Below are 288,358 nucleotides of genomic sequence, written 5' to 3' on the forward strand. Positions count from 1 at the left end.
TGAACAGGTGCTTACAGCTTAGGGCAAAGCACCTAGGCTAAAATCCCAGGATGACAGAGAAATATAGGGGCATTATTGTCCTTGGTGCTTACATTTCAGAGATGTCCCTTCAGAAATACATTTCTGAAGAAATACAGTCCCTTCTGAAATAAATTTCTGGATTATAAGGCTGGCAAGAGACTTATTTAATCCTTAAAAAAGATTTACATACATATCAAAGCAACACAGGATGAATGAACAAATACTAGATTTCTCAAGGAAACAACTCTAAGAAATGGGAGATACTAAAGGTCTCTTTCCCTTTTGGCAAGAGGGAAAATTCAATTTTATTTTTATTTACTCTTCCAGATTTTACCTTACAAAGATGAAAAGCAATCCTAAAAAGGATCAAGTTCTTTCCAAGTAACTTAACTATATCCTAGAAGAAGCTAAAAATCATTAAAAGAAATTCAGAAAATGTAGTATCCAACAAAATAAAATTCACAATGTTTGGCATCCTATAAGAAATTACTAGGTATGGAAAGAAGTAGGAAAATATGACTCATAATAGGAAAACTATAACAATAGAAACATACCAAGAAATGGCACAGATGACAGAGTTACTAGACAAGGCCATTAGAACAACTGCTGTAAATATATTCCATATATGTAGAGGAAAGGATGAGTATGTTAAGGAGAGAAATAGAATATATAAATAAAGATCCACACTGAATTTGTAGAGATGACAATATATATCTATGATATAAAATGCAATGGATGGGATTAAGAGCAGGTTAGACATGTCAATAAAAAAGGCTAGTAAACTTGGGGACATAGCACTTAAAATGATTCAAAAAGGAAACACAAAGAAGAAAAGTCTGAAACTTAAATGAACATAACATTAGTGATCTGTGGGATGACTGCAATCAGCCTAATATATGTATTAGGAGAGGCGAGGAAATGGAAAAGAAAAATTATTAGGAAAAATAATAGATAAAAACTTCCCAAATATGATAAACTCTATAAACCCCATAAATCTAAGAAACTCAATAGATTCTGAACACAAGAAACAAAGAAAACTACATTAAGGTATGCCAAAATCAAATTTCTCAAAAAAAAACAAACAAAAAACAAAACCACCCAGTGTTAAAGGAAAAAAAAAAAAAAAAAAAAAAAAACTCCTAAAAGAGACCAGAGAAAAGATATATTATATTCAGAGGAACAAATATCAAAATGATACATATTTTTCATCAGAGACCATGAAAGGCAGAAGACAGTGAAGCAACATCTATAAAGGACTTAAAAAATTGTCAATGTTAAATTCTATATTCAGCAAAAATATTTTTAAAAATGAAGGAAAGTGAAGACCTTTGCTTAAACATACAAGCTGATAGAATTAATCGCCAGCAGACCTGTACTACAAGAAATGTTAATGGAAGTGTTTTACGCAGAAAGAAAATACCAGGTGGAAACCTGGATCTATATAAAGAAATTGCTGCTGCTGCTAAGTCACTTCAGTCGTGTCCGACTCTCTGTGACCCCATAAATGGCAGCCCACCAGGCTCCCCCGTCCCTGGGACTCTCCAGGCAAGAACACTGGAGTGGGTTGCCATTTCCTTCTCCAATGCATGAAAGTGAAAAGTGAAAGTGAAGTCGCTTAGTCATGTCCAACTCTTCGCAACCCCATGGACTGCAGCCCACCAGGCTCCTCCGTCCATGGGATTTTCCAGGCAAGAGTACTGGAGTGGGGTGCCATTGCCTTCTCCGAAAGAAACTGAAGAGATTGTAAAAGGCAACTATGTGGGTAAAGACTATTTCTTTTCCACATTTTACACCTTTCTTGAATAGATCATTGGTAGCTTAAAGCAAAAAGGATACAATGTTTATAGCATATGTAGAAACAAAATGTATGAAAACAATTGCACAAAGGTAAGGAGAGGGAACAGAAGGATGCTGTTGTAAGGTTCTTATACTGTACATTAACTGTTATTATCTCAAGATTGATTGTGATAGGTTAAAGATGTATACTGTAAATCCTAATACAATCAGGAAAGTAACACAACAAAAAGTTACATCTAATAAGCCAGAAAGGAGATAATGTGGAATAAAAAAATACTCATTAATCCAAAAAGAAGACAATGAAAGAATAAAATGGGAACAAAGAACATATGGGATAGAGAAAAAATCAATAGCAAGATGGCAGATTTAAATATCATATCAACAATCACATTAAAGGCTCATGGTTTAAACACCCCAATTAAGAGACAGAGATTGCCTGATTGGATGAAAAAGCATGACCCAACTATATGCTGCCTACAAGATATCCATTTTAAATATAAAAACATAAATATATTAAAAATAATTCTATGCTAAGCAGAAGGAAGCTGAAGTGGCTATATTAGTATAAGACAAAATAGATTTCAGGGCAAATAATTTTACCAGTGAAAAAGTTGGCTTAAAACTCAACATTCAGAAAACTAAGATCATGGCATCTGGTCCCATCACTTCATGGCAAATAGATGGGGAAACAATGGAAACAGTGACAGACTTTATTATTTTGAACGGCTCCAAAATCACTGCAGATGGTGACTGCAGCCATGAAATTAAAGATGCTTGCTCCTTGGAAGAAAAGCTATGACCAACCTAGACGCATATTAAAAAACCAGAGACATTACTTGCCAACAAAGGTCTGTCTAGTCAAAGCTATGGTTTTTTCAGCAGTCATGTATGGATGTGACAGTTGGACCATAAAGAAAGCTGAGCACCAAAGAATTAATGCTTTTGAACTGTGATTTTGGAGAAGATGCTTGAGAGTCCCTTGGACTGCAAGGAGATCTAACCACTCCATCCTAAAGGAAATCAGTCTTGAATATTCATTGGAAGGACTGATGCTAAAGCTGAAGCTCCAATATTTTGGCTGCCTGATGTGAAGAACTGACTAATTGGAAAAGACCATTATGTTGGTAAAAATTGAAGGTGGGAGGAGAAGGGGACAATGGAGGATGACATGGTTGGATGACACCACTGACTTGATGGACATGAGTTTGAGTAAGCTCTGGGAGTTGGTGATGGACAGGGAAGCTTGGCATGCTGCAGTCCATGGGGTCACAAAGAGTCGGACACGACTGAGTGACTGAACTGAACTGAATTTTACCAGAGATAGAGAATCAGTCATACTGATAAAATGGTCAATTCATCAAATAACTGAACTTCAAAATGCATGAAATAAAAACTGAGATTTTCAAGGAGAAATAGAATTCAGAGGTATGAGACTTCAACACCCCTCTCTCAATAAATGATAGAAGAAGAAGACAGAAAATCAATAAGGGTATAGAAGACTTAAATAAAACTATCAACAAAAATGGCCTAATTAACATTTATAGAATGCTTACCCAAAACAGCAGAATATGCACTATCAAGGGTCATATAGAATATGACCAAGACACCAAATTATGAGCCATAAAAAGTATCAATAAATGTAAATAGATTTAAGTAAGACAAACTCTGACCATAAAATAATTAAATTACAAATCAATAACAAAAATATATTTGCAAAATCTCAAGATATTTGGAAACTAATTAATGCAACTATAAATAACCCACGGATCAGATAATAGAAAGAGCAGGAGGGATTAGAAAGCATTTTGAACTGAATGAAAATGAAAATATGGCAACAACAAAGGGCAACAACAAAGCAGTGCTTGGAGGGAAACTTACAGCACTAAACATTTACATTATTAAAAGATAAAGGTCTCAAATAAATAACCTAAGCTTCCATCTTAGGAAACTAGAAAAAGAGAAGCAAATCAAACACACATTAAACAGAAGAATAAAAATAGTTAAATATTAGATCAGAAATCACTGTAACATAAAACAAAAAAATCAATAAAGCCAAAAGCAGTTTCTTTGAAAAAAAAAATCGATATAATTAATAAACATCTGCTTAGACTGTATAGGGAAAAAAAGAGAAGATACAATTTACTTGTATCAGAAATAAAACAAGGGAACATCACTACAGATCTTAGACGTATTAAAAGGATAATGAGGGAATATTATGGACAATAGCTCACTCTAAAAGAAATAGATAACATACACAGACTTGGAACTAATAAAGAAATTAAATTTTTATTTACAAACCTTCCCACAAAGTAAACTCCTAGCAAGATGGCTTCACTGACAAATTCTACTAAACATTTAAGGCAAAAAACCAAAAAAAACCCCCCACAAATTCTATACAAAGTCTTCCAGAATATAGAAGATGCAGGGACACTTTCTAATGGTATGCAGCCAACATTACTCTGATACCCAAATGAGACAAATAAATTCAAAAGAAAACTACAGACCAATACCTCTAATGAACATAGATGCAAAAATTCTTAAAATTTTAGAAAATAATCTAAAATATCATGAACATGTAACTTATTCCAAGAGTACAAGGAGGATTTAAAATTTGAAAACCAAGCAATGTATTTCACAATATTAAAAGATGAAAAAGTAACAAACCATACCATTAATTCAGTAGATTCTGAAAAAGTACTTTACAAAATCCAACATCCCTTCATGATAAAAATTCTCAGCAAACTAGGAAAAGAAAGGAATCTCCTCAATCTATTAAAGAAAACCCACAAAAAACCTATGTGTTAAAATCATACTTATGGTGAAAGATGGAATACTTTGAGGCCAATCAGGAACAAGGGAAGATAATCTACTCTCTGCTTATATTTGTTATTCTGCTGGAGGTTTTAGCCAATACAATAAAGACCAAAAAAAAATAAAAGGTATACAGAGTAGAAAGGGAGAGGTGAAACTCCCAAACTATCAGATGACAAGAGAATGCTACGTAGAAAATGTTAAGGAATCCACAAAAGAGGCTACTAGGACTAATACATGAATTTTGCAATGCTGTAGGATACAAGAGCAAGACGCAAAAATCAATTGCATTTTTTTATACAAGCTGCATACTACTGGAAATTTAACTTTAAAAATCTACACCATAAAATACTTAGAGATAAAAATCTAATAAAATACGTGCAAGATCTATGCATTGAAAACTAGAGGGACTTTCTTGGCCGTCAAATGGTTAAGACTTCATCTTTCAATGCAGAGGGTGTGGGCTCAACCCCTGGTTAGGTAGCTAAGACCCCACGTGCCTCACAGCTAAAAAGCCAAAACATAAACAAAAACAGAAACAATATTGTAAAAAATTCAATAAAGACTTTAAAAATGGTCCACATTAAAAAAACTTGGAAAAAAAGAAAACTAGAAAACATTGCTGGAAGATATTACAAAAGATATAAATAAATCAAGAGGTACATCCTCATCATGGATCTGAAGACTCAATATTGTTAGGATATCAGTTGTCTTCAAATTGATCTAAAGATTCAATGCAGTCTCAGTAAAAATCCTAACAGAATTTTGTAGAAACTGACAAGCAAATTCTAAAATTCATAGGTTAGTGGAAGCACTTAGAATAGTCAAATACAATTTTTTAAGGGACATGCAACTGATTCCAAGGTCAGGTTGTATCTTTATTTAAAATATTAATATTATATTGTATTCAATATGTGTTTTTACATTAATTTTGATTTTTAAAAATACTGTAATAATCCACTATTTATTACTGAGATTTTGGTGCTTGCTTGAATTTTTCCAGCTTTTTTGAGATACAGTTGACAATAACATTGTGCAAGCTTAACATGTATAATCTGATGATTTGATACATTTATTCAAATACAATTTTGAAAAAGAATAAAGTTGGAATACTTGCAATAACTGACATCAAGACTTCTAATAAAGGTACAGTAATCAAGACAGTGTGGTATTGGCATGAATATTGGTAAATAGATCAATGGAACAGAATAGAGAGTCCAAAAATAGGCCCACAGAATTGATTTCTGACAAAGATACAAAGGCAATTCATTAGGAAAGAATAGCATTTTCAACAACAGTGCTCAAATGTTAGATATCCATATGTAAAAAAATAAACTTTGATGCATGCCTCTTTCCATTTATAAGAATTAACTCAAACTGGTTATAAATCTAGAGCCATAAAACTTCTGGAAAAGAACATAGTAGAAAATCTTTTGTTTTAACCTTGAGTTAGGCACATATTTCTCATACATAATGCCGAAAGGATGGCCCATAAAAGAATAAATTGGTAAATTGAACTTTATTAAATTGAAATTTGTCTTAGAAAAATGTTGTTAAGAGAATGAAAAGACAAACATCAGATCAGGATAAAATATTTGCAAATCCATACTTAACAAAGGACTTGTATCCAAAGTGTATAGAGAAGTTTCAAAAGCTGAATATACCTGTAACTATTGGGGTGGCCAAAAAGTTCGTTCGAATTTTCCTGTAACATGTTATGGAAAAACCTGAATGAAGATTTTGGCCAATCCAATATTAAATAAGTCAAAATGGTAGTAAAAAGTCCCCTTAAGAAAAGGCATGAGGCCAAAATGACTTTATGATAGCTTTCTTTTTTTTTTTAAAACCAACCTTCAAAAATTATATAACCTTAAATTTCCTGGTGAATAGGACATTCAATCTTTTGTAGCTAGAAAAACCTTCATGTCCAAACCTGACCAAGACAGGGCATGAAAAAAATTTTAGAGGACAATCTTGATTATAAACATAAATGAAAACTCCTAACTAAGATGCAAGCAGATTTATTCCCTCACATTAAAAAAAAATATGAACAAATAGGGTTTATACCATTATTTCAAGAGTGATTTAGAGAATCTGCTAATGTAATTCACCACACTAGTAGTTAAAAAAAAGAAAAACCACATGATCATCTTAACTGTAGAAAAAGTAACTATTAAAATTTAACACCCATTCATTCAGTTCAGTTCAGTCGCTCAGTCGTGTCCAACTCTTTGTGACCCCATGGACTGCAGCACACCAGGCTTCCCTGTCCATCACCAACAACTGGAGCTTGCTCAAACTCATGTCCATCAAGTTGGTGATGCCATCCAATCGTCTTGTCCTCTGTTGTCCCCTTCTCCTCCCACCTTCAATCTTTCCCAGCATCAGGGTGTCTTTCACTTTCACCAAGAGGTTCTTTGCTTCCTGCCATAAGGGTGGTGTCATCCGCATATCTGAGGTTATTGATATTTCTCCCAGCAATCTTGAGTCCTGCTTGTGCTTCATCCAGCCTGGCATTTTGCATGATGTACTCTGCATATAAGTTAAATAAGCAGAGTGACAATATACAGCCTTGACGTACTCCTTTCCCAATTTTGAAACAGTCTGTTGCTCCATGTCCAGTTCTAACTGTTGCTTCTTGACCTGCATGCAGGTTTCTCAAGAGGCAGGTAAGGTGTTCTGGTTTTTCCCATCTCTTTAAGAATTTTCCACAGTTTGTTGTGATCCACACAGTCAAAGGCTTTGGTGTAGTCAATACAGCAGAAATAGATGTTTTTTTCTGGAATTCTCTTGCTTTTTCTATAAGCCAATGTTGTTGTTTAGTCATTATGCCATGTCCAACTTTTTTGCTACTGCCAGCCTCCTCTGTCCATGGGATTTCCCAGACAAGGACACTGGAGTGGGTTGCTATTTCCTTTTCCAGGGACCCAGGGATATTCCTGACCCAGGGATCAAACCTGCATCTCCTGCATTGGCAGGCGGATGCTTTACCACTGAACCACCTGGGAATCCCATGAAGCCACCTGGAATACACTCTATGACCCAGTGGATGTTGGCAATTTGATTTTTGGTTCCTCTGCCCTTTCTAAATCCAGCTTGAATATCTGGAAATTCTCGGTTCACATACTGTTGAAGCCTAGCTTGGAGAATTTTGAGCATTACTTTGCTAGCATGTGAGATGAGTGCAATAGTGCGATAGTTAGAACATTCTTTTGCATTGTCTTTCTTTGGGATTGGAATGAAAATTGACCCATTTGTTATTTAAAAACAAATAAACAACAAAACATAAGAGATACAGAGTTGAAAAAGGGTATACACCCAAAACCTACATGAAACCCAGCATCATTACTAGCCAACATTAAATTAGAAGTTCTAACAATGTACTAAGATGATAAAAAGAAAAAAAAAAACAGGAACAAAGATCAAAAAAGAAGATATATATATACATACATATATATATGATATGGCTATTTATATAAAAAAGCTATAAGGACCTACAGAAGTATTAGAATAAGAGAATTCAACAAAGTTGGTAGATACAAGAATTTCTCATAAATGACAGTAGAGTTCCTATATGGTAACAATTAGCAGTTAAATATAATTTTCAAGGAGGATCTCATTGGGCGGGAGGTGGGAGGGAGGAGATTCAAGAGGGACGGGACATATGTACACCTATGGTTAATTCATGTTAATGTATGACAAAAATCAAACCAATATTGTAAAGCAATCATCAATCTTTAAAAAATAAATAAATATTTTAAAAAGAAGTAAGCAGAAAAAAAGCCTATGAGGTACCTAGGAATAAATCTAAAACAAGTATTTTACTTAAAGTAACATATATGCATATAATATCTTTTAAAATTTATTTCTAATTATTTATACTTTTGTCTCCATTCAATCAAAATTTTTACTACCTACTCTGTATAAAAGCATTCTTGTTAGGGCCATAGATGTAGTGATGAATGAAGTTCTAGCCTTCATGAAATTTACATTCTAGTGGGAGGAAGTGATAATAAATAAAATGGGTAAAATATATAGTCCTGTAAAAAGTGGTTGAAGAAAAATAAATCAAGGGAATTAATGACAAAGGAGGTGGCATTTTAGGAGTGGTAGAAGGGAAGGATAATATTATGTGATAGAGACCCAAATGAAGTGAGGAGCTTGCCAAGGGGATATGTGGTAGCAGGGAGGGGAAAAAAGGACACCCCTCTATTCCAGGCATAGAGAGCAGCAAGAGCAAAGGCCCTGAGGTTGAAGGACATGGCAGGTCTAAAACAGCAATACAAAATTATGTGTGTCCAGAGGAGAATCGTGCAGGGAGCACATCATAGGGTCTTTCTTGCAGACCATGATAAGGTGTATGGATTTTTGTTTGAATAAGATGAAGACGCTATTAGAGGCTTTTGAACACAGGAGTAGTATTATTTGATCTGTGTTATAAAAGGATCACTTTGACTTCTGTGTTATGAACAGAATATAGAGTGGCAAGGGTAGAATCAGGGGGACTAATCAGGGGAATATTACAGTATCCATAGGAGATATCATGATATTTAGGATCAGTGAGGTAGTGTTGGCGAAGGTTAGAAATGGTGTAATTTTGGGTGTATTTGAAGAAAAAACCAAAAGGAGTTGCTAATAGATTGAATGTAGGGTGTGAGAAAAAGAGACAAACCAAAGAGAACTGGGATACAATTAGGGTTAAAGCTATGATCAATGGATTTTGGCTTGAGGAAGGATAGTTTTCCATCAACTGAGATGAGGCATGGTGGGGGTGGATCACATTTTTAAGGAAAAATCAAGGCTTCAGTATTGAACATATTTAGTTTGAGACATCTATTAGACATCCAAGTTGAGATGTCAAGAAGGCAGTTCTATGATCTGAAATTTAAGGGAGATATTAGGTTTAGAGCGATAAGCTTGGAAGTCAAAAGCATATTTTTAAAAATTTATTTTATTGAGGTATCAGTCAGTTCAGTTCAGTCGCTCAGTCGTGTCCAACTCTTTGCGACCCCATGAACTGCAGCATGCCAGGCCTCCCTGTCCATCACCAACTCCCCAAATCCACCCAAACCCATGTCCATTGAGTTGGTGATGCCATCCAGCCATCTCATCCTCTGTCGTCCCCTTCTCCTGCCCTCAATCTTACTCAGCATCAGGGTCTCTCTATCTGTGAGTCTGTTTCTGTTTTGTAGATATGTTGATTTGTGCCATATTTTATTTTATTTTTTAATTTTAATATTTATTTCTTTTGGCTGTTCTGAGTTTTAGTTGTGGCACTCAGGATATTTAGTGGTGGCATGTGGACTCAGTTGTGGCATATGGATCTAGTTTCCTGACCAGAAATGATACCCAGGACCCCCCTGCATTGGGAGTGCGGAGTCTTGGCCACTGGACCACCAAGGAACTCTCTGTGCAGTATTTTAGATTCCACATACAAGTGATATCATATGGTATTTGTCTTTGTCTTTCTGACTTAGTTCACCCAGGATGTAATCTTTAATTGCCTCCAAGTTCTTGCAAATGGCATTATTTCATTCTTTTAATGACTGAGTAGTATTCCATTGTGTGTGTTAATATATATATATATATATATATATATATTTATGCTACATCTTCTTTATCCATTCTTCTTTCAGTGGACATTTAGGCTGCTTCCATGTCTTGGCTATTGTAAATAGCGGTACTATGAACATAGCGGTGCATGGATCTTTTTGAATTACAGTTTTGTCCACATATATGTGCAGGGGTGGGATTGCTAGATCATGTGGCAATTCTACTTTTGGTTTTTGAGGAATCTTCATACTGTTTTCCATAGTGGCTGTACCAACTTATATTTCAACCAACAGTGTAGGAGGGTTCCCTTTTCTCTACACCCTCTCCAGCATTTGTTATTTGTAGGGAAGTTATAAGCATATTAATGGTAATTAAAGCCATGAAATAAACTCACCTAGGGAATGAACATAGATAAGAAAAAAGTAATAAGAAATGTTGAGTAATTCAGCAGCATCTTAAACCATTTTGTTCTTGTGCAGTTAGGGTTTTTTTCCTGTTCAGCTTTGTATTTCTACTTGTGTCGGTGTTAGTGCGTTTCCCTATAGGTTCCATTGGAAATACCACTGAGTCCCTTGTCTTTCCCAATCCTCAGCTTTTCACAGGTTCAGTTCAGTTCAGTTCAGTCGCTCAGTCATGTCTGACTCTTTGCAACCCCATAAACAGCAGCATGCCAGGCCTCCCTGTCCATCACCAACTCCCAGAGTTTATGCAAACTCATGTCCATTGAGTTGGTGATGCCATCTAACCATCGCACTCTGTCGTCTCCTTCTTCTCCTGTCTTAAATCTTACCCAACATCAGGGTCTTCAAATGAGTCAGCTCTTCACATCAGGTGGCCAAAGTATTGGAGTTTCAGCTTCAACATCAGTCCTTCCAATGAACACCCAGGACTGACCTCCCTTAGGATGGACTGGTTGGATCTCCTTGCAGTCCAAGGGACTCTCAAGAGTCTTCCCCAACACCACAGTTCAAAAGCATCAATTCTTAAGCACTCAGCTTTCTTTATAGTCCAACTCTCACATCCATACATGACCACTGGAAAAACCATAGCCTTGACTAGACAGACCTTTGTTGACAAAGTAATGTCTCTGCTTTTGAATATGCTATCTAGGTTGGACATAACTTTCCTTCCAAGGAGTAAGCGTCTTTTAATTTCATGGCTGCAGTCACCATCTGCAGTGTGATTTTGGAGCCCCCAAAAATAAAGTCTGACACTGTTTCCACTGTTTCCCCATCTATTTGCCATGAAGTGATGGGACCGGATGCCCTGATTTTAGTTTTCTGAATGTTGAGCTTTAAGCCAACTTTTTGACTCTCCTCTTTCACTTTCATCAAGAGGCTCTTTAGTTCCTCTTCACTTTCTGCCATAAGGGTTGTGTCATCTGCATATCTGAGGTTATTGATATTCTCCTGGCAATCTTGATTCCAGCTTGTGCTTCCTCCAGCCCAGCGTTTCTCATGATGTACTCTGCATGTAAGTTAAATAATCAGGGTGACAGTATACAGCCTTGACGAACTCCTTTTCCTATTTGGAACCAGTCTGTTGTTCCATGTCCAGTTCTAACTGTTGCTTTCTGACCTGCATACAGGAAATCAGATTGATTATATTCTTTGCAGCCAAAGATGGAGAAGCTCAATACAGTCAGCAAAAACAAGACCAGGACCTGACTGTAGCTCAGATCATGAACTCCTCATTGCCAAATTCAGACTTAAATTGAAGAAAGTGGGGGAAACCACTAGACCATTCAGGTTTGACCTAAATCAAATCCCTTATGATTATACAGTGGAAGTGAGAAATAGATTTAAGGGACTAGATCTGATAAAGTGCCTGATGAACTATGGTCGGAGGTTCATGACATTGTACAGGAGACAGGGATCAAGACCATCCCCATGGAAAAGAAATGCACAAAAGCAAAATGGCTGTCTGAGGAGGCCTTACAAATAGCTGTGAAAAGAAGAGAAGTGAAAAGCAAAGGAGAAAGGGAAAGATATACCCATCTGAATGCAGAGTTCCAAAGAATAGCAAGAAGAGATAAGAAAGCCTTCCTCAGTGATCAATGCAAAGAAATAGAGGAAAACAATAGAATAGGAAAGACTAGAGATCTCTTCAAGAAAATTAGAGATACCAACGGAACATTTCAAGCAAAGATGGGCTCAATAAAGGACAGAAATTGTATGGAACTAACAGAAACAGAAGATATTAAGAAGAGGTGGCAAGAATACACAGAAGAACTGTACAAAAAAGATCTTCATGACCCAGATAATCACGATGGTGTGATAACTCACCTAGAGCCAGACATCCTGGAGTGCAAAGTCAAGTGGGCCTTAGGGAGTATCACTATGAACAAAGCTAGTGGAGGTGATGGAATTCCAGTTGATCTATTTCAAATCCTAAAAGATGATGCTGTGAAAGTGCTGCACTCAATATGTCAGCAAATTTGGAAAACTCAGCAGTGGCCATAGGACTGGAAAAGGTCAGTTTTCATTCCAATCCCAAAGAAAAGCAATGCGAAAGAATGCTCAAACTACCACACAATTACACTCATCTCACACGCTAGTAAAGTAATGCTCAAAATTCTCCAAGCCAGGCTTCAGCAATATGTGAACCGTGAACTTCCAGATGTTCAAGCTGGTTTTAGAGAAGGCAGAGGAACCAGAGATCAAATTGCCAACATTTGCTGGATAATCAAAAAAGCAGGAGAGTTCCAGAAAAACATCTATTTTCACAGGTAGGCTTATTAATTTCCTCACCTGTAGTTATTTCAGTTTCAGTTCCCCCAAATAGTTCAGACTGGAAGCACAAAGAGTTTCAGAAATATCAAAATCTTCCTCAGTGAGGCTTAGGATTCAGCTTTTGTCTGACTGGGAATAGAACTCCTCTGCATATCCATTGGCAGGAGTGAAGGGCAGGTCACAAACAGCCACCCATTTCTCCCTCTCAGCACTCAGACTTGCCACCATACTCTGCCTTAATATCACCAGGACTAAGCTCTTCATTACCTTCAACTTTATGTCAGTCATTACAAAATTCCTGGGACTCCTTGGTCACTACCTGCATATTTCATGTTCTGCTGCTGCTGCTAAGTCACTTCAGTCATGTCCGACTCTGCGCGGCCCCATAGACGGCAGCCCACTAAGCTCCCCCATCCCTGGGATTCTCCAGGCAAGAACACTGGAGTGGGTTGCCATTTCCTTCTCCAATTCGTGAAAGTGAAAAGTGAAAGTGAAGTCGCTTAGTCGTGTCTGACTCTTAGCGACCCCATGGACTGCAGCCCACCAGGCTCCTCTGTGCATGGGATTTTCCAGGCAAGAGTACTGGAGTGGGGTGCCATTGCCTTCTCCAATTCCATGTTCTAGTGTCACACAATTTTGTGTATTCACCTAACCTAGTCCCACCTCTTAGCCTTGAAATCCTTCCACGTTGTCCTGTGGAATCATAGTCCTGGTTTGCCCAGGACAATTCCAGTTTATACATGGTGTGCCGCTGTCTCGCCCAGTTTAACGTTTGTCATTTTCATAGGTATCCCAGCTTGGATGATAAATTATATAATCATCCTATATAGTACTCAAAGTCTTCAGTAAAACTCTCTATATTTTTTCCCTGTTTACTGAATGCTTCCCTCACCTTCTTAATCTGACTGAAATCTGAATCTGCCCAAGGACCTTACAATCCTCTTGAGCACTGGTTATTTTTATTCCCACAAACTGAAGTCCCTCACTGCTATTTTCAAATCATTCTCTTTCTCCTCCCTAGAAATCCCCATCTTTCTTTGAATTTCCTATCACTTAATATGTTAAATATATTAAATATACAATATAATATGTATGGGCTTTCCTGGTGGCTCAGATGGTAAAGAACTGCCTGTAATGTAGGAGATCCGGGTTTGATCCCTGGGTCGGGAAGATCCCCTGGAGAAGGGAATGGCAACCCACTCCAGTATTTTTGCCTGGAGAATTCCATGAACAGAGAAGCCTGGCCGGCTATAGTCCATGGGGTCACAAAGAGTTGGACACAATTGAGTGACTAACACACATATATAATATGTACAGTTTAGCTTCTGTCTCACTGTAACTGTCTGCAATTAAGATTGTCTTAATTCTTTGTGATTTCAATACCTGGTTCTTAATTCTTTGTGATTTCAACACCTGATTCTTCAAACCTCTAGCATCTTAGTCCCTTGAAATTCTCTCCTACAGTTTTGTCCTCCACCTAATTGCAGTCTCTTTCTCCATTTTGTCATTTCCAGTGACTCCTATCCGTCTCCTATATCCCTGGAGTGGAACATGGCTAGGGAAAAGCACAAAATTACACTTTCACTTTAAATTCAAGACCATGAACCTCAAGTGGGCACTTAATGTTGCCAGGAAATCACATAATATTATCCTAGTCCATTTACTCTCTGTTTCCTAGACAACTATTTCATACCTTCTCCTCTCCCTTCAAACCTCTAACACCTCTGCACCCGTGTCCTCACTCTCAGCTCATGACCTTGCTTCCAATTTCACTGAAAAAACAGAGGCAATCAGAAAACAAAGCCCATAAATTTCTACCACTGCATATATTACTTACCTATCTAAATCTGTGTATATATTCTACCCTTTCTCCTATGACTATGGATGAACTGTCCCTGCTCTTAGCTGAAGCCAACCCCTCCACTCCTCTTCTGGCAATTCTCTCCTCTCTTGCCCCTCAAGCTTTTTTCCCCTTCTACAGAGTTTTTCCCATCAGCTTCAATCATGCTATTATTCCTCTCATTTAAAAAATTTTAAAGTCTTCTTTTGAATCACCTTCTCTTGCTCTCTACCCACCTGATTTCTCTACCCTCCTTTAAAGCAAAATTCCTCATCAGAATCATCCATATTCAATGTCTACAAGTCCTCCATTCTTTAAAATTTTTTTAATTTGAAATTATTATAGATGTACAGGAAGTTATGAAAATAATATGGAGGTCCTTTGTAAGTTTCACCCAGATTTCCTCCACAGTTACATGTTACAAACTATTGACAATGGTATAGGAAATTGACATTGGTACAAAGTGTGTGAATACTTCTATGCCATTTTTATCACGTGTAGATTTGTGTAACCACCACTACAATCAAGATAAAGAACTGTTCTATCACCATAAAGATCTCCTTTGTGCTACTCCTTTTTAGTCACTCCCCTCCCTTTATTATTCCTCATCCATGGCAACCACTAATTTATTCTCCATCTCTACAAATTCCTCATTTTGAAAATCTTAAGTAAATGGAATCCTATAATATGTGACTTTTTGAGATTGCTTTTTTACACTCACCATCCTCAAGATCCATTTAAGTTATTGCATGTATCAATCGTTTCCCCCTCCCCACTTCCTTGTGTTTTATAAATAAAAGGAAAGCATTGCATGGGGATGATGACAGCTTCCCTGTGTCTAGAAGTGGATGGTGATACTGTAAGTCTCTATCAGGTCATCTAGGACAGTGCCGGGCATGGTGGTGATCTTGGCCAACTCACAACACTCCAGTTTCGAAGTGAAGACAGCAGTTGAGCATCTGGGGTGAGGATGGTCAGCACCACATTCTATAGAATGTGACAGTCTATGTACTACACCTAACCATCATGGGGCTTGAGCCAAGTGAGATGTGGCAGCACGGTGGTCAGCCTGTTCTTCAGCTTCGGCAGCCTCTGAAGCCCTATGTCACTGTCCTGTGTGACAAACCATGTGACATGCTTGTTCTCCCACACCACTGACTTTTTTGGTGGGCCTTTATGTGGCCTTCCATCCAGGATCCTCCAAATCATATTCATTTAGGTGCCCACATGGAAGTCTGCCCCCTGCAGCAGGCACATGTCTCTGGAACTCTCCTTGGCTTTCAGCAGGTACAGGTAGATGATGAGCTTGTGGTCTTGGACAGACATACTGAATCCCATTTGAGTATTGTCTACCATGAGGTCTACAACGTACACCTTGAGGGGCTTGTGATCCCAAAACCAGAGGCTCAGAGTCTTGCTCTCCTCCTGATAGCATAGCAGTTGGAATGCTCTTCATAACAGCCATGGCCAGGATGAAATGCTCCACACTGATTATCTGGTGGAAGTACAGTTGTGTGCTAATAAAGACCATGCCTCTCAGCTTGCTGGGTCACATGCTCCATAGAAAACCCTTCTGGTTGATGGCTGACATCAGGTGGCAGTTTCAGTGACACAGGGTGGTCATGGGCCCCTTCTGTTCTTCCTCATACAGCACCTTGAGTTTGTTCTTGGTTATATGCTAAGTATATGTTTAGTTTATTAAGAAAACACTAAGCTATTTCCAGAGTGACTACCATTTTACATTCCCACCAGAAATGTATAAAACATCCAGTTTCTCCACATCCTTGCCAGCATTTAGTATTATCAGGTTTGTTTGTTTATTTGTTTTAGCCTAGCAGTTCTAAGAGGTGTCTGGTGATATCTCACCATAGTGTTACTTTGAATTTCCTTAAATGCTAGTGACATTGAGCATCTTTTTAGGTGTTTATTTACCTTCTGTTTATCCACCTCAGTGAAATGTTTCTTCATGATTTTTGCTCATTTTCTAATTGGAGTATTTGCTTTATTTTACTGTTCAGTTTCAAGTGTTCTTTATGTATTCTATTCCCTTGGCACTTTAAAAGTGTTGTTCCACTTCCTTCTGGCTTCCATGGTTTCTTATGAGAACCATGTCTTAATTCAAATAGCTACCCTCCTCCTAAGTAAGGTGTCATGTCTCACTTGGTGCTTTCAAGATTTTTTTCTCTGCTTTTAGTTTTCAAAAGTTTGATTATGATGTACCTTGGTGTGGATTTCTTTGCATTTATTCTGTTTGTGGTTTCCAAGCCATTGGATATGTAGGTTCATATCTTTCCCCCAAATTGGGAAAATTGCATATTTTCCAGTTCTAAAATTTCCATTTGGCAATCCCTATCAAAATATCCATGACATTTTCCACAGAACTAGAAAAAATAATCCTAAAACTCATATGGAACCACAGTTCAGTTCAGTTCAGTCGCTCAGTCGTGTCCGACTCTTTGCGACCCCATGAATCGCAGCACGCCAGGCCTCCCTGTCCATCACCAACTCCCGGAGTTCACCCAGACTCATGTCCATCGAGTCAGTGATGCCATCCAGCCATCTCATCCTCTGTCATCCCCTTCTCCTTCTGCCCCCAATCCCTCCCAGCATCAGAGTCTTTTCCAATGAGTCAATTCTTCCCATGAGGTGGCCAAAGTGTTGGAGTTTCAGCTTTAGCATCATTCCTTCCAAAGAAATCCCAGGGCTGATCTCCTTCAGAATGGACTGGTTGGATCTCCTTGCAGTCCAAGGGACTCTCAAGCATCTTCTCCAACACCACAGTTCAAAAGCATCAATTCTTCAGCGCTCAGCCTTCTTCACAATCCAACTCTCACATCCATACATGACCACAGGAAAAACCATAGCCTTGACTAGACGGACCTTTGTTGGCAAAGTAATGTCTCTGCTTTTCAATATGCTATCTAGGTTGGTCAAAATACCCTGAATTGCCAAAGCAATCTTTTTTTTTTTTTTAATTTTACTTTATTTTTAGACTTTACATAACTGTATTAGTTTTGCCAAATATCAAAATGAATCCGCCACAGGTATACATGTGTTCCCCATCCTGAACCCTCCTCCCTCCTCCCTCCCCATTCCATCTCTCTGGGTCGTCCCAGTGCACCAGCCCCAAGCATCAAGTATCGTGCATCGAACCTGGACTGGCAACTCATTTCATACATGATATTTTACATGTTTCAATGCCATTCTCCCAAATCTTCCCACCCTCTCCCTCTCCCACAGAGTCCATAAGACTGTTCTATACATCAGTGTCTCTTTTGCTGTCTCGTACACAGGGTTATTGTTACCATCTTTCTAAATTCCATATATATGCGTTAGTATACTGTATTGGTGTTTTTCTTTCTGGCTTACTTCACTCTGTATAATAGAAAGCAATCTTGAAAAAAAGAACAAATCTAGAGGTATAACCCTCCCAGAGCTCAGACTATACTACAAAGCTGCAATAATCAAAACAGCGTGGTACTGACACAAAAATAGACACATAGGTCAATGGAACATAATAGAGAGACCAGAAATAAAACCATACACCTATGGTCAATTAATCCATGACAGTGGAAGCAAGTGTACAGAATGCAGAAAAGACAGTCTCTTCAACAAGTGGTGCTGAGAAAACAGGACAGCTACATGTAAAACAATAAGAGCATGCCCTTGCATTATATTTAAACAGTTCAAAATGGTTTAGAGACCTAAATGTAAGAATTGAAACTGTAATGCCTAGAAGAAAACATAGGCAGAACACTCTTTGACATAGATCATAGCAATATTTTTAGATCAGCAAAAGAAATAAAAGCAAAAATAAGTAAATGGGGCCTAATTAAACTTAAAAGCTTTTGCACAGCAAAAAATCCATCAAAACAAAGAGACAGACTACTGAATGAGAGAAAATATTTGCAAATGATGTGACTGACAATTGGTTAATATCCAAAATATACAAACAGATACAACTCAGTATCAAAACCCCAAACAATCCAATAAAAAAATGGGCAGTAGACCTGAATAGAAATTTTACAAAGAATACATACAGATGGCTAACAGGTACATGAAAATTTGCTAACTGTTAGAGAAATGTAAATCAAAACAACAATGAGATGTCAACTCACATCTGTCAGAATGGATATCATCAAAAAGTCTACAAGGACTTCCCTAGTGGTCCACTGGTAAAGAATCCACCTGCCAATGCAGGAGACATGGGTTCAATCACTGGTTTGGGAAGATTCCACGTGCCTCTGGGCAACTAAGCCCATGTGCCACAGCTACTGAGCCTGTGAGCTGCAACTATCAAGCCTATATGTTACAACAACTGAAGCCTGCATGTGTAGACCCGTGCTCTGCACTAAGAGAAGACATGGCAATGAGAAGCCTGTGTACCATAGTGAAGAGCAGCCCCCACTCACCAAAACTGGAGAAGGGCTGCGTGGAACAATGAAGAACCAGGGCAACCAAAATAAATAATGTTTTAAAAGTCTACATATAACAAAAGTTGGAAAAGATATGGTGAAAAGGAAACCCTTATATCCTGTTGGTGGGAATGTAAATTGGTGTAGCCACTACAGGAAACTGTATGGAGGTTACTCAAAGAACTAAGAATAGAACTACTATATGATCTAGCAATTCCACTCCTGGGAATATATCCAGGGAAAAATGAAAATACTAATTTGAAAGGACACATGCACCCCAATGTTCTTCAGTTCAGTTCAGTTGCTCAGTCGTGTCTGACTCTTTGCAATCCCATGGACTGCAGCAAGACTTCCCTGTCCATCACCAACTCCCGGAGCTTGCTCAAACTCATGTCTATCAAGTTGGTGATGCCATCCAACCATCTCATCCTTTGTTGTCCCCTTCTCCTCCTGCCTTCAATCTTTCTTAGCATCAGGGTCTTTTCCAATGAGTCAGTTCTTCACATCAGGTGGCCAAAGTATTTGAGCTTCAGCTTCAGCTTCAGCATCAGTCTTTCCAATAATATTCAGGACTGATTTCCTTTAGGATGGACTGGTTGGATCTCCTTGTAGTCCAAGGGACTCTCAAGAGTCTTCTCCAACACCACAGTTCAAAAGCATCAATTCTTATGTGCTCAGCTTTCTTTATGGTCCAACCCTCACATCCATACATGACTACTTGAAAAACCATAGCTTTGAGTAGATGAACCTTTGTTGTTAAAGTAATGTCTCTGCTTTTTAATATGCTGTCTAGGTTGGTCATAGCTTTTCTTTCAAGGAGCAAGCGTCTTTTAATTTCGTGGCTGCAATCACCATCTGCAGTGATTTTGGAGCCCCAAACGATAAAATCTGTCACTGTTTCCATTGTTTCCCCATTGATTTGCCATTAAGTGATGGGACCGGATGCCATGATCTTAGATTTTGAAGGTTGAGTTTTAAGCCAGCTTTTTCACTCTCTTCTTTCACTTTCATCAAGAGGTTCTTCAGTTTCTCTTCACTTTCTGCAATAAGGGTGGTGTCATCTGAATATTTGAGATTATTGATATTTCTCCTGGCAATCTTGATTCCAGCTTGTGCTTCATCCAGCCTGGCATTTTGCATGATGTACTCTGCATGTGGGTTAAATAAGCAATGTGACAATATACAGCCTTGATGTACTCCTTTCCCAATTTGGAACCAGTCTGTTGTTCCATATCCGGTTCTAGTTGTTGCTTCTTGACCTGCATACAGATTTCTTAAGAGGCAGGTAAGGTGGTTTGGTATTCCCACATCTTTAAGAATTTTCCACAGTTTGTTGTGATCCACATAGTCAAAGGCTTTGGTGTAGTCAATAAAGCAGAAGTAGATATTTTTCTGGAATTCTCTTGCTTTTTTAATGGTCAAATGGATGTTGGCAATTTGATTTCTGGTTCCTCTGCCTTTTCTACATCCAGCTTGAACATCTGGCAGTTCTTGGTTCACATACTGTTGAAGCTTGGCTTGGAGAATTTTGAGCATTACTTTGCTAGCGTGTGAGATGAGAGCAATTGTGTGGTGGTTTGAACATTCTTTGGCATTGCCTTTCTTTGAGATTGGAATGACAATTGACCTTTTCCAGTCCTGTGGCCACTGCTGAGTTTTCCAAATTTGCTGGCATATTGAGTGCAGCACTTTAACAGCATCATCTTTTAGGATTTGAAATAGCTCAACTGGAATTCCATCACCTCCACTAGCTTTGTTCATAGTGATGCTTCCTAAAGCCCACTTGATTTCTCACTTCAGAATGTCTGGCTCTAGATGGGTGATCACACCATCGTGGTTATCTGGGTCACTAAGATCTTTTTTGTATATTTCTTCTGTGTATTCTTGCCACCTTTTCTTACTATCTTCTGCTTCTGTTAGGTCCAAACTATTTCTGTCCTTTATTGAGCCCATCTTTGCATGAAATGTTCTCTTGGTATTTCTAATTTTCCTGAATAGATCTCTTGTCTTTCCCATCCTATTGTTTTCCTCTATTTCTTTGCACTGATCACTTAGAAAGGCTTTCTTATCTCTTCTTGCTATTCTTTGGAACTCTGCATTCAGATGGGTATATCTTTGCTTTTCTCTTTTGCCTTTAGCTTCTCTTCTTTCCTCAGCTATTTGTAAGGCCTCTTCAGACGATCATTTTGCCTTTTTGCACTTCTTTTTCTTGGGGGTGGTCTTGATCACTGCCTCGTGTACAGTGTCATGAACCTCTGTCCATAGTTAGTCCATAGTTATGTCCATACATAGGCAGGCACTCTGTCTATCAGATCTAATCCTTTGAATCTATTTGTCACTTCCACTGTATAATAATAAGGGATTTGATTTAGGTCATACCTGAATGATCAGAGGTTTTCCCTACTTTTTTCAATTTATGTCTGAATTTTGCAATAAAGATTTCATTATCTGAGCCACAGTCAGATCCTGGTCTTGTTTTTTCTGATTGTATAGACCTTCTCCATCTTTGGCTTCAAAGAATATAATCAGGCTGATTTTGGTATTGAGCATCTGGTGATGTCCATGTCTAGAGTCCTCTCTTGTGTTGTTGGAAGAGGGTGTTTGCTATGACCAGTGTGTTCTCTCGGCAAAATTCTGTTAACCTTTGCCCTGCTTCATTTTGTACTCCAAGGCCAAATTTGCTTGTTACTCCAGGTATCTCTTGACTTCCTACTTTTGTTCCAGTCCCCTATGATGAAAAGGACATCTTTTTTTGGTGTTAGTTCTAGGAGATCTCGTAAGTCATTATAGAACCATTCAACTTCAGCTTCTTTGGCATTAGTGGTTGGGGCATAGACTTGGATTACTGTGATATTGAATGGTTTGCCTTGGAAACAAATGGAGATCATTCTGTCATTTTTGAGATTGCACCCAAGTACTGCATTTTGGAATCTTTTGTTGACTATGAGGGCTACTCCATTTCTTCTAAGGTTCTGCAGTTCTTCAATGTTCTTAGCAATACTATTTACAATAGCAAAGACATGGAAGCAACCCACGTGCTCATCAACAGACGACTGGATTAAGAAGATGTGGTGTGTGTGTATGTGTGTGCTTATACTGTAATAGTGTTGTTGTTGTTTAGTCGCTGAGTCATATCTGACTCTGTGATCCCATGCACTGCAGCATGCTGGGCCTCCATGTCCCTCACCATCTCCCAGAATTTGCCCAAGTTCATGTCCATTGCACTGATGATGCCATTCAGCCATCTCATATTCTGATTCCCTCTTCTCCTTCTGCCCTCAGTCTTTCCCAGCAGCAGGGACTTTTCCAGTGAGTCATCTGTTAGAATCAGATGACCACAATACTGGTGTTTCAGCTTCAGCATCAATCCTTTCGGTGAATATTCAGGGTTGATCTCCCTTAAGATTGACTGGTTTGATCTCCTTGCTGCCCAAGGGATTTTAGGAGTCTTCTCCAGTACTACATTTCAAATATTACTGTAATATTACTCAGCTATAAAAAAAGAATGAAATTCTGCCCTTTGCAGCAATGTGAGTGGACCTAGAGAATTTTATGCTTAGTGAAATAAGTCAGACAGAGAAAGACAAATACTGTATGATATCACTTATATTTGGAATCTAAAAAAACTACAAATGCATATTTATGCAAAACAAGAACAGACTCACAGATACAGAAAACAAACTTGTGGCTAGCAAAGAGGAGAGGGACAAATTAGGGGTATGGGATTAACAAATATGAACTACTATTTATAAAATAGATAAGCAACAAGATACACTGTATAGCAGAGGGAATTATAGCCATTATCTTGTGATAGTCTATAATGAAGTATAATCTGAAAAAATACCAAATTACTATGTTGTATACCTGAAACTGATATAACATTGTAAATCAACTATATTTCAATTTAAAAAACTGTACTAAGGATAAAATTTCCATTCAGTTTTCCTTTATGTCATCTATTTCTTTGCTGAGCCTTTCTATTTTTCACTCATTTCAAACCTGTTCAGCACCCTAAGACACATATTAATCAAATTAACAAAGATCAAACACAAAGAACAAATATTAAAAGCAGCAAGGGAAAAACAACAAATAACACACAAGGGGATTCCCATAAGGATAACAGCTGATCTTTCAATAGAAACTCTTCAGGCCAGGAGGGAATGGCAGGACATACTTAAAGTGATGAAAGAAAATAACCTACAGCCCAGATTACTGTACCCAGCAAGGATCTCATTCAAATATGAAGGAGAAATCAAAAGCTTTACAGACAAGCAAAAGCTGAGAGAATTCAGCACCACAAAACCAGCTCTCCAACAAATGCTAAAGGATCTTCTCTAGACAGGAAACACAAGGGTGTATAAACTCGAACCCAAAACAATAAAGTAAATGGCAATGGGATCATACTTATCAATAATTACCTTAAACATAAATGGGTTGAATGCCCCAACCAAAAGACAAATACTGGCTGAATGGATACAAAAACAAGACCCCTATATATGTTGTCTACAAGAGACCCATCTCAAAACAAGGGACACATACAGACTGAAAGTGAAGGGCTGGAAAAAGATATTCCACGCAAATAGAGACCAAAAGAAAGCAGGAGTAGCAATACTTATATCAAATAAAATAGACTTTAAAACAAAGGCTGTGAAAAGAGACAAAGAAGGACCTACATAATGATCAAAGGATCAATCCAAGAAGAAGATAAAACAATTATAAATATATATGCACCCAACATAGGAGCACCGCGATATGTAAGACAAATGCTAACAAGTATGAAAGGGGAAATTAAAATACACCACTCACACCTATGGATAGATCAACTAAACAGAAAATTAACAAGGAAACACAAACTTTAAACGATACAATGGACCAGTTAGACCTAATTGATATCTAAAGGACATTTCACCCCAAAACAATGAATTTCACCTTTTTCTCAAGCACACACGGAACCTTCTCCAGGATAGATCACATCCTGGGCCATAAATCTAGCCCTGGTAAATTCAAAAAAATTGAAATCATTCCAAGCATCTTTTCTGACCACAATGCAGTAAGATTAGATCTCATTTACAGGAGAAAAACTATTAAAAATTCCAACATATGGAGGCTGAATAACATGCTGCTGAATAACCAACAAATCACAGAAGAAATAAAAAAATAAATCAAAATATGCATAGAAACGAATGAAAATGAAAACACAACAACCCAAAACCTGTGGGGCACTGTAAAAGCAGTGCTAAGGGGAAGGTTCATAGCAATACAGGCATACCTCAAGAAACAAGAAAAAGTCAAATAAACAACCTAACTCTACACCTAAAGCAACTAGAAAAGGAAGAAATGAAGAACCCCAGGGTTAGTAGAAGGAAAGAAATCTTAAAAATTAGGGCAGAAATAAATGCAAAAGAAACAAACAGACCATAGCAAAAATCAACAAAGCCAAAAGCTGATTCTTTGAGAGGATAAATAAAATTGACAAACCATTAGCCAGACTCATCAAGAAACAAAGGGAGAAAAAAAAAATACCTGTTCAGTACTGCTCTTTGAAGCATTTTTATCTTGAATGCTTTAAAATCCTTGTATAATGTATATAATTCCATTATAATTCCATATAATTCCAACATGTTCAACATGTGTGACATAGGTCTTGGTGTCTGTTGGTTGATTTTCTTGTTATTACAGGTTATTTTCATTTCTATTCTGGACGTTTTTTATGGTATGTGATGGGACTCTGGATTTTATTTAAATTGTCTGTTTAGTTGACCTCTTCTGATACTATGTCCAAAAGGGGATGTGGCCTTGTTACTACCAGTTGGAGGTGGAAGACCATGTTTCCTACCTTGTTTTCACTGTGGGGCAGGAGAAGCACCTGTTACAATTGGGAAGGAGTTAAAAGAGAAAGACAAGAAGGGCACAATTATTGATTCCAGTTGGACCATAAAGAAAGCTGAGTGCAGAAAAACTGATGCTTTTGAACTGTGGTGTTGGAGAAGACTCTTGCGAGTCCTTTGGAAAGCATGGAGATCAAACCAGTCAACCTTAAGGGAGATCAACCCTGAATATTCATTGGAAGGACTGATGCTGAAGCTGAAGCTACAATACTTTGGTCACCTGATGTGAAGAACTGACTGGAAAATATCCTGAAGCTGGGAAAGATTGAAGGCAGGAGAAGGGGACGACAGAGGACGACATGGTTGGATGGCATCACCGACTCGATGGACATGAGTTTGAGCAAGCTCCGGGAGTTGGTGATGGAAAGGGAAGCCTTGCGTGCTGCAGTCCATGGGGTCACAAAGAGTTGGACTGGACCGAGTGACTGAGCTGCAGCTGATTCATAACGGAGTGGTCTCTCATCCTAGAGTTATGTTCTTTATTCCACCAGTAGATGGCGCACGTTCCACGTGATTAGGTGACAGAGCATGTGTAACAAGTAGTTAAAAGTGTTGGTCACTCAGTGGTGTCTGACTCTTTGCGACCCCATGGACTGTAGCCCGCCAGGCTCCTCTGTGCATGGAATTTCCCAGGCAAGAATACTGGAGCGGGTTGCCATTTCCTTCTCCAAGGGATCTTCCCCACCCTGGGATTGAACCCGTGTCTCCTGCATTGCAGGCAGATTCTTTACCACTGAGTCAACAGGGAAGCCCCCAACATCCTTTAATGGGGCCCTTCTAAACCAAACCTGATTTTATTAATAACCAGTCTTTCTGAATTAGGTACCTGGCTATTTATATTCACCATTTAGTTAGCACAGCTTAGTGGAGAAGTTATCATTATCCCCATGTCAGAGATAAGGAAACAGGCTCAGAGGTAAAAATCTCTTGCTAAAGCCTGAATTCCAGACTAGCTCTTTAATTCCAGAACCTGTGTTCTTTCCATCACACCATCATGCCAGGAGGTCCTTTGCGAAGCTTAAGGCAAGTTTTTCTAATTGGTGGAATTCTTGGGAGGCTCTCTGATGGGAAGGTTTTCTTTGTGCCGCTACCACAAAGTGCAATAGGAGTCAGAGACTAATTTGGGCTGTTTTCAGTCCAGGCAAGTCACTTAATCTGCATGCCTCATCTTCTTTAGATGAGAATGATAAAATCTGGTCTACTTAATTCTGAGGGTGGTATGATGGTAGGAGGAGGAGAGAGATGTGAAAACTCTGCAAAATAGAAAACACTAGAAGAATGATATAGTCAATTCAGCACGTATTCATTGCCTACTATGAGCTGGGCACCGTGGTGGTGCTGGGAGACAATACTACTTGAAGTGTGGTCCACGGCCCAGTGCCAGTCCAAAAACTGTTTATCACTGGTCTGCAATAAGAAATTGGGTGTAAATGTTTCAAAACCTTAACAAAACATTGACAGAGTAATTTTATGTTTGTTGAATATAATCAGAGAAGAATTAGACTTGTATTTTCTGTCTTTTTGATTTCATTTTTCCAGTTATTCACTTTTATTGTATTTTATAAAAGTATCAGTACACAATGGATTTGACAAAAAATGGTCCTTCACCACAAATGGTTTGAAAAGCTCTGCTAAGATAAATATAAAGGAAGAATAGGTCATGGACTGTGCCCTCAAGGCGTTCTCCCAGTGGTGGGTGACCAGGCACCACGGTGATTCTGAGAAAGCACCAGCGCTGTTCCATGAGCTTGCACTCGTGCACGAAACAGAAGGCAGTACAGAGCTTGATGAGATACAGAGTAGAGGCCTGCACATTGTCAAAACCACTCCCTAAACAAGCTCTCATATTTGCTCCTTTAGACTCTAGCAACTCTAATCTAGATAGAATTGAACTTCTCTCAAATAGAGGGCAGTCTGACATGGAATTTTACAAAGTAAAATTTCTCTGAAAACCATCTGTCAAAAATTTTGCTGGGCCCAATTAGAGAACTATAAAGACTGAGTTTTTGCATAACATAGATTTTCTTGCATAACAAGATCTCCTGGAAAAGGGAATAGCAACCCACTCCAGTATTCCTGCCTAGAGAATTCTCTGCACATAAGGACCTGGCAGGCTATAGTCCATGGGGTCACAAAGAGTTGGACACAACTGAGTGACTAATATACCCAGCTTTTAATATACCCCAATTTTTCTGTATTACTTTTTAAGATATATAATTGAATAGGCTATACACTTCCATGGCATAAAATTGAGAAAGTACACAACTCCACACCTTCCTTTTTTTCACTGACTTTTATATATAAATACATAAAAAACATATATAAAATAGATAACCAACAAGGACTTACTGTATAATACAGGGAACTATACTTAATATTTTATAATAACCTATAAAGAAAGAGAATCTGAAAAAGAATATATATATACACACACATATATCTGTGAATCACTGTGCTGTACATCTGGAACTAACACAACATTGTAAGTCAGCTATACTTCAATAAAGAAATCACACAAAGAGCTTTCTCATTGGGTAGATGTATCAATACTTATTTGAACAATCTTCTTTTGATGGAGATCTGGTTGTTTCTTATTTTTATTATGACAAACAATTGCACACAATAGATTACACGTATGCAAACATAACTGAGAGATTTCTAGAAATGGATTTTTGGGATCAAAGTTTCATGTATTTGAAATTTTTATAGTTATTGCAAAGTTGCCCTCAATTGACTAATTGCACTACCACTAGCATTTTATAAGAGGACTCCCCCCACCTCCAGGTTGTTCACCACAGTGTATTACTAACATTTTATGCTTTACTAAGGGTGCCACACTGTGGTTTTCATTAGTGTTTCTCCAGTCATGAGGTTAGCTACCATTATGTCCTAGAAGACATTTGTTGATTAAAAACAGTTTTTTTTTTTTCCATTTTGGACACACCACAGGGCATACAGGATCTTAGTTCCCTGACCAGAGATCAAACCTGTGCCCCCTGCAGTGGAAACCCAGAGTCTTAACCAGTGGACCGCCAGAGAAGTCCTGCCATTTGTTAATTTTGATACTCAGCTCTTCAAGTACAAAGTGATTGTAAGTGATCCTAGATTACCCTATTTTTAGACTTCTTAACCTACTGTCTTGATAGATCCCCTGAACTAGAGAACTTTGTTCATTTCCTTTTATTCAGCCTCATTTTCCTAGAACTATTTCAGGCATTTCCTGGGCACCCAAGATATTTTATTTATGCATGGTATTTTACTTTAGTTTTTAATTGAAGTATGGTTGATTTACAATATTATGTTAGTTTCTGGTGTACAGCAAAGTGATTCAGTTGTATATGTATATATTTCATATTCTTCTCCATTATAGGTTATTATAAGATATTGAATATAGTTTTCTGAGTTATACAGGACTCTGTTATCTATTTCATATATAGTGGTTTATACCACATATTTTATTTTAAAACTAGTATCCTTAGGCTAACATAGTGAAGAGTGAAACCATTGGGGAAAACCTGGACTCTAACCACACATAGCCCGCCAGGTTCCTCTGTCCATGAAATTCCTCAGGCAAGAACACTGGAGTGGGTAGCCATTCCCTTCTCCAGGGGATCTTCCTGATCCAGGGACCCAGGGATCCAACCTGCATCTCCTGCATTGCCGGCGGATTCTTTACCATCTGAGCTACCAGGGAAGCCCAGGGGCTAACGCTGTGCCTGGCACAATAGTAAAGACTTGAACAAAATGTGGAACAAATAAAGAACAATACCAGAAACATTTACTTACTACTTGACAAGACTATGTACTCATATAAATATTTCAGTCTGGATTTGCAATGACAATTTCAAAATTAAAGATAAAGCTGCTTTGCTATTTATAATAGCCAAAAAACATGGAAGGAACCTAAATTTTCATCAATAGATGAATGGATAAAAATGAATATATATATATACACACATAACACACACAATGGAAAAATGCCATTTTCAGCAACATTGGATGGACCTGCTGCTGCTGCTGCTAAGTCACTTCAGTCGTGTCCGACTCTGTGCGACCCCAGAGATGGCAGCCCACCAGGCTTCCCTGTCCCTGGAATTCTCCAGGCAAGAACACTGGAGTGGGTCCTAGAAATTATCACATTAATGAAATAAGTCAGGCAGAGAAAGACAAACCATATATCACTTATATGTAGAATCTAAACAGATATATACAAATGAACTTATTTACAAAACAGAAAAACACTCACAGATATAGAAAACAAACTTATGGTTACCAAAGGGGAAATTGGGGGAGAGATAAATTAGGAGTTTGGGATAAGCATCCCTACATTGCTATGTATAAAATAAACAACAAGCACCTACTGTACAGCACAGGAAACTATATTCAATACCTTGTAATAACCTCTAATGGTGGAGAAGGAAATGTCAACCCACTCCAATATTCTTGCCTGGAGAATTTCAGGGACAGTAGAGCCTGGCAGGCTAAAGTCTATGGGGTCACAAAGAGTCAGACACGTCTAAGTGACTCTCACTCACTCACAACCTATGATGGAAAAGGATCTGAAAAAGAATATATATATATATATATATATAAAATATATATATATCTATCTCTCTGTGAGTCACTTTGCTGTTCACCTGAAACTAACATAACATTGTAAATTAACTGTACTTCAATTTTAAGAAATGTTTTTTTAAAAAATAAAGCTGCTTTAGACATGCCAGTTTAGGTGCCACTGTGAGCTATTGACCTAGAGGTTTTTCTTTTGTAACATTAACTCTAAAATGCTACCTTTTATTATACAGAGAAATTCACTGTTTCATTGTTTCTTTAAAATTAACTTTTAAGATCACATTGTGTTTACTTTCTACTTTGTAAGAACTGAAATGGCTTTTGACCAAAAGTCTGGTGAGCACTGTGGCAGGTAGGAACATTTTTTTCAAGTTTTTCCAAGGAAGGAAGAGAACAGAGGGTCTCAGTTATCTGCACTATTGATCTATCTATACTCTTTTGGCCAGATCCACTTATGACCATGTACACACACTTGTGGGGCACCTGGCTAAGGTTCTCATGGGGAAGAGAACAGTTAATAGAATCAGTAACTCCTGATTAAATTATTAACTTTGCCTCATTAGCACCACACTCTAATCATTTCACTTGGGTAAGTATTTTTGTATAGGCATTTTTTACTCACCACATAAATAACTTCTGCAAAATTTGTGGATCCAAAGGGGCCTAATTAATCATCATCACCATTGGTAGCAATACTAGCTCACATTTATTGGGCATTTAACCTTTTCCAACTATTTAAAATCTATTAATACATTTTATCATATTATTCATTTTACAGATAAGAAACCTGAGGGAGAGTGAAACTTGAACAAGGTGATACAGCTAGTAAGTCTCTGAATCTGGTTGGTTCTGAGTCTGGCTCCAGAGCCCACTCCCATAATTGGTTTTGTTTTGCAGTTTGCAAGAGATTGAACAATCTTTTACAAAGCGCATTCCTAAAGTCCCCAACAGGAGCCCTTCAAGCTGTCAGCGGTCAGTGGCGACACCACGTGGTCATATTGGTGCACTGCAGCCTTCGTACTCTCCATAAATCACTCCTGAACAAGCCCCTTCAAAGAAACCTATATTCCAAGTAAAGCCAGTATTTGCTCGCTTTACAGTGGTAGCTTCCAACCAAATTGCCATCCTTCAACTTACCTTTTTCTTTCTTACAGGAAAAGGCATCTTTTCCCAGCTTGGCTTGCATCTCATTTCTATCTCCCCATGTATTTTACTCCATTATTTATCCTCTCCTTTTCTTGCCTCTTCAATTTCTGTTCCACTAGTGGATCTTCCTGCTCAACCTAAAAATAGGCTCTGGTTTCTCCTATACTGCAATGACAAAAACAGATCAACTAACCTACCTCTCCATGAACATGGACCTTGTTAAAGAAGACTGAAATGGCAACCCACTCCAGTGTTCTTGCCTGGAGAATCCCAGGGACGGGGGAGCCTGGTGGGCTGCCGTCTATGGGGTCGCACAGAGTCGGACACGACAGAAGCGACTTAGCAGCAGCAGCAGCAGCAGCAGCAGCAGACTTATTGTGGAAATCATATTGCAATATATACAAATAGTGAGTCATCAGCACACCTGAAACTCATATAATGTTAAGCGTCAATTATACTTGAATTTTTAAAAAGTGCTCCAATAAAGGGATTACCTTTCTCAAAAACTTTAATTCTTTTTCAATCACTTTCTGAATTAAGTATAAATCTCAGTCCAACATTCAGGATCCTCCAAGAATGGGCCTCAATTTTTCTTCTGGTTACATCTCCTGCAACTTCTGTGCACTTCTTTACCCTAAGCTTCAACCATGGATGACTACTCACAGGTCCTCATATGTGATTCCCTGCCTGCACACCTTTGTACAAGTTAGCACCTCCCATTTACCATCATCAGAGGACTCAGCACAGTTCAGTTCAGTTGCTCAGTCATGTCTAACTCTTTGTGACTCCATGGACTGCAGCATGCCAGGCTTCCCTGTCCTTCACATGTCTCCTGGCACTTCCTCAAACTCATGTCCATCAAGTCGGTGATGCCATCCAATCAGCTCATCCTCTGTCCTCTTCTCCTCCAGCAATCTTTCCCAGCATCAGAGTCTTTTCCAATCAGTCAGTTCTTCGCATCAGGTGGCCAAAGTATCCGCGCTTCAGCTTCAGCATCAGTCCTTCCATTGAATATTCAGAACTGATCTTCTTTAGGATTGACTGGTTGGATTTCCTTGCAGTCCAAGGGACTCTCAAGAGTCTTCTCCAATACCACAGTTCAAAAGCATCAATTCTTTGGCACTCAGCTTTTTTTATAGTCCAACTCTCACATCCATACATGACTACTGGAAAAACCATAGCTTTGACTAGATGGGCCTTTGTTGGAAAAGTAATATCTCTACTTTTTAATATGCTGTCTAGGTTGGTGATAGCTTTGCTTCCAAGGAGCAAGTATCTTTTAATTTCATGGCTGCAGTCACCATCTGCAGTGATTTTGGAACTCCCCAAAATAAACTCTCCCACTGTTTCCATTGTTTCCCCATCTATTTGCCATGAAGTGATGGGACCGGACTTGCCTCAATTCTTTTTAGTTACTTGTGCCTATTCCCCTGGACTTCCCAGGTGGTGCCAGTGATAAAGAACCCACCTGCCAATGCAGGAGATGTAAGAGAGGCGGGTTTGATCCCTGGGTAGGGAAGATCCCCTGGAGGAGGGCGAGGCAACTCACTCCAGTATTCTTGCCTGGAGAATCCCATGGACAGAGGAGCTTGGAGGGCTATGGTCCATAGGGTCACAAAGTGTCAGAAATGACTGAAGCAACTTAGCACACAGTATTTCTCCCAAAGACATGCTGCAGCTATAAGAGGATAACAGCCCCCTTATTTGAGTGACCACCATGTTTTTTACTCACTGAGAAACTTTTGTTTTTTACAATCATAGGCTATCAGGAATTTTACTGCTTGAAATCATATCAGTGAGAATAAAACATTCCACATTTGTCTGGAGCACAGAAGTGTCTTGGACCCAGAGAAGCAGCCTCAATTTCCAATCCAGGTGTAGAGCTTCAGATAAGGGGTATTTGAACATTCCATATCTATCTTTACTTTGTGGTTCCCAAGGAAACAGGATTCTGGGTTCACTTCGAAGTCCAGACCTGATATTGACCCCTTCAGACAACCCCACTTCAAGCTTACTAAAACAATGCTTCATCTAAAATTCACTGAAACTCCACCCTTCCCCCAACACCATAATGACTCTTTTTGTTTGGTGAGATGCCCCAGGGTTTCTCTTGTGTGCAGACTCTCTTGTTGCAATGGGTCAAAAAACTGGACTTTTCTGATTATAGATTTGTCGTTGGTGGCCTAGAGCTGACTAGGCTAGGGTACATACAGGTTTTGTATTTCACACCACTTTGCTTGTTTAGAGTAGTAGTTCAAAATTATTCACTACAGTAGACTCTGAATTAGAGTACTGGGGTTCTAGTTAGACTACCTGGATTGATTATACAAATTCCAACCTCACTTCTGCCAAAAAATATTTAGCTGGATCATGTTAAGTAGGTCAACACATCCCAATGGCCTGTTTTCTCTTTTGTAAAATGAGGGGCTATTTCTTCCAAACCTAGGGCTTCAGAGTCAGGTAGGCCTAGGTTGGAATCTCAGTTCTACCCCTTTCTAGTTCTGTGATTTTTGCTTTCCTGAGCCTCTGTTTTGTAAGTATTAAAAATGGAGACAATACCCAAAACCGTACTGTGGATTTTTCAGTGTTACTATGAGGATCATGTTGGCTGTTAGAAGTATTACTGTGAACCCGGACAAACTTTCTGCGCCTCTGTTTTCTTATGAATAAAAGTGGAGAAATAACAGTACACACCCCAGTGGGGTTATTGTGCGCATTAAATGAGATGAAAAAAGTAAAGGGCTAGAACAGTGCCTGGCATATAATCAGAGGCTCAAAGTTAGTGCGTGCGTGCTAAGTCGCTTCAGTCGTGTCCGACTCTTTATGACCCTATGGGCTGTAGCCCTCCAGGCTCCTCTGTCCATGGGATTCTCCAGGCAAGAATACTGGAGTGGGTTGCCATGCCCTCCTCCAGGGGAACTTCCTGACCCAGGTTCTCTTAAAACTCCTGCATTGGCAGGCAGGTTCTTTACCACTAGCGCCACCTGGGAAGCCCAAAATACGTGAGCTAATGTGATATACCATTAGCTTCCCTGATGGCTCAAGCGGTAAAGAATCCGCCTGCACTTCAAGAGACACAGGAGACGGGGGTTCGCTTCCTGCGTCGGGGAGATTCCCTGGAGGAGGGCGTGGCAACTCGCTCCAGTATTCTTGCCTGGGATATCCCACGGACAGAGGAGCCTGGCAGGCTATAGCCCATGAGGTCGCAGAGTTGGACGCGACTGAGCACAGCACACACAATGTAATATACTTATTACATTAGCTAAGGTATTTTGTGAGCCAGAAGCTCAGGAGAAACAGTTTAGTTCTAAGGACAAAACCACAAAACCGTACCGCAGGCTCGAAACAGTGAAACATAAAGCAGCATTTATTTTTCAAAAGCAACTGACACGCCCAGCACTGGGCTAGGGTCCGCCCAGTCCTTATTAAATATGGCAGCGAGCAAGGCCGACCTACTGCGGCTGCGCGCACGGAAACTCCGCCCTGCACCGCCTTCGCCTCGGCTCTCCCCGCCCTGCTGACTCCCGGGCGGGGATCACCTCCTCCCCACCTCAGCCGAGGTGTGGGGAGAGTGCTGGCTGGGGCGCGCACGCGCAGACGGCGGCCGTGCTTGGCAGATCTTTGCGAGGCGCCTGTCACATGAGCCGCGGGCCCGCTCCGCTCCCCCTCCTCCTGGCTGGGCTGTGAATGAAGCTCTGCCGGCTACGTGGGGCGCTAGCTCAACTTAGTGTCCCGGACGCCAGAGCCGACTGAGCGCTCGGCCCGCCGGCGGCGGACACGGGCTCCGTCGCTCCGGATCTCGGCGACAGGTAAAGACAAATGGGCTGTCTCTACCGCAGCAGGTCTTAGGCGGGCCGCTGGTCCCCGGCCCACCCCCCGAGAACCCCCTGGGCGCTGAGACACAGGGGAGGCGCTCCCCCGCTGCCTCGGCCCCCGGAGATGGGGGTTCCCTGTGCCTGGCCGCCACCGCCTGGCACTCGGAGGAGTTAGAACGGCCAGTTCTAGCCAGTGCAGGGCGGCATCTTCCAGGGAGCCCAGCCCTATTCTCCGAGCCAGGGTCCCTGCGCTGTCCCAGCGAAGTTTCCTCGCGGAGCCGCGCCAAGCCCGCCCAGCTTTTGAATGGGGGAGGGAGGTTAGCTGCAGGCGTCCCCTTTCCACGATTGGGGCAGGGTGGCTTTGGCTGGTAAAACCCCGTCGAGGCCCCGTTCTTATCCATCCTGCTCTGGGCTGGCAGATTTGTGTGGGTCGTAACGAAGAGGAGTCCAAGCTCTCGGAAAAGTAGTTGCTTCGTTTTCCTCTTCCCACTTAACGCGGGGAGCTGGTTCTCTCCTGACTTTACAGGCTTGCGCTCGAGCGCCTTCTCCTCAAGGGGAAAACTTTTTACCTTCACGTTGATGTGCGTGTACCTTATTAATATTTCAGAGCAAATCACGTTCCGGGAGTGCCAAGTGAAGTTGTACGTGTGCCATATGATAACGTCAGTGTAAGCTACCCTGAATAAGTGAGGGAAATCCAGAAGTGTGAAGTATGAAAAGCCAGTAAGAATCTGCTTTATGTACACTTCATAGATTTATTAGCAGCTGCCCAGGTTTGACTTCGGAGATGTTAAATTCTCCTGGTCCCATGAGGCGCGTATCAGTACTGCATGCTAAATAAGAGGAGAAAAAAAAGGCAAACCAAAACAAACTGCTCTAGGTTCCAGATAAGTCATCGAAGCAATTTTCCTGGTGATTCCATCCTGGGACTTTGTGAGTTCCTAGTTTCTTGGACTTCGCAAGCCTTTCCTTAGCCAAAGCATTGTCTTTTCTCTATTGGCTTCTTGGGGTTAGTGTGCACATTCACACTTTCGTCCTTAAAAAAAGTCATTTCCATGAATAAGAGGGCTTCCCTGGTGGCTCAGACGGTGAGGAATCTGCCTGCAATGTAGGAGACCTGGGTTCAATCCCTGGGTCGGAGAGATCCCCTGGAGAAGGAAATGGCTACCCACTGCAGTAGTCTTGCCTGGAGAATCCCATGGACAGAGGAGCCTGGCGGACTACAGTCCATGGGGTCGCAAAGTGTCAGACACGGTTGAGCTACTAAGCATACAACCATGCATGAATAATAATAGACGAAATGAGATTGGTAACTTGATATTTTTTTTTATCTAGTTGATAGGTACCTGAGCGTTTATGTTACTCATTCCTCTTATGTATATATTTGAGCTTTTCTGTTAAAACCTTGGCTAACTATCTATTAAGTAAAACTCAAATCTAAAACAACGGCAAAAAACATCATTTAAAAAAGGCCAAAATGATGGCTGTCAAGTTCGTGTTAGTCTTTAGTGTGTCTGCTGTCAGCACTTTGACTTAGAGGGTGGAAGTGTTGCTTGTATGAAAGCTATGGAAATCGCAATCTACTTTGAAGTTCCCCGGGTCAAAAAGGTGAGGACTGTTTCTTAGAAAAAGCAGATCGGCTTGTATACTACATAAGGAAGACCACTCTAATACTTAAGAACCTGTTTAAATGAACAAGCAAAGTGTTTAATATAGTCATCTTCTAAATCAAACAAAGTAGTCAGACCTTTCATATTTTTCTCCCATTCCTAGTGCCTTTCATATCCTTTCAAGCAGTACTGTCCAAAGACTGAATTTGACATTTTAAAAATAGAAATTATGTGAATTAATTTGGTTTTACTTAAATTAATGTTCTCTTTTTACATTTTTCTTTTCCTTTGGTTCTTTTCCTTCCTGATTATAAAAGCAATCTAAGCTCCTACAGGACATTGGCAAAATGTGAGAAAATATAATGAAGTGGAGAGGAAGCACCACGACCTTGAGGGCATGGCTCTTATACAAGATCCATTTTAAAACTTTAGTCACAAAATTTGCTCTCCTTTCTATGAAAAAATTTAATGTAGGGTTGGGCATTTTGAGGGTTGGGGAGGGCATTGGATATTATGCTGTTCTTCATTCCCCAAAATGTGGAACTTAGAGGTTGCGTCAAGAGACACTTAATGGTTATCTCATCCAACCACCCATCCTTTGAGATTCTGAAACCTATGTACTGAAGATCCAGTGATTCATGCAGAATTGGACAACACTCAAGGGCAATATTAACTGACTCTAGATTTCCCCATTCTTTTTTCAGTGATACCTTGCTGCTTAGGTGGAAATACGACACTTGACTGTCTCTGCTTATGCAAAGAGAGGTCCAGAGAGGGACAGGAGATAATTTTCAAGGATTTGAATGTTTTTCATTTAGGTATTCGTTTTCTTGTTGACATTTTCAGGTCCCAGCTTGAGCATTCTGCAGAAAACAAGACGATACAGCTGCTGTTCTCTCCACATCCCAGTCGAGTCTCCCTACAAAACTGGGGGGTCTGGGAAACTCTGAGCTTGCTGACCTCAGCGTGGGAGAGAATAGAATCAAGATGGCCACGTGGCAGGGTAAGAAGTTAGTACTTACTCCTCCAACTGGTTTTTCCTCCTTCTCTATCCTCTACCACAACCCAAACCCCCAAGCCAGAGGCAGGCAGCCAGGCAGCTGTTTCTTTAATTTAACTGCTTGTCTTCGCCAGGACAAAGCTTTTTAGTTCAAAAGGACTTGCTGCTAGCTAGTTCCGATTATTTTCAAGTAGGAGTGAAGGGGTGTGTGTGGAGAGTAGGAGTAGCAGGAAAATGTAGTGCCAGGAGCATTTTCAAAAAACTGCCTTCTTTTGAACATGTGCTCATGGGGGTTATAGGTCAGGAGATGGCGGGTATTTTTTTTCATATTTCAGTTTGTTTCTGGCAAATTTCCATCATAAGGTTCTCAAAGGTGGGGGAGACAGATGTTAGCACCTCTCTGGCTTTCTCTTCCCAATAAAGTCTTTAAAGGCTATTCAATGTTATATGTTAATATTAATGCCTGTTCTAATACAATGGAATGACTTGAGAGCAAAGCTTAATGCTATCTTGCCTGATAGAGCACATCTCTTGTGAACCTGTGATTTCTTATCACATAAGTAACTTTCTTTTTATTTTTGATGGGTTTTGAAGAGTATCAGAATCTCCAGGGATGCATGGGATTTTTATGTTTATCATAAGGGAGTATGAGTTTAAGAAATGATAGACAAACACTACGTAAATTGGTCTGTGACCCAAAAAAGGTTAAGAACCACTTAGATGGAGTAGAATGAAGGGAGCTCAAATGTCTATAAATATTCAACAGGTAGGTTTGTTGGTGGTCTGATGTTTCTTTTAAAACTGTCACCTGTTGGTTATGGCTGTAACAAGTATCTTTGATATGCTAGGGTTGTCACTTTAAAGATACTTGTTGAAATGAGATTCAGCCTATATGCCTGGTTTGACTCACCCAATGGGCATTTATCAGGCGAAGTTTGGATATTCTTGTTTAAATTCTGAGACATTCTTTAATTCAACAAGTAGAATATAGAAATGAGTAAGATGCAGAACCCTAGAGGGTTCCTTGTCTTATTGAGGAGACAAACTATATAAGCAAATAGTTGTGTCGGGTTGAATAAGTGTTATAATAGAGATGCAAAATGTGATGGATGCTCAGAGAAAAGCATGATGAACTGTGGGTTTTGAGCTGGCCTAAAAAAAATGAAAAATGAGTGGGAGTTTGCCAGATGGGCAAATGAGGGAATTGCATTCTGGGCAGACAGAGAAGCACTGTTTGGGAACTTCCAAGTTGCTCTGTTGGCCTCATGTGAGATGTGTGGGCCACGACCTCGGATGAAGCAGGAAAGGTAGTCAGAGGCCAGATGATAAAGAACCTTGTATGTCCTAGGAAGGATTTCACACTTTATCCCGAAGACAAAGATTCTAAACAGGAAAGTAACATCATCAGGTTTTGTTTTAGAAAGATTACTTTGGCAGCATTATTGAGGTAGGGTTGGAGCTGGAGAGAATGGAAACCAAGAACCAGTTGGGACGTTTCTGGTATAGTGGCTTAGGGAAGAGTTGGTAAGGGTCTGAGAAGAAGGAGGGGCAGCAAGGATAGAGAGAATGAGATGAATTCTGTGAACATTCTGTAATTGGATGTGGGAGGAACCGAGCCTGGGTTGACACCCAGTTTTGGGTGCCTGGGGCCAGTGGTGCCATTCATTGAGACGGGGACCATGAAAGGAAGTGACAGGGGTGTGGGGGTGGTGGGAAGTTAGTGTACTGCGTTTGGTTTGGCTTGTTTTGTTTGAGATACTGTGAGATGTCAGGTCAGTGTTTAAAAGACAGTGCTAAAAGTATGGAATTAAGAGTTTGTGCAGGTGGGGAGCTAAAGTTGTGTTCCTGAGTGCATGCTAAATCGCTGTAGTTGTGTCTGACTCTTTGTGACCCTATGGACTGTAGCCCGCCAGACTCCTCTGTCCATTGGGATTCTCCAGGTAAGAAAACTGGAGTGGGTTGCCATTTCCTTCTCCAGGGGATCTTCCCCACCCAGGGATCAAACCTGTGTCTCTTGCATTGGGGGTGGGTTCTTTATCACTAGTGCCACCTGAGAAGCCCTAGAGTTTGTACAGGTGGGGAGCTAAAGTTTTGTTCCTAATGATGCATAAAAAGTGTGTGTTTTCTTTCTGTTTAATGGAAATGTCATTAGTAAGTTAATGATTTATAATAAAAACACTTTAATGGATAACAGTTCTTAATAAAAATGTCATAATTTCTTAATAAGTAATATATTTTGCTATCTCAGGCCCTGAAATTTGATCTGCTTAAAATCACATTGGAGGAAAACAGCTTTTCTAGCATTAATGAGGAGGGGGAGTATTCCACAGAAGTAACTGCAACTCATTCCTTGCTTTGTTCAGCCTCTGAAGTGACAAGCTTAGTACAGTGATAGTTTGGGTGGCAGTATGGTAGAATAGTTATAAGTGTGGGTCTAGGTTCAACTGTGTTGGTTGTATCACTTGGTAGCTGTGAGACCTTGGGCAAGTCCCTTAATCTCTCTGTGTCTCATTTTTCTCTTTTGTAAAATGGGGATAACAATAGAACTCAACCTTGTAAGGTTGATTTGACGATTAAGTTAATAATAAACAAAACACTGGGAACATAGTAAGTGCCATAAAATTTTGTGCCACTGGTTTTAGTAGTAAGCCATTTAGAATATTGTCTGTCATACAATAAGTGCTCAGTAAAATTTAGCAATGGGCTTCCCAGGTGGCTCAGTGGTAAAAAATCTGCCTGCCGAGAAAGATAAATACCATCTGATCTCATTTATACATGGAATCTAAAGAAGAAAAAAGCAGCTCACAGATTCAGACAATGGATTGGTGATTGCCAAGGATGTGGGGTGGGGTTGGGCAAAATGTGTAAAGGAAGTCAAAAGGTATAAACTTCCAGTTATAGAATAAGTAAGTTATAGGAATGTAATGTATAGCATGGTGCTTCTAGTTAATAATACTCTAGTGTATATTTGAAAGTTGCCAAGATAATTGATCTTAAAAGTTTCCATCACAGTAAGAAAATCTGTAACTGTGTATGGTGATAAAGGTAAACTAGACTCGTGGTGATTGTTTAAATATACATGCAAATACTGAATCAATATGTTATATCTCAATAAAAACATAAATAAAAAAAACCCAGAAGAATCCACTTGGCAGTACAGGAGCTACAGGTGGCAAGGATTCAATCCCTGGGTTGGGAAGATCCCTTGGAGGAGGAAATGGCAAAACCCACTTCAGTATTCTTGCCTGGAGAATCCCAATGGACAGAGGAGCCTGGTGGGCTGCAGTCAGAGTTTGCAAAAGTCAGACACAACTGAGCGACTGAGCATGCACACACAAAATTCAGCAATAGCTGTTATTGTTACTAGTACTCCTATTAGTATTACTACTACTGCTTCTACTACTGTCATTATTATTTGCTATATTCTGGAATGGACCTGGGACCCCATTCTGTGGAGGGAATTTCGGGTTGTCCTTGGAAGGCCTGTCCCACAGTAGTCTATTTGGGTCTTTTTTTTTTTTTTAATTTATTTTTTATTTGGAGGATAATTGCTTTACAATGTGTTAGTTTCTGCTGTACAACAAAATGAATCAGCCATATGTACACATATATCCCTTCCCTCTTTTGTTTGGGTCTCTGTGTAGAGGTTTAGATCTGAAGAGATCCTTAGAAAACGTCTAGCCCAACCCCTAGAGGTTTAGTGACATGCCTGTGGTCAAATAGGTTAGCAGTAGTGACAGAACTAAAACTCAGGTCTCCTGATTCACTATTCCAATTTTTTTTATTGACTCTTGGAGCAGGGCATGTGTGGTTCTGTCCTCAGCTCAAGGAAGCTCTGAGTCAGTTTCTGCATCTGCAAGAGGAACTCTTCAGAGCTGGAGGAAGCCAAGTGTCGTTAGTCTCTCAGGTCAATGCTGTCTAGTTCCTCCATGGAGAACTGGATCAGAATTCCCATACCTCTTAAACATGGCCAACGTTGTTATTTTGACTTTGTTTGATGGAGTTCTCTAATACGTTTCCTGGCCATTTTAAACAGAGTTTACTGAGCATAATTTAATATTTTTGATAACTCAGGGTCATCATTAATAACATCGGTTTTATTGGCCTGCTGCTACTGCTAAGTCACTTCAGTCATGTCCGACTCTGTGTGGCCTAATGGTCAAGAAAATATTGAAGAGAATACTAGCCAAATTGGGGTGGGATGGAGGTGGAGACTTGTGTTGTCAGGTGCCATTTATTTATGCAATTAACATCCAGCGCCCTTTGTGTACCAGGCACTATGTAGAGCCCTGGAGACGGCAGTGGTCAGGACACACAGGAACGGGCTCCGATGTCACAGAACTTACTGACGAGGATAAAAGTAGCACTTCAAGTTTATGAAATGGTTTATTTAACAAACATGCTGGAGAAACTTGGAAAAATTACACCAATGTAAATTTAGAAGGATTAAAATAGTGTTTCTTAATAAAAGAGGGGGGTGCATTGGAAGTGCCTTTTAAAAATATTCCTGCTCAGTTCTCATCCCCTCAAATTGTGATTAAGTCTTAAGACCTGAGCATTTAAAGAAGTGCTGTAAGCAATTCTGATGTGTAGTCCTGTTTGGGAACTGCTGCATTAAAGAATTAAAAGTTTAAAAAATGATAAAGGAACTCAAAAAATATAGGAGAATACTCACATAATTTTGGGGTAGGGAAGCTATTTGTATGCATAATATGAAAGGTAGACTAATGAAGAAAAAGTTTAATATAATCAACTATATGAAAATTTAAAATTTCTACACAAAACTATGAGAGAACTTGAAAACAATTGCAAAAAGACTCATTATCGGTAATATATAGACTCACAGCTTAATAAGAAAAATACAAATATTTTACTAGAAAAATGTGCAGAGGATGGGAATAGGAAAATACATAAGCAGAAATCCAGATGGCCAATAAATGAAAAAATGTTCTGTCTCAGTAGTAGTCAAAGAAAGGGGGAATCAAAATGGCATACCATTTTCTCCAATATAATTTGCAGTCATTAAAAAGAAATGACAAAATGCAGCTTTGGCAAGGACATAAGCAAGTAGGCATTCACGTACACTTCTGGTGGCAATGTCAATTTGGCAATATTTGTCACAAGCTTTAAAAAACATGTTTATCTTTTCACCCAGCAATTCCTTTTCTTGGGTTCATCCTAAGGAAATAATGAAGGATGTGCAGAAAGATGTATCAATAAGTATATTGATTGTAGCATTTTCTAGTGGGGAAAATTGATAACACTTGCATTCTGATGCATTGATACAGTGGAATACTATAGTTACTAAAATGGTAATGTGGATTAATTATACTTATTAAGATAGAAGTGGGTTCACAATATGGTGTTAAATGGTGGGGGTGGGAAGCACATCCCAAATTATCAGCAGTTAAAAGTGTGGTCTCTGGGCTTAGAGCTAGATGGAAATCCCAGCTTTATGAGCTGCATGGTTTTGGGAAGTTACTTACGTTGTGTCCAACTCTTTGTGACCCCATGGACTATACAGTCCATGGAATTCTCCAGGCCAGAATGCTGGAGTGGATAGCTGTTCCCTTCTCCAAGGGATCTTCCCAACTCAGAGATCGAACCCAGGTCTCCCACATGGCAGGAGGATTCTTTAATGTCTGAGTCACCAGGGAAGCCCATCCTCAACTTCCACATTAGTTAAAAGAGGGGTAAGATAGAAGTGAACCTAACAGTTCCCAACCTGTACGTCCATTAGGATCACCTGGGGATCTTTAAAGCCCACCCAAGCCCAAGCCTCACCCAGACCTTAGGAATGAGATCCAGTGCTCAGGGATTGAGGCCCACCAGGTGACTCCAGTGTGCAGAGGACTTTGGAAACTGCTGAGCGAATCTGTAGGGTGGTTGCAAGGATTACATCAGAAAATGATGAGAGTAAAGTGAGTCAGAAAGAGAAAAACAAATATCATATTAACACATATATGTAGAATCTAGAAAAGTGGTATAAATGAATTTTTATTTGTAAAGCAGAAATAGAGACACAGACATAGAGAACAAACTTATAGATACCAAGGGTGGAAGGCTTGGGTGAATGGATTGGGCGATTGGGATTGACATATAGAAACTATTGATACTATGTGTAAAATGGATAACTAATGAGAAACTGGTATAGCACAGGGAACTACACTCAGTGCTCTGTGGTGACCTAAATGGAAAGGAAATACAAAAAAGAGGGAATATACATATACATATAACTGATACACTTTGCTGTACAGTAGAGACTAGCACAACATTGTAAAGCAACTATACTACAATTTTTTTTTTTTTAAAAAAAGAGTCCAGTAAAAAGGGAGAAAAAAAGAAGATCACAGTGCCTGGCATATGGTAAGTACTCAAAACATGGTAACTATTATTAGTAACTGTTACTTTTTATTATTAATAGTATCCCATATTAATATATGTGTCACATCCATATATGTTTCATACAAAGAAAAGTCTAAGGGGATAGACACCAAAGTATTTTTTAAAATGCGGTTGACTTTCTTTTTGCTTATTTGTATCTTTTAATTTTTCTGTATATAACATAGATTCCTTGTTAATTTTTACAAGTATAATTTCTGAAGGAACTATCAGATATATGTACACAACTTTATGTACTAAGGTATTTATAAATGGTGACAAACTAACTTAGGGGAATGTTAGTAAATTACAACAGGTCCACAGAGTAAAATATCAGGCTATTAAAAATCAAGACCAACACCAGAGAAAATCTTCATGGTATAATGGAAGAGTATGGGATTATTCTTTTTCTGTCTTTTCAATGTAACTGGGAGTTTATGTATATCTCTGTGTGTTTACATCTGTATACCTATGAATGTGATGATAAATACAGAATGGATGGAAATGATCCAAAGTTGTTGAACTGGCTGTCCCCAGGTAGTAGGATGCATTTATATTTTTTCCCTTTTGTACTTGTATTTTCCACATTTTATATAATAAATATGTATTTCTATTAAATCAGAAAACAAGTTATTTGGAAATGAGGTATAAAAAAGCAGTGCGTCCAACAAGGAAAGAAGTGAATTGTGTGGGCTTCTAGACAGCTGTTTCAGCCTTTCTGTGCCCTCGACCTCCAAATAAAAAACAAAACACACTAAATCCCTGAGGGTTTTGTTAGAGCAGTTTTTTTTAATATTAATTCTTCCTTAAGTGTTCTTGTAATTTTTGGCTGTCTCTCCTATTGACTCCAAAAAAACTCTTTTGAGAGTGAGATTGGGGACAGGAAAAGTGTGCAAAAATGGGGAAATTACACTTAATCTAGTGTGGGAGTTACATAATAAGGTGAAGTGGCAAAATATGTCCGGGTAAGCATGAAAATAAAACAGATGCAGTGAGAAACTGTTCTGTTGGCTTCAGATCTGAGGGAAGTAAATTTCAACCTTGCAGTTTTTTTTTTTTTTTTTTTTTTTTTTTTAGCACATCACAGTGCATTTGTAAACATTCTGGTGATTTAGCTAACACTTGGGCGCCAAGGGGAGCATCACAAAACAGTCAGTGAATTGATCACAGAGTTTCAGTGTGAAATCTCGATGGCTGTGTGGCTTGATGATTGGATCACCATCACCTAGGAAAAGCCATCTGGTCCTGTTCTGTTGACCAAAACTTTAGTATGTGTGTGACTCTCAAATAAAAGGGATGGTGTTAGCACAGGAGTAAAAAACCGAGTCTTCACTTCCCTCCTTTTTTCTCTGGTGCAGTGTCTCAGCTATGGCAGGTACAGGAAATGAGTTCTTCGTCTCTCTGCATTATTGCCCTGCCACAACTCCTCAGTGGGGCAGAATGGGATGAGGTATGGATTAAGATGAAAAACACTGAGTAGGGGGTAACCAAAAACAGACTTTCAGAAAATTTTTCTCTCAGAGCCAGCTATTCCTTCCCAAGCGTCCAGTGTGGAAGGAACATGGGCCTTGGAATCCGGTACACCTGCATTTGAACCCATTTCTGCCAGTTGGTAACCAGAGTTCCCTAAGCTCCAAAAGCCTCAGTTATGTCCTCTGGGGTCAAGTGTAGTCTCTGGAGACAGACTCCCTGGGTTTGTATCCTGGCTCTGTTGCTGCTAGTTATAGGCATTACTTCATTTCTTTGGGCCTCACCCTCTTCTGTAAAATGGGGTTAATAATAATCATACTTCAAAGGGTATATTGCATCACTCTGTACTATTTATAATTACATGTGAATCTACAAATTATGTTTTTATCTCAATATAAAATTTTAATTAAAGAGAATGGGAAGAAAGACTTTCTCCTCCATAACAATAATAGTGTTCACACTCAAGGAATTATCACCTATACAATAATTTTATGTAGTTTATAGCCTATAATTATATTTTTTTTCAGTTATCCTAAAGTATCTTTTATAGCATTTTTGAGGAGGCATTTGGTATCCAATCAAGGGACAAGTATTTGATTATCTGTCCCTTTTGTTCCTGTTTCTTTGTTTCATTGCGATACATTGACAGTTTTGAAGAAGCCAGGACAGTTGTCGTATAAAAAACATTCCTCAGTTTGGCTTTGTGTGATTGTTTTCCTGAGATTAGATTTGAGTTCTGTGTTTTTGGCAAGAAATTTACATAGGTGATGCTGTGTACGTCCACTGCATTACATTTTGGGTGAAGACACGTAATGTCAGTTTACCCTGTTATTGGTGATGCTAAAGTAATCATTTATTAAGGAGGTGTCTGCCATATCTCTTCATTGCTGAGGTTCTGTTTTTTATAGGTAATTAATAAAAAATATCTGTGGCATGGTACTTTTAAGACCTTATGAATATCCTGTTTCCCAAATCATTCCTCCAACAGTTTTAGCATTAATTGGCAATCTTTACTCGAATTTCTGAAAAGCAATAATTTTTCTAATTTTCTCATCCCTCATTTTTTTTAAACTGGTATTCATCTATAAGGAAGTGCTCCTCCATATTTTATTTTTTATTTAACTACAGTTGATTTACAGTATTATGTTAGTTTCAGGTGTATAGCTTCAGATTCTTTTCCATAATAGGTTATTATAAGATACTGAATATAGTTCCTTGTGCTATATGGTAAATCCTTATTGTTTATTTTATTTATAGTAATGTGTATCTATTAATCCCATACTCCTAGTTTGTGCCTCCCCTTCTTTGGTAACCATAAGTTTGTTTTCTCTGTCCGTGAGTCTGTTTCTCTTTTGTAAATAAGTTGATTTGTATTATATCTTTAGATTCCATATGTAAGTGATATCATATAGTATTTGTCTTTGGTTGACTTATTTCATTTAATATGATAGTCTCTAGATCCATCTATGTTGCTGAAAATGTCTTTATTCTTTTTTATGGCTGAGTAACACTCGATTGTATATATTTACCATATCTTCTTTATCCATTCATTTGTCAATGGACATTTAGGTTGCTTCCATGTCTTGGCTGTTGTAAATAGTGCTGCAGTGAACATTGAGGTGCATGTATTTTTTCAAATTCGTTTTCACATTTTTCATATATATGCCCAGGAGTGGGATTGCTGGATCATATGGTAGTTCTATTTTTAGTTTCTTAAGACACCTCCAGACTGTTTTCGATAGTGGCTGCACCAATTTACATTCCCACCAACAGTGTGGGGCTCCCACAGTTTTTAAGAGAAACAAATTGCATCCCAAAGACAAATGCTCATTTTTTTACTCCCGGGAAGTTTCTTTTTTAATTGTGGTAAAATACACATAAAAATTGCCAGTTTAGCTATTTTAAAGTACACAATTTAGTGACATTTGGTACATTCACAGTGTTGTGAGTACTCTTTAGTTCCAGGACATTTTCATGACATTTCCAAAAGGAAATCCCCTACCCATTAAAAAATAATAATCATGTTGTCCTTTTCTATTATCATATCCTTTTGCATAGAATAGTGTTTCCCTCACACAGTTGTAGGTGACAGTGAGAATCACCAAAATGCCTGGCCTGTCATGGCTATTTTCATTGTATTATAATTGTGACAGAAAGAAAAAAATCACTATGCTCTTACAGGGATGTTTTTCAACTGGAAAGAATCTTCTGTTTCCAGAATCTCATCTTGCACAGGAAGAAACTGAGGCCCAAGGAGACTCATTCTGGTCATACAGCTGTCACATGGGGCACAGAGCCAGGATTAGGCCCCCAGCTTGATAATCAGTGCCAATCTGTGTGCCTGTTTAGCCCTACTGCATTACACTGCTACCACTTCCGCAGGCTTGCCTATTTTATAATTTTCTGCTAAATGTTTGTCTTTTCCTACTGTTGCTTTCTCTGCTTTATTGCTGTTTTGAAAAGTTTGTTTTTTTTCCTCCCCAAAGAATTGCTTTGTCATGGAGGCTTCCAGGATGTGTTTTTTTCTTCCTGTGCTTCTGTTAGCATTTTTGAAATAAACTATAGGTTCCTTAGGTTTTAACCAGAATTGTGATTCAAAGCTTCCTGTTTCATATAACACTGTTCTGTGTGTGGCGGGGCAAGGGGAGGGAGGCCCAGAAAATTTCACTATGGGTGGCAACAAATATCAGATTTTTCTTCTTCCCATCTTCTATTTTTTAAAAAATTAATTTATTTTAGTTTTGGCTGTGTTGGGTCATTGCTGCACACAGGCTTTCTCTAGTTGCGGAGAGCAAGAGCTACTCTCTATTTGCTGTGCATGGGCCTCTCATTGCAGTGGCTTCTCTCGTTGCAGAGCAGGGGCTCTAGGCGTGTAGGCTCAGTAGTTGTGGTGCACAGGGTTAGCTGCTTTGTGGCATGTGGAATCTTCCTGGACCAGGGATCAAGCCCTTGTCCCCTGCGTTGGCAGGCAGATTCTTTACCATTGGACCACCAGGAAAGTCTACCTTCTGTTAACATGCAGGTATTTATAGACCTGTTGTCAGACCAAAGAAGCTGTTGAGGAGTGAATAGGGTGTGGTAACTCCCTAGTAATGGCATATCTTCATGCTTTTCAACCCAATACCATTCAGGTGTGAGGTAGCATTTTATTGTATTTATTTAGGATTTCTGCCCTTATTACTTCCATGAAGAGCGTCACAGAATCCACTGCCCTCCCTTGGCCTGGCCTGACCTATGTGCGGCCATCTGTGACTAAGCACTGAATATTCCCAGGTTGAAATCATGATCTTTCCTATTTAACTTGAGAGTGATGAGAGGCAGATGAACAAGGGAATGGACACTATCCAAATGCCAAACTCTGCCAACGGCTTCTTTTCCTTGGGTTCTGGACCCTGGTAACTAATAGTAATAATAGAACTTCTTATATTCGCTATACTGCTTGATCCACTATCTGCCCAGATATTAAAGCCAAAAGTTTGTATGGCATCACATGGTCCTTGCCATTCCCCACATACAGTCTGGTCTTGATGGCCTAAAGCATTTCAGTAGGTCACATTCCTGGCAAATGTCTACTTATCTTTCAATCATTAGCTCAGAGGTCATCTCTTTTCTGTAGCCCTTCCTGAAACTCTGCCTATCCTCTGGTAAAATTCGCTTCTTTGTGTATTTCCCCTCTATATTGTATATCCCTTGAGGGCATTGACTGTTTTTGTTCAGTACTTTTGTTTTCGTGTCTTCCGTATGCCAGACATTGTGTTGGGTGGGTGCTGGGAATATAGTAGTGGCCACAAAAGTCATGATTCTTGTCCTTCTAAGCCTTGAAGTCATGTGGGAAAGTTGGAATGCAAACAAATAAATGCACAAATGTTTCATTATAAAGTGTCGTGAGTGCTATAACATCCTCTGAAAAAGAATAATAAACGAGACATAATTTTTTGGGAGGAAAGATCTGGGGAAAAGTGACAGGTTTGGCTGAGGCTGAAAGATAAGCAGGAATTATCCAAGCGAAGAGTTGGGGGAAGGGCATCCCAGGCAGAGGAAACAAAGTGGAAATCCCTGAGGTGGAAAGAACCTGGATTCTTCCCTAGCACAGCCCAGTGGGGCTGTACCATAGTGAAGAAGGTACAAAGGGGCATGGGATGAAATTGGAAGGAAGGGGGACTTCCCTAGTGGTCCAGTGGTTAGGACTCGGCACTTCCACTGCAGGGGGCACAGGTTCAATCCCTGGTTGGAGAAGTAATATCCTACATGACAAGCAGTGCAGCCAAAAAAAGAAAAAAGGAAAAAAGAAGAAATTGGAAGGGTGAGCAGAGGACTGGTCACTGGTCACACAGGGTTTCATAGGCCATGTAACCAAGTATCCTAAGTGCAGTGTGGAGGCTTTGCAGATAGATTGGACAGAGCAGGGTATCAGCGAAGGAGAGGGGAGTGTCTCTCACTTTTTAAAAAAATTAATTTTAATTTTGGAAGATAATTACTTTACAATATTGTGATGGTTTTTGCCATACGTTGATATGAATCAGCCACGGGTATATATGTGTCCCCCCATCCTGAACCCCCTTCCAGCTCCCTCCCCACCCCATCCTTCTGGGTTGTCCCAGAGTACCAGCTTGAGTGACCTGCTTTGTGCATCAAACTTGCACTGGTCATCTATTTTACATATGGTAATATACATGTTTCAATGCTGTTCTCTGAAATCATCCCACCCTCGCCTTCTCCCACTGAGTCCAAAAGTCTGTTCTTTACATCTGTGTCTCTTTTGCTGCCTTGCATATAGGATCGTCGTTACTGTCTTTCTAAATTCCATATATATATACATTAATATATAGTGTTTGTGTTTCTCTTTCTAACTTACTTCACTCTGTATAATAGGCTCCAGTTTCATCCACCTCATTAGAACTGACTCAAATGTGTTCCTTTTTATAGCTGAGTAATATTCCACTGTGTATATATACCACAACTTCCTTACCCATTTGTCTGCTGAAGTACATCTGGGTTGCTGCTTCCATGTCCTAGCTATTGTAAACAGTGCGGCAGTGAACATTGGGGGTACACGTGTCTCTTTCAATTCAGGTTTCCTTGGTGTGTATGCCCAGCAGTGGAATTGCTGGATCATATGGCAGTTCTATTCCCAGTTTTTTAAGGAATCTCCACACTGTTCTCCATAGTGAATGTACCAGTTTGCATTCCTACCAACAGTGTAAGAGGGTTCCCTTTTCTCCACATCGTCTCCAGCATTTATTCTTTGTAGACTTTTTAATGAGATGATGCCTCATTGTGGTTTCGATTTGCATTTCTATGATAATGAGTGATGTTGAGCATCTTTTCATGTGTTGATTAGCCATCTGTATGTCTTCTTTGGAGAAATATCTGTTTAGTTCTTTTGCCCACTTTTTGATTGGGTTGTTAGTTTTTATGGTATTGAGCTGTATGAACTGCTTGTATATTTTGGAGATTAATTCTTTGTCAGTTGTTTCGTTTGCTATTATTTTCTCCCATTCTGAAGGCTGCCTTTTCACCTTGCTTATAGTTTCCTTCATCATGCAAAAGCTTTTAAGTTTGATTAGGTCCCATTTGTTTATTTTTGTTTTTATTTCCATTACTCTGGGAGGTGGGTCATAGAGGACCTTGCTGTGATTTATGTCAAAGAGTGTTCTGCCTGTGTTTTCCTCTAAGAGTTTTATAGTTTCTGTTCTTACATTTAGGTCTTTAATCCATTTTGAGTTTATTTTTGTGTATGGTGTTAGAAAGTGTTCTAGTTTCTTCCTTTTACAGGTGGTTGACCAGTTTTCCCAGGACCACTTGTTAAAGAGATTGTCTTTTCTCCATTGTATATTTTTGCCTCCTTTGTCAAAGATAAGGTGTCCATAGGTGTGTGGATTTATCTCTGGGCTTTCTATTTTGTTCCATTGATCTATATTTCTGTCTTTGTGCCAGTACCATACTGTCTTGGTGACTGTAGCTTTGTAGTATAGTCTGAAGTTAGGCAGGTTGATTCCTCCAGTTCCCTTCTTCTTTCTCAAGATTGCTTTGGCTGTTTGGGGTCTTTTGTGTTTCCATACAAATTGTGAAATTATTTGTTCTAGTTCTGTGAAAAATATCATTGGTAGTTTGATATGGATTGCATTAAATCTATAGATTGCTTTGGGTAGTAGTATACTCATTTTCACTCTATTGATTCTTCCAATCCAAGAACATGGTATATTTCTCAATCTGTTTGTGTCATCTTTGATTTCTTTCATCAGTGTTTTATAGTTTTCTGTATACAGAAAGTATTTTATTCTTTTTGTTGCAGTGGTGAATGGGATTGTTTCCTTAATTTCTCTTTCTGATTTTTCATTGTTAGTGTATAGGAATGCAAGAGATTTCTGTGTGTTAATTTTATATCCTGCAACTTTACTATATTCATTGATTAGCACTAGTAATTTTCTGGTGGCATCCTTAGGGTTGTCTATGTAGAGGATCATGTCATCTGCAAACAGTGAGAATTTTACTTTTTCTTTTCCAGTCTGTATTTCTTTTTCTTATCTGCAGTGGCTCGGATTTCCAAAACTATGTTGAATAGTAGTGGTGAGTGATACCCTTGTTTTTTGTTCCAGATTTTAGAGGCAATGCTTTCAGTTTTTTGCCATTGAGCATAATGTTTGCTGTGGGTTTGTCCTATATGGCTTTTATTATGTTGAGGTAAGTTCCTTTCATGCCTACTTTCTGGAGAGTTTTTATCATAAATGGGTGTTGAATTTTGTCACTTTTGCATACCAGCTGTCTAGCAGCGAGTGCCTGCCACATACTATGTGTTCACTGAGGCTTTGTTTAATGAGTAATATTTGCCTGGCCTTCCTACCAGGATTTCCATGAATATTAAAGTAGGTAAAATATGCTAAAGTGCTTTGCAAAATGTAGAATGTTAAACAAGTGTTATTCTATTAGATGTGATTCACTGGATTCTATGCAGTGATGCTTACAGATATTCACTACCATTGGTGTGGGGGGGAGGGAAACAAATTTTAAACTAATGAAATGTCAACCAGATCATTCCAAGCCATGAATACATTAATGTACTCACTTCTTACATATTCAAAGTGTGCCTCTATTACCAATGCCTTTAACTAATTATGGGTGAGTGTAAACCACCTTGTATCACACCATTATGTAGCACTCCTGGTGTTAGAGATAATTATGTTGTCAGAAGCAGTATAGGTTTCTCTTCTATACTGAATTCTCTCAATAAAATCTCTGAGCATAAAGAATTCATTATTGAAGAGCTGGATAAATTGTGAAGAGTAGCACCCTGTGAATTTGCATTTGGATGGGGCAAGGCTAATCACAGTAGGGTGTGGCTGCCACTAGCCATGGCATCTAGTTTTCTTGACTGTTAAACATGTAACAAAATCATCAATGCGCTGCTATTTTTGTGTCAAATATCTGGTTCCTTATTTGAATTACAGGAACTTCAGACCAGGTGATTGACTTTCTTAAAGCCCACCCTTTGTGCAATGTTGGTGGGAGTATAAATTGTTGGAGCCCATTTGGAGGGCAGCTTGAATGTTCTTATCAAAATGTAAACTATGTGTCCCTTTTGTCCCAGTGACTCTAGTCTAAAAAGAAACTGCACAAAAGCCACTTGTTACCTGGATGTTAGGTGCCTCATTATTGCCATTTATTCACTATTGATAAATGTTCATCATGAGAGACAGGTTACATTAATAATGGTGTATTCATTAAAAAGAGTGAAGATGGCCAAGATAGATTTTAAGTGAGAAAAGAAAGGTCCAGAATGGTATTGTATGATCCCATCTGTACAGCAGAACGAAGTGGGGAGGTATAGGTTAGATAGATCTGAGTTTGTATGCATAAGTAATTTACATATACATAGACATCTTCTGAAAGTGATGCTCATGAAAGTTATCAGTTCTTTTAGATTAGGAATGGCTAGCTGCAAGCTGTCATTTTCACTTGACACTTTTCTATATTGCTTGACTTGTTTACAACAAGCTATACTGCCTTTTAATAATAGTCACTAGATTCTTTTCTTGACACTGTTATACGAATAAATGAAAGATGTAACAGTGGTTGAGGTGAGAGGTCAGGTCTGAAGCACAGGAGGCAGTCTGGACAAATCAAAGGCCTTTGAAAGCTACCAGGGTATTGTCATGACCAGGAGGCTTGGGGGATGAGGTGGGGTGGGTGTGACTTTGTTAAAACTTAATACTAAGAAAATGAGATAAAATTAGATGAAAATCATGATTTTGTTAGGTTTTCTAGATGAAGCAATTTTAATTATGTCATTAGTTTTGATACATGGATATTTATTACCTAAGTTGCATAATAATTGTATTCTAGGTCACAGTTAAACAATTAAGTGTCTGAATAAATATCTGTTGTTCTTGTTCCCCTTGTTTAAATATTGTAAGTGAATATTACACTACATTTCTTAAGCTTTTTTGCTTAAGGATGGAGGAGGAATGCCAGTATAGTCTTATGTTTGAGGCAGAGAAGATTTAAGTTATCTGTATTTTCATAATAAAGTTATGATTAAGTTAAATCTTCAAATGCTTCAGGCTCATTTTCAGCCCACTCTCTCCTCACAAAAGAAGGCAAAAACCTGAGCTTCCAGAAGTAAAAGTTACTCCCAGTTGAATGTCTTCTTGATTTGGTATCATGAATAGTTCCCTCACCCAGTTGTGTGTACGTGGAGACAAGAGTCATTATCCAGTCTTGGCTGAACCTGGTTCTTTAGTATTTGGAATTTTAGCCAGGAGATGAATGGTAAAAGACTTAAAAATGGATTAAGAAGCAAGACAGGTTTTACTGTAGGATGTATAATTGTATGTCTGTGTAATTGGGCAGGTGGCAGAGGCTGGAGGGATGGAAAGAAGTGTGAGAAAGAAGAAAGGCTAAGGACTTTCAGGCTGAAGATGGGCGTAGAAAGACTGGAATCATAGAGAGTGCCACTTTTGAGAGATGTTTCTGGTTCTAGAAACCATAGAGCATGAGGAGCTGCCTGTACTGTGGCTTTATGTTGAGCCTGAACCCAGACCTGGAAGTTATGCTTAGAGAATAGACAGGAAGATTTTTGTCATTGCTGATGATCAGAGAAGCTGTTAGAAATGTCCCCAGCTTGGACTAGGCATAAAGGAGGGGAAAACTGGGAGAAAAAACAGACATCCTAGAAAGACAGGCAGGTGGGAAGGAGATACTGGAATTGCAGAGGATTAGTTAGGAGACTGTTGCAGTGTGAGGGCCTGGATATAAGATGTTAATTTGGGAGAATTAAAGGAAGAAGGATGGGGCTTCTCCTGTAGCTCAGTTGGTAAAGAATCTTCCTGCAGTGCAGGAGACCCAGGTTTGATCCCTGAGTCGGGAAGATCCACTGGAGAAGGAAATGGCCACCCACTCCAGTATTCTTGCCTGGAGAATTGCATGGACAGAGGAGCCTGGCAGGCTACAGTCCATGGGGTTGCAAGAGTTGGATACAACTTAGCAACTAAACCACCAAAGGAAGGCTAAATGTGAGAGACAGCACAAAAGAAGATATGATAAAGCTTGGCCACTTTGGAGGAAGAAGCAGAGTAAAGAACAACCCAAGATTTCACATTATTTAACAAAAACATTGTGAACCAAAAGTAGCCATTGTAACCTAAAAAGGTGATAGGAGTTTGTATTAGCTTTCTAGATTAAGAGAAAATCTGCTTCTTAGTACAATTGACTTGTTCAGTCATTTAAGTTGTGCCTTGACTCTTTGCTGCCCTGTGGAACTGTAGCACACCAGGCTGCCCTGTCCTTCACTATCTTCTGGAGTTTGCTCCAATTCATCTTCTGGAGTTTGCTCCAATTCATGTCCATTGAGTCAGTGATGCTATCTAACTCTTTTTTCCTTCTGTCTTTACCCGCATCAGGGTCTTTTCCAATGAGTCAACTCTTTGCATCAGGTGGTCAAATTATTGGCGCTTCAGCTTCAGCAACAGTCCCTCCAATGAATATTCAGGGTTGATTTCCTTTAAGATTGACTTCCTTTAAGATCAGTCCTTTAAGATTGATCTCCTCGCAGTCCAAGGAACTCTCAAGAGCCTTCTCCAGCACCACAGTTCGAAAGCATCTATTCTTCAGGGCTCAGCCTTCTTTATGGTCCAGATCTCGCATCCATACATGACTACTGGCCAAACCATAGCTTTGACTATAGGGACCTTTGTTGGCAAAGTGATATCTCTGCTTTTTAATACACTGTCTAGGTTTGTCATATCTTTTCTTCCAAGGAGTAAATGTCTTTTAATTTCATGGCTGCAGTCACTGTCACCAGTGATTTTGGAGTCCAAGAAAATAAAATCCGTCACTGCTTCCACTTTTCCCCCTTGTATTTGACTTACTGGTTTATAATCAAATTATTTAACTGTCCTTTGTCAGTATTTACTCATCTGTAAAATATAGTGTTACCTGTAACTGAAAATCCCCTGAAATAGCATAGATTGTCTGAATGTTTTTTTTTAACCTTCATATTTCAGAATTTGAGTGCTTGTGCTCAGTAATGTAAATAGAATCTCAGTGTGAGTACACTCACTTTTATATATTATATTGGCAAAACAATAATCATAATATTGATAATGATGTGTCATCTCCCTCTTCTGAACTTCTGCTTCTGTTACTGCCTTTAACTAATTGCCAGATGAATTCTAACACCCATCTTATAATATCTTTTCTATCATTATCTCAAGCTACTGTTTAAATTCTTTATTATGGTTTAACTTTTAAAAATGTTTATATTAGCTCCCCATATAGAGTGGAAAATACTTGAGGGACAGCACCCAGGAAAGTTATTGATTTGTTTTGACCAGTTCATATGGTATAGTAAGACTGTCTCTCCTTTTGTTTTGTCCATTATGCCTTATTAATATGGCCTCAGGTAATACTGAATTTTTCACAGCTACATCTTACTATGAGCTCATAATGAGCCCAAAGCCTACTTCTTACTCCAAGTATGTCTCTGTCTCTTTCTCACTTTCTTTTTAAATATTTTTATTTACAAAAATTTTTCTGTCTAGGCTTTTACTTAAACCTTACTGTAGTTAAATTTGTATTTCTTGTTCATCCTGTTAGTTTTAACATTATTATTGTACATATGTTGTGAATATCTTTACCCAAGTAATTAATAAAATAGTGCATGGTGTATTAGTTTTCTATTGCTGTACAATAAATTACCACAACCTTAGTGTCTTATTTCAGTTTCCTGGTTCATGAGCCTGTCATGTCTTGGCTAGGTCCTTTGCTCCTTCTCTCAGGCTGTAATCAATGTGTTGGTTGGGACCACAAGTCTCACCTGAGGCCTTGGGGTCTTCTTCCAACCTACATACCTGTTGGCGGAACTTAGTTCTTTAGTTGGTTGTAGGACTGAGGCCTTCACATCCTAGTGGCTAGCTGTAGTTCCCTGCAACATGGCCCTCTTCACAGGCACTTCACAACATAGTAGTTCACTCCATCAAGGCCAGCAAAGGACAAAGTCTGTATGTCACCACAGCAAGAAGGAATCATAGTAAACATGGGCATGACACCCATCACCCTTGCTGTATTCTATTGGCTAGAAGCTGGTCACAGGTCCCACCCTTACTCGAGGCAAGGGCATAAGCACCAGGAGGTAGGAATTATTGGAGGTAGCCTACAAGTGTCTGTCACACACAGCATAAAGCTGAATGAGGCTAATTGAAGACTTGCAATTTACCATTAAGCCATCAGATCAGTTCAGTCACTCAGTCATGTCAGACTTGTTGCGACCCCGTGGACTGCAGCATGCCAGGCCTCCCTGTTCATCACCAACTCCCGGAATTTACTCACACTCATGTCTTAGCAGCATGTCTATTAAGTCGGTGATGCCATCCAACCATCTCATCCTCTGTCATCCCCTTCTCCTCCCACCTTCAATCTTTCCCAGCATCAGGGTCTTTTCCAATGAGTCAGGTCTTCGCATCGGGTGGCCAAAGTATTGGAGTTTCAGCTTCAGCATCAGTCCTTCCAGTGAATATTCAGGACTGATCTCTTTCAGAATGGACTGGTTGGATATCCTTGCAGTCCAAGGGACTCTCAAGACTCTTCTCCAACACCACAGTTCAAAACCATCAATTCTTTGGCACTCAGCTTTCTTTATAGTCTAACTCTCACATCCATATATGACTACTGGAAAAACCATAGCTTTGACTAGATGGACCTTTGTTGGCAAAGTAATGTCTCTACTTTTGAATAAGCTGTCTAGGTTGGTCATAACTTTTCTTTCAAGGAGCAAGTGTCTTTTAATTTCATGGCTGCAGTCACCATCCTCAGTGATTTTGGAGCCCAAGAAAATAAAGTCTGTCACTGTTTCCATTGTTTCCCCATCTGTTTGCCATGAAGTGATGGGACCAGATGCCATGATCTTAGTTTTCTGAATGTTGAGTTTTAAGCCAACTTGTTCACTCTCTTCTTTCACTTTCATCAAGAGGCTCTTTAGCTCTCCCTCACTTTCTGCCATAATTATGGTGTTATCTGCATATCTGAGGTTATTGATATTTCTCCCGGCAATCTTGATTCCAGCTTTTGCTTCATCCAGTCCAGCATTTCTCATATTGTGCTCTGCATATAAGTTAAATAAGCAGGGTGACAGTGTACAGCCTTGACGAACTCCTTTCCTGATTTGGAACCAGCCTGTTGTTCCATGTCCAGTTCTAACTTTTGCTTCTTGACCTGCATACAGATTTCTCAGGAGGCAGGTCATTGGTCTGGTATTCCCATCTTTTGAAGAATTTTCCACAGTTTGTTGTGATCCACACAATCAAAGGCTTTGGAATAGTCAGTAAAGCAGAAGTAGATGTTTTACTGGAACTCGCTTGCTTTTTCTATGATCCAACGGATGTTGACAATTTGATCTCTGGTTCCTCTGCCTTTTGTAAATCCAACTTGAACATTAAGCCATCAAGGGATACTTACTGAGCAAGGCTGTTCTAACAGCTGTGACTCTTTATTGTCATTCAGTGAATGTTTCTTTTTCATCTTGCTTACAAAGATATAATGCGAGGTGATGTTCAATAATTTACCTGATATCATTCATCATGTGGGGCCTTCCACTGAGACAAAGAGCAGTGAAACAGGAGTAGAGCTGTGGAGATGGAGATTTCAGTTAGGATATCTTTAGATATCCAAGTAGAGATTCATCTTGACAGGTTTGGGGCTTCCTAAAGGGTTTGGGCTTCCCCAGTGGCTCAGATGGTAAAGAATCTGCCTGTTATGCAGGAGACCCAGGTTCAATCCCTGGATTGGGAAGATTCTGTGGTGAAGGGTATGGCAACCCACTCCAGTATTCTTGCTTGGAGAATCCCCATGGGCAGGGGAGCCTGGAGAGCTATAGTCCATAGGGTAGCAAAGAGTCAGACATGACTCAGTGACTAACACTTTCACTTCACTTTGCACTGGAGTAGAGATTTGGGAGTCTTTCTTATAAAGATGGGGCTTCCCTGGTGGCTCTGACGGTAAAGAATCTGCTTCCAATGCAGGAAACCCAGGTTCGATCCCTGGGTCAGGAAGATCCCCTGGAGAAGGGAATGACAACCCACTCCAGTATTCTTGTCTGGAGAATCCCATAGACAGAGGAGCCTGGTGGGCTACAGTCCATGGGTTCACAAAGAGTCAGACATGACTGAGCAACTAACACACACACATGTAAAGATGGTAAAAAGTTTTCTAGGTTGTGTGTATAGTTTGAGAGAGGAAAGGTACCAAGGGTGAGGTTCTGGGGACACCCGAGTACTTTGAGTCCCCTGACCTCCTAATCCAACAACTTAAGTGGAAAAAGGAAACAAGTCATCCAGCTTCAGAGGAAAAGTTGTTTTATTTTTGTTTGCTTTTGCCTTCAGTCCCATCTCTTCCTATCTGTTCCAGGTAGCACTTATCCAATCATCCCCCTTTTCTTCTGTTATGTTCTCTTTCTTTCCACTGGACCCATTTGGTAGACTCCGTAAACATGTGGTTGTCTCCCTTTGCTGTGCCATATAGCTATTAATACCTACCTAGCCAGCCATCTAACCTTTCTGGGCCTCATTTTTCTCAAATATTGAAGGGCATAATATAGAGAGATGGCTATGATTTTTAAGAAGCCTCTTTAAGATCTAGATTTTGTTCTGTCACCTTATTTCTCTCCCCTCTTTCCCTTTTTGGTTCTGTTGACAGTTCAGTTCCTTTTTGAAACTTCCCTCCCTTGGCCACAGAGTTGTTGTATTCTTCTAGTTCTCTTTCTGCCTGCCTCTCCTGCTGTTGCTTCTTTGCTTTTGCTTCCTTCTGCCCCCTAATTATCTTCATATTTGGGAGTGTTGAGTTCTTTGCCTTTTCTCCCTTTATATTCCCTATGAGATTCCATCTCCTCTTTTTTTTTTTAAACTTTTTATTTTGTATTGGGGTATAGCTGATTAACAAACAAATGATGTGATAGTTTAAGGTGAACAGTGAAAGGACTCAGCTCTACATAAACATGTTTCCATTCTCTCCCAAGGGCTTCCCGGGTACCTCAGCTGGTAAAGAATCCACCTGCAATGCAGGAGCCCCTGGTTCGATTCCTGGGTCAATTCCCCTGGAGAAGGGATCGGCTACCCCTCCAGTAGTCTTGGGATTCCCTCGTGGCTCAGTTGGTAAAGAATCTGCCTGCAATGCAGGACACCCAGGTTTGATTCCTGAGTGGGAAAGATCCACTGGAGAAGGAAATGGCAACCCACTACAGTATTCTTGCCTGGAGAATCCCATGGACAGAGGAGCCTGGTGGGCTATGGTCCACACGGTTGCAAGAGTCAGACACAACTTAATGACAAAACCACCATTCTCTCCCAAGCTCCCCTCCCATCCACACTGCCACATAACATTGATCAGGGTTCCATGTGCTACATAGTAGGTTACCCATTTCAAATATATCAGTGTGTACATGTCCACTCCAAATTCCCTAACTAACCCTTCCCCCCATCTTTCCCTGCCTCCAGCAACCATAAGCTCCATTTCTCTGAGTCTGTGAGTCTGTTTCTGTTTTGCAAGTAGGTTCATTTGTATCACTTCTTTTTAGATTCCACATATAAGAGATGTAATTCAATATTTCTCCTTTTCTATCTGACATATTTCACTCAGTATGAAAATCTCTAGATTTGTCCATGTTGCTTCATGTGGCATTTTTCATTCTCTTTAATGGCTGAGTAATATTCCATTGTATATATGTACCACATCTTCTTTATAAAGTCTTCTGTTGATGGACATTTAGGTTGCTTCCATGTCTTGGCTATTGTAAACAGTGCTTCAGTGAACATTGGGGCACATATATCCTTTCAGATCATGTTTTTCTCCGGATATATGCCCAGGAGTGGGATTGCAGGGTCGTATGGTAGCTCTATGTTTAGTTTTTTAAGGAACCTTTATACTGTTCTCCCTAGTAGCTGTACCAATTTACATTCCCACCAACAGTGTAAGAGGGTTCCACACCCTCTCCAGCATTTATTGTTTGTAGATTTTTTATTTTTTTGGATGATAACCATTCTGGCTGGTGTGAGGTATCTTATTGTAGTTTTGATTTGCATTTCTCTAATAATTAGTGATGTTGAGAATCTTTTCCTGTGCTGATTGTCCATCTGTATGTCTTCTTTGGAGAAATGTCTATTTAGGTCTTCTGCCCATTTTTGAGTGGGTTGTTTGTTTTGATGCTGTTAAGCATCACGAGCTGTTTGTAAATTTTGGAGGCTAATCCCTTATTGGTCACATCATTTGCAAATACTTCCTTGCAATCTGTGGGTTGTGTTTTTGTTTTATTTATTGTTTCCTTTGCTGTGCAAAAGCTTTTAAGCAGGTCCCATTTGTTTATTTTTGTTTTTATTTCCATTATTCTGGGAGATGGATTGAAAAAGATGTTGCTGTGATTTATGTCAGAGAGTGTTCTGCCTGTGTTTTCCTCTAGAAGTTTTTTAGTATTTGGTCTCATATTGAGGTCTTTAATCCATTTAGAGCTTATTTTTGTGCATGGAGTTAAAGAATGACCTAATTTCATATTTTTTTACATGTAGCCGTCTAGTTTTTCCAGCACCATTTTCAGGAAAGACTGTCTTTCCAACATTGTGTAGTCTTGCTTCCTTTGTCATAGATTAATTGACCATAGGTTCATGGGCTTACCTCTTGGTTTTTAATTATAGAAGTAACATGTGATTACATGTTTATCTTAAAAAATAATATAGAAGCATCTTGAGTAAAAAATGAATGTTCTCTTTTAACCTCCTCCTCAGATGTAACCACCATTGTCATGTTGGTATCCTTCCATGTGTTGAGTCCCAAACCGATAAACTTAGCTCTCAGTTCAGTTCAGTCGCTCAGTCACGTCCAACTCTTTGCAACCCCATGGACTGCAGTACACCAGGCTTCCCTGTCCAACACGAACTCCTAGAGCTTACTCAAACTCGTGTCCATTGAGTCAGTGATGCCATCCAACCATCTCATCCTTTGTCATTCCCTTCTCCTCCCGCTTCAATCATTCCCAGCATCAGGGTCTTTTCAAATGAGTTAGTTCTTCACATCAGGCGGCCAAAGTATTGGAATTTCAGCTTCAGCATCAGTCCTTCCAGTGAATATTCAGGACTGATTTCCTTTAGGATGGACTGGTTGGATCTTAACTCTACTTTTTCATCTACAGCTTCAATCTGAATACTGTTAGGTCTAATGCTCTACTATCAGCCTATGAAATGAGTTAGTTGAGTGACTTTGGGCATGTGGTTGATGTGATTCATTCTGTGGTTGTTTCTGTTCTGTGTTTCTTTCATGTCTAATATGTATATATTTTTGTGTCCACACAGCATTAATGATATTCCCTATATGTTTGGTTGATCCTATTATTTTATGACTGATAAGCTCTGAGGAGAGTGAAAAAATTGGCTTAAAGCTCAACATTCAGAAAACTAAGATCATGGCATTTGGTCCCATCACTTCATGGGAAATAGATGGGGAAACAGTGGAAACAGTGTCAGACTTTATTTTTTGGGGCTCCAAAATCACTGCAGATGGTGACTGCAGCCATGAAATTAAAAGACGCTTACTCCTTGGAAGGAAAGTTACAACCAATCTACATAGCATATTCAAAAGCAGAGACATTACTTTGCCAACGAAGGTCCAAGGCTATGGTTTTGCCAGTAGTCATGTATGGATGTGAGAGTTGGACTGTGAAGAAAGCTGAGTGCCGAAGAATTGATGCTTTTGAACTGTGGTATTGGAGAAGACTCCTGAGAGTCCCTTGGACTGCAAGGAGATCCAACCAGTCCATTCTAAAGGAGATCAGTCTTGGGTGTTCTTTGGAAGGAATGATGCTGAAGCTGAAAGTCCAATACTTTGGCCACCTTATGTGAAGATTTGACTCATTGGAAAAGACTCTGATACTGGGAGGGATTGGGGGCAGGAGGAGAAGGGGACGACAGAGGATGAGATGGCTGGATGGCATCACTGACTCAATGGATGTGAGTCTGAGTGAACTCCGGGAGATGGTGATGGACAGGGAGGCCTGGCGTGCTGCGATTCATGGGGTCGCAAAGAGTCAGACACAACTGAGCGACTGAACTGAACTGAACTGAAGCTCTCATTAGCGCTTCTTCCCAGTTTGCTTATATGTACAGACCCAAAGAACTAGAATAACCCTCTGTCAAAACTTTGATGAAAAGGTGGATGGCTAGGTATAGGACCCAGTCACTGGAAACCAGTACATGTGAACAGTTAGGTGAGTAAGAGGAAGCATGGGGATTTGTTGGAGGAGAATTAAGTGATAGATGGATAGTTTTTTGGAAGCTTTTATCTGTACATTAAAGCCAATGTTCTAACCTTAAAGAGAAATATCATGGGCTCTAAATATGTTAATCTAAAATATTAGCTGCTTCCCAGGTGGTGCAGTGGTAAAGAATCTGCCTGCCAACACAGGAGGCTCAAGAGACACGAGTTCGATCCCTGGGTCAGGAAGATCTCCTGGAGGAGGAAATGGCAACCCACTCCAGTATGCTTGCCTGGAAAATTCCATGGCTCCAGGAGCCTGGTGGGCTACAGTCTATGGGATCACAAAGAGTAGGACATGACTGAGTGACTGAGCACAGACATAAAATATCAGCTACTGAAATTGCTATTTGTGTGAAAACATTGTTTTGGCTCTGAAAAAGATAAATGGATACATTCTGCAGTGTGAATCACTTTACAAAAGTATTTATCTGGTGTATGTGTGTAAAATGCACATTAATTGGCAAGAGTATGCTTTTGAGAATCCAGATTGCTGACCGAAGTTGATTACTCCATGTTGTATTATTGATACTCCAGGTTGTATTAATGAGGCTGTGTCATAAGCGAATGACACACTAAAAATTGCAAGTCTCTGTATAAGCTTAATTACAAAGGAATTGGGGCTTCCCTTGTAGCTCAGTTGGTAAAGAATCTGCCTGCCATGCAGGAGACCCGGGGCTCGATTCCTGGGTCAGAAAGATCCCCTGGAGAAGGAATTGGCAACCCACTCCAGTATTCTTGCCTGGAGAATCCCGTGGACAGAGGAGCCTGGCAGGCTGTAGTCCATGGGGTCACAAAAGTCAGACACGACTTAGCGACTAAACCACCATCACCACTACAAAGGAATTGAGGGTCACCTCAGTGTCTGGAGGCTTTTTGGTTATCACAGCTGTGGGGGATGTTACTGACATATAGTGGGTAGAAATCAGGGTAACTGCTAAGTATCCTATAATGCCCAGGTCATGCCCCCAACCCCCACCAAAGGATGCTCTGACCCAAGATGTCAGCAGTGCTCAAGGTGAGAAACCAGGGAATTGGGGTTGGGGAGAGATCCATGGAAGTGGTCACTGATGCCCTTTTGTGTTCATGCTGATGTCCCATAATTCTAAACCTTGAGGGATATGACGATTATTTGGATTTCAGTGATAGCAGCATAAATATCAGATAAATTACCCTTACTTGCTTTTTAGCTATTCTAATTATTTGGATTTCAGAGGAAATTATTTCCAAACTTTGTCAATACTCATTTTTTTCAAGAGGAACTTGTTGCCAGAACATGTAAAGAGAGAGAAAAAAGAATGTGAAGACCCGGTGCAGTTTTGAGTTATTGCTCTGGTGTACTGCATTCGATGGGGAAGGAAATGGCAACCCACTCTCCAGTATTCTTGCCTGGAGAATCCCATGGACAGAAGAACCTGACAGGCTACAGTCTGTGGGGTCGCAAGAGTCAGATGCGACTTAGCGACGACACTACTACCACTACAATTCGCATTGGAGAAGGAAATGCAACCCACTGCAGGATTCTTGCCTGGAGAATTCCATGGACAGAGAAGCCTGGCAGACTGCAGTCCATGGGGTCACAGAGAGTCGGACATGACCGAGTGACTAACACATACACAGACGCACACACTGCATTCGAATTCTTATTTGTTTGTTTTGGCTGTGCTGGGTCTTTGTTGCTGGTCAGGCTTTTCTCTAGTTGCAGTGAGTGGGGGCTACTGTCCGTTACGGTGCATGGGCTTCTCATTGCAGTGGCTTCTCCTGTTGCAGAGCACGGGCTCTAGGACATGTGGGCTTCAGTAGTTGCAGAGTGTGGCTTAGCAGTTGTGGTTCCCGGGCTCTAGAGCACAGGCTCAGTAGTTGTGGCAACGGGCTTAGTTGCTCTGTGGCATGTGGATCTTCCCAGACCAGGGATTGAAGCCATGTCTCCTGCACTGGAAGGTGGATTCTTTACCACTGAGCCCCCAGGGAAGCCCTACATTCTAATTTTTAATCCTAAATATTGCAGGTGAACTTATCTTAAACTGAGATGCAGCTTAGGAGTTTAAGTGTGTTGCCCAAGGTCACACAGTGATTTAATTTAAACCCTGGGCCAGAAATCAGGTCTCCTGACTTCTAGGCTATTATTTTTTCAGTTCTGCCATTGCTTCTGTGTTGCTTCTTTTCCTGAAGAGCACAATCAAGTATGTCAAAGATTGGATGGTCTTGGATACCAGATGTTTTGTGATTTTTTGCAAGAATATTCAACCTCACTGGTCTTCTAAGAAAAAAGCAAACAAATAATCCAAAGTATTGCAGAGTAAAACTCAAGGAGTTATACATTTTCACCAATTAAGGTGGATACAATATTACCCAAATGGGGGATGGAGCTTAAAGGAAGTGGTAGGGTGAAAAGACCTTTAGTATAACACAGCTGGATGGTGTTTTTTTAAGCTACCATTTTGAAGAATGTTGCCTTTTGGACTGACTCCGAAACTCCATTTGGCTAGCACTTTGGAATTTAAATGGGTAAAAAATATGATTTTCCATTGCTCCCAACTGCCCTGCATGGTTTACTAGGTGAGTATTTAAAAGGAAATAGAACCAGCATTGATTTATTTTATGAACTTAGGAAGTTCTGCTTAGTTTCTTCATTTGCTCAGTTCTTTCATATAGTAAGTGGAAGATGTTGATGATAAAGGTAGTTAATTGTTCTGAAAATTACAGATATCTTTTACTTAGGATTAAGAACATCCAAAGGTAGAATGGTGTTTATTGATGGAACCACAAAGGTTGAAAGGATGAGGTTTGCAAATTGTCATAACAGCAACAACATAAGAAGTTATTTACACACATCATCTCAGACTATCATAATCACCTTACAAAGTGGGCCATATTGTGTTATTTTACAGATAAAAAAATGAAACTTACAGAGCTGTTTTGGTAGAACATAGAACTATTTAACTTCCTAAAGGTAGTTAATATTTATTGAGACCTTACAATGTGCCAGGTACTGTCCTAAGCCCATATTTTTAAGCTTCAGTTCAATGCTCTAAGGTGAATATTGTTATTCCCATTTTAAAATTGAGGAAACTGAGGCAGACAGGTTAAGTAAGTAGCTTTTATAGCTAATAGGAAGTACCTATTATGAATTGAGATATGCTGTTGGAGAAGGCAATGGCAACCCACTCCAGTACTCTTGCCTGGAAAATCCCATGGATGGAGGAGCCTGGTGGGCTGCAGTCCATGGAATCGCAAAGAGTCAGACACAACTGAACGACTTCACTTTCACTTTTCACTTCCATGCATTGGAGAAGGAAATGGCAACCCACTCCAGTGTTCTTGCCTGGAGAATCCCAGGGACGGGGGAGCCTGGTGGGCTGCCATCTATGGGGTCGGACACGACTGAAGCGACTTAGCAGCAGCAGCAGAGATATGCTATAAATGGAAAATACCCACTAGATTCAGAGACTTAGTATGATAAAATGAGTAACAGTATTTCAATAATTTTTTAAAGTACTGATTCCATGTTGAATAATTCCATGTTAGATATTGAACTAAATAAAATCTATCATTAAAATTAATTTTACCCAATTTCTCTTTACTTAACGTGGCTTCTAGAAAATTTAGTGTATGTGGCTGGCATTTTTATATTTCTGTGAGATGGCATTGCTCTAGAGAGTTTTATCAAGCTAGATCCCAGGGGTGGGTGAAATCTCACTCCATTATGTACATGAAACTAAGAGCTGAAGAAGGCAAAAATATTTAAACCTTGGGCTAAAGTTTGCTGCTGTTGCCAGTGAGTCTCTTAAGGGGGAATGTTAGGGCTCTTCTCTAATCCTTGCATTCTTAAGGGGTGGGGAGGGAAGATGCTTTTCAACTTATGTAAGTTCTAAAGTTTTATTCCTGCACACATCTAATGAATAACCGTGGAAGACACTGTGTTTATACTGTGGCTCAGATAAAAATCAACAATTCGGACCTTGCCACCAAGAAGCTTATTATCTAGTAAAAGAACTTGGACCCATGTGACTCTGTATAAAGTCATATGTAATGAGTGGTAGAAACAAAGGGCTTAGAATCTTAAGAGGATGAGATGTAATTTGCAGCTGTGGTGAGGGGGAGAGAAGGCTTGGGAAGGAGGTGACATTTAAGCTGATTGGAGAAAGATGGATAGGATTTGAATAGATGTCCCCTCTGTACTCAAAATGACCTGCAGAATTTGGTGACAGTTCATTAACTGGCATGGTTTTCTGCTTACCAAATAGAAGCAGAATGTGGCACAAGATGGAGAAAGGATCCATCCATCAAAATGGGAGTTTGTTAAGGACACTTCTGTGTCTCTGTGCCTTCCTTGACAGACCCTTATCTTGCACAGACATGGAAACTTCCACTCACAGAATAGCTTACTTATCTAAGTCTTTTTGATTTCTGATTAGCCAGATAGTCAAGTGTTGCTTAAGCACGTTGCTTGCCTTGCGTGTGTTTTTAGGTATGTATAGATAGATGGGCAGACAGATAAATTGTTTTTAAATAATAGGTACAATGGATACTTGAAATTTACATTTAACACTAATTTTTTCTCATAAATGATTGTCTAATCTCTCAAGCAATTATTTGTAGCTCCTTCCATGGGGAAGAGTAAGTAAAGGTGTAGAAAGAGGCCAGGAACGTTACTCTAACAGAGGCCTCTCTACTTAGAAAGGAAGTAGGAAATAAAATCATCCCCTCTCCCTCCACCATTACCACTGTGTTCAATTCTGTCTTGTTCTTCCACCTACCAATTGTGCATCAAATTGACTGGTTTGGTTTTGTGTGGAAGTCACTCGGCATTATAAAAAAGACTGTCAGGAGTGGGAGTGGAGGGAAGAATATTGCTTTCAAGATAAAATCCCTGAAGAAGAGCACTCTGTAGCCTTAAGTGGTGGGGCCTCTTCACACTATACTTGCAGGGTCTTTGTGTTCTAGGTGGATTTTGTTTGTTCATTTTGTGCTAATAGAGTTTTGCCCCACTAATGTAGAAGATGCAGCAGTGACTCCTTCCTGCTCTCCAGAGGATACCATGCAGTTCGTTGGTTTTTCCTTTAATAGAGTCCAAAAATCTTAAAGCTACAAAGGGACACTCTTGTAGAATGTTGGCGTGACTAAGTCCCTTAGAAATGATAATCAATTGCTTCTCTTAAAAAAAAAAAAACAAAACAACTAATGTAATGTGTTTTTTATTGTAACCAGCTTTTAAAAATTAAAAAAATACAAATAAGGGACAGAGAATAAATTTAACATCCAAAATTTTAAAAAGAGAACATTTTTAGCACCCATAGGTATAGCCTTCTAGCCTGTATGTGTAACTAATGATAAAATGAATTGTACTTTTTAAGCCACTTTTTTTTCATCTTTACATTATGCCTGTTTCTCTATTATCAGCTTTTTATTTACAGCTAACACTTCTGAATGCCCCATTGTATTGATGCATCCTGACTGATTTAACCAATCCCTTGTTGGACATTTAAATTGTTTCCAGTTGTTGTCTATCATTACCAGTGTTGCCATGAAAATCCTCGGAGTTAAATTTTTGTCATATCCTTCGCTGTTTCTTTGGTATAAATTATAAAAAGTAGAATTGGATAGATAGGGGCTTCTCTGGTGATTCAGTGGTAAAGAATCTACTTGCCAATGCAGGAGACATGGGTTCGGTTCCTGGTCCAGGAAGATCCTACATGCCACAGGGCAACTAAGCCCGTGGCCACAACTATTGAGCCTGTGCTCTAGAGCCCAGGAACCACAACTGCTGAGTCTTGTGTGTTGCAACTGCTGAAGTGCGTGTGCCCTAGAGCCCAGGCTCTGCAACAAGAGAACCCACCACAGTGAGAAGCCTGTGCACCACAGCAAAGAGTAGCCCCTGCTCACTGCAACTAGAGAAAAGCCTTAGCAGCAATGAAGACCCAGCACAGCCAAAAATAAATAAATTATATATATATATATATATATATATATATATATATATATATATATATATAGTTTTTTTAAAAAAAGGATTGGATGGATAGGGTAAAGCCTGATCTGTTTATAATCTTGAACTCTTACCAATCTTGTGTTTCATCATTTGGAAAATATTTGTCAGTTTGATGAGTCAGAAAGGGCCTTTTGTTGTAGCAGCATATAATTTTAATTATGAATGAGGTTGTGCTTTCTTTGTATACTTGTATTATTGATAATTCCTTATTGGGTGGTCACTTTTTCACTGATTTAAGAGTTATTTATTAAGGGAAGTAACTGTCATAATGTACATGTTTCTTCTCAGTTTTGATATGTTTATTATTGGTTTGTTTTTAATATCCACAAGTTTTCCATTTTTATATAGTCAAATGTATTGGTCTTTTCCTTTGTGGTTTGCAGTTTACACAACTCGTACCAAAAGGCAGGGCCAAGGAGATGTGCCTTCCCCAAACTTCTGCCTGTTCTTTCTAGACCAGACTCCAGGTGCTTAGAAGCTGAGAATTCCCTACTCAATCTGCTTCCAGGGCTGGCCAAGGCCTCTGGGCCTGTCCTAAGAGGGGACTGTGCCATAGGTGTGAGCTCTCCTAAGTCTAAGGGGTGGTTGTTTGGTGGGAGAGACGTGTGGGTGGGTAGAGCTACTGAGTCCACATGTATATGCCCAAGGCCCCTAGTCAGGTTGGGAGGAGTGAGGTCAGGGGAGGGCGGAGAACAAAGAGGGGGATTGTGAGCCTCCGTTTATATTCTAGCCTCCGGCCTTACAGATGTCAGGAATGGACCTGTTTCTCCCAGAAATATTTATGATTTTAATTACATTTAAACCTTGAGTCCACCTGGCTTTTCCCTTGGGATGAGATATGAAGTCTAAAACTAACTACCCTCCCCCAAATGTTGTCCCTCTTATTTTATAGATGGGGAAACTGAGCCTTAGGTTATAATTATCCAGAGTCACCAGGCTGGCTAGTGGCAGAGCTGTTTCATGTGACTGTCAGACTAGGACTCATTCCTTTGAGGCAGACAGACCCGGACTTGATTGACTTCGGGTTTGGGTCCTAACTGGTCTTTCACATGTTATATAGGATCAGAGGATCAATTAAATTTGAACTCTGACAAATTATAATTCATATTTGTGCTACCACAAATTTAAAAGTTATCCTTTTAATTTAAGACAGAATCGAAATAGGAACTGAGTCATCCCACTGGTGTTCTTGCTTGCTCACTTGCTGTCTTTGTCACCTGTTCACATATATCTTCTATTTAGGGTAGATGATCTTACCTCAAAAAATCTGAGCTTGCTATAGCTACATGTGGTCCCATAGCCTGCCAGCGTGTTTCCTGTGCAGCAATGGTGTTCTTTAGTCATTTCTCCTTTTTTCCTTTCAGGATGATGAGACACTGATGATATTATGAGAACTTTTCCCCTGAAATATTTTATTCCTTTGAAACAGTAGCCCACTTAAGAGTTACCAGGGTCTTGTAGAAATCTCCATCCCTGATATCTGGAATATCTTGGTACCTATCAGACACTTTTGTCCTTGGTCATTACCCAACAGTACTTAAGATGACATGGCTGTATTTCCTAAAGTTTCTTTCACTTCTACTTTTACCAATTGGTTCTTCTTTCTTAGTCAAACTTACACAGAATTGTAGTTCCTTTCACTGCTTCCTCAGCATCCTAAAGAATGAAATTTCCCTCTTATGAGTTCAGCACAGCCCTTCCCCTTTCATAGGCATATTGTTCCCTGGCTGACACTCCCTTCTCAGATCTCTTGTGGCCACCAGAACTCCTGTTCTTTGGTCGGGAAATGTCTGTATATTCTCAACCATTCTTCTGAAACTCTTTGCCTTGATGACACTATTTTCTTCACTGCCCTCTTAAATGGAAATTGCTTATTCTCTCATAGTTCCTCAATCTCGAAGCTAGCTTCTGCTGCCGGAATGTTGTTCAACACCTTCCTTTTCCCTTATTCTCGAATGTGCATGCCATTGCGTAGTAGACCAACTCTCATCATTGGCATAGACTGATCGCTGGCTTACTTGCACACATTCTTCAAGACCTCTGGCACCTAGCTTAGTGTTCTGTGCTATCCTGACTCCTGGCATCATCCTCGATCATGTCAGTGCCCATACTGATGCATCATCAAATGCTCCAGCATAATACTTCCTTGACTTCCAATACTGTGACCTTCATCTTTGCTCTGCTTCAGTAACTTCATCTTATGGCTACACTTTGGGCCTTGCCTGTCACCAACTGGTACTAGTCTATCTCTGATATTTCAGACTCTGAAATTCATTTTTTTGACTAGTACCTCTAGCCTTCACATGCCATATTCCCTTCCTCTCACAGAACCTTGCTGACCTCATCAACACATCTGGTCCCTTCTCTTTTCTTCCCGATTTTTAGTTGTCTTCTGCTTCTACTGTCTTTCCCACTCATTCAGCCATTTCCCACTCTCACTTAGCCCTGCCAGCCATTTGATATTAATTCCCACCAGTATGCTCAATTCCTTCACGTTCCCCTTGTTCCCTTGCACCTGCCCTGCCAATCCCCAAGCCCAGATGGACTTTAGCATCTGTTTTCTTCTGCCCTGTTCCCAGGCTGCTGAGTTGTCCTCAGGAAAATCACCTCACCGTGCTGATTATACCCATGACTAAACTGTGATTTCTGACCACAGCTGGATCCTCAACGGCTGCTCACTAATCCTTTTTTACACATTCCTAGTTGGTTCCTTTTCCAGTTTCCCACAGCATCTGTTCCATTTTCTTACCACACCCCTCCAGTGCCCTAATTTAGCCTTCCCTATCCCCAGCTCCTCTCAGCAGATAATCTAGTTACATACTTCCCTGACAAGACAGAGCCCACTGGTCACAGACTCTCTTTCCCTTGAAACATTATTTCCATGTCTACTTTTATCTTCATTCTTCTTGTATCATCTTTTCCAAGGCTTTTTACCTATCCCTCAGTGCCTTCTTAAAGATATTCTGTTTCATTAATCTCTTCTTTCTATTATACTTTTTGTATTTTCCTCAAAGAACTCTTTTTCTTTTGCTTATGCATGTCCAAGAATCCCTCTTTCACCTGCTTTCCCTCAATTTCCATCCCTTCAGACTAATGGGAAACCTTTTTCCTTTATTTTCTCTAAAAACTTCTTGAAAGAGCCATCTATATTTTTCAGCCTTCAACTCATAAAATTCCCTCTATTAAAAACTGACCTCTCATAGGTCAGCATTGACTTTGAAATTCAGATCATGTGGATTAGATGTCCCAAGATAATAGAAAACAGGAGGGGAAATATGTGTATGTATATGTGTGTGCGTGCATGTGCACATGTGGGTGCACTAACAAGATTGCCCATGCTTGTTTAGAGGGGCAAACAAATATGAGGGAAAGGGGATATAATTCATACTATACCTTTTTTCTCTTCTAGAGAAGTTCATAAATAATATGATCTAATAACATCACTTCTTTCTCTTTGCTTTTATACTCAACTGTTATTTACCATGTGTCCATCATCTGATTTAATAAGGAAGCACTGCCTTTTTATTGCAAATGATGATGATGATGATAGTGGCCACCTTTGGGGTGCCTACTCTGTGCCACATACTGTGATAGGTATTTGAGTGCACTATAGCCTTTGGTTTTAGTAAGAGCTCAGTGAAGTAAATATCTTAATACCCATTTTATAAGTGGACCAGTGATAGTTCAGAGAGGGTAAGTGTTTTAACCAAGATCACAGGACAGACAAAAGTCAGCACCCTGGTTGGCCTGGCTTCAAGCCTCTCCTTAACCATTTAATTCTACTGCCATCTATGATCTAGGGCCAGATGCCATCTCACTAGCTCCTGATTATGGTTACTTATCTGATTATGGTAAGATCATGTGGGCTTCCCTGGTAGCTCAGCTAGTAAAGAATCTGCCTGCAATGCAGGAGACCCTGGTTCGATTACTGGGTTGGGAAGATCCCCTGGAGAAGGGATGGGCTTTCCTGGTGGCTCAGACAGTAAAGAATCCACCTGCAGTGTGAGAGACCTGGGTTCGATCCCTGGGTTGGGAAGATACCCCTGGAGGAGGGCATGCAACCCATTCCAGTATTCTTGCCTGGAGAATCAGCATGGACAAAGCAGCGTGGTGGCTACAGTCCATGGGGTTGCAAAGAGTCGGACATGACTGAGCGACTAAGCACACAAGATCATACTTGCTTTCCTGATGTTTCATGTGCCCCAGTGACTTGGTTTATTACTACCACAGTTTAAATAAGTCTGAGGACTTCTAAAGCCCTAGGCATGATTTCTGGCTCTTTTGTCTGGTTTTCTCTTGAAGAGTAGAGGGTATCTCTTCCACTGTGGTTTTTCTTTCTATGTCACATTTTTGGTGGCATTTTTCCTTTCCTTAACATTTTCCTTTAAGTTCATATTCATTATGTTAATAAATCTCCAGCAAAACCATTTCTTCCTGGTGTGTGAAATTTCCCCCATCCCTTGCCATAAATTCATCATTCTACAATCTTAAGGGATTATCCAGAAAACCACATCCTATTCTTTGACATCATCTTAGTAGCAATACATTAATTTCCCCTATCTTCCCTTCTGGTCAAAAGTCATGACCTTCAACAAGGAAGAAGAGGTAAAAAGCTCTCAGGTGCCCCTAAAGTCTTCAGTTTTCTACCTAAACTTACAAGGTCAGTAGGTATAGTCCAGGTTCTTTTTGGTTGTATAATTTGTTGCCAGATCTAAACACTTTCTGGATTAAAAATAAACTCAAAGATGGATAGAATCCATGCCCATCTCACTGAAAGAGTCAAAAATATCTGGGATGGGAGAATTAGCTGGGACTGAAAAAAAAAGTCAGCTTTTGCTGTTAATTTGGTTGGGAGGACAGACACTAATAAAGACAACTGCAAAGTTAACAGGAAACATTGTTTCTCCCAAGTCAGGCAGCAGCTGTAAAAAGCCATAAGGATACCCTCTTCCAGTGAATACTGCCTTCTTATTAATCATGCCCCAGACCCAGTCTGCTGTGCCCATCTGTTACTGGGGATTCCCAACTACTCAGCTGCCCTTGCCTCAGAAAAGCACCCGACCCCTAGTTTATCCCAGCTTTTCCCAATCTTGCTTCAGAAATAAAAACCAATCCAGAACTGATCCCCCCCTTTAGTTAAGCCCCCTCAGAATCACTCAGAAACACCTCCAAAAGATGTTTCCCTTCCTCTCCTTGAACAGTATCCCATGGTTCCTCTGGACCACCCTCCATCATGATGAGTGAGTAAATCTAACATTATCAAACTACAGGCTTGTCCTTGGTGGTCTCTAGGTGATTAAGCTTGAAATGTCATTCTCACCTTGAGCTTTCCCCTAGATAAGAAATTAGCCTATGTGATTAAGTTCCAGCCTGGTCCAGTGTCATATTTCCTGCCTTGAGAATGAAGGTCCCCATATCCTTCCTGGCCCAACCCAGGTATAGTGCTGATAACAGATTGAAATGGTGCCATCTTAGCCTGGAGGCAACAGCATGAGCTGAAAATCCAGTATTAGAATAAGATTGGGGACTTGGCATACACATAGTGGTAAAAGGGATGCAGACTTTATGAGCAGACAGCCAGTGGCCCCAGAAGGAGGTGAGTGGTGAAAAAAGTGAAGGACTTACCTTGGTTTTTAAAAAAAATTTAAGAGGTGTTTGACATGGGTTGGGGTGGAGGGGCAAGAGCAAGTGATTCTGGATAGAGCAGAATGACTTGCGTAAAAGGATAGAAGCCAGAACAACAAGTCGTGTTGGAACAATAGCCCTTCTCTTGAGACTGGAGAGGCAAAGAACGAGAAAACTTGTGTTTGTTGATCTCTCTTCTCAGTGAAGTGCATGGTTTGAGAATTGGGGAGAAGCTAATTGAGGTTTAAGAAGAAACTGTTACAACAGGTGGCTGTCACAGTAGTGTAAAAGTAGTCTTGAAAGGAGGAGGAAAGGAAGTAGTCTTGAAAAGGAAACAGAAATGTCTGGCAGTGCCCAGGACAAAGTGGTAACCACGTGGCTGCTTCTTTGGGGACACTACTTGCCACCTTTTATACTCAACTGTTATTTACCATGTTTCCATCATTGGTTTAATAAGAAAGTACTGCCTTTTTACTACAAATGATGATGATGATGATGATAGTGGCCATCTTTGGGGTGCCTACTGTGCCATGGACTGTGATAGATATTTGAATGCATTATAGCCTTTGGTTTTCATAAGAAAAAACCAAGTGGAGAGGATACTTTCAACTTCTGCTCACCTGGATCACTCAAAGCAAGGAAATATTTCTTCCTGATTGATTACGTTAGGAAAAGGGAATTTGATTACCCTCCTTAGAAGGTATGTCAGGGCAGAAATTATAAATCAGTTTAGTGTTCCCCTAAAAAGAAGGATGATAGGTGAATTCCACGTCAGTTACTTTGAAGACCCACATAGATTCCTAGTGAGGCCATTTAGGATATAGTCCATATTCTTCCTGTTTGTGGACCATTAAGTCTGTCTTTTTTCTTGTAATCACCAGGAAGTGCTAAGGAATGCCTGCATAGCATCGTCATTTTGGCTGAAACCAAAGCCTTAATTCTGCTGCTTTTGTAGTGAAGTACGCCTTTCTTGGGCTTCCCAGGTGGTGCAGTAGTAAAGAATCCACCTGCCAATGCAGGAGATGCAAGACACGCAGGTTCGATCCCTGGATCAGGAAGATCTTTTGGATTATTTCCTATTTGGATGGGATGCACTTTTCATTTTTAACTCTAACTATAAAAACAGTAATGCTAATTATGGTAAATTTGCTTTGGTCTGGAAGAATTTGTTCAGCAGCTATTTATTGAGCACCAACTATGTACCAGAAAATGTCAAACAATGTTTTGAATAATTGAGCTGTTTTTGTTGAAATTAGAGTTCCCTGGTAGCTGACAGTTAAAGAATCTGCCTGCAGTGCAGAAGACCCGGGTTCAGTCCAGGGGTCAGGAAGGTCCCCTGGAGAAGGGAATGGCAATCCACTCCAGTATTCTTGTCTGGGGGATTCCATGGACAGAGGAGCCTGGCGGGCTACAGTCCATAGGGTAGCAAAGAGTCAGACACAACTGAGTGACTAACACAACATTTTTGCTGAAATTACAGCAGCAAACAAGATATGTTCTTTTGAAAGAATTGTTATCAAGAGTAGGTGAGAGATTACGTCTTGAAAAAAACTTCGTTTATTCCATCCAATTGTAGGAAAAGTCACTGTATTTTAGCAAAAAGTGTATCTTATACAAACTTTTGCCAGTTACAGCTTTAATAAAAAAAGTAGCAATTTAGTACCAGACTGTGTTCTAAGCACCTTACAAATATCAACTCACGAATCTCCCAACATCCCTATGAGGTAAATATTATTGTCACCTCCATTGTATAGTTGAAGAAACTGAGTCACATAGAGATTTAGTATCTTGCCCAGTGTTACAGTATACTAAGTCATGATGTTATGATTTGAAATACAGGCAGTCTGTACTACCTATATCAACTGCAAATAGATTCTTCCTGAAGAACCTGTAAGTTTAATTAGCTTAATTGAATTTGTCATGCCCCCTGAAATCTTGCTTATTCTATTGACTTGTTTATTGGACTCTTTTGTCCCTATGTGAAGGTTTTTTTGTACCTAGCTATAATCCAGATTATGATAAATTCTGAGTTGTCGGTATTTATTTTTTAATTTTGTTGTTTTTATTATATTATTTTTAACTTATTTTTGAGCACTTACTATGAGCCAGGTACTTGTCTCCAAGGCTCATTTCTTCAGTCAGTCATCAGGGCGTTCAGTTCCACAAGCCCTCTCTTCCATTGCTTCCTCAGCAGCTCCCTACAAACCCCACATGGGATGACTTTATCTTGCCTTAGGCTGTTAGTGACTAAGTGTCTCAGGTTCAAGGAAAAACCTTTCTTGAACTTTATCAATAGGTTCATGATGGAAAATTGTGTCACATACAACAAATATATGTGCTTCCAAGACACCCAGAAGGGGGACTGAAATAGGTCTGTTTTGTGTTGTCTTTTGCTGCTCATTCTACTTGGAAGGTGAACACATGGGGTCATATTCCTCAGCTTAAACCAGGAGCATCAAAGTGACAAAGGGGCCGAAGGATATGCCTGGGATTGGTTTAATGATTTGTAAGATTCTGTCTGGTTTTGAGAACATGTGATTTTTATCTCTGTTTTATCAGCTTTATTGAGACATAATGACACACAATAAAAAAGTATAAATGACACATTTAAAGTATAGGGAGCAGGGTGGGGAAGGGAAAGACTGGGAGTTTTGGATTAGCAGAGGTAAACTGTTCTACATAGGATGGATAAACAGCAAGGTCCTACTGTACACACAGGGAACTGTATTCAATTTGTTGTTGTTCAGTCCCTAAGTTGTGTCCCACTCTTTGTGACCCCATGGACTGCAGCACACCTTTCCTCCACTATCTCCTAGAGTTCTCAGATTCCTGTCCATTGAGTTGGTGATGCCATCCAACCATCTCATCCTCTTGCCCCCTTCTCCTCATGCTCTCAATCTTTCCCAGCATCAGGGTCTTTTCCATTAGGTTGGCTCTTCACATCAGGTGGCCAAAGTATTGGAGCTTCAGCTTCAGCATCTGTCTTTCCAATGAATATTCAGGATTGATTTCCTTTAGGATTTATGGTTTAATCTCCTTGCTGTCCAGAGGACTCTCAAGAATCTTCTCCAGCACCACAGATCGAAAGCATCAATTCTTTGGCGCTCAGCCTTCTTTATGGTCCAACTCTCATGTCTGTACATGACTACTGGAAAAACCATAGCTTTGACTATATGGACCTTTGTTGGCAAAGTGATGTCTCTGCTTTTTAATATGCTGTCTAGGTTTGTCATACTTTTTCTTCCAAGGAGCAAGCATCTTTTAATTTCATGGCTGCAGTCACCATCTACAGTGATTTTAGAGCCCAAGAAAATAAAATCTACCACTACTTCTACTTTTTCCCCCTCTGTTTGCCTTGAAATGATGGGACTAGATGCCATGATCTTAGTTTTTTGAATGTTGAGTTTCAAGCGAGCTTTTTCACTCTCCTCTTTCACCTTCATCAAGAGGCTCTTTAGTTCCTTTTAACTTTCTGTCATTAGAGTGGTATCTTATGCATATCTGAGGTTATTGATATTTCTCCTGGCAGTCTTGATTCCAGCTTGTGATCCATCCAGCTTGGCATTTTGCATGATGTATTCAGCATATAAGTAAATGAGCAGGGTGACGGTATACAGCCTTGTTGTACTCCTTTCCCAATTTTGAATCAGTCTGGTGTTCTATATCTGGTTCTAACTGTTGCTTCTTGACCTGCATACAGGTTTCTCAGGAGACAGATAAGGTAGTCTGATATTCTCATCTCTTTAAGAATTTTCCACAGTTTGTTGTGATCCACACAATCAAAGGCTTTAGCATAGCTAATGAAGCAGAAGCAGATCAAACCATTCAATCCTAAAGGAAGTCCTTTATTGGAAGGACTGATGCTGAAGCTGAAGCTCCAATACTTTGACCACCTGATGCAAAGAGCCGACTCATTGAAAAACACCCTGATGCTGGGAAAGATTGAAGGCAGAAGGACAAGAGAGTGACAGAGGATGAGATGGTTGGATGGCATCACTGATTCAATGGACATGAACTTGGGCAGACTCCAGGAGATAGTGGAGGACAGAGGAGTCTGGTGTGCTGCAGTCCATGGAGTCACAAAGAGTGGGACACAACTTGGTTACTGAACAAAAATAATGAACAGGAAAGGAAAAGGAAAGTGAAGTTGCTCAGTCGTGTCTGACTGTTTGCCACCCTGTGGACTGTAGCCTGCCAGGCTCCTCTGTCCATGGGATTCTCCAGGCAAGAATACTAGAGTGGGTTGCCATTTCCTTCTCCAGGGGATCTTCCCGACCCAGGGATCAAACCCAGGTCTCTCACACTGCAGGCAGATGCTTTACCTTCTGAGCCACCAGGGAAGCCCAATGAAGCAGAAGCCCAATGAAGCCCAATGAAGTAGATGTTTTTCTGAAATTTCCCTGCTTTCTCCATGATCCAGCGAATGTTGGCAATTTGATCTCTGGTTCCTCTGCCTCTTCAAAACCCAGCTTATACATCTTAAAGTTCTCGGTTCAGGTACTGCTGAAGTCTGGCTTGAAGGATTTTGAGCATAACCTTGCTAACGTGAAATGAGTGCAGTTGTATGGTAGTTTGAACATTCTTTGGCATTATTCTTCTTTGGGATTGGAATGAAAACTGACTTTTTCCAGTCCTGTGGCCACTGCTGAGTTTTCCAGATTTACTGACGGGTTGAGTGTAGCACTTCAGTAGTATCATCTTTTAGGATTTTAAATAACTCAGCTAGAATTCCATCACCTCTACTAGCTTTGTTTGTAGTAATGCTTCCTAAGGCCTACTTGATTTCACACTCCAAGATGTCCGGCTCTCAGTGAGTGATCATACCATCATGATTATCTGGGTCATAAAGATCTTTTCTGTATAGTTTTCCTGTGTATTCTTGCCATCTCTTCTTAATCACTTCTGCTTCTGTTAGATCCTTATCATTTCTGTCCTTTATCGTGCCCATCCTTGCATGAAATACTCCCTTGATATCTCCAATTTTCTTGAAGAGATTTCTAGTCTTTCCCATTTTTGTTTTCCTCTTTTAGCATTGTTCATTTAAGAAGACCTTCTTATCTTTCCTTGCTATTCTCTGGAACTCTACATTCAGTTGGGTATATCTTTCCCTTTCTCCCTTGCCTTTTGCTTCTCTTTCCTCAGCTATTTGTAAAGCCTCCTCAGACAACCACTTTGCCTTCTTTCATTCCTTTTTCTTTGGGATGGTTTTGGTCACTGCCTCCTGTACAATGTTATGAATGTTCATCCATAGTTCTTGTGGCACTCTATCAGATCTAATCCCTTGAATTTATTCATCACTTCTACTGTAGATTCATAAGGGATTTGATTTAGGTCATACCTGAATTGCCAGGTAGTTTTTCCCTACTTTCTTCAATGTAAACCCGAATTTTGCAATAAGGAGCTGATGATCTAAATTACAGTCAGCTCCAGGTATTGTTTTTGCTGACTGTATAGAGCTTCCCCATCTTTGGCTGCAAAGAATAAAATCAACCTGATTTTTATATTGACCATCTGGTGATGTCCATGTGTAGAGTTGTCTCTTGTGTTTTTGGGAAAGAGTGTTTGCTGTGACCAGCGTGTTCTCTTGATATAACTCTCATAGCCTTTGCTCTGCTTCATTTTGTACTCTAAGGCTAAACTTGCCTGTTATTCTAGTCCCCTATGATGAAAAGGATATCTTTTTCTTGGTGTTAGTTCTAGAAGGTGTTGTAGGTCTTCATAGAACGTTCAAGTTCAGCTTCTTCAGCATTAGTGGTTGGGGCGTAGACTTGGATTACTGTGATATTGAATGGTTTGCCTTGGAAATGAACCAAGATCATTCTGTCATTTTTGAGATTGCATCCAAGTACTGCATTTCAGACTCTTTTGTTGACTATGAGGGCCACTCCATTTCTTCTAAGGGATTCTCACCCACAGTAGTAGATATAATGGTTATCTGAATTAAATTCACCCATTCCTGTCCATTTTAGCTCACTGATTCCTGAGATGTCAGTGTTCAATGTTGCCATCTCCTGCTTGACCTCGTCCAGTTTACCTTGATTCATGGACCTAACATTCCAGGTTCCTGTGCAGTATTGTTCTTCACGGCATCGGACTTTACTTTCATCACCAGCTACATCCACAACTGAGCATCATTTCTGCTTTGGCCCAGCCACTTCATTCTTTCTATAGCTATTAATAGTTGCCCTCTGCTCTTCCCCAGTAGCATATTGGACACCTTCTGGCCTACGGGGCACATCTTTCAGTGTCATATTTTTTTGCCTTTTCATACTGTCCTTGGGGTTCTCCAGGCAAGAATACTGAAGTGGGTTGCCCTATCCTCCTCTAGTGGACCATGTTTTGTCAGAACTCTTCACCATGACCTTTCTGTCATAAGCATGGCTATGACCATGGCTCATAGCTTCATTGAGTTACACAAACCCCTTTGCCTTGACAAGGCTGTGATCCATGAAGGGAACTATATTCAATATTCTGTGATAAACCATAATGGAAAATAATACAATAAAAAATATGTGTATGTATATAATAACTAAGTCACTTTCCTGTACAGCAGAGATTGATACAACATTGTAAATCAAGTATACTTCAATAAAAAATAAAACTAAAAGAATAAAGTGTATAATATGATGTTTTGAAATATGCATATAACTATGAAGCTATCATCAATATCAAGAGAGTATCCTTTACCTCTGAAAGTTTCTTCCTTGTTCTGTATTAATTCCTCCCTTCTCAGCCAGTGGGAACCCTACCCCTGCCACTGCCAGCAATGTGTCCTTTCTATCACTCTGTATCAATTTGCATTTCCTAGACTCATATAAGTGGAATCATACACTATGTAGATTCTTTTGTTTGACTCCCTTTGTTAAGCCTAATTATTTTGAGATTCATCCATGTTGTACATACCAGTAGTTCATTGGTTTTTATTATCCTATTTTATGGATGTACTACAGTTTATTTATCCATTCCTCTGCTGATGGACATTGGAATTATTTTTGTTTTTTGGGTACTATGAATAATGCTGCTGTGAACATTTTTGAGGAAATCTTTCTATGGACATATGCTTTTATTTCTATTGAGTAAATAGCTATGATTGGAATGATTGTGTCATATGATAGGTGTATGTTTAAGTTTTAAAAATCTGCTGACCTGTTATCCAAAGTAGTTGCTGGTGGGAATGTAAAATGATAGAGTCATTGAGTTTCAGTTGTTCCACATCTGTCCCAATACTTGATATTGGTCAGTGTATTTGATTTTGACCATTTTATTAGGTGCATAGTGGTATCTCATTGTGGCCTTAAATTGTCTCTTACTTTTAACTCATTTATGTCATTATATTTTCATTTCTTTTGGTTATATACCGAGGAGTGAAATTGCTGTCATATCATAAGTCTTTGTTTAATATTTTGAGAAACTACCAAACCATTTTTTTTCTAAAGCAACTGCAGTGTTTTACATTCGTAGAAGCAATGTATGAGGGTTCCAATTTCTTCACATTCTTGCCAACACTTGCTATTGTCTGTCATGGATGTCTTTCCATTTATTTAGGTCTTGTTTAATTTCTTTTAAGAATATTATAGAATTTTCAGAGTATAAATTTCATTTCTTTTGTTAAATTTATTCCTATGTATCTTACTATTTTTGATGGTATTATAAATGCAGTTGTTTTCTTAATTTCATTTCAGATTGTTCATTGATAGTGTATGAAAATGCTATTGATTTTTATGTTACCCTTGTGTCCTGCAACTTTGCTGAACTCATTTATTAGTTCTCATAGGTTTTTAGTGACTTCCTTAGGATTTTCTGTATACATGGTCATGTCATTTGTATTTGTAGATAGTTTTGCTTCTTACTTTCCAATCTGGATGCTTTTAATTTCTTTTTCTGGCCTAATTGCCTTGGATAGAACTTCCAGGACAGTATTGTATAGAAAATGTGAGTTTGTACACCTTGTGTTTTTCCTGATTTTAGGAGGAAAGTGTTGTCTTTCAACATTAGTTATAATGTTAGCTCTGTTTTTTTTTTTTTTTGGTAGCATTTAATCAAGTTGAGAAAGTTCTTTTCTATGCCTAGTTTATTGATGGTTTTATCACAAAAGGATGTTGGAGCCTCTGTCCTAGGAGTTAGCTGGAGTGAGGGTGAACAGGGCCCAATGTTCTTATCCTCCTACACCTGGAATAGAGTTTCTTCCCTGCAACTGTGAGCTGGGTGAGCAAGGGAGACTTGATCTTCTTGGCTGCTCCTGATCAGAATGCAACTTCTGCAACAGAGGGCAGGTGAATGAGGAATACCAGCAACCTGCCCCCCCGCCACGGGAAGGGAAGGAGCCCCCATCTTCTTGGCTACTCAGGGTAGAGCCCCTATCACACAAAGCTTTGGGGAGTGTAATAAGAAGCAGGTTGTAGCTCAAATGCCATCCATTCTTACTGAGATTTAATAGATTTTCTTCAGTGTATTTTCTTTCTTTCTTCCATTTGCTGTACACCCTTAGGACAATTTCTAGAGGCTTAAAATGGTTATTTTTAAAAATAATTTTTACCACGTAAATTGTTGCTTTGCTGAGGAGAGAGTGGGCCAAGTTCATTACCTCACCATTCTGTAAGTCCCAATGATTAGATTTTCTAGTTTTAAAAAAAATTATTTGAAGATAATTTCCAACTTACTGAAACTTTGCCAGAAAAAGAGAAAAGCAAACAAAGACCACCCTTACACCTTTTACACAGATTCACCTGCTTTTAACATTTTACTCCATTTGCAGGCCCTGGTGTGTGGGTGTGTATGCTTGTACACATATTTTCTGCACCTCTCGAGGGTAAAGTGCGTACATCATGGCCCTATCAGTTCAGTTCAGTCCAGTCTCTCAGTCACATCCAACTGTTTGCGACCCCATGGACTGCAGCACGCCAGGCTTCCCTGTCCTTCTCCAACTCCTGGAGCCTACTCAAACTCATGTCCATTGAGTTGGTGATGCCATCAAACCATCTCATCCTCTGTCATCCCCTTCTCCTCCCACCTTCAATTTTTCCCAGCATCAGGGTCTTTTCAGATGAGTCAGTTCTTTGCATCAGGTCCCTAAAGAATTGCATGTATATTTCTTAGGAATAGAGATAAAGTGTTACAGAAATGTAGGATAGTTATCAATTTCAGTAAACTTAAACATTGATTGTTATACCATGGAATCTAATCCTGTATTTTTACCCCATGCTTCTTCCCTCTGTTTTGTATATGTTTTATGTGTGCTAAGTCTCTTCAGTCATGTCTGACTATGTGCAACCCTGTGGACTGTAGCCTACCAGGCTCCTCTGTCCATGAGATTCTCCAGGCAGGAATACTGGAGTGGGTTGTCATGCCCTCTTCCAGGGGATCTTCCTGACCCCGGGATCTCTCACATCTGTGTTAGCAGGCGGGTTCTTTACCACTGGCACCACCTGGGAAGCCTGTATGTTTTATATTGTACATAATATTAATACATGAGAGTCCATATTAGTGTTTTTCTTTTTGTATGTGTGTGTTTTAGGTTTTATTTTTTTCAAACTTTGGTTTTTCAACTCTGTATTGTAATTTATTTATTTGAATTATAGTTGATTTACAATGTGGTGTTTGTTTCAGATGTACAGCAAAGTGATTCAGTCATATATATATATAAATAATTCTTTTCAGATTTTTCTCTGTTTTTCTACTGATAGACATATACAATAAAAAGATGTGTGAAGCAGCCCATCCAGAGTTTGATAAAATGCTTTTGCTGTCAACGCATCTGATCCTACCACCACCCTGTGACGCAGGCAAGATGTATTTTCCCATTCCTATCAAATACGAAGAAACACTGAGGAATTTACTAAAGATATAAAGCTTAGCAAGTGTTAGACCTGTGCCCCATCCCCAGGATTTCTGACCCCAGAGTTTTTATCTTTCCACACCAAGTGACCTTGATGAATAAGCTCTCAGCTATCTACACGTGACTTTAATGCTTAGGAATGTTTAAGCCATTTAAGATTGTATGATTCTAAAACCTGTGCCAGATGCTTTCTAACATATAGATTTAAAGACACTGAGGCCCAGTGAGGTTAAGTGGCTGTCATTTCCTTAAGCAGAGAAGGAAAAAGGAAACTTTATTGCTATTTCCCTTCCTCCGCTCACAGTGACCCCACACATCCTCAGAAACATTTGACTTGACTGAGTAACAGCAACATTTATATCACGTGTTACCAATTGTAATGCATTTTAGTACATTCTTTCATTATACATCCACACCAGCCCTGGGAAAACAAGTCCCAAGTTGATACACATGTACATTCAGGTCTGAGAAGAGCTGGTCTAGGACATTGACCTCTGTTTCAACTCACGCCTGGCTCTATTTTCCCTTACCAGCATGTCTGGCAATGCTGGTGAATCCTTTTCATGGCTAGTGCCAGAGAGACTTTCTCTATAGCAAGACAATTTCTCTTTAGTCAAAGGTGGCATTCCTTAGAGTGGAATATATAAGATAATCTACTAGGATCAGTTCAGTTCAGTCGCTCAGTTGTGTCTGACTCTTTGCGACCCCATGGACTGCAGCACGCCAGGCCTCCCTGTCCATCACCAACTCCTGGAGTTTACCCAGACTCTTGTCCATTGAGTCAGTGATGCCATCCAACCATCTCATCCTCTGTTGTCCCCTTCTCCTCCTGCCGTAAATCTTTCTCAGTATCAGGGTCTTTTCAAATGAGTCAGCTCTTCACATCAGGTAGCCAAAGTATTGGAGTTTCAACTTCAACATCAGTCCTTTCAATGAACACTCAGGACTCATCTCCTTTAGGATGGACTGGTTGGATTTTCTTGCAGTCTACTAGGATATAGGAAGAAAATAATTAGAAAAAATAATTTTTTCCATTTTTCTAGCTGTTGTTCTATTACACTTTTTAGACAGCTTTATTAAGATATAATTCATGGGCTTCCCTCATGCTGTGGTGGTTGAGAGTTCACTTTGCAGTGCAGGGGACACTGGTTCACTGCTGTCCTGGGAAGATCCCACATACCACAGGGCAGCTAGGCCTATGGGCCACAACTACTAAGCCTGCACTCTAGAGCCCGTGAGCCACAACTACTGAGCCCATGTGCCACAACTGAAGTCCACATGACCTAGAGTCTGTGCTCTGCAACAAGAGAAGCCACTGCAAGGAGAAGCCTGCACACCTTAACTAGAGAGTAGCCTCTACTCGTTACAACTAGAGAAAGCCCACACATGGCAATAAAGACTCAGCACAGCCAAAATATAAATTAATTAATTTAAAGTAAATAAAAATAAAATCTTCTAAAAATATATAATTCACATATCATCAACTCACCCATTTAAAGTATATGATTCAATGGTTTTAAGTATATTCACCCCCCCCTCAACCCTAGGAAACCACTACTCTACTTTCTCTCTCTGTAGGTTTGCCTATTATAGATACTGCTGCTGCTAAGTCACTTCAGTTGTGTCCGACTCTGTGCGACCCCATAGACGGCAGCCCACCAGGCTCCCCCGTCCCTGGGATTCTCCAGGCAAGAACACTGGAGTGTATTGCCATTTCCTTCTCCAATGCGTGAAAGTGAAAAGTGAAAGTGAAGTCGCTCAGTTGTGTCTGACTCTTAGCGATCCCATGGACTGCAGCCTACCAGGTTCCTCTGCCCATGGGATTTTCCAGGCAAGAGTACTGGAGTGGGGTGCCATTGCCTTCTCTGCTATTCTAGATAATCTCATATAAATGGAATCATGTGATTGCAATACATGATCTTTTATGTCTGGTTTCTTTGACCTAGCGTAATGTTTTCATGGTTCATCCATATAACTGTACTTCATTCCTTTTTACTGCCTAATAAAATTCCATTGTATTGATATACCATATTTTGTTTATCCATTCACTAGTTCACAGACATTAGGGTTGTTTCCACCTATGTACTATTATGAATAATGCTACTATGAACAGTAGTTTCTTGGTGGACATATGTTTTCATTTCTCTTGGATATTACTGTGTGCCTGGTCAGCATAAATGTTAAATTTTGAGAAAAGAAAACAGTAGGAAAGTAAATATGGGTCTCTCATGGGATTAAATTTTTATTTCTTCTTTGGCTTTTTGTGTTATCCCTCTCAGTCTTTCCCATTTTATTGACTTTCTTATTTATCTCTTTACATGTCTTCCTGACTGCTACTTACTCCTGCTAGGGATGCTGTGAGGGTAAAGGAAATATTTATTATTGAGTAACATAACATTCGGAGAAGGCAATGGTAACCCACTCCAGTACTCTTGCCTGGAGAAACCCATGGACAGAGGAGCCTGGTAGGCTGCAGTCCATGGGGTCGCTAGGAGTCGGACATGACTGAGCGACTTCACTTTCACTTTTCACTTTCATGCATTGGAGAAGGAAATGGCAACCCACTCCAGTATTCTTGCCTGGAGAATCCCAGGGATGGGGGAGCCTGGTGGGCTGCCGTCTATGGGGTCGCACAGAGTCGGACACGACTGAAGTGACTTAGCAGCAGCAACATAACATTTAACTTCATAACAACCTATGTAAGGTTGATACTGTTAAACCCATTTAAAGGTAAGGAAACTAAGGTTCTGAGATTATAACTTGTTCAAAATAACCTAGTAATTAAGAAGGAGGAGTGAGAGGAGCCCACTTCTAATTTGATCCCAAACCCCATGCTCTTTCCGTAGTCTGTCTGCCAGATGAAGTATTTAGTGAGGTTCAGGGGATAGATCTTGCTTCTCATTGAAGACTCTAAGATGAATATATGGAATGAGAAAAACAAGAAGTGAGGGATTATGCCAAGATTTTGATGAGACTATGTGCATGGGGTATGTAGGAGGTGGAGGGACGGTAGATGAATATAGAAGTAGAACCTGGTTTGCGGAAGGAAGGTGTTGGTGAGTGTTCAGTTTGGGACATATAGAATTTGAGGACATTATTCATTCAGGTGATATTTAGTTTGAGTGGCTTGTCTGTACTTGACATTGTTCAGGACACTGGAAATACATTGAAGAAAGGGCAGCCATGGTCCCTGCTCTAATGGAGATTGTGGACTTAGTGTAAGGGCAGACAGACAAAAACAGTTATAACTAAGTGTAATGGGTGTCATGATAGAAGTAAGGGGAATAATTTAATACAGACACCTGGAGAAAGTGATTCTATAAGGCTCCAGGGTTAGTAGAAAAATGTTTAAAATGGCTATAGCTTGGATAAACAACAAGGTCCTACTCTGTAGCACAGGGAACTATATTCAGTATCCTGTGATAGATCATAATGGAAAAGAATATGAAAAAAGTATATATATATATATGTATTCAGAATCACTTTGCTGTACAGTAGAAATTACCATTGTAAATCAACTATACTTCAATAAAATAAATTTTTAAAAATGGATATAGCTTAAGGTACAAATGGAGGAAGGACAGAGAATTATCAGAAATGGATATAGGAGATAGAAAGGTTAAAGAGTTGATAATATTGTTTTCCCCTAACTTGCCCCTTCCTACACAGGGCAAAAATGATGATTGCCTCCAGCTATAGGGAACAACTGGTAGTTCCCTGATTTTCATGCTTTGTTGCCCCCATGACTTCTGCCTGGAATTTTCCTCCCCTAACCCTTTTGTCTGGCCAACTCCTGCCCATCTTTATCATAATCTTTCAGAAAGCCTGCTGTGTCCCCTTGTTCCATGTCCCCACAGTTTCCAGAGCCTACTGTTCACACTGTCTCTTCTATTAATTGTAATTGCAATAAAAGCAGGGACCTGTTCATCAACCTATGAGTAGCCCCCCAGTGCTTGACACATAGTGGGATGGGTGCATGGATGAATTAAACAAAAATGATCACATCTGGAAAAGAATTTGCATTTTATGAACAAGAGGAAGAAGTTTCATCACTTCACTAAAAGGGAACTTGACTAAGTCAGTGGTTCTTAACCTGGGGTGATTTTGCCTCTCCCCACCCCCAACTTGGAACACTTGACAATGTCTGGAGACACTTTTGATTATGACAGTTGACTTGGGGGAGGGGCACGTGGTTATAAGCATTGAGTAGAGGCCAAGGATGCTAAGCATCCTATAGTGCACAAGATAACCCTCCACAACAGTTATCCAGTCCAAAATATCAGTAGGGCTGAGGTTGAGAAACCCAAGTCTAACCAAGTTTAGCTCTCTTCTGCCTAAAGCAGTGGTTCTCTAAGTGTGCCCCCTACTCCTGGCAGTGACAGCATCCACTTGGGAACCGATAGAAAGGCAAATTCTAAGATCCCACTCCAAAGCCACTGAAAGAAACTCCAGGGATGGGCCAACTGTTTTTGAACAAGCTCTCCATGGGGTTGTGGTGCAGGCCGACATTTGAGAACCACTTCTAAAGTAAAAAGCCTCGGTTGGCAGGCATTCCCTGGAAGTCACGTGGTTAGGAGTCCTTGTTTTCACTTCAGAGGGTGGGGAAAGTGGGCTGGTAATAAAGCCAGGGCCAAAACTCCAAGAGACTCCTGGGGTGGGAGAGTGGGTAAGGAATAATGGTAAAACAGTCCACAGGAAGTTATGGGTTCCAGGGTGAAGTGGTCCTTGATATCAGATATTTCTGAAGAGTTGCTAAATATGAGAACAGGCAAAGGGAGGTGAGACTGCTGCTAATAGTTAAGACTCCTGAAATGGAGCGAGGCAAGGATAATGTCGTTCAGAAGTGGCAGGTTTGAGTAGCAGGGGCCTGAAAGCTTTCAGTTTTCAGTCATCTGTGTGGAAGAACCACTTGTAAAAATTTGTATTTAGTGTTAGGTTTCTGGAAATAACTAGCCAGGACTCTCATCCCTCTAACACAGAAGCTCTTATTCTTTTTGTGTTTTCTTTCAGGCTTTAGTTTATGTACATAGCTATTTTTACAGTGGAGAGTTGCTGCCACAGTAAAGTAAAAAGTGTTTTCAAAGGTTATACCAGAGCAGTAGGCAGAAGAGGTAAACTAGATCCCATGGCCAATTTGTTCTGCTTGGGTGCAGGTGGTCATAGGAAAAGCAGGTGCCTTAGGCTAATTTTGGTTCTCTGGGAAGAAACCAGTAAAGTCAACTTCAGAACAGAAATTTTTCTCAAGCTTCATTAAGGAAGTCAAGGATATAGATAAGACAATGGGAGAGGAAAAGTCTTCTTCAGGGGAAAAAACTTGTATCATAAATAGTAGATACTCAGAGCCATTCAGATTAGATAGTTTTATGAAGAAGCTTTTTATTGAGTGGATGTGAGGGGAGAAAAGAATGTTAGAGCCTTGTCTGTGTTGGGAGAGGGAGTTAAAATAGGTGCTGGTGTTAGGGATTTGTTTCCCTAACAAGTTGAGTATGTTAGGGAACTGCTCCCTAATGTTGATTGTATTTTTAAAGCAGTTATTTTCCATAGAAAACTTTTAATTTTTTTTCCTTTAGAAGGAACTTTCATGACTGTATGTGTGTCAGGCACAGTGCAGTGAATTTTTAAGCACACTTCATAAGCCAGGGAAATTAATGGTGGTATCCCCAGTTTGTAGTATGAGGAAATTGAGGCTCTAAATAAAATGATGGGGCTCCAGTCAGACAGCAAATAAGTGTCAGGGGTAGAATTCCAAACCCTGGTATGTTTTCTCCAAGACTACTGTAATTAACACAGTAACAGAGTTGCTGTAGTGATCAGTTTCCTAGAGGTTATCTGATATATCTTCATACCTCCCCTTATTGGACTGGACTCAGTACCCAAGGTTGTACATCATAACCACAGGGAGATTTTTCAAAATATGTGGTCTAAGATTCCCCCAAAGAAGTTCTATGGAGGAAGACTTTTAACAAAAGAACCACTTTCCCCCACCCCCATTTCCTCCTAGTGTCTCCTCTTTCCCAGAAGCCAGGCTGTACAAAGGCTGATTTTAGAGCATGGAGCAGGTGTCAGGCAGGGCTGGGCCAGCCAGCTCCAAGCCAATTCAGCTGTGATGGTGACAGCTGCTCCTCTCCAGTTGCTGTAACTAGCGGATCTCAATCACCTGGAAGAGGGACAGGGCCCATAAGGGTCTTTTGTGGCCATGGGCAACTGGTGTCAAGCTTTCTGGATTCAGATCTTTCTCTCTGTTGTAAATCAGTGTTGTGACCTAGGGTAAGCTGATCCCTTAACTACTTTTTTTTATATAGTTATATTGCATAGAACACCAAGAGACAGGATAAAGTAGTGGTTGGGTAGGTTTGGCCTATAGACTTTCCCAAAAGGATGGACATTTTTTCCAACTAATGTGGAAGATAAAGGTAGGAGCAGAGTCTCTATGGATGGTGGGGGTGGGGGTGTATATTACTGGAGGGGACAGCAAGATTAAAATAAAGGAGTATTTGTGATTCTGTTTTAAATGGGAGGAGTGGACTACATGTGTCACTGGAAATACAGGGGTCCCTTGGAGACAGTTGAAGCACAGGCCCACACAAAGGTGAGGATAGTCAAAATGCAGGTTAGGGGCCAACTATGGAGAAGATGGGGGGCATTTTGTCTTCTGAAACAAGCATAAATAAATTGAAGATAATGTGATGTTTTTATTTACTATATACTAATACATCTTAAAAGAGGGCAATACCCTCCCCACAGAGTACCAACTATTCATGCAGCTCTTATCTCTTTGTGTCTTTGTGATTTTTACCAAACAACAGATGTTTGGTGTTCTGTCTTCATTTTATTTTATTGAAGTCTTGACTACAGCTCAGTTCTTTTCACACCCTCCACCATGGGCTACACATTTATCATTTTTTGTGTTTTGATGGCTAGATTTTAGTTCATCACTAATATACCACAGTTTAACCATTGATCAATTTAAAAACTTTTGGGAAGCAGATGATTTGTTTGAAAGAATGAACTTGTCTACAGTTTTCTCACATTGCTGGTTTCTGTGTATCACAGGATAGTTCTGAAGCTTTTTTTCTGCCTCAAATTAGTTCTGTTCTGCCTCAAATTTTTTCAGACTCTACAAATATAACTCACTTTCAGCCCATCATACATATCTACTTGTTTGGCCATATCTTTGTGAATTTAAAAAATGTCCTCCAAGTGTTCAGGTGACTTCTTAACTTCTCTGCCTGTTTTACTTCTTTAGCTATGCTTTCTTCACTTTTTGTTGCCTATAATTCTTTTGTATTGAAGCAACTTTACTTTTACAAATTCTGATTAGTCACATTAAAAGTCTAGAACTGTCTAATGTATTTAGGATTAATGATACAAACATTATTGGGATGCTGAGTTAATTATATGTATATATCTCTTAGTTTTATATTATGTAGTTAAAATGACATTTATTTTTGTTGATATGATTAACATATAACATTGTTTTAAGATGTACAGCATGTTGGTCTGATACCTCTATCATAAAATAATATTTAATATCTAATGCCACTTTAGAATAAATTCAGCCAGTCCTTCAATGCTGTTGAAAGCTTTCTCTTTATCATATAGGCTTTATTGAATCAAAATAATTAAAATAGCCCAAAATGTCTTCTTAGAAGTATGCTTTAAATGTAAAATCACCAGAATGTGTACAAAAACTATTAATTGATAAATAAGCTTGTGGCTGAAAATATTTTCAACCAAATTTCAAAAAGCAGTTTCATTTAATGGCAGAAATAAAGTGGAAAAATATTTATGAAAGATTGCCAAACAAATAGATTTAGGCATAAATGACTAAAAATCTGAAATTAAAAAAAATCTGAAAGGAACTGAAATGCTAAAAATACACCCTAAAAGTTGTAGAACTATCCTAGTGGTACATGGAAATGGTCAGTATATAAAATGTCAGTGACTGAAAAATACGGATTTTTCTACTATTTGTTGCTTTAACTAATTCACCTGGAGCCGATAGAATACTGTATCCTTAAAAACTAGTATTGTTTATCAGGAGAATAAAATATGGCTGTAAGAGTTAATAGGTAGTGCTTTAATTGCTGATGAGTCTAAACAGATTCTGGTGTTCCTTTTTTGATGACTGACATAAGATTTTTATATTTTTTTAGCCACTAACCCAAAGGAAAGTAGTATTAACTATCAGGTTGTATTAGATCTTCATTATTTTCTATGTTAAGTTCTTTTTTCATCAAAATCATGGCTGCTTTTATCTGTATTGCTTTCTTTTTATTTTTTAAAATTAAATAATTGTTTATTTTTGTTTTTCAAACTTTTTGTTTTTTTCTTTTTTTTTTTTAAGCTTTAAACTTTGTATTTGGTATTAGCGTATAGCCAATTAACAATGTTGTGATAGTTTCAGGTGAACAGTGAAGGGACTCAGCTATCTCCACTCTTTCCCAAACCCCCCTCCCATCCACACTGCCACATAACATTGACCAGAGTTCCATGTGCTATACAATAGGTCCTTGTTGGTTATCCATTTTAAACACAGCAGTGTGTACATGTAGATCCCAAACTCCCTATTCTCCTCCTCCCCACCATCCCCCACTGGCAACTGTAAGTTTGTTCTCTAAGTCTGTGAGTCTGTTTCTGTTTAGTAGGTAAGTTCATTTGTATCATTTCTTTTTAGATTCTGCATTTATGGGATTTCATGCCATATATTTCTCCTCTGTCTGACTTATTTCACTCAGCATGACAACTTCTAGGTCCATCCATGTTCCTGCAAATGACATTATTTCATTCTTTTTTAATAGCCTAGTAGTAATATTCCATTGTATATATGTACCACATCTTCTTTATCCATTCCCCTGTGAATGGACATTTAGGTTGCTTTCAAGTCTTGGCTACAGTGCTGCAGTGAACACTGGGGTGCATGTATCCTTTCGGATCATCTTTTCCTTGGAGTATATGCCCAAGACTGGGATTGCAGGGTCATAGGGTAGCTCTATGTTTAGTTTTTTAAAGAAACCTCCATACTGTTCTCCATAGTGGCTCTACCAATTTACATTCCCACCAACAGTGTAGGAGGATTCCCTTTTCTCTACACTCTCTCCAGCGTTTATTGTCAATTTTTTGATGATAGCCATTCTTGCTGGTGTGAGGTGATATATCACTGTAGTTTTGTTTTGCATTTCTCTAATAATGAGAAATGTTGAGCATCTTGTCATGTGTCTTTTGGCCATTTGTATGTCTTTGGAGAAATGTCTGTTTAGGTCTTCTGCCCGTTTTTGACTGGGTTGTTTGTTGTGATGCTGTCAGGCATCATAAGCTGTTGGTGAATTTTGGAGACTAATCCCTTGTAAATCACATTATTTGCAAATATTTTCTCCCAATCTGTGAGTTGTCTTTTCATTTTGTTTATTGTTTCCTTTGCTGTGGCAAAGCTTTTGAGTTTAAGTAGGTCCCATTTGTTTATTTTTGTTTTTATTTCCACTATTCTGGGAGACTGTATTGCTTTCTTTTTAAACTTTGTAAATTTTTTAATGTATGAAAAGTTTTATTTTTATTTAGTCATATTCATCACCTATAGGTGATGATTTCTTCTTTTGTTTTGGTATTAATAGAATTCTTTCACACGTTGAGTAAAAATGCACCCTTCCATTTTCTTTTTCCTGCCTTCTTTTTTTTTAAATTTTTTAAATTTTATTTTATTTTTTAACTTTACAATATTGTATTGGTTTTGCCATATATCAAAATGAATCCACCACAGGTATACATGTGTTCCCCATCCTGAACCCTCCTCCCGCCCCATACCATCCCTCTGGGTCGTCCCAGTGCACCAGCCCCAAGCATCCAGTATTGTGCATCAAACCTGTACTGGCGACTCGTTTCATATATGATATTATACATGTTTCAATTGCCATTCTCCCAAATCATCCCACCCTCTCCCTCTCCCACAGAGTCCAAAAGACTGTTCTATATATCAGTGTCTCTTTTGCTGTCTCGTATACATGGTTATTGTTACCATCTTTCTAAATTCCATATATATGCGTTAGTATACCATTTTCTTATAGTGTCTCAAAAATTTTAAAAAGTTTGAATCCTTGACTCATCTGGAATGAGTTTTTTTTTCCCAAAAGAATTTTTTGAAAGTTCCTTTCCCCAATAAACCACCGTTTCTCACACTGTAATTCAAAGACGTTGTGTGAATTCTTTTTCTGCTACCCATTCTCCCACATAGTTGAAGTTGCTTGAATTCTAATTTCAGATTTCATGGTAAATGCATTTATCCATCTCTGAGCCTTGTACATGTCTTTCCCTACTTAAAAAATATTTCCCTACTTTTTAATCTGGAAACTGAACCCTTATACTACCTACTAACCAAAAAAAAAAAAAAGTGATAAACAGAAAACTGTATCTTGAAATTGCACAGGAAGATATCATAGGTAGGGAATCCCCTGTGGCTCAGATGGTAATCTGCCTGCAATGCAGGAGACCTGGGTTTGATGCCTAGGTCAGGAAGATCCCCTGGAGAAGGAAATGGCAACCCCTTCCAGTATTCTTGTCTGGAGAGTTCCCTGGACAGAGGAGCCTGGCAGGCTACAGTCCATGGGGTAGCAAAGAAGTGAACATGACTGAGCCACTAACACTTTCACTTTCATACCATAGATATTTTATTTTATTTTTCCATGTGTCAGGAGTCTTAGCAGATTTTTATTCTGTTTATTTACTTATTTTCTAAGTGAAGTTTTTAAGTACAGAAGTCAGGTCTTTCTAGATTCAGAGTTTAAATCCAAATATTACTAAATTCATTTCTCTCTAGTAGCCAGAGAGTAGCAGCTGTTGAGCTTTTGAGAGAATAACAAAGAACACAGAGAAGAATGTATTTGAACTATCGTTAATTGTGTTTGAGCTAAAATATGAATCTGAAACCAGTAGAATAAACCTTCTAAAGATTAAATTCACCAGACTCTCAGTGGCATCATTAAGGAAATTAGTCTAAGTCCTTGGATCCTGTGTTTTTTGCCTCTGAGTCTGAAGGCTTTGTGATGCTTCTAACTGGAACCAGTGGCCATACATGTGAAGGAATCTGGGGAAGTTGTCTTGGCTTGAGTCGCTGTTCCTCTTTTCCCTTCAACCCCCATTATCACCCCTGCTCATTTCTTTCTCTGTTTTTAATCTCCTAATTTTGAGCTGTCTTTCAGAGTGGCAACAGAAACAAAACACTGTTTTTAATGTAGGTGACATTTAGGAGCAAAATAAGTTAGAAGTTTTAAGACTAAAGTCCCTTAAAATGTCTTAAAGGGCCAGGGGAGCCTAAATGTAGAGCCCATCCACCACCGCCCCCCGCCCCGCTCCCTGGTGGGAAACTTGTTATGCGGACTTTGAAGATTCCTTTTTACATTCAAACAAGTAACATCACATAAAACATGGTGAGGAAGCTTGTATTTTATTTTTTTCTATCAAGGATCACTGACCCACTGGAAGATTTCAGTTAAGAATCACAAGTTTTAAAAAAGCAACTTTTTAAAAGTAAAGAAATATAACATATACCATTCATCTGGTTTTAAAATTAGAAAAAGGGAACATAAAACCTACTCTTCAATAAATGTAGCAAGTAATTCACAAGAACTACTTGAGTTTTATGTTACTGACAGAAGAGAAACAGAGGAGAAGGAAAAAGAGGGGTGTACTGAATTACATATATTAATACACAACTAGTTTCCCTCTTAAAAAATATAAATAAAAACAGGTAGATAATGCCAAACTTTGCCATTGAAAGCATTATAGAAGTTGTAGTGCAAATTTGTATACGTATGTGGAAAACTATTCCACAGATTTAGAACACCAAATGTTTATATTCTTGTCTATTTCTTACACATTCTTGTCTCTCTCCTTTGTTTCTATTTGTGTGAGTGTAGAGAGAAAATCTTGCCACATTGCTTTCACCATAGATTGTCCAGTTTTTTTTGCTTTGTCACTGATAGACCTCTTCAGCTAACATTATTTTTTATATTTTCATGTATCATGTAGCATGATATAAACATTTATTTAAATGGTTGAATTAAATAATCACCCAAGTTTCTTGAGATTAGAGACTGCATGTTTTATTTATGTGTGTATCACTCAAATGATCAATGAGTAAGGGAAATAAGTACTATATCGGAGTTGTTTTAATCACATCTCTGGGATTTTTAAAACAGATTATGAATGCAGTTGTGGCAAACATCTTTTGTACAAAACACCCTTTTTACGTGGGAGAGGAGCTATCTAATTTGGGGGTGTGGTGGGGGAATCTGTTCCTGGACTGAGAGTACGGGGTCAGACAGTTTGTTTATGGGGTTGTATAGTCAACAGCATCTTGAGTGTGTCTTCATTACTCAAATAGCCCACACTTACTTGGCTTTATCTGTATTATTTTACTAACACAGTGGGTGAGTATTGTAGTAAGTAGTCATTTAGTTGTGGTTTATTTCATTCATTCCTTTTATAGAAACCGTCTGTCTCTAACTTCTTGTTCTGAGAAACTTGAGCATTAACTTTATAGTTATAGTTAGATGACAAACTATTTGTACATCATACTGTCACATTACAGAAGTAAAATTGACAGGATTCAGTAAATGTCCAGGTGGAAATGAAGTCCTAAATGTTTCTGTATTGTATTAAACTGTTGTCATCTTTGCCATGTTTAGTCCCCATGACATATATGTGCCCAGTTAGGGTAACTCTTGGGTTAATTTTTTCTGCTGGTTGATGCTGTGGGAAAACAAATTTCTGTAGATGTTTATCATTGGAATGTAAAAGAGTTTTTAGATTTTATCTTATAATTTACCCCTTTGTTGAACTCATTACTTTTAATTTTGTTTCTTGAATATCTTTGTCTTTTAGGTTATATAATTATATAATGTGCCAATATTATTGTTTTAATTTTATCTGCTTATGTTACGTGTTCATTTTTATACATGGTTACAATGATTCAGTTTTCTAACGTGATTAATTAGGAATGGTGACTAGATATCTTTGTGTAGTTTTCTGCCTTTTTTTTTTTTTTTGATGAATACCTCTAGTGTGTGTGCTTTAATAGTGTCGACTTCTCTCAGACATACCATATTTATAGTTAAAAGAAAATCCTTCTTTTAAAATCAGAAATGAATACTGAATTTTCAGGCCATTTAAACTGTTTGTTGTTGTTCAGTTGCTAAGTCATGCCCAACTCTTTGCGACCTCATGAACTGCAGCCCGCCTGGCTTCCCTGTCCTTCACTATTTCCCAAAGTTTGCTAAATCTTATCCATTGAGTCAGTGTTACCATCCAACCATCTTATCCTCTATTGCCCCCTTCTCCTCTTGCCCTCAATCTGTCCCAGCATCAGGGTCTTTCCCAATGAGTCAGTTCTTATTTAAACTATTATTTATTCACTTAATTTTATTTTTTCTGTTTTTCTCGTGAATCTCTGGTCTTATTTAAAATTAGCCTCAGGCTAAAATCTTAATGCCCATGAAGATCAATTATTTTAAACTTTTGGTGTATGGTTTGGTAAAATTTTGTTTAGAATTTTACATCTATGTTCACAGATAGGACCAAACTATAATTTTCCTTTTCAGAGTATAGCCCTAAGTCAGATTTAGTTCAAACTGATTTTCACTACATGAAAATGAGTTAGATAGAACACTTTTAAGGAATCTTTGTGTGATAGAATTATTATTCATTTACTATTTAGATATTTAAGTGCCATTTTTGTTTCTTTTGAAATTTATTGATAATGTTGTTTATTTCTTTGGTCCAGATTTCACTTAGATTCCTGATTTCACTTTGGGTACTTGAGTTTTCTTTTCTAGAAAAGAAAACTATTATTCCTTTTCTTTTTTTAAAGAAACTCTTCCCTGGTGGCTCAGAGGTTAAAGCGTCTATCTGGAATGCGGGAGACCCAAGTTTGATCCCTGGGTCGGGAAGATCCCCTGGAGAAGGAAATGGCAACCCACTCCAGTACTCTTGCCTGGAGAATCCCATGGACAGAGGAGCCTGGTAGGCTACAGTCCATGGGGTCGCAAAGAGTCAGACACGACTGAGTGACTTCACTTTCACTTTTCACTTTTTAAAAGAAAATCTGCATATGGAATGCCCTAATGATGTATATCATCTTTGCATTAATTATATATCTTTAAAATCAATACTTTGTGTGCTTTTCTCTTTTGTTGAATTGTACTAGCGGTTTATCTGTTCTATTACTTTTTTTAAGGCATCCTTTTCCTAAGAGAGACATGTAGAGCTATGGGTATATTTTGATTCATATTTGAATTTTAAATAGTCACTTTCTTGATTTAGTAGTCATTTAAGAAAAATGTATTTCACAAAATTCCATGTGGTTTGTATTCTTTTATCCTACTTATAATTTTTACTATGTAAGAATCCTTCCATTTCATATTTATTGAGACTTTTTAAGTCTGAGCATATGATAAATTTTTGTGAAAAACACTTTCCCAAACTTTTCCACCTGATTATTATGAACCTGATGATTATATTCTATTGATTGTTTTTTTTTAGATATGTTGAACTCTTTCATTGTTGTTTTTGTTGCTAATTTGCTTTCCCATATTGAAATAATGAAACAGTTCTTCAGTTAAATTGTTTGTCATGTTAAATTTATCAGCTTTTTGTTTGATTAAAAATCATTAGATTTTGTTTTACTTCCTGGATATTTAAAAAATCATTATCTCGTGCTTTAAAAAATCATATTGTAATATCTGGTTTTGGTTTAAAATTTGCTTGTTTAGAAACAGATTCTGTGACTAATATCTTTTAATTTGCATTAGAAAACCTAAAAGGAATAGCCTTTAAAAAAATGAAGTACAGTTGATTTACAGTATTGTATTGGTTTTAGGTGTACAACATAGTGATTTAGTATTTTTGCAGATTATACTCCATTATAGGCTATTACAAGATAATGGTTATAATTCCCTGTGATATGCATTGTATCCTTGTTGTTTATCTATTTTATACTTATTTTTATTTATTTGCTGTTCTGGGTCTTAGTTGCAGCACATGGGATCTTTAGTTGTTGCATGTAGGACTTAGTTCCCTGACCAGGGATTGAACCCAGGGCCCCTGCATTGGGAGCTTGGGAGTCTTAACCACTGAACCACCAGGGAAGCCCAGCTTATCTATTTTATACACAGTAGTTTGTATCTGTTAATTTCATGCCCATAATCTGCCCCTCATCCCTTCCTTCTTCCCTTTGGTAACCACAAGTTTGTTTTCTTTATCCATGAGTCTGTTTCTGTTGCCATTTGCAGAAGTAGACATTTTTAAATGTATTTTTATAATCAGGGTCAGATTTCATTTAATCAAATCTATAATTTTTATTGTATTTACTGCATAAAATTTAGCATTATAATTAGTCTATATTTTTCATTTAGGGAACTTTTTTCTTTTTAAATTCAAATTCTTGTAAATTTAAGAGATGGTTCAGTGATGTGGAAGGATAGCCTTAATTCCTTAATTGATAATATTGCCTCAATTTCTTTCTTAAAAATTTTTATTTATTTATTTTTGGCTGCCCTGGCTCTTTGATGCTGAGCGTGAGCTTTCTCTAGTTGTGGTGAGCTGGGGCTATTCTTCACTGTGGTGCACAGGTTTCTCATTGCAGTGACTTCTCTTGTGGAGCACAGGCTCTAGGTGTGCTGGCTTCAGTAGTTGCAGCATGCATGCCCTAGAGTGCTGGGCTCAATAGATGTGGTTCATGGGCTTAGTTGTTCCACAGCATGTGGGATCTTCCTGGACCAGGGATTGAACTCATGTCCCTTGCATTGGCAGGCAGCTTCTCAACCACTGGACCACCAGGGACGTCCCCTCAATGTCTTAAAGATGTGTTCAGTGATTCTTTTATTTTTTAATTATCTAATGGATATTTACCAGAGAATGGTAGACTTTCTTATACACTGCTTAGGTGATCTATCTTATATTTGTTTTTCTTATACTATCTTAATTGCTCTTTCACCTTATCCTTGTGACTTTACATATTTGCTTTTGGTTTTGTGAAACTTTTTACTTGATCCTGGTTTGCTTTTTAAATAATGGCTGAAAATTTCCCTGACCTGGGGAAGGAAACAGACATCCATATCCAGGAAGCCCAGAGAGTTCCAAATAAGAGGAACCCAAAGAGACCCACACCAAGACACAATTAAAATGTCAAAAGTTAAAGACAAAGAATATTAAAAGCAGCAAGAGAAAAACACCTTGTTACACAGAAGGGAATCCCCCAAAGACAGATTTTACAGCAGAAACTTTGAAGGGCAGAAGGGAGTGGTACAATGTATTCAAAGTACTGAAAGAAAAAAAATTCCAACCAAGAATACTACCTGGCAAAGTTATTTATTCAGAAGGGGAAGAGAGAGTTTTCTAGGCAAACAAAAGATAAAGGAGTTCATCACCACTAAACTAGCCATATAGGAAATGTTAAAGGGACTTGTTTAACCTGAAAAGAAAGGGTGTTATTTAGTAACACATATGAAAGACTAAATCTCACTGGAAAGGTAAATATATAGTAAAAGTAGTGGTTTAATCACTCACAAAGCTAGTATGAAGCTCCAATACTTGGGCCACCTGAGGCGAAGAACTGACTCATTGGAAAAGACCCTGATGCTAGGAAAGATTGAAGGCAGAAGGAGAGGGGATGACAGAGGATGAGCTGGCTGGTGGCATCACCAACTTGATGGACATGAGTTTGAGCAAGCTCCAGGAGTTGGTGATGGACAGGGAAGCCTGACATGCTGCAGTCCATGAGATTGAGCAACTGAACTGAACTGAAAGTTAGTATGAAGCTTAAAAAAAACAAAAGTAGTAAAAATAACTATGATTACAACAATTATCTGTACAAGGTGAAAGATAAATGTGACATAAAAAACATAAAACATGGTAAGGGGAGAGTAATAATGTTGAGCTTTAAAATGGGATCAAACTTAAATTATTATCAAGTTAAAATAGACTGTTATAGATATAAGTTGTTAAAGAGATGGGAATACCAGACCACCTGACCTGCCTCTTGAGAAACCTATATGCAGGTGAGGAAGCAACAGTTAGAACTGGACATGGAACAACAGACTGGTTTCAAATAGGAAAAGGAGTTTGTCAAGGCTGTATATTGTCACCCTGCTTATTTAACTTATATACAGAGTACATCATGAGAAATGCTGGGCTGGAAGAAGCACAAGCTGAAATCAAGATTGCCGGGAGAAATATCAATAACCTCAGATATGCAGATGACACCACCCTTATGGCAGAAAGTGAAGGGGAACTAAAAAGCCTCTTGATGAAAGTGAAAGAACAGAGTGAAAAAGTTGGCTTAAAGCTCAACATTCAGAAAACTAAGATCATGGCATCTAGTCCCATCACTTCATGGGAAATAGATGGGGAAACAGTGGAAACAGTGTCAGACTTTATTTTTCTGGGCTCCAAAATCACTGCAGATGGTGACTGCAGCCATGAAATTAAAAGACGCTTACTCCTTGGAAGGAAAGTTATGACCGACCTAGATAGCATATTCAAAAGCAGAGACATTACTTTGCCAACAAAGGTCCGTCTATTCAAGGCTATGGTTTTTCCAGTGGTCATGTATGGATGTGAGAGTTGGACTGTGAAGAAAGCTGAGTGCCGAAGAATTGATGCTTTTGAACTGTGGTGTTGGAGAAGACTCTTGAGAGTCCCTTGAACTTCAAGGAGATCCAACCAGTCCATTCTAAAGGAGGTCAGTCCTGGGTGTTCATTGGAAGGACTGATGTTGAAGCTGAAACGCCAATACTTTGGCCACCTGATGCAAAGAGTTGACTCATTGGAAAAGACCTTGATGCTGGGAGGGATTGAGGGCAGGAGGAGAAGGGGACGACAGAGGATGAGATGGCTGGATGGCGTCACTGACTCGATGGACATGAGTTTGGGTAAACTCTGGGAGTTGGTGATGGACAGGGAGGCCTGGCGTGCTGCGATTCATGGGGTTGCAAAGAGTTGGACACGACTGAGCGACTGAACTGAACTGAACTGAAGCTTTATGGTAACCGTAAAGCAAAAAGCTTCCCTGGTGGCTCAGATGGTAAACAATCTGCCTGCAATACAGGAGACCTGGGTTCAATCCCTGGGTCAGGAAGATCCCCTGGAGGAGGGCATGACAACCCACTCCAGTATTCTTGCCTGGAGAATCCGCATGGACTGAGGAGCTTGGTGGGCTACAGTCCATGGGGTTGCACAGAGTCAGACATGACTGAGTGATTAAGCACACACAACCATAAAACAAAAACCTATAGTCAATACATGGAAGAGAAGGATAAAGGGATATAAACTTATCACTAAAGAAAGTCATCAAACGCTAAGGAAGAGAGCAAGAAAGAAACAGAGAGAAACTACAAAAACAAAGATAATGAACAAAATGGCAATACACACACACCTATCAATAATTGCTTTAAATGTTAGGACCCTTATATATGTTACCTACAGGAGACTCGCTATAAATATAAGGACACACAGAGACTGAAGATGAGGGGATAAAAAAAGATATTCCATGCAAATGGAAACTAAAAGAAAGCTGGAGCACCTAGAAAAAGGAAAAACAAAGCCCAAAGTTAATAGAAGGAAAGAAATAACAAAAATTAGAGCAGAAATAAATTGAGACAAAAAGATAGTAGAAAAGCTCAATGAAACTAAGAGCTTATTCTTTGAAAAGATAAATAAAATGAACAAATCTTTTCTAGACTCACCAACAAAAAGAGGGAGAAAGAGGTCAGATAAAAACAAATGAAAGAGGAGATGTTACAACTGTTGCCACAGAAACACAAAGGATCATTACTATGGACCAGTTACACTCTAATAAATTGGACAACCTGAAAGAAATGGATACATTCCTAGAAAAATACAGCCTATGAAGTCTGATGAAAGAAAAAATCTAAACAGACCTATTACTAGCAAGGAGATTGACTTAGTAATCGAAAACCTCCCAACAAATGAAAGTCCAGGGCCAGAGGCTTCACTGGTTATTCAAAGAAAATGGCTTCATTTCATTAACAGAAGAATTAATGCCAGTCTCTGTCAAATTCTTCTAAAAAATAGAAGAGGATAGGACTCTTTCAAGCTGATTTTGCAAGGCCAGCATGTCCCTGATATCAAAACCAGATAAGAATGCCACAAGAAAAAGATTAGAAGCCAATATCCCTGATGAACATAGACACAAAAATTCTCAGCAAAATATTAGCAAACTGAATCCAACACTTACATTTAAAGGATCATAGTAGGATTTATTCTGGGGACACAAGGATGATCCATTCTCAAACAGATTAGTCAGTGTGATACACTACATTAACAAAATGAAAGCTAGAAATCATATGATCATCTAAATAGATGGAGAAAAAGTACTTGACAAAATTCAGCATCCATTTATGTTTAAAAAAATAACAAAGTAGATTTAGAGGGAAGGTACCTCAACATAATAAAGGCCATATATAATAAGACTACAGCTAACATCATACTCAACAGTGAAAGGTTGAAAACTTTTCTTCTAAGATCAGAAACAAGGTAAGGATGCCCAGTCTCACTGTTTTTATTCAGCATAGTATAGGTGTACCTTGTTTTACTGCACTTTCCTTCATTGTGCTTCATAGATATTGTGATTTTTTACAAATTGAAAGTTTGTGTCAACCCTATTTCAAGCAAGTCTCTTGGTGCCGTTTTTTCTAATAGCATTTGCTCACTTCATGTCTTGGTGTCACATGAGTCACATTTTGGTTATTCTCACAATAGTTCAAACTTTTTCATTATTATATTTATCATGGTAAACTGTAATCTGATCTTTGATGTTACTATTACAATTTTGGAGGATGCCACGAATCATGTGCATATAGGACAGTGAACTTAATTGTGGTTGTGTATGTTCTGACTATCCACTGACCAGCTGTTTCCCTGTCTCCTTTCCCTTGGCCTCCCTATTCCTTGAAACATATAGTATTGAAATTAGGACAGTTAATAACTCTACAATGGCCTCCAAGTATTCAAATGAAAGGAAAAGTCAATTGGTGAGGCAAACTTCACTATTGTCCTGTTTTAATAAATTGCCACAGCCACTCTAACCTTCAGCAACTACCATCTTGATCAGCTAGCAACCATCAACATGGAGGCAATACCCTCTATCGGCAAAAGGATTATGACTTCCTGAAGGCTCAGTTGATGGTGAGCATTTTTAACAATAAAGTATTTTTTAAATTAAGGTATGTAAGGAATCTCCACACTGTTCTCCATAGTGGCTGTACCAGAACTGGAAATAGAACTGCTCTAGGACCCAGCAGTCCCATTGCTGGGCAAACACACTGAGGAAACCGGAATTGAAAGAGACACATGTACCCCAGTGTTCATTGCAACACTGTTTACAATAGCTGGGACATGGAAGCAACCTAGATGTCCATCAGCAGATGAATGGATAAGGAAGTTGTGTTACACATACACAATAGAATATTACTTAGCTGTAAAAAAGAAAGTATTTGAGTCGGTTCTAATAAGATAGATCAAACTGGAGCCTGTTACAGAGTGAAGTAAGTCAGAGAAAAACCACTACAGTATATTAATGCATATATATGGAAATTAAAAGATGGTAACAACAATCCTATATGCAAGACAGCAAAAGAGACACAGATGTAAAGAACAGACTTTTGGATATGAGGGAGAGAAGGCAAGTGTGGTAGATTTGAGAGAATAGCACTGAAACATGCATGTAATCATATGTAAAATAGATGACCAGTGCAAGTTTGATGCATGGGCAGGGCACTGAAAGCCAGTGCTTGGGGACAATGCAGAGGGATGGGGTGGGGAGGGAAGTGAGGGGGATTCAGGATGGGGGAACACATGTGCACCCGAGGCTGATTCATGTTGATGTATGGCAAAAACTACCACAATATTGTAAAGTAATTATCCTCCAATTAAAATAATTAATTAAAAATTAAGATATGTACATTTTGACATAAGTTTATTTCATATGCACTGGGAAACCAAATAATTCATATGACTTGCTTTATTGTAATATTCACTGTATTGCTATAGTCTGGAACCAAATATAAAATAACTCCGAGGTATGCCTGTATTGGAAGTCCTTACAAGAGGAATTAGGTAAGAAGAAAAAGGAATTGTTCAGTTGCTCAGTTGTATCAGACTCTTTATGATCCCATGGACTGCAGGATACAAGGATTCCCTGTCCTTCACCATCTCCCAGTGCTTGCTCAAACTCATGTCCATTGAGTCAGTGATGCCATCCAGCCATGTTTTCCTCTTTCATCCCCTTCTGCTCCTACCTTCAGTCTTTCCCAGCATCAGGATATTTTCCAATGAGTCTTCTCTTTGCATCAGGTGACCAAAGTATTGGAGCTTCAGCTTCAGCATCAGTCCTTCCAATGAATATTCAGGACTGATTTCCTTTAGGATTGACTGGTTGTATCTTCTTGCAGTCCAAGGGACTCTCAAGAGTCTTCTCCAACACCACAGTTCAAAAGCATCAATTCTTCGGCGCTCAACTTTCTTTATAGTCCAACTCTCACATCCATACATGACTAATGGAAAAACCAAAGCTTTGACTAGACAGAGTTGGCAAAGTAATGTATCTGCTTTTCAATAGGCTGTCTAGGTTGGTCATAGCTTTTCTTCCAAGGAGCAAGGGTCTTTTAATTTCATGGCTGCAGTGATTTCACCATCTGCAGTGATTTTGGAGCCAAGAAAATAAAGTCTTCCACTATTTCCATTGTTTCCCCATCTATTTGACATGAAGTGATGGGACTGGATGGCATGAGATTAGTTTTCTGAATGTTGAGTTTTAAGCCAAAATTTTCACTCTCCTCTTTCACTTTCATGAAGAGGCTCTTTAGTTCTTCTTTACTTTCTGCCTTAAGGGGGATGTCATCTGCATATGTGAGGTTATTGATATTTCTCCTGGCAATCTTGATTCCAGCTTGTGCTTCATCCAGCCTGGCATTTCACATGATGTACTCTGCATATAAGTTAAATAAGCAGGGTGACAATACACAGCCTTCACATTCTCCTTTCCCAATTTGGAACCAGCCTGTTGTTCCATGTCCAGTTCCAACTGTTGCTTCTTGACCTGCATACCGATTTTTCAGGAGACAGGTACAGTAGTCTGGTATTCCCATCTCTTGAAGAATTTTCCACAGTTTGTTGTGATCCACACAATCCAAGGCTTTGGCGTAGGTAATAAAGCAGAGATATTTTTCTGGAACTCTCTTGCTTTCTTGATGATCCAGTGGATGTTGGCAGTTGATCTCTGGTTCCTCTGTCTTTTCTAAATCCAGCTTGAACATCTGGCAGTTCTCAGTTCTCATACTGTTGAAGCCTGGCTTAGAGAATTTTGAGCATTACTTTGCTAGCGTGTGAGATGAGTGCAATTGTGTGGTAGTTTAAACATTCTTTGACATTGCCTCTTTGGGATTGGAATAAAAACTGACTTTTTCCAGTCCTTTGGCCACTGCTGAGTTTTCTAAATTTGCTGGCATATTGAGTGCAGCACTTTCACAGCATCATCTTTTAGGATTTGAAATAGCTCACCTGGAATTCCATCACCTCCACTAGCTTTGTCCATGGTGATGCTTCCTAAGGCCCACTTGACTTCACATTCCAGGATGTCTGGCTCTAGGTAGGTGATCACACCATTGTGGTTATCTGGGTCATGAAGATCTTTTTTACATACTTCTTCTATGTACTGTTGCCTTAATAACTTCTGCTTCTGTTAGGTTCATACCATTTCTGTCCTTTATTGTGCCCATCTTGCACGAAATGTTCCCTTGGTATCTCTAGTTTTCTTGAAAAGATGCCTGGTCTTTCCCATTCTATTGTTTTCCTCAGTATCTGTACACTGACCACTGAGGAAGGCTTTCTTATCTCTCCTTGCTATTCTTTGGAACTCTGCATTCAAATGGGTATGTCTTTTCTTTTCTCTTTTGCCTTTTGCTTCTCTTCTTTTCTCAGCTATTTGTAAGGCTTCCTCAGACAACCATTTTGCCTTTTTGCGTTTGTTTTTCTTCAGGATGGTATTGATCACTGCTTCCTGTGTAGTGTCACGAATCTCTGTCCATACTTTTTCAGGGACTCTTATCAGATCTAATCCCTTGAATCTATTTCTCACTTCCACTGTATAATTGTAAGGGATTTGATTTAGGTCATACCTGAATGATCTAGTTGTTTTCCCTACTTTCTTCAATTTACATTTGAATTTGGCAACAATGAGTTCATGTTCTGAGCCACAGTCAGCTCCTGGTCTTGTTTTTGCTGACTGTATAAAGCTTCTCCATCTTTGGCTGCAAAGAATATAATCAATTTGATTTTGGTATTGAGCATCTGGTGATGTCCATGTGTAGAGTCTTCTCTTGTGTTGTTGGAAGAGGGTGTTTGTTATGACCAGTGTGTTCTCTTGGCAAAACTCTATTAGCCTTTGCCCTGCTTCATTCTGTACTCCAAGGCCAAATTTGCCTGTTACCCCAGGTAGCTCTTGACTTCCTACTTTTGCATTCCTCTTATATATAATGAAAAGGACATCTTTTATCGGTGTTAGTTCTAGAAGGTCTTGTAGGTCTTCATAGAACCGTTCAGCTTCTTCAGCATTACTTGTGTGGGGCATAGACTTTGATTACTGTGATATTGAATGGTTTGCCTTGGAAATGAACAGAGATCATTCTGTTTTTGATATTGCACCCAAGAACTGTGTCTTGGACTCTTGTTGACTATGAGGGCTATTCCATTTCTTCTAAGGGATTCTTGCCCACAGTAGTAGATATAATGGTCAGCTGAGTTAAATTCACCAGTTCCAGTCCATTTTATTTTACTGATTACTAAAATGTCGATGTTCACTCTTGTTATTTTCTTCTGTTTGACCACTTCCAATTTACCTTGATTCATAGACCTAACATTTCAGGTTCCTATGCAGTATTGTTGTTTACAGCATCAGACTTTACTTCCATCACCAGTCACATCAGTGACTGGGCATTGTTTTTGCTTTGGCTCTGTCACTTCATTCTTTTTAGAGTTATTTATCCACTGATCTCCAGTAGCATATTGGGCACCTTCCAACCTGGGAAGTTCATCTTTCAGTGTCATATCTCTTTGTCTTTTCATACTTTACATTTTCATCAGTGATATTGGCTTGTAATTTTCTTTGTTGTGGTATCTTTGTCTGGTTTTGATATCAGGGTGGTGGTGGTCTCATAGAATTAGTTTGAAAGTTTTCCTTACTCTGCAATTTTGTGAAAAAGTTTGAGCAGGATAGGTGTTAGCTCTTCTCTAAACTTTTAGCAGAATTCACTTGTGAAGCCATCTGGCCTGGGGTTTTGTTTGTTGGAAGATTTTTTAAATCACAGTTTTGATTTCAGTGTTTGTGGTTGGGCTGTTCATATTTTCTCTTTATTCCTGGTTCAGTCTTGGAAGGTTGTACTTTCTAAGAATTTGTCCATTTCTTCCAGGTTGTTCAATTTATTGGTGTGTAGTTACTCACAGTAGTCTCTTATGATTCTTTATACATTGTCTGTTGTAAATTTTCCTTTTCCATTTCTAATTTTATTGGTGTGATTCTTCTCCTTTTTTTCTTAATGAGTTTATCTGATGGTTTGTCAATTTTGTTTATTATCTCAAAGAACCAGCTTTTTGTTATATTAATCTTTGCTATTGCTATTATTGTTTCTTTCATTTATTTTTCATTTATTTCTGCTCTGATCTTTATGATTTTTTTCCTTCTACTAACTTTGAGGGATTTTTATTCTTTTTCTAGTTGCTTTAGGTGTATGGTTAATTTGATTGATTTTTTTTTTCATTCATTGATGTATGCTCGTATTACTGTAAACTTCCTTCTTAGCACTGCATTTGCTACATCCTGTATGTATTAAATTGTTGTGTTTTCATTGTCATAGGCTTTTTTCTTATTTCCTGTTTGATTTCTTCAGTGACCTCTTGGTTATTTAGAAGCGAGTTGTTTAGCCTCCATGTGTTTTGTGTTTTTTACAGTTTTTTTCCTGTAATTGTTATCTAATCTTACAGTGTTGTAGTGAGAAAAAATGCTTGATACAATTTCAGTTTTCTTAAATTTACCAAGGCTTGATTTGTGACCCAAGTTGTGATCTATCCTGGAAAATTTTCCCTGTACAGTTGAAAAGAAAAGTGAATTCTACTTCTTTTGGATGAAATGTCCTATAGATATCAATTAGATCCATCTGGTCCAGTGTGTCATTTAAGGCTTAAATTTTCTTATTAACTTTCTGTCTGGATGATCTGTCCATTGGTGTGAGTGGGGTGTTAAAGTCCCCCAGCATTACTGAGTTACTTCCGATTTCCCCATTTATAGTTGTTATTAGCATTTGCCTTATGTAGTAGATGTTCCTATGTTGGGTACATATATATTTATAATTGTTATACTTTCTTCTTGGATCAATCACTTGATCATTATGTAGTGTCCTTCATTGTCTCTTGTAATGCCTCTGATATGAGTGTTGCTACTCCTGCTTTCTTTTGATTTCTGTTTGCATGGAATATCTTTTTCCAGCCCTTCTCTTTCAGTCTGTATGTGTCCCTAGGTCTGATGTATCTCTTTTAGATAGCATCTATAGGGGCCTTGTTTTTGTATCCATTCAGCCAGTCTGTGTATTTTGGTTGGAGCATTTAATCCATTTATGTTTAAGATAATCATTGATATGTATTATCTGATTACCATTTACTGTATTCTTTTGGGTTTGTTTTCATAAGTCTTTTCTTTCTCTTGTTTCTTCTCTGAGAATTTCCTTTAGCATTTGCTTTAATGCTCATTTGGTGGTGCTTATCTGTAAAATTTTGGCTTCTCCCTAGAATCTGAATGAGATCCTTGCTGGGTAAAGTAATCTTGATTTTAGGTTTTTTTTCCTTTCATCACTTTAAGTATATCTTGCCACTCCCTTCAGCTTCTTCAGCAGTACTCTTGGGGGCATAGACTTGGATTACTGTGATATTGAATGGTTTGCCTTGGAAATGAACAGAGATCATTTTTGAGATTGCATCCAAGAACTGCATTTTGAACTCTTTTGTTTGCTATGATGGCTACTCCATTTCTTCTAAGGGATTGTTGCCCACAGTAGTAGATACAACGGTCATCTGAGTTAAATTCACCCAATCTAGTCCATTTTAGTTCACTGGTTCCTAAAATGTCTATGTTCACTCTTGCCATTTCCTGTTTGACCACTTCTAATTTGCCTTGATTCGTGGACCTAACATTCCAGGCTCCTATGCAATATTGCTCATTGCAGCATTGGACTTTACTTTCATCACCTGTCACATCCACAACTGGGTGTTGTTTTTGCTTTTGTTCTGTCTCTTCATTCTTTCTGGAGTTATTTCTCCATTGATCTCCTGTAGCCTATTGGACACCTACTGACCTGGGGAGTTCATCTTTCAGTTTCCTGTCTTTTTGCCTTTTCATGCTGTTCACAGTATTCTCAAGGCAAGAATACTGAAGTGGTTTGCCATTCCCTTCTCCAGTGGACCATGTTTTGTCATAACTCTCCACCATGACCCATCCATCTTGGGTGGCCCTACATAGCATGGAACAGTTTCATTGAGTTAGACAAGGCTGTGGTCCATGTGATCAGTTTGGTTAGTTTTCTGTGATTGTGGTTTTCATTCTATCAGCCCTCTGATGGATAAGGATAAGAGGCTTATGAAAGCTTCCTGATAGGAGAGACTGACTGAGGGGAAACTGGGTCTTGTTCTGATGGCAGGGCCATGCTCAGTAAATCTTTAATCCAATTTTCTGTTGATGGGCGGGGCCCTGTTGTTTCCCCTGAGGCCAAACTATGGTAGCTGTAATGAAGATAATGGCTGTCTCCTTCAAAATGTCCCTTGCATGCACTGCCCAGTCAGTGCCCCCTAGATTGCTACAGGCCACCATCGACCCATGTCTGTGCCTGACACTCCTGGACACTCACGGGCAAGTCTGGGTCACTCTCTTGTGGGGTCATTGCTTTTTTCTCCTGCGTCCTGGTGTGCACAAGGTTCTGTTTGTGCTCTTTAAGAGTCTGTTTCCCCAGTCCTGTGTAAATTCTGCCAGCTCTATGGTGGGGTTAATGGCAACCTCCTCCAAGAGGGTTTATGCCATACCCAGGTTTGCTGCACCCAGAGCCCCTGCCCTGTGGCAAGCCACTCCTTCACAGGAGACACTCAGAGATAGTTCTGGCTCAGTGTCTGTGGGGTCTCTGCATCCCGGTGGGCACAAGGTTTGTTTGAGCCCTCTGAGTATCGCTGGAAGGTAAGGGGTTTGATTCTAAAGGTGATTTTGCCCCTCCTGCTATCTTGCTAGGGCTTCTCCTTTGTCTTTGGACATGGGGCATTGTTTTTGGTGAGATTCAACATTCTCCAGTCAACAGTTGTTCAGCAGCAAGTTGTAGTTTTGGAGTTCTCGCAGGAGAACATGAGTGCATGTCCTTCTACTCTGCCATCTTATGCCACAAATGCAATCTCAAAAATGACAGAATGATCTCTGTTTGTTTCCAAGGCAGACCATTCAATATCACAGTAATCCAAGTTTGTGCCCCGACCAGTAATGCTGAAGAAGCTGAAGTTGAAGAGTTTTATGAAGACCTAAAGACCTTCTACAACTACCATCCAAGAAAGATGTCCTTTTCATTATAGGGGAGTGGAATGCAAAAGTAGGAAGTCACAAAACACCTGGAGTAATGGGCAAATGTGGCCTTGAAGTACAGAATGAAGCAGGGCAAAGGCTAACAGAATTTTGCCAAGAGAACACACTGGTCATAACAAACACCCTCTTCCAACAACACAAGAGAAGAGTCTACACATGGACATCACCAGATGGTCAATACTGAAATCAGATTGATTATATTCTTTGTAGACAAAATGGAGAAGCTCTATATAGTCAGCAAAAACAAGACCAGGAGCTGACTGTGGCTCAGATCATGAACTCCTTATTGCCAAATTCAGACTGAAATTGAAGAAAGTAGGGAAAACCACTAGACCATTCAGGTATGACCTAAATCAAATCCCTTACGATTATACAGTAGAAGTGACAAATAGATTCAAGTGATTAGATCTGATAGACAGAGTGCCTGAAGAACTATGGATGGAGGTTCGTGACATTATACAAGAGGCAATGATCAAGACTATCTTCAAAAAAACAAATGCAAAAAGGCAAAATGGCTGTCTGAGGAGGCCTTACAATTAGCTGAGAAAGAAGAGAAGCCAAAGGCAGAGGAGAAAAGGAAAGATATACCCATTTGAATGCAGAGTTCCAAGGAATAGCAAGGAGTGATAAGAAAGCCGTCCTCATTGATCAATGCAAAGAAATAGAGGAAAACAATAGAATGGGAAAGACGAGATATCTAAAAGGGAAAATTTCATGCATAGATGAGCACAATAAAGGGCAGAAATGGTATGGACCTAACAGAAGCAGAAGATATTAAGAAGAGGTGGCAAGAATACACAGAAGAACCATGCAAAAAAGATCTTCATAACCCAGATAACCATGATGGTGTGATCGCTTACTTAGAGCCAGACATCCTAGAGTCCAAAGTCAGGTGTGCCTTAGGAAGCATTACTATGAATAAAGCTAGTGGAGGTGATGGAATTCCAGTTGAGCTATTTCAAATCCTAAAAGATGATGCTGTGAAAGTGTTGCAGTCAATATGCCAGTAAATTTGGAAAACTCAGCAGTGGCCACAGGACTGGAAAAGGTCAGTTTTCATCCCAATCTCAAAGAAAGGCAATGCCAAAGAATGTTTAAACTACCACACAATTGCACTCATCTCACACACTATCAAAGTAATGCTCAAAATTCTCCAAGCCAGGCTTCAGCAGTACGTGAACCGGGAGCTGCCAGATGTTCAGCTGGATTTAGAAAAAGCAGAGGAACCAGAGATCAAATTGCCAACATTCACTGGATCATTGCAAAAGCAATAGAGTTCCAGAAAAATATCTGCTTCTGCTTTATTGACTATGCCAAAGCCTTTGACTGTATGGATCACAACAAACTGTGGAAAATTCTGAAAGAGATGGGAATACCAGACCACCATACCCTTCTCGTGAGAAATATGTATGCAGGTCAAAAAGAAACAGTTAAAACTAGACATGGAAGAACAGACTGGTTCCAAACGGGAAAGGAATATGTCAGGACTGTATATTGTCACCCTGCTTATTTAACTTATATGCAGAGTACATCATGAGAAATTCCAGGCTGGATGAATCATAAGCTTGAATCAAGACAGCAGGGAGAAATATCAATAACCTCAGTTATTCAGATGACACCACCCTATGGCAGAAAGTGAAGAAGAACTAAAGAGCCTCTTGATGAAAGTGAGAGAGGAGAGTGAAAAATTTGGCTTAAAACTCAACATTCAGAAAACTAATCTCATGGCATCTGGTCCTATCACTTCATGTCAAATAGATGGGGAAACAATGGAAACAGTGGCAGACTTTATTTTTCTGGGCTCCAAAATCACTGCAGATGGTGACTGCAGCCATGAAATTAAAAAATGCTTGCTTCTTGGAAGAAAAGCTATGATCAGCCTAGACAGCATATTAAAAAGCAGAGACATTACTTTGCCAATAAGTTCTGTCTAGTCACAGCTTTGGTTTTTCCATTAGTCATGTATGGATGTGAGAGTTGGACTATAAAGAAAGCTGAGTGCTGAAGAATTGATGCTTTGAACTGTGGTATTGGAGAAGACTCTTGAGAGTCCCTTGGACTGCAAGGAGATCCAACCATCAATCCTAAAGGAAATCAGTCCTGAATATTCATTGGAAGGACTGATGCTGAAGCTGAAGTTCCAATACTTTGGCCACCTGATACAAAGAGGAGACTCATTAGAATCGATCCTGATGCTGGGAAAGATTGAAGGCAGGAGCAGAGGGGATGACAGAGGATGAGATGGTTGGATGGCATCAACGACTTAATGGACATGAGTTTGAGCAAGCTCCAGGACTTGGTGATGGATAGGGAAGCCTGCCATGCTGCAGTCCATGGCATCACAAAGATTCTGACACAACTGAGTGACTGAACTGAATTTATTTTTTAGTTTAGTTATTGTGTCATTTATTGCTGATGATCTGTTCTTTATTTCTTCTTGAATCCTCATTAAACATATCTTGTATCTTCTCCATACATGCCTCATCCTATTTATCTCTGACTCCATTTTATTTCCAAGATTTTGGATCATCTTTACTATCTTGCTCTGAATTCTTTTTCAGGTAGACTGCCTATTTCCTGTTCATTTGTTTGGTCTTGTTGGTTTTTCATCATGCTGCTTCATCTGGTGCATGTTTCTCTGTCTTTTCATTTAGTTCAGCTTACTGTGTTTGGGGTCTCCTTTCTGTAGGCTGCATGGTCATAGTTCTTTTCATTTGTGCCTATGCCCCCAGTTGGCAGGGTTGGACCAGTGCCTTGTGAAGGTTTCCTGTTAGTGGGAACTGGTGCCTGTGTCCTGGTCGGTGGAGGTGGATTTTGTCTGTGAAGGGACCGTGTGTTTTGGGGTCTCTGTGAGCTTGGTATGGCTTTGGGCAGCTTGTTTGCAAATCGGTAGTGTTATGTTCCTGGGTTTTGTTGTTGTTTTAATAGCAAAAATATTTTCATTTGTGTTTTAATTTTACCTTCACTTTTTACTTCTCTGATGATCATCCTTCTTTATGTAGATCTGAGTTTCTTTTTTATTTCTTCACTTTATTTTAAAATTTATTTATTTATTTTAATGGAGGATAATTTTTGCCATATATCAGCATGAATCGGCCATAGGTATATGTGTCTCCCCCAATTTGAACCACTCTTCCCACTTCCCTCCTCAGCCTATCCCTCTATGTTGTCCCAGAACACCAGCTTTCGGTGCCCTGCTTTATGTGTCAAACTTGCACTGGTCATCTGTTTTACATATGGTAATGTATGTTTCAGTGCTGGTCTCTCAAATCATCCCACTATCTCCTTTTCCCACTGAGTCCAAAAGTCTGTTCTTTATGTCTGTGTCTCCTTTGCTGCCCTGCGCATGGGATTGTTGGTATAATCTTTCTAAATTCCATATTTATGCATTAATATATAGTATTTGTCTTTCTTATTTTGAGTTACTTTACTCTATATAATAGGCTCTAGGTTCATCAACCTCATCAGAACTGACTCATATGCGTTCCTTTTTATAGCTGAGTAATATTCCACCGTGTATATGTACCACATCTTCCTTATCAGTTCATCTACCGATGGACATCTAAGTTGCTTCCATGACCTAGCTATTGTAAACAGTGCAGTGAACATTACAGTACATGTGTCTTGTGTTCCTATTCTGCTGAAGGTTTGGTGTGAGGTGTCCAGAACTGGAGTTTTCTGGTTTTTGGGTGGGGCCAGGTCTTTTTGCTGAGGGGGAGGCCTTTAGGAGAGCTCTTGCTGATTAATATTTCATGGGCTCAGGAGTTCTCTGGTGGTCCAACATCCTCGATTTGGGTCTCCCATCTCGGAGGTTTAGGCCTGACCCCTGGCTGGAGCATACACAGGCCACACAGCACAGAAAAGAAAGAGAAAAAAAGAGATAGCAAAGAAAAATAGAAAAAAAAACCCCACAAACAAGCATACAAAGAAAAAAAGAAAGGACAGGCTAAACCCTAAGACAAATGGTAAAAGCAGCACTAAAAAGACAAGGACACAGAAAGAAACTCACACACTCACACAAAAAAAGAAAGAGTAAAAGCAGAAACCAAAAAAAAGAGAGTAATCAAAAGAAAAGAAACCCATAAATGAAAACAAACACTAAAAACTAGACTGGCATAAATACAAAATGATAACTATGATTTAAAAAATGCAATATAATGAGAAAGTACTGTAGAAATAGGAAAATATAAAATAAATTTATTTTTTAAATAAAATGATTAAAAAGGGAAAAATAAATATAAATTAAAGGAATAGTAAAAAAAGAACAACAATAGAACAATATGAAAAAGAAAAAAGATAAAAATATATATAGAGTGGTAGTAAGAAGAATATTTCCCTGTGGCCTTAGTTGTCAGTGTCCTCACCACATGGTGAGCTCCAGCCAATCTACATACTGAGGAAGTCATCCAATATTTCTAGGAAGGTCTCTGGACCTGCTTTGGTCACTATGGGGTCAGCTCAGACTCCTATCTGTCCTTACTCCAGCTTGTACTTGCTTCCGAAGTCTACAGTTGCCCCCCAAGTCCACAGCCACAAGCCAATTGGGATTTAATACCCTGCTCCTGTGACTGTAGGAGTGAATTCTCTTTGGAATTCACCACATAGCCTCTGGTGCTCAGCATTGGTTTTGGCCCTGCCTGCTTGTAGGCTGCCTTCCGGCATCTGTTCCCTGCCCAGAAATGAGGGAGTGAAAGTAGTGACTGCTTAGGGCCCACTTGCTCTGTCTGCCCAGAATGGAGCAGACAAGACTGGGATGTGTGGGGAGTGCCTATAGTGGCAGAGGCCCACAGGAATTTGCTACAACCTGAGACAGGTTGTGCCCTCTTCCAGGGGAATTGGCCATGGGTCGTGGGTCCCTCAGCAGTGGCAGGCACAGGCTACCAGGAAGGTGTCAGCAGTGACCTTTGCCTTCTCAGCTGTGTCAGCCATCACATCCACCTCTGGATCAGGGACTGCAGCCATGGACTGTCCTATGGCCTCTGAATATTTACTCTTTAAAATAAAATTATCTCTGCCACTCTGTTCACCTCATTCAAGTGTGCCTGAAACATTTCCTTTTTGTTTAGCGTAATAGAAATTTATAAAAATACATTAATAGTAATTATATTTTTTCCAAAAAAATTCACGTGAATCTTTTTACCCTCTTCTAGTATACTACTTCATTTAGTTTTTATTTTAAATACTGATTTTAAAATACTGTGCTTAGGCAAGGCAGCCTTCCTACACAAACAGTGTTTTCTAGGAGGTTCAGAAGCATTCTAAGAGGGGGAGAAAATGTTTTTAAACACTGTAGAATAATCATACTTAAATTTTTTTTGAGGTAACATATAACCAAGTGTTCCAAAATTCAGTTTAGAAAATGCTGGCTGAAGGCCTCTTCCAAAAGGAGCTGCTGGACTTGATAGTCTTTGAAATCAGAAGCTTATATAATAAAGAAAAATGCAAGACACACTCAACAGTTAACATAGATCAAAAGCTTGAGTGCTGACAATAGAACCAGCTTATATTACCAACACATTTTTGAAATGACATATTTTCATCTTCATAGGTGCCCCCACCCCACCCTATGTCTCTAAAATATTTCAGTTGCAAAAGTTCATTGACATTGTCTGTTTATTGAAATTTCAAGAAATTTGACCTTTTCGGGGACTCTAGACTCATAAAGCTAAAGCTCCAGTATTTTGGTCACCTGATACAAACAGCTGACTCATTGGAAAAATCTCTCATTCTGGGAGAGATTGAGGGCAGAAGGAGAAGTGGGCATCAGAGGATGAGATGACTAGATGGTATCACCGATGCAATGAACATGAACTTGGGCAAATTCCGGGAGATGGTGAGGGACAAGGAGGCCTGGTGTGATGCAGTCCATGGGGTCGCATAGAGTCTGACATGACTGGGCAACTGAACAACAACAGCCCTGTAATCCTTTCTTATCTTCTGAACTTTCCAAGGTTGTTTGTGGTCTACCCTACCCTTATCCCCTTGGTGGGTGGTATAAATAACACATTTCTTACACAAGATAGGTGATATCTGGTAAGACCTCTTTCAACCAGATTCTGGGAGAGATTTGTATATCTTTTTGGAAATTTACTAACAGTAATATACTTATATAAAAGCAGTCTATTAAATACTGCTTATTAAATCCATTAGAAGTAACCCCTGACAGGTACAAGGGTTGATAATTATGGCAAGGGGGAAAAAAATCACGGCCCCTTATATAAGATATCCTTGGAAGTACTTATGTACCACAAACCAAATGTTAACAAACCAGTGTTGTTATAAACTTCGTATGAGGATGTTTTCAAGGCATTATAAAACATTTTCCCTGGAAGTCCCCAAGCAGAGGCCATCTTAATTAGACTCTGTTAAATCTCAGGTAACATTGTGTTGCCTGTGCCTGTGAGAAGGAGACTCAGGGAAACACAGCTGTTTAGATCTTTACGAAAGGCCACAACCCCTCAATGTGGCTATTTTAACATACACTAACTCCAGTGCAGAGGGATCTCAAAGTAGAAATTGTATAGGTTAGTTTATGGATTATGCAGATTTGATGAGGTATAGATACTTAGTCTCAGTATTTATAGTGTTAGTCTTCTAGACCTTTCTTGCTTCCCATGGTTATACCCCTTGTTTCCCCAACTCCCCAGAAAAAGCCCTTCATCTTACAAGTGTTTTGGGTCCCTCACACCTTGTTAGTCTGCTTTTACCTGTCATCCTCATTCAAGGCTTAGCTTTTCATTTTGGAAAAGTGAGGTCCCTTTGTGTCTGGCCTCCAGTAAGAAACCTTGGAGTCCTGTTTTGCCTTTTCACCCCCAGATAGCTAGTGTACTAAACTTAGCCCCTTGTTCCACAGTGTAATTGTCTATCACCCCAGGCTAGGGGAGAATCAAATTCAGCTTCTAAACCAGATTTCCAGATTACTCCAATCTCTCTATTTCCCAAGAGACTGAACTCCCTTCCAATCAAACCCGACTAATGGACTCTGCCTTACAAAACAGCTGCTTTCTTTAAAAAAAATTTTTTTTTGGAGTATAGTTGATTTACAATGTTGTGTGTTTCAGGTACACAGCACAGTTAATCAGTTATACATATATCCACTCCTTTTTTTAGATTCTTTTCCCACATAGGCCATTGTTGTATAGTCGCTAAGGCATGTCTGACTCATTGTGACCCCATGGACTGTAGATTTCCCAGGCTCCTCTGTCCATGGGATTCTTCCAGCAAGAATACTGGAGTGGGTGGACATTTCCTATTCAAGAGGATCTTCCCAACCCAGATTGAACCTGTGTCTCCTGTTTTGGCAGGCAGATTCTTTACCACTGAGCCATGTGGAAAGCCTGTATAGGCCATTACAGAGTCAAAGTAACTGCTTTCTTCATGTCACTTCCTTATTGGTGAACCTAGGGTGATTTTCCAGTGCTTATTGTCTTCAGCATAAACTCCTCCATGTGCTTGGGTTTCAAGGTCTTGCCTTACCTCATTTATCATCTTTGTTTTCTCTTACCTCTCCTCCATACCCCAGCCCCTTGGGTCATCCTCAACCAGTGTTTCTCAAGGAGTTGTGCTGAGAGACCCACTGATTTTGTTTGTTTGTTGGTTGGTTGGTTTAGCTTTTAGCTCATAGTGGGTTGATACTTTTACATAATACAATAAAAATCATTAGAATCAAATTAAAAAGACATAGTAAATAAAGACATACAAAGTAAATAAAGATATATTTATTGTTAGAGTCACAAAACACCAATTTCTATGTCAAATTGCTGTAAAATGTTCTAAAATGCTTATTAATTTCTGGACTAGCCTTGGAGAACACTGGTAGTAATATTTTGGTACTGGCACAAGGTTTTGCAGGGCTTCCCAGGTGGTGCAGTAATAAAGATTCTGCCTACCAATGCAGGAAATACAGGAGACCTGAGTTCAATCCCTGGGTCAGGAAGATCCCCTGGAGAAGGAAATGGCAACCTACTCCAGTATTCCTGCTTGGTATATTCCATGGACAGATGAGCCTTGCAGGCTATATAGTCCGTGGGGTCCGAAAGAGTCAGACATGACTGAGTGAGTGAGCACACACAAGGCTTTGAACTATGCTTTGAGTAGCACAGCTCTGCCTCTTGCTAATTTACACTGTCTTGCCCTTTTCTTAGATGTACCTGCCCTGGCTTGGAACACCCTCTTTTTTCAGTAATTTTACCTACTCATACTAGAAGACCCATATTATGTACCCACTCCTTCCTTCATTTGTGCAGCTATACTAAACCATACTGAATATACCCCTTCCTTGAACTATTGCTGCTCTACTTACAGTTAATACTGTACTGCTTAGCACCTGATTACAGATCATATTTGATTTTTCTACAATTGTTCCATCTCTATTACTAGTAATACTGCCCACCGCCCTGCCTTCCTGAGTAGCCTGAGATGCTAACAAGTATAAAATATGTCTTAAAAAAAACATTGCATCCTGCCACCTAGCCATGTAAGTCCTTCAATATATATTAGTCGACTGAATCTTCTTTTATCCAAATAAAAATAACATTTTGTCCCCCTAAAATGTGTCTCCCACAGTTCATAGTAGGCCCTTGATTAAAACATGTATTTTAAAAGCATATTAAGTTAATTATAGTCTGGGTACATATAGAGTACTCACCTTCCAATTCCGCCCTATTACATAACCTTTTGACCACTGTGTCACAAGTTTGGTTTTGACTGTGGCACAGGTTTGGTTAGGTGTCCTGACTCACAAAGGCATTTTCTGCTGATTCAAACCGGTTATTCTCAGTCCTGATTTAATGATTCCATGCAGTGTCACATGTTAAGAATGTTGTGAAACTTCAAAAATTGATTCCTATTTACCCAATTTCTATTATTTTTTGTTATATATTCAAATACCATGTATTACTTTTTAGAGGTTAGAGGAAACTTTAAACTAAGAGAGTATTACAGTTGCTCCAAGTTTGAAAATGGTTGAATTGGCCTGTTCTAGGTTAAGTGGCCCAGTCTGCCCACCCCTTAATCAATGAATAATTTCTCCCCTATACATTTAGATTCAAGGTTGGTTCCTATTATCCACGTGACAGCAGTCCACAAGTGGTTATATTTCTATTTCAACCAGTGAGCCTGTTTATTCCAAGTGACTGGAATGCTCTGCCATTTAAGTGTTTCTGCAGTAAGGTGTTTAATGGAGGATGCTGGTAAGTTTTTTTTTTTTTTAACTTTTATGATATAACATGTATACAAAATAGCATGCAAATCCAGAGGTACAGCTTAGAGATTTACTGCAAGGTGAACATTCCTGTGTAACCAAGGGTGGTGAGGATTTGACTGGGAACATTCTTCCTTTCACAACCCGAATGATGGTTTCTTAAACATATGGCATTAGTGGAAGTATGAGCCATGTAGTGTAGGGCCTGCCAAGATGGACAGGTCATGGTGGAGAGTTATGACAAAACGTGGTCCACTGGAGAAGGGAATGTCAAACTGCTTCAGTATTCTTGCCTTGAGAACACCATGAACAGTATGAAAAGGCAGAAAGATAGGACACTGAAAGAGGAACTCCCCAGGTCAGTAAGTGCCCAATATGCTACTGGAGATCAGTGGAGAAATAACTCTGGAAAGAATGAAGAGATGGAGCCAAAGCAACAACAATACCCAGTTGTGGATGTGACTGGTGATGGAATTAAAGTCCAGTACTGTAAAGAGCAATATTGCATAGGAACCTGGAACGTTAAGTACACGAATCAAGGCAAATTGGAAGTGGTCAAACTGGAGATGGCAAGAGTGAACGTCAACATTTTAGGAATGAGTGAACTAAAATGGACTGGAATGGGTGAATTTAAATCAGATGACCATTATATCTACTATTGTGGGCAAGAATCCCTTAGAAGAAATGGAGTAGCCATCAGAGTCAACAAAATAATCCGAAATGCAGTACTTGGATGCAATCTCAAAAACGACAGAATGATCTCTGTTCATTTCCAAGGCAAACCATTCAGTATCACAGTAATCGAAGTCTATGCCCCAACCAGTAAAGCTGAAGAAGCTGAAGTTGAACGGTTCTATGAAGACCTAAAGACCTTCTAGAACTAACAGCCAAGAAAGATGTCCTTTTCATTATAGGGGACTGGAATGCAAAAGTAGTAAGTCAAGAAATACCTGGAGTAACAGGCAAATTTGGCCTTGGAGTACAAAATGAAGCAGGGCAAAGGCTAACAGAGTTTTGCCAAGAGAATGCACTGGTCATAAAAAACACCCTCTTCCAACAACACAAGAGAAGAGTCTACACATGGACATCACCAGATGGTCGACACCAAAATCAGATTGATTATATTCTTTGCAGCCAAAGCTGGAGAAGCTCTATACAGTCAGCAAAAACAAGACCAGGAGCTGACTGTGGCTCAAATCATGACCTCCTTATTGCCAAATTCAGACTTAAATTGAAGAAAGTAGGGAAAACCACTAGACCATTCAGGTATGACCTAAATCAAATCCCTTATAATTATACAGTAGAAGTGACAAATAGGTTCAAGGGATTAGATCTGATAGACTACCTGAAGAACTATGGACAGAGGTTCGTGACATTGTACAGGAGAGAGTGATCAAGACCATCCCCAAGAAAAAGAAATGCAAACAGGAAAAATGGTTGTCTGAGGAGACCTTAGAAATAGCTGAGAAAAGAAGAGAAGCTAATGGCAAAGGAGAAAAGGAACGATATACCCATTTGAATGCAAAGTTCCAAAGAGTAGAAAGGAGAGATAAGAAAGCCTTCCTCAGTGATCAATGCAAAGAAACAGAGGAAAACAATAGAATGGGAAAGACTAGAGATCTCTTCAAGAAAATTAGAGATACCAAGGGAATATTTCATGCAAAGATGGGCACAATAAAGGACAGAAATGTTATGGACCTAACAGAAGCAGAAGATATTAAGAAGAGGTGGCAAGAATACACAAAAGAACTATACAAAAAAGATCTTCGTGACCCCGATAACCACAATGGTGTGATCACTTACCTAGAACCAGACATCCTGGAATGTGAAGTCAAGTGGGCCTTAGGAAGCATCGCTATGAACAAAGCTAGTGGAAGTGATGGAATTCCAGTTGAGCTATTTCAAATCCTAAAAGATGATGCTGTGAAAGTGCTGCACTCAATATGCCAGCAAATTTAGAAAACTCAGCAGTGGCCACAGGACTTGAAAAGGTTAGTTTTCATTCCAATCCCAAAGAAAGGCAATGCCAAAGAGTGTTCAAACTACTGCACAATTGCACTCATCTCACACACTATCAAAGTAATGCTCAAAATTCTCCAAGCCTGGCTTCAACAGTATGTTAAGTATCAACTTCCAGATGTTCACGCTTGATTTAGAAAAGGCAGAGGAACCAGAGATCAAATTGCCAACATCCACTGGATCATTGCAAAAGCAAGAGAGTTCCAGTAAAACATCTACTTCTGCTTTATTGACTATGCCAAAGCCTTTGATTGTGTGGATCACAACAAACTGTGGAAAATTCTTCAAAAGATGGGAATACCAGACCACCTGACCTGCTTCCTGAGATATCTGTATGCAGGTCAAGAAGCAACAGTTAGAACTGGATGTAGAACAATAGACTGGTTCCAAATTGGGAAAGGAGTATGTCAAGGCTCTATATTGTCACCCTACTTATTTAACTTATATGCAGAGTACATTATGAGAAATGCTGGACTGGATGAAGCAAAAGCTGGAATCAAGTTTTCTGGGAAAAATATCAATAGCCTCAGATATGCAGATGACACCACACTTATGGCAGAAAGCAAAGAATGAAAGAGCATCTTGATGAAAGTGAAAGAGGAGAGTGAAAAAATTGGCTTAAAACTCAACATTCAGAAAACTAATATCATGGCAAAATGATGGGGAAACAATGGACACAGTGAGAGACTGTATTTTTCTGAGCTCCAAAATCACTGCAGATGGAGACTGCAGCCATGAAATTAAAAGACGCTTGCTCCTTGGAAGAAAAGTTATGACCAACCTAGACAGCCTATTAAAAAGCAGAGACATTACTTTGCCAGCAAAGGTTCATCTAGTCAAAGTTATACTTTTTCCATTAGTCATATATGGGTGTGAGAGTTGGACTATAAAGAAAGCTGAGTGCCAAAGAATTGATTGTTTTGAACTGTGGTGTTGGAGAAGACTTGAGAGTCACTTGGACTGCAAGGAGATCCAGCCATTCCATCCTAAAGGAAACCAGTCCTGAATATTCATTGGAAGGAATGATGCTAAAGGTGAAACTCCAGTACTTGGCCACAAGATGGGAAGAAGTGACTCATTGGAAAAGACCCTGATGCTGGGAAAGATTGAAGGCGGGAGGAGAAGGGGATGACAGAGGATGAGATGGTTGGATGGCATCACTGACTCAATGGACATGAGTTTGAGTCAGCTCTGGGAGTTGGAGATGGACACGGAAGCCTGGTGTGCTGCAGTCCATGGGGTCTTAAAGAGTAGGACATGACTGAGTGACTGAACTGAATTAGTGGAAGTGTACATTATGAATTGTAAATTGTAGTCCATATGCAGAGATGGTGCTCAGTTGAATGAATTAAGCCTTTGATTTGTCTCATTGTTCTGAGAGCATGGATGCCATCTGTCTGGCAGCACAAATTCTGACAACTGCCCAAGTCTATAGGGTCTTTCAGTTCACTTCTTTTTTTGAAAAAACAAAAACAAAAAACAACTTTCCAGGTGTTTTGAATTATATTTAGTTGTGGTTAGTGGCAAACTTATGAGTTGGCTGGGTACATCTTCTTTACTTGTGCTGTAGGATCTGCTAAAGGATCTATAGCCTGCCCCAACCCTGTGTATTGTTTTTTCTTTTTTGCCTTTCGAATTTCAACTTGGAACAATTATAAAAAGCTCCCCACATCCCCATCTTTCCATGGTTACTGTTTTTTTCTGGGCTTTCAAGCGATGAATTCTGACATACTATTTTATATATCCTACCATGGGATTAAGACACAAAGCTCGTAAAGTACCTTCGCTGGGAAACCTGCCCATTTTCTTCTTCAAGGTCTTTTGTGGTTTGTGTGGTTGGCATTTTAATCAGGACCCACATGAAAATAACCCAGTGACCATCCAGGTATATCACTGATACAATCTCTAAGACCTCTATTTAGGAAGAAAACTGGAACAAAGAGAAAAACTACTTAAATACTGTGATTTGTGTCAAGGAAAAAAAAGCCACAGTGCTAAAATCTGTTGCAACACAACCAGCACTTTGCTATTACAATATGCTGAGTGTTCTGCCTTCCTTTTCCCCCAGCAGTAATTTCTTAAGTCAATGATACATTAACTTTGCAGCAAGCCAGCAACTTTTTTTTAAAGATTGTTTTTAATGCAGGTAATTTGCTTTCACTTATGATTAATTGAGGAACGTGTTGAAATCTAAAGGTTTGCATACATGTGAAGCTATAATTTTTCCTTGGCTTATAATGTAGTTAATTAAGTTCTCCTGGCCCATAAAAACCTAACTGCTGCAGATACTTTTAGGCAGAGTACAGAAGAGCATGTGACTAGTGTGTTGTTGTTTTCTTAAGGGCTTGTTACTTGGTGGCTGGTGGGTGATAGGATAAGCAATACAGTAACTTAAAGGGATTTAAGCATACAGTAAGACAGATTCGGAAGTGAGACCTTCCCCCGCCCCTTGAACTTCTGACATTAGAGAAAGATGTGCTGGGCTCCAACGGATTTAGGTGTTTTCCTCCCTTGGCTTGCCAAGATTCTAGGCATTGAGGGTTTCCTTCCCACACCCACCTTCTCCACCACCAAGGTCAGCCTCTGAGCAGCATTTACCCAGGGACCTGAAGAGGAAAGGTTTCCAGTTGTCCTTGCTTTTTAATTTAAAGGCTTTGTTTAGTCTGACTGCTAGGAGGCAGGGTTGGGGAGCAGTTTTTCACATTTAAGGGAAGTATTTAGCTATATTTTATGGTCCTTTGTTACTGAAGTTCTCAAGTTACAGACTTTTAGTATGATATGTATGTTTTTTTGTGTGTTACATATCATGTGTTAAAGGTAAGGAGGGGAGTAGCAAGATGGACCAGAGTTTCATGACTTTCTTGGGCCCTTCAAGATTCACTGTGTGATCACTGAGGAGAGAAATTAGAGCAGGGGGTTTCATATTAAATATTATAGTTTGAATGCTAATTATTGTGTACCCAAAAAACATTTCTTGAGTACTCATTATGTGCCTACCACTGTGAAATAGGATATAAGAGAAAAATGCCCTAAACCTAGCTTCTCTGGGCTTATTATTTAAGAAACAACGAGGGAGGTAAAGGATGAAAATATGATCAAGAAGAAAGTAGCATTGTCCAGTGGGTATCAGGAAAAGCAGAGTGTCATCAAAGTGAGACTTGAGCTGGGCCTTTAAAACAATTAACAATTGGAGATGTGGAAAGGGGAGGTGACAGTCCAGTCTGGTCCAGTAACCCAAGTCTGGTCAGGTGTGGGTGGGGGTCGACCATGAGAAAATTGGCTTTACTGAGCAAGAAAATTGAAGAGATTCTGAGAAGCAGAGTTGTTGTGATTGAATGTGGCAGGGAGGGGACTGGTCTTGGAGAGGAATAACAGATCATGAAAAGTGTAAAGGAGCCAGGGCCAGACTCCAGTGAGAAAGGTGGGGATATAAAGTAAAGGAACAAATATGAAACATCACAAACCAGGAAGTTCTGACTTGGTAACCAATTAAATATAGAAATGACAGTAGGAAGGAGCAAAAGATAATTAACATTCTGAATTGGCAAGCTCAAAATAGCAATGGTGACTGCAGGTAACTTGGAGGGAAGGAAATTTGCTTTGGGGAAAAGTAATGAGTGTAGCTTTAGTGTCAACCTTTTTATTTTGTGATAAACGGTTTCAAATACCCTGTGGCTTGAATGGGAGAGCAGGGATACTTAGAATTTGTGTGAGAATAATGACGTCTGAAACCCAAGGTAGAATTCAGAGAGATGATTAGAAAGCTGAAGATGTATTTTTGTCAGGAAGTACCGGTTAAGGGGTGAGGAAAGACTGTGGCACAGTAGGAACTTGGAAGAAGGAAGACGTGGCAACAGAGATTGAGAAGAAGGAAAGCTCAGAGAAGTAGAGGAGAATCATACTATAGTACAGAATAATATAAATGAAGGTGTGGGCATTTCAAGGATTGAGGAGTCACCTTACATCAGATCTTAAAAAAAAATTAAGCAGAATAGAAGGTTTAAAAAATTCACTTTAGCTGTGTTAGCTTCTAGTGGATATTAAGCCCTTTAGACCATGTAAAGTTAGACCATGTAAACCTATTATAGGTTATATTTTACATATATATATATATATATATATATATATATATATATATATCCTAAAATAGTGCAGAATTTGATACCCTCTTGGACTCCATTCCAAGAAGATCTTACCCATGACTCCATTCCTCTGTGTAAGACACAGGCTTATGTATATTGTCCTGAAATATGTACAGTAGGTCACGAAAGTTAAACAAGACTGGGTAATTTTTTCCACCAAGTTTCAGCAGATTGTTTTCTCCCCCAAACAAATGTTTGGTCATATCACCATGAGTATGAAGCAGCTAAGATGCAGAGGTGTCAGCTACTTGCTTTAATATTCAGATAAAGTCAGTGACAGGGTTGGAACTAGGATCCAGTTCCTCAGATTGGTTAATATGTTTTTTTAAATTTTTTTCTCTAGCTCATTGAGAGACAAAGGAGTAACATTCCACTCTGTATATCTTATGTCTTGGACCCAAATTCAGATCAAGACTTAGCTTACATTTTTGAATTATAGAGTGAGGTGTAGGTGGTATCTGTCAGGCTAGTAGTCGACACGCCTCGGGTGGGTGGTTAGGTAGAACACTGACTGAAGGATGGAGTATGTGTGTGTCCCCAAACCTGACACACCCTGAAATCTTCCTGAAGTAGTAAATCATTTTATCAATATCTTCTTGTGCAATAATGGGGAAGGGGAAGTAATTTGAAGAGCTGCTGATTAAACATTTTTGGGGCCTCGTAATGGCAGTACTTCAAACAGAATCAGAGCAGCTGTACTTAGCCTGAATGCAAACAGATTCATTTCACAGATAGTTATGGACTTCTACCCTGTATTTGAGGCCTCCAAGTGAAGTTAAGGTCAGTCTCTTCCCTCTGGGGGAGATCAGGCACAGTGCAAATAACTGGAACGCAGGGCTGAATACGTGTGTAGGTGCTATGGGAGCTAGTCAGAGGACAGACTGTCTTAGAGTAGGTTCTTGGAGGAAATGTAGAGTGCAGAGGCCTGACAGCTATTGAGAAAAGCATAAATGAAGAGATAATAACTCTATTCATTCTGCCAGTCCTCCAAGTTGTAAGACGTAATTAGTTTATGTACCGAATGAATGGTGTAACTGTGTCTATTTTTAGAGGGGACTTGAGCTCATGAGTCAAGTCCTTCCAAGTTGTCGTTTTTTGTTTAAATTTCTCTTGAGCAATAAAATAAAATCCACTTAACTGCCAATTTTATCATGTGTTGTATCTTGGCTTTCGAGCTACGGGGGTTGGGAAATGAGAGGAAAATTTAATGTTTCATCTTGGGAACACCAGCACAGATAGGTAGCTTGCCCAGAATTCGAAGTAGCAAAAGTATTTTAAATGCATTGGTACCTGTGGAGCAAACAACATTCTTTTATTATTCTTGGTTAGTTGCTAAGTCATGTCTGACTCTTGCGACTCTATGGACTATAGCCTGCTAGGCTCCTCTGTGCATGGAGTTTCCCAGGCAAGAATACTGGAGTGGGTTGCCATTCCCTCCTCCAGGGAATCTTCCCGACCCAGGGATTGAACATGCAACACTCCTGCATTGGCAGGCAGATGACCACTGACCCACCAGGGAAGCTAGATTCTGTTGTTTAGTGCTTTGCAATACAACGTGATCATTTCAGTGAAGGATGCTAAGATCCCAAATACATAATGCTTTATCTGTGTGTTAATGCTGGAACCTTTGGCATTTTCTGTAATCATGCCTTGGTTTAATCATCCGGGTTCTGTAGACTGATTAAAGCATCCCTCATGCCCATCACATTTATATTGGCTCAGCTACCACCCTTGTCGAGCCTTTCAGAACATTGTCATAAGACTCGCTACATAGAGCTAGTTGCCAGTTCCTGCTCTTGGAATCTATCAAATCGCTTCTCACCACCCTGCCCAGCATCACTTCCTCTCACATCTGTCAGTTGTGAGAGCTGAGCTTTTAAATTGATTCCCCTCATGCCAATCCATATTTCTACTTGCTGCTAGACTAAACTTCCTGAAGGAGCATTTTGTTCTCCAACTTATAAAATGCTGGGAACTGCCCATTGCCTGAAGCTGTGTTTTGTGGGCATCCTAGTCATTTGTATATTGCCTTCATAATCTTCATGTCCATCTGGACTTGTTCTCTTCCTTTGAATCAGCTCATTTAAAAAATTAAATATTTCTTTTTGTTCCATCTCAAGCAATAAACTCCATACAGACTCGAACTGGGGTTAGTTTTAGTGTATTAGTCTTGACATTCAACCAGACGCACTAAGAGTTCCCTCTCCAAAGTGGTTGCTCACCGCACTGATGTGCAATTCATTATTATTCTTGCAGCATTTAAGGACCACAACATGTTCTTGGCCTTATTCACCCTCATCTTCCTGTCAGAACTCTCCACTCCAGCTAAACTGGTTTATTTGTGGCCTCTTAGGTAGCACCTTTACATATTCTCCCACCTTCTGGATTACCCTCCTCTACCTCCTCTTCCCCTTGACCTGTCAGCATCTTTCCCATTCTCTTTGGTTACTCTTCATGCCAGCCTGTCTGGTCTACAGCAGTGTCTTTCCTCTTTAAATCCCTGCCTTTTACATCTACTGCCTTGTATCACTAGTTAAGCATTTCATTTTATCTGGCTTAAGTCTGTCCTTACAGCATCACAAAGACTGAACTGGGATAGAACTCAGAGAACTTTGCCTAGGACTTTCTTGATGTAAAGACTCTAAGCTCACATTATACATATCAAGCCCCAAATGTATAGCTCCTTTTTAAGGTTTTCTGCACTCTGTGCTGTGCTTAGTCGCTCAGTTGTGTCTGACTCTTTGCGACCCCATGGATTGTAGCCCATCAGTCTCCTCTGTCCATGGAATTCTCCAGGCAAGAATACTAGAGTGGGTAGCCTTTCACTTCTCCAGGGCATCTTCCCAGCCTAGGGATTGAACCCAGGTCTCCTGCATTGCAGGTGGATTCTTTACCACTCGAGCCACCAGGGAAGCCCTTTCTGTACTCTGGATGCCATTAAATATGCTCTTGTCTCATTTCTCAGGAGCTCATTATCTAGCTTATCCTGCTGATCTCCAGTGTTTCCCACAGAGCCGTCAGAATCACCACTTTATCATCTCACCTCCTGTGTGTCGTGTTCCTGTTGAACAGTCTACGCCCTTCACCCTTTTCCTCAGTGCCTTACCCTTACCTCCTGAACACATTATGTACAGCCTTCTCGGCCTCCAGTTCATTTCACCACTTTTTCCTTTACTTCCAAATTTTATCGGTGAACATTTTTTATGGAAGATTCCACCTCCAGATCCATCTCCTTAGTTCTCTGTTTCTCTTTCACTTAGCCCCAGGTCCAGGCAGGTCTACCCTCCTTTAGCAGCTCCTGGCCCCAGACAAGGAGAAGGTGAATGGTTGGTGGCCCTGCTCCCACTACCTGCCACTGCACGGGCCCCTGCACATCCCTGTATAGAGGGGTGGACTGTCTCATGAGCAACCCCACAGAAAAGGTGCAGAGAAACAAGACTTCTCACCTCAGACCTATAAGCATACCCACTGTCTGACCTGCTTGCCACCTCATGAGCCTTATGTATGTCAGTGTGTGAAATTAAAAAAAAATATATTTTTAATTTAAAAAATATTTAAAAACTTTTAATTAAAAAATATTTAACAGAGTGGGACATTTTCTCAGCCCCCCTCCCACACTGAAAGTTCGAAGCAAATGAACCTTTTCCATGTCTCCTCACACAGAGAACTCGAGAGAAGAGCCTTCTGACCCCATCACCCTTTTATATAGCTTGACCCAGGGAGAGCAGACTTTGCAAATTCCACCCGCATCTGTGGAGTTTGCAGAAGTGAGCCTTCGCCCAGCAGGCAGGACAGAGATTTCTTCATGCCTTTCTCATAGGCATGGTGCATGAGACTGAAATTTATTACAGTGACAGCCTGTCTGCCCTAACACATACAGATGATGCATGCCAGTGGGTGAGAGGAGGAGGAGGCGCCTTATTATCCGCTGCCTCTCTGTACCTGTGTCAGTACACGTCCTCTGTCTGTGAAGAGCAGCAACCTCCTGACCTGCTGGGGCTCTCTGGCCTCACATGGTGGGTGTGAGCTGTCTCAGGTCCCCTCCCACATACAAGCTTTACAGGCACACACCCTTTCTGAGCTGTGCCCTGTCTCTTACACCCAGAATGCCTTAAAGTTCCCTTCCCACAAGCATGCTTTGTAGGACAGCAGTGAACTTAAAAAAATTGACTCAGGGTCACAGGCACATATGTGTTCAGATGTGTATACAAACATACACATACATGGAGTGAGTGAGAAGAATCCTTCTGACTGTTAGTATTTGGCTTGTATGGTGGGTGTATGGAAGAATAAAAGTTATTAATATCTGCCTCTCTTAGTGGGGAAAACCAAAGGATCAGAAACCAGAGTTTATCCTTCAAAGATGGCAGGGAATGTCTAAACTTTCATCTGTTGGCCAAAAAGATTGAAGACTAAAGAAAAAGTGTCAAGGTGACTATACATTGGGTTCTTTATGGTAAGCATTGTCAAGCAACTGACATGTAAGGAAAAGAATATAAGAATCACCCTACAGTTAATATTTTCTTGCTTAGTCTATCCATGAAAAGCCTTTTAGTTGTTTCAAAGATTTTGGAACTTTGTTCAAATGATAAGTATATACATCATGAAAATAGTGTAAATATTTCTGTTTTAACATTTTATAAGATTCATCAGTAAGCATTCTTCTTATACCTGTCCCATCTCTGCCTCTGCTCCCTGCTCAGTCCTCCCACTGTCAATGCAAGAGTACAAGCCTCTTGAATAGTCCTACTATCTTTTCCATCTTGAGCATGCAGGAGTATGAGCTTGTTTTTTCTTAAGCATGTTTCCCCAAACACACACACACGCAGAGTGAACTTGCTGACAGTGTATTCTCTCTATTATATGTCCTGTTTGTTGGTGTGTGTTTTCCCACCCCCATCCCACTTGCCTCTCTCTCATATCCTGCACTCCTCTTTCTTTGCTTCACCTGCACATGTACATAGTCTGTGTGTAAGAGAGACACTTGAGCTGTCCCATTTCATTCAGTGTTGTTGGACTGTGGGACTTCTAGTGCTGCCCACCTCCCATCCCATGCATGACTTAAATGAACGTAAAATTAACCTTGTTGTTACACTCTCTCAATGCACGCATGGCTTATGCTACAGTGCCAACCTCCCTATTACTCCTTTCTCAAGCGTGCCCCCTGCCACCTATGACAGCAACTTGAGCCTTCCTATTATATACCTGGACTGGAAGAAGCACAAGCTGGAATCAAGATTGCCGGGAGAAATATCAATAGCCTCAGATATGCAGATGACACCACCCTTATGGCAGAAAGTGAAGAGGAACTAAAAAGCCTCTTGATGAAAGTGAAAGTGGAGAGTGAAAAAGTTGGCTTAAAGCTCAACATTCAGAAAACGAAGATCATGGCATCCGGTCTCATCACTTCATGGGAAATAGATGGGGAAACAGTGGAAACAGGGTCAGACTTTATTTTTCTGGGCTCCAAAATCACTGCAGATGGTGACTGCAGCCATGAAATTAAAAGACGCTTACTCCTTGGAAGGAAAGTTATGACCAACCTAGACAGCATATTCAAAAGCAGAGACATTACTTTGCCAATAAAGGTCCATCTAGTCAAGGCTATGGTTTTTCCTGTGGTCATATATGGATGTGCGAGTTGGACTGTGAAGAAGGCTGAGCGCCGAAGAATTGATGCTTTTGAACTGTGGTGTTGGAGAAGACTCTTGAGAGTCCCTTGGACTGCAAGGAGATCCAACCAGTCCATCCTGAAGGAGATCAGCCCTGGGATTTCTTTGGAAGGAATGGTGCCGAAGCTGAAACTCCAGTACTTTGGCCACCTCATGCGAAGAGTTGACTCATTGGAAAAGACTGATGCTGGGAGGGATTGGGGGCAGGAGGAGAAGGGGACGACAGAGGATGAGATGGCTGGATGGCATCATTGACTCGATGGACGTGAGTCTGGGTGAACTCCGGGAGTTGGTGATGGACAGGGAGGCCTGGCGTGCTGTGATTCATGGGGTCGCAAAGAGTCAGACACAACTGAGCAACTGAACTGAACTGAGCTGAATCTTTCTCTCTTCTATCTCCCCTCTCCTTTTCCCATACATGTGTGCCCAGGATGTGCAGAAAACTTAGTCCTTATCACCTGTGGTTCTCATATGTGCATGGGTACACACAGCTTGGGGTCTGGTGGTTTGGTGTGCCATCCTGGCAGTCAGATGGCCTGTGGTAGAATCCTGCTGTGATCCCTTATCAGCTTTGTGATCCTGGACAAGCAACTTTTCCTCTTGGTGTCTCAAATTCCACTATATATATGTATGTGTGTGTATATATATATATATATATATAAACTGAAAAAAATAAATTGAAAAATTAAAGAATGAAAAGGCACTCCCTCCTTCCTTGACCCTACAAACTCCTCCAGTTTCTCCCCATTTTTCAGTTCCACTTTATAGAAAAATTCCTTGAAGGAGCCGACTCCATTCATGCTTCTCCTATTCTCTCTTGAACACTCTCCCATTAAGCCTTTAATCCTCACCACACCACTGAAATTATTCTTGTTAAAGTCCCCAATACTCCTTGTACCCCTCAGTTCATTGGGCAGTCTCGTCATCTTTCTGGACGGATTCACACAGTTGTTCATCACCTTTGTCTGGTTTCCGGAACTCCACAGTCTCTCGATTGATTGTCCTTTTCCACACCATCCTCTCTTTCTCAGTCTCTTTTTGATGTTTCCTCCTTTTTCTTCCTGAATTCTAAGCCTTAGAGAGAGACGCAGGGCTTAGACTTCGGATGATTTCTTTCTACTTCTCATTAGTCCTCAGAGGTTCTCATCTTCTCCTGTGGCTCTTCACACCATCCTATGTGGATGGCTTCCATATTTATATTTTCAGACTGGACCTCTCCCTCTCTCCCCTACTTTCTCCCCTTCCTTCCCCCTTCCCCCTCCTCCCTCTGCCTCTCCCATCTTGTCTGTTTTTGTCTCTTTCCTCTCACTCTTCCCTCTTCCCACACTCAGCTTTCTTCTGACCCCTCCCCCCTGTGCAGTTTGAGCCAACTGGGCAGCCTCTCCCTTGCCTCCAGCCACCACCACACTTGCCGAGTGCAGGGACACAGGCCTGCAGGAAAATGGGCTCAGGCCCTGGCCTTGTTTTTCTACCTGCCCACCCATGGCTTAGTACTCCACATTCTTTTTGCATCTTGTTTGGGGTGTACACACACACATTCAGGAGAGTGAATCAGCTCACCTCTTTTGCTTGCCTCTCTTGCCTGGTGGAGGGCAAGCTTCTGAAACCATTGCTGATATGCAGGAGGGAACCTTGGCTTACCTTGCTCTCATGCCAGTGAATAAGACTTGTCTTCTACTCTCTTTGTGTCTCACACCCTTTGCCTGCAGAAAGCTGTACTTTTTGAATCTCCCTCCTGTGATCTGCCACAAAAGAGAATCTTCTTAGCAAGTTGATCACTTCTCCCTCTGAGACTCTTCTGCTCTGTCTTCCCACACCTGGACCGTACCACATGCCAGAGAATGAGACTCCCTGTTGCATCCGGCACACAGGGAACCCACATCCCTTCCACCTCATTCACTCCCACCCACACATCCTCCCCTCCCTGCAGCATGAGGGGAATGAGGCCCCTGCTTATTGCCTTAGGCGGCCTAGGATTCCTGTTCTTTGTCTCCATCATATGCATACAATTGAGCCTGTTTTGGGGGAGCCTCTTTCTAAACAGCAGCGTGTAAGATTCTGAACTTTCTTACCATGTGTCCTCTCTGCACTTCCTAGTGTTGGTTCATCTATAAAATAGGGAGACTGATGATTACCTTGTAGATATTTTATGGGGATTTAATGAGTTAATATATGAAAGCACTTGGAACAGTGCCCTCTAAATAATAAATGCCATACTGGTGTTTGGAATAAAAATAGAAAGAAAGAAGGAAAATGGAAGAAATAGGTAATAGATAGTGAACCCTCTTGAAGGTACATATTGTGCAATAAATATGTACAATATGATATTTAAATATATACAGTTTATACATTAATTGTACATTAATTTATATTATGGGGTATAATGACATACATACCAAGGGCTTCCCTGATAGCTCGGTTGGTAAAGAATGTGCCTGCAATGCAGGAGACCCTGTTTCAATTCCTGGGTTGGGAAGATCCCCTGGAAAAGGGATAGGCAACCCACTCCAGTATACATACCTGTCCAAAGTATCTGGGACAGACACACACACACACACACACACACACACACACACACACACACACACACACACTGTACAGGAGAGCAAACGTCCTGACTTGCTTTCTCTCTTACATGCCTTGAGTGTAGGACCGTTGGCATCTTAATTACCCTCCCACACCCAAGGCTTGCAGGAGGGCCAGCCTTTTCCTCCCTCGGCAGAGCAGGAGCATGAGCACACATACACACTGCAGGTGATCCAGGTCTTGATGTAGCCCCTCCCTCCTAAATCCTGTGTGTGCTATACCAACCACTGCCCCCACAGCTGTCCCACTCCTTATGTGCCCACCAGGCTTACCCCCCTAGCACTCCTTCCTCACTCTTTGCTGCCCATGGGCAACCCCTAGGGTGCTGCTAGTGCCAAGAGAGTGAACCTTTCCCTGCTCCCTCTCTCACATCCCTTGCATGGTGGAGGGTGAGCTTTCTGAAAACCCCTCCCACATGCAGGGTTTGCAGGATGGTGAGCCTCGGCTTTTCTTGCTCTCTTGTGCCTATGCTCATACACATACATGCATCTTCAGAAAAGACAGATGCACACACCAGTTGTGGGAAGGATGATGGTCCTCAGCCCTGGGTCCTTTCTGTCATCTCAGTCATCCATAGATCTTGCAGGAGAGGGAGTTTTCTTCCTTATCTTGTACAAGTATTGGTTCTCATACTCAGGGATGAGGATGACTTAGGAGGGTGAGTCTTTTGACCTCTTCCTTCCTTGTCAGCACCTAGTGGGGAGGAGAGAGGGCTTTTTCAGGATTCCCATACATGTGGTATGCTGGAAAGGGAGCCTTCTAGCTTATTCCCACAAACTCAGTGTGTGAGGGAGATTAATAAGTATCTGTTGCTTAACACATGTGTTAGTCGCTCAGTTGTGTCCAATTCTTTGCAATTCCATGGACTGTCACCCACCAGGCTCCTCTGTCCATGGGATTCTCCAGGCAAGAATACTGGAGTGGTTTACCATTCCCTTCTTCAGGGGATCTTCCCAACCCCAGGATCAAACCCACGTCTCCTGCATTGCAGGCAGATTCTTTACCACTGAGCCACCAGGGAAGCCTTTCCATAACACATATGGAAGTGTGCATACATGCACACACACATCCATAGAGAGTGTAGAAAGTGGGATTCCCCCACTGTCCCATGCCTTCCCCAGTGCCCATTTCTTTGCACAAGAGGGCATGTGAAGATTTGTTTTCTCAGACATTCACATAGACATGAATCAGGGAGAGCTTTCTCTGTTCTCTTCCTGGATGCAAGATTTGCAGCTTATTCAGTGAGACATTCATTCATTTAAAAAATATTTATTGAACATATACTAGGTATTGGGTAGTTTCCTATGCTCCAGGGATACATCAGTGATGAAAACACAAGAATTCTTTCCCTAGTGGGAGGGAGGCAGGCAGTGAACAAAATGAGCAAGTAAAACACATAGTATGCCAATTGGTCAGTCAGTTCAGTCACTCAGTTGTGTCCGACTCTTTGTGACTCCACGGACTGCAGCCCTCCAGGCCTCCCTGTCCATCACCAACTCCCGGAGCTTACTCAAACTCATGTCCATCAAGTCAGTGATGCCATCCAACCATCTCATCCTCTGTCATTCCCTTCTCCTCCTGGCTTCAATCTTTCCCAGCATCAGGGTCTTTTCCAATGAGTCATTTCTTCACATCAGGTAGCCAAAGTACTGGAATTGCAACTTCAGTATCAGTCCTTCCAATGAATATTCAGGACTGATTTCCTTTAGGATGGAATGGCTGGATCTCCTTGCAGTCCAAGGGACTCTAAAGAGTCTTCTCCAACACCACAGTTCAAAAGCATCAATTCTTCGGCTATCAGCTTTCTTTATAGTCCCAACTCTCACATCCATATATGACTACTGGAAAAACCATAGCTTTGACTAGATGAACCTTGGTTGGCAAAATAATGTCTCTGCTTTTTAATATGCTGTCTAGGTTGGTCATAGCTTTTCTTCCAAGGAGGAAGCATCTTTTATTTTTTTAATTTTTTTAATTTAAATTTATTTATTTTAATTGGAGGCTAATTACTTTACAGTGTTGTATTGGTTTTGCCATACATCAACATGCATCAATTTCATGGTTGCAGTCACCATCTACAGTGATTTTTGAGCCCCCCAAAATAAAGTCTGTCACTGTCTCCATTGTTTCGCCATCTGTTTGCCATGAAGTGATGGGACTGGATGCCATGTTCTTAGTTTCCTGGATGTTGAATTTTAAAGCCAACTTTTTCACTCTCCTCTTTCACTTTCCTCAAGAGGCTGTTAAGTTCCTCTTTGCTTTCTGCCATAAGGTGGGTGTCATCTGCATATGTGAGGTTATTAATATTTCTCCTGGTGATCTTGATTGTGGCTTGTGCTTCATCCAGCCTGGCATTTCTCATGATGTACTCTGCATATAAGTTAAATAAGCAGGGTGACAGTATACAGCCTTGACATATTCTTTTCCTGTTTGGAACTGGTCTGTTCTTCCATGTCCAGTTCTAACTGTTGCTTCCTGACCTGCATAGAGATTTCTCAAGAGGCAGATCAGGTGGTCTGATATTCCCATCTCTTTCAGAATTTTCCACAGTTGATTGTGATCCACACAGTCAAAGGCTTTGGCATAGTCAATAAAGCAGAAATAGATGTTTTTCTGGAACTCTCTTGCTTTTTCGATGATCCAGTGGATGTTGGCAATTTGATCTCTGGTTCCTCTGCCTTTTCTAAAACCAGCTTGAACATCTGGAAGTTCACGGTTCATGTATTGCTGAAGCCTGGCTTGGAGAATTTTAAGCATCACTTTACTAGCATGTGAGGCGAGTGCAATTGTGCAGTAGTTTGAGCATTCTTTGGCATTGCCTTTCTTTGGGATTGGAATGAAAACTGACCTTTTCCAGTCCTGTGGCCACTGCTGAGTTTTCCAAATTTGCTGGCATCTTGAGTGCAGCATTTGAAATAGCTCAACTGGAATTCCATCACCTCCACTAGCTTTGTTTATAGTGGTGTTCCTAAGGGCCACTTGACTTCACATTCCAGGATGTCTGGCTCTAGGTGAGTGGTAACACCACCATGATTATGTGTGTCATGAAGATATTTTTTGTATAGTTCTTCTGTGTATTCTTACCACCTCTTCTCAATATCTTCTGCTTCTGTTAGGTCCATACCATTTCTGTCCTTCCTTGTGCCCATCTTTGCATGAAAGGTTCCCTTGGTATCTCTAATTTTCTTGAAGAGATGTCTAGTCCTTCCCATTCTATTGTTTTCCTCTATTTCTTTGCATTGATCACTGAGGAAGGCTTTCTTATCTCTCCTTGCTATTCTTTGGAACTCTGCATTAAAATGGGTATAACTTTCCTTTTCTCCTTTGCTTTTCACTTCCCTTCTTTTCACAGCTATTTGTAAGGCCTCCTCAGACAACCATTTTGCTTTTTTGCATTTCTTTTTCTTGGGGGTGGTCTTGATTCCTGTCTCCTGTACAGTGTCCTGAATCTCTGTCCATATTTCATCAGGCACTCTGTCTATGAGATCTAGTCCCTTAAATCTATTTCTCACTTCCACTGTATAATCATAAGGGATTTGATTTAGGTCATACCTGAATGGTCTACTGGTTTTTTCAACTTTCTTCAATTTTGGTCTGAATTTGGCAATAAGGAGGTCATGATCTGAGCCACAGTCAGCTCCCAGTCTTGTTTTTGCTGACTGTATAGAACTTCTCCAGCTTTGGCTGTAAAGAATATAATCAATCTGATTTTGGTGATGTCCATGTGTAGAGTCTTCTCTTGTGTTATTGGAAGAGGGTGTTTGCTATGACCAGTGTGTTCTCTTGGCAGAACTCTGTTAGCCTTTGCCCTGCTTCATTTTGTATTCCAAGACCAAATTTGCCTGTTAGTGTGGGTGTTTCTTGACATCTCACTTTTGCATTCCAGTCCCCTATAATGAAAAGGAGATCTTTTTTGGGTGTTAGTTCTAGAAGGTCTTGTAGGTCTTCATAGAACTGTTCAACTTCAGCTTCTTCAGCATTACTGGTCGGGGCGTAGACTTGGATTACTGTGATATTGAATGGTTTGCCTTGGAAATGAACAGAGATCATTCTGTCGTTCTGGAGATTGCATCCTAGTACTGCATTTCAGACTCTTTTGTTGAATATGATGGCTGCTCCATTTCTTCTAAGGGATTCCTGCCCACAGTAATAGATATAATGGTTATCTGATATAAATTCACCCATTCCAGTCCATCTTAGTTCTCTGATTCCTAGAATGTTGATGTTGACTTTTGTCATTTCCCGTTTGACCACTTCCAATTTGCCTTGATTCACGGACCTAACATTCAAGGTTCCTATGCAATATTGCTCTTACAGCATTGAATGTTGCTTCTATCACCAGTCACATCCACAACTGGGTATTGTTTTTGCTTTGGCTCCATCCCTTCATTCTTTCTGTAGTTATTTCTCCACTGATCTCCAGTAGCATATTGGGCACTTACTGACCTGGGGAGTTCATCTTTCAGTGCCCTATCTTTTTGCCTTTTCATACTGTTCATGGGGTTCTCAAGGCAAGAATAATGAATTGGTTTGCCATTCCCTTCTCCAATGGACCACATTCTGTCAGACCTCTCCACCATGATCCGTCCGTCTTGGGTGGCCCCACAGGGCATCACTTAGTTTCATTGAGTTAGACAAGGCTGTGGTCCATGTGATCAGATTGCTAGTTGTCTGCAGTCTGTCTGCCCTCTGATGCCCTCTCTCAGTGCCCTATCTCAGATAGATAAGGTAAGAGGCTTATGGAAGCTTCCTGATGGAAGAGGCTGACTGAGGGGGAAACTGGGTCTTGTTCTGTTGGGCGAGGCCATGCTCAGTAAATCTTAATTCCAATTATCTGTCGATGGGGCTATGTTCTCTCCCTGTTGTTTGACCTGGGGTGAAACTATGGTGGAGGTAATGAAGATAATGTGGTCCTCCATTGCCAAATGAAATAATGCCATTTGCAGCAACATGGTTAGACTTAGAGATTGTCATACTAAGTGAAGTGAGTCAGATAAAGGCAAATACCATATGTTGTGACTTGTACATGGAGTCCTAAGAAATGGTACAAATGAACTTATCTACAAAACAGAAATAGAGTCACAGATGTAGAAAACAATCTTAAGGTTACCATGGGGGAAAAGAGGAGAGGGAGAAACTAAGAGATTGGGATTAACATATACACACTACTATATATAAAATTGATAAATAAGGACCTTCTGTATAGCACAGGCAACTCTACTTAATACTCTATATAATGACCTATATGGGAAAAGAATCTAAAAAAAAGAGTGGATATACATATATGTATAACTGACTTACTTAGCTGTACAGCAGAAAGTAACACAACACTGTAAATAAACTGTGTGTGTGTGTGTGTGTGTGTGTGTGTTAGTCAGTAAGTCGTGTCCAACTCTTTGAGACCCCATGGATTGTAGGCAGCCAGGCTTCTCTGTCCATGGCATTCTCCAGGCAAGAGTACTGGAGTGGTTGCCATTTCCTCTTCCAGGGAATCTTCCCGACCCAGGGATTGAACCCCGGTCTCCTGAATTGAAGGCAGATTCTTTATTGTCTGAGCTGCAGGGAACTCAAAGGGAGTAAATGTTTCTACTCAGTTTTGAACTGAGAACCTCTCCCATTAGGTGAGTGTGATTATACTACATTGTGGAACCTACTATATCAACTATACTCCAATAAATTTTTTTTAAGAAAAAGAGAGGCCTACTGTGTTCTCAGAACTGTTCTAACAACGAGGTCATTGTGACATGGGAAGTAGTGAGATCTGATGGTAGAAATGGAAAACTGATGATTAGTATGTATATCTCTACAATTCCCCTCACTATCCAGTGGTTAGGACTCTGTGTTCTCACTGCTGAGGGTCCAACCCCTGGTTGGGGAACTAAGATCCTGCAAGCTGCATGGAGCAGCCAAAAAAATAAAAAATAAATTAGGATCCAAATAAAGTCCATACATTGCATTTGGTTGATAGGTATCTGAAGTCTCTGAATTATACCTTCTCCCACCATCTATATTTTTTCTCTGATTGTAAAGTGGGCCATTTGTCCTGCAGTGTCCTACAGACTGGATTTTTCTGATTGCATCCCTGCGGTGTAGTTTACATGTTGCTTCCCCTTGTTTGTATTTCCTATAAATTGATAGTTGTATCTAGAAGCCTAAAGAGATTCAGGCTTAATTTTGAAGTGGGCAGGAGTATTTCCATCAAGAGGCATATAATGGTTGGTTGTCCTTTCTTTGGTGATGTTAGTTGCCATTGATGCTCGATTCCTGGGGCCATTATTTCATTAGGCCTGTAAAATAACGATACTCTGATTCCATTATTCTTATTAGCTGGACTACTTCTATAAAGGAAAACTTCCCCTCAACTACTGTTTGATTACCCAGTGCTACAGTTTTTACAGAAAAGGCAGATACATGATTGATTCTATTTATCAGTTCTGAAAATAATGAGTTGGCTCAGTAGCATACTCCAGAAAGGATCTTGAAAAAAATTGTCATAAGCTCATGGATTTAAATATATTTGATCTTCCCATTGTGGTTCTTGTCCTCAGTAGAGCTCAAATGTCCCATCTTAGCCAGGAGGGCATCTTCAAGTTGGTTTCTGAGTTCCTTGGACATGGCCCAGTACTTATTCAAGAGCTTCTCTGCTTTATGGATTGATTTTGTTCCAGGTTTATCTTAGACATCTCCTTCCCCAGACCTGGAATCTGCCATGTCTTCAATAAGCCTTGGTTCCTTTTTTATAACACATGGTATTTGGAGGCCTTATTCTAGGCCCTACAGGTGCTCATTGCCTCTGGATTGGTCATTGTTTTCAGGCTTCTTCAATGATCAGAACAACAACAAAAAAGCTTCATCGTGTTTCTAGATAAAACATGAAATCAGGGAGTTTCTTGGTGGTCTAATGGTTGGGACTCTGTGCTTACATTGCCAAGGGCACTTGTTCAATCCCTGGTTAGGGAACTAAGATCCCACAAGCCATGTGGTGCCACCAAAAGAAAAACAAAAAAACCCACATGAGATCATTCTTACACTTCCAATTCAAAATCAGATCACACGGGCTTTACATGCCTTTGTTTTAAAAGCATTGTTCTGACTGTTGTATGGTAAATAGACTATAAGAGAGAGCAAGTGCAGAAACAGGGAGAACAATTGAAATAATTCAGGTGACAGGTTGATGGAGACATGGTGGTAGTGGAGAAGGTAAAATCTGGTCAGATATGGATCTATTTTAAAGTTAGGGTCAATTGGATTTGCCAATATATTGGATATGAGGAATGAAAGAAAGAGGGGTCAAAGATGAACTGTTCTTTTTCCTCTTTTTCATGTATGAGTTGGGCATCTGTGCTGACACTGCTTGTATGGGTGCCCTAGTTTTCTGCTCTGTTCCCCTGTCTCCAATCTTAATGCCCAGATGCAGGTACTGTCTCAGTGCAATGTACCTGGGCAAGGATTCACAGAAGATAAGTGTCTTCTGCACAGAGAAGAATGGAGCGCCTGTCACCTCTCCTCATTCCTTTCCCAGATTTTTTTAAACATCTCTTGGATTTAGGAATCTAAGCATACATCAGAAATGCTCGGCTTTGACCTTGTGCCAGAGAATAAAATTCCTCACTGCCATTAAGCCTGCCTTCATGTGTTCAAGGGTCTGGGAAAAGTGAGGATTTTCTGTCCTTCCCACACCACTCCTGAAAGCTCTCTCATTTGCTGCTTTTTTCTAATCCTTGGTACCTGGTTGCTAAGTGCTTTCTACTACAGTGTGCATGGGCAGGGATTTAGAGCAGGCTGAGCCTAATCTGCAGATGGAAGCACAGAGTGCCTGCACATCATCTCCCTCTTCTTCCTGCCATTATTTACTTACTTCCTACTATGTACTAGATAGTCTGCTGGCTGTGGGGAGCCAGCAGCAGGACGCTCATATTACTCTGAGTATACCGGCTAGTGGACACATAAAGGAGGATGAGTCTCATTTGTACCCCCCTGTGCAGGTGTGCACACATGCTGGTGAATGAGATTATACTCTTTAGTGTCCGCTGTCCAAACACCGTGCCCCACCACCATGACAGCCGGGCATCTATGGAGGGGTGAGGACCTGCGTGCACAGAGTCCCATTGACAAAGTGAGCAGGGATGGAGCCTTCCTGCCCTTACTCTGCCCTTTCATACCTCCCAGGAAGAGCAGTGAGCTGTCTCAGTGTTCTTCCCTTGAGAAGTTATTGAATAGAAGGTGCACTACTTGTTAGTGCTGGTCTCTCGTTCATAGATACCAGACATACAACACACCATCAAGATAGATAGGAGAGTGAGCATGCGCGGGAGGTCCACACATGGCCATGTTTGCAGCATAGACAGGCAGATGAACTTCCAGAGACAGGAGAACTGGAACCTTTGGTTTCATACTCACAGGGGCAAATACCCCATTCTCATTCATCCACTGTTTTTTTTTTTCTATTTCTCCTCCATCTCTCTCCCCTTCCCTCTCCACCCCTCGCCACAGGCACACGTGGACCCTCACTCAGAGTTCACTTCGTAAGTCATTCTCCTCTGCTACTTACATGCATGGGAAACATTCAGGAGAGGGAGCCTCCTCACCTCTTCCTTCTCATGTCCATTGCCTAAGGGAGGGTGAGCTTTCTAAAATTCCCTCCAACAGTCAGGGTTTTCAGGAGGGAAGCCTCAGCTCCCTCATTCTCTTGTATGGAGGGCATGTGCTTCCCCACTCCCCCCAACCTGCCGCCACCCACACGCTGAACTTCACTCACGATGCATCCCCAGTATGAATGCACAGGCTCTGACTCTACTGCTCTTGCAGTTGAACAGTGAACTGTCTAAATACCATTCCTGTAGGCTGCATTTGCACAAGCAGGCCAAGGTGCACTTTCCTATTACAGTCGTTCCTCTCTGTGCTCACACTCACTCTCCCCACCCCCCCACCGACCTTTTCTCAGACACACGCACAGAGTAGAGGACAGGGAAACTTCTGATGTTTCCCTTAACATTCTTTAATATGAGGATAGGGTGTGAACTTTGTTGATAAGGGAGATTAAGGGAGAGACAGACTCCTCAACTCACATACACACAAAGGAATTCAAGAGAATAAATCTATTTATTCTCTCCCCACCCCCCGCCCACCACAGGTACTCAGTTTCATGGGTCTTCAGACCTCTTTCCTCTCCCCTGTCACTTGTGTGCAGGAGTGTGACCCCTGACCTTAAAAATGCACACTTATTCAAATACGCAGATGCATATAAGTGGAGGGTAAGAAATACAAGTAACGATAGCCATGTGCTAGGTATTGTGCTCCATTTTGTGTTTATTTGTCATCCTGTTTCATTTTCTTGCACCATTAGGAAGTAGGCTTTCAGTTCAGTTGCTCAGTTGTGTCTGACTCTTTGTGATCCCATGAACCGCACAGCACGCCAGGCCTCCCTGTGCATCACCAACTCCCAGAGTTTACCCAAACTCATGTTCATTGAGTTGGTGATGCCATCCAACCATCTCATCCCCTGTCGTCCCCTTCTCCTCCTGCCCTCTATCTTTCCCAGCATCAGGGTCTTTTCCAATGAGTCAGCTCTTTGCATCAGGTGGCCAAAGTATTGGAGTTTCAGCTTCAACATCAGTCCTTCCAATGAACACCCAGGACTGATCTCCTTTAGGATGGACTGGTTGGATCTCCTTGCAGTCCAAGGGACTCTCAAGAGTCTTCTCCAACACCACAGTTCAAAAACATCAATTCTTCGGCACTCAGCCTTCTTCACAGTCCAACTCTCACATCCATACATGACCACTGGAAAAACCATATCCTTGACTAGACAGACCTTTGTTGACAAAGTAATGTCTCTGCTTTTGAATATGCTGTCTAGGTTGGTCATAACTTTCCTTCCAAAGAGTAAGTGTCTTTTAATTTCATGGCTGCAGTCACCATCTGCAGTGATTTTGGAGCCCAGAAAATTAAAGTCTGACACTGTTTCCACTGTTTCCCCATCTATTTCCCATGAAGTGATGGGACCGGATGCCATGATCTTAGTTTTCTGAATGTTGCACTTTAAGCCAACTTTTTCACTCTCCTCTTTTACTTTCATCAAGAGGTTCTTTAGTTCTTCTTCACTTTCTGCCATAAGGGTGGTGTCATCTGCATATCTGAGGTTATTGATATTTCTCCCAGCAATCTTGATTCCAGCTTGTGCTTCCTCCAGCCCAGCGTTTCTCATGATGTACTCTGCATATAAGTTAAATAAGCAGGGTGACAATATATAGCCTTGACATACTTTTTCCTATTTAGAACCAGACTGTTCTTCCATGTCCACTTCTAACTGTTGCTTTCTGACCTGCATACAGATTTCTCAAGAGGCTGGTCAGGTGGTCTGGTATTCCCATCTCTTGAAGAATTTTCCACAGTTTATTGTGATCCACACAGTCAAAGGCTTTGGCATAGTCAACAAAGCAGAAATAGATGTTTTTTCTGGAACTCCCTTGCTTTTTCGATGATCCAGCGGATGTTGGCAATTTGATCTCTGGTTCTTCTGCCTTTTCTAAAACCAGCCTGAACATCTGGAAGTAGGGTTTATTGACCCCATTTTTCAGAAGTGTCGACTCTCTAAGCTCATTTGTGGTGGAACTTGGATTTGAACCAGGGTTATGTGAACACCAGAGTCCGTGGTTTTCCCACCACACCACTGTAGTCCCAGCAGTAGCAGCATCTCCTGGGAACCTGTTAAAAATGCAAATTCTTGGGCCGTTCCCCAGGCTTGTGGAGTTGGATACCCCTATAACCTGTGTATTACCAAGCTCTCCAGGTGATCCTGATGCATGTTAGAGTTTGAGAACAACTGCACTCAACTATGGCGTTCCCTGGTGGCTCAGATAATAAAGAATCTGCCTACAGTGCGGGAGACCCGGCTTCAATCTCTGGGTCAGGAATATCCCCTGGAGAAAGGAATGGCTGTCCATACCGGTATTCCTGACTAGAGAATTCCATCCATGGACAGAGGAGGCTGGTGGGCTATCCAGTATGTGAAGTGAAGTGAAGTGAAGTGAAGTGAAGTCGCTCAGTCGTGTCTGACTCTGTGACCCTGTGGACTGTAGCCCACCAGGCTCCTCCGTCTATGGGATTCTCCAGCAAGAGTACTGGAGTGGGTTGCCATTTCCTTCTCCAGGGGATCTTCCCAACCCAGGGATCGAACCCAGGTCTCCCACGTGGAAGGCAGATGCTTTAACCTCTGAGCCACCAGGGAAGCCCAGTATGTAGTCACATGTTAACGAGCCTCAGTGATATTCATTCATTCGCTCTTTCCTCTCACCTTCTTCTCCTCTCGGTCTCTTTGCCCTTGTAGGTTTATACTTCTTTGTTGTTGCTTTGTTGTTGTCATCTGAGAGAACAGAAAAGACATGTGTTCAACTAGACATCTTCATTGTGAAGCTTCAGAACCTTCTCTTCCATATCACGAGTAAGCAGCTTCTGTGAAGAAGACTGAGCCCTCTCATTAAGCCCACGTGGGACTGTCTGTTGTGGCTCCCCTCTCTAATTCTTGCTCCCCAGGTGAGAGTGCTTTGTGAATGCAATCCACCTGGGCAAGGATTCTGAATGTGAGAGCTCCCATCTTCCATATGGGACAGAGCACCTTTCCAGCCTCTTCCCAGCCATCTCACCAATGATTATTAATCACCTCTTCCATACACGGTACTAAGCTGGGTGGTGAGCCTATAGTCATGAACAGGCACACCATGTTCCTGCCCTCATGTTGCTTACAGTTGAGGGAGGAGAATGGAATTCTTCATCAGCCTTTGCTCCCCCTGCCCTGAGGGTGGGTGGGCCACAGAGTGGACGTCTCCTTGCTGCTGTCACCCACAAGTACACAAAAGCAGGAATCTTCTCTGATCTCACACAGAAAGTTCTCTGCCTCTCTGTACAATCAATCCTCAGTGTGTACATGAGACCAAGACTGTGTCATAGCTACACACACACAGGGCAGGTGCCTGAGCCTTCTTGTCTGCTCCCCCTCTCGAATCCTTGGAACCTAGGTGTGAGTGCTGCTCTAGTGCAACACACCTATTCAAGGATTCAAAGAGGCTGAGCCTGGTCTACGTGGAGAAGGACTGAGTACCGATACATGACCTCTTCCACTGACTCATTGTCTTTCAGACATTTCATTTCCTAGGAGGTATGCTGCACTGGGTGGCAGAGATTCACTGGTGAATGATATGGATTGACCCAGAGTCCTCAACCCTGGGCTCTCTGAAGGACAGGTGGGAGAAAGGGCCTCATTCCCCTGTAGCAGGCTTACACCTACGTCAGGGTGTGAGCTTTCTCTTTATTCTGGCTTCCTACATTCATACACTAATGGGGAAACATGCCGTGGGTGATGGCACAACCAGTCATTGCCCTCCCTGAGCTCCTAGTTTGTCAGAGGAGTGGAAAGGGGTAAAGTAGCCCCTTTACCATGCCATCCCCAGTATGTGCATACACATGCATGCCCCGCTTGGCCCCCTGCTAGATCATCCCAGCCTTCTTGTTAACCTCCAGATGCACAGCCAACACATGTGAACTTTCACGTACGATCTGAAAAAGGTGCTGCTCACAGCCTGTATTCAGAGGCTCTGAGAGAGAATGGCCGTGGGACCTTGTGCGTGGTGATGAGTATACATGTATGTGCTGGGGAGAGGCGGCTCAGTCTGTTAAAAGCATGTAGTGATGCTTTGTGGGGATGGGTCCATGAGAATTAAATATGTACATCTGCACACGTACAGGGTGCCAGCACCAGTGCTTTCTGCTCTGTTTCTCCTCTCCTCCTTTGTGCAAAAGTGAGAGTGCCTTCTAAATGCTGTGCCCTGGGTGGAGATCCTTGAGGGTGAGCCTGCTCTGCGTGGAGCAGGACAGATGATCTGGCTATTACCTCTCAGCTACTTGCTGCATGCTTGCCTGCCGTCTGTCCCTCATTCATTCTTTCCTTCCACGAATAATATTTATGAGGCACTGTGCGACAGACTTGGCCCCTGTCCTCCTGGATCTTCCAGTCCAGAGAGGAGAGTAGACTTTCTCATCACCCATCACCGCTGCATGTACTCGGGGTGAGCAGCCATGCAGGGGACTTATCTGCCCTACCCCGCCCCCCAGCTTACTAACAAGTTCAAAACTTCTCGTCCTCTGTTACACTGATCCATGCAGGAGCACCTTCTCTTTAATTCAATCCTATGTAAATGCAGTGGGCAGGAATGGTGAACCTCCTTGTTAAACATACATGCAAGGTATGCAGGTGCTGGAATCTTCTGTTCTGGCTCCCCCTCTCTAATCCTTGCTACCTGGGTGAGAGTGCTTTCTGAATGCAATGCACCTGGGCAAGGATTCTGAGAGAGGGAGCACCATCTTCGCCTAGAACAAAGCATCTCTGTGTCCTTCTACCCACCCCTCCCTATTCTACAACTACTTACTGAGTACCTGCTCTAGCTCAGGTGCTGCGGTGCTGGGCAACCAGCCCATGAGAAAATGCACTGCATCTGGTCCTTCCCTGCAGGTTGGAGAATGGACCCCTTTTCATTCATCTTGCCCACATGTCCTCAGGGTGGGAGAGCTGCACGTTGGGAATTGACATAGCTGCCCTACATCCTGTTCACAGACAGATATGTGTAGGAGAATCTTCGAAGCCTCAGTACAGTTCCACACAAAGGCACTCTGTGCAGAAGAGGGGCCTGACTGGGTGCATACACATAAACACGTACCACAGGGTGGGCCCCTGCTGGGTGCATCCCTCTCCCTTGTTCAGTCTGGGAGCTGGTGCTGTCTTGAATCACTGCCACTGTTTGGGACTCCAAGGCAAGGAGCCTTGTCTTCATGTAGGAGGACAGAGCAGCAACCTTTCCTCCTTTCCCTTTTTCCCCAAGATATTCGAGTGTCTCCTCGATGCCAGGTACCATCTCTTCACAGAGGATGCAGCAGGGGTCAAAATGGACACAGTTGTTACCCTTATATTCTGGTGGGTGACTGATAAACACACCAACACATGGATGCTACACGCTAATAGGCCACTGTTAAGAGGAATGGAGGATCTCTGTGGTTCCTGCTGCCTGATCTACAGACCCAAACATATGCAGGATATGCCAGAGTGAGATTTGTCAACACCCCAGCCCCCAGACACACTTAGTGACATGGACCTACGTGCAGAGACTCCTGCTTACAGCAAGGGCAGGAGAAATAGGCTGTTGTGCTGTCCCACTGCCTCTCCAGCATGTAGACCCACCAACTTTCCTAACCTTCTATGGATAGGACTCAATGATGGAGGCCTTCTCACTGCTGCTCCCATTTGTACTGCTGTGTGGGAGAGAGCCTGTCTTTCCCTTTCTGTAGGATCATGTGTGAACACACTGGATGCAGAAAAGTGAGCCTTCCCTGCACACACACACACACACACACACACAGCGCTCAGGCATAGAGACACAGAAAGTGTGTACCCTGTACCCAGAGTGGCATCCACAGAGTATGCAGGATACTAAGTGTCACTAGCAGTGTGCTGTTTTCCATGTCCAGTGTGCAAGGCAGTGAACTTGCTGCATGCTCCTTCCACAGCCAGAGCTTAGGTGGAAGTTGCCCTTACTTACTGCTTATCCCGTACATGCGTATGCAAAAAGGGCATGTCCCCTTTGCACAATCATAGGAAAATCACCTGTGAGCAGGGCGGTGACATTTCTTGTACACACACACACACACACACACATGCTGATAGACTAGATCTGAAGAGCCCTGAGCTTCCTATTCAGCTCCCTCTCTCATTCTCAGTATGTGGGGACAGATGCTGTCCCAGTTCATTGCTATTGTATAAAATTTCATAGAGAGGGAATCTCATCTGTGTTTAAAATAGTAGAGAGTCTTTACATCAGCTATCCCATTCTTTCATCTGTGTCATGTCCTTTTAGAGTGGTGGCTCTCAAAGTGTAGTCACTGGGCCAGGAGCATCAGTATCACCTAGGACACTGTTAGAAATGCAAATTCTTGGGCCCTCCCCTTGAACTACTAAAGTACAGACCACAGCCACGTGTATTCTCACAAGCCTTCTCACTGGCTCTGATGTTTGCTCAACTTTGAGTCACTGATTTAGTGGAAGTGCTGGGAATGCAGTGGCAAGCAAGTCAACCTCCTCTGAGGGACTTAACCTGTAGAGGGTGGGAGGGAACGTGATTCCCCATTTCTTATGCATGTGCCCAGTGTTGCGTCCCTGCGAGCTGTGGCAGAGGTACATCTGCTCACATCTCTCTCCACCTTCCAGAGCCACACACTTGGTGAGCATATGAGGTTAAGTGAACTCGCAGCCAAGACCATGTCAGGGAAGACCCTTATCATTACTTTTCAGGGTATGCAATTAACACAACACATGTGCACATGCATACACACACACGATGTGTAGAAGAATGAACTGCTCCTTCTCCCGTACCCATTGCATATCGGAGCTGTGAATTCTCAAAGCACCTCCTATGTGCATGGATTACAGGAGGGGGGAGCCCTGTCATCAAGTGCCTTCTGCCAAACAATCCAATCAGCATATGTGTATGTATTGATGACTTTTTGTGTGTCATGCACTGGGCTGGGAGCATCCTGCTGAATATGAGATAGCTTCTCTCCTTATAGGACTTCTTGTCCGGTGGAGATGTGGGCTGAATGAACTTCCCCCCTAGAGAAGAGGAAGGCAGGGTGTGCCAGGAATCGAGTCCTCTCATTGTTTACATGCAGATCCACACAGACACACCTAGAGACACATTTCTGCACAAAACTCTAGAGGGAGGAGAGAGACTTTGTTCATATCTGCACTTGTCTGCAGAAGCATGCACTTCTTTGTTGTGTGCCTGCATTCAAAAGCACATATGGGGTACAGGTGCCTCGACTGGATTTTCATTTCCATTCTGTCTTCTTGCATCCTCGACTGGGTGTAGGGCAGTGGGCTTGTGCAAGGGTGTGAGATTGGGGGACTTCCCTGGTGGCCCAGTGGTTAAGAGTCTGCACTTCCAATGCAGGGGGCACAGGTTTGATCCTGGGTCAGGGAACTAAGAGCCAATATGCCATGTGGTGTAGCCAAAAAATTAAAAAAAAAAAAAAAAAAAAGGATGTGAGATTGGGAGCCTGGTCTCCGTAGAATGAAGCCTATCCAGCATTTTGCCTTCCTGTGCTTTGCTGATCTTTCAGTCAGTTATTTGTTGTTTTTTATTAAATAAGTTTAAAAAATATTTATTTATATTTATTTTTGATTACACTGGCTCTTCGTTCTTGTACATGGGCTTTCTCTGGTTGTGGTGAGAGGGGCTACTCTCGCAGAGTGTGGGCTTCTGACTGTGGTGGCTTCTCTCGTTGCAGAGCACAGGCTCTAGGCGCATGGGCTTTAATAGTTGTGGCTCTTGGGCTTAGTTGCTCTGCAGCATGTGGAATCTTCCCAGACCAGGGATCAAACCCACATACTCTGCATTGGCAGGCAGATTCTTATCTACTGTACCACCAAGGAAGTCCATCAGTTATTTATGTGTGCATTTCTTTGTCTATCCGTTTAACACATTAACTGAGCTCCTGTTCTTTGGGGATGCCATGGTGACCTAGCCAGTCAGGGACACCAACTCCACTGTCTAGCGGATCCTGGAACAGTCAGCTTTCCCATGACAGTGCCTGTGGATACATGGGCTCAGAGGGTGGGAACTACACTTCCCTTTATCCCCTCACACAGGTGCACCTGTGGTGTGCATGGCTGAGCCTTCTGCTCAGCTCCCCCTTTCCTTTCCTTGTGCCCTAAATGTGAGTGCTAGCATGGCGCAGCACACCTACTCTGGCACCACAGGTGGGCCCTTTCCTGCAGGTGGAAGGACAAAGCACCTGTGAATCTCCTGGCCTCCCTTCCCCAGGTATTTATTGAGCAAGGTACTGCTACTAGGCCAGGCAATGGGCGTATGAAGTACACAAGAGGGATGTGGTCCTTATCTCAAAGGATGTGTGTAGGAGAGTGGACTTCTGTGCCATCTAATATCCTGCATATGCTGAGTTCAGTTGTGTGGCAGAATGGGGCTTTTTAAAATTTTGTATTTGTTTTTAATTGAAGGGCTAATTGTTTTACAATGTTGTGTTGGTTTCTGCCGTACATCAGCGTGAATCAGCCATAGGTATACATGTGTCCCCTCCCTCTTGAACCTCCTTCCCACCTCCCACCCCTTTCTACCCCTCTAGGTAGTTACGGAGCAGAATGGCGCTTTTTAGGGATCCCCCTTCTAGTGCTCACAGTGTGCATACTTCTCCTTCCTGCTCTCACACTGACCCAGCCTCCTCTGCGTTGAGAGCAGTGGGTGCTTGAGCCATCTGCCCTGCCCACCCCTCTAATCCTTGCTCTCCGGGTGCTAGTGCTGTCTCCATGCAATGCACCTGGGCAAGGATTCAGAGAGGGTGGGCTGAACTGCACCAAGGACAGAACCTATATGTCCTCCCTCTTTCCCTCCTTCATTCCCTTTTCCCCTCCCTTCCTGCTTTCTTTTCTCACTCCTTCCATTCTGTCTTCCTTCCCAGTAAGAGTTTTTTTTTCTCACTTTCTTTTTTTCAGTAAGAGTTTTTAAGTGACTGGTGGATACTGGAAAAGCACAAGAGAACAGGATAGATAGGGATTTGGGCTTTCTGTCTGGTGGGCTCATCTGTGTTCTAGAAGAAATGTCCTTATTAAATATGTGCTCAGGTGGATAGAGTGTTAGAGAGTGGGTGTTTTCTGTACTCCCTTCCTGCCTTCTTCTCTACATGCAGTGGCAGGTGGGTACCAGAGCCTTTGTACCCTCTCAACCTCCCTCCTTCTCTCCCTTTCAGCCTAGGAGTGAGTACTATCTCAAGTGTTGTCAGAGCCCTGTTCCAGTCAGAGCTTTGAAAAGAGGGACCCTGCCTACATGGGGCAGGACTGAGTGCATTCTGTGTCTCTTCTCACCTTCCTGAATATTAATGGAGTTTCTGCCATGTGTCAGGTACTGTGTTGAGGATCCAGGAAGGAACCAGGCAGGCAGAATCACGGGATGTGCCCTCTGGTGGGCATCTTTAGGAGAAACCCAGGTCCACAATACAGATGGGCGCAAATGTTGAGAGTGCCAAAGAGTGAACCTAGCTATTTCCCCCCATCCGTGGAGGGCACCCTCACCCACTGCCCTCTGAGGATGGAGAGATGTGCACAATTGTCGAGAAGCTTCTTGTCTACAGGATGTGTGGGAGTTTGCACTCATAAGTTGTCTCTAATCTTCCAGGACCTGAAGATAGGACTGTGAGCTTCCTTAAGATGCCTACTTCATACTGTGCTTGAATTGGATGTGGGTAAAGGGCAGGGGACTCCTCTTACTGTTCATCTTATATGCACAGCACGCAGTATGGAGACGAGAACAGCCTAGATCTTAATATTACTGTACTATTTCCATCTCTCTCTGTTTCCTTGTCTGTCTCCCCTAGGGCGTGTAGGTGTATGTTTGAATTTACTCCATCTCTCCTGTCCTTGGTACCTGGGCCTAAGTATTCTCACTGTAGAGCTCCAATACAAGGATTCTTAGAGGGTGAGTCTTAGAACATATATATGGAATCCAGAAAGATGGTATTGCTGAACCTATTTGCAGGGCAGTAGTGGAGATACAGACGTAGAGAACAGACTTGTGGACAGTGGGAGAAGAAGAGGGTGGGATGAATTGACAGAGTAGCATGGAAATGTAGACATTACCATATGTAACACAGATAACCTGTGGGAATTTGCTGTGTGATGCAGGGAACTCAAACCTGGTGCTCTGGGACAATCTAGAGGGGTGGAATGGGGTCAGAGGTGGGAGAGAGGTTTATGAGGGAGGGGACATATGTATACCTATGGCTGATTTATGTTGATGTATGGCAGAAACCAACACAATATTGTAAAGCAATTATCCTCCAATTGAAAATAAATTTAAGAAAGAAAAGTGTGCATTGTGATCATATAGGAGGACCATTCAGCTTTCCATCACTTGCCTCAGATTTGGTCACTCTTGGAGCAGTTATTTAGGGAGCATTTATAATGTGCCCGCTACTATGCTGGTTGCTAGAAAAACTGTGCTAAACATGATAGACAGCGCTGGATGTTTGGCCTTGTGGACATATATTGGAGTTTTTTAGAAACTTTTCGTATGTTCTCCATCCACCTTTTGACTGTACATGTTTAGGCTTCCCCTGTATTTCAGTCAGTAAAAATGTCTACCTGCAATGTGGGAGACCTGAGATCAATTCCTGGGTCGGGAAGATCCCCTGGAGAAGAAAATGACAACCCACTCCAGTATTCTTGCCTGGAGGATCCTGTGGACAGAGGAGCCTGGCAGGCTACAGTTCATGGGGTTGCAAAGGGTTGGACACAGCTTAGTGACTAAACCACCACCACAACCATGTTTGAGTGTAGAGAAAGCAGAGGGTATTGTGCCAGAGTTCAGAATTGGTGGCAGTTGTAGATTTTGTCTCCTGGAAATGAGGGGACAGTCTAGTGAGTCACAGTGTTTGGGATCAGTCTTTAAGAGAAAAGAGGAAGGGGATGGAGAATGCAGATTTAGTCCAGCATCTTTAGGTGGTCTTAGGAGTATTCTCCAGAGAAAGCAATGGCAACCCACCCCAGTACTCTTGCCTGGAAAATCCCATGGATGGCGGAGCCTGGTAGGCTGCAGTCCATGGGGTCAAAAGAGTTGGACACAACTGAGCGACTTCCCTTTCACTTTTCACTTTGATGCATTGGAGAAGGAAATGGCAACCCACTCCAGTGTTCTTGCCTGGAGAATCCCAGGGATGGGGGAGCCTGGTGGGCTGCTGTCTATGGGGTCGCACAGAGTTGGACACGACTGAAGCGACTTAGCAGCAGCAGCAGCAGGAGTATTCTCCAGTGTACTCTCCACTTCAACTAGGCCAATCTATTCATTCCTACCTTTCTTTTTTTAAAAATATACTAATTTTTTATTGAAGGATAACTGCTCTACAAAATTTTGCTGTTTTCTGTCAAACCTCAACATGAATCAGCCATAGGTATACATATATCCCCTCCCTTTTGAATCTCCCTCCCATCTCCCTCCCCATCCCACACCTCTAGGTTGATACAGAGCCCCTGTTTGAGTTTCCTGAGCCATACAGCAAATTCCCCTTGGCTATCTATTTTATATATGGTAATGTAAATTTCCATGTTATTCTTTCCATACATCTCACCCTCCCGTTCCCTCTCCCCATGTCCATAAGTGTATTCTCTATGTCTATTTCTCCATTGTTACCCTGTAAATAAATTCTTCAGTACCACTTTTCTAGACTCCATATATATGTGTTAGAATACGGAATTTATCTTTCTCTTTCCGACTTACTTCACTCTGTATAATAGGTTCCAGGTTTATCCACCTCATTAGAACTGACTGAAGTACATTCCTTTTTTATGGATGAGTAATATTCCATTGTGTATATGTACCACAATTTCTTTATCCATTCATCTGTCGATGGACATCTAGGTTGCTTCCATGGTCTAGCTATTGTAAATAGTGCTGCAGTGAACAATGGGATACATGAGTCTTTTTCAATTTTGGTTTCCTCAGGGTATATGCCTAGGAGTGGGATTGCTGGGTCATGGTAGTTCTATTCCTAGTTTTTTTAAGGAATCTCCATACTGTCTTCCATAGTGGCTGTATCAATTTACATTCCTACCAATAGTGCAAGAGCATTCCCTTTTCTCCACACTCTCTCCAGCATTTATTGTTTGTAGACTTTTTGATGAGGGCCCTTTTGACTTGTATGAGGTGATATCTCATTGTAGTTTTGATTTTCATTTCTCTAATAATGAGCAATGTTGAGCATCTTTTCATGTGTTTGTTAGCCATCTGTATGTCTTCTTTGGAGAAATGTCTGTTTAGGTCTTTTCCCCACTTTTTGATTGGGTTGTTCGTTTTTCTGGTATTGAGTTGTATGAGCTGCTTGTGTATTTTGGCAATTAATCCTTTGTCAGTTGTTCCATTTGCTATTATTTTCTCCCATTCTGAGGGTTGTCTTTTCACCTTGCTTATAGTTTCCTTTGCTGTGCAAAAGCTTTTAAGTTTAATCAGGTCCCACTTGTTTACTTTTGTTTATATTTCCATTACTCTAGGACGTGGGTCATAGAGGATCTTGCTTTGCTTTATGTCATCAGTGTTCTGCCTATGTTTTCCTCTAAGAGTTTTATAGTTTCTTGTATTACATTTAGGTCTTTAATCCATTTTGAGTTTATCTTTGTGTATGGTGTTAGGAAGAATTCTAATTTCATTCTTTTACATGTAGCTGTCCAGTTTTCCCAGCACCATTTATTGAAGAGGTTGTCTTTGCCCCATTGTATATTCTTGCCTCCTTTGTCAAAAATAAGGTGCATGGTTTATTTCTGGGCTTTCTATCTTGGCCGATTGGTCTATATTTCTGTTTTGTGCCACTACTATACTGTCTTGATGACTGTAGCTTTGTAGTATAATCTGAAGTCAGGAAGGTGATTCCTCCAGCTCTATTCTTCTTTCTCAAGACTGGTTTGGCTATTCGGGGTCTTTTGTGTTTCCATATGAATTGTGAAATTTTTTGTTCTAGTTCTGTGAAAAATGCCATTGGTAATTTGATAGGGATTGCATTGAATCTGTAAATTGCATTTGGTAGTATAGTCATTTTCACAATATTGATTCTTCCTAGGAACATGGGATATCTCCCCATCTGTTTATCTCATCTTTGATTTCTTTCATTCGTGTCTTATAGTTTTCTGTGTACAGTTTTCTCTCCTTAGGTAAGTTTATTCCTAGACATTTAATTCTTTTTCTTGCAATGGTGAATGGGATTGATTCCTTAATTTCTCTTTCTGATTTTTCATTGTTAGTATATAGAAATGCAAGTGATTTCTGTGTGTTGATTTTGTATCCTGAAACTTTGCTAAATTCACTGATTAGCTCTAGTAATTTTCTGATACTATCTTTAGGGTTTTCTATGTACAGTATTGTGTTGTCTGCAAATAGTGAGAGCTTTACTTCTTCTTTTCTGATATTGATTCATTTTAGTTCTGTTTCTTCTCTGATTGCTGTACCTAGGACTTCCAGACAGTGTTAATAATAGTGGCAACAGTGGACATCCTTGTCATCTTCCTGATGTTAGAGGGAATGCTTTTAGTCTTTTGCCATTGAGAATAATGTTTGCTGTAGGCTTATCATATATGGCCTTTACTATGATCAGGTAGGTACCTTCTGTGTCAATTTTTTGAAGAGTTTTATTCATAAATGGGTGCTGAATTTTGTCAAAGACTTTCTCTGCATCTATTGAGATTATCATACAGTTTTTATCTTTCAATTTGTTAATATGGTGTATCACATTGATTGATTTGCATATGTCAAAGAATCCTTGCATCCCTGGAATAAACCCAACTTGATCGTGGTGTATGAGCTTTTTGATGTGTTGCTGAATCCTGTTTGCTAAAATTTTGTTGAGGATTTTTGCATCTATGTTCATCAGTGATATTGGCCTGTAGTTTTCTTTTTTGTGTTGTCTTTATCTAGTTCTGGTATCAGGGTGATGGTGGCCTTGTAGAATGAGTTTGGAAATGTTCCTTTCTCTGCAATTTTTTGAAAGAGTTTTCGAAGGATAGGCATTAGCTTTTCTCTAAATATTTGATAGAATTCTCCTGTGAAGTCTTCTGGTCCTGGGCTTTTGTTTTTTTGGGAGATTTTTGATCACAGCTTCAATTTCAGTGCTTGTAATTGGGTTGTTCATAATTTCTATTTCTTCCCAGTTCAGTCTTGGAAGACTGAACTTTTCTAAGGATCTGTCCATTTCTTCGAGGTTATCTATTTTATTGCCATATAGTTGTTCATAATAATCTTTATAATTCTTTGTATTTCTGCATTGTCTGTTATAACCTTTCCTTTTTATTTCTGATTTTGTTGATTTGATTCTTATCTCTTTTTTTCTTGATGAGTCTGGCTAAAGGTTTGTCAATTTTGTTTATCTTCTCAGAGAACCAGCTTTTAGTTTTATTAATCTTTACTATTGTTTCTTTTATTTCTTTTTGATTTATTTCTGCTCGTATCTTTATGATTTCTTTCCACTAATTTTGGGGTTTTGTTGTTCTTCTTTTTCGAGTTGTTTTAGGTGTAACGTTAGGTTGTCTGTTCCATGTTTTTCTTGTTTCTTGAGGTAGGATTGTATTGCTATAAAATTCCCTCTTAGAACTGCTTTTGCTGCATCCCGCAGGTTTTGAGTTGTCGTGTTTTCATTGTCATTTGTTTCTAGAAATTTTTTTATTTCCCTTTTGATTTCTTCAGTTACATGTTGGTTATTTAGAAATCTGTTGTTTAGTCTCCATGTGTTTTTATTTCTTACAGTTTTTTCTTGTAATTGATATCTGGTCTCATAGCATTGTGGTCAGAGAAGATGCTTGATATGATTTCAATTTTCTTAAATTTACTGAGGTTTGATTTGTGACCCAAGATGTGGTCTATCCTGGAGAATGTTCCATGTGCCCTTGAGAAGAAGGTGCATTCTTCTGCATTTGGATGAAATGTCCTGAAGGTATCAATGAGATCCATCTCATCTAATGTATAATTTAAGACTTGTGTTTCCTTTTTTAAAATTAATTAATTAATTTTTTGGAGGCTAATTACCTTTTTTCTTGATATTTATTTTTTAATATGAATTTATTGTTTTAATTGGAGGCTAATTACTTTACAATATTGTAGTGATTTTGTCATACATTGACATGGATTTGCCACAGATGTACATGTGTTCCCCATCCTGAACCCCCCTCCCACCTCCCTCCCCATCCCATCCCTCTGGGTCATCCCAGTGCACCAGCCCCTAGCACCCTGTCTCATGCCTTGAACCAGGACTGGCAATCCATTTCAGATATGATAATATACATGTTTCAATGCCATTCTCCAAAATCATTCCACCCTCGCCTTCTCCCACAGAGTCCATAAGACTGTTCTATACATCTGTGTCTCTTTTGCTGTCTAGCATACAGGGTTATCATTGCCATCTTTCTAAATTCCATATATATGCATTAGTATACTGTATTGGTGTTTTTCTTTCTGGCTTACTTCACTCTGTATAATAGGCTCCAGTTTTATCCACCTCATTAGAACTGATTCAAATGTATTCTTTTTAATGGCTGAGTAATATTCCATTGTGTATATGTACCACAGCTTTCTTATCCATTCGTCTGCTGATGGACATCTAGGTTGCTTCCATGTCCTGGCTATTATAAACAAACGAAGCAACTGACAAAGAATTAATCTAAAAAATATACAAGCAACTCATGAAGCTCAATTCCAGAAAAATAAATGACCCAATCAAAAAATGGGCCAAAGAACTAAACAGACATTTCTCCAAAGAAGACATACAGATGGCTAACAAACACATGAAAAGACGCTCAACATCACTCATTATTAGAGAAATGCAAATCAAAACCACAATGAGGTACCATTTCACGCCAGTCAGAATGGCTGCTATCCAAAAGTCTACAAGCAGTAAATGTTGGAGAGGGTGTGGAGAAAAGGGAACTGTCTTACACTGTTGGTGGGAATGCAAACTAGTACAGCCACTATGGAGAACAGTATGGAGATTCCTTAAAAAACTGGAAATAGAACTGCCATATGACAATGTTCATCGCAGCATTCTTCATAATAGCCAAGACTTGTGTTTCCTTATTAACTTTCTGTATTGATGATCTGTCCATTGTTGTGAGTGGGGTGTTAAAGTCTCCTACTATTATTTTGTCACTGTTAATTTCTCCTTTTATGTCTGTTAGTGTTTGTCTTATGTATTGAGGTGCTCCTTTGTTGGGTGCATAGATATTTACAATTGTTATGTCTTCCTCTTGGATTGATCCCTTGATCATTATGTAGTGTCCTTCCTTATCTCCTGTAATAGTCTTTATTTTAAGGTCTATTTTGTCTGATATGTGGATTGCTACTCCAGCTTTCTTTTGCTTGCCATTTGCATGGAATATATTTTTTCATCCTCTCACTTTCAGTCTATATATGTCTTTAGGTCTGAAGTGGGTTTCTTGTAGACAGTAAATATATGAGTCTTGTTTTTGTACCCTTTCAGCCAGTCTGTGTCTTTTGGTTGGAGCATTTAATCCATTTACATTTAAAGTTATTATCGATATATATGTTCCTATTGCATTTTCTTAATTGTTTGGGGTTGATTTTATAGACCTTTTTTCTTCTCTTGTATTTTTTGACTATATAAGTCCCTTTAACATTTGTTGTAAAGCTGGTTTGGTGGTACTGAATTCTCTTAACTTTTGCTTGTCTGAAAAGCTTTTTATTTCTCCATCAATTTTGAATGAGATCCTTGCCATGTACAGTAATCTTGGCTGTAGATTTTTCCCTTTCAATACTTTAAATATATCCTGCCATTCCCTTCTGGCCTACAGAGTTTCTGCTGAAAAATCAGGTGTTAAGCATATGGGGTTTCCCTTGTATGTTACTTGTTGCTTCTCCCTTGCTGCTTTTAATATTCTTTCTTTGTGTTTAGTCTTTGTTAGTTCTTTTAGGATGTGTCTTGGTGTGTTCTCCTTGGGTTTATCCTGTATGGGGCTCTGTGCCTCTTGGACTTGATTGACTATTTCCTTTTCCATGTTGGGAAAATTTTCAGCTATAATCTTTTCAAAAAATTTCTCATACCCTTTCTTTTTCTCTTCTTCTGGGACCCCTATAAATTCAAATGTTGGTGCATTTGATATTGTCCCAGAGGTCTCTGAGACTGCCCTCAGTTCTTTTCATTCTTTTTACCTTATTCTGCTCTTCAGAAGTTATTTCCACCATTTTATCTTCCAGCTCACTGATTTGTTCTTCTGCTTCAGATATTCTGCTATTGATTCCTTCTAGAGTATTTTTAATTTCAGTAATTGTGTTGTTTGTCTCTGTATGTTTATTCCTTAATTCTTCTGAATCTTTGTTAATTGATTCTTGCATTTTCTGCATTTTTTCAAGGTTTTTAATCATCTTTACTATCATTATTCTGAATTCTTTTTCAGGTGGTTTGCCTAGTTCCTCTTCATTTATTTGGACTTCTGTGTTTCCAGTTTGTTCCTTCATTTGTGTAGTATTTCTCTGCCTTTTCATTATTTTTTAACTTACTGTGTTTGAGGTCTCCTTTTCCCAGGCCTCAAGGAAAGTTGAATTCTTTCCTTGAAGAAGGTGGAAGTCTTTCTTCCTTTTGGTTTCTGCCCTCCTAATGTTGGTCCAGTGGTTTGTGTAAGCTTCATGTAGAGTGAGATTTGTGCTGAGTTTTTGTTTGTTTGTTTCTTTTTCCTCTGATGGGCAAGACTGAGTGAGGTGGTAATCCTGTCTGCTGATGATTAGGTTTGTATTTTTGTTTTGTTTGTTGTTTAGATCAGGCATCCTGCACAGGGTGCTACTGGTGGTAGGTTGATACTGGGTCTTGTATTCAAGTGGTTTCCTTTGTGTGAGTTCTCACTATTTGATACTCCCTAGGGTTAGTTCTCTGATAGTCTATGGTCTTGGAGTCTCACAGCTTGATCTCTGGTCAGGAACGAAAATTCTACAAGTGGTTTGTTATGGCATTAAGTGAGATTAAAACAAATATCCAAAAACGAGAAACCAAAGATGAACCCTAGACAAATGGCAGTTACAAAATCAGGCAAATAATAATTAAAATAATGGAATATACACATATACATATACACCCATGAGCAAAATCAAAACAGTCCAATAAAAATAAAGTACAGTAGATTGACCAGCAAACAAAGGAAGTCAAAAATTATATTTACCAATTAAAAACAAAACTAACTAAAGCACAAACTGGAAAACAAAACTAAAGCAAGGTGCCAAGTGGGGAATAAAGCAATGAAAAGAAAACTAACAAATATGTTGAATGGAAAGGAAAGAAAGAAAAGTAAGAAAGAATAGATATGCAAGGTTAAATAGAGGTAGATGAAGAAGATTTATATACATTAAAGATTAACTGTAAGGGGAAAAGAACAGTAGGAAAGGCAAATAAAGGAATAAATGTAGAAAAAATATAATAGATTTAAAAAATTAAAATTATAAAAAAGAAAAGAAAAAAAAAGGAAAACTCCACAGAATTGCAAAAGCCCAACATAGAGACAGAGGTTTATAACAACAACAAAAAGTGTGACTGAATATACACATATACATATACACCCATAAGCAAAATCAAAACAGTCCAATAAAAATAAAGTATAATAGATTGACCCAATGAACAAAGGAAACCAAAAATTATATCTACCAGAACAAAACTAACTAAAGCACAAACTGGAAAACAGTTTCCACAAACTAGAAAACAAAAGCAAGGTGCCAATTGGGGAATAAAGCAATGAAAATAAAACTAACAAATATGTTGAGAGGAAAGGGGAGAAAGAAAAGAAAGAAAAAATAGATATGCAAAGTTAAATAGAGGTAGATAAAGAAGATTTATAAACATTAAAGATTAAGTGCAAGGGGGAAAGACCAGTAGGAAAAGCAAACAAAGAATAAATGTAGAAAAAATAATAATAGGTTTAAAAAATTAAAAATTAAAACAAAAAAGAGGAAAAAAAAGTAAAACTCCACAGAACTGCAAAAGCCCAACATAGAGGTAGAGGTTTATAACAACAACAAAAAAATGTGAGTGAGGAAAAAAAAGCTCAAAAGCTTAATTGTATTTCTTAGTGCTAATAAAATTGACAACTAAACAACAGGGGGCGGGGAGAGGGAAAAAAATCCAAAAGAATCTACAGAACAAGTCAAAAAAAAGAATAATAAATGTTTTTCTTGAGTCACTGCTGTCAGAGTCCTTTCCCTCCCTGGGAGTCCACCTTACCTCCTAGGATGTCCTCCAACACTGTGCTGATCTCTGAACCTGCTGTGGGGGCAGCTCAGGTTCTAATCTGGTCTTACTCCTGTGTGTTCTTGCCTTCAATGTCCACAGCTATCAGAACTAGTGTGTTTTCTTTTGTGGGAGCTCTCAGTGTCCTTTTATATATTCTATAGACACAGAGTCTGCCTAGTTGATCCTGTGGATTTAATCTGAAGCTTGTACAGCTGGTGGGAAGGTTTTGGGCCTTCTTCCTTAGCCACACTGCCCCTGGGTTTCAATTGTGATTTTATTTCCACCTCTGCATGTGGGTCGTCCACTGGGGTTTGCTCCTGAGGCTGCCCTGGAGGACTTGGGTTTGCCCCTGTGAGGCCCAGGTGTGGAGGTGGTGCAGTTGCTTGGGTTGCAGGGTTTCTGGCAGCACAAGGTACTCAAGGGGCTTGGTGGCCAGGGCAGCAGGAAATATAGTGCTCTAGAAGGGTATGGCAACCAGTATTGGCCAATATGCTCCAGTATTCTTGCTTGGAGAACCCCCCTCCCTGATAAAGAAGCCTGGCAGGCCACAGTCTACAGCATTGTAAAGAGTAAGACACAACTGAAATGACCCTGTGTGCATAGATGCAAGACTTATTTTGCCTGTGGCAGCTCTGCCCCAGTGAGAGTTGAGTGTGAAGGTGGTACAGCTGCTTGGCTTGCGGGGACCCCGCTGGTGCTAAGCGTGCAGGGACACAGACTGCCTCCTCTGCAGGAGTTGTGGCCCTATCAGAGTCTTTTTTCCAGCCTCTTGTAGTTGGCAATCAGAAGGCCACTTTGGCAAGTCTTTCTCCATAGCTCCACCTGTTTGGGCACTTAGAGGGCTCCCTTGCCTGGGGTTCTTCTCTGTTGTTCAGCGTGTCAGGCACATAGAGTGGCACCCCCTGGCTGGGGTCCTACTCTAGATTGGCGCATCAGGCACTTAAAGGGGCACCCTGGGTGGGGTTCTACTCTGTAGTTCAGTGCTCAGGCATTTGCTGGGCCAGCCTCCCTATCATTCAGCTGCCAATGCTGTGTTGTGGGGAGTAAGAGGCTGTGGTGATGGCTCCACCCCCTACACGTGACTCAGCAGTATTGCCTTGCTTCCATGACTGCCTGGCTTTCCTCCACTGGCATTTCCCATCACAATCTCCTCCCTCACATCCCCTTGATCCATCTCTCTGCACTCAATAGCAGCCCTCACCCTGGGATTGCTCCACAATACCGAAACTCCAGCTCCCAGCCACTGCACCTTCCAGGGGACCAGTGTGCCTGTCTGGGGTATGTATGGCTGCGGCAAGGACTGTCTGATTCTCATTCCATTTAGGCTGCCACAGATCAGCTGTTTCAGCCTTAAATGTTTCTCCTCTGACTCAGACAATTGCCCCATGTGGGGATCGGATCTCTGCTTCAGTTCCCCTACCTGCAAAGGGCAGGTCCAGTCCTACTAACACTCCTGTTTTTCCCCCTAGTTCCTTCATCCTACTGAGTTTTGCGTGGTTCTATTATTCTTTTCCACTGGTCAGTTACTCCTGTCTGCTCTCAGCTGGTGTTCTTCTGTGTCTGAAGGTGTATTCTTGATGAATCCGTGGAGAGAGATGTATTCCATGTCCACTTACTCCTTCGCCATCTTGTTCTCCCATTCCTACCTTTCTTAATGCCTTTGTCCATTACAGATTTATGATTTTAGGTCAATATAGCAATATGAGAGAAAGGATGTGATAAGACTAGACAAATACTACCTTTCAGTCTTCTTGCTCAAGTGTTTAAACAGGTGGGACTTGTTCTCTCTCCCAACCTTGTCTAATATACTCTGCAAAAAAGGCTCAACGTGTTTTATATGTGCCCTCTAATTTTTGTGTGCCCTATAGCCCCATTTTGGGGACTCCTTGGCCTTGCTTTTCTTTTTCTCAGACTTTATATTTTTCTTGACGCACAGGGCCAGCAGCATCAGCGTTCCCTGGGACCTCGTTAGGAAATCTAATGGTCAGGTCCCACCTCATCCTTAAAGGAATCAAAAGTTGGGGGTGAGGTCAGGTAGGGGGCCTAGCAGTCTGTGTTTTAATGAACGCTCCAGGGGATTCTGATGCACTGTGAATTTGGAGAATTGGTTTAAATAACTTTAATAGAGATTTCTGTGTTCCACAGGATGATTTTTAAGAGTAAAAGTTTCCTTATGTGTAAACTGCCCATTTAGTCTCCTTTGTTTTTTTTTTTAAACTTAATAGATCTTTTTTAAAAAAGTGGTTTCAGGTTTACAGAAAAATTGAGCAGAAAGTACAGAGTTCCCATATACTTTCCCCATTTCAGTTTCCTCTATTACTAATATCTTGCAGTTAATATAGTACACTTGTTATACTTGATGGGCCAATATTGATACATTATTATTAACTAAAGTCCAGAATTTCCCTGATAATTTCCCTGATAGCTCAGTTGGTAAAGAATCCGCCTGCAATGCGGGAGACTTGGGTTCGATGCCTGGGTTGGGACGATGAGAAGGGAAAGGCTACCCACTCCAGTACTCTGGCCTGGAGAATTCCATGGACTGTATAGTCCATGAAGATTGTATAGTCCATGGGGTCACAAAGAGTCAGACACGACTAAACCACTTTCACTTTTAACAAAGTCTAGAGTTTACCTTAGGATTCCCTCTTTATGTTTCATATTCCATGGGTTTGAACCAATGTACCACGATTAGGGTGTCATACAGAATATCTTCACTGCCCTAAAAATCCTCTGTGCTCTGCCTGTTCATTACTCCCTCTTCCCACACCCCTGACAGCCACTGGTCATTTTACTGTCTCCACAGTTTTGCCTTTTCCAGAATGTCATATAGTTGGAATCATACAGTATATAGCCTTGTCCAAATGGCTTCTTATACTTCTTTTAGAATGCCTCCATATCTTTGGGTGACTTGATAGCTCATTTATTTTTTTCACTAAATAATATCCCATTTTAAAGTTAATAATATCCCATTTTCCCATTACTATGGTTTGTCTACTGAAGAACATCTTGGTTTTCCCTGGTTTTGACAATTATGTGTAAAGCTGCTATAAACATCTGTGTGCAGGTTTTGGTGTGGATGTAAATTTTCAAATCTTTTGGGTAAACACCAAGGTGCATGATTGCTGAATCGTATAATAAGAGTATGTTTAGTTTTGTAAGAAATTGTCAAACGGTCTTCCAAAGTGAGTGTGCTATTTTGCATTCCCACCAACAATGAAGGAGAGTTCCTGTTGCAAAAAGTTATATTTTACTGCATATGACTTAATTCATTTTGTATCTTTCCATGGTCAGAAATAACTTTGTCTATCCACCACATCTGGGATGAATACAATATTCTGTGTTCTTTTTAAAATCAACTCTAAAGATTTTCACTTGTAACTTATTATTGTGTGGTATATGTTATAATTGTATATTGTTTTCCATTTTGATATCTAGCAGTCCCTCAACTGTTTACTAAAAAGTGATTGAATCTGTTCTTATATTTGCTTTTGCTTGCTTTGCATTACTTTTGATTTATCATTTATTAAGTTTTAGAAACAGAATATATCCATTGGTAGAATCTCTATTCTTAATCTAGTGCTGTAAAGTTTTGGTGATTGTTTCTTTGTACAAGATTAAATGCTGATCGGTTGTTTGCTATATTTACTTTAAAGAAAATATATATACTAGTAACCATGCCTACTTATTCTTCCAGGTGAAGTTCACTATCAGTCTTTCAAGTTATCTAAAGAATGCCATGGGGACTCTAGATTAATATATAGTTGTAATACAATTCAGAATTCAAGTTAGTGTCTGTTTCATTCTTACTGTATTTAAACTTTCTAAGAACATGATGCATGTCGATTTATGTCATTCTTTTTTCCCTCATACTTGGATTTTATAAATTTTAAGGTAATATTTTGTTTCAAGATTATGTCTCTATCATAAATACATTTCAGGGGTAAAGAATCTGCCTGTGATGCAGAAGATGCAGGATACCTGGGGTTCAATCCCTGGGTAGGGAGGATCCCCTGGAAGAGGGTGTGGCTACCCACTCCAGTATTCTGCCTAGAGAATCCCATGGACAGAGAAGCCTGGCGGGCTACAGTCCATAGGGTCGCAGAGAGTCAGACACAACAGAAGCGAGTGAGCATGCAGCACATTGTGTTTCAAGATTATGTCTCTATCATAAATAAATTATTATATTTTCTAGTTCTGTGATAGTTCATGGGAATGCAGTTGTTTTGTTTACCTTATAATTTCTGAATTCATTTGTTACTTTTAGTTATTTTTAGCTAATATTCTTAGAGTTGTATAAATTTCCATTCATGCAATCCAAACATCAAAATTGGATATGTATTCCTTTCCTATATACATTCTTCACTTTTTTCCTCTTAAAGTTTTATTTTACCATGTTAAATATATTAGGTAGCAGGAGGCATCATTGTCATCCTGTATTAAGGGGAATGAGATTTTGCTTCTTGGTTTTAATTTAAATATTCTGTATCATGTTAAGAAACAAATTTTCCTCCTGGAATATTTTTAAAAATATTTCAATCTGGAATAAATATAATTTTTAAAAAATACATTATTGGCATCTGTTGAGATGATTATGTTATGGCCTTTTTAAAATCTATTAATCTGATAAATGATGTTGATAGATCCCTTGTGGTATCAATCTTGTGTACTTAGAATAAACTCTCCTTATTTATAGTAGGCAAACCTTTCAATGTAATGCTGTATTCAGTTTCTTAAAGTTTATTTGGTGTTTTATGCATATATTCCAAAGTGAGAGTGATCTATAAATTTTGACTGGTTTCTCAAGGACAAGTGGCAGGCTCTTGTCCTTGACCTTCAGGGTGCTTCTCTAGCTATCTTGTTTGTCACTCTCTTGAAAGTCTTCCTCTAACAGGATTCTGTGGTATTTGAAGAATCTCTGTGGGAATTCCCTGGTGGTTCAGTGGTTAGGACTCTGCAATTTCACTGCAGGGTGTGCAGCTTCCATCTTTGGTTGGTGAACTAAGATCCCAAGCCTCATGGTGGTGGTATTAGTCACTCAGTCATGTCCGACTCTTGCAACCACAGACTGTAGCCCGCCAGGCTCCTCTGTCCATGGAATTCTCCAGGGAAGAATACTGGAGTGGGTTGCCATTTCCTTTTCCAGAGGATCTTCCTGCCCCAGGGATTGAACCCAGGTCTCCTGCATTGCAGACGGATTCTTTCCTGTCTGAGCTACAGGGAAGTCTAAGCCTTATGGCACAGCCAGAAACAAAACAAAACAAAACAGAATCTTTGAGAAACGCTAATGGAAGGTAGCATGTTACTATTTCAATTTTAATTTCTCAAGTTTTTAAAGCCCCTTTAATAAATTATCTACTTACCAATATCTTATGCCCTTTCTTCTGTTGGGATTCAGTTGCAATAATTTGAACAATCTCTTTATATATCAAAGCTAATTGTCTTTTGGAAAAGTATTTATAGGAAGTACTAGTTTGTTGTTTACTTCACTTCCACTTCCTTTATCTATCAGCATGGTCTCATCTGACTGTTTTGTCCTCTTCTTCCTTCTTAGCAATCGTGAGTATTGCCCAAGTATGGTTTATCCATTCTGTGTTTTTTCTCTCCTTTAACAATTCTCGAAGAGTGGTCTGGGCTTCCTGAGCCCAAGAGGTCTACAAAGGGGTAGCCAGTCAAAACTATTTTCATATTAATATTAAGACCCTCTTTCCCCTTTTCATTCTCACTTTCTCAAGAGTGTTCAGTGGAATTTTCTAGAGGTTGTATGACAGGTTCCTATGTCATTGCTCTGATGGCAAATCGAATATGTGTCCTCTTAAGGCAAACATTAAAAAGAGGACTTCCCTGGTGGTCCAGTGGCTAAGACTCCATGCTCCCAATTCAGGGGACCCAGATTCGATCCCTGGTAAGATAACTAGATCCCACATGCTACAGCTAAAATATCCTGCATGTTACAACTAAGACCTGGTGCAGCCAAATAAATCGTACTAAAGAAAGAGGTTTGTGGGGATTCCTTGGTGGTCCAGTGGTTAGGACATTGCGGTTCCACTACGAGGCTGGGGGGGCCTGGTCAGGGAACTAAGATCCTGCAAGCCATGTGGTACAACCAAAAATATAAAAAATAAATAAATTTGTAAATAAAAAATTAAAAGGATTTGCAAAATGCCTCTCACTAACTTTTTTTTTAATATAGTTTTTTCCCCCAAAGTTAATGTTAACATATAATGGGATGAGTTTGTTATATTTAAATACATTAATAAGTATTTTAAATATTTCTGGGTTTGATTTCTAATTCAGTAAATATCTGTAGATATTAATAGACTCCTTATAAATAAAAGTTCTTTAGGTCCCTCAATAATTTTGAACATTAAAGGGATCCTGAGACCAAAAGGTTTGAGGACTGCTGTTTTTTTACTGCCTGTGCTGAGTCCTGTCTTTTCTCTTAACACCTCCTCATCTATGAGGATGACTCCCACATGAAGACCACACTGTGAGAAGAAGCACTATTATTTCCTCCTGGGATTTTTACTTGAAATTCTGACAGGTAGAGAAGGTGCCTTGGGTTAAGGATTGGCCCAAACCTCTGAAATAAGGCACCTCAACTAATATAATGCAAGGAAATACCTGTGCTTCTTGTTTAATCAAATTTAGACAGTAACTGTTTATTCCCTCATATGATATACATATGCTTCTATCATCCTCTATTTTTTATTTATATAATAGTTTTCTATTGTTTACTTTTTAACCTTGACAATGTACTTAAGTCTCTACTGTCCTCTTAACACTTGAAAATAATTCTTGACTTTCTAATAAAGTGATATTTTTATTCTTACTTTTTCCTTTCCTACACTACCTTTATGTCCTTCTTTAATCTGATACTTTTACTCTGACATTCTCTCCTGTAAATGCTACCCATTGTTCTAAATTATAGACTAACTGTAAAAGCTGAAAATAAATAGATGTCAACAACATCAACAAAAAAGAAATAAGGCACCTCAGAAACTACTATCCAAGATTTGCATTTCATTTCTGCCTCTCAAAATAAAGTAACTAAATCAGGAATTGAAGTATAAACTAGATTATTTACTGAGTTCTGTCTTTGAGTCAAGCACTTAATAACAAAGATTTAAGTCACTTTGTCCTCAAGTAGTTCAAAATAAAGTAGGCAGAAAAAGGGTGATTTTATGTATGTGCTAGTTCTTAACCACCTTCAAGGTTATTCTTAGGGATGAGTTAATGTTCTTTCTATTAATGGTAAGACAATACTTGTGCTGTGCTGTGCTTAGTTGCTTATTCATGTCCAACTCTTTGGGACTTCATGGACTGTAGTCCACCAGGCTCCTTTGTCCATGGGGAGTCTCCAGGCAAGAATATTTAAAAAGAATGTATATATGTGTATAACTGAATCACTTTGCTGTACAGCAGAGTGGCACAACATGGTACATCAACTATATTTAAATTTTTTAAAAAGATGCTGTTAATAGTATGCCATACCACCAATTAGCACCATCTCACCCCATCCCTACCTGGCTCTTTCAGTGCAACTGTTGAGACTATTTTCTCTTCCTCCTTTCCTTCGCGCCTTCCTCCTCCATCCCAATCACCTACATTGAAACTGGAAGTAGCAAACTGCCTTCCTAGTCCTTTCATCCTCTCTTTTCCAGTCCACTGCTGCCACCACACTTACTTCCTAAAATTATTTTTTTCATACTGCTCCTCAAAACCTAAGGAGACTCCATTTTGGCTTCCCAGGCACTTCGTGATCTCTCTCCATCCATTTGCTCACAGACAGTCACCCTGTCCTTTGTTGTTGTTGTTTAGTTGCCAAGTCATGTCTGACTCTTGTGACCCCATGGACTGTAGCCTGCCAGGCTCCTCTGTCCATGGGATTTCCCAGGCAAGAATACTGGAATGGGTTGCCATTTCCTTCTCCAGGGGATCTTCCCAACCCAGGGATTGAACCTGCGTCTCCTACATTGCAGGCGGATTCTCTATCAGCTGAACCACAAGGGAAGCCCAAGAATACTGGAGTGGGTAGCCTATCCCTTCTCCAGGGGAAGTGAACTGGGGTCTTCTGCATTGCAGACAGATTCTTTACCAACTGAGCTATTACTCCCTGACTAGATCACAAATTCCTTGAGAGCAGTGACAGGGTAACAAATGCTTTTTGTATCCTTAATCCTCTTCCCTCATAGTTGAAGGCATAGATTTATTGAGTGTTGGCTACATAAATATGTTGATTGGCTAACACCCTTCCTCCCCGACTAGAATCCTCCTCAAATAAGTGTTTATTGAATACCTTCTCCGGAACAACACTAGAGTTGTTGAGACAACAGAAGTGAGAAGGACGTGGTGTAGTCACAAGACTCAAGTGGAAGAGATTATGCAATCAGCATAGATGTCTGAACAAAGGGGGCTTTGAGGGAAAAGCCTGTTTGAGCTGGCCCTAGATGGATTGAAGGGGATTTCACCAGGCTGAAAAGAGGATGGCGGCTGGATGGGATTCCAGCTAGAATATCTGGACCTGATGAACAAAGGCATGGAGACGTAGAAGTAAATGGTCTATGTGGAGTATAATAAATCTGTGGCAAGAGATAAGTGTGTCTGGGAAGATGGGATCTAGCTTTGAGAGGGCTCTGAATGCCATGCTAAAAAAAAATGTAAACTTGACCCAGAGGCAGTGGGAACCAGCTTGTGATTTTAAGCAAGAAGGTGACCAAAAGCACTGAAAGTGTCAGCTATATAATGCAGATAACAACCAAACAACATTTTTCCTTGTTTACCCTCCCCTATAGCCCTCCATTGTGTGACAAGCCCTATAGTAATCCATTAGTTGAGATAGTAAAACAAATCCCCTTTGTTCCTGGTCTACCCTAAATTCTGGCTGACCTCACGCATGTGACCATCTAGAGATTTGATTTATTCCAGATGTACCATTCTCTGGACTGTATCTCATAGTGAAGCCCCAAAGTATTATGGAGAGAGCAATAGGCTTGGAGTTCAACTAAATGCAGGATCAAATCTCAACTGTAGGAACTTTACATTATTTCCTCAGTATTCTGCTGCCTTAACTTTTCCTAGGGAACTCTTTTATATCTGCAAAATAAAACCCCAAACTACCATAATGTATTATCCACAGGCAAGACACCACTTTGATTTTTACTGATTATGGTTATTTTCTCTGTTGAACCCCCAGTCTGTTGCATCTGTTTTGCTTGATCTGCTTGGTTCTTATACTTTTCTTTTGTTGATACTTTATTTCTCTATGCTTATTAAGGAAGCACTTTATAACCCAAACACTGAACCAGATAACTGCTGCAGGAAATGTTTGAAATGAGGCAGCTCAATTTAGCCAGATTGTTCTGTGTCAGTGGGTTACAGGAAGGAGTTTGTAAGGCCCCTATGGGGAAATGGAAAAGTTTTCCAGCTTCTCCTTTGTTGAGTCTTCATCTTGTAGTGTCATTATTTTGTTTTAATGAATTCCCAGAACAATAGGTACACCCTCTGAAAATATGACTACAGGACATATTCCAAAGCCAAATATAAATTATTTTTGGACTCCTCATACTTTTTTTTCCTATGATTTGTGTGGCTAATGTAGAATTGCTGGAACTGTGTATTTTAAATCATTTCCTGGATGAAACATGTAACCAGTGAAGAGAGAGGGAAAGGATTCTGCATCGTTTTGCAAATTTTTTTGCCTACTTTTCAGTGCTAGTCACTGGAATTCATGGGTGTTGGATGAATTTAAACAGAAAGAAAATCTCTCGAGTTCTTCTCATCAGCTAAAATGGTGCTCATTTTCTGTTAAGATTTCTAGAAACCTGGAATACCTACTGTTAAGATTGAGTGCTTTTATAGGTTTGTTGAACATAGTAAATCCCAGAGTTAGACAAATATTAAGTGCAGATATTGACTCTGATGCTATCTACATTTAAAAGGGAAAGTTGATGTGAGGGGTGAGGGCAAGGAACATGCCTTGTTTGGAGGTTATTATTTGTATTTAGGTTAAGGTTATCTCTGCTTGTTTCTGATCTTCATCCTGTTGGGTTTGAAACAGCAAAAGAAGTGTATAGGGAGTTCTTGGGAATTTAGTTTCTGGAGCTTAAGATAGAGATGAGAGCTAGAGATAGTAGGTTTCCTTAAAGGATAAGGATACTCAGAATAAGGCACTGAAATCTGTTATCTCAGTCAGATCCAGAGCAAAGTAGAGAAACTGTTTTTTTCTTCAATAAAGAGTAAAGACAGTTCTTCCTGAATGACAGAAGGGAAGACTGAGAGATTCAGTTTCCTATGTGTCCTTCTTGTTGTTCAGTCGCTAAGTTGTGTCCAACTCTTTGCAACCCCATGGATGGCAGCATGCCAGGCTCCTCCATCCTATATTATCTCCCAGAGTTTGCTCAAATTCATGTTCATTGAGTCGGTGTTGCCATCCAACCATCTCATCTTCTACTGATCCCTTCTCCCTTCTGCCTTCAGTCTTTCCCAGCATCAGGGTCTTTTCCAGTGAGACAGTTCTTTGCATCAGGTGGACAAAGTATTGGAGCTTCAGCATCAGTCCTTCCAATGAATATTCAGGGTTGATTTCCTTTAGGATTGACTGGTTTGATCTCTTTGCTGTCCAAGGGACTCTCAAGAGTCTTCTCCAGCACCATAATTTGAAAGCATCGTTTCTTGGACACTCAGCCTCCTTTATAGTCCAACTGTCACATCCATACATGACTACTGGAAAAACCATAGCTTTGACTAGACAGACCTTTGTCAACAAAGTGATGTCTCTGCTTTTTAATATGCTGTCTAGGTTTGTCATACATAGCTTTTATTCCAAGGAGCAAGTGTCTTTTAATTTCATGGCTTCAGCCACCATCTGTACTGATTTTGGAGCCCAAGAAAATAAAATCTGTCACTGCTTCCACTTTTTCTCCTTCTATTTTCCATGAAGTGATGGAACCAGAAGCCATGATCTTAGTTTTTTGAGTGTTGAGTTTCAAGCCAGCTTTTTCCCTCTCCTCTTTAACTCTCATCAAGAGGCTCTTTAGTTCCTCTTCACTTTCTGCCACTCTAGTGGCACCACTCTAATGAGTGGTATAATCTCCATATCTGAGGTTGTTGATATTTATTCTGGTATATCTCGATTCCAGCTTGTGATTCATCCACCCTGGCATTTTGCAGGATGTACTCTGCATATAAGTTAAATGAGCAGGGTGACAATATACAGCCTTGACATACTCCTTTCTCAGTTTTGAACCAGTCCGCTTTTCTATGTTCAGTTTGAACTATTGTTTCTTGACCTGCATACAGGTTTCTCAGGAGGCAGGTCAGGTGGTCTGGTATTCCCATCTCTTTCAGAATTTTCCACAGTTTGTTGTGATCCACCCAGTCAAAGGCTTTAGCGTAGTCAATGAAGCAGAAGTAGATGTTTTTCTGGAATTCCCTTGCTTTTCCTCTGATCAGTGGATGTTGGCAGTTTGATCTCTGGTTTCTCTGCCTTTTCTAAATCCAGCTTGTACATCTTGAAGTTCTTAGTTCATATAATGCTGAAGCCTCGCTTGAAAGATTTTGAGGATAACCTTGCTAGCATATGAAAAGAGTGCAATTGCATTGTAATTTGAACATTCTTTGGCATTGCCTTTCTTTGAGATTGGAATGAAAACTGACCTTTTCCAGCCCTGTAGCCACTGCTGAGTTTTCCAAATTTGGTAGCATATGCAGTGCAGCACTTTTTATAGCATCATCTTCTAGGATTTGAAAATAGTTCAGCTGGAATTCCATCACCTTCACTAGTTTTGTTTGTAGTGATGCTTCCTAAGGACTACTTGACTTCAAACTCCAGGATGTCTGGCTCTAGGTGAATGGCCACACCGTCATGGCTATCTGGATCATTAAGACCTTTTTGGTACAATTTTTCTGTGTATTCTTGCCACCTCTTCTTAATCTCTTCTGCTTCTGTTAAGTCCTTACTGTTTTTGTCCTTTATTGTGCCTTCTTGGAACTACATTGCCTTCTTGCATTTCTTTCTCTTTGAGTAGGTTTTGTTCACTACCTCCTGTACAATGTTACAAACCTTTGTCCATAGTTCCTCTAGTACTCTATCAGGTCTAATACCTTGAATGTATTCATCACCTCCACTGTATAATCCTAAGGGATTTGATTTAGTTCGTGTCTGAATGGCCTAGTGTTTTCCCTACTTTCTTCAATTTGAGCCTGAATTTTGCAATAAGGAGCTCATGATCTGAGCCACAGTCGTCCCCAGGTCTTGATTTTGCTGACTGTATAGAGGTTCTCCATCTTTGACTGCAAAGAATATAATCAATCTGATTTTGGTATTGTCCATCTGGTGATGTCCATGTGGAGAATTGTCTCTTGTGTTACATGGTAAGGGTAGCAGTGTGTTATATCTGGAGGGTAACTGAATATGTTAAGTAATTTACATGTCTATATTATTTAAATAATAACATAAAATAAGACATATGAATAAATGGTAACCCAAAAGGTGAAGACTACCTAAGTGTCTAGCAACTGATAAATGAATCAATAAAATGTGGTATATCCATACAATGAATATTATTTAGTCCTGAAAGAAATGTAGACTGATACATATTACAGCATGGTTGAGCCTTGAAAAAAATATGAGAAGTGAAAGAAGCCAGACACAAAGGGCCACATACTATATGGTTATATTTATATGAAATATCCAGAATTAGCAAATCCACAGACAGAAAGAAAATGGAGGTTAAAAGGAGCTGGGGTAAGAGGGAGAAGGGAAGTTATGTTTATTGCATAGTGAGTTTCTGTGTGAGATGATGAAAAATTTCTGGAAATGAAGAGTGATGATGATTGCGTGTCATCGTAAACGCGCTGAATGCTATCGAATTGTCAGTTTAAAGTGGTTTAAGTGGTAAATTTTGTTATGTGTATATACCACAATAAAAAAGGAATAAGCAGTAAGGGGTTTGGAACTCACTGTAATAAACCTGTTTTTCTTTTTTGCGCAGGAGCCATGGATCACAGAGGCTTTCACCAGGGGAGTTTCAATAGCTTCCAAAGTAGCTCCAGTGATGAAGACTTGATGGACATACCAGGGACAGCCATGGATTTCTCCATGAGAGATGATGTTCCTCCTTTAGATGGAGAAATAGAAGGTATTATTACTCCTGATGATAATTTATCTTTTTCAAAATTATTTCTAATGTATATACAATAGCATTAATTTATCTACTTGTACCCAATCCTATGAGTTTTAACATGTGCTTAGATTACTTGTAACCCCTCCCACCAACAAGATATAGAATAGTTCAACAATTCCAAAGAATTCCTTCTTATTACCCTTTGCACTCAGACCTTCCCTACCCCAACCTCTGGTAACCACTGATTTGTTCTCTGGCCCATAGTTTTTCCTTTTTGAGAATGTCATATACATGGAGTCACATAGTATATCAACTTTTTATTTTGCCTTTTTGTGCTGGGTCTTCGTTGCTGTGTGTGGGCTTTCTCTAGTTGAGGCAAGTGGGGGCTGCTCTTCGTCGTGGTGCATGGGCTTCTCATTGTGGTGGTTTCTCTTGTTGTGGCACACGGGCCCTAGAGCGTGCAGGCTTAAGTAGTTGCAACTCTCGGTCTCTAGAGTGCAGGCTTAGTAGTTGTGGTGCATAGACTTAGTTGCTCCGCAGCCTGTGGGATCTTCCTGGACCAGGGATCAAACACGTGTCTCCTGCATTTGCAGGCAGATTCTTAACCACTGGACCACCAAGGAAGACCAGTATGTCCACTTTTGAGACTGACTTCATTTACTCAGCTTAATGCTTTGGAGATTCACCCAAGTTGTTCGTTCCTTGCTGAATAGTATACCACAGAGTGAAATCACTGAATAATGTGATAAATGTGTGCTGAACTTTATAAGAAGCTGCTGAACCATTTTCCAGAGTGGCTGTACCATTTTGCATCTGAGCTAGCCACATTTGATAGGTAGTTCCATTTGTCCTGCATTCTCCACAGCTGTTGGTATTTTCAATAATTTTTATTTTAACCATTCTAACAGCTATGTAGTGTTATCTCATGATGGTTTAATTTCATTTTCCTAATGGCTTATGATTTTGAATATCATTTCATGTGCGTATTTGCCAAATTTATATCCTCTTCGATGAAATGTCTGTTCAAATCCTTTCCCCCTTTTATAATTTTTTTTTTATTATCTGGAATATATTTATGAAAGGAGAATTCCTCTTATATATTGTTTGGTTATCCAGTAATGTCATTCTTTTCATTGGCTACATATAATTTCATGGGATAGCTGTAGCATAGTTTATTTAACTAAGCTTTTATTGATGCACATTTCAGTTGTTTACAATATTTTACTATTTGTGTGTGTGTGTGATGTGTATCTTTGAAGTGTATGAGAGCATTTTTGTAGCATGAGTGTGTAAGAGTGTGTATTTCCCTACCACCTTACTGGTACTAAATATTATAATTATTTTTTCATCTTTACAATATGATGAAATAAATATATCCCCATTATTTTAATTTTTACTTTTTTAAATTATTGAGCTTGAGCATATTTTCATGTTTATTAACCATTTAAATTTCTTTTTCTGGGGAATTCCCTGGTGGTCCAATGGTTCAGACTTCACATTCTCACTGCCAGGAGCCTGGGTTCAGTCTCTGGTTGAGGAACTAAGATCCCACAAGCCCCATGACATGGCCAAAAAAATTCTTTTTCTGAAAGTTTCCTGTTCATACGATGTTCCTGTTTTTCTAATGGGCTATCTTATTTTTTTTTTATAAGAGCCCTTTATAGCTCAGTTGGTAAAGAATCTGCCTGCAATGCAGGAGACCCTGGTTTGATTCCTGGGCTGTGAAGATCCACTGGAAAAGGGATAGGCTACCCACTCCAGTATTCTTGGTTTTCCCTTGTGTCTTAGCTGGTAAAGAATCCGCCTGCAATGTGGGAGACCTGGGTTAGATCCCTGGGTTGGGAAGATCCACTGGAGAAGGGAAAGGCTATCCTCTTCAATATTCTGGCCTGGAGAATTCCATGGACTAAGTCCATGGGGTCACAAAGAGTCAGACATGACTGAGCGACTTTCACTTTATATTATTATTCTTAATCTTTTGTCTAATGTAGGTTGAAAATATATTTTTTCTCTTCCTGGTTTGCCTTTGTTAGCTTTGTTTTTTTAATCTTCAAATATTTTAAACTTTGTATATAGCTAGGTATATAACTCTTTTGTATCTGCTGAGTTTCTTGTTATAATTAGAAAGGACTATATCACTTTAAGATGAAATTTATGTACTTAAAACTGTTGTCTGTTTCTTTAAGTTACTGGGATTGCCATTCTCAAAGTGAAGTCAGGGGGCAAGAAACTACTGTCAGAATTCATTATTTAGCAAATTTGTGTTAAGGGCATATGACATTGCAGATATTTTTCTAGGTTCTGGGAATTAGGAAGGCTTTAAGGCACCATACCTGCCTTCATAAAGTTGATTCTAGCTAGCAGAAACATAACTATTTATGACAGTATCTATCTCTTAGAGTTGTTTTCAGGATTAAATGAGATAATAATATATAAAATGCTTATGTACCTGGCATCAAGTTAATGCTCAATAAAATGTTAGCTATCATCATCATCATCATTATTTTATGTCTATTATAACCCTATAAGTGCTATAGCTCTTATAAGAACTTAGCAGAGGACGCATTCTGTGTGTGTGTGTGTGTGTGTGTGTGTGTGTGTGTGTGTGTGTGTGTTTGTAGGCCTGGACAAAATTTCACAGAAAAGGGTGTTTGAGAAGGGCCTTGGAAGATAAGTTACTAGGTAGGAGGAAGAACATTCAAGGCAGAAAGTAAGCTTTTACAGAGCAGCAAACATAATATATAGAGATATAAAATGGAAGATATAAGCCTAAATAAGTAAATTTGGGTCTTGAATGTCATGCTGAGAAGTTTGAATGAACTTTATTGTCACTGTGAGGACAAATTCTTTCACATACTCATCGAGCACCTGCTATGAACCAGGTACTCCTATAGGCACTAGGAATACAGTGGCTGGATTAACATAGATAAGATCCAAGCTGATCTGGAATTTAGATCTAGTTGGATAAATAAACAGACAGATTCTCTAGTTAATTATGACAATAGATGATAACCGAGAATAATACTGTGGTTGGAATGGTCAGGGAAGGCTTCTCTGAGGGGAGGCGAACAACTTGTGATGAATATACCAATATGAAAAACATGAATTCAAAAGGATAACAAGGGGCGTTCCTGGTAGCTCAGTGGTAAAGAATCTGCCTGCCAGTGCAGGAGACACAGGTTTGATCCCTGATCCAGAGAGATCCCACATGACGTGGAGCAGCTAAACCCCTGCACCACAACTATTGAGTCTGTGCTCTAGATGCTGGGAGCCACAACTACTGAGCCTACATGCCCTACAGCCCCTGCTCTGCAACAAGAGAAATCACTGTAATGAGAAGCCCACACACTGCAACTAGAGAGTAACCTCCACTCCCCACAACTAGACAAGAGCTTGCGCAGCAATGAAGACCCTGCAAAGCCAGAAATAAATGAATGAATAAATAAAACATTTAAAAAAAGATAAAGAAATTTGCCTGGTAAAGTTACCTCAGGGCAGTGACAGTAGAAGAGACCCCTGAATTTAAAGTTCATAAGAGAGAGGTACTCATAGCTTAGTATTTGGTGGGTTTTTCTATTTGCCTACTAATATAAAAGGAACATTTGTGTATCATGTCCATTTATGTGTAGTTATAACCATAATGAATCAGTTATGTCAATTACTGGCTCTACTGAAGTGGTCAGTTAGGTTATCTGTTAACTTAAATTGGCTATCTCTACTTAAGCCTTCTGGTTAAACCAGAGTAGTTTAGTTATCATCATTGCTTTTAATGAAAAATGATTTCATATGGCATCTATATGACCAAAGCACTTTTTGTGTGTTCATATTGCTCTCCGTAGGTGATGGGGTGAATATCCGTTATTCTCATTTAATAAACTAGAAAACTGAGACAGGCAAGATTTTAACATTGCTTATGATTGTAGACTATGGTTTTACATGAGTAGTCCTTCACTTTTCACTATCCTTCACAGGAGAATTACTACTTGTGGTTTCCAGAGTCTGACCATATAATAATGAAGCTGTTTTCCATGAACCACACACAAAAATCAGTCCACTTACAATACTCTGTAATGATATAATTTTCTTGCTTTGCTTTTTAGTTGTTCTTACTTTAATGTTTTCACACAGCATTTCCTAATGATCATGACAACAGCAATAGAAAAGAAAGGTCATAAAGTCCTTGATATTCGGTGGTGAAACTGTGCATAAAATATTACATTTTGAACCAGGCACAATAGCACGTACTAAAAAGATGAGTTAAAAGGAACTTGAAAGGCAGTAGAAGTGGTTCTTGCTTTCCAGATGGCTGGAGGGGCTGATTTATGAGGAATGAATAAATAAATTATGCATGGCACGGTTAAATGCATCTGAGGTAGTGTTATAGTAGTCTGTAAATTACAAGAAACATAAACACAGAGATCTGAATGAACGGGAGGAGGAGGCAAATAGAAAAAGGGTTTGAGTAACAGGAAAAAATTCAGAGCTATTCTCGTAGTCCATCTGTTCTCACTTGCCTGCCTCCGCAGCCTGGAACTCCTTGTCAGCAATTCAGTCATGCATGCATTCAGTATTTTATGGAATACCCAGATATGAACTGTGCTGTTTTGGTAATGTTCTTCGATACCCTTCTTCCTCTCACTTCCTCATCTTTCTACCTAGCCTGCCTTGCTGCTACTCCCTAACTGTAGAATGAAGAGAGATTCCTGGCAGAAAGTGCAGCACAGGTAGAGGAAGCAGCAGCAGGAGAGACCCTTTTCTGCTCAAAACAGAGGCTGTGAGTCTGGGGCATGAGACTCAAGGGTGGGGATGGTGACAGTTGGAGCAGGAGATAGGTTGGGAGAACTTTTAGACCTTACCTTGTAACCAAGCAGTTACCAAATGATTTAAAAGCAGAGGAATGTGATTAGATCGATGTTTTAGAGAATGTATGGCAGTGTGGAGGATGGATTCAGGGGAAGGGTATGCTGGAGGACTGGAAGACCATTAAACTGTTAATTTTGAACAATCTAGGCAAAAGAGCAAAGGCCTGAGTTAAGACAGCAGGACTGGAGATGGGGGAAGAATAAGTTCTGGAGAAATTTTGGAGTGAGCATCAGTAAGACCAATTAGACATGGAGAACAGACCAGAAATGTCAGAGATAACTTACAAGCCCAGGTGAAGTATAGGCAGGCCATTTCTCCCTTGCATGTGAGCACATGCCCAGACCACCCCTGCCAGCCTCAGCATAAGCTCCTGATGTCCCAGGGAAGGGAAAAAAAAACTCTTTTAAAATGAAAAATATGACAGTGCGTGAAATACACCATGGAAGCTGTGAAACAGTTCTATTTGTTCTGCCCTGCTGTAAAACAAAAACAAAAATAAAAACAAACAAAACAAAAAAAAAAAACAAAAAAAACAGAATGGAGAAACCTACCATCATCATTTCAGTTAGGTTCTCCCAAACTGACTCAGGCAATTTGTGTGCATGGTGCGAGAAGGAGAAGGAAACAGAATTTGGGATCCATCACCCTCTAGGTATTCAAACTTCCCTAAACACTTGGCCTAGGAATAGAAGCAGCAGCAGCAGCAGTGGTAGTAGTAATAGTGTTAGTTGCTCAGTCATGTCCGACTCTCTGCAACCCCATGGACTGTAGCCCACCAGGCTCCTCTGTCCATGGGATCCTCCAGGCAAAAATACTGGAGTGATTTGCCATTCCCTTCTCCAGGGGATCTTCCTGACCCAGGGATCGAACCCCGGTCTCTTGCAATGTAGGCAGATTTTTTAAACACTTAGCCTAGGAGAATGGCAATTGTTATTGCTGCTTTTTGAGCTTGAAAAAAGAGTGACTGATATCAGAAGCTCTGTGGAGCCATAAACCTCACCTGTTTTATATGCTGAACCCATAAAAGGGGGTGTATGGTGATGGTCCACAGGCATTAAAGGCTTTAAAGTTTCCTTAATGGAAAAATACCTGGTCAGATTTTAGAATGTACACCCTGTAATCTTTCCCCCATTTATATGTTTATATTGTTGTCTTAAGTATATGTTTTATTTGGATCTACTGAGTTTTTACCCAATGTCCCATCCAGGATACAACATTACATTTTGTCATTGTGTCTCCTTGGGCCCCTCTTGGCTATGATGGTTTCTTAGACTTCCTTTCTATTTGGTGATCTTGACAGTTTTGAGGAGTACTGGCCCCGTGTTTGTAGATTGTTGCTCAACTGGGATTTGTTAGATGCTTTTCTCATAATTAGACTGAAGCTTGGGGGAGAAGACTAGAGGTAAAATGTCTTTCTTACCACATTCATATCAAAGGTATATGCTGTCAGTATGACTCATGACTGCTGATGTTCACCTTGATCACTTGGATGAGGCAGTATTTATCAATTTTTTCAACTGCGAAGTTACACTTTTTTCATCCTTTTCATAATGTGTTCTTTGGAAGGAAGTCACTGCATAGCTGACACTTAAGAATAAGGAAGTTATTCTCTACCTCCTTGAGGGTGGAGTATCTAAAGATACTATTTGGAATTGTTCTTCATTAGAGATTTCTCTATTCTCTCCCAGTTATTTATTTAATCATTTATTTATAACAGTAGGGACTCATTTGTTTAATACTTTGGACTATAATCCATTATAATTTATTTTATTCAAAATTTTCTAGCTGTCCACTCAAAGCTCTTTCAGTCGGCTCTGTTTCCCTTTGACATACCCCTGTTACTGTGGAGGTTTCTTGAGCACTTACTTTTTGGTACAACATACTCCAGGCCCATGTTATGTATTTCCTGACTCAGTCCTAGAATCAGCCATTTCTCCAAGGAGCCCTGGTTCCTTTCAGTGGAGGTTGGTATTAGAAACCAAGATCTGGGCATTCAGTGTGCTTTTTTTCTATTGTGGTGTTGTTGATTCTAGGCCCACTCAGTAAGGAAATACAAATATATGTGTATACTGACCTACATATTTAACTATCTGCATCTATATTAAGCTAAACATGAGATCATACTGATGTCTCTAATTCTAATCCATTAACACATGGTTCATTCTTGCCTTCTTCCCTTACTTCTTCCCCTTAAGGTAGTGAGAAACATGGCTCTCACCATCCACCATCCAATTTTTAACTGTTCATTTCCAATGTACATGCATGGATTTCAAATTGTTAACCCATATCCTTCATGGGAAACTACTTTATCAACTAGAGTAAAGCACTTATACAAAATTCCTTTTGCCTTTAGTTTTAAAAACTCCATTTCTAGTTACTTGGGTCAGCATCTTTTCCTTTTACCCCTTTTAGTGAGGCTGTTTCACAAATTTGTAATATAATTAGATTCTTTTGTCACTTAATGCATTCCATCCTGGGATTTTTTTTTAATTGCATACATTAAGGTTCACTCTTTGTGCTGTAAAGCTCTATAGATTTTGATAAGTACATGGTGACATGTATCTACTATTACAGTATCATGCAGAATAGTTTCACTGCCCTGAGAAATCCCATGTCTTACCTATTCAATGTCCTTCCTTCTGAGCCCCTGGCAACCATCAATCCATTTTCATCTTCATAAATTTGTCTTTTCTAGGATATCTTTGGGCTTTCCTGGGTGGCTCAGCCAGTAAAGAATCTGCCTGCAGTGCAGGAGACGTGGGTTTGATCCCTGGGTCAGGAAGATCCCCTGGAGAAGGGAATAGCTACCCATTCCAGTATTCTTGCCTGGAAAGTCCCATGGACAGAGGAGCCTGGTGGGGTATAGTCCATGGGGGTTTCAAAGAGTTGGATACAACTGAGTGACTAACACTTTGAGAGTTTCTTTATAAACAGAATCATACAGTGTGTAGACTTTTCAGATTGGCTTCTTTCATTTAGCAATATGCATTTAAGGCTCTTCTATGTCTTTGTGTAGATTGATAGCACATTCCTTTTCATTGCTGAATAATATTCCATTGTCCAGCTATACCACAGTTAGTCTATTCATTCACCTACCTACTGTATAACATCTTGGTTTCTTCCAGCTTTTGACAATTATGACTAAAGCTGCTACAAATATCTGTGTGTGAGCTTTCCCGTAGGTATAAGTTTTCAAGTCAGTTGGGTAAATATATGCGTGTGTGTTTCTGGATTATGTGATAAAACTTTTTAGTTTTATGAGAAATTGCCAAACTGTCTTCTGAAGTGGGTGTGCCATTTTGTTTCCCCGTCAACAATGATTGATAGTTCCTGTAACTCCACATCCTTGCAAGCAGTTGGTATTGTCAGTGTTTTAGATTTTAGCCATTCTAATAGGTGTGCAGTGGGATCTCATTGTTAATTTGTGTTACCCTAATGACAAATGATGATGAGCATCTTTTCATTTGCTATTTGCCATCTGTATGTCTTCTTTGGTGAGGGTCAGAGCTTTTGATTTTAGATCTTCTTTTCTAATATATACATTTAATACTATAAATTTCTAAGGACTGCTTTTGCTGTATCCCACAAATTTTGTTATGTTGTATTTTCATTTTCACTTCAAAATATTTCAAAATTCATCTTGAGAGGTCTTTAACCCATGGGTTATTTGGAAGCATGTTGCTTTATTTCCAGGTATTTCGGCATTTTCCAGCTATTTTTCTGTAGGTTTCTAGTTTAATTCTCTTGTGTTAAGATTTATGTTAAACTGGCTAGGAGTTGGGCTGTGTTTAATGTTTGGTGTAGTCATTGGTGCTAGGGGGCTAAATCTCTCTAGTGTCCTTGTTTTTGTCTCCTGTCTTGACTGAGCTTCCTTAAGCACCACTCCATTCTGTATCTTGCAGCTGTAATTCACTGCTATTAAGTATGAAAGTGAAAGCATTAGTCACTCAGTCGTGTCCAACTCTTTGTGATCCCGTGGAGTGTAGCCCACCAGGCTTCTCTGTCTATGGGATTTCTCAGGCAAGAATACTGGAGTGGGTTGCCATTCCCTTCTCCAGGGGATCTTCCCAGCCCAGGAATGGAACACAGGTCTTTGCTGCTGGATTCTTTACCTTCTGAGCCAGTATACAGGAGCCCTATTGGTATGGTGGTATGGTATAGGGGAATAGGTTATTTTATAATTTTCTGATTAAATCACAGTGTCTGTTGGACCTGTGTTTTGTATTTGACCTTCACAAAATATAATCCAGTGGTATAGCGTTTTGTTTTCCCTGCCCCCTACTCCTGTCAGAATTTCCAACCCATTTCCAGGAAGCCCAGAGCCCTACTGACTTTGCTTTTTTTCCCTTAGGTGAGATTAGGAGGCTGGGGTAGGGGCTGGAGAGGGAAGAATGCCCTTCCCCCACCTGGTATAAGTCTCAGGCAAAGTATTTTCCCCTGGAGCATAGGCCTTTGTTAGAATGACCTGTTTGGCCTATTTCACAATGATAACTCTTACCTTTTCATCAGAGTCTGGAAGAGATCTTTCTTTGAGAACACCAAAGTATAGGCTCAGAAGTTTCTTATTTTCACGTAAGTCCATACTCAGCCTTCAGAAATTAGTCAGAATTGCCATTTAAGTGGCCAGGTAAGCAGATCTTTCTCGGTGTCTTTTCAGATAAGCCTGTTTCTTCAGATCTGGGGGTTGGAATTTCCCTTGCAACCTTATAATTCTCTCTGGTGAGCCCTGGAAAAGTTAACTGATTTTCGTTTTTTCTAGCCTTTTCTTGTTTTTCAAATGGGAGTGACAACCTCTTATTTATTTATTTATTTTAACTGAAGTATAGTTAATTTACAGTGTTGTATTAGTTTCAAGTGAACAGCAAGACAACTGAGCTTTTTACTTGCAAGGGTTGAATCTGGAAGCTCCCCATTTATTTTCTAATTAGTTACACTGCTTTGGTCCCCTCTTGAAAGAAGAAAATTAGAGGACAAACATTTGGCCTCTAATAAATCCTGAGTGGATTATTTTGAACTGCACTTTGTTCCAGTTTATGACATTCTAGGGTAGAGGAAAGGGTTGCTGTGATGTTTTGGGAGTGTTGTGAGTGTTTCTGGGGTCTGTGGCTAGCGGGTTCTCCAGAGGTTTGGTAACCATGTTGGTATAGCTCTGGCTAGCTGGAGACCAGGTGCGTTTGGTCCCAGGTGTGCCCTACTTCACTGCTGAGCTGAATCTTACTTTTCCAAGATTAGTACCATTTTATGATCTTGCCAGAAGAGTATTCTCTAACTATGCAATCAAAATACCTTTGAAATTCTTCAAAGCTAAGGTCTTCTCAAAAGTCATTTAGCACAATGTATGAATGATCCACAAATAATCATTGCTAAAATAATGAGTATGAGGGTGGGAAAGGACTGTAAGAATCATACATGTTAATACACCCTCGTTTTACAGATGGGGAACCTTAAAGCCACAGAGATGAAGGCAGTTGCTCAGGTTGACAAAATTACTGAGTTATGGAGCTAGGCTTGGAATCTGTATCTTCTTACTGCTGGACAACGGGCCTGATCACGAAGACTATTTTTCCCATTGACTTTCACTTAAAAATGTAGTAAGCCATCTTCCTTCTGGTACATTTTTCCTGGTGTTGTCTGAAACCTGTCGCCTGTTTTGTTTCCAAATACCCCAATGGTCTGCCTCTCACAATAGAAGTCTTTCCTTTGTGATGTCCTGTTTCTAATCTTCTAGCTGCATTATTGTTATTTTTCTTTTTAGAAACACACATAATACATAAACACACCTCACTGTTAGAGATTCAAACAGTGCACATGTATATAACATGTGAAAGTCCCCCCCCTCACTGCCGACTTCCCACTCCAGAGATAACCCTTCAAAATAATTCAGTTATGACCCTTTCAATTCTTTTTCTATCCAGTTAACACAGAGATACACAATTTTTAAAAATCTTATTATTTTGTAAATAGCTTTTTTCACATAGTAGGTTTGGGAGATTTTTCTGTTTCAGTACACATCAGTCTGCTGCTTTCCTTGTGCTATTCCCCCATTACTGGACTCTTTCATTGTTTCCAGTGCTGCAGTGAATAACATGCATATGTTGGTGTATGCAGGTCCAAGTGTTTCTAAATTTAAGAGCATTTCCTAGATTATATGTGTGTGTGCTTAATTCATTTTTGTTTGTTTGGGGCATTCCATATACCTTGTGGGATCTTAGTTCCCTGACTAGGGATCGAACCCGTGCCCCCTACATTGGCAGCATGGGGTCTTAACCACTGGAATTCTAATTAATTTTTTTGTCCATAACATCACACTATTCCCATGAGTTTGGGAAGAACTTGCTATTTCCTCTCTTGAAGTTTTTCTCCCTGCCAAAGAATGATTGCTAATCTCTTATCCCCGGCTTCCTTTGGAGATTAACAGAGAGAAACCAATGTAGGCTCGGTACAGAGGAACTGATGAGTTGCTGCTTCTAAAATAATAAGTATAAGTAATTACATAGGCTTGTGCTAGCCAAAGGGTTTCTCAGTGCTCTGGTATGGAATGTACTTCTTAGAGCAAGATCTCCCTATCCATTACATTTGCCAGTCCTCTTGTCAGTCCCTTGTAAAGTATAAAGTTGAGAAGGAAGGAATGAAGAGCAAGTAAGGGGGCAGAGAGCTATTTTCTTTATATGGACAACCCTCTCAGCAATGCTGTCAAACCTAGCCCCTCTACTTCCATTTCTGCATTGATTTTGTACATTGGGAGTCTATAGGTACCAAACCATGCTCCTCAAGTTGTTTTTCCAAACACTGGTAACTCTAGCAGTTAGTACCCTAGCTCCACTGGTAATGAAAGTGAGTTGGGTGGGGAAACTTCTAGATTAGAACAGATGGCTGGGAATAGAAAGCTTAAAAGATACACTGTGAAGCAAATGTCTACAACCTTGTGGGGACAGAGCTGTATCCAATGGGAGCCATGGAGTCTGAAGGTGGTATTAGAATCTAGATAAATGCTTATCTCAAAAGCCTTTTTCCTATCCCTTTCTGCCATGCCCCATCTTCCTGTATACTTCTTGTAACCCTCAAACTCTATTTTAATAGCACATATATATTTGTTCCTGTTGTTGCAGTTCTGTTGCCCACCTCTTTCAACACCTGATTGAACTTGTGTCTTTTACGTCGCCTGTATTAGGCAGGCGGGTTCTTTACCACTAGCGCCACCTGGGCAGCCCAGCTCTCAGCAGTCAGTCCTTAATTGAAATGGGTGCAGGGGTGACCGTCAGAACAACACAGACACTGAGCCATGTCCCGGAGCCTCTTGGTGTTCCAGCTGCTGCATCATGGGAAAGTTCAGGAGCCTCTGGGGGATGGTTGTGGGGGAAGAGAGTCCTTAGGAAAGAGTAGTTATCTCTCTACAGCCACTCACAAAGTGAGGTATTTCACTATGTAACAACCAGTATGGCTTAACAGATATGTATCAATGGAATGCGTGCCTGCTAAGTTACTTTACCACTAGTACCACCTGGGAAGCCCAGTCAATGGAAATAGTCACCCTGAATAAGTGCCCTAGGAGCCAAACTAAGATAGTATATTAAAGCATAACATAGTCCTGTGACACTCTCCAGGACTTTGATGAGAGGGCTGCTTCACTAATATTTGCTTTTCAACTAGTGGGTATGGGTTAGTGGGAAAGCAAAATGGAGGCACAAATTGATAGAAAGGTCCTAAAAATGTTGGCTAATTACTGAGGCTTCAACTGTAATGTATTCTCAAACACAGAGGTGAATGGAATGTGAAAGAGTTCATGGCTTGTTGGGAGATCTGGAATAGATGAACCAGTACAAGAAGGGAAAGGGGTGCAGATACGAAAGTGAGAAGTGGCTCATAATAAACTCTTAGTACTTGCTGTTGAATGAAGGTACAATTTTAAAAATCACAGGATGAATATCTGCTGATGTGTGCTAGGTAGAATGTTGACTGTTTTTGTATATGTGCTTTTAGCTTTGCAAAAATACAAAATATCCCTGTAAAAACTGAAATATATCCTAAAAGTGCAACTGTTTTCCAAGTCCTCTGATGCATACCAATAGCCCTGCTCCATTTCTCTGTGTGCTTCTTTCTTTCTTTGGGCTGCTGCCAATAAGTGAGCCCACATGCAGTGTGGTTATCACTAAAGCAGTATGTCAGGGTGCACAAGGTTTCTTTCTATCCTCTTTCCCCTTGTGTTTCTGTTAGTGTTTAACTAATTCACTTAATCAGTTACTGTTCAGCTCCCCCAGGAAATTTCTAATGGCATATTGGTTAGAGATTGAAATAAACATTAAGTCTCAAATTGGAATTTATTTTCTTGTATCTTAAGGGGTTTTCTAGTTTTAAGCATCATGTGATTTTTAGAAAATATTAGAAAGTGGTTTCCATAAAGGGAAATGAGCAAAATACATTCATTTATATGCCTCCTCATTCAGCCATGTGCTTTTATACACCCATTAATTAAGTTTTTAGACCTTTCCAGGAAAGCTGTTTCAAGGTTGACTTTTTTTTTTTCTGACTAGTTTTCTGTACATTTTTGTCCCAGACTCAAGCAATGCAGATAAGCTTTAGGGGACCTTTCTATTATCATTTAAGATCCAGATGTACTTTAACTTGAATCATTTTCCTGCTAGAGCATTAAACCATTTCTTATATAACTTACGGTGAATGGCACACTATGCCTTCAAAACTTATCTAAGTTTTACCTTTGTGTGTGTGTGTGTGTAGACACAACAATATAGACTTGCCTAAGAACCCCAATCTTGATATTTAGAGCTGTTGTTTAATTTTGCTTTTTTTCTTGGCAGAGTACACACCAGAAGCTTAACTTTTTAAAAAAATCACCCTGTTTTTAAATTGAAGTATAGTTGATTTACAGTATTTCAGGTTGTACAGGAAAGTGATTCTATATATATATATATATACTTTTTCAGATTATTAATGTTTTCCCTTATAGGTTATTACAAGATATTGACTATAGTTCCCTGTGTTATACAGTAGGTCCTTGTTTATCTAAAGAAGCTTAAGTTTTAATCCATTGTTTTTTGAAAAGCCTTTTGCATTTTGCTACTCTATTTGTACCTCAGTAGTTGATCCAGAATGGAATAATTTCTACACTCATTCTTGATAACTTAGTTTTATGAATTTAATATTTCTTTCTACTAAGTAAAAAAAAATGCTAAGAAAATAGACCAATTGGATGTGGAATAAGACCCACAGCTTAAGCTATTTGTCATCAAGTCATATATAGACACCTCTGTGAAAGAGTAAGTTTCATCCCTCTCATTGATAAAACCTTAAAAAGTAGTAGTATTATTGTCATCATCCTTATTATACACTTAAAGTATTTTTTCCTATTCTAAAAATTATGATGAATATCTTCTAATTCCTAGTCCATACTTGTGTCAAATCCTCGTTAAGTGGTCTTCCTATGTTGAAAGTTTTAAAAACTTTGTTGTAGGAGCAACTAACATATTAGAAACAGAAAATGATCTGATCAGATCTGTGCTCCACAAAAATAACTCTGTCCCCAAATATTAACTTTATCATTGTGGTTTTATCATAGGATACATTAAAAATTGGTAAGCATTTCTCTTATTTCCATAGTAATTGACCTACACCTGACAGCCTGTATAAAGGAACATGTGCTAGAGATTACACATTTGGCAGAGAAGGGAATAGTGGGATAGAAAAGAGTAAAAGAAATATAATGTCAAATTCTGAATACCAGTGCCTCATTTATTTTTTTTAATTGAAGTATAGTTGATTTATAATATTGTGTTAATTTCTGGTATACAGCAGAGTGATTCATTTATACATTTTGGGGAGGATGGGAGAGAATTTTAATGCAGCCACCAAATTAAAGGATAAAAACATACTGTAAACATAACTTAAAACAATTTAGAATCATAAACAAAATGTGAGGTAGACTGACTAGTAAAATTCACCAAATATTGATTAGGAAAATTTTATAGTAATAAAGTAACACAGGTGCCTCCTTCTCTAAAAATCACAAAAAGCAATTGCATAAATTACAGCCAAAAATTGAATACAACTCATTGTAATTTTAGAGTGTGTGTGTGTGTGTGTGTGTGTGTGTGTATACACACACTAAATATATCTATATTCCTTTTCATATTCTTTTCCCTTATAGGTTATTACAAAATATTGAGTATAGTTTCCTATGCTATACAGTAGGTCCTTGTTGGTTATCTATTTTATATATAGTTGTGTGCATCTGCTAATCCCAACTCCTAAATTATCTCCCTTTCCTTCCTCTTTAGTAACTGTAAGTGTGTTTTATATGTCTGTGAGTCTGTTTCTATTTTGTAAATAAGTTCGTTTGTATCATTTTTTAGATTCCGCATGTAAGTGGTATCATACATTTGTCTTTCTCTGCATTACTTCGCTTAGTGTGATAATATCTAGAGCCAACCACGTTGCTGAAAATCCAGTGCCTCATTTCTTAATCTGAATTGTAATTAAATCTCATTTTAGTAGGAGGACTGTGTCATAGCTATCAGTCCTCTAGTTTTCAAGAGAGGTAAATTTACATGGAATAAAATAGTTCCTCCGCAGAAGCACTGATGGAGCATTTGAAAAACACATGAACTTTCACCAGAAGTTATTGACATGGTACTAGTTATGCAATCCAGTTACCATACATTGAAAATCTATACATTTTCTTAAGTACCAAAAACTAATATGTTAAAGTGTAAAATAATCTAATAAGGTAATGCAAGTCTTATTATAAGCGAATATATTCTGTAGTGGTCTTCAGATACTACACATAGAATCCCATTTAGTAAAGAAAACCTTGAAGCAGGCTTGTGAGGTTGGCCCTGTCATCCTCTTTAAGTAAGAAATACATACTTTTCTAAAAGTATAATTGTACAATACAGTCACACTTGAGTCATAGCTTTTGCTTTTTAAACTTGTTAGTTCTTTGCCACAATACTATCAGTTGCCACTTCATTTTACTTCTTGTTAGTGCTAGGTTAGTTCATCAAGAACTGAGATACTGTCATAGTGATGGACTGGACCAAAAGCATGTAGGTTCCATGAAGTGCCTCACATTTCCTAACGTTTTGTTATATTGATACTTTACGATTCATCAGGCCTTAAGAATTGATGACAGTAATCACAACATTTTGAAACACTATATGTAGGTCTGATTATTGGAGCACACCGACTAGATTAATGTTTAACAGTGGCTGCTGTATGCATTCACTTAGGTGGTTCAGTTCAGTTCAGGTGCTCAGTCGAGTCCGACTCTTTGCAACCCCATGAATCGCAGCACGCCAGGCCTCCCTGTCCATCACCAACTTCCAGAGTCTATTCAAACTCATGTCCATCGAGTCGGTGATGCCATCCAACCATCTCATCCTCTGTCGTCCCCTTCTCCTCCTGCCCCCAATCCCTCCCAGCATCAGAGTCTTTTCCAATGAGTCAACTCTTCGCATGAGGTGGCCAAAGTACTGGAGTTTCAGCTTTAGCATCATTCCTTCCAAAGACATCCCAGGGCTGATCTTCTTCAGAATGGACTGGTTGGATCTCCTTGCAGTCCAAGGGACTCTCAAGAGTCTTCTCCAACACCACAGTTCAAAAGCATCAATTCTTCGGCGCTCAGCCTTCTTCACAGTCCAACTCTCACATCCATACATGACCACAGGAAAAACCATAGCCTTGACTAGATGAACCTTTGTTGGCAAAGTAATGTCTCTGCTTTTTAATATGCTATCTAGGTTGGTCATAACTTTCCTTCCAGGGAGTAAGCGTCTTTTAATTTCATGGCTGCAATCACCATCTGCAGTGATTTTGGAGCCCCCAAAAATAAAGTCTGCCACTGTTTTCCCTGTTTCCCCATCTATTTCCCATGAAGTGATGAGACCGGATGCCATGATCTTAGTTTTCTGAATGTTGAGCTTTAAGCCAACTTTTTCACTCTCCACGTTCACTTTCATCAAGAGGCTTTTGAGTTCCTCTTCACTTTCTGCCATAAGGGTGATATCATCTGCATATCTGAGGTTATTGATATTTCTCCCGGCAACCTTGATTCCAGCTTGTGTTTCTTCCAGTCCAGCGTTTCTCATGATGTATTCTCCATAGAAGTTAAATAAGCAGGGTGACAATATACAGCCTTGACGTACTCCTTTTCCTATTTGGAACCAGTCTGTTGTTCCATGTCCAGTTCTAACTGTTGCTTCCTGACCTGCATAGACGTTTCTCAAGAGGCAGGTCAGGTGGTCTGGTATTCCCATCTCTTTCAGAATTGTCCACAGTTTATTGTGATCCACACAGTCAAAGGCTTTGGCATAGTCAATAAAGCAGAAATAGATGTTTTTTCTGGAACTCTCTTGCTTTGTCCATGATCCAGCGGATGTTGGCAATTTGGTCTCTGGTTCCTCTGCCTTTTCTAAAACCAGCTTGAACATCAGGAAGTTCATGGTTCATGTATTGCTAAAGCCTGGCTGGGAGAATTTTGAGCATTACTTTACTAGCGTGTGAGATGAGTGCAATTGTACGGCAGTTTGAGCATTCTTTGGCATTGCCTTTCTTTGGGATTGAAATGAAAACTGACCTTTTCTAGTCCTGTGGCCACTGCTGAGTTTTCCAAATGTGCTGGCATATTGAGTGCAGCACTTTCACAGCATCATCTTTCAGGATTTGAAATAGCTCAACTGGAATTCCATCAGCTCCACTAGCTTTGTTCGTAGTGATGATTTCTAAGGCCCACTTGACTTCAAATTCCAGGATGTCTGGCTCTAGGTGAGTGATCACACCGTCGTGATTATCTGGGTCATGAAGATCTTTTTTGTAGAGTTCTTCTGTGTATTGTTGCCACCTCTTCTTAATATCTTCTGCTTCTGTGAGGTCCATACCATTTCTGTCCTTTATTGAGCCCATCTTTGCATGAAATGTTCCCTTGGTCAATTTTTCATAATTTTCTCTATAGAAAGACATAAGCTATGTGTATACAGTTTAAAGAATAATCATAATGTGAATACTCAGGTAACCCCTGCCCAGATTAAGAAAAATTGCCAGCCTTCCCAAAGCCCAACCTTCACCATGTGCTCCATCCAGAAGGTGAGTCCCCTCTCTCCCTAGTCAGCTACTGTCTTTACTTTGGGCATTTTCTTGTTTCCCCTTAAAATGTAGTCACTTACATGGGTATCCTAAAACCATATAACTTAGGTTTGTCTGCCTTTGAACTTACATGAATAAAATCATGTTATGTGCTCTCTTGTGTCTGGCATCTTTTTTTCATTTCACTAATTTAGCTCATTACTCTGGTGAGATTTTTATCTGTGTTATTGGTATCCAGTACATTAAAAAAAAAAGCCTTTCCATATTTGCCTGTCTCTCTCTCCCTCCCCCTTTTTAAAATATTTAAGATCCCTGTAACTTTAAATGCTTTCTGATGTTTATACTTTGCCTTCTTAGATTTTCTGCTAAATGAGGTCTGAAAACCTTAAATTTGTCCAAATCCCAGTTTTCTGAACTGACCTGACTGCCTCTGGTTTGATGGCATTTGTTTAGATGAGACTACATCTTTAAGGCTTCTGTGCTTGGTTAAAAATCTTCTTTCTCCAAGGCTGGTCCAAGGGTCTGGTCACGTGATTCCAACAGTGACATCACATTCTGACCGCCAGGGAACATTGGTGCTTCTTTAGGTGGTGTTTGTTCCTGTGAAAGGCAGAGAATACAGCAAGTGCCCTTCTAAAGCAGTTCAGACCGGGGCTCCTTCTGTAAAAGCTCCTCAACCTAAATGAGGAAATGCGGGCTGCCAAGGTTATTTCTTCTTTGAGGCAGAAAAAAAGAAAGCTGTGATTGAAGGTAAGCAGGCTTGAGCCTGGCCAAGGACCAAAGCATGACCCCAGGGAGAAGGGGGTCTGGAGAATCACAAGCAGTCTGTTGTTGGATTCTAATCACTGCCTGTTCTTTCCGAGCTGCCTGACAATTTGCGTTTATAATAGACTATCTACAAAGAAGGATGATTCAGTACTCATGTTACCCAGTGATGTAATAGGATTTTTTCTTTCCTGTTAGGAAGCTGTTGCAGATCTTCATTTTTTCTTAATATCCTTTGAACTGGGGGCCTCATTTGATACCTAGTGTAACATTAGATATCTAGTAGAAGCTTTTTAAAAATCAGTTTCACAAAATCCTTTGAAAATTTCTCCTGAAAGGAGCACACTTAAACCAGAGCAAATTCAATTGAAGCATTAACCTGCTTGAAAAAGTCAGTTTCTGGTTGGTTGGTGTCCTGTGTTCATGTCAGCATTTGTCTTGAGAATTGAAAGAGCTTGGTTCCCTGCTGCCCCACATACTTTAGCCTCTTCCTGCCCTCCTTTCCCAGCTGGCTGTTTCCCTCCAATCTCTCAGACAACACACCAGCATTTATCTTTATCAGTATGCCACTGACATGATAGGAAATGCTGAGCTGGTGATTCAGCAGCCAACCATTTCATGGTCAGGTATGCTTGAAGATACGGAAAGGACTTTGGTTAGGGGTTTTAAGATTAACTTGTTCACCTCCTCCACTCCACCCCACCTCACCCCCACTCTTACTGTGATTTGGATCCTGCAGAGCGTTTCCTTTCAGCTGTGCCTTGTTTGTGAAAGGTATGCTGAACTAGGTATTTGGAAGACTTAGAATTTGTAAACCAGGTGCAACTTGGGTCTTAATTCAAACTTGTCCTCTGAGAGTGCTCAAATTGTCTGTTAGGAGTTGAGAGTGAAGGTGAGGATGTAGCTGGGGGGAGACAAGGTCAGCTTGGGCCCACTTTAGCCTTCTCTGCAGAGGAACTTATCGTCAAACAGTCTGGATATAGCTTTGTCCCTGCCAAGGTTGGTGTTGCAAATGTGAGCTGTGGCTAGTTGAGTTCATTGATGGCATTACTCTGCATTTTTCCTCAGTGTGCATTTGCATGCATTCCTGAATACAGTTTTACATTTTGTGTTTAATAGTGAAGTTTTGTTCTACCAGAGGATTGTGGAAATATTGTGAATAAGTTTGTTAAGTCATACTAAGTAACCTTGTGTAAGCACTACTTCTGAGTTTAAATACTTCTCCCTCATCCCAACGGTTCATCAACAAACTGGGCTCACCTGATATTTACTGGGTTGTGGCTGTGTGCTGGACACTGGAGAAGGCAATGGTGAAATCAGAGATAGGGCTACCCTCAAAGAGCTTCTAGTCTAGAAAGGAAGATAAAGCATTTGCTTAAGTTATTATAGTAGAAGTGCTAAAAATGAAGGAGGTAAATGTGATTGTTGGCCAAATGGATATGTTTCTTTCAGTTGAAGGATCGGGAGGGACCTGTCATTTCTGAGCCATGCACTTTTCTTTAAATCTCTACTTGGAAATCTTAGACTGTCCTGGCATACTCAGTAAAAGTTTCCACAGGCCCATGACATCAAGGATCAAAGTCTTATATCCATGGAAGTGAAATATGTACATTCCAGCCAGCTGAACTCTGGAAGAGACCCACATGCTTTCTTTGGAGTCCCTACTCAGGCAAAAGCCACCTCTGAGGATTGAATTACTGCCTTGTAAATGTATTAATAAAATGGCTTCTGATGTAATTTGTCTGCAAAAACCTTTGACCCTTTTGTCTTCCTCCCCAAACATAAACTGAAATATCTAAACTGCTCCAAGCTCGTGTCTTTTGTTTCATACACCCATTTACCCTGTATTTCAACTCCTGTCAGTTCTCCCTTTTTACTGTCATTCTCATCTGTCCCTTTCCATTCACACTGCCTCGAGATGCTCATCGTTTTGTGCCTAAAACACAGAAACCTCTGAATGTGAAGGATGTTCCTGCCAGGTGATCATTCTGCTTTATCAACATACCCTAACTGTAGTCATCTGATAGTTTAAGGGCTCACCTCCTGGTGATCAAAAAAGAGGTATTAAAAATGTCCAGAGTGTCTGTATTACTAATGTCTTCTTTCTGTTCAATCCAGAGAGTAGGTCATACAATGGTGGAGGAATAGGTTCCTCAAATAGGATGATGGACTTCTTGGAGGAGCCAATCCCTGGTGTGGGGACCTATGATGATTTCAATACAATTGATTGGGTGAGAGAGAAGTCTCGAGACCGGGATAGGCACCGAGAGGTAAGACAAAAGATGCTTTGTGAGCTGAGTGTTAGGAAACATCAGAAGAAGTTGAAAATACATATTCTTTACATATATAACCCTCTACCCTGGGTGTGGCTGAATTTATTTTCTGTTGGCCATGTAGGGTTTTATTTTTAAGGCATCTTGAAAATAATTTATATTTAATGATGATTTATCTTCCTATAGTGAGTGGTTGAAAAGGATCATTGGGTATAAATGCCTATGTAGAAGGGTGAAAACAGTTGATGGGAGGGACCAAAATAAATTTCAAAAATCTTTCTTCCCCATCTCATCTTTCTTTATGGTTTTCCCTTGAAGCAGAATTTTTACAACTAAGAATAGTAAGTGGAATCTTTTTAAAGGAAAAGAGTGTTTACTGAAGCTTACAGGATAAACCTGTGATTATAGCTTTTTTACAAGTATAAAACCAAAGCACATTTATGCATTCAACTAAAAACTCCAAGACCAATCAAATTCAAATCAATGACATTAATTTAGTACGATAGTTAATAGAAGTACTTAGGGCTATTTCTCAGTTTTGTTTTGAATATGACAAGAGAACCTCCCTACTTTTGTCTTTTCAAAGTAATGTGAAAACTTCTCAGAGTATCCCACCAAGGTCGTTTGCCTTTAACTTACTGCTGCTACTGCTAAGTCACTTCAGTCGTGTCCGACTCTGTGCAACCCCATAGACGGCAGCCCACCAGGTGCCCCCGTCCCTGGGATTCTCCAGGCAAGAACACTGGAGTGGGTTGCCATTTCCTTCTCCAATGCATGAAAGTGAAAAGTGAAAGTGAAGTCGCTCAGTCGTGTCCGACTCTTAGCGACCCCATAGACTGCAGCCTACCAGGCTCCTCCATCCATGGGATTTTCCAGGCAAGAGTACTGGAGTGGGGTGCCATTGCCTTCTCCAACTTACTGCTGAGTATCATTTAAATCAGGGAATCACAATTTCTAGTCTGAGTCAGGAGCACGTGGAGAGCTTATTCAAAAGGTAGGGGGCCTCAGCCCCCATAATCCTGATTCAATGGGGAACATGTCTACAACCAACAGTAGGTATGATTATTTTTTTTCTTTCTTACTATTTCTGCTTTGAGTCCAAATTTAAAAATTGCTTTTTATGTTGACTCCATTTTCTCCTGAGTTCCTGGTTTCCTCCTCTCAGACTTGAGTGAATCTCCTGAGCCGTGAGGTTCAGGTCACTTTTCATTCCTTTCCTGGCTCCTAACTGCTTTTCTCATGACCACCTGAGCCCAGGATTGTCCCAGGTACAGGTTTTGAGAAATTTCTTTGTAATCCTTAGATTTGTGATAATCCCACTGAGTTTTCTTCTCCTCACTCAAAAAGGTGATCTCTATAAAACATTTTGTTTTTTTTTATAAGATTCATGCTATTTGGGAACATATCCATATATTCTTTCTATTATATTAATTTGTCAGGCAGACTTTAAAATATAGTTTTATAGCCTTAGAATTTTTTTCTCTATATAATTCAGAGTTTAGTTTGTCATCATTTGCTTAGTCAGCATGTTACTCAGATTGTGAAAGCCACCTGTCATATGACAAGAGCACATTTCCCATTATATCAATATGGTTGCATCTGAGACACATTATATCAAATAATAATAATTCAGAATCAATTGAAATGTGTTTATCGAATCTTCAAAGGAGACCTTTTTTAAGCATTAGCTGTTCATCATCTGAATGGAAACACTGTCAGGAAAAGTGTCACCTCATCTACTTTCAGCATTTCAATTGGAAACTTAAAGTCATAAGTCTAAATGAAATTTTAAAGTGCTTTTAACATCTGCCTGCTAATGCAGGAGATGCAGGAGGCACAAGTTCTATCCCTGGGTTGGGAAGATCCCCTGGAGGAAGAAATGGCAACCCCCTCCAGTGTTCTTGCTTGGAGAACCCCACGGACAGAGATGCCTGGCGGGCTGCAGTCCATGGGGTTGCAAAGAGTCAAACATGACTGAGCAACTAAGCACAGCACAGCATATGCACACAGTAATTTATTACTCGTGATGTAGCTGCAGATCAAGATGGGGTAGCTCACTTTCCATTTCAAAGATAAGAAATAGAGGCGGAGAAAGGGGAAGTACTAATGCCAAAGTTGTCAGAATGTTAGGTTTTGAAGTATGAGCACTGAAGAGCTAAATTGACAAAGCTAGGGCCTAAAAAGGTAAAAATTTGTGTACCTCTTGATAGCTGCAGATATGCCCAGCAGGTTTTTGTAAATGAAAGAGATCATCCCTAATATCATTTAGGAACTATAATCACTGTACAGTTAGGGGTTTGTGGTATAGTCTTAGAATTTGCCTGACCTGAATTACAGCCTCATGTAGTAAACTTCAGATTGTATTTTCACCACTCAAATAAGCCCATATTTATTTATTCTTTGAAAAACAATCAGATTATTTTCTATGAGTCAAGAGACCATTTTTGGACTATCTGATGTCCAGGCCAGAAGGAGACCACGGCAGTAAGCAAAACAGGTTGATGTTATAAGAAATTAGCAGCTAAGGGGCTTCCCTGGTGGCTTAGTGGTAAAGAATCTGCCTGCCAATGCAGGAGACAGGTGTTCAATCTCTGATCCGGGAAGAAGCCACAAGCCAAGGAGCAACTAAACTAAGCCCGTAAGTCTGTGTGCTACAACTATTGAGCCTGTGCTCTAGAGCCTGGGAACTGCAACTACTGAGCCCACATGCTGCAACTATTGAAGCCCAAGCACCACAGAGCCCATAATCCAGAACAAGAGAAGCCACCACAGTGAGAAGCCCATTCAGCACAACTGGAGAGTAGTCCCTGCTCTCCGCAACTAGAGAAAAACCTGAGCAGCAGCAGAGACCTAGCACAGCCAACAACAACAAAACAATCTCTAGAAGGCTTCTCTGGTGGTCCAGTGGCTAAGAATCCTCCAGCCAATGCAGGGGACATGGGTTCGATCGCTGCTCCAAGAAGATCCCACATGTCATGGGGCAACTCAGCGCACGTGCCATAACTATGGAGCCTGCATGCCTAGAGTCTCTACTCTGCAACAAGAGAGAAGCCACCACAGTGAGAAGCTTGCACACTGCAACAATGAGTAGCCCCTGCTCACCACAACTAAAGAAAGTCCATGTGCAACAACGGAGACCCAGTGTAGCCAGAAATAATAAATAAAAGACAAAGGCCTTATTAAAAACAAAAGAAAATAGCTACTAAATAGGGAAGCCTTGAATAAGGTACATGCAGGCATTGCAATACTGGAGATTGAAGGTGGGGTTTTGTAAAACAAGGTTCAGTAAACTTCAGAGTTCTTGGTGACTTTGGTTGAGCCAAAATTTGAGAAGTAACTCTAAATTGGTCTCCTAATCAATAGGTTTGTCTTTGTGTTTCTTTATTGCACATTTTGATGTGAAAAAGCAAGGGTGTGTGTAAAATCTATCAATGTTTTCTCATTTCTCCCTAGATTACCAACAAAAGCAAAGAATCAACATGGGCCTTAATTCACAGTGTGAGCGATGCTTTCTCTGGCTGGTTGTTGATGCTACTTATTGGGCTTTTATCAGGTATGGTAAACCATGTTAACTTTCTAAACAGATTTCCTAAAATTGTGGTGTGCCCATTCCCCAAGTCATGAACTGAATTGAATGCTGTGCTTTATTGTTTTCCTACATGAAAGAAGTCACTCATGGACCTTTTGGAAGCTTGATGACCTCAACTGTAAAGAGGTATTGATACCTCATCTCCTTCATTGAATAAATGAGATTAAATAAGGAAATGCATTTAAGTGCATTTGTATACTATAAAATATTGTATCCATCTTAAGGTGCTGTTAGCCCTGACTTTTGGAGCTTATCTTGAGGAAGAACCTTTCTGTTGGAGATGGGTTTTTTTGTTTGTTTGTTTGTTTTGTTTTCATTTTTTGAGGAGGAGGGGTGGGAGCAACTCTGTGACTGGCAGGATCTTGATCTCTGACCAGGGATTGAACCCATGCCCTGGCAATGAAAGCATCAAGTCCTAACCACCGGACCACCAGGGAATTCCCAGTTGTTTTTTTAAACATATACCACATGGGTAAAGAATCTGCCTCCAATGCAAGAGACCTGGGTTCAATCCCTGGGTCAGAAAGATCCCCTGGAGGAGGGCATGGCTACCCACTCTAGTATTCTTGCCTGGAGAATCCTATGGACAGAGGAGCCTGGTAGGCGATAGTCCATGGGGTTGCAAAAGAGTCAGGCATGACTGAGTGACTAAAACTTTCGCTTTCTTCACGTTGGATTTAGGAAAGAAGATGTAGAAGAGGACTTCTTGAAAGATTTTTGTAGTTACTTCTTAAACATTTTCTCTCTTCATTTAGGGGTAAAATATGTAGGACATGACTCATACCCTTAAGGGGCCTACACTCTTATTCTTTCATGGTGGTTGAGGACTGGGATGGTACTACCTTTTCCTGTCTTCTCCATCAAGCTCCTAAGCCACTCCAACTATATGGTCTATCTAGGAATAGTATCGGAGAAGGCAATGGCACCCCACGCCAGTACTCTTGCCTGGGAAATCCCATGGATGGAGGAGCCTGGTAGGCTGCAGTCCATGGGGTCGCTGGAGTTGGACACAACTGAGCGACTTCACTTTCACTTTTCACTTTCATGCATTGGAGAAGGAAATGGCAACCCACTCCAGTGTTCTTGCCTGGAGAATCCCAGGGATGGGGGAGCCTGGTGGGCTGCCATCTATGGGGTCATACAGAGTTGGACACAACTGAAGTGACTTAGCAGCAAGAGTAGCAGGAATAGTATACTTGCTTTGCAATACAGCTTCAAAACAGGTCCCTAAGCAGGCTTCCCCTCTTGTGGTGGCAGCAGAAAACCAAGAATACCAGGCAGAAATGCTGAGATTTATATTCCCATGGCATTAAAAAAAATGGGTCTAGGAAGACTAGGAATAATGAGCTAAAATAGAAGTTAGGTGGGAAATCAGGAGGTGGTTGGGATGGAATGGTAGTTAACAGCATAGCTCTAGTTTGTGGCTTCTTGGATTTGAATCCCAGCCCCACCGATTGCTAGTTTTGTGACTTTAGGCAGGTTTCTTAACCCTTGAAAGCTTTAGTTTACTGACTTGTAAAATAGGGATAATAAGAGTACCTATTTTGCAAGTTTGTTGTGAGAATTGAATGAAGTACAATATATATAGCACTCAGCACAGCACCCAGTTGTTCACAAGCTGCTGTTACTTAGAGATAATTCATGAGCCGTGGAGTATAAAGTGATCACAGCAGCTAGTGGGAGCTGCTGCCATTCTGTCATAGCACCCTGCAGCCCCATCTCCTGTCAGTGGGCTCCTCGGGGGGGACATGCAGGGGATGTTCACCATGTGCCACATTGTTTACATAAAATGCCCCCATTTTTCTTGAACGCTGTGGCATTGCCCTTGCCTCTCCAATGCATAGAAACTAACTCTCCACCATCCCACCCCTTGTTTCTTTGTCATGGGATAGGAAACTAAGATCCAGTAGGCTTGTTTACCCCCAGATACTTTTGAGGCATCAGGCTACCACATAGTAAATCTGGTTTGTTATTTGATTTTATTCTGTGTGCTTTGGTAATAGCTCGTGTGTTACAGCCAAATCTGGTGACTATCCTGTGTTTTCTATGTTAGTTAAATCTCTGCAGGTCCATTTGCTTAAAAAAAAAAAAAAAAAAAAAGATCATAGCAAATCAGAAACTGTTCATTCATAACAGAGTTTTCAAAGATTATTTCTGGGCCAGGGGTCAGCAAGCTTTTTCTATAAAGAGCCAGACTAAATATTTTAGGATTTGTGGGCCAAATGATCTCTATAGCACAAATGTGGCCGTAGATAGTAGGTACACAAACAAACTGGACTGTGACCAAGAAAAGCTTTATTTAAGAACACAGAGGTGGATTTGACCCTCAGGCCATAGTTTTCCAACCCATGGTCTAGGGTGTTAATGCTGCCCATTCTTTGGCTCGTACAGAAGAGAGAATATGGTCTGGACAGTTTAGAGCTGGCTCATAATAGACTGAGTGGGCTGTAATGTCAAATATTACACAGAGGCTGAAGAGAAGGAAGGGGGCTGATAAAGGATTATATAGTTTAGCAGTTAGGAGGATACAAGTGACCTTGAAAAAAATCTTAGATAAATATTAGTAGCCAGTTTTTTTTTTTCTTTTTTCTTTTGGCTGCACCTAGTGGCCTGCCTGATCTTAGCTCCTGGACCAGGGATTGAACCTGGGCCCTGGCAGTGAAAGCACCAAGTCCTAACCACTGGACAACCAGGGAGTCCCAGGAGCCAGATTTCAAGGGGAGGTAACCATTGTAGAAGTTTTGGAGCTACTGGGTGGTCACTGGAAGGAGAGAAGGGACAGAAGCCATGAAATGATAGCATGGACAGGTGGAAGCACTGCATTCTCTAGGGTAGGGGAAACCCGCTAAAATTTGTAACCAGGGAAGAAAGAGTCAACTGGGAAAAGAAGAGGGAGACATAGAAGGGAAGATAGAATACAGAGTACCAGGGTTAGGTAGAATAAGATGTACACACATGAAACAACCAGAGAATTAGCCAAACTCTTTAACATCGCTTAGTTTTCTGAATTCAGGCAATAAGTGCAATAGGATTTAGAAGGAAGAGATGATGGGGGCTGGAGTGGCCGAGAGTAGGTTCAAACAGTTTGTCAGATTTGACTAGGTTGTTCAAGTGTGTAAATAACCTGTATTAACACTCTTAGCACCTACCAAAACATACACATGGTATGGCCTCCAGCCTGTTGGAACATAGGCGTAATATCCTCAACTTTTTAATGTATGTCTTGTCACTAGGTGGTCAGTGAATATTTTTCTTCCCCTGATACACACAGGGTATTTTGTTTTTAAGCATTGGAGAGCAACAATAGAAGCAGTGTGTCTGAATGCAGGAACAGTCTGGGAATTCAGGGGCTGTGAATTTTATGATGTCTTTGCTATTTCCCTAAAGCACGATTCTAGACCATTTAATTTCTTTATTCCAGTGTTTCTTCATCTGGATAACAGAAATGATGAGAAGGCCAGAATTGAAAGTATTATAACTATCTTAACCCTATCAGTCTATTAGCCATAGTACATGAATCCTCATAATCCTCATAATCATTCTCGTAATTTTCTTTGAGGAATGGTCTATATAAAATATTTTTTGCTCCTTCTCACTAAGAAAACCAGTTCATGCCCTAGGCTCAGGAGGCTTCACCCTTCCTATAGCTTCATCTCATCTCCCACGTACATCACAATTTGTGCTTTTATAAATTCCATTCCCTTAGCCTAGAATGCTTTCCTGCCATTGCTCAAATTCCCTCGTTCCTGGTGCCAAATCAGTATCAAGACTGAGCCCTTCTCCTCATAGTCTTCATCAACTGCCCCCATCAAGCCATCTCAAATACATGTCATATAATATTCTTCAACATGGGCAGTTCAGATTTTCTCAGTCTTATGTATAAAGTGAGAATAAAACAATCTTTAATAAACTTGACTTTCTTTATGGATCAGCCTTCATCAACTCGCAGTCAAAGCAGAGTCTTTGCCAGGTGAGGCAGCTAAAAGTCAAATCCACTCACTCCTCACCCCCAACCCAACCACTTTGCTCTCTTCTAAGTTTCCCATATAGAAATTCTGCAAGACACAGTGTTTAGTGTAGACAATGCTTTTTTCCCCTCTTGAAGAGGTATTTGAAACAGGTAAAATCTATCAGAAATAATAGGTAAGAAGCAAGCAGACAATCAGGTTGCAAAGGAGGTTGCAGAAGGAGGTTGCAAACAGAATAAAAATGTATATACTTGTCCATTATTGTGATTCCTTTTCCCTTATTTTCTCTTACAACCGTAACCTTTCCTTCCCTTCCCTCAAATCAGGTTCCCTAGCTGGCTTGATAGACATCTCTGCTCACTGGATGACAGATTTAAAAGAAGGTATATGTACATTAGGAATCTGGTTTAACCATGAACACTGTTGCTGGAACTCCAACCATGTCACCTTTGAAAATAGAGACAAATGCCCAGAGTGGAATAGCTGGTCCCAGCTTATCATCAGCACGAATGAGGTAACACATGAAGATTTCTGAACTGCTGACTTAATTATTCTTACATTTACTTCATTTCTTATACTGTCCTCATGGCAATTGTGGAATCTTCCTTTACTTTCCTTTTCAGGAAAAGGGGAACCAGTGCCAGCTGCCTTTCTCTGTGGTTTAAGTGCAGCCCTGTTTCTTTATCTTCTGACATGTGGAGTTTGATGCTTATACAACAAAATAATTTTTTTTTTTGCTTGTTTTTAACAAACCATGTTTCTTCTTAGTTGTTAGTACATGGTGTGACTGACTCTTTCTCTAGTAATTTCCGTAGGAATGCCATAGTCAGCCAACAGATAAGCTATAATTTCTAACAAAAGATGGAATGGGTTACAAATGTGTTTAAGCAAATTTTCCCTGAGCATTGTATTAGAACATTAAAAAAATATATTCTTTAGCAAAATAGCAGAAACCCAGGAATAAAATTGTTCATGGCCCCCTTTTGAAATTAAAATTGACTTTGTCCTTGTCTTCTAGCAAATTGTTTTGGATTTAACAGTAACTTTGTTTTTCGGTTCCTTACCTTTCTCTTACCACTTGATTTGTGTGTTAGATCTCTCCTACTGAACACAAAAGCACATGAAATAACTCTCAACTCCCAATTCCACTCTGGCTTCTGCACAGGTACTTCTAAAACAGGTACCATCTCAGCTCACTCCTCATCTACTGTGTTAGGAAAGTGAGAAGGACAAGACTGGAATAGTTGTTTGTACATTTAACATTTATTTTCATACCTACTTTGGTCCCCAAACAATTTGAAGCACCCCCCCCACCCCCCGCAGACTCAGTCAAGGCAAAAGAAGGATAATAAAATAATGTCAGAAATAAGAGTATTTATGTACATATCTGACTATGCATATTGGCTTGTGAAAGAGGTCAATTAGAGGATTAACTGCATACTATACGTGTGAGACGTTTATGTTTGTGCTTCTCAAACCGGGTTAAGGTCAGCATACCAGAGGGTATGTGAAACCTCAGCATATGTGCTGTGTGCCTTCCCAGAGTATCAGTGTTTCCCAAGTATTTGGAAGAAATTTTTTTCCCAAAAATTAAATGTAAACAATTGTTGTAAAGGAATGAAGGATTTCCATGTTTAAGATAAAACAGAATCTCTATTTCAGCTCTGCTCCTGTCCGGGTACCCCACCCCCATCCTCTCGGATGGAGAAAAGTTTGAGAAGCCCTGGAATTTAGCATGAGTGTGTGTGTGTGTGTGTGATTCCCTTGCTTTTTAAAAACTCTCTTATTTTTGAAGTAGTTATAGATTCCCAGGAAGTTACAAACCAAGGTACAGGAAGGTCCCCATAGCCTTCACCCAGCCTCCCCCAGTCATGACATAAGTATGTGTGCATATGTGCTAAGTCACTTCAGTTGTGACTGACTCTTTGCAACCCTATGGACTGTAGTCTGCTAGGTTCCCCTGACCATGGAATTCTCCAGGCAAGAATATTGGAGTGGATTGCCATGGTCTCCTCCAGGGGATCTTCCCAACACAGGGATCAAACCAGCATCTCTTATGTCTCCTGCATTAGCAGGCAGGTTCTTAACCACTAGCACCACCTGGGAAGCCCCTAACATTTAAGTATTTGTTGTTGTTCAGTCCCTCAGTCATGTCCGACTCTTTGTGACCCTATGGACTGCAGCACTCCAGGCTTCCCTGTCTTTCACCATTTCCCAGAGTTTGCTCAAAGTCATGTCCATCGAGTTGGTGATGCCATCCTACCATCTCATTCTCTGTCATCCCCTTCTCCTCCCGCCTTCAATCTTTCCCACCGTCAGGGTCTTTTCCAATGAGTTGGCTCTTCACATCAGGTGGCCAAAGTGTTTATAGTACACTAGCAAAACAAAGAATGTGACATTGTTGCAACCTACAGACCTTATATTCACCCATTTTATGAGCATAGAAGAGAAAGAGGGGGAAGGAGAGAGAGAGTGAGTGTGTATGTGCAGGCGCACAGTTCACTGTAATTTTAGCACATATATAGATTTGTGTAGCCACCACCACAATCAAAATGGAGAAGTGTGATTCCATCACCACAAGGCTCCCCAAAGCTAATCCTTTGAGCTATGTATATGTGTGTTTAAGTGTTCCAACCGTAACTTTCAAACTGGAGATTTGCTCAAGTGATAACTTTCTCTGGCTGTCCTTTTAATGAGTGAAATCCTTACCTGGGGAGAGTTAGTTCTAGCTTTTAAAGAGTTCTGCTGCCAGGAACTTGGCCTCCTGATCTCTGCCTCTAGTCAGTTTCAGCCACTTTCTTCTTTCTTCCCTTTTCCCCTTTGTTTCCTCCTCATAGAGTATTCTTTCTCCCTAGCTACATTCTAAAGGCCAAGAGAGAGCAATCATTTGTTCCTCTCAGGGACTAAAATAATGGGAAGCCTATGTCAAAATTACAACTCAGAAAAAAAAAAAAAAAACCTGAGTGTTTTGGTTTTCCTCGTCTAGGTCAGTGAATTTTTTGATGGTGTTTTAGGTTTTAAGGGGCTTCCCTGGTGGCTCAGAGGTTAAAGCATCTGCCTGGAATGCAGGAGACCTGGGTTCGATCCCTGGATCAGGAAGATCCCCTGGAGAAGGAAATGGCAACCCACTCCAGTACTCTTGCCTGGAGAATCCCATGGAGGGAGGTTTTAAGATGCCAAAAGTCCACTGAGTTTTGTGATCCATATAATTTGAGTGAGTTTCAACTTCTAATATTTCTATCACCAAGCATCTTATACCAATGTTCAAGATATTGGTTTTTTTTTAAGGCATAGCTATTTTGCAAGGCAAATGGTGGTGAATCCTTACTAATGGTCAAAATTAGATTTCTTTTCTGGCAGACTTCATTATAATATATAATAATATATATATTCTTATATAAGAATAAGTATATTATTTCCATTTTTTAAAATAGTCATCTCTGTTTTATTCTTTGGGCTATCTGATATCTCATTGATTTTATCTGATGGTCACAGCCCAAAACGTTTTACTGCATATTCTTGTTGCTATTCAACGACTACACCTTTGCTACTACAGTGGCAAAATTCTCAAAGATGTGGTCATCTCTACAGAATATCATTGCTTATTTTAAGAAAAACACCCAAGAATTTTATAACCGCCTATGAGAATTTGACACCAAGGTAGGTAGTAGCCAAAGGTGAATTTAATGGAATTCTAGAGCCAGCCTTCACTTGAAATGTGTAGCCAAGGTTCAGCCATTTCAATAAAAGGACTGCTAAGACTTTTAATGAAATTGACATAGTATGTATGCATGTGTATGTGTGTGTGTGTGTGTGTGTATATATATATATATATATTTGACTACAAAATCTATCAAAGCACTCATATAGAAAGTGAATTTGTGTTTTCATTCTTGTCCATCCGTAGAAGCCATCCTCACTTTCCTTTGGGTGGAGCAAAGCCTCTCATTTTCTGTAGCAAATGAGCTGACAGTGTTTTAGTAGTTGCTTTGCTGACAGTCTGGAAGAAACATTTTGAGCAATTTAATATTGTTTGTTTATTTTCTGACCTCCTCTCCTGAAAACCCATTATTTAAGAGCTGCATGCCTCATTGAGGTTGTCTAGGCTAAAACCAGCTTCTTTCTTTTCCCCCTGTTCCAGGGAGCCTTTGCCTACATAGTCAATTATTTCATGTACGTCCTCTGGGCTCTCCTATTTGCCTTCCTTGCTGTATCTCTTGTCAAGGTGTTTGCACCTTATGCCTGTGGCTCTGGAATCCCTGAGGTGAGTCTCTAAAAGGGTTTATAATGGTTTATAAGTGGTAACAATAATTAATCCTTTTTAGTTAAAACCATTTAATATGTATTCCAGCATATACTGCAGTTGAATAGTAAATGAGATCAGATCCCGAGGCAGTCTAGGGCCTTTCTAGATCTTCCCTTAAGTTTCCTCCCCTACTGGGCCACATAGACATTTAAAGGGAGTTGATTCCTAGCCTCCTACGGGTTCCTGGTGAACCAGCCCCCTGAAGAATTCCCCGACTCCTAACCAAGAAGCTTTTAGGGTAGACCGCAGGATTCTGGTCTGAAAAAATAGTGGTACTGTCAACTTTTTTAGAGCAGAAGAAATGAAACTATTTTGCTACATTTTTTACAACATGATTTGGGCTAGAAGGAGGGTGATTAAAACCCTATTTCTAACGACTTTTGGTTTAGATTACTTGATAGTAACTGAAACCACTGAGATTTTAGGTTACCTGGATGGCCTTGCCTCTCTTTTTCCTGATCAAGTGATAGCTACAGATTTTTTGACAGAGAGTCAAGGCTATACTAGTAAGGGAAAGTAAGAAAAACACCCTCCCTTCTCAGCTGCCCCTTCTCCACACACATGCACTCTCATACTTAACAGTACTCCCTTGCCCAGCTATCACATGCACCCCCCCACAAAAGAAAAGGGACCATAAAAGTTTTAAGAACATTTCTCATTTTCTTGGTCTCCTGGGTCCCCTCCCAAACTTGAATCACTGTTTCAAACTTTTATGTATCACTTGTTTAAAAGGTGTAGTTTCTATAATGAGGACCAGATTTATTGCTTCTTAGCCTTGTTTCCTTACTTAATCCGTGTTCAATCTGTGTTTAACCTGCAGATAAAAACTATCTTGAGTGGTTTCATTATTAGGGGCTATTTGGGTAAGTGGACCCTGATGATCAAAACCATCACACTGGTACTGGCAGTGTCATCTGGCCTGAGCCTGGGCAAAGAGGGCCCCCTAGTGCACGTGGCTTGCTGCTGTGGGAACATCCTATGCCACTGCTTCAACAAATACAGGAAGAATGAAGCCAAGCGCAGAGAGGTAATAACAAATGACTTTACCAGTCTTTTTTTTTTTTTTTTTGGTGAGAGCACAAATGGTACAATCTAAGGGATGACAATTGGGGGATTCTACTGGTGTTAATGCAAATACTCTTTGACCCAAAAGTTCCATTTCTAGAAATTTATCCTGCAGACATTCTACCGTGTGTGCACAAAGGTTTGTGGGAATAGTCAGTATAGTATCTGTCAACATAGTGAAAAACTGAAGCAATCCAAGTGACCATCAGTGGGGGACTGACTGAATAAACAATATTCTGTCCATACTCTAGAATCCTATGCAACTCTTAATGAGATAATGCTATGTATACTAACATGGAATGATGGCTATAAAGTACCATTAAACTTTGAAAAGCCAATCTCAGAATAATGTGTATAGTAAAAGTCAGTTAATGTTTTTGTAAAGTGTGTATATATGGTCCTTGAAAAAATGGCTGAGAAGCGGTTTCACCCCAAACTGTTAAAAAAATGTCTACTTCTGGTGAGGGGGAAAGTGAGATAGATGCTGGTGAGGAAGAAGTAAAGACTTTAACTTTTTATAATATATAATTCTATACAAGAATGTGTGATTTCTGTTCCAAAGAAGTTGCAGAAATAATGGAAGACTTTTTAAAGAAGTTTATTCCTGTGAAAGAATATAAGTTCAGCATGTGTTTCAGATGCCAGCTTTTTTATCTTTATTTCTACCTAACAGCATACTGTATTTGTTTCTCTGTATTCGATTTCTCTCTCCCTGCCTTCCACCTCAGCCCTGCAAATTAGTCCCACTGCAGTATCTCTATAGTTGTTCTCATGTTTATACAGTTGTTAATGTATGTCATTTTGAGGAGGAAGACCATTTTTTAAGAAGTTCCAAGTCATTGGTTACTTTTTTCCTGCTATAATTAAGAATTTGAGAAAATAATGGTTCTTGCTTTTTTTCCCCCTTGAATTACAAAGAAATCACATATGGAATGGGTCAAGACCAAGGTTATTTTATTGAAGAGGATTTTTCACAAAATTAGAACCTCGTGATTTATTCTGAAAGCAAAAGAAAACAAAATTCCCCATAAGACTCGGAAAAAAAAACTCAAAGATGTTGAAATTTAAAATATGGAATACATTTTGATGGTTCAAGGGGAAAAGTTCCTGGCAGGAGAGGTAGGCTAGCAGGAGAGAGAGGGAAATCCGAGTAGGTTGTTTAGCTATCTGTCAAATACATAAAGGCAGTCTTATATTGGTGAAGTTGTTCGATAGGAGTAATGTACAACAGAAGCTAAAGAGATGAAAAAAAAACATTTTAACTGGCAAGAGTAAAGTGTTGATTGTTGCTGGTTTTGCATAAGTAGAGGTGACTTTGAAACTGTAGATTGGTGATTACTTTCATTTTATTTAATATAAAATTGGCATTTTTGTTCAAACAGTTCTTATAAAATGAAAGAAGAGTTTGATTTGGCTGTTTTTCTGAACAGATATCATATATTTCTAACTAAACTCATGAATAGTTGAATATGTCATTCACTTCTTATTGCTTATATAGAGTTTGCAGTTATTTTTTCCTGGTGTTCTCACCATCAGCAGTAACCCGTTTATGTCCTCGGGCCTTGTCATAGTGGCCAGATGGTTGAGCGTAAAATAGAGATTTGAGAAAGCAGGGCATAGGTAGACTCCACTCTACAACTTACTGGCTAGTTCAACTCTTCCTTCTCCCTCGTAATTCATCCTAAACAAAGTCACTGAAATCTCCTTTCTGAAGTTCTGTGTTAAATGTCCTCATCCTTCTTAGATGAGAGCCATTCTAGTCTTGAATTTCAGAGTCCTCCCCAGCTAGCACCAGAGATCATTTTCCCCCACACTCTTCGTTTTCCTGAGCCATCTTGCACTTCCAGAAAAACCTACCTATTTGCCAAGAACCATTTTTTTTTTCTTTAAAAAACTGACAGTTTTATTCAACTTCCTTTTAAAAATAGCTCCTTGATACCACACATGATATATCACTCCACAGCAACCAGAATCCAACAAACTGACTTTCTTGGTCTATTAATTCTGGTGTGTTGGTGTGTTTATCATGCACCTTTTACATTTACATGCCTAAGGCTACTACATACAAAGATGGTACTCTTGAAATATCACTTGCTCTCTTTCCCCACTTCCTTGTCCCTTTTAATTTCTCTCTGACAGCTTCTTCCTCTTTCTCTCTCTCCTTACCCTTTTCCTTGCCACACCTAGACACACTTAGGTCTTAGGACTATTCCCTTCAAAATCGATCCCCAACTTTGCTTCTAGTCACCCTCCTATTTCTGTTTCCATAGGTCACTAGGTGTGGATTAGGGCACATAGTACAGGAAACTCTAAATACCTCTTGTCTGAATATTTGCAGCTCCTGATTAGCTGTGAGCCAATCGTTATTTCAAGTTTGTATCATTCAGTTCAGTTCAGTCACTCAGTCGCGTCCGACTCTTTGCGACCCCATGAATCACAGCACGCCAGGCCTCCCTGTCCATCACCAACTACCGAAGTTCACCTAGACTCATGTCCATTGAGTCAGTGATGCCATCCAGCCATCTCATCCTCTGTCGTTCCTTTCTCCTCCTGCCCCCAATCCCTCCCAGCATCAGAGTCTTTTCCAATGAGTCAACTCTTCGCATGAGGTGGCCAAAGTACTGGAGTTTCAGCTTTAGCATCAGTCCTTCCAAAGAAATCCCAGGGCTGATCTCCTTCAGAATGGACTGGTTGGATCTCCTTGCAGTCCAAGGGACTCTCAAGAGTCTTCTCCAACACCACAGTTCAAAAGCATCAATTCTTCGGCGCTCAGCCTTCTTCACAGTCCAACTCTCACATCTATACATGACCACAGGAAAAACCATAGCCTTGACTAGACGAACCTTTGTTGGCAAAGTAATATCTCTGCTTTTGAATATGCTATCTAGGTTGGTCATAACTTTCCTTCCAAGGAGTAAGCGTCTTTTAATTTCATGGCTGCAGTCACCATCTGCAGTGATTTTGGAGCCCAGAAAAATAAAGTCTGACACTGTTTCCACTGTTTCCCCATCTATTTCCCATGAAGTGATGGGACCGGATACCATGATCTCCGTTTTCTGAATGTTGAGCTTTAAGCCAACATTTTCACTCTGCACTTTCACTTTCATCAAGAGTCTTTTTAGTTCCTCTTCACTTTCTGCCATAAGGGTGGTGTCATCTGCATATCTGAGGTTATTGATATTTCTCCTTGAAATCTTGATTCCAGCTTGTGTTTCTTCCAGTCCAGCATTTCTCATGATGTACTCTGCAGATAAGTTAAATAAGCAGGGATTAGAGCTATCTTTAAAATCTCATTTTAAAAGCTTTTCTTTATAAAGAAAGTGCTGTGTAAATTGCATAACTGTAAATATTTCATTTAGGTGGTGAATAGGTCTTACAGACCATAAATCAGTTGTGGAATTGGGAGTATGGGCGATGGGAGCATAATTTGGAATCAAGTACACACCTAAATTAATTACAAAGGAAGGCCCTCTACGTGTTCCAGCATGTGAACCATGTGTTCAAGATTCAGCAGATAGTGTTTGCTCTCAAAGTAAATATATGTTGAACTTCATTTTTCATAAATAAGCTGGGTATAGAGCAGGTAAAGTTTTTTTTGTTTTGTTTACGTTTGGTAACCACCAATATTCCTTTTAAAACGTAACTGAAGGTAGGAAAGTGGCCTTATTCTATCACTAATTTTGAGTTTTGAATCATAGGTCTTGTCAGCCGCTGCCGCTGCTGGTGTATCTGTAGCCTTTGGGGCACCTATTGGTGGAGTATTATTCAGCCTAGAAGAGGTAACTGCTTTTATCTGTCTGTAGAGCCACGCTTGTGATTTTGTGCCAGGAATTCTGGCCATTGTCTGTGTATACTGCAGTCCCGAAGTGCTCTGCCCAACTGCAGTGCTTTGCCACGGGACTGGAGATTTCCAGGCCATTTTCTTCCTCAGCTCGAATTGCCACAGCACAATTTTTCACCCCAAATAGTTCCTGCATATTGACTTGAGTTGATTTTCTCACTTTTTCTCCTATAGGTCAGCTACTACTTTCCCCTCAAAACACTGTGGCGTTCATTTTTCGCTGCTTTAGTGGCAGCATTCACTCTACGCTCCATCAATCCGTTTGGAAACAGCCGCCTGGTTCTATTTTATGTGGAGTTTCACACCCCATGGCATCTCTTTGAGCTTGTGCCCTTCATTCTGCTGGGCATATTTGGTGGCCTGTGGGGAGCTCTTTTTATCCGCACTAACATTGCCTGGTGTCGGAAGCGGAAGACTACCCAGTTGGGCAAGTATCCTGTCGTAGAGGTTCTTGTCGTGACAGCCATCACTGCCATCCTGGCTTTCCCCAATGAGTATACCCGAGTGAGCACAAGTGAGCTCATCTCTGAGCTGTTCAATGACTGTGGCCTCCTGGACTCCTCCAAACTCTGTGATTATGAGAACCGTTTCAACACAAGCAAGGCGGGTGAGCTGCCCGACAGACCAGCTGGCGTGGGAGTCTACAGTGCAATGTGGCAGCTGGCCTTGACACTCATACTGAAAATTGTCATCACTATATTCACCTTTGGCATGAAGGTGAGGAGATTCTTTTGGTCCTTCCTGGATATTTGTGTGTCTGTAGGTTTTCAGGGCAAAGCCAAGATACCATAAAATTCTCATAGTTCATGGGGTAGGTCCAGCTTCACCCAGCATTATCCACTACCCCACCCCAAGGCCCCTTTTACCCGCACATATCCTCAATATCCTCATGACTTCTTAGACAATTGTATGGCTATCTAAAATTGTCCAAGCCTAGTTTTAGGCCAAATGCAAACCTCGGTGATGAGATTTTAAAAGTAGAAATGTTTTCTCCTTTTCTGTGGAAAACATATTTTGCCACTCAAAAAGGATGGTGAGGTATTTATCCCAGTGCATTTTGTATCAAAACAATATCTGACCAACACATTTTTGGTCCTTATAAAGTGGCTTTGGAGTTTACCAGTCAAGCAAAGTAGTTGGTTGAACCAAATGAAGTTGCCAACCATTTTAACCACTGAAATAGCAATTTCATATGGTTCAACCCAATACATAGCTAAATGTATTTTTTACAGTTGTTAACAGTGTCCAATTATCAAGAACTTTATAGGTGACCCTAAATTAATATTTAGATTATCAAAAGCTGACATCAGGACAGTATCTTTTATTTTCAGTACCGTTATAATTTCCATGTGTCAGAAGAAATCAAGAAGGAAAATTTGTATTTTCCTCATCTTCCTTGGTTTTTATGTGTCCAGGCAACAGTACTGGAGTGGGTTGCCATTCCTTTCTCCAGGGGATCTTCCAGACCCAGAGATATTCCTGACCCAGGGATTGAACCTGGGTCTCCTCCATTTCAGGCAGATTCTTTATCTATAGCCACCAGGGAAGCCCTTCTTTTCTTTAGCACTCAACTGCCAATGTATTTCCTCTATTCTCTAGAGAAATAGATTCAAAACAGAAAATAAGGGCCAACAATGCAGTTTAGGGAGTACAGTAATCTCTGAATTCATATCCATCCTCAACATGTTGAACATATTTGCAGTGCTTCTTGAGTTACTTTGCACCTCATGGCTTTATTCTTTCATTTAAAAGTGAATTTGCAGACCACCAGACCTACCCCAATTCAAATATATTCTAGAATCAAAGCTATTTTAAAATAATCTGCTGTTTGGGTTATCCCTGTCATCATTTTCCCTCTCTTAGCACAGAAAATTGAGAATGCACTATTGTATCCTGGTGGTGGTGGTTTAGTCCCCAAGTCATGTCCTGCAACCCCATAGACTATAGCCCACCAGGCTCCTCTGTCTATGGAATTTCCTAGGCAAGAATAATAGAGTGGGTTGACATTTCCTTCTCTAGGGGATCTTCCTGACCCAGGGATTGAACCCATGTCTCCTGCATTGCAGGTGGGTTCTTTACTGACTGAGCCACCAGAGAAGCCCCAATTACATTCTAGGAGTTAAAAAAAAAAAAAACAAAACAAAACAAAAAGAGGAGACAGATGGGGATTCCTTTTTGGGATAGCCATGCAACCATAGTCACTACCTCATTAAAAAACTTATTTATTATTTCTTTTATACTGTTAAAATAAACTGAAACCTCAAATGCCATCCTTTTTGTGTGGGCAGTGGGTCAAGATTCAATACATGAGAGTGATTAGAAGCATTGCATTTAAACCCCATCACCAACATTTACTAAATCTTGGCCTTGGATGAGTTCTTAACCTCTCTGTACCTTAGATCGTTTGTGAATTGAGGATAATAACACCCGCCTCTTGGGGTGGTTGTAAAGAACCCAGAAAATCCAGTCTGTAGAGCATCCAGCATAGAGCATTGTAGATAGTCAATAAAGGGTAATCGCTGTTGATAAGAATTCAAAATTGGGTAAACTGTCTGCATATATGAGAAACTCCATCTATTTTCCTTTTTCTTTGGGAAAGGCTTAATTTCTACCTCCAGTTCTGTGTTGGTCTGGAGAGTTCAGGCTCTTGCCTGATGGACCCCGAATCAGGGTAAGCATCTTTGCAGTTGTACTTGCCTGCACGTCCCAGAGAACCTCTAGTCCCTGTAGTGTTACACAGATCTTTGCAGCCACTTGCTAGCATAGTGCATAGTTAGATTGTCATTGGCCTGTTCGCTTTGCAGAGGGTCAGTCCTCTAGCCCTTATCACGTGCCACGTAATTACATCACTTCTCACTGACCATCTGTTGCTTTCTCTTTGCAGATTCCTTCTGGTCTCTTTATCCCTAGCATGGCTGTTGGTGCTATAGCAGGTCGGCTTTTGGGAGTTGGGATGGAACAGCTGGCTTATTACCACCATGACTGGGCCATCTTCAATAGCTGGTGCAGTCAAGGAGCGGATTGCATCACCCCGGGCCTTTATGCGATGGTTGGGGCTGCAGCCTGTTTGGGTGAGTATTGTTTGCATTGGTTTCAAAGAAATTGCTCCCCAGGTGGCATTATAAAGATGAGTTATACTATATATAACTGACTGTAGGTTTAAAAAAAAAACTATCCATTTCTTGTTGGGTTTGCCATTTTGAAGTGCTTTAAGAAGGCATTCTTAAATATCATGTATGAAACGAGTTGCCAGTCCAGGTTCGATGCACGATACTGGATGCTTGGGGCTAGTGCACTGGGATGACCCAGAGGGATGGTATGGGGAGGGAGGAGGGAGGAGGGTTCAGGGTGGGGAACACATGTATACCTGTGGCGGATTCATTTTGATATTTGGCAAAACTAATACAATTATGTAAAGTTTAAAAATAAAATAAAATTTAAAAAAATTAAAAAAAAAAAAAAAAGAAGGCATTCTTTACCATATATCTCCATTCCTCCCCTTGGAGAGGAATTCTCTCAAATTCTGTCATATTGAGGAAGAAACCAGAAATTTGGACAAAAATACCTGCACAAGAATGTTCATCATGGTATTATGTGTAATAGCAAATAACTGTAATCAACCTAAAAGTGCAATAAGGGACTGGTTAAATAAATTATGGTACATCCATATAATGCTATACCATGGAGCCACTGAATGTGATGCTAATATGTTTAATATTTTTAAATACAATTTAAATAAATTTGTACTAATATGCAAAGTATTCCTAACATAAAGTTAGGAGAAAAGGCATGGTGGGGAATTTAAACGTATAATACAAATTCATCTATATAAAAACATATATTTTTGAAAAAAAGTCACTTGAAACTTTTACTCAGCATATTTCTAGGCAGTGAGTTTACGGGTAAGACTTTCCTTTATATACTTTAAACATATATATAGTTTGCAATTATTCTACAGTGGGCCTGCATGTCCCAGAGAACCTCTCACGTCTGTGGTTTTATACAAATCATAGACATCTTATGCAATTACTTTTATAATTGGGAGTTGGTGGAGAGCAATAAACAAATGAAAAAAGAGTGAAGGAGGTATCTTTTGTAGAGGTTATTTTGAGAAGTGTGACTCCTGTCCATTGTAAACTTGTTTGAATGCAGTTGCAGGAGTCTATGCAGTTGTAGGCAAGGGCCTCCTTTTAGTGATGTTTCTGGTAAGTAACTTTTTCTGGATGGGGCCTGTGAAAGGCCCATAACTGTAATGAATCCTATACTTTTCCTGCCTTCACTAAGTAGCTTGTTGTCTATTTTTGCAGGTGGGGTGACTCGGATGACCGTTTCTCTTGTTGTCATAATGTTTGAATTAACTGGTGGCTTGGAATACATTGTGCCTCTGATGGCTGCAGCTATGACAAGCAAGTGGGTGGCGGATGCTCTTGGGCGGGAGGGCATCTATGATGCCCACATCCGTCTCAATGGGTACCCCTTTCTTGAAGCCAAAGAAGAGTTTGCTCATAAGACCCTGGCAATGGATGTGATGAAACCCCGGAGAAATGATCCTTTGTTGACTGTCCTTACTCAGGACAGTATGACTGTGGAAGACGTAGAGACCATAATCAGTGAAACAACTTACAGTGGCTTCCCAGTGGTGGTGTCCCGCGAGTCCCAAAGACTTGTGGGTTTTGTCCTCCGAAGAGACCTCATTATTTCAATTGGTAAGGATTTCATAAAGGGGACAAGAAGGTCCACTATAGAAATAATAAATAAATATGCGTGAGGGGAGGGGAGGGATAAATTAGGAGATTGGGATTAACAGACACACACTACTATATATAAAATAGATGACCAACAAGGACCTGCTGTATCGCACAGGGAACTATACTCAGTATCTTATAATAACCTGTAATGGAAAAGAATCTGACAAACAACATATATATATATGTTTATATGTGTGTGTGTATGTGAAAGTTGCTCATTCATGTCTGACTCTTTGCCACCACATGGACTCTAGCCTGCCTCCTCTGTCCGTGGAATTCTCCGGGCCAGAATGCTGGAGTGGGTAGCCATTCCCTTCTCCAGGGGAGCTTCCCAACTCAGGGATTGAACCCAGGTTTCCCACATTGTGGGTGGATTCTTTACCATTTGAGCCACCAGGGAAGCCCATAGAACAAAATCATTTTGCTGTAGACCTCAAAATAGCACAACATTATATATCAACTATACAATAAATAATCATGCATGCATGAAAAGGGGAAGACAGAAGGGAGAGGGGACTGGTTAGGGGCCAGAAGGATAGAATTAGTCCTTCTTTTTTAACTTTTTCCCCCTACGTTTTTCAAATAGAAAATGCTCGAAAAAAACAGGATGGAGTTGTGAGCACTTCCGTCATTTATTTCACCGAGCATTCTCCTCCAGTGCCACCATACACCCCACCTACCCTCAAGCTTCGGAACATCCTGGATCTCAGCCCCTTCACTGTGACTGACCTTACACCCATGGAGATTGTGGTGGATATCTTCCGCAAGCTGGGACTGCGGCAGTGCCTGGTTACACACAATGGGTGAGAGCTCTTTGGTGAAATCAGATTGGGTTAGGGGAAGAAAGAGAATGTAGAGAGATTAAAGAAAGAAGAGCCCAACTCACATGAACATTAGTAGCACTTATAGACCTTTTGGAAACTCTGAGATGAAGATGGATATGTTTCTCTCATTGTCATAATAGAGAAGACGTTTGGGGAAGATAGTGGGTTTGAGAGATGTGAACTGCTGGTTGCATATTATAAATAACTCAGTTCCTCCCCTACAAAGGAAATACTGTGTTCTTATGAATAGGCAGCACTGAAATTTAAATGGTACTAGGTAGTATATGTCGGAGAAGGCAATGGCACCCCACTCCAGTACTCTTGCCTGGAAAATCCCATGGATGGAGGAGCCTGGTGGGCTGCGGTCCATGGGGTCGCAAAGAGTCAGACATGACAGAGCGACTTCACTTTCACTTCTCACTTTCATGCATTGGAGAAGGAAATGGCAACCCACTCCAGTGTTCTTGCCTGGAGAATCCCAGGGACGGGGGAGCCTGGTGGGCTGCTGTCTATGGGGTCGCACAGAGTCGGATATGACTGAAGCGACTTAGCAGCAGCAGCAGCAGGTAATACATGTGTGTTATTTCGTCCTTACAATACCTTCATCATTATTATTTACTGGTGAGAAAACCAAGTTCCAGTGAGGTTTAAAGATTTGCACAAGGACGCCCCAGTTGATGTCTAGTTGAGGTAGGCTTTAAACACAAGTCTTCTGACTCCCATGGCTAAGGCTCTTTCTTTCTGAGATATTTCTTATCAAGTAAAGGAAGCCATGTTATTTTTATTGGGAAACAAAAAAGCAGGTTGAGGAGAAGGGTGGGTTTTTGTGTGTGTGTATGTGTGTGTGTGTGTTTGTGTGAGCATGGTGATGTTAATCTAGTGATTATATAAGAATTTCACCCTCTAAAATTTCTGAATAATGTAACAGATGTCTTGCAGAATTGAAATCAGTAAGGGGACTTTCCCTAACTGGTTCATTCAATCTTAACTAAATCTGAACTTCATGTAAGAACATATTCCACTAGATTTTGGGGAGAGACAGAAATCAAAGAGACTACCCTCTGCCCTCAGGGAGTATGCAGTGTTATAGGGAAGCTGATAACAGAGCAAACTGAACAAATGCTACAGAAGAGATGTGCACAGAACATACTGTTCCTAGGAGGAGGGCACAGTTAGTTCTGGTTCATAGGATCAGGAAAGGTGTTCTGGAATAGGGACATTTGAACTGGGTTATGAAAGGTAAGACTTGTATATATAGAGAGTAATATACACAGGAAATAGCAGGACTTAACAACTAGAGGAAGTAGTGCTTAAAGGGACCCATGCATTGGTCCATTTACCTGGTATATGTAATCTAGTCCTGTTATCATTGTATAAGTGCAAATTGTGTTCAAAGACGAAGTTGAAAACGACTGAGGAGGAAAAGTGTCACCTTTGTGAATTTTATTTTAGCTACAGATTGATTTTTGTTTGTTGTCTTGTTTTATCTTTTAGGCGGTTGCTTGGGATCATTACCAAAAAGGATGTGCTAAAGCATATAGCACAGATGGCGAACCAAGATCCCGATTCCATTCTCTTCAACTAGAATCACAGGGTTGTACTGGATATAAAACAGGAAGGACATTGCAGACCATGGATATATTTTATTAACTGGGTACCCAAAACACATTTCCTACATTTGGGTGGTGAAGTTATATCAGTGTGTTGTCTCTTTCCTGCAAATTAACCAGTTGCACTACGTAATCTCTGGAAATTATTCTTCTCTTTAGGAGAAAATTCAATTAGGCTTCTGTGATATTGCATTAGAAAGATTTCATGAAAGAGTAAACAAGATTGCTATGATTTAATTCTTTTCTTTCTTTTTATTTAAAGATTTTTTTAATTTAAAACATAATTGTTAGCCAATATGCAATCACTGAAAACTATGCAAGAAAAATTCCAGATGTCCTGACCTATAGCCTGCAGGAAGCTCATGAAAAAGTCACTTTTTTGGACTCTTAACTGTCATTGGTGGAAAATGAAGTGTAAACTAAGGGGCTTTGCTTTTCCAGCCACAGGAAGGAAAGCCAGAAGGAAAATAGTAATGGTATTTTCCAGACTGTGAATTCAGTTCAAATATTATCTTGTTCCTGTTACAGTATTTAGCATTATTAGTTTTGTGTGTTTATGTATATGTTAATTTTAATGTCTGATTATAAGACAATGCTGCTTTGGTTAATCTCCTCTAAGTGAATTTAAAGAGATTAACTTTTATAGCTTGCTTGTTCCTGGTACTCTTTTTTGACGTGCACAAAGATAAGTTATAGAATTTTCTCCTTGTCTGCAAATAGGGTAATTTTTCCAGGTGGTCTTTGTTAGCTAGTAGACAAAGACTTGGCCATGAATTTGTTAGTAACAAGGAATGATTTCTCCAGCTTCCTTGAAATGATTAGTAAAGTTCTAAGCAAAGTCAATGACTAGGTCTTTCACATTTTTGTGAGGTCCCAACTAATCCTCTTACCCAGATGCCACCTCCATGAGTGATGGTGCTTTCGGCTTCTGGAATATAGAAGAGTAAAGGGAACCAAATCTAGACTGCATACTGGTAAACCAGGGAAGATTCCAAGCTGTATCTGTGTTTTCATGCATTCCTTCGTAACAACCACCAATACTAAAATGACTGGGCACTCTTGCCTCTTCCCAGTGTTAAGTACATTTAACAGGCCAGTGTTTTCCCCATGATGGTGAATTTAGGCTTGAGAGTACTTTCAGATATATTCAAGGCATTGGAACAGGATAGGCAGCTCTGACTCCCTTGAGGCTTCTTAGACTTCTAAATAAAATGCAGAACCATCCTGAGACCCAGGGGTGTGGACAAGGCCTGGTGACACCTAAGGTGCTTGTATCCAATTGAAAAGGTGCCTGTCTCAATTTCCTACCACCTCTACTGCAGTAGAAAACATCTAGGGACACCCGGTGGAGTTACAGAGCCACCACCATCATTCCAACTACGTTTTCTACATGTTTACCCACATGCTGTTGTTTCCCCTCCATTCTTCTCCCTTTTCCATGCCTTAGTCCTGAGTCCTCTCTTTGGGATTGAGCACTGTGCCCAGTTAATCATTCCTATTACAAAAAGATAACTCCTGGAGCTAAATTGTAAACCCAGCCTCCAGAAGCTTATAGCCCATGGACCAGAGAGGCAACACACAGCCATTTGCTTTGCTCTATAGTCCAGTAGCTACTGCCGTGCCTCCATTCCCATGCTGATGCCCACAGCAGTGAGACTCAAATGCTAGGGGAGAGAGCTGAACCTTTCCCATTTTCCAAGTCTGTTCCCAGCGCTTCCCACCATCCTTCCAGCCTAGAATCAGCAGTCATTCAGCATAGCCTTTCCTACCCTCTGTCTCCTCTGTTCAAGCACCTCAGTGTACCTCATTTTAAAAGTTGCTGATCTCTGAGTCTAGGATTTTTTACCCCTAGTTCTTATGTTTCCAAAATCTGAAATTCTTTTATTGCCCAGAACTAGGGAGCCAAGGCTTATTTTGATTTTTAGCTTTAAAGTATCAAGGCAGTCACCAGAGCTTTCCCTTTAAATATAACACTCTAGCATTTTAATGAAAAAGAAAAGACCCTCCCTAGGTTTTATTACAGTATAGTCATGACTCAGTAACTTCACAAGGGACAAGTAAGTCATTTGTCCCTTCTTTGCCACTGATTCCCTCAAAAGAGATGTGGCTATTTGCCCTACCACCACATCTATTGTGCAGTAGTCAAAGTTCTTATGTGTGTACTTCTGGTTCACTACCTATCTCTTCTTATCAGCCGTCCAACTAAAGTTTGCAAAACAGGAAATGTTAATATTTCTGGTATTTGATGACAGTCAAAGGTTTGGTCACATTTCTTAGGGCAGCGGTGATATGGAGGGTATGTAAGTTTGCCTTTGTGTTTCTTCTAGGCTCTGTTTTTGATTTGAAACAGATGAGCCAGTGTTCAGGTGCTACTTTAGAGAATAAATTCAAGAAATCAGATAATACTGTGCCAAGGTATACTTTCTAGATGCTAAGCACTGATTGGCCCTCCAGAGAAAAACATCCCTTTGATACCTCACTCCTAGTAAATCTCATTCATTAATCTCAGCTTCTCAGGAATCCTTGTAACTATATGCTAAAAGTACCTGTAGTTTATGATATCCATTATATGTCCAGTCCTATGGTTTGGCTCAAAGTTTGGCTAATTGTGGTAGCGCTCCCTGCTAGACTGCTAGCTCAGCACCTTAACATTCAGAGTTTCTTATCTTGAGGCAAAGGAAAATGTTCTTTCTGCCACTGCCAATTCAGCAGTTAGACATCATTAAACCAACAGAGCTGATATAGGGAGGTCTGTTAGTAGCCAGAAATGGTCAAATACCTCAGTGGCAAAAGACTGGGAGACCAGTCTGTTCTGGTATTGAGAGAAAATTTCCCAACACAAGGGAAGGATTTATAAAATTATGCCAATAAGCACTTCAAGAGAGGGTTTTCCAAAGCAAAATATCTGTAGGCATCCAGCCATGAAAGGAATGAGTGTCTAGATTTTTTTTTGAGAGTCTAGATTTTTAAAAATCTAACAGCTATATTTTGTATCTTCAGATCTTCAGTGTAAAGAATTAAAGAAACTGGAATAAAGCTGAGGCATGTTTAGATATACCATTGGCAGAAGCAGGGAACTGACTGAACATGCGAAGTCATGGCCACTTTTAAGATCATTTCTGTTAGTTCAGACACTCGCCTCTTTTCTGGCTCCAGTGTCCTTCTGGCTCAGTCCAGCTGGAGTAGAGGTGGTATAATCCACAGAGCCCATATCCTCTGGTGGATAATCCGACATTGACAGTGCTTTGGATGTGCCAGCTGGCAGAGCAGTCAATCTGTTTGCTGCTTGAACTGCAAAGGAGTTCAGTTGTTTGGACACCAGAGACTGAATCTGAACCCTTTACAGAAAGAGCAGAGAACAGCATCAATTTCTCTATCAAGTCTTCAACTGTGCTTGACCACAAGAATGATAAATTAACAGGGACTTTGTGTGGTCTAAGACTGTGAAGTAATTCTTAACTATGAATTTATGAACCTATTCAGGTGGAGGGGAGGAGCAAATACATTTTTTAAAAACAACGTGCAATAGAGTCCAATAGGGAAAGTGATCACCACTGTATGCTTTAAGTATTTGAATCAACTGTCCTGGTTGGGTCCTGACCTTGGTTTGTTAAGTTAGGTGGTGAGTATCCCCATGATATCTTTTGGTTTTGTTTTTTTAATCATAAGGAGTGCAGTTTTTGAGGTTGAATATTTAATAAATGATAGTCAAGACAGTTATTGAAATTTTGAAATGGCCAGTGTGTTTTATATTGCTAAAGTACTTACTGGTGATGGACCACATTGTATTGTGAGAAGTTGTTTTACTTTCATCAGATCAGAACCATATGCAGGCCACTCTCTGTTCAGAGAAAGCAGGAGAGTGTCTTTCATGGTGGTACATAGAGTATTGAGCTCTTGAAAACCCTGAGAAAAATTAAGAGTTTAGAAAGTAAAGGGGAGGTGGAATGGTGAGTAAAAGATGTCTAAATATGTGGTCTGAACTTAAGTGTCCTACAATCTTGATTTTTTTTAAACCACCTCTGGAATTACCTGGATTCCCTTTGGAGAGAGGGTGGAAAGTTATGGTAGTGAAAAAACCCTAGTAAGAAAATATATGAGTTCTTGTAAGATGGTGGGAGAAGGTCATTCCATGCTCCAAGCCAAACACCCTGACATTTATTAAACTGCTTAATTATGTGCCTCAAGGGGAGAATAGTTAGTAGTCGCTGAAAGAGCAGGCTTTCCAAGCAACATAGAGGCTCAAAGCAGCATTTGGTTGGAGGTAGTCTACTTTTATGGAGAGGGCTGACCCAAGACCAGACATCTGCTCATGGAGGAGGGCCGCGTCTCCTGCCATTGCCTAAATGATAAACTTTTGGTAGATTATCTTGAATTTTGATAGAAAAATACTTTAAAATTTTATGTCTTTAGCCTCCTTGGTATACGCTTATTCTATATTAAAAAGAAAAAAGTGACGGTGTCTCAGAGCTCAGGGAGCTTTGTAAATTTGAACTGAAATTGGTGTAGTAGACCTGTGGCAACCACTCAACTGTGCTCTGCCTCAATTTTGATTGCTTGCCCCAAGGGGAGACTTTCTTGGACTAGTAGGTGTTAGCAACTTCAGGTCACTCCCCAAATGTTTGCTGGTCACAATCTCATTTCTAAACATCTGCATCTGGGCAAAGTTTTGAAGTGACATAGGGAGCAAAATTGGTTTTCCACCATGTAATCTTATTTTGCCAAATCACCCAAGAAAGAAGGAAAGTCTGTGATGTGTGGAGTTTGCATTTCTTGGATGGAACCTATCAGGTCATCCAGTTCAATCCTGCAGTCATGAATTCCTACCTCTTAAGTTCCTGCCAAAAGGTCTTCAGCCTCTGTGCGCACACTCATTGAATGAATGCCTTGCCTAAAGTTCAGCCTTTTAAGGGGAAAAGGCATGTGGTAGTATAAAATGTGAGGGTTTAAATCAATGATCTCTGCCTCTCCTCCTCTCGCCTGTGTGCCCCTGTCTCTCTGTTTCTGTCTCCTCCCTGCCATGCCCTAAATTCAAAATTTTATCATGTGTTATAAGTGTATTGTTTTGAATATGGACCTTGGAAGAGGGAGAGGATCATTCTGAGAGTAGAGAATGACTTCTGAGTTGATGGAGCCAACAGGTCTTTGCTCTGCTTTAGGGGCTAAAGCCAGTGATACCTGCTGGCAGTGTCCAGGGCTTTAGCATCTCTATGCAGACAGGTGAAATATTCATTGCTAAATGTTATTCTCATCTACTACTAGTCCAAATCTGTTGAAAGTCAGAGGCGATCTAGAACTTGATGAGTGAAATGCCTCTTGGCAGAATGAAGGTGAAGGAGTGGCCTGGGTTGATTTTGTCAGGGTGGGGATGTTTAGCCTCATTATCTTTCTGACTGTACCTCAACTATATGGTCCTTCAACAGTGCTCCTCCTCCTCCATTTTACTTTATCCCTTATTCTCTCTCTTTCCCCTTGTCCTGCCTTTTTACTCCTCAGATTTTAATAAATATTTACTTTTTTATTATATATTTGGTCCCTTGGGACTATGTAGTGATTATAAATTGAATTCATTCTAGGTAAAAAAATATATATAGTGTGTTTAATATTTTGTTCTTTTAAACTGTCTTTTGAAGCTATGCTGTTAACCAGGTACAGGCCAGAAAGGACTTAAGCCTGATGAACAGCACCTGGTCATGTCACCTAGGGATGCCATTGATGTAATGATGGTGATTCTTCTTCATTTGGCCAAGGCCAGCCTCCTCTTCTTAACCTCCAGTCATTTCTGGCTGTGGGAAAAATACCAGCTGTCGGGTGAGCCAGTGAGGCCAGGATGATCAGGGGGGCTGGTTCCAGCCCATGGACCATTCTATGAATATCTCTGTAGTGAGCTCATTTTTAGGGCTGGCTTCAACTGCAGTAGCCAAAGAAAACCTGTCTGACTCAAAATTTTAGTTCCTGAGAGTTGGTAAAAGTTCAAATGAAGCTAAATACACATTATAGACATCAGCAGTAGCCTAGGTGTCTAGACCCTAGAATCAACCAAAGCTAATAGAGCCTGAGTTTCCATAGGAAGCTTGGTGCTGAGCTGTTCAGAGCAATTATTTATCTGAGTGCTGCCAATGCTTTAGTCACACTTTCTTAGCTTTATTGTAACTTTTAGAGATGTTGGTCCCTGTTCATAGGCACAGCCTGTACCAAAGCTATGGCTTAGTGCACACTTCATTCTGCTCCCTGGTCAAGCATAGCAACATAGTTTTAAAGGAAAGATGTGAGCTGGGGAGTTAGGAGACCTAGTTTCTATTCCCTATGCTTCTACTAACTAGCCTCGAGATCTTAACCGCTCTGTGCCTCAGTGTTCCCATCTGCAAAATGGGGATAGTGTTAATTGCCCTACCTACCTCACAGGGTTGTTGTGAGGATAAACTGAGACAATGAAAGGAAAGTACTTTGACAAGTAAGTGCTATGCAAATTGTAAGAAATGGAAACAATCATGTTACAGGCAATGGAATGGACTTTGGCAGAAGGGTTAATGGGATTGTCCAGCCCTTTCTCTGTGTGGCTTAAACCCAGGTCGCCATTGCTTTATACATTTTTCACTTAGCACAGATTTGTAATTATGCATGTAATAAAGCACAGCCTTATCCAATTTGGTGTCTGGTGTGTTTCTGAAGACGCTTGATTTTGTAGCTATTGATTTCTGATCATAAAATTGCAGTGTGGAGGTTGGGGGAGGGTAGTGTGAAAGGTACCTGAAAACTCCTACTGGTTGGCCTACTTCTTAAAATGATTTATTAAATATTTAGTTAGATTTACAGATTGAGTAATACTTTGAGCAAGCTCTGGGAGTTGGTGATGGATAGGGAAGCCATGGGGTCGCAAAGAGTCAGACACAACTGAGAGGCTGAACTGAATGCTTTTTACCACAAGGAGACAAATGAGGAGCACTTGATTTTTTCGGAATGATTCCCAATACTTCAATATGGCTACTTAAATGTTCCTGTCTCATACACTGGTGATCCTTTCCTGATGAAATGAGGATTAACTGGGAGCTGTATTTTTTCTCTTTTTGAGCTTTTAATGATGTAAGGTTATTGGCTTTGACAGGCCTCTTGGCTACAGTCTGTTCTTACAAGGAGTGGGATGGGTGATGGAAATGTTCCTCCAATGAATAGCAGAGCTAGTAGTATAATCTTTATGGTGTGTTGGGATTAAAATGTCTTCTCTGGGAAACCCTTTGATGTGACTGAGGAGTGGGCCTTTTCAGGGAAGTGGTTGAATGTGCAAACATTTCCTATTCACATCTCTCTGGAACCCAGAAAACAAAGGAAAGCTATCCTTTAAAGCATGGTTTTCCTACTTTCTCACTCTATTTTTCCTGAATCTGATTCCTCCTTACCTCTCCCTCCCTTTCTCTTTTAGACCATTAGGAAGACAGTTTACTGTGTTGTCCAAGTTTTCATTTAACAGTTTCTCCCGTTGACATTTGATAACATCTGCACTGGTGTACGGGCTTCCCTGGTGGCTCAGACGGTAAAGTGTCTGCCTGTGATGTGGGAGACCTGGGTTCGATCCCTGGGTTGGGAAGATCCCCTGGAAAAGGAAATGGCCACCCACTCCAGTACAGGTGTACACTGGATATCTTGTTGCTATCAAGAACTTTAATGCCTTTGGCCTGCTTGATATTGTTTCAGGAAGGACACCTCTATGTATGAATAGCTCCTTCATAAGCCTAAAATTTCACAAGGAAACTTCAGATTTTGATGTTACTCTTGCCAGTTGGCACTAGTGGTAAAGAACCTGCCTGCCAATGCAAGAGACATAAGAGATGCAGGCTCAATCCCTGGGTCGGGGAGATCTCCTGGAGGAGGGCATGGCAATCCTGTCCAGTATTCTTGCCTGGAGAATCCCATGGACAGAAGAGCATGGTGGGCTACAGTCCACAGGGTCACAAAGAATCATACATGACTGAAGCAACTTGGAATGCACACACACAATTTTACTGGGCCCTTGCCACACGTATCGTCATCCCTGCCTCTAATCTAAATACCTTCTTAGAAAAAAACCAGCTATTACCAGCTATCAACAACTTGCTGTGAATTAGAGTGTCATGTCTTAGTTGCTGTAGGGCTCAGATAAAAATGGCTTTAATGGAGTACAAGGTACAGATTCATCTAGTACAGGAGCTGCCCAGAAAAAAACCTGGAAATGACCACCAGATGTCAGTGCAATCATTAAAATACTGGTATAGCTCTGGTTTGGTCAGAAAAGAACTGTCTGAGAGTTGGCATGGCAAGAAGCATTAATTCATATCTACAGCTAGATGCTGGGAATACAAGATTCAACCGAGATTTCTTAGTTGATCAGATACTCTCTTTTTAATGCATATAGTAAACTATGCTTTTCTTATTATTAAATCAATTACATGGCAGTCCCTGCCTTTAAGGAGCTTATTGCCCTGATTTGTGAAAGTTATCATTTCTTTTTTGAAGCAGTGCCTCAGGTTAAAAACAATGAGGAAATATGGATTCTGGTTCCTCCCTCATTAGGATGGCCGTGTAACTTATAGTGTGACTAAGACCCTTTTGAAAGTGGGATGGTGGCATTAATAATTACCCAGGGACAACAGGCACATACTGGGACTATCCCAGGTGTGTTAGCCCAGGCTGCTATAACAAATGACCATAGACTGAGTGGCTTATAAATAAAAGAAATTGATTTCTCACAGTTCTGGAAGCTGGAAGTCTGAGATGAGGGTGCTGACACGGCAAGGTTCTGGTAAGAGCGTAGCAGACTACAGAATTGTTGTATGCTCACAAGGCAGAAAGAGAGCTAGAACATTCTCGGGGGTCCTTTTATCAGGGCACGAATTGCGTTCATGTTCAGGCTCCCATCTTCTTGACTTCACCTCCCAAAGGCCCTACCTCCAAAAACATTGGGAGTTAAGATTTCAACATATGAATTTGGGGTTGACACAAACATCCAGTCTGCAATACTGGTAAAACCAAGAAGTGTGGTCACCTTCTTCCTGAGGGATCTCCAGCTCCAGTCTTTCCTCTCTTCCCTTCCTTGTAACAAACTCTGTCACCTTAATTGCTACTGGGACGTGGGGTAGAGAGGTTCAGGCCACCACAAGTAGTAGTTCAGACTACCACAATTCTTATTCTCAAAAATAATCATAGGGCTGAGCAGAGAGCAACATTCAGGGTAAGAGAAAGACAGCTTTGGCTTTTGGGTTCCCTTAGGCATCCTTGAGCTGTCAGATTGAACAAGTTCTGTGTCTGTACACTTCCCATTGCTTAATGTATCTCAACAGATATCATAGGATCTTGATCCAGGAAGCTTCAGGTAGAATGAAGAAAGCATAGAATTTGGACCCAGGGGACCTGGACTTAAAGGCTTCCTGTAAAGGAATTGCTACCTTTCTCCATCAAGCAAAACTCAGGACTTCGGAAACTGGCCTTGGAGGAAGAGTCTCCAATGGGGCTCGTGGATGTCAAAGGGTGACTGTGTGTTCCACAAGATTCTCCTTCCTGTTGAGACAATCTTTCTGGTTACCCCACTGGCCATGGGGTATAGTGGAGGTAACTCCTTTTTAATATTCTAGTCTGAGTGTACCTCTCTAGCACAGCTGAGATGGAGGTAGAACTTTTAATCTAAAAGTTCAGGGAAAATAAAAGGAAGCCATCATGATGTACAATGAGCTCACCTGTCTGATCCTGACTGTGCAACAGAATCATTTGAAATGAATATTAAAATATAGATTCTCGGAGGTTTGGTGCCAGGTCTTAGACTAGTATTTGAAAAAGCATATGGGGATATTGTGGGGAAGATCCTCTAGAGGAGGAAATGGCTACCCACTCCAGTATTCTTGCCTGGAGAATCCCATGGACAGAGGAGTCTGGCGGGCTACAGCCCATAGGGTCACAAATAGTTGGACACGACTGAGCGACTTAGCATGCATGGGGATATTTCAGGTTTCACCTGACCCTGAAGCTTTATCAGATTTCAATGTTGTGGGCACCAACTTAGTACCACCTGGGGGAATTCATTGTCCCACTTCTTGTTCACTCTTGTATCCCAAGTACCAGCTACAGCACAGAGCAAGACCTCCAAAAATACAGTGTTGGTAGGATAGATGCCTGTGTAAAACTTGCCTTCTTAGTTCCTGTTTCTTGCCTGAAGATGTATCTCTTCCCTAGATGTATCCCACCTTCCAGGGACACCACTCTTACTCACACACAAGCAGTTCTTAGAATTTATACTGAAGTCACAACCTGCTAGTCACCATCTCATACAACCCTTCATAAGTGACGAAGAGCATGTTTATTTCAGGCTCTGCTGCTTATTCACCTCATGATTGACCTCTGTGATCTCATCTGTAAAGGAGTAATGATGATAAAACCTGCAGCATTGGACTGTTGAAATGAATGAAACTAGACAAGAAAACTAAGGGTTTAGAAGTTGGCTTCCCTGGTGGCTCACATGGCAAAAAATCTGCCTGCAATGCAGGAGACCAGGATTTGATCCCTGGGTTGGGAAGAATCCCTGGAGGAGGGAGCGACTAACACTTTCTGTTTTTATACAAACATCATTATTATTCATTCAGTACTGAGAGCTAAATGAGGTAATATATGAGAATAGTCAATTCAGGAAATGACTGTGCTAAGTCACTTCAGTTGTGTCCAGCCCTTTGAGACCCCATGGACTGAAATCCATGGGATTTCCCAGGCAAGAATACTAGAGTGGGTTGCCTTTTCCTTCTCCAAGAATACTCCAGGCAGGGATACTGGAGTGGGTTGCCATTTCCTTAACCCACTCCAGTATTCTTGCCTGGGAAATCCCATGGACAGAGGAGCCTGGTGGGCTACAGTCCATGGAGTTACAGAGTCGGACATGACTGAGTGCCTAACAGTTTCAGACAATGGAGATTCAGTGAAAGAAGAAAACAGACCCATTCCCTGGATGATAATCCAAAACACAGTCAATAAGAGTAGAGTCAACAGTAGTCTATTCTAGTGACAAAGTCTTTTTTTTCCAAGTCCAATATCTGTGGGCTTAGCAACCCACCTGAGTATTAGAATCCTAGCACCTCCTCTCCCACGAAAATGTTTCCCAGTTGTTTCAGCCTCTGAGACTCCAGAATCAGATACACTCAAAACAATCTGTCAGCTATGGTTGTCAAGAGGGATGCACCCACTTTGTTCCCTTTGGCTTCAGCCCCCACTTGACCACAGTGAAGCCTGCAGAGTCACTCAGAGAACCCTTCCCTACCCCAGATATCACCCAGCTTGAGAAAGCCGACTGTACGCTTTCCTTCCTTGCCTGTCCTTCAGCATAACTTCTTTTTCTAGTTCTAGTTACAAAACAAGAACTCCCTTGTATGTGGGTGAATATCAACAGATATGGCTGTGTGAAGGTGGTGGGGGGGAGGTGGAGAGGAGAGCTGTCTAGCAGCAGTATACTAGAAATATTTTATTACACAAATACCCTTGAACTTTATAACAACCCCGTGAGATTGGCAGAATATGAGGAGACTAACAGTTGTTTGTGATTTGGTCAGTATTTCAGAGGCAGGAAGTGTTGTAACAGAAGCTGGAACTCAATGTCTTTGACCCCAAGTCCAGTGATCTTTCTACTACTAATCTTGTGGCTAAGTGCTCCTGTTTGTCCTGTTTCTAGGCGATTTTATGGGAAGACAGTAATAGGAGCCTGCCTGGTTGGACAGTTGGCCCAGTGTTAAAAATTTGCTGGCGGTAAGAATCTATATAGAGGCTTGTGGAGATGATCAGAAAACAATTCTAGTTACCGTATCTCCAAGGTGGTTTCTTTTAAAATGTGGATGTGTAGAAAAGTGAGGAGTGGGGATGAATTAGAGTTGGGGAGCAGTCTCTGGGGGCCTGTACTTACTAATTGATTTCCCTTAGCAGTATTTGAAGTTTTTACTAGGCGCATATATCACTTTATACTTTTTTAAAAGGAAACATCCAGGAAAGAAAACAGTAATTTTATATGCGGCTATAAATATGTATTCATCTCATTAATTGGATGCTGAATTTGTTTTTCCTGCAAACTAATAATAAATCAAGAAAACTAAAGCCTCAGGTCCAGTAGGTTATTGTTATAATGAGAATTCCCATTCCTAGGAGGGAGACATATGACTCATGCAGGCATGGGGCTGTTTTCTTTCATAGCAGACAGAATGATACTTTTAAAAAATAAACCAGATCAAATAAAGCCCTCAGTTGGCTGATTTGAAACCCTCTGGTGACTTCCCATTACATACATCCAGAGGAAATCTAAACCCTTTACCCTGTCCTCTAAGGCCTTCGATGACCTTCATCTAGCCTGTCTTGCTAACCTCATGTTATGGGTTGAATTGTGTCCACTGAAAATTCACGTGTTCAAGTCCTAGTCCCCAGTACCTCAGAACATGCCCTTATTTGGAAATGGGGTCCTTGCAGAAATGATTGAATTAGGATGAGGTCATACTGGAGTAGGGCAGGCCCTAATCCAATAATACTGGTGTCTTTATAAGAAGGAGAAATTTGGAAACAAGCACACACATGGTAAAGATAAAGGTGGAGATTTGGGGTGATGCTTTTACAAGCCAAGGAACACCAAAGATTTCTGGCAAACCACAAGTATCTAGGAGAGAGGCACAGTCTCCCTCATAGCCATAGAAGGAAGTGACCCTGCCAATACCTTAATCTTGGACTTTCAGCATCCAGAACTGAGGCAAGAAATGCTCCTGTGGTTTAAACTATCTGGTTTGTAGTACTTTGTTATGGCAGTCCCAACAACCTAATACACCTCATCTCTTAGTGCTCAGCCTCTCTCTCACTTGCTACCGGCACAATATCTTCTCCCCCCACCCCCCAGGTCCTCACACATCCAGTTTATTCCTGCCTCAGGATCTTTGCACTAGCTATTTCATTTTCCTCAAATGTACCTCTCTCAGACTTACATAATTAACACCTTCTTAATAATTCAGTTTAAATGTCCTCTCTTCTAGAAGTCTTCCCTGACCTCCCAGTCATTCTTAATTGCTTCATGTTCTTTTTCTCTTCAGAGAAGTCGTTGTCATCTGAGGTTCTCTTATTTATGTGTTTATAGTATATTTTCCCCAATTAGAATGTAAGTTCCATAGGGATTTTGTCCACCGCTGTATCCCCAGCTTCTACCTAGACGTTTCTGGCAACTATAAGCACTCGATAAATATTTGCTGAATAAATGATTGAATGGATGTGAAGAGTTCTTCACTGATAGATTTGTTTATTAAGCATCTATTGAATCTCTAATACTTGACAGCCACTGTGATAGAACTTGGGGCTCAATGGCAAATAAGCTAGGGTCCCAGCCTGCTGTCTTTCTAAAAGTCTGGCTACTGCCAGATCCCAAGACTGCTATAGTAGAAAAAGTGTGGGCTTTGGAGTATGACGAGCCTAAGTTCATATCCTAGCTACGTCACTTATTAGCTGTGTGATCCTGGGCAAGGCTCCTAAACTCTCTGTATCTTGGTAACCTCTTCTGCCGAAGAGGGATCATATTAATATTTCCTAGAGAGTTGTGGTAAGAAATAGATACTGTATGTAAAAACTAAGCAGTGCCTGGTATCTAGTAAATGCTACAAAAAAATTGCATTCTATTTCACTCTAGTTAAATAACCAGAGCCCTTCTTTTCATAGTTATTTGCCCCCCTTTGGGGGAAATTAACCATTCCACAGACAGTAGTAGAAGTAATTTGGTCTAAAGGGAGCCCTGGGTGGTCGGGATCTCTGGGGAGCCATTCAGGTGGAGGAGACACAGGTTGAGAATGAACACCCAGCCCACTTCGCTTCATGCCCCATATGTGAGGTAGCCATTCATTCATTTGTTCGTCCATGCATTCAGCAGGTTATTTATTGAACTTCTATTCTGTCCCAAGCACTGTACTGAGTGCTGGATGTACAGCAGTCAACAACACAGAGAGGGTCCTTGTCTTCATAGGGCTTACAGTCTAGGAGAAGTTTGTTTTATTTTTTTTCATGTAGTCTTTCAGCAAATATTTATTGGGCCTGGCACCTCCAGGCTTTCTCTATTTAGAGAGAATGGTAAGGTCATGCCACTACCAGCTGTTACTGCAGATGAACAAGTAGCCCTAGATCCGGGGCAGTCATGGGCAACAGTGTTCATCCTTGAGGCTTAGGGTTAGAGACCCTTCACAGATTAGCATTTTTAAAAGTTCCACATACTGAATGCTTGCTTTGTTTCAAGCAATAGAGTCATGCTTTGCATCTATTTTTTTTTGTTTAATCCCCACAACAACCTTGAGAAACAGATACTGTTATTAAACCCTTTTCTGTCAGATGAGGAAAGAGACACTCATGCTGATGAGAGGGTGAAGTGACTTGGCCTAGGTTATACAGATAGGAAGTGATGGAGGTAGAATTCAAGTCCACTCTATAACTCCCAAACCACTTTCTACAATGATGTTCAATATTTCCATAGGCTATTTTTGCTAAGGAAGCATTATGCAGGGCTGACTTACTGAAAGCGAGGAGAGTTCTTGAAAGAAAGAAATAAGGGTCATTATATAGATAGGAATCTCCAAGTTTCCATACCTTCTTGTATTAGTTGTCTATTGCTATGTAAAGTTTGTGCTATTACCACAAACTTAGCTGCTTAAAACAATACACATTTATTATCTCACGGTTTCTGTGGATCAGGAGTCTTGGCAAAGTTTAGCTGGGTTGTTTGCAAGGCTGCAATCAAGGCATTGGCCAGGATTGGGGTCTCATCTGAGGCTCAACTGGGGAAGAAACCATGTCCAAGCTTATGTGATTGTTGGTAGCAGTCAATTCCTTGTGGGCTGCCACACTGAAGGTCTCAGTTCCTAGCCTCCTTTCAGCCAGAGATCACCTTTAAGTTTCTTTGCTATATTAGTTAGAGCTCACCACAGAAACAGAACCAATAGTGTGTGTGTGTGTGTGTGTGTGTGTGTGTGTGTGTGTGTGTGTGTAGAGATATGGAGAGAGAAAAAGAGAGAGAGAGAGAAGGAGAGAGAGATTATGAGGAACTGGCTCATGTGATGATGGTGGTGGCAAATTCAAAGTCTGCAGAGTGGGCCAGCAGACTGAAGACCCAGGGAAGAGCCAGTGTTGCAGAATTCCCTATTGCTCAGGTGAGGTCAGATATTTGATCTAGTCAGGCCGTCAGCTGATTGGATGAAGCCTACCCATAGTATGGAGGCCAATCTGCCTTACTCAAAGGCATGGGTTTAAATGTTGATCTTGTCAACAGGAAAAATACACACAAACTAAAAGTTGAGAGTTGTATTTTTTTAATTTACTAATTTTTAATTGAAGGATAATTGCTTTACAATGTTAGATTGGTTTCTGCCATACATCAACATGAATCAGGCATAGGTATATGTCCCCTCCCTCTTGAACATCCCTCCCACCTCCCACCCCATCCCACCCCTCTAAGTTGTCAGAGAGCCCTAGTTTGAGTTTCCCAAATTATGTTTTATTCATCAGAAATTTTTAGGACTTAAGCCCGGGAGGCAGCAACTCAACCCTTAGAGAACTACTCTGTGGAGGCAAAGGAGAGAAGTAGGTTATACACAAGTTTTGCAACAAAGGGCAGGTAGTCAGAACATCAAAAGATTATTGTGAATTAATGGAAAACCAGATATCTCAAATTAAGGAATTTAGCACTTTTCTATGTATGGGAAGATGAAAGAGCCTGGGCTCACCGAAATCATTTCTTTGATATGGCCCACTATCTGGGGTCAGTATCCTGTGCTTTGGGGAGTGACAGCAGTCTGAAGGCTGCTAAATGGCAGGTATTCTTTTCCTTCTTGAGTGTCCTTAGGCATACCAGCTCACCATTCATGGTGGCTGCAATCACTGATACTGTGACATCCTTGTTTACTGATATGGCAGGGAATATTGCATTTCTCAATTGCATACTGATATGAAACTGTGTTCTGGTTTCAAACACACCAGAAACATCCAGAATAATGTTTGACCAAATATCTCGGTACCATGGTCCAGCCAAGTTGACACTTAAAAATGCCCATTACACTTGTCATTGTGGGCCTCCCCAACATGACCGCTTGCTTCATTAAAGCCAGTAAGGATGAGAGTCTCCTAGCAGGAGGCTCCTTGCAAGATGATGCAACATAATCACAGTAGTGCTATCCTGCTACTGTTGCCATATTCTATGGGTTAGAAGAAAGTCACAGGTCCTACCTACATGCAAAGGGATAGTGATGATGGGTTCCTGGGGGCCATGTTAGCTGCCATAATCCACTTCTTGGCTTCCAATGATTCACATCCCTCCTACACTCAAAAACATTCACTCCCTCCCAACATTCCCCAAAGACTCATCCCATTAATAGTATCTGCTTAAAGTCCAGAATCGCATCATTTAAATCAGGTCCAGGTATGGATGTGGTCCTCTAGGCATAATTCTTCTTAATGTGATTATCTATATAAAACTAAAGAGACAAACGATCCACCACTTATACAACCAACATAAAATCATGGGAGGCATAGGATAGCCACGATAGACATTTCCATTCGAAAAGGGTGCTGGGGATCTTGGGAGACATCAAAGAGTCCATGGCAATTTTGAAATCCAGTTGGGTTAAATATTCCTTCATTAGTTCCAAAGGCCTCTCTGATCACTTGGTTCTGACCTCTAGCTTTTCATGAAAAAGAAATTATCCTTCCCTTTTCATGGAAGGTAGCATACATTTGCGGCTGAGTAGTTTTATCAGCCTGCTTCCTGCCAATAGAATTTTGGGGGTCCAAAATTTCTTTGATTTTGTACTCTCTGTCTCAGTCTAAGGTAATAGTGTTCCTGCTGTAATATCTTTCTCAAAAACTTTAGGAGTCTTCAGTGGATTTCACTGAGTTTCACTCCATTAGAAAAAATACATACACATAGATCTGCTCAAGATAAGCTCTTCTCTACCTTGGGCTCCTGAGATGGCTAGGTACACAGCTCTCAAGGCCCTAATGTTTGAGCGGTTCCGGAAGGCATACTCTTAATCTCTTGTAGGGGCCCACTGTGTGAGTGAATACCACTCTGATCCTTTGATCTTTCTGAGGTTTTAACAAAGGTTATACAGCCATTCTCTCAGCCTTTCCTCAATGCAATGCTTTCTTAACAGTGCTTGGAGGCCCTTTCTTTCTTTCATCCCTCCCTCCCTTCTTCCCTTCCTTTCTTTTTTATGACTCAGTGTGGCTTAATAATCTTCCTCCACCAGGGACTGAACTTGTTAACAGCAATGAAAGCCCTGAATCCTAACCACTGAACTACTAGGGAAGTCTGCCATTTTTTCATTTTAGCATTTTCTGCCATCTGGAAAGGCTGAGAATCAATCAAGTAGTGGTTTCTTCTAGGTTTAACAGTTATCTTAATTATTTTTCCCCTCTCAAATTTTACTGTGAGCAGCAAGAAAATACCAGACCACATCTTCAACACTTTGCTTGGAAGTCTTGTTAAATAAATATGCAAACTCATCACCTTTGTGTTCTACTTTCTTTTTAAAAATTTCTGGCTGTGCACTGCAGCATGTGGGATCTCAGTTCCCCAGTCAGGGTTGAAACTTTCACCCCCTTCAGTAGAAGCACAGAGTCAACCACTGGACTGCCAGGGAAGTCCCTCCTGTTCTACTTTTCACATAACTTCAGGAAACAATTTCAGTAAGCTTTTTTCCACTACTTAATATGGATTCACCCATAGCCCTGTGCCTGCCGCACAGTAAGTGCTTAATAAATTTTACTATTGATATTATTACACATACAGTAGGAAAAATAATGATGCTGAAAACTCAGCTTCTCTGTTCACCAGTGCTGAATCAAACCTCAGAGACAGAGTTTTGGGTGAACTAGAAAAGGATAACTTTATTGCTTTGCCAGGCAGAGGGGGACACAGTGGGCTAATGCCCCTCAAAACCATGTGTTCCCACTTGGGGGAAGATAATGAGAAGTTTTATAGTAATTGTTCAAAGAGGGTATGATCAGCTCGTGAACTTTCTTCTGATGGGTTGGTGGTGAGGTAAGTAGGAGTCAGCATCATTAACCTTCAGGTCCAACTGGTCTGGGGTCTACATGCTTGTGGGCAGCATACCATCATTAATCATTAACTTCTCCCACCTGGTGGGGGTTTCAGTATCTGCAAAACAGCTCAAAGATATTGCTGTGTGTATCCATTGATGGGAAAACAGGACCTTGACCCAAGGCTGCTTTGTTTCTCCCTGGTCTCTCATTCTCTCCCTTCCCTAATTAGCAACTGCTTGAATTTGCCTGTTGGAACTCAGGGAAGGTCATGGAGGCTGGATGAAGGCTGTTTCCTATAATCAAAGAAATGGGGAACACAGAAAGACTTGTGCCCAGGAGCCCCACAGGGCCCTGCATGGTATCAACAACATCTATCTTCCAAGGTTGTTGTGAGAATTTCATAAGATAATGTGTTAAACTTCCTGGCTTTTGGTAGTTATGCAGATTCCTTCTCTTTTCTTCTGTTTTGGACTGAATATTTGTGTCCCCCTGAAATTCATATGTTGAAGCCCTAGACATCCCAATGAACTGAATATTTGTGTTCTCCTAAAATTCATATGGCAGAAAGTGAAGAGGAACTAAAAAGCCTCGTGATGAAAGTGAAAGAGGAGAGTGAAAAAGTTGCTTAAAGCTCAACCTTCAGAAAACTAAGATCATGGCATCTGGTCCCATCACTTCATGGGAAATAGATGGGGAAACAGTGGAAACAGTGTCAGACTTTATTTTTTGGGGCTCCAAAATCACTGCAGATGGTGATCACAGCCATGAAATTAAAAGATGCTTACTCCTTGGAAGGAAAGTTATGACCAACCTAGATAGCATATTAAAAAGCAGAGACATTACTTTGCCAACAAAGGTCCGTCTAGTCAAGGCTATGGTTTTTCCAGTGGTCATGTATGGATGTGAGAATTGGACTGTGAAGACAGCTGAGTGCCGAAGAATTGATGCTTTTGAACTGTGGTGTTGGAGAAGACTCTTGAGAGTCCCTTGGACTGCAAGGAGATCCAACCAGTCCATTCTAAAGGAAATCAGTCCTCGGTGTTCATTGGAAGGAGTGATGCTAAAGCTGAAACTCCAATCCTTTGGCCACCTCATGCGAAGAGTTGACTCATTGGGAAAGACCCTGATGCTGGGAGGGATTGGGGGCAGAAGGAGAAGGGGACGACAGAGGATGAGATGGTTGGATGGCATCACCGACTCGATGGACATGAGTCTGAATAAACTCCAGGAGTTGGTGATGGACAGGGAGGCCTGGCGTGCTGTGATTCATGGGGTTGCAGAGTCAGACACGACTGAGCGACTGAACTGAACTGAAAATTCATATGTTGAAGCCTTGGATGTACCCCGCCCCCAGCCCCGTGTAGCTGTAATTGGAGTAAGGAAATAATTAAGGTTAAATGAGATTGTAAGGGTGGGGTCCTGACCCTGTAGGATTAGTGTCCCTTTAAGAAGAGACACCAGAGAGCTCACCCTCTCTCTCTCTCTCTCTCCCTCTGCTGAGGAAAGGCCATTCAAGTTAAGACATGATGAAAAGGTGGTTGTCTACAAGCCAGAAAGGGAGCTTTCATCAGAAATTGACCATGTTGGCACCCAGATCTTATACTTCCAGCCTCTAGAACAATGAGAAAATAAATTTCTGTTGTTTAAGCCATTCATTTTATGGTATTTTGTTGTGGCTGCCTGAACTCACAAATACACCTTCTTAGAATCTAGCCATCAGAACCCAGCCCCCTCAGCTCCCACCTGCTCAACCGATGACACTGGGACATATGGAAAGCAATCTGCTTTTTAAAAAATGGAAATGTTTATTTTTCTCTGATTATAGGATCACTGTAAAATTTTTTAAATATTTAAAATTGTAATAAAGAAAATAAAATTATCTATAATTCCTTCTCTCAGAGATACCACTGTTAAGATTTTGAATTTTTAAAATTTTCTATATATGATAGTTTATATACACACATACAGAATGAGAGTGATGCTAATTCATAGTGACTTATATTCTTTTTTCTCTTCCAGTTAGTATTTATTAGAGTAGATTACTTTCCACAGATGTATTTTTCCTCCACAGTGATTTCTCTCCTGGGCTTTTGACTTCCTGTTCCTCAGTCGATTCTGAGCCAACTTCAGCATATTTCAGGCCCTGGATCCAAGCCCAAAGGATGTTTGCTTCCTATAGACTTGCCAGAGGTCATATGAGTGTTCAGAAACTGTATTTCACCTGCAATCTTGCTGGGAAAGATGAGAGGAAATGGCAGCTCTGGGAACAGGTGAACGTGAATGTGAAGTTGCTCAGTCATGTCTCTTTGCGACCCCATGGACTGTAGCCCACCAGGCTCCTCTGTCCGTGGGGATTCTCCAGGCAAGAATACTGGAGTGGGTTGAAATTTCTTTCTCCAGGGGATCTTCCCAACCCAGGGATCAAACCCAGGTCTCCCACATTGCAGACAGACTCTTTACCCTCTGAGCCATCAGGGAAGCTGTAAAAGGAGTGAACCAGAATCTGTGAGTCCTGTTAAGTCACAGACTCAAGTCCTCTTTTACTAAAGCACAGCAATAGTACAAAAACCATAAATATTTGTGGTCTGGGAGCAAGTGAATGCAAATGGACTCTGTGTGATAAGAATAACCTAAGTTTACCCATGATTTGATAATAAATGCCAAAAGTAAGGTACCAAGCTTTCAGTAAAGTCTGCTACATAAACAGATGGCTTTTGTAACTGATTTTGGAGGAAATTAAGGAAAAAAGACTGAGTCTTATGTAGGGGTTACTTCAGAGAAAGGAGAAAAGATCAGCCACAGCAGGTAAGATTTGAGTGAGATACAGAATAGTTCGGTAACAATGGGTTCTTCAGGCCAAGGGTGATCGAGTGACATAGAGAATATAGATATCTTGGAGAGAACATCAAATTTCCCAGGTCTGGGATAGAGAAAAATTTGTCAATTGACATGAAATTTAAGTCTGTGGCCTCTAGCAGTTGTACTGGTGTGAAAATGTGGCTCCAATACTTACCTTGTATGTGAACTCAAGAAAGTCAATTAAACCACCCTGTACTTCAGTTTCCTAATCTGTTAAATGGGGATGATAACAGTACCCGTCTCATAGGTTGGTTGTGATGCACAAAATTACTCTGAAGGTTAAATGAGATCTTATCTGGAAGATATTGAGAATAGTACCTGAAACAAGGTAAACTCAATGAAAATTAATAACTGTTAATATCATCATCTAGCTGGGCTACAGAAATAACAGTATCGTTATTGAATATATAACTACCACATTTCCTCATGATTTACTTCTTTTCAAATTTCTGAAATTGGGATTCATCACACCATTATTTTACATTTGCATTTAAAGTCATTTTTCCCCCTCCTCCCTCAAAAGAATCCAAAACCTCTCTGACTCCCAGAACTGTGCTCTAGATCAGTGGTTCTCAGACTTTTGTGTGTGGACCTTGTGAAAAATGCAGATTCTGTTCCAGTAGGTCTAGGATGAAGCCTAAAATTCTGTAGTTCTAATGAGCTCCCAGGTAATACCAACGCTCTGGTCCTTGAATCACACTCGAAATAGCGAGGGTCAAGATCTCTGGACCATAACCAGTCTGACAACAGAGAAACCATAGGTTGGAATAGGCACTGCTATCGTGTCAGGCCTCAAAGCAACCTTCTTGATTAGCAAACTCCCAGTCCACCAGGCCTGGGACTGAGGTTTTGGAATAGTGCTGAAATCCGTAGGTGGAAAACAATACCTGAGGAGGAAAGTGAGTGTTCCTAAATTAGCATCTTTGGTTACATGTAACAGTTGTGTTAGCCATTCTGAGTTGGAATTGCTTAGAGGCTAGAAATTCTGAAAAGGAGACCTAAAGACCTTGGTCTTTTCGGTTTTACCTCTAATCAAACCTTACTAATTAGAATCTGCTGCAGTCACTGCGCACATTCTTATTGTGTAGGGAACAGACTGCCAGCCTCAGTTCTCCACCTAGAGTAAAAGCAGCCCTCTATCAATTCAGCAAACAAGTATACTTTTCTCCCTTCTTTCCTTGTACCTTAGTCAGGCATCAGGGTCTGGGGATTCCCTTTTTTAAATTTTATTTTAAAAAATTTATATTGTTATAAGAGCACATAACATGATATCTACTCAAATTTTTAAGTGTATTGTATACTATTGTTGACTATAGGTACAATGTTGAACAGCAGATGTGTACAGCCTATTCATCTTCAGTTGAGTTCAGTCGCTCAGTCGTGTCCAACTCTTTGCAACCCCATGGACTGTAGCATGCCATGCCTCCCTATCCATCACCAAATCCCAGACTTTACTCAAACTCATTTTCGTTGTGTTGGTGATGCCATCCAACCATCTCATCCTCTGTCATCCCCTTCTCCTCACACCTTCAATCGTTCCCAGCATCAGGGTCTTTTCCAATGAGTCAGTTCTTTGCATCAGGTGGCCGAAGTATTGGAGTTTCAGCTTCAGCATCAGGCCTTCCAACGAATATTCAGGACTGATCTCCTTTAGGATGGACTGGTTGGATCTCCTTGCAGTCTAAGGGATTCTCAAGAGTCTTCTCCAACCATAGTTGGAACCATAGTTCAAAAGCATCAATTCTTCAGTGCTCAGCTTTCTTTATAATGCAACTCTCACATCGATACATGACTACTGGAAAAACCATAGCTTTGACTAGACGGACCTTTGTTGGCAAAGTAATGTCTCTGCTTTTCAATATGCTGTCTAGCTTGGTCATAACTTTTCTTCCAAGGAGCAAGCATCTTTTACTTTCATGGCTGCAGTTACCATCTGCAGTGATTTTGGAGCCCCCAAAATAAAATCTCTCACTGTTTTCACTTTTTCCCAACTATTTGCCATGAAGTGATGGGACCAGATGCCATGATCTTAGTTTTCTGAATGTTGAGCTTTAAGCCAACTTTTTCACTCTCTTCTTTCACTTTCATCAAGATGCTCTTTAGTTCCTCTTCACTTTCTGCCATAAGGGTGATGTCATCTGCATATCTGAGGTTATTGTTATTTCTCCCAGCAGTTTTGATTCCAGCTTGTGTTTCATCCAGCCCAGAGTTTCTCATGATGTACTCTGCATCTAAGTTAAATAAACAGGGTGACAATATACAGCCTTGATGTACTCCTTTCCCTATTTGGAACCAGTCTGTTGTTCCATGTCCAGTTCTAACTGTTGCTTCCTGACCTGCATACAGATTTCTCAAGAGGCAGATCAGGTGGTCTGGTATTCCCATCTCTTTCAGAATTGTCCACAGTTTATTGTGATCCACACAGTCAAAGGCTTTGGCATAGTCAATACAGCAGAAGTAGATGTTTTTCTGGAACTCTATTGCTTTTTTGATGATCCATCAGATGTTGGCAATTTGATCTCTAGTTCCTCTGTCTTTTCTAAACCCAGCTTGAACATCTGGAAGTTCATGATTCACATACTGTTGAAGCCTGGCTTGGAGAATTTTGAGCATTACTTTACTAGTGTGTGAGATGAGTGCAATTGTGTGGTAGTTTGAGCATTCTTTGGCATTGCCTTTCTTTGGGATTGGAATGAAAACTGACCTTTTCCAGTCCTGTGGTCACTGCTGAGTTATCCAAAGTTGCTGGCATATGGAGTGCAGCACTTTCACAGCATCATCTTTTAGGATTTGAAATAGCTCAACTATTCATCTTATTTAACTGAAATTTTATACCTATTGATTAATAACTCCCCATTTCCTCTTCCCCCAAGTCCCTAACAACCACCATTTCACTCTTTGGTTCTACAAATTTGACTATTTTAAATAGCTCATAGAAGTGGAATCATGCACTTATATTCATCTTTCTCTTGAGTGGCTAATTTCATTTAGTGTAACGTCCTCAAGGTTCATCCATGCTGTTGCAAATGACAGGACTTCCTTCTTTTTTAAGGCTGAAGAGTATTCTGTTGTATGTATATGCCACATTTTATTTTTCCATTCATCTTAATTTTTTGAAAAAAAAAAAAAAAAAAAACCAACCAAAAACCAAAAAACAAAACATTTTTGTCATCTGGTTCGTCCTGTGTTAGTATCTCCTGATCTCTCTCCTGTACTGCCACAGCTTCCTACTGCAGCACCTCTCCACTGGCTTCCCAATCTCAGATTGTCATGCCCCCTTCTCATGGTAGTTTTTGCCCCAAATGTCTCCATTTCCCCCAGTGTTTCAGTATCATTCCTCCTCAGTCATTCCTTTCCTGCACAAATCTTCCACTTCTGGTCAGGTCTCATCTTTGTCCTAAGAACATTATCCCCATTGCAGAAGCCAAGCTTTGATTCATTCTGTGCTTCCCATCCACAATACCTTCCCTCTTTCAGAAAAGGTTTTAGAAATAGCTAAGAATAGCTACCATTTGGGCTTACCAGGTGGCACTGGTGGTAAAGAACCTGCCCAGTGCAGGAGACTGAGTACTTACTTTCTGCCTAACTGTGCTAAGCACTTTACATAGATTATTATTTACTACAATAGCCCAATGACCTAGATATTTTATAATTATTCCCATTCGATGTGAGGAAACTAAGGGTCAAATATTGAGTTGGCCAGAAAGTTCATTTGTTACTTTTTTTTTGGTAACATCTTACAGAAAAATCCAAACGATATTTTTGGCCAACCAGTAATTTATCCCAGTCTGTCTCTAAACATGCAGACCATGCCTTTGTCTTTTCTTACTAATCCCCCCCACCTCTATTTAAATACCATCTCATTACTTTCAAAGCATATAGGAAATAAATTAATTAAGCTTTGGTTCCTTGAAGTGCTTCTGGATTCTGCTTTAATAAACACACCATTTACAGTTTGCTGTAGGGATTTCCCTACACTCTTCTAAAGTTTTTGAAGGACTTGTAAGTCATTTCATTCACATAAATCATTTAGCCATTTTCTCTGCAGTCTTTATTACTGTTGATGTGCTCAGCATATCCCTTCTTTCTGGATATTAGAAAGCTGAACCTCAGCCATGCCCTGTAACAGATACTCCAATCCCAAATGACAGGAATCAGAATGAGTGCCAGTGCACTGGCATCTAACAGAGTAAAACTCATGGGCGCAGAGCAGTGTTTCTGCGGCTCTGAGGAGGGAGTGGGACTGATGGCGTTGGGGAGGAGAAAAGGGGTTTTCCCTTTTATTCTTTATACTTCTTTATTGTTTGATGTTTCTTTATACAATAAATGTTATTTATTACTTGTGTAACAAAAAGAGATACAATAATTTATTTAAAAATAAAGGACAATAGACAAAGAGGAACATTTGGAGAAAGATTGTAGAAGATTCATAATCACCCAAAGCTAGTTATCTCTAGGAATAAACATGTGATGCCGTTTGTGATCTTTCAGAATGGCAAAAAAAAAAAAAAAAAAAAAAAAAAGACTTCCCTGATGGTCTAGCGGTTAAGACTCTGCACGCCCAATGCAGGTTTGATCCCTGGTCGGGGAACTAAGATCCCACATGCCCTGAAGAGTGGCCAAAAAAAAAAAAAAAAAGAACAGAAAAAAATATTTTAAAGTTTGATAATGCTCATGGTTGGCAAGCATAAGGAAAAATAGGTGCTATCCTCCACTGTAGGGTGTACAGGTTCTTTGGAGGCAACTTTGCAGCGTGCATCAGCATTTACCATTTAAGTATCTTTGACTCGAAAAGATTACTGCTAAGACTTTACCATGTGGTTATATACTCAAAAGCATGTCATGATGTAAACATATAAATATACTTACTGCAGAATTTTTCATAATAGCAAAAAACTAAATGTCCATCACTGAAGTTTGGTTAAACAACTGTGGTTTATCTATTAATATTGAGAACACTAAGCAGCTATTTAAAAGCAAGAGGTAGAGCCATAGTCCTGATGTGGAATGATCTTTTTTAAAAATTATTTTATTGAAGTGTAGTTTGTTTCCAATGTTGTGTTAATTCCTACTGTACAGCAAAGTGATTCAGTTATACATATATGTTGATTCTTTTTCATATTCTTTTCCATTATGGTTTGTTACAGGATATTGAATATAGTTCCCTATGCCCTTATTGTTTATCCATCCTATACATAATAGTTTGCCTCTGCTAATCCCAAACTCCCAGTCCATCCCTTCTCCACCCTCCCCTTGGCAACCACAAGTCTGTTCTCTATGTCTGTGAGTCTGTTTTTCTTTCATAGATGAGTTCATTTGTGTCATATTTTAGATTACACATATAAGTGATATCATATAGTATTTGTCTTTCTCTGTCTTATTTCCCTTAGCATGACAATTTCTAGGTCCATCCATGTTGCTGCAAATGGCATTATTTAATTGTTTTTTATAGCTGAATAGTATTTCACTCTGTGTGTGTGTGTGTGTGTACCACATCTTCTTTATCCATTCATCCACTGATGCTCATTTAGGTTGTTTCCATATCTTGGCTGTTGTAAATAGTGCTGCTATGAACATAGTGGTTCATGTATCTTTTTGAATCAGATTTTTGTCTGGATATATGCCCAGGAGTGGGATTGCAGGATCAGATGGCAAATCTATTTTTAGTTTTTTGAAGAAATTCCATACTGGTTTCATAGTGGCTGCACCAATTTATAGTGATGGAATATCTTAATGATGTGTTATTAAGTATAGAAAGTAGAAACTGTGACTATAGTGTACTGCCCCTTATATCTTTCTTTTTCCTGGAAGAATACACAAAAATGTTAAAAGTAAAATTGTAGTTGGAGAGAAGGACTAGAATTCTGGGGCTGGAGAGCTTTTAATCTAAAATTTTAGCTATCAATCCTTTACAAATATTTTATCGTGCGTGTGTATAGCTTCTAAAGAAACAAAAACACCATTCTAAAATATCAAAGACGGCATTGACAGACTTGAAAAGTTTGATCTGTGGACTCCAGGTTAAGAACATTTGTTTTAGGGGAAAGAGTCTGCCCAAATATTTAATGTTCCACCTCTGCAGTCTGGTAGTTCCCCAAGATCAAGGGCTCTCTAGAGACAGTGGTGGCAAAGTTTATACCCTGGAAAGTCACCCCTGAGCAGAGAGTCTTTAGCAAACAAGAACTGTGCGAGTGAAAATTAGGGCGCAGCTTTAACTCCCAACTCTAAGTTTCTTTCTTTTAAAAAACTTTTCTTTTCTTAGTTATTATGTACTCACAAGAAATTGCAGCATTAGCACAGAGAGGTCCTATGTACTGGGTCCTCTGTACCCAGTCCCCCCTAACAGTGATATCTTATGTCATTAAAGTTCATATCAAAAACAGGAAATTAATCAGCTCAACACAATTATCTAGACTATAGCTCTTACTCAGATTTTACTAGTTTTTGAATGCACTCATTTTTGGAGTATGTCTTTGTGTGTAATTCTATTACATCACGTGTGCAAATGGATACAACCCTCACCACAGTCAAGAGACAGAAGTGTTCTGTCACAACAAGGAAACGCCAATGTCACTACTTTATAATCATACATTTCCTCTCATTGCCTATATGTTCTTAGCTGTTCTCCATCTCTCTATGTAATTTTGTCAATTTTGAGAATTTTATTCACTATATTCTCAAAAGAGAATGGAGTCACACAGGGATTACCTTTCTTTCACTCAGCATAAGCCTCCTAGGGATCAATCTTTGTTGCTACCTATATCAGAAGCTTGTTTCTCTGTATTTAGTTCAGTTCAGTTCAGTCGCTCAGTTGTGTCCGACTCTTTGTGACCCCATGAACCGCAGCACACCAGGCCTCCCTGTCCATCACTAACTCCCAGAGTCCACCCAAACCCATGTCCATCGAGTTGATGATGCCATCCAACCATCTCATCCTCTGTCGTCCCCTTCTCCTCCTGCTCTCAATCTTTTCCAGCATCAGGGTCTTTTCAAATGAGTCAGCTCTTCGCATCAGGTGGCCAAAGTATTGGAGTGTCAGCCGTAGCATCAGTCCTTCCAATTAACACCCAGGACTGATCTCCTTTAGGATGGACTGGTTGGATCTCCTTGTAGTCCAAGGGACTCTCAAGAGTCTTCTCCAACACCACAGTTCAAAAGCATCAACTCTTCGGCACTAGCTTTCTTTATAGTCCAACTCTCATATCCATACCTGACCACTGAAAAAACCATAGCCTTGACTAGATGGACCTTTGTTGGCAAAGTAATGTCTTTGCTTTTTAATATGCTGTCTAGGTTGGTCATAACGTTCCTTCCAAGAAGTAAGCATCTTTTAATTTCATGGCTGCAATCACCATCTGCAGTGATTTTGGAGCCCAGAAAAATATAGTCAGCCACTATTTCCACTGTTTCCCCATCTATCTGCCATGAAGTGATGGGACCAGATGCCATGATCTTAGTTTTCTGAATGTTGAGCTTTAAGCCAAATTTTTCACTCTCCTCTTTCACTTTCATCAATAGGCTCTTTAGTTTTTTTACTTTCTGCCACAGGGTGGTGTCATCTGCATATCTGAGGTTATTGATATTTCTCCTGGCAACCTTGATTCCAGCTTGTGCTTCATCCAGCCCAGAGTTTCTCATGATGTACTCTGCATCTAAGTTAAATAAATAGGGTGACAATATACAGCCTTGATGAACTCCTTTTCCTATTTGGAACCAGTCTGTTGTTCCATGTCCAGTTCTAACTGTTGCTTCCTGACCTGCATACAGGTTTCTTAGGAGGCAGGTAAGGTGGTCTGGTATTCCCATTTCTTGAAGAATTTTCCAGTTTGTTGTGATCCACACAGTCAAAGGCTTTAGTGCAATCAATGAAGCAGAAGTAGATTTTTTAAAAATTCTCTTGCTTTCTCTATGATCCAACAAATATTGGCAATTTGATCTCTGGTTCCTCTGCCTTTTCTAAATCTAGCTTGTACATCTGGAAGTTCTCAGCTGACATACTGCTGAAGCCTAGCTTTAAGGATTTTGAGCATTACCTTTCTAGCATGTGAAATGAGTGCAATTGTATGATAGTCTGAATATTCTTTGGCATTGCCCTTCTTTTGGATTGGAATGAAAACTGACCTTTTCCAGTCCTGTGGCCACTGCTGAGTTTTCCAAATTTTCTGACATACTGAGTGGAAAAAAAAAAAATGTATATATATATATATATATATATGTATATAAGAGTTTCATGGAGCACAAATAAATGCAGTCATGTTTTAGGAGGGACTAAAGCTGTGAACTAGAATGTTATTAGGAACCAAAGTAATTCTGTTTCTTTTAGTCACCCTCTCATTTCATGTGGTCTTTACCTTCCCCTATCCACTCCAGTCTTCAATTTGTAATCCTGACTTCTCTGTTTTTCCACTAACTTGACTAAATAGGTCTTCCCCTGTTGGGTTACAAGTCCTAGGTTTAAGTGACCAGCAGTGACTGGCTAGCATCTCTGTATTCCAGTTTGAAATTCTCAGGATAGAATCTGGTTGTCCCAACTTGGATCAGGGATTCTGTATGATTCAGTTAGTTTGGTCCAGAAGTCAGGATGACAGCATGGATGCCAGAACCTTTCCCCTATGAGAGGAAGAATCCAATTGTCAGAGAAAGGGGATGGTGGGTTCAGTAGACCTCTCAAAATAGACAATGTATGAGGACTCATTGAAAAAATATAAGTAGTGGATGATAGATACAAGATGGTGGAATAGAAGGACGTGTGCTCATCTTCTCTTGTGAGAACTCCAGGGTTACAACTTGCTGCTGAACAACCATCAACAGGAGAATGTTGGATCCCACCAAAAGGGGATACTTCACATCCAAGGGCAGAGGAGAGGCCCCAGCAAAATGATAGGAGGGGCAAAATCATGTTTAGAATCAAACCCCCTGCCCACCAGAGATGAGCAGAGGGCTCAAACAAAACCTTGTATGCACCAGGAGACCCCAGAGAGACTGAACCAGACCTGCCTTTGAGTGTTTGAGTGTCTCCTGTGGAGGCACAGGTCAGCAGTGGCCTGCTTCGGGGACAGGGGCTCTGGCTGCAGCAGACCTGGGTATAGCATAAGCCCTCTTGGAGGAGGTCGCCATTAACCCCACCATAGAACTGCCAGAACTTACACAGGACTGGGAAACAGACTCTTGGAGGGCACAACAAAACCTTGTATGCACCAGGACCCAGGAGAAAGGAGCAGTGATTCCATAAGAGACTGACCCAGATTTGGCCGTGAGTGTCCAGGAGTGTCTAGCAGAAGTGGGGGTCAGGAGTGGCCTGCTGCAGGGTTGGGGGCACTGAGTGCAGCAGTGAGTGCTTGAGACTTTTTGAAGAAGGTTGCCATTATCTTCATTACCTCCACCATAGTTTGGCCTCAGGTCAAACAACAGGGAGGGATCACAGCCCCGCCCATTAACAGAAAATTGGATTAAAGACTTACTGAGCAAGGCCCACAGTTTATTGTGATCCACACAGTCAAAGGCTTTGGCATAGTCAATAAACCAGAAATAGATGTTTTTCTGGAACACTCTTGCTTTTTCTATGATCCAGCGGATGTTGGCAATTTGATCTCTGGTTCCTCTGCCTTTTCTAAAACCAGCTTGAACATCAGGAAATTCACGGTTCACATATTGCTGAAGCCTGGCTTGGAGAATTTTGAGCATTACTTTACTAGCATGTGAGATGAGTGCAATTGTGCGGTAGTTTGAGCATTCTTTGGCATTGCCTTTCTTTGGGATTGGAATGAAAACACCTTTTCCAGTCCTGTGGCCACTGCTGAGTTTTCCAAATTTGCTGGCATATTGAATGCAGCACTTTCACATCATCATCTTTCAGGATTTGGAATAGCTCAACTGGAATTCCATCACCTCCACTAGCTTTGTTCGTAGTGATGCTTTCTAAGGCCGACTTGACTTCACATTCCAGGATGTCTGGTTCTAGGTCAGTGATCACACCATCGTCATTATCTGGGTCATGAAGATCTTTTTTGTACAGTTCTTCTGTATATTCTTGCCATCTCTTCTTAATATCTTCTGCTTCTGTTAGGTCCATACCTTTTCTGTCCTTTATCGAGCTCATCTTTGCATGAAATGTTCCTTTGGTATCTCTGATTTTCTTGAAGAGATCCCTAGTCTTTCCCATTCTGTTGTTTTCCTCTATTTCTTTGCATTGATCACTGAAGAAGGCTTTCTTATCTCTTCTTGCTATTCTTTGGAACTCTGCATTCAGATGCTTATATCTTTCCTTTTCTCCTTTGCTTTTCACTTCCCTTCTTTTCACAGCTATTTGTAAGGCCTCCCCAGACAGCCATTTTGCTTTTTTGCATTTCTTTTCCATGGGAATGGTCTTGATCCCCGTCTCCTGTACAATGTCACGAACCTCAGTCCATAGTTCATCAGGCACTCTATCTATCAGATCTAGGCCCTTAAATCTATTTCTCACTTCCACTGTATAATCATAAGGGATTTGATTTAGGGCATACCTGAATGGTCTAGTGGTTTTCCCTACTTTCTTCAATTTAAGTCTGAATTTGGCAATAAGGAGTTCATGGTCTGAGCCACAGTCAGCTCCTGGTCTTGTTTTTGCTGACTGTATAGAGCTTCTCCATCTTTGGCTGCAAAGAACCATGAGCTTCCTAATGTTCAAGCTGGTTTTAGAAAAGGCAGAGGAACCAGAGATCAACTTGCCAACATCCTCTGGATCATAGAAAAAGCAAGAGAGTTCCAGAAAACATCTATTTCTGCTTTATTGACTATGCCAAAGCCTTTGACTGTGTGGATCACAATAAACTGTGGAAAATTCTGAAAGAGATGGGAATACCAGACCACCTGACCTGCCTCTTGAGAAACATCTATGCAGGTCAGGAAGCAACAGTTAGAACTGGACATGGAACAACAGACTGGTTCCAAATAGGAAAAGGAGTTCGTCAAGGCTGTATATTGTCACCCTGTTTATTTAACTTATATGCAGAGTACATCATGAGAAACTCTGTGCTGGAAGAAACACAAACTGGAATCAAGATTGCCGGGAGAAATATCAATAACCTCAGATATGCAATGACACCACCCTTATGGCAGAAAGTGAAGAGGAACTCAAAAGCCTCTTGATGAAAGTGAAAGTGGAGAGTGAAAAAGTTGGCTTAAAGCTCAACATTCAGAAAACGAAGGTCATGGCATCCGGTCCCGCCACTTCACGGGAAATAGATGAGGAAACAGTGGAAACAGTGTCAGACTTTATTTTTTGGGGCTCCGAAATCACTGCAGATGGTGACTGCAGCCATGAAATTAAAAGACGCTTACTCCTTGGAAGGAAAGTTATGATGAACCTAGATAGCATGTTCAAAAGCAGAGACATTACTTTGCCAACAAAGGTTCGTCTAGTCAAGGCTATGGTTTTTCCTGTGGTCATGTATGGATGTGAGAGTTGGACTGTGAAGAAGGCTGAGCACCAAAGAATTGATGCCTTTGAACTGTGGTGTTGGAGAAGACTCTTGAGAGTCCCTTGGACTGCAAGGAGATCCAACCAGTCCATTCTGAAGGAGATCAGCCCTGGGATTTCTTTGGAAGGAATGATGCTAAAGCTGCAACTCCAGTACTTTGGCCACCTCATGTGAAGAGTTGACTCATTGGAAAAGACTCTGATGCTGGGAGGGATTGTGGGGAGGAGAAGGGGACGACAGAGGATGAGATGGCTGGATGGCATCACTGACTCGATGGATGTGAGTCTCAGTGAACTCCAGGAGTTGGTGATGGACAGGGAGGCCTGGAGTGCTGCGATTCATGGGGTCGCAAAGAGTCGGACACGACTGAGTGACTGATCTGATCTGATCTGAGCAAGGCCCTGCCCATCAGAACAAGACCCAGTTTCCCCTCAGTCAGTCTCTCCCATCAGGAAGCTTCCATAAGCCTCTTATCCTTATCCATCAGAGGGCTGACAGAATGAAAACCACAATCACAGAAAACCAATCAAATTCAACACATGGACCACAGTGTTGTCTAACTCACTGAAACTATGAGCCATGCTGACCCAAGACAGACGGGTCGTGGTGGAGAGTTATGACAAAATGTGGTCCACTGGAGAAGGGAATGGCAAACCACTTCAGTATTCTTGCCTTGAGAACCCCATGAACAGTATGAAAAGGCAAATAGATAGGACAATGAAAGATGAACTCACCAAGTCAGTAGGTGCCCAATGTGCTACTGGAGAACAGTGGAGAAATAACTCCAGAAAGAATGAAGGGACGGAGCCAAAGCAAAAACAACACCCAGTTGTGGATGTGACTGGTGATGGAAGTAAAGTCCAATGCTGTAAAGAGCAATGTTGTATAGGAACCTTGAATGTTAGGTCCATGAATCAAGGCAAATTGGAAGTGGTCAAACAGGAAATGGCAAAAGTGAACATCAACATTTTAGGAATCAGTTAGCTAAAATGGACTGGAATGGGTGAATTTAACTCAGAAGACCATTATATCTACTACTGTGGGCAAGAACCCCTTAGAAGACATGGAGTAGCCCTCACAGTTAATTAAAGAGTCCAAAATGCAGTACTTGAATGCAGTCTCAAAAATGACAGAATAATCTGTTCGTTTCCAAGGCAAACCATTCAATATCACAGTAATCAAAGTCTATGCCCCAACTAGTAATGCTGAAGAAGCTGAAGTTGAATGGTTCTATGAAGACCTACAAGACTTTCTAGAACTAACACCCAAAATAGATGTCCTTTTCATTATCGGGGACTGGAAAGCAAAAGTAGGAAGTCAAGAGATAGCTGGAGTAACAGGCAAATTTGGCGTTGAAGTACAAAATGAAGCAGGGCAAAGGCTAACAGAGTTTTGATAAGAGAACACACCGGTCATAACAAACACCCTCTTCCAACAACACAAGAGAAGACTCTATACGTGGACAGCACCAGATGGTCAATACCAAAATAAGATTGATTATATTCTTTGTAGCCAAATATTGAGAAGCTTTATACAGTCAGCAAAAACAAGACCGGGAGCTGACTGTGGCTCAGATCATGAACTCCTTATTGCCAAATTCAGACTTAAATTGAAGAAAGTAGGGCAAAACCACTAGACCATTCAGGTATGACCTAAATCAAATCCCTTATAATTATACAGTGAAAGTGACAAATAATTTCAACAGATTAGATCTTATAGAGAGACTGAAGAACTATGGACAGAGGTTCATTACATTGTACAGGCGGCAGTGATCAAGACCATCCCCAGAAAAAGAAATGCAAAAAGGCAAAATGGTAGTCTGAGGAGGCCTTATAAATAGCTGATAAAAGAAGAGAAGTGGAAGGCAAAGGGGAAAAGGAAAGATATACCCATTTGAATGCAGAGTTCCAAAGAATAGCAAGGAGAGACAAGAAAGACTTGCTCAGTGATCAATGCAAAGAAATAGAGGAAAACAATAGAATGGGAAAGACTAGACATCTCTTCAAGAAAATTAGAGATACCAAGGGAGCATTTCATGTAAAGATGGACACAATAAAGGACAGAAATGGTATGGACCTAAGAGAAATAAAAGATATTAAGAAGTGGCAACAATACACAGAAGAACCATACAAAAAAGATCTTCATGACGAAGATAACCACAATGGTGTGATCACTCACCTAGAGCCAGATATCCTGGAATGCAAAGTCAAGTGGGCCTTAGGAAGCATCACTATGAACAAAGCTAGTGGAGGTGATGGAATTCCAGTTGAGCTATTTCAAATCCTAAGAGAATATGATGTTAAAGTTGTGTACTCAATATGCCAGCAAATTTGGAAAACTCAGCAGTGGCCACAGGACTGGAAAAGGTCAGTTTTCATTCCAATCCCCAAAAAAGGCAATGCCAAAGAATGTTTAAACTACTGCATAATTGCACTCATCTCACACACTAGGAATGTAATGCTCAAAATTCTTCAAGCCAGGCTTCAATGGTACGTGAACCATGAACTTCCAGATGTTCAAGCTGGATTTAGAAAAGACAGAGGAACCAGAGATCAAATTGCCAACATCTGATGGATCATCAAAAAAACAAGAGCATTCCAGAAAAACACCTATTTCTGCTTTATTGACTATGCCAAACCCTTTGACTGTGTGGATCAAAACAAACCCTGAAAATTCTTCAAGAGATGGGAATACCAGACCACCTGACCTGCTTCCTGAGAAATCTGTATGTAGGTCGAGAAGCAACAGTTAGAACTGGACATGGAACAAAAGGCTGGTTCCAAATAGGGAAAGGAGTACGTCAAGGCTATATATTGTCACCCTGCTTATTTAATTTATGTGCAGAGTACATCATGAGAAATGCCAGGCTGGATAAAACTCAAGCTGGAATCAAGATTGCCGGGAGAAACATCAATAACCTCAGATATTCAGATGATACCACCCTTATTGCACAAAGTGAAGAAGAACTAAAGAGCCTCTTGATGAAAGTGAAAGAGGAGAATGAAAAAGCTGGCTTAAAACTCAACATTCTGAAAACTGAGATCATGATATCTGGTTCCATCACTTCATAGCAAATAGATGGGAAACAATGGACACAGTGAGAGAGTTTATTTTTGGGGGCTCCCAAATCACTGCAGATGGTGACTGCAGCCATGAAATTAAAAGACGCTTGCTTGCTCCTTGGAAGAAAAGCTATGACCAACCTAGACAGAATATTAAAAAGCAGAGACATTACTTTGCCAACAAAGGTCCATCTAGTCAAAGCTATGTTTTTTCTAGTAGTCATGTATTGATGTGAGAGTTGGACTATAAAGAAAGCTGAGTGCCAAAGAATTGATGCTTTTGAGCTGTGGTGTTGGAGAAAACTCTTGAGAGTCCCTTGGCCTGCAAGGACCTCAAACCAGTCAATCCTAAAGGGAATCAGTCCTGAATATTCATTGGGAGGACTGATGCTGAAGCTGAAACTTCAATACTTTGATCATCTGATGCAAAGAACTGATCCATTGGAAAAGACCTTGAGGCTGGGAAAGATTGAACGTGGGGGGAGAAAGGGACCACAGAGGATGAGATTGTTGGATGGCATCACCAACTCGATGGACATGAGTTTGAGTAGGTTCCCGGAGTTGGTGATGGACAAGGGAAGCGTGGTGTTCTGACGTTCATGGGGTCACAGAGTCGGGATCCCATTAATGGTCATTAACTGTTTCTGTCTACTACTTTTTACCTTTTTTTTTTTTTTTGGTAATAGATTCCATTTCTTAGACCATAAGGATGATGGACACATGATCTTAGATGAATGGATCATGGTACCTCATACCCTGGCCAAGGTCACTATGCTCAGTCCTGCCATGTATCCTCTTTCTGGAATCCTTCTCCCCTCCATGATCTGCCCATTCAATCCCTCCCATCCTTTTAGGCTTTACCTTGGGCTTTAGCAGTGTTTATATTTTGGCCTGCCTGTTTTCTGCTAACTGCACTCATGTACCTAATGCTGTGGGAAGACACAGGGAAGTCTTTAGGGAGGCATCTGAGTCACTAGGAAAAGAACGTAAACCTTTCCCAGAAGTCCTCTAGCTGACCTCCTTTTATACTTCACTGGTCAGAACTGTACCAATTGCTGGTCGGAAAAGAGTGTTGCTGTAACTGCCATAAACCAATCATGGCTCATCTTCTAATGCTGGCCTACCCTCCCTGAGATCAAGAGTTTGTGCTGGAGACTTAATCAGTGTTTCACTTTGTTAGCAAGAAGGTAGGAGAATGCTTGTCAAAATTGTCTGTCATACTTTGAACTCACAGAGGATAGGTTTCTTGTGGTCTGACCCTGTCTTTCTGTCTGACCCTGGCTTCCTTGAACTTGCAGGCCATTTCATCCAGACCTTCATTTTCTTCCTCTGTTCTCCTTCTGTTACTTGGTTTTGGATCAGTTTGTGGCTTCTAGCCCATTTCCTAGAAGGGGAACAGCTCAATGAAAAGTAACAGATGTGACAAAGAAGGGTAAGTGAACAAGCTCAAACCACTTTTTACATGTTGTGTCTGCAATTTTGCAGGAAGCGTTAGGTAGGAAATCTCTAATATATGAAGCCACATAGCATAGGGTAGGAGCTGGACTCCAGAGGCAGATTTCCTGCATTCAAATTCCAGTGTCAATAGTTAATAGTTGTGGTTGTTTTGGCCAAGTAACTTAACTCTTAGTGCCTCAGTTTATTATATACCTCATAGGGTTTTTGTGAATACTGAAATGAGATAGTAAATATAAAACCCTTAGTATAGTGTTTGCTCATGGTAAGTACTCACTAAATATTACCAGTTACTACTCTATTATTAACACCACTAGAAAAGTCTGGAAGGAACACTGCTGTGTCTTAAGGGTGAGTTTCAGGTGATTTGAAATTTTCTTCCTTATACTGTTCTGTATTTTCCAAGTATCCTACAATGAAGCATGTATTTCTTTGACAATCAGAATATGACACACCAAATTTCATTAAAATTGAATCAATATTCCTATCCTCAAATAACCATGAAATTCAAGCATGGTCTTAAATGGGGACATTTGAAACCATCAAAAAGAATGTGTTGCTGGCTTATCAGCATGACTACAGTGTGGGCACTTACTGTACCTCTTAGATTCCACTCAAGCCAGAGAACTCCTGGACCAGTATTTCACAGGATTCCTGGGAGAAAGTAATAAATGATGGATGAGAAGACATTTTGTAATACCAGAAGCACATATGGACAGAGAAGATTATAATAACTAGCCTTAGATCTTTGAGTTGGGCCAGGCAAAAGGAGACTGAATTGCTAACAGCTGACCTTTCTGAATGGGCAGGACTTGGGTGCAGAGTTATCAGGTTGGAGGCCAGTTGGGCATTTAGAGTAGACTGGGACCTGCAGAGGCAGTGGGGCTGGGGTCTGTCCTGAGGGCATAGGGAAGACAGGAAGAAGGGAACTAGCATTTGTTAGTCACCTGGAGCTGTCAGTTACTTTATGTAAAATCTCAAAGAACTTAATCCTCACCCACAGTTCTGTGATTTTCAGTCCCCAATTAAAAACGTGTGTATTGAATCTCAGAAAGACGAGATGATTTTCCCAAGGCCCCAGGTGACAAGAGCATGGATTTATGGATTTAAACAATATGGATTTTATCTTTGGGCTTCCCTAATAATTTAGTTGGTAAAAATTCTGCCTGCAATGCAGGAGAGCCCAGTTTGATTCCTGGGTCTGGAAGATCTTTACAATGTTTGGGCCTTTATCTTGTATGATACCATGTTCCCTGTGGGTAGAGTGACAGTGCACCCTGGTTTGCCCTGGGCCAGTCCCAGCTTATACCTGTGTCATGGTGTATTAAGGAAGAGCCTCTTTTCACTTTCAAAAGTGTCCCAGCTCAAACGATATATTGTATAGTTACTTTACCAAGGGCACATAGCAATAGGGGATGACCAGGTCAGAGGGGTTCACTCTCTGGTCCCTCTCTTTTCCTCAAAATGCAACATAACTTATATGCTTTCTCCTTTGATCAACAGACTCAATTTAGCTTTGTCTTCTTGTTAAGAGTAAGAGCTACCATTTTTGCTGCTGCTGCTGCTGCCGTGTCCGACTCTGTGTGACCCCATAGATGGCAGCCCACCAGGCTCCCCCGTCCCTGGGATTCTCCAGGCAAGAACATTGGAGCAGGTTGCCATTTCCTTCTCCAACGCATGAAAGTGAAAACTGAAAGTGAAGTCGCTCAGTCGTGTCCGACTCTTGGCGACCCCATGGACTGCAGCCTACCAGGCTCCTCTGTCCATGGGATTTTCCAGGCAAGTACTGGAGTGGGGTGCCATTGCCTTCTCCGACCATTTTTGAATTCTCATTTAATCCTTATAACTCTATCATTAGCCCCAATTTAAAGATGAAGAAGCAGGTACAGAGGGACATGTGATTTGCCTAAAGGGTTCAAAGCTAGTAAGTAGCAGAGGCAGGGCTTCAACACAGATCTGTTTGACTCCGTAATCCAGGACCCACTGAGGAATCTCCATGCGAACTGTCCCAAACTGCAGGGCTTAAGACCTATGAGAATGACAGGCTAGGACACTGCACAGTAGTCTGATTTCACTCCCTTACCTGTAGCAGAGGGAAGAAAGATTCATGGTATCCCTGTTCTTTTCCAGATGGTCTCAAAATCCCAACAAGTCCACTCTACAAATATAGGAAAGACTTCCTATCATTGGAGTGTGGCCTTCAGACCTTGTCCCCAAGTCATGAACCATCTTTTCATTCTACTCGCAGATGCCTCTTACCATGGCTTTCCTCCATGAAAATCCCATGAAACAAATATCCAGATATTCATCCCATCTCATTCCTAAGTTAAGCAGGTAGTAGACTTGGGATTTTGAATAATTGGTCCACTTACAGGAGAGCCCTAGTAGTTTTCTCACTGGGAAAGAGTTTGATCAGAGCTAGGTCAAGGGCAAATTTAAAGGCCTGAGTGAAATTACAAGAGGGCCCCAGTCCCAACAAACTGCTTGAGTTTTGAGTGGAGAAACTGAGGCAAAAGACTGGGACTTTGTAGCTAGTTGATACGTGGGGCCAAGAGAGAATTCCAGAAGAAAGGAAGGAAGGAAAGAAATAGAAATGGTTACAACTTGGAAGCCAATCTCAGATCTACTAGATCTACTGGGAAAGACTAGAGTAAGGCAAAGGAGGTGAGGGATGACAAAAAGCTTTTTCAGTAGCCTTACATATTTATTTAATAGAAATAATTAGTAGGGACATATATAAACACAAGGGACAACATAATTCTCCTAGTAGGCAGCAAGAACCTACTTCTCCCTTTTCTTCAGCAATAGCTTTTTTATCCAATAGGTTAGCCTTCTCCACTTCCTTCATGCTCTGAAGAAAAAGTAGATTCTGCTTGTCCTAACAAGAGCCAACAGGAAGTGCTCGGTGGAGTCACTGTCTCTTAAGTCACTCCCAGGGAATTCAGCTCTCAGCCCCTGGCTACTCTCTGCTGGCCCCAGGGATGGTGGCACAGAGGTGAGCACTGTTGTCTTCCTCTGGGGCAGGTCTCCTGCTTCTCTTCCTCCTCACTTCTGTCCTCAGCCTTGTTCACTTTGGCTATCAGGCTCTGCATTGGCAGAGGGGATGATATCAGGTCTTCAAGCAGCTCATGGACTACATTCTTGAGACAGAAAGGGAGAGGGGGATCCAAAAGGCCAGCAGCCCTAGTTGCTCAGCCAGGGTTCTGGCATCTGAGTATCTGGTTATCTTTTAGTTCTCATGCTGAGGTTTCACAGGTCCAGGAAAATGTGTGATCTGAAACAGACTCATAGAGAATAGACTTGTGATTGCCAAGAGGGATGGGTGGGGAAGGAAGGCCTGGGAGTTTGGGGTTAGCAGATGTAAACTATTATATATAGGATGGATAAACGACAAGGTCCTACTGTATAGCACAGGAAACTATTCAGTGTCCTGTGATAAGCCATAATGGAGAAGAATATAAATAATGTTTATATGAGCATAACTGAATCGCTTTGCTGCACAGCAGAGATTGGCACAACATTGTAAATCAACTATACTTCATTAAAAAATAGAATTTAATAAAGAAAAGAAAAATGTGTGATCTAGTCTGGCTACTCCCCAACTCCAGGCCATGAGCTTGGTCACATGGCTGGAAGGAAAAGCCCCTAAATAATTGGGTATTCTGTCAGTGTAATCTATAGAGAGGGATGATTCAGACACAAAGAGCTCCCCCTACTCCTTGACTCCAAGATGCCCAATTAGAATAGTGGCTGTAGGCTACACTTGATTTGGGGCAACCAGCACTTGGTGGCCATACCCTTGAGAAGCAAAATGGGATGGTTGGTGATAATCAGTGCAGCAATTGATACCTGTATCAGCTGCTTGCCCATCAGGAAGGGCTCCTTGTCTTTAGCCCTGCTACTGAAGTGAAGGTAGACCTAGGCATACGCATAGTACTTGCCACTCTGACTGAGCCAAAGTGCCTCTGCCTGGTAGGTGAGGTTGTGCCAGGGAGATAGCAGGTCTCAGGCCTCCCAGCTGTGTACAAGTGAGGACTGGGGCAGCTCCTCAGAATGGGTTGGAGTTTTTGGAAGGAAAAGAGGAACAGATAGTTGTTAAGGATGAAAGATACCATCAACCTAGAGTTCCATCAGCTCTTCAGACTCCACTCACCTCTATCCCAGCCTTCCAAAGGCCCTGAAGGTTTTTAAACAGGAGAGCAACTGGTTTAAATTGTCACGAGAACCACAGAGCTAGGTTTGAGTATGGGCTGTACCACTCTTTAGCCAGGAAACCTTGAGTAAGGGATTTTAACTTTTCTAAGCCTCCATTTCCTCAAAATGTAAAACAGGAAAAATAATTTCTACTTCAATGTGGAGACTATATGAGACAGTGTAAGAAAAGGGCCTGGGACAGTTTGACACATAAGGGACATTCAAAACAAAGTTTCTACTTTTTATTACTGAAAGGAAGATGAATTAGCTAAATTTTTTTTTTTTCCAGTTGAGCTATTTTATTTATTTTTTTTTTTTTAAATTTAAAATTTTCAAGCCCCTGTATTACATGGCCCTAACCTGTGTTTCAGCCTTGGTCTCCTGCTGCTTCTCTATTACAGCTTTCAGGGCCAATGTAGGATAAATCCTTATTTCCTCACCCTGCTCATGAGTAGTTCCACTCTCTATCTTTCATCATGCCCTTCCCCAGCTCAAATTTCTATCCCGCTCCTCTCGGCCTAAGCAAATCCAGCCCACCCTTCACATTCCCACCCACCCAGGAGGCAGAGCTCCAGGGCACCAGAGTGAGGTGAGTAGAGATGAATGAGGAAGGAGTGATCAGCTGCCTTTCAGAGGCATTGACAGTGTCCTTCTTGACTCTTGTGAGGGAGGTGGAAAAATAAACCTTACTGGTAAAGGGCATGGGACAGAGGTGGGACGGTGGTGTAGAAAAACATCATTTGAAATTTCTTCCTGGAGCTTCCATGTCCTTAGATTGACACAAAGAGGGAAGGGATTGCAAGCCACTCCAGTTAATGAGCCTACATTTTCCCAACAAGAATCTAAATTCTCAAGGCCTGCAGACCAAGTGTTTCTGGGCCCCAGAGCCGAGACCAATTAGAGTTACAATTTCTGGAAATTTACTTTTAAGTACTTTAACAAAGAGAGTGGGACCCATGTGCGTGTATCTGGTTAGTGTTGATCAACATTCTAGGAGCTTTTGGTCAACATCTGAAGTATCTTAATTAGAAATGCACAAGCCATGTGCTAGTTGTCATTTGAAAAAGCCCATGCTACAGTGGGCTGTCATGAATACTTAAGTTTTCTCCAATGGACACCAGAGATTGTGATAAAGAATGATGCAAATTAGAAGTGATTTTTTCTCATCGGTGAAATGAATGCTGTTCAAGACGTGTAGACTGGCTAGAAATGCACAGGCTCTCCTACCTTTTATATAAAGGCTTAAGAATTTAGCCAGCCCAGTAGCATAATTCCTGTTGAAGAGTGCCTCTAGGCTTAGCAATCCTAACTGGTCCATTCTTCAGAGGCTTACTACCGGATTTGTCACTTGAACCCTACCATTAAAAGATGTTACATGACAAGTTCTGTCAAGGCATCTAAAGGTATCTAGGAATTCAGTGAACTTATAGAAGAGGCCATATTTTTGTACCTGCTTACTCTCTCTCTTGTACTCTATATATGGTCTGTCAGCAAATCCTAATGGTTCACCCTTGAAAATATGTATCCAGAATGCAATCACTTTTCACCATGCTCCCTGCCATCATTCTGGTGTGAGCCACCAGGAATCACCTTTAACTGAATGATTGCAAGAGTGCCAACTGGACTTCCTGCTCTGCCCTTGACTCCCCTTAGTCTTTCTTTTTCCATAGAGCAGCCCTAAATTTGCTTTTAAAATAGACATCACACAAGTCAGCCCATAGCGCTTCTTTGCTTCAAACCCTCCAATGGCTTCCTGTCTCATTCAGAAGAAAAACCAAAGTGGTAACCATGGCTCCCAAGAACCTGGCTGATCGTGTGCTCCGCTCACCCACCAGTCTCCATTGTTAGTCTTACTTTATTACTCTTTCTACTCTTTCACTGTCCACCAGCTGCATTGGCCTCCTCACTATTCCTCAAGCATTCCAGGCACTCTACCTTCTCAGGCCGTTTGCACTTGCATTTTTCTTTGCCTGGAATGTTGCCCCCAGGTAGATGAATGGCTAGTTCCCTTGCTTTCTTCAGCTCTTTACCCCAACGGCATCTTCTCAATGTGGCTTTCTCTAGCCACACCATCTCCATTCCAAAGCTTCTTATTCCCCCTACTCTGCTTTATTTCTGTCCTTAAAACTTGCAGGAATCTAGCATACTATATATTTTTACTAATTTCTTTTTTGTTGTTCACCTCCCTTAGGAAGGTCCACAAGTGCAGGGATTTTTGACTGCTTTATTTCCCACTACTGTCTTTGGTGCCTAGAATATGTATGTAGTATACCTTGAGTGAATATTTGTTGAGTGAATGAATGCATGTTTCTATAAGACTGGTATGGCAAAGGATAGTAGCAAACCTTTTCTACCTTTCTCTACCTGAGAGGTAGAGTCTAATTCCCCTTTCCTTAAATCTGAGCTAGACTTAGTGATTTGCTTGGCCAAAGGAATGCAGCAAAAGTGACACTCTGGAACTTCTGGAGGTAGGTCAGAAGACTTGCAGCTTTTTCCCAGGTCTCTTATAACACTCACTCTGGAAGGCTTAAGCTGTCATGTAAGAAATCCCATCAACCCCGAGACTGCCATGCCACAGAGTTCCCATATAGGCACCTTGCTCAACAGTCTCATCTGAGCTCAGCCTTCCAGTCATCCCTTCTAAGGTGCCAGACATGTGAGTGAAGCCATCTTGGACCCTCCAGACCATCCCAATCCACCAGCTGAGAGCAACTTCAGTCACGTGGGACAAAAGAATCTTTCAGCCAAACCCTGATGGAATTCCTGACTCACACGATTGTGAGATTTGAGAAAATGGTTGTTGTCTTAAGCCACTAAGTTCTGGAGCACCTCGTCACACAGTAATAAATAATTAGGACCCCCAGGAAATACCAACCCATCTTTCTCAAAAGCCCTGCCTGGGCACCTGGGGAAGCAACTCACCTTTCTGGATGTTCTGCTAGAGAATATTATCAGTCCTTTGAAGGAAAGCTAAACAACTCTGAGAAGATAAACTTCTGGCTAGGCCCCATATCAGGAGCAGAGGACATGGGCTAGAAGGAGAAAAGAGGCCATTATCACTGGCCAGGTCAGATCCTTCCAGGTTACATCCATTATCACATCCTTCTCAGGTCGCTTACTCACCAAGGACACATTTCTTAATGCTGTCAGCAAGCTTGTAGTACATCTGGTCAGGAGTCAGGGGACTCTAACATGCCCTTGGGCAACTGTAAGCATTTCAACTCTTTGGGACTTCTAAGTGATTGGCTGTTTAAGAAAAACATAACAAACCCATGACATAACCTTCCAGATCGTAGGAAGCTGAACCTGAATTACAACAGTGTTACCTGTCCCTGACATTGTTCCAAAGGAGACTGAAGAGGTAAGAGAGGCACGTTACTAGTTGCACTTTCTAGTCCGGTCTCGTTCATTTTTAGAAGTGGAAGATGATCATGATGATCATTTTGTACAGAAGTATTGAATCACTATGTTGTATACCTGGAGCTGACGCAGTGTTGTAAGTCAATTACACTTCAGTTAAAAAAAAAGAAAGAAAAAAATCAGAGGTTCAATATCCTTGAGTGTATTTCAAGCTTTAACCTGAAGAAAGTCATACATCTAACATTTATTTATTACTGATAAATATATTTTTACATTTCCTTGTTTGCTTTGAGGTGAACTTTATGTCTACTCACCAAATGGCAGCTATAATCCTGAGTGTAGAGTATGATCCATTAAAACCAGGTCAATCTGAAGCAAGTCCAAGCCTAGAGTCCTGAATCCAGTGCTAGAAACTGATCATATGCTTATTATGAAAATAAATTTTTTATATCCTCAAAAAAAGTACTCTAGTGGAAGGATCCTCACTCCAGTCCCAACTCAGCCATTAAATTGCTGTGGGGATGTTTCACAGGGCGTTTCATCTCTCTAGGCCTCAGTCTTCTCATATGTAAAATAAAGATGTCTCTCAGCAGTAACCAGCATATTAGAAACGCCAGTTAGTTTGAGCTCCAAGAAAGTGAAAGGAAGGAAGGTATGAGGTAGCGTCTAAAATGCTAAGGTGACTTCAACAAAAGTGCAATAGTAGTCCTAAGTCCCATTTGCTCAGGGTTCACAAGTCATGGTTTTCTCTTCTACCCCCTCTCCATCTTCCTTCCTGTCCCTGGTATGAGGTTGTGTTTGGTTCTGAGACATTCATTCCATCAATAAATATGTCTGACAGTGGAAGGCATTAAGCAAAGCCCCAAGAATCAGATACTTCATCTCCTGTTCTCAAGTACCCCTCCTAACCATACCCCTCCACTTCTCATTTTCTTCCACTGCCTACTCTTACCTGCCCTCTCTTAGGTAAGTGGTCCTGACTGTGGGTGGGAGTGAGGGTGGGGTGAGGATGGAGGTCCATACTGCTCCCTAGAGGCATTTTGGGAAATATAAGGTAGTACTTTTGTTTGTCACAATAATTGAGGGGGGCAGGGTTTGGGGTTGCTAAAGTCCTGCCAGTGCACATGACAGTCCTATCTCATGTGACTTTTGAATGTCCTGCTAGAACATTCATGTAGGTGAAGACGTTGAAATTATCTGAGCTTATAACCTAACTTCATATTAAATAAAAACACCAAGTATTTTTATACAATTTAAATTAACACTAAAGTTTTCAACAAATGCAACAGAGTATTAAAAAGCAAAGACATCATTTTGCTGACAAAGGTCTATATAGTCAAAGCCATGATTTTTCTGGTAGTCATGTAGGATGTAACAGTTGTACCATAAAGAAGGCTGAGTGCCAAAGAATTGATGCTTTCAAACTGTGGTGCTGGAGACGACTCTTGAGAGGCCCTTGGACAGCATGGAGATCAAACCAGTGAATCCTAAAGAAAATCAGTCCTGATTAATTGGAAGGACTGTTGCTGAAGCTCCAATACTTTGGCCATCTGATGCAAAGGTACAACTCATTGGAAAAGACCCTGATGCTGGGAAAGATTGAAGGCAAAGGAGAAGAGAGCAGCAGAGGATGAGATAAGGTTAGAGAGCATCACTGACTCAATGGACATGAATTTGAGCAAAGACCCTGATGCTGGGAAAGATTGAAGGCAAAGGAGAAGAGAGCAGCAGAGGATGAGATAAGGTTAGAGAGCATCACTGACTCAATGGACATGAATTTGAGCAAACTCCAAGAGATAGTGAAGGACAGGGGAGTTTGACATGATGTACTTCATGGGGTTACAAAAAAGTCGGACAAATTTAGCAACTGAACAACATTGTCAACAAATACAAATCAAGGGAAGACTGTGCTTTGTTTTATTCAGAGTTTTACCAAGAGTTGTTCATCATTTGGAAAATCATCATGGCAATACGTTTCATGGTATTTGGCCAATACAATACATTTGTATCAGTTGGCATTTTCAGCTGGAAGCAACTGACTTCATTATGTCTTCCAGTGTAATCATGACTAAGCATTTAGATATTGAAATATATTTTATTTTACTAAAAATATAATTTTATGTCCTTAGTATTATAGTTAGGACATTGTACTCTTTTCAAATAATGTATCTAGGTAGGTTATTTATCCACAAACTCCATTTCAGGATAATAAAAGGATATTACAAAATATTTGTTATAAAAAGTCATTATTGAGTTTGATGGTTGAGAATGATGGTCTTAGAGATTCTTTCCTTTATAATCCTCATTTCTCCATGAGCCTCTGTTCTGACCTCAACTTGCCTACACTTAACAGCTGAAATTGTCTACTTTCATGCTTTGCAATTCCCTCAAAATTCATGTGTATTCTGTGGTAGCCAGCCTTCAAAATGGCCCCCAACGATCCCTGCCTTCTGGTATTCATACCTTTGTGTAGTCCCCTCTTATACTGAATAAGGTTGACTTGTGTAACCAATAATATATTGTGAAAATGATGGAATAGTTTTAAGCTAGGTCATAACTTACTTTATAGTTTCTGCCTGTCTCTCCTTTTTGGATCATTCTTCCTGAGGGAAGCCTGCTGCCATGTGAAGAGGACACTTAAGTAGCTCTATGGAAATGAGGAACTGAGGCCTCATGCCAACAACCAGAACCTTGCTAGCCGCGTAGTAAGCTACCTTAGTAATGAATCCTCCAGCTCCAGCCATGTGTGCAGGCGATGGCAAGCCCAGCTGACATCCTGTCTACAATTTCAAGAAAGACCCTGAGTCATCATCACCTATTTAAACTATTCCCAGGTTCATGACCAGGATCAACTGTGTGTGATAAGTATTTATTGTTGTTTTTCTGATTTCAGAGCCTATGCCTATTTAAAAATTTTATTGAAGTATAGTTGATTTACATTGTTGTGTTAGTTTCAGGTGTTGAACACAGTGATTCAGTTATATATGTATGTACATATACTAGTTATATGTATATTCTTTTCAGATTCTTTCCCCCTATAGGTTATTATAAAGTATTGAGAATAGTTCCTTATGCTATACAGTAGGTCCTTGTTGGTTATCTATTTTGTATATAGTAGTATGTATCTCAGAGAAGGCAATGGCACCCCACTCCAGTACTCTTGCCTGGAAAATCCCATGGACGGAGGAGCCTGGTAGGCTACAGTCCATGGGGTTGCTAAGAGTCAGACACGACTGAGCGACATCACTTTCAATTTTCACTTTCATGCATTGGAGAAGGAAATGGCGACCCACTCCAGTGTTCTTGCCTGGAGAATCCCAGGGACGGGGGAGCCTGGTGGGCTGCCGTCTATAGGGTCGCACTGAGTCGGACACGACTGAAGCGACTTAGCAGCAGCAGCAGCCATATGTATCTACTAATCCCAACCTCCTAAATTATCCCTCCTCATTTATTGTTATTTTAAGCCACTAACTTTGAGGATATTTTGCCAGTGATGACTGACATTTTTTTAATTGAAGTGTGATTGATTTACAATGCTATAGTTTCAGGTGTGCAACAAAGTTATTCAGGTATATATTCATTATTTTTCATATTATTTTCCATTATAAGTTATTGAATATGGTTCCCTGTGCTATACAGTAGATCCTTAATTTCAGTTCAGTTCAGTCACTCAGTTGTGTCTGACTCTTTGCAACCCCATGAACCACAGCACACCAGGCCTCCCTGTCCATCACCAACTCCCAGAGTCCAGCCAAACCCATGTCCATTGAGTTGGTGGTGCCATCCAACCATCTCATCCTCTGTCAATCCCTTCTCCTCCTGCCTTCAATCTTTCCCAGCATCAGGGTCTTTTCAAATGAGTCAGCTCTTCGCATCAGATGGCCAAAGTATTGGAGTTTCAGCTTCAACATCAGTCCTTTCAATGAACACCCAGGACTGATCTCCTTTAGGATGGACTGGTTGGATCTCCTTGCAGTCCAAGGGACTCTCAAGAGTCCTCTCCAACACCACAGTTCAAAAGCATCAATTCTTCAGCGCTCAGCTTTCTTTACAGTCCAACTCTCACATCCATACATGACCACTGGATAAACCATAGCCTTGACTAGACGGACCTTTGTTGACCAAGTAATGTCTCTGTTTTTTAATATGCTGTCTAGGTTCGTCATAACGTTCCTTTCAAGGAGTAAACATCTTTTAATTTCATGGCTGCAATCACCATCTGCAGTGATTTTGAAGCCCAGAAAAATAAAGTCAGCCACTGTTTCCCCATCTATCTGCCATGAAGTGATGGGACCGGATGCCATGATCTTAGTTTTCTGAATGTTGAGCTTTAAGCCAACTTTTTCACTCTCCTCTTTCACTTTCATCAAGAAGCTCTTTAGTTCTTCTTCACTTTCTGCCATAAGGGTGGTGTCATCTGCATATCTGAGGTTATTGATATTTCTCCCAGAAATCTTGATTCCAGCTTGTGCTTCATCCAGCCCAGCGTTTTTCATGATGTACTCTGCATATAAGTTAAATAGGCAGGGTGACAATATATAGCCTTGACGTACTCCTTTTCCTATTTGGAACCAGTCTGTTGTTCCATGTCCAGTTCTAACTGTTGCTTCCTGACCTGCATACAGGTTTCTCAAGAGGCAGGTCCTGGTATTCCCATCTCTTTCAGAATTTTCCACAGTTTATTGTGATCCATACAGTCAAAGGCTTTGGCATAGTCATTAAAGCAGAAATAGATGTTTTTATGGAACTCTCTTGTTCTTTCGATGATCCATTGGATGTTGGCAATTTGATCTCTTGTTCCTCTGCCTTTTCTAAAACCAGCTCGAACATCTGGAAGTTCAGGGTTCACGTATTGCTGAAGCCTGGCTTGGAGAATTTTGAGCATTACTTTACTAGCATGTAAGATGAGTGCAATTGTGTGGTAGTTTGTGCATTCTTTGGCATTGCCTTTCTTTGGGATTGGAATGAAAACTGACCATTTCCAGTCCTGTGGCCACTGCTGAGTTTTCCAAATTTGCTGGCATATTGAGTGCAGCACTTTCACAGCATCATCTTCCAGGATTCGAAATAGCTCAACTGGAATTCCATCACCTCCACTAGATTTGTTCGTAATGATGCTTCCTAAGGCCCACTTGACTTCACATTCCAGGATGTCTGGCTCTAGGTTAGTGATCACACCATCGTGATTATCTGGGTCATGAAGCTCTTTTTTGTACAGTTCTTCTGTGTATTCTTGCCACCTCTTCTTAATATCTTCTGCTTCTGTTAGGTCCCTACCATTGCTTATCAATTTTATATATAATAGCGTATATATGTTAATCCCAAATTCTTAATTTATCTCTCCTCACCCACTTCCCCTTTGGTAAACACAGAATTGTTTTCAATGTCTGTGAGTCTATTTCTATTTTGTAAATAAGTCATTTGTATTCCTTTTTATATTTCACAGATAAGTGGTATCATCTGATATTTGTCTTTCTCTTTCTGACTTACTTCACTTAGTATGATGATCTCTAGGTACATCCATGTGGCTGCAAATGGCATAATTTCACTTTTTTATGGCTAAGTAATATTCCATTGTGTATATACATCACAATTTTTTAATCCATTTGTCTGTCAATGGACATTTAGCTTGTTTTCAAGTTTTGACTATTGTAAATAGTGCTGCTATGAACATAGGGATGCATGCCTTTTCAAATTATAGTTTTTTTTTCTAGATAAAGGCTCAGGACTGGTGTTGCTGGATCATATGAAAACTATATTTTTAGTTTTTTGAAGAACCTCCATTCTGTTCTCCATAGTGGCTGCACCAATTTACATTCCTACCAACAGTGTACGAGGATTCCCTTTTCTGCACACCCTCTCCAGCATTTGTTACTTGTAGAACTTTTAAAATTTTCTATCGCTTTATTTATTTGTTTAGATTTGGCCACACAGAACGCGAGATCTTGGTTTCCTGACCAGGGATTGAACCCATGCCCCCTGCAGTGGAAGAGTGAAGTCTTTACCACTGACAGCAGGAAAGTGCCTGTTACTTGTAGACTTTTTAACGATGACCATTCTGACTGGTGTGAGGTGATTGTAGTTTCGGTTTGCATTTCTCTAATTGAGCAGCTTTTCATGTGCCTATTACCCTTCTGTATGTCTTCTTTGGAGAAATGTCTATTTAGATCCTCTGCCCATTTTTCTATTGGATTATTTTTGTTGTTGTTGTTATTGAGCTGTGTGAGCTGTTTGTATATTTTGGAAATTAAGCCATTGTTGGTTGCATCATTTACAAAAATTTTCTCCGTGACTGCAGGTTTTTTTGTTTGTTTGTTTGTTTATGGTTTAGTTTGCTGTACAAAAGCTTATAAGTTTGATTAAGTCCCATTTGTTTATTTTTGTTTTTATTCCTTTTGCCTTGGGAGACTGATCTAAGAAAACATCACTATGATTTATGTCAGAGAATGTTTTGCCTATGTTCTCTTCTATGAGTTTTATGATGTCATGTCATATATTTAATTCTTTAAGCCATTTTGAGTTTATTTTTGTATATGGTGTGAGGGAGTGTTCTAACTTCATTGATTTATATGCAGCTACGTGGCTGACCCTTTTATGCTTTTTCTAGGTTGTTAATCTCGTCTTAATAGAATATAAGCATGAGAAGGCATAAACCTTGTCTGTTTTGTCTATTATTGTATCCCCCAAGTATAGAACAATGCTTGGCACATGGCAGCTGCCCTGACAGATAAGAAGCTGCCAAAAATTAATTGAATGACTGAATTAACTTTGGCAAAAAAGATTTAATAATATAAAGGGAAATATGACTATTATTATTTGTAAGCAATATGATTGTCTACATAAAAACTCTAAGACAATCAATTGAGAAACCATTAGAACCGATAGAAATAACTCAGCTAAGTGGCATAAATACAAGAGCAACATACAAAAAAACAGTAATATTTTTATATACCAACAATAATCTACTAGACAACATAATAGATAAAAGATCCTAAACGAAATAAAAAATAAAAAAGATCCTAGTCAAAACTCCCAGAAGTATAAATTGCCTAGGGGGAGAAATCTAATAACAAATTTTACAAAATCTAGATGAAGAAAAACATAAAACTTTACAGATGGAAATGGAAGAATATCTGAGTGAAGTGATAGACATGGTAAAACTCAATATTGTAAAGATGTCAACAACCTAAAAACGCCTAGAAATTTAATCCCCATCAAAATCCTAATGAAAATTTTTATAAAACCCAGCAAATTGATTCTAAGAATCACTTGGAAGAGAAAATGTGCAAGAATAGCTGAGAAAGTTTTGAAAAAGAAGAGTGGGATGTGACTTGGTCTATTAAATATCGAAACATACCATAGAAGTGTAGTAATTAAAATGATGTGGTAATGGAACAAACACTGACAAATGAATCAATGAATCAGAATAATAAGTCCAAAATAGATCCACGTTTACATGAGAATTCAGTTTTTCACAAAGAAGAAAAGATAAAGTACTCAATAAATGGTCTTAGGAAAACTAGTTCTCCATTTAGCAAAAATAAAATTAGATCTTTACCTCACAGCTTGCATAAAAGTAAAATTCATATAGGTTAAAAACCTATACATAAAATATAAAATTATAAAAGGAAATATAGGGTAGGGTAGATGTAAAATGTACTTCCCAGGTACCGCAGTGGTAAAGAATCCTCCTGCCACTGCAGGAGATGCAAGAGACGCAGCTTCAATCTGTGGACTGGGAAGATCACCTGGAGTAAGAAATGGCAACCCACTCCAGTATTCTTGCCTGGGAAATTCCATGGACAGAGGAGCCTGGCGGGCTACAGTCCATGGGGTTGCAAAGAATCGGATACAACTGAACAACTGAGCATAGCATAGCATAGGCATAAAATATAAAGATACAGGTAAATAAACTTGACTGCATCAAGAGCACAAAACATCTCGAAGACAAAAATATGGAAACAAAAGTACTTCATGAAGGTCAAGGACCATCAGATTACCTAATATTTGTTATTTTATGAGTTGAATATTAAAAATTATTTTGACAGTTTTTGTTTTGTTTTTTGGTTTGGGGCAATGAAGAAACAATCTTTGGTTTATGTTTCAAGACAGCGGTGCCTCTTTATCTTGAGCTATCTGAAATTGCAGTGTCTATTCTCATGGATAGAGAATGTTGTACACAATTAATAAATAATTGTGGGGATTTTCAGAATGGCGTTAGGAGTTAGGAGTTTCAGAGTTAGGAGTTTAGAAAATACTCCCCTCTCCCAAAAAACCAATAATAAAACTTGGAAAAATAATAATAATAAAAAAACCACTAGTGACTCTGGAAGATGATGCCACACAGTTATTTCCAGGAGCCATCAATGTAGAAGGCTTAGTCAATGATTCACGTAGGCCAATTTTCCCTGCCAGAAATTCAGCATTTGGTTATGCTTTGAATTTATTTTATTTTTTGTATGCTTCCAATTTTGATTTTGCCTCTTTGTCCTGCAGGCACAGGTCAGGGTACATAGTGGACAGTCAATAAATGCATCCTAAGGAAATTAATTTTATTATTGTTGTTTAATTTATTTTTAATTGGAGGATAATTGCTTTACAATGTTGTGTTGGTTTCTGCCATACAACAACGTGAATCAGCTATGAAGTGAAAGTGAAAGTCGCTCAGTCACGTCCAACTCTTTACAACCCCGTGGGCTATACAGTCCATGGAATTCTCCAGGCCAGAATATTGGAGTGGGTAGACTTTCCCTTCTCCAGGGAATCTTCCCAACCCAGGGACTGAACCCAGGTCTCCAACTTTGCAGGCAAATTCTTTTCCAGCTGAGCTACAAGGGGAGCCCAAGAATACTGGAGTGGGTAGTCTATCTGTTCTCCAGGGTATCTTCTTGACCCAGGAATTGAACCGGGGTCTCCTGCATGGCAGGTGGATTCTTTACCAACTGAACAATGAAGGAAGTTGGAAGACTTACAAACTAGCTTTCCTTCATCTATGAGGGAAGCCCAAATCAGCTATAAGTATACATATATCCCCTCCTTCTTGAACTTCCGTCCCACCCCTCTAGGTTGTTACAGAGCACAAGGCTGAGCTCCCTGTGTTATACAGCAACTTCCTACTAGTTATCTATTTTACATATGGTAATATATATGTTTCAGTACCAGTTCTACATTCTTGGATGATGGGTTGTGTACAGAAAATAAATGGTGTCAGTTGGACAGAGTGAGTTTGGGATTTAGCCAACATTTGTTGTTGTTATTCAGTTACTAAATCATGTCTGACTGTTTGCAGCCCCTATGGAATGTAGCACACCAGGCTCCCTTGTCCTCCACTATCTCCCAGAGTTTGGTCAAGTTCACATCCATTGGATCAGTGATGCTACCTAACCATCTGATCCTCTGCCACTGTCTTCTCCTTTTGCCTTCATAGCAAAAATAACCAGGCTTATAATGTAGTTGTAGCACAAGAATATGAGGGAGGGATGACTTTGATAGCTGGCTGTAATAAAATCCCATTATTCATTCAACCATGTTACCAAGTACCAATCACAAAGCGCTGATGATGCAGAAATGAACAAGGCACCAGTCTTCTCTCAATGAGTTCAGTGCAGTGTTAGGAGGCATACAATAAATACCTAATTTCAATTCACTGTGATTCAGCTTTGACATTCACAAAGTGCAGTGGAAAGGAACCATTAGCTCTACCAGAAAGTATGATAGAAGGTGAGAGGTCACTTGCGGCTAGGCCATGTCTGATAATGTGATGTCATTCATTTAGGACAATACCAGGTTATTTAAATAAACAGGTGCCTAGGGCACAAACAAAGCAGAGCATCATAAAAAATGGAATCAATTTTACATTATACATAAAACATGATGGGAACACATGTATACCTGTGGCGGATTCATTTTGATATTTGACAAAACTAATACAATTATGTAAAGTTTAAAAACAAAATAAAATTTAAAAAAAAAGAAAACATGGAAAAATCAGAAGTTGGTTAGATTTTATTCTGTTTTACAATTTACTATCATTTTATTTTGAATTATATATGGAGTGGGAAGTGAAAGGCATAACTTTTTCTAAAATATATTGAAAAACAAATATACTAACCTAAAAATGCATAAAGCATAAATGTACAGCTAAAAGTTATTATAAAGTAAACATCATGTGACCACCACCCAGGCAAGAAATATAGCATTGCCAACAGCATCCCAGAAGTACCACCTGGGATGGCCAACGGTCTTGATTTGTCTTGAACTGTTATAGTTTAGAAAGTCCTAAAGTTCAGCCCAGGTGGTGCTAAGGGTAAAGAATCTGCCTACCAAGGCAGGAGACAGAAGAGATCTGGGTTTGATCCTAGGGTTGGGAAGATCCCCTGGAGAAGGAAATTGCAACACACTCCAGTATGCTTGATGGAGAATCCCATGGACAGAAGAGCTTGGGAGGCTACAGACCATGGGGTCACAAAGAGTTGGACATGACTGAGAAACTAACACACTGACTTTTACTTTCAAATCTCAGGAAACCCCTCCCTGGGATGTAAAAAGTCTCGATTTTCAGTGATGTTTGCTAAAGATTGTCGGAGGTGGGGTATAAAACCTGTATGGTAACCACCCAAAACAGAGAGTGAAAACAACACAGTTTTTAGTGTTAAATGGATATGGTATTGATTATCTGCCTTCTGTAGTTGTGGCTGATTTTTTCCCCTGGCTGCTGATATTGATAACCATGATTTTGGTCCACAGTAATGAATCATTCACTGTTGCATCACTCTGAATGAATAATGGATGTTTCATTGTTGCGTCACTCTGAATCATGCCACTTCAGTGCATTATAATCATGAGCATTAATAGTCTTTGACTTTGCCTGTACTTTGTTGTCTTTTGTATTGAAATAGTGCTGGTTTAACCTTTAACATTGTTAATATTGTCACCATGTGCCTTAGTCTACTTAGGCTGCAGTAACAAAATACACACAGACTGGCTTAAGAAAATAGAAATTAATTTCTCCTGATTTTGGTGGCTAGGAAGTCCAAGATCAAGACATAGGCAAGTTTATTTTCTTCTGAGGCCTCTCTCCTGGCTTGTAGATTGCTGCCTTCTCCCTGTGTCCTTACATGGTCTTTCCTCTGTAAAGCATGCATTTCTGGTATCTTCCCATGTGTCCAAATTTCCTTTTGTTATAAGGGCACAGTTAGATTGGATCAGAGCCCACCCTAACAAACTTAATCACACCTTTAAAGGTCCTATCTCCAAATAGAGCCACATTCTTTGATACTGGGAATTGGGCCTTCAACATACGAATTTGGGAGGAATGCATGTTCTATAAGAATGCAGATAACGAAAATGAGAACCATTATAATACCAATGCCAGCATCACTGAAAAGAAGGATAAACTATTGTGTTATTTTAGACAGATGAAAAACACTTACAATTGGATTAGGGAGGCAAATAACCCAAACAGGACCTATTACGCAATATAAAGAATTTGGGATTGGGCATGGTGAAGAAGGCTGTGTGAAACCATATATGGAGACTGAGACTTGTAAGGCCTGGATGAGACTGGCCAGTACTTCAAAAGTTTCCCCCAAAGATGTCACTGCTCAGTTGAAAATAATAACTACTGAATTAGCATGGACATACAACACAAATGAACATTCGTTATTGTGTTATCCCTTTGTTTACTCTATGAAACTGCCTAGATTTACATATCCTGATTCAGAGGTTGCAATTCTAGGCAAACAAAAGGGGGAAATTTTGATGACAGATATGTTGGTCCCTTGACAACAGATATGTCGGTCCCTTGGGCTTCCCTGGTGGCTCAGATGGTAAACAATCTGACTGCAATGTGGGAGACCCAGGTTTGATTCCTGGATTGGGAAGATCCCCTGAGAAGGGAATGGCAACCCACTCCAGTACTCTTGCCTGGAGAATCCCATAGACAGAGGAGCCTGGTGGGCTACAGTCCATGGGATCACAAAGAATTGGATACGACTGAGCGACTAACACACACGCACATGTTTGTCCCTTACAGCATGCTTTTTTACAGCGTATCAAATGATGAGTCTGATCTCAGCAAGAAAAAATATTCCTCTTAGTCATTAGGTACTTCAATGTTTTTAAAAAAGTAGAATTTCATATTGTTTTTTGATAGCTGTGAAGATGTTAATGAAACCACAGAAAGCAGAATAATACAAACTAGATTTTGCTCATATATCTGCATATTCAGCACACAGTACACACATAAATTTTGAAAAGTCCATTCAGTCTATAAACTTTCTAAAGAAAATGAAAATATTTTGCCTGTTCAATGTCCTGCACACCCCGTGCACAATGCTGCTTAAAAGGAGGGTGTTTTGCTTACTTGTGAAATTAGAACTTTCATAATGAAAGTTTTGAGTCATTTTCAATTTCTTCAAAACATGCAGAAGCACATAATGAGATGTCTTAGTTTATAGAAATGGAAGGAGACAGCCTCCTTACATGTGCTGACAAGAAACCTATGGTTGTTAGTTAAGGAAAAGGTGCTAAAATGTCAACCTGCCATAATATCAGAATTTCAAAGTGTAGGATAAGAAGTATGCTGCTGCTGTTAAGTCACTTCAGTTGTGTCCGACTCTGTGCGACCCCATAGACGGCAGCCCACCAGGCTCCCCCGTCCCTGGGATTCTCCAGGCAAGAACACTGGAGTGGGTCGCCATTTCCTTCTCCAATGCATGAAAATGAAAAGTGAAAGTGAAGTCGCTCAGTCGTGTCTGACTCTTAGCGACCCCATGGACTGCAGCCTACCAGGCTCCTCCGTCCATGGGATTTTCCAGGCAAGAGTACTGGAGTGGGTCGCCATTGCCTTCTCCGGACAAGAAGTATGTCTTTCTCTAATTTAAAAAGTCCCTGGAGAATGTGAATAGAGAAAAAGATGATAATAAAACATAAATGAATCTGCTGTTTCTCTGAAAATGTCTGAAGATCTTTGAAAAGGTCGTTTGGAGTCTAGAAGATGATGAACTCCCTGCATCCAATCTGTTCAGTGTTATGTGTACGTTGCAACAAAAAAATTCATATGGCAAAAAAGAGACTCATTTTTTGGGGGGAAAAATTTTAAAGAGATGTTCCACAGAAGGGCAGCCACATTAAACAGGACTTCCTTAATTTCTTTAATAAAATTATAACTTATCTGGAATCCAACTTATTATAACTTATCTGGAATCCAACTTCAGCTTCACAAGTTCAAATTATCTCATGCTTTTGAACCATTTTTCCTGAAAAAGGGATATTTATGACATCTAATTTGTTTCAGAGGATTAAAAAATGATAGGCTTGTTAAGACAAATAGTCCATATATAAATTTAAAGATGCCAAAAACCTAATTGACAAATAGCTGATTTCCTCAAAACCATTTTTTTTAGTCCTTCTGCTCCAGAAGTCTTAATTCAGTTCTGACCTACAGTGTGAAGGTGGAGGATGAAGTGTGTACTAAAATGTGGCTTGCTAGTGATCTCAGGAGGCAAGTTTATACATACCTCCATCTAAGGACAGTTCTAGTTATGAGCAAGCTGGGAATCAATAGTTACAGCCTAGGATTCTATTACTCCCCATCTGAGCTAACCTCCAAACTTCTGTTGACTCTGTTCTCACATTAGTCAAAGGCAGATCCCCATTTCCCTCTAAGAGCTCAGAAATGGAGAGGAGTGTGGGGATGGGAAAACAAGTTCACTGCTCTTGATCTCTTCCTTCTCTCTTCCTTCTGAAAATTATCTCTTCTACTTTGGGAATCACTAGATATTTATTCAGCAAATCTAGATTGGAGCCAGAGATTCTTTTTCACTCTTTAGAAATCAAAGTTCTCATTGGGCAGGGAGCCAAGTGTCTGTGTATGTTGGCCTGTAAGGGATGGAAGGGATGAGGTAGCTGGGGTTGGTGATTAAGAAAAACTTGGTTTCTTTCTTTGGCCAGTACTCAGGTTAGCTTATGGGAAAGTAGGTTTGTTTCCTGGGGTCTGCCTACAGGAGGGAAATAAATTCTGTCTTCAGAGGAAAACGACAACCCCTAGGAACCAGGAGTCAAAACATAGAAGTCCAAGCAGCAAGCCCCGCTCTGCAGGCTGTTCGTCCCTTCCAGCCATTGTAGTTGCTTCCATAGAACAGCTTTGCTATCCTACTGTCCCGGAATTGTGTTTTCCTTGGTTCTCTGTTGCAGACCGTAAAGTGGAGTGGGCACTCGTGAGGAGACTGGGGAGACAGCTTTTTACGCAGTCACTCCATCCCTCAAATCCCACCTCACCCTTTTCCCTGTCTTGCTCAGAGATGTACCTGCAAAATAGGGCTGATATTACATTACTGGGTTGTTGAGAGGATTAACTGCAAGTGTAGTTGAAGTGCCCAGGCCCCAGATTCCCAGTGCCTGTAGGTTCTATGGGAATCAAGAGATGCCAGGCCTAGGCCCTTGAAAACTAAGAAATTTGCCCTCCTTTCTATCCACAATGAAAATGATAGTAAACATTTATCACTTTACATACATTAACACATTTTAGTCTCCCTAACAGCCTTCTGAGTTAGGAACTATTATCCCCATTTATGCAGAACCCATGATGTGAAACTTGAGACACAGAGAGGTGAACTAACTTGGACTCACACAACCAGTAAGTGATAGAGTCACTATTTGGACCCAGCTAGTCTGGCTGCAGTGTCTATTGCCTGGGAGGCTCCCAGGCTGAATGCATCTTCTGCTCTTGCCCGTATCTGCAGAGTTCATTCCCAGGATGTGACTGTTCCCACCTCAGGGATAGGAGCACACAGAGCACCCAAAAGCCCCACTTTGCCTGCTGGTCCTTTCTGAGCAAAACAAATAAGCTTAGTTCCATTACCACCACTGTCTACCCATGAGACAACAGTTAAGCCAAGATATGAACCTCAGACCTGCCCAAATTCACATTTGGGTCATAGAGAAGGAACCTCAAAAACCCAAGTCCTTCAGGAGTAAAGTATGGAGGGAGTGAGGTTATGGCTGGAGCTAATGAGCCTCAAGAATGTGAAGATTAACTCCTGCTGGTGCCAGACCCTCCCCATGGGTGCCAGTGGTCCACCCTCTAGGACTCCCAGTTTCCCTCACCTGAGAAATGGCATGGCAAAATATACAAACAGGTGAGTGATGGAGGCATCCTGCAGCACTAAACAGGTTCTGGTTGCTCTGGTGAATCCTAAGGACTTGCGTGACTTTGCCCCCTCCTCCACCAGGCCTGTGCTGCCTCTTCCTGTCCCTTGGTACTGTAGCCTGCAGGCATGTGAATCTTTGCTAATACTGCTGGCAGATGTCTTGAGGCAGGAAAGGGAACCCCAGCTGGGAGGGAAACTGCAATCTGAAAGGGACCCTGGCAGTTGCCTAGCAACCATCAGACCATACAATAGTCTTGAGAAGTGTTTGTCTCCTTTGGCTGTCTGCTCACAGGAAAGCAGACCGGGAAAATGTAGGGGGTTGGGGGACTAGTGTCAAAGAGTCTTTCTTTGACCAAACTTTAGTCACACTCCAACTATCTTGTCAACTAGGCCCTGACTTTTTGAGCTTCTGTGTTCCTCTGTGCAGCATCCAATTTTAGCAAGAATCCTGCTGAGTCTGTTTAACCAGAATGCACCTCCTATCTGATCACCCTCAATATTTGATGGAATTCTTCATTCTCTACCACCCCCCAGGTGATGTCTGATCACCCAGACTGCTTTCAGTTAGATTCCTGTTAGTTCAGTGTAGCCAGTATTCCCCCCTTACCCATGATGTTTCCTCTTAGTAATTTTTCATCCGCTGATATACCAGCCCAAACCCTGTTCCTTGACTACAAATCCTCACTTTTTCTTGTTATATTCCAAGTTAAACCCAATCTCTCTCCCCCATGGCTGACTCCATTGTAGTAATTCCCCAATAAAGTCTGCCTTGCTGTCTTTAACAAGTGTCATGAATAATTTTTTTCATGAATACTGGCAAGATAAGGAGCTGAAATCACCAAGCACAGAGTGAGGCTTTCCTCAGAAAAAGCACCATTTGGTGAAGTTTGTATATGGTCAAATAATTTTTAACAGCTAACTGGAGTAGCATTGCTAGCCAGCTAGCTAGACGTAGACAGCTCCTCTTGCTCTCCACAGGTTGCCAGACTTCTAGAAAATTCAGAAGCAGGCTGGGTCCTTTCTCCATATGTACAGCTTTTTCTGTTTGAGATTATTTCCTGTCTTATTATTACATCATCATCTTGGCTACAAGGTCTGCATTGGGCACTTTCCTACCAGACGTGGATCTCAGCCAAGTGATGGGAAAAAGAATAAAGGCTTTGTGTCTAGAATATATAAAGACCTCTTACAACTCAATAATAAAAAGATAAATAACTCAATCAAAAGATGAGCAAAGAATTTGAATGTACAATTCTCTAAATGAGATATATGAATGGCCCCAAAACAAAAGATGCTCTGACATCATTAGCTATCGAGAAAATGCTGCAAATCAAAATTACAGTGAGATACTACTTTACATCTACTTGGATGGCTAGAACAAAAAAAGATAACAAGTGTTGACATGGAAGAAACCCCCCAGTAAAAATGGCCATCATCAAAAAATCCACAAACAATAAATGCTAGAGAGGATGTGGAGAGAAGGGAACCCTCCTACACTGTTGGTGGGAATGTAAACTGGTACAGCCATTATGGAGAGCAGTGAAGAGGTTCCTTAAAAAACTAAAAATAGAGCTACCATATGGCCCTGCAATCCCACTACTGGACATAAACCCAGAGAAAAACATGATCTGAAAGGATGCATGTTCCCCAATGTTCATTGTAGCACAGTTTACAATAACCAAGACATGGAAGCAACCTAAAAGTCCATTGAAAGGGGAATGGATAAAGAAGATGTGGTACGTACACACAATGGAATATTATGCAGCCATTAAAAAGAATGAAGCAATGTCATTTGCAGCAACATGGATAGACCCAGAGATTATCATACTGAGTGAAGTAAATCAGAGAAGAAGAAATATGACATCCCTTATGTGTGGAATCTAAAAAGAAATGATACAAATGAACTTACAAAATAGAGACTCATAGACTTAGAAAACAAACTTATGGTTGCAGGGGGGAAGGATGGGAGGAAGGGATAGTCAGAGGGTTTGGAATAAACATGTACACACTGCTATATTTAAAATGGATAAAAAACAAGGACCCCTATGGTATGGCACATGGAACCCTGCTCAATGTTATGGGGCATCCTGGATGGGAGGGGAGTTTGGGGGAGAATGGATCCATGTATATGTATGGCTGAATCCCTTCACTGTTTACCTGAAACTATCACAACATTGCTTGTTAACTGACTGTGTGTGTGCTCAGTTGTGTCTGACTTTTTGTGACCCCATGAACTGTAGCCCGCCAGTCTCCTCTGTCCATGGACTTTTCCAGGCAAGAATACTGGAGAGGGTTGCCATTTCCTACCTCAGGGGATCTTCCCAATCCAGGGACTGAACCTGTGTCTCTCGTGTCTCCTGCACTGGCAGGCAGATTCTTTACCATTGTGTCACATGGGAAACCCAATACAAAATAAAAAGTTTTTAGAAAACACTAAAAAGGTAAAAATAAAGCTATCAAATCAATCCAATTAAAAAAAGAAATAGAAACACTTATACACTGTTGGTGGGAACATAAAATAGTATATCCACTTTGAAAAATAGTCTGGTGGTTCCTTGAATGATTAAACATAAAGTTATCATAAGCTAAACTAAGCTAAGTCACTTCAGTCGTGTCCGACTCTGTGCGACCCCACAGACATCAGCCCACCAGGCTCCCCCACCCCTGGGATTCTCCAGGCATGAACACTGGAGTGGGTTGTCATTTCCTTCTCCAATGCATGAAAGTGAAAAGTGAAAATGAAGTCGCTCAGTCGTGTCCGACTCTTAGCGACCCCATGGACCGCAGCCTACAAGGCTCCTCCATCCATGGGATTTTCCAGGCAAGAGTACTGGGGTGGGGTGCCATTGCTTATCATATGACCCAGCAATTCCACTTCTAGGTATATACCCAAAAGAAATGAAAACATATGCCTGCACAGAAACTTGTACCTGAATGTTTCAGTTCAGTTCAGTTCAGTTCAGTTGCTCAGTCGTGTCTGACTCTTTGTGCCCCCATGAATTGCAGCACACCAGGCCTCCCTGTCCATCACCAACTCCCAGAGTTTACTCAAACTCACGTCCATCGAGTCAGTGATGCCATCCAGCCATCTCATCCTCTGTCATCCCCTTCTCCTCCTGCCCCCAATCCCTCCCAGCATCAGGGTCTTTTCCAATGAGTCAACTCTTCACATGAGGTGGCCAAAGTACTGGAGTTTCAGCTTTAGCATCAGTCCTTCCAATGAACACCCAGGACTGATCTCCTTTAGAATGGACTGGTTGGATCTCCTTGCAGTCCAAGGGACTCCCAAGAGTCTTCTCCAACACCACAGTTCATTTACAAGAGCATTATTCTTAATAAGAAAAAGGTGAAAACAACCTAAATGTCCATCAACAGACAAATGGATAAGCAAAATATGGTATCCATGCAATGAAATATTATTCAGCTATAAAAAGGACTGAAGTACTGATACTTATGCTACAACATAGATGAATCTTTAAAACATATGCTAAGTAAAGGAAGCAAGTCACAAAAAAACCTGTATACTGTATGATTCCACTCATATGAAAGTTCAGAAAAGGGAAATATATAGAGACAGAAAGGAGATTAGTAGATGTTTAGGGTTGGGAAGAGGGAATGGGGATATGGAGGGATGATAGCTAAGTGGTTTCTTTTTAAAAATTATTTATTTATTAATTTAGCTGCCTGGGGTCTTAGTTGCAGCATGTGGGATCTTTTGCTGCAGTGCATAAGCTCTCTAGTTGTGGCACACAGGCTCAGTGGTTTAGTGTGGACTTAACTTGCTCTGTGGCATGTGAGATCTTAGTTCTTTGACCAAGGATTGAACCTGTGTCCCTTGCATTGTGAGGCAGATTCTTAACCATTGGACCACAGGGACATCCCTAACTGGTTTCTTCTTGATGTGATGAAAATGTTCTAATATTAACTGTGATGGTTATACATATCTGTGAATAAGTCACTGAACTGTACATAGTTTATTACACACACACACACACACACACACCCCCCTAGTAACTCCATAATATGCCAATCATGAGCTAGTTTTCAGCAGTTACCTTCCCTTGATCATAGCTGAATGACAATGTAATTAATTGGAAAACAGGGAAACCAGAGACATGGCTAGAAATGACCTCACACAGCCTATACCATTGCAATATAATCATCAAGTTCAGTGGAGTTTGTAAAGCTGGTTCAGTTCTGCTCCCCTTGGCAGAAATTCTCACGTTTGTAAAAATTGGATCAATAAGCTCCTAGTTTGAATTGTCAATGGCTTTATCCAGAATATCACTGGCAACTTGTTACTGTAACACCAGCCCAACTTTTTCTGCCCCCATGATGAGGCACTTCCAATTGTAGATAATACTGTAGGTTGCTGTCCCCATGCTGCACTTGAACTTCTCCAGGAAAGTTTTGTTCTCCATAAGATTCACTGCATTGAACACGTCAAACCCTTTCATTTTGGTGAGAACGAGGGTATTACTCATGAGTTCTAGAAGAGGGGTCTGAGTATGAACATTGTAGAAAGACTATGCAGACTTTAGACTCTTGTGAGGCGGATTGTTTATGATGGTGAGCAGAAGCGTATAAAAGTTCAGGAAATCTATCACCTCACTATTCACATTCTCCACCACAAAACTGTTAATGATAGAACTTCGACAATGTTCTGTAGAACCAGTGTTCCACCTCCTCCTGGCTCATGACTGTTGTGACCCAAAACTGCTTCAGGTACTGGGTGAGGAGCTGGTGCACTACGAGTATGTTCTTTTTTCCCACTGGTCACACCCCAGCTGTCTTGAGAGTCTCTGGCAGCTGGTAGAGCTTCATAGTGCACTGCATGGTCAGAATTCAAGTGGAAGAACTTCACTTCAATCAGCTTCCATGGGTTTAGGGACCAATGCCAGTACCTGCAGGTGCCAACAGGCTTTGGTAATACCATTGTGGCAGTGTAAACAGCTTGGAAGATGCCTTCCAGGTAAACCCATCAGGTTATCTCATGGATCAGGACTGGAACCACCTTCTTGGAGTGCAGCTTCTGGTGGACACACAAGAAGTTGATCTCTACCATCTTCTTCTCTGTGTAATAGGTATGGATGTTTGCTGGGATGGCAGTGATGAATCCAACCCATTTCTGACTTGAGACCACCCAAACCCCACAGTGCCACTGGGAAAGCCAGCTAGGTGGCTGGAGAGCCCACAAAACAAATTCTGGGGAGTAATCAAATCAGAACATGTTGTCATCATCTTCCACATAATTCTCATTCAGGAGGGTGTTTTTTGCAGATTCCTTGACCCAGTGAAAAAGAGCTGAATGGCCTTCTGTGTTTCCTGGGTCTTCTGCTGGCAAACAGTTCATCTGATGAACAGGCTGATCCTGGGCTGAATCTGTCTCACTGCCTTCCTCTTTCTGCTTCTTCTTTTCGGTTTCTTTTTCTCCTTTTTGCTCCACTGTCATTGGATAGACTCAAGCCATCCTGACTATGGCTGGCGTCCTCCTCCTTCTTGCAATCGCTGCAGTGCTCTTGGGCCTTTCCATTCCCTTTCATCATCTGCAGCAGTGGAAGTGCCAGTGGTTTCACTGCTGTATCACTCTCATCCACCTTCTTGAGTTGCCTGTACATACACTTTTAATGGGTGAATTGTATGATATGTGACATGTGACTTATATCTCAAGGGATAAAAGGAATGAGAAATACTTAACTAAATCCAAATAAAAGTGAGCAATAGAAGGCCTTTCTTCACCTCCTACACACATGCACACATGCTGCCCTTCCAACTCATCCATGGTACCTAGAATAATTCTTGGCATATATAGTAGGTACTCAAATATAGATCAATGGAACAAAATAGAAAGTCCAGAGATAAACCCACACACCTATGGACACCTTATTTTTGACAAAGGAGGCAAGAATATACAATGGAGAAAAGATAAGCTCTTTAACAAGTGGTGCTGGGAAAACTGATCAACCATTTGTCAAAGAATGAAACTAGAACCCTTTCTAACACCATACACAAAAATAAACTCAAAATGGATTAAAGATCTAAACATAAGACCAGAAACTATAAAACTCTTAGAGGAGAACATAGGCAAAACACTCTCTGACATACATCACAGCAGGATCCTCTATGACCCACCTCCCAGAATATTGGAAATAAAAGCAAAAATAAACAAATGGGATTTAATTAAAATTAAAAGCTTCTGCACAACAAAAGAAACTATAAGCAAGGTGAAAAGACAGCCTTCAGAATGGGAGAAAATAATAGCAAATGAAGCAACTGACAAACAACTAATCTCAAGAATATACAAGCAACTCCTGCAGCTCAATTCCAGAAAAATAAACGACCCAATCCAAAAATGGGCCAAAGAACTAAATAGACATTTCTCCAAAGATGACATACAGATGGCTAACAAACACATGAAAAGATGCTCAACATCACTCATTATCAGAGAAATGCAAATCAAAACCACAATGAGGTACCATTTCACGCCAGTCAGAATGGCTGCTATCCAAAAGTCTACAAGCAATAAATGCTGGAGAGGATGTAGAGAAAAGGGAACCCTCTTACATTGTTGGTGGGAATGCAAACTAGTACAGCCACTATGGAGAACAGTGTGGACATTCCTTTAAAAACTGGAAATAGAACTGCCATATGACCCAGCAATCCCACTGCTGGGCATACACACTGAGGAAACCAGAATTGAAAGAGACATGTGTACCCCAATGTTCATCGCAGCACTGTTTATAATAGCCAGGACATGGAAGCAACCTAGATGTCCATCAGCAGATGAATGGATAAGAAAGCTGTGGTACATATACACAATGGAGTATTACTCGGCCATTAAAAAGAACACATTTGCATCAGTTCTAATGAGGTGGATGAAACTGGAGCCTATTATACAGAGTGAAGTAAGCCAGAAAGAAAAACACCAATACAGTACACTAATGCATATATATGGAATTTAGAAAGATGGTAACGATAACCCTGTATGTGAGACAGCTAAAGAGACACAGATGTATAGAATAGTCTTTTGGACTCTGTGGGAGAGGGAGGGGGGAATGATTTGGGAGAATGGCATTGAAACATGTATAATATATAAGAAATGAATCGCCAGTCCAGGTTTGATGCAGGATACAGGAAGCTTGGGGCTGGTGCACTGGGATGACCCAGAGGGATGATATGGGGAGGGAGGTGGGAGGGGGGTTCAGAATGGGGAACACATGTACACCCGTGGCAGATTCATGTTGATGTATGGCAAAACCAATACAATATTGTAAAGTAATTAGCCTCTAATT

At 40.4% G+C, this 288,358-nt stretch overlaps 1 protein-coding gene and 1 pseudogene across 9 annotated transcripts; one reads left to right on the forward strand and one right to left on the reverse strand.

Moving 5' to 3' along the window:
- The first annotated feature begins 34,227 nt into the window (after positions 1-34,227).
- CLCN5 (chloride voltage-gated channel 5) lies at positions 34,228-228,121 on the forward strand. 9 transcript variants are annotated; one of them, XM_055564633.1, is made up of 14 exons: positions 34,228-34,584; positions 37,047-37,203; positions 176,396-176,542; positions 197,369-197,520; positions 200,977-201,076; positions 205,407-205,594; positions 209,222-209,344; positions 210,207-210,413; positions 214,150-214,230; positions 214,467-215,009; positions 217,177-217,363; positions 218,600-218,998; positions 219,627-219,843; positions 221,359-228,121. In XM_055564633.1, the coding sequence occupies exons 2-14, from the start codon at positions 37,188-37,190 to the stop codon at positions 221,447-221,449; spliced, it is 2,451 nt and encodes an 816-aa protein (XP_055420608.1). In that variant the 5' UTR covers positions 34,228-34,584; positions 37,047-37,187; the 3' UTR covers positions 221,450-228,121. The 9 variants fall into 9 exon arrangements, with proteins under 9 accessions (XP_055420608.1, XP_055420616.1, XP_055420609.1 ...); XM_055564641.1 differs by lacking the exon at positions 34,228-34,584 and adding an exon at positions 43,518-43,566 and having other exon boundaries at positions 37,050-37,203; XM_055564634.1 differs by lacking the exons at positions 34,228-34,584; positions 37,047-37,203 and adding exons at positions 40,761-43,121; positions 43,518-43,566.
- A 57,243-nt stretch (positions 228,122-285,364) lies between these two features.
- On the reverse strand, positions 285,365-286,518 carry LOC129640120 (glycylpeptide N-tetradecanoyltransferase 1-like; annotated as a pseudogene).
- Positions 286,519-288,358: the final 1,840 nt, after the last annotated feature.

The sequence above is a fragment of the Bubalus kerabau genome, chromosome X, assembly GCF_029407905.1.
Source record: "Bubalus kerabau isolate K-KA32 ecotype Philippines breed swamp buffalo chromosome X, PCC_UOA_SB_1v2, whole genome shotgun sequence".
NCBI classification, from domain to species: Eukaryota; Metazoa; Chordata; class Mammalia; order Artiodactyla; family Bovidae; genus Bubalus; species Bubalus kerabau.

Excerpts from the sequence above, each read along its gene's own strand:
- CLCN5 (XM_055564633.1), top strand. Across the intron at positions 176,543-197,368 it reads TTTAGATGGAGAAATAGAAG|AGAGTAGGTCATACAATGGT; the intron begins GTATTATTACTC and ends TGTTCAATCCAG. Across the intron at positions 197,521-200,976 it reads ACCGGGATAGGCACCGAGAG|ATTACCAACAAAAGCAAAGA; the intron begins GTAAGACAAAAG and ends ATTTCTCCCTAG.